At 47.2% G+C, this 210421-nt stretch overlaps 5 protein-coding genes and 1 pseudogene across 6 annotated transcripts; 2 read left to right on the forward strand and 4 right to left on the reverse strand.

Moving 5' to 3' along the window:
- Nucleotides 1-31470: 31470 nt before the first annotated feature.
- SPMAP2L (sperm microtubule associated protein 2 like) lies at nucleotides 31471-79438 on the reverse strand. Its single transcript, XM_062198939.1, has 9 exons — nucleotides 79087-79438; nucleotides 60954-60987; nucleotides 59707-59772; nucleotides 50182-50310; nucleotides 45067-45204; nucleotides 39502-39619; nucleotides 35743-35874; nucleotides 34227-34402; nucleotides 31471-32060 (listed from the first exon to the last, which is right to left on the reverse strand). Exons 1-9 carry the CDS (start codon nucleotides 79436-79438, stop codon nucleotides 31946-31948), a joined length of 1260 nt encoding a protein of 419 aa, XP_062054923.1. The 3' UTR covers nucleotides 31471-31945.
- Nucleotides 55034-55770, forward strand: LOC133765162 (protein SET-like; annotated as a pseudogene).
- A 2929-nt stretch (nucleotides 79439-82367) lies between the features above and the next one.
- ARL9 (ADP ribosylation factor like GTPase 9) lies at nucleotides 82368-94973 on the reverse strand. Of its 2 annotated transcripts, XM_062198792.1 has the most exons (4): nucleotides 94636-94973; nucleotides 90429-90591; nucleotides 86807-86982; nucleotides 82540-83415 (listed from the first exon to the last, which is right to left on the reverse strand). In XM_062198792.1, the coding sequence occupies exons 1-4, from the start codon at nucleotides 94921-94923 to the stop codon at nucleotides 83236-83238; spliced, it is 807 nt and encodes a 268-aa protein (XP_062054776.1). In that variant the 5' UTR covers nucleotides 94924-94973; the 3' UTR covers nucleotides 82540-83235. The 2 variants fall into 2 exon arrangements, with proteins under 2 accessions (XP_062054777.1, XP_062054776.1); XM_062198793.1 differs by lacking the exons at nucleotides 86807-86982; nucleotides 94636-94973 and having other exon boundaries at nucleotides 82368-83415; nucleotides 90429-90510.
- Nucleotides 94974-96711: 1738 nt separating this feature from the next.
- SRP72 (signal recognition particle 72) lies at nucleotides 96712-128167 on the reverse strand. The gene is made up of 19 exons (XM_062198795.1): nucleotides 128045-128167; nucleotides 125594-125714; nucleotides 120952-121075; nucleotides 119144-119287; nucleotides 118951-119062; nucleotides 116157-116188; nucleotides 113783-113907; nucleotides 113631-113688; nucleotides 110887-111018; nucleotides 109642-109770; nucleotides 108534-108606; nucleotides 106782-106846; nucleotides 105269-105364; nucleotides 104245-104348; nucleotides 104032-104109; nucleotides 103154-103291; nucleotides 100211-100248; nucleotides 99011-99170; nucleotides 96712-98490 (listed from the first exon to the last, which is right to left on the reverse strand). The coding sequence occupies exons 1-19, from the start codon at nucleotides 128151-128153 to the stop codon at nucleotides 98313-98315; spliced, it is 2016 nt and encodes a 671-aa protein (XP_062054779.1). The 5' UTR covers nucleotides 128154-128167; the 3' UTR covers nucleotides 96712-98312.
- A 3728-nt stretch (nucleotides 128168-131895) lies between these two features.
- Nucleotides 131896-149126, reverse strand: PAICS (phosphoribosylaminoimidazole carboxylase and phosphoribosylaminoimidazolesuccinocarboxamide synthase). Its single transcript, XM_062198797.1, has 9 exons — nucleotides 148993-149126; nucleotides 144468-144665; nucleotides 141056-141234; nucleotides 139485-139664; nucleotides 139281-139394; nucleotides 138575-138658; nucleotides 137315-137495; nucleotides 135392-135550; nucleotides 131896-132185 (listed from the first exon to the last, which is right to left on the reverse strand). The coding sequence occupies exons 1-9, from the start codon at nucleotides 149006-149008 to the stop codon at nucleotides 132019-132021; spliced, it is 1278 nt and encodes a 425-aa protein (XP_062054781.1). The 5' UTR covers nucleotides 149009-149126; the 3' UTR covers nucleotides 131896-132018.
- Nucleotides 149127-149663: 537 nt separating this feature from the next.
- Nucleotides 149664-202049, forward strand: PPAT (phosphoribosyl pyrophosphate amidotransferase). The gene is made up of 11 exons (XM_062198796.1): nucleotides 149664-149905; nucleotides 184835-184901; nucleotides 186123-186329; nucleotides 190103-190215; nucleotides 190319-190464; nucleotides 190783-190855; nucleotides 191692-191843; nucleotides 192435-192562; nucleotides 194255-194476; nucleotides 197506-197626; nucleotides 199749-202049. The coding sequence occupies exons 1-11, from the start codon at nucleotides 149778-149780 to the stop codon at nucleotides 199940-199942; spliced, it is 1551 nt and encodes a 516-aa protein (XP_062054780.1). The 5' UTR covers nucleotides 149664-149777; the 3' UTR covers nucleotides 199943-202049.
- Nucleotides 202050-210421: the final 8372 nt, after the last annotated feature.

Raw genomic sequence — 210421 nt, forward strand, 5'->3', positions numbered from 1 at the left:
GATCGCTTCCTGTGCGCAGGTCTAGAGTTGTCTGACAGCATGTGATGGGCAGAAACAGAGATTCGGTGTCCTTTCAGAGGCAAGTCTGTCACCAGTACTCATCTCCTTGAGTTTGCTTTTGCAACCCTAAAACAAGAATAACAGGGACCAGCGTTGTGGTGCAGTGTGGTACGCTGCTGCTTGCCACACTGGCATCCCGTATCAGAGCACCAGTGCAAGTCTCAGCTGCCCCGATCCCAGCTTCCCACCCACGTGCCTGGGAAAGCCGCAGAAGACGGCCCAAGTGCTTGGACCACCACCACCCTTGTGGGATCCAAGATGGAGTTCCTGGCTGCTGCAACCATTTGGGGAGTGAACCAGCGAATGGAAGAGCTCTCTCTTGCTCTCCCTCTCTTTGCCTTTTGAAAAAAAAAATCAATTTTTAAAAAAATAACAATACTTTAAAAAAAGCACTTGGGAAATCAGCTATAAAGCACTGATAAAGACAGGGCAGGTTCATTTGGATGCCCTTTAAAATTTATTTGTTTTCATCTTATTAGAAAGACAGAGAGACAGAGAAAGAGAGAGAGAGAGAGAGATGCCATCCCCTGTCCCAGCTCCTGCCCAATTCCAGCTTCCTGCTAACGGGCATCCCAGGAGGAAGCAGAAGGTGGCCCAAGTGCTCGGGTCCTGCCACCCACGCAGGAGACCCAGGTGGAATTCCAGGTTCCTGGTTTCAGCCTGGTCCAGGTCTGGCCATTGCCAGCATTTGAGAAGTGAATCAGTTTATGAAATTTTTTTTTCTCTCTCTCTCTCTCTGTGTCTTTCAAATAAAAATAGCAATTTAGGAAGAAAAGCACTAACTGCTAGAGAGATGAGAGAGCTCGGACTTTATCTGGGTAGCTGCCTCCCAGGAGGAAGGGAAGCATGCCTCGGGGACCACTGTGCTCGCTTCTGGCTGCAGGAGCACACGCAGGCTCCGTCCCTCTCGCCCATGAACGCATGTTCTGTGTCCCCGTGTTCCGGGTCACGGGTCCCATGCCCCGCGGCTCCTTATTCTTAGGGTCGCTCCCAGACCATGCCAGCTGCCATGCAGAAAGCTGTTTTCAACAGGAGTGGGGAGAGGGAGCTTCGGTCGGGAAGGAGCAAGCGAGTCCTGCATTGCTCATCGGGAGGCCTGCGGTGACTCAGCTCACCCGTGCGTCACCTCCTCCTCGGGTGAGTCACGGAAGCTGAGATCCCCATCAGGGTTTCTGGTGTTTGTCTGCGTTCAGGTGCTGAAGATTTACAAGAAGCCACGATGGAGTATATGTGCAGGAACATCCAGATGTTGGCAGAAGCACCCTGGGTGGGGAAGGGGCAGGTGCAGGGTCCCTAGGAACCGCTGATCATTGTTTGTGGAGAGCCGGATATCACAGCACCAGGCGACAAAACCGAAGAACCCTGTTCTGCTTTGTCCCCAACAGCGGCTGATGGCCCACATTCATGCCTGACTTGCAACTCCTTCACTATCTCCCTCGCTTTGGTATTTTTTTTTTAAAGATTTATTTATTTATTTGAAAGGCGGAGTTACACAGAGAGAGGAGAGGCAGAGAGAGAGAGTCATCTTCCATCTGCTGTTCCACTCCCCGGTTGGCCGCAGCAGACAGAGCTGCGCCGATCCGAAGCCAGGAGCCCAGAGCTTCTTCCAGGTCTCCCATGTGGGTGTAGGGGCCCAAGGACTTGGACCATTTTCTACTGCTTTCCCAGGCCATTGCAGAGAGCTGGATGGGAAGAGGAGCAGCCGGGACTAGAACTAGCGCCCATATGGGATGCCGGCACTTCAGGCCAGGGCGTTAACCCACTGTTGCCTTCAGGCAGCCATGGCAACTTTGCCAACCGTAGAAGCTAGTTGTCCCCCCACCCCCTCACCCGACCCCCTCACCCCAAGGTAACAAAAATCACATCTAAAATACATTTGTATCTATTTAGTTCCCCAGAGTTCATCACCTTGACACCCACGAATCATCTACTTGTGAGTGATCTTTTCCCTCAATAGGCAACAATGTTTTCCTGGTTTTTCTCCATTGAGAAAAGTCTGGTACTCTGCCCAGTCGTTTGCAAGGTTTGTTGGCTCCTGTTCTCCGGGTCATCTCTTTCTATGAATTCTTCCTGCTACGAGGTCCTGGTTATCCTGTGGCTGCCTTTGCTCTCGCGTACTGCTCTCTTCCTCTCTCACGCTGCTGTGAGTCAGGACTTCTTGTTACAAATGTTAGATGCACAAGAAGAACCAGCTCTGGTTCACAGAGTCGGGAAGGCTGGGGAAGACTGAGGAAAGAGTGAGAACCAGGGCCTTGGGACGCCCTCTCCCCCTCCCTCCCTCCGGTGTCTGCCTCCCTTCCTTCTGGCCCACGGCAGAGTGGCTGCGTGGGTGGCTGGCTACAACCCTAAGCCTCCACCTTCACGACTCTCCATGCAAGGGGACAATAAAAGACGAACCCTCTGGCTCAGCTGGGAAAATCCACTACAGCTCCTCTCACCCCTCCACTCCACCCTTCTGGGGTTACCCACCCTGGGGAAGCCAGCAGCCCTGTTGGGCAGCCCTGGGAGGGGCCCATGTGGCAAGGGATTTGAGGTCTCCTGACCACGGCCAGTGAAGCCATAGGGACTGGAGCTCTGCAGGCAGCCACGTGTGTGACTGCACCTGGAAATACCTCCTCCAGCCCCTGTCCCTAACCTCAACCCCTCTGCCACAACCACGTGAATCCTGAAACTGAGGGATAGAGTACGTGTTTGCTGAGCCAGCCTGCTGACCTGCAGGGTGACCTATAGAGCAGGGGCAGAGAATGGCGACACTGGGTGTGACAAGGAAGGGACACCCATACCCTAGAGTCTGCCCCCGGGTGACCACAGCCATGCCACAACCAAGGGAGGACCACGCGGGAAGAACCCCGTCTCTCTGACCAATCAGGAGATCCTAGGTTTTAGCTGCAGCCTCCACTCTCGGGAGCATGGAGCATGGAGCATGGAGCATGGAAGTAACAGGGAGTTTCTTACTCCATGCCTCTAGCGCCACCCTTCATGCCGCTTAGCAATGACACAAGTTCCAGCACAAGGGAGAAGAGTGAAGGCCTTGCCCTGGCCACCAAGTATCTGGCCCTTAGTGGCCTCCCTCACCGTCTCACCTTGCAGAACCTCTTGGTTGAATTGTCTTCCAAGATCTCTGCCATCCTTTTCCTGTTGGTGTTGGTTGGTCCCTAGCCGCTACGATACTTCTCCCTCGGACTCCAACTCTTAGCCAAGACACCCTGCGATACAAGAAGATGGGAAAGTTCCCATCAACTCTGTAATAATCCGAGCAAACATGCATCAAACCCAGCTCCCATGGTGCATGGAAAAGACACCCCGCTATTGGCAAGCGGCGTTCGAAATGCTCATGACCTTAGGCCAAGCCATTCCCGTAAAGTGATTTGACCCACTTATTCCAAAACGAAAGCTTATTCCCAAAGAGTCACATTATTCCTTTCAAATGTCATTGGCTTAGCAACTTAAACCCTTAGCTGAGTTCCGCTGAGGTCAGCCAGGGAGCTCTGAATTGGACATGGAGTTTGCCAGCTTTCTATTCCAAAAATCTCACAGGCCACAGAGTACAGCTCACAGCCCAGCTCATTCTATAGTGAAAAAAGAAAGAAAAGGAGTGAGGCAGGTGCCTACAACACTCCCGGAGACAAAGACGATTCTTCAAATGAAGAGAAGACTCTTCTACACTACAATCCAGAAACTAAGCAACAGACAACACCTCCCTGGGGAGTGCTGCCAAGGTTCGGGCAAGGGTGGTACTGAGGCCCACACGCTCGCCCCGAGTAGGAAACATGACCTTGCTTCCAAACAACGTCAGCTTTTATTGGAGGAGCTTCAGTGGCCTAAAAGGGAGCCAGTAAGATCCTGGAGCGTGGCTCCTGTCCACAAAGATGTCTGAGATAGAAATTCTGTGGTGGGGCCTGTGCTGTGGCTCAGCAGGTTAAGCCACCACCTGGGATGCTGGCATTCCATATCAGAGCTAATGCACCTGGGAAAGCAGTGGAAGATGGCACAGGTACCTGGGCCCCTGCACCCACATGGGAGACCCAGATGGAGTTCCAGACTCCTGGCTTTGGCCTGGCCCGGCCCTGGCCATTGCAGTCTTTTGGGAGAGTGAACCAGTGAATGGTGGATCTCTTTCCCTCTGTCTCTCCCTCTCTCCCTATCACTCTGCCTTTCAAATACACAAAATAAATCTATAAGAGAAGATCTTCTGGCCGGCGCCGCGGCTCACTTGGCTAATCCTCTGCCTGCGGCGCCGGCATCCCGGGTTCTAGTCCCAGTTGGGGTGCCGGATTCTGTCCCGGTTGCCCCTCTTCCAGGCCAGCTCTCTGCTGTGGCCAGGGAGTGCAGTGGAGGATGGCCCAAGTACTTGGGCCCTGCACCTGCATGGGAGACCAGGAGGAAGCACCTGGCTCCTGGCTTTGGATCGACGCAGCACACCGGGTATAGTGGCCAATTGGGGGGTGAACCAACGGAAAAAGGAAGACCTTTTCTCTCCCTCTGTCTCTCTCTACTGTCTAATTCTGCCTGTCAAAAAAAGAATAATAATAATAATAATAATAAGAAGAAGAAGAAGAAGAAGAAGAAGAAGAAGATCTTCTCTGATCAAACTAAAGAGCTGGGGAAAATGCAAAATGTCAGATTCTTCATCCATCTAATAAAATCTTTAGCCATGACTGGGCATTTAGCCAGCAGTTAAGACCCCTGCATCCCACGTCAGTGCCTGGGTTCCATTCCCGGCTCTGGCTCCCGACTCCAGCTTCCTGCTAATGCAGACCCGGAGGGGCAGTGGTGAGGGCTCACGTGATTGGATTCCTGCCACCCACATGGAGGACCTGGGTTGAGTTTCCAGCTCCTGGCATTGTGGGTGTGTGGGGAGTGAATCAGCAGAAGGGAGCTCTCTCTGTGTGTCTGTCTGTCTCTCTCTCTCTCTCGCTCTCTGCCTCTCAAATAAATAAAACCAAATATTCACACAATGAAAATGAAATCGTACATTTTTGTCAGGATGCTTCTGGCTACACAATGGCTGCATTTTCAGCTGAGAGTGCCTTGTCAGATTTTCTATTTTCCTGTATAACAAAGGCAGGTGACTCCAGGCTTGGCTGAGTCAACAGCCTAATGAGGCTGGAGCTGAGTCATCTTTTCCTGAATTCTCTTCTCTTGCCCTTCATGGTCTAAGGCGGCTGCTCCAGCTCCAACCATCACACCCCAAATGACTCATCTGGACCCGAAAGGAAGGGCTCTGGGATTCTCTTTGGGCCCCTGCCATCCTACCAGACCCCTTTCCCTTTTTACCACTAAAGCCCAGGCTAGGAAACGTTCCCCAAACAGCTCAGGGTGTATGAGTTCGAGTCCTGGCTGCACCGCTTCCAATCCAGCGCCCTGCTAATGCACCTGGGAAAGCAGTGGAAGATGGCCCCAGTGCTTGGGCCCCTGCACCCATGTGGTGTGGCAGGGATTCTGCAGTATGTGGCAGATGAAGATAAAAACTGACTAATAGAGGCTGTCAAGCTGGGGCTTGGGGAGGGTAGGGGCGGAGGGACCCTTCTGAGAAATACCACAGTACAATGCAACCAGGTCAACTGCAGTGGTTCGGGTGCACGGAGGTGTGACTTTGTGTGACGGTTGTGTAAGGAGTGCTGTAGCTCTAAGACAGCCGATCAAAAGTGTATAACCGACCGTGTCTTAGAAAACCTACAGTTGCTGCTGCCAGGGAATATGAGACAACACCATGCTTTGTTTGGGGCCCAGACTCTGGATACAAAACCCTCTGGGACTGCCGGCAAGAATAAGTGCTGTGTCCTCGGAGGAGTCTCAGAGTCCCACATCTCTGTCCGAGATTCCTGCTCCATTTCAAGACCCAGATGGAGCTCCTGGCTCCTGGCTGCAGGCTGGTCCAGCCCTGGCTGTTGTAGCCATTTGGGGAGTGAACCGGTGGATGGTAGATCTCTCTCTCTCCCTTCCTCCCTCACTCCCTCCCTCCCTCTCCCTCTGTAACTCTTCCTTTCAAATACGTGAATAAGTGAAAAATAGCTCAGGGTGTCCCTCCTGCTGGCATTGATGGGGGTGGGGGATCTCAGAGCCTGAAGAAGGGCCCAGGGCTGCCTCTGTTTTTATTGTTTCCCTTTCACCAGTCAGCTGCAAAGCATGGCTGGTTCCACACCTCACAGGTCCTTACAAAGTCCCTGGTGCCAGGAGCTTGGCCCTGGCTAAGGTGGCTGCTGGCTTCCGTTTCATCTCAAACGTGACTATTGGAATGCTCATTGTTGGTGCAAGTGTGAAATGACAGCATCGCTTTGCAAAACCTGCTGGACAATATCTGCTCAGTTAGAGACGACCCAGCAGCTCCAGCCCAAAGCACCTGCTGCTGTTCCCTTCTTTGTGGCTCTTTTAAATCTCTCCATTTCTATCTCCTTGTCCATGTCTACCTTTTCCACAAATCGGCTCCAGCTTCTAGAGAATGAATGCAAAAAATGTGACTTTGTTGGTTGGTGGGCTTAACCACGACCCCAGATAGGTTTGTCGCACGGAGGCAGCATGGCCATCAGGCAGCACGGGGAGCTGCTGGCGACTGAGGTTGAAGAAGACAAAGGCTCTGCAGTTGGATGACAACTACAAAAGGAGAGAGTGGGCATCCGTCCAAGTCCTCCCATCACCACCACCCCCACCCCGCCGGGAGCTTTGCTCTGAGCTCAGAGCATCACAGGCCATGAAAGCTGTTTCTCAGAGCAGGGGTGCCAACAATTTTGGACAGAAGCCTACTTTTGTTCCAAAGTGGAACGAATGATTTTCTGCCCACAGTTGGATCGCAGCAGCCTAATCCAGAATGAGAAAATGCTAGAAGCGTAAGATAACCTCCCTTTGAACCATGGAACTTTCCAGAAAAGCAAGTATGGGTGAACAGGAGAAATTTTAGAGACCCTTCCTGACTTGGAGGAGTCCACCCTTGGGACATGCATCTGTCTTTGCTATTGACAAGAAAAAACCAAAGAGTAGAGTGGGAACAGGGGTAAACATTGCGAAGTGGAGGGGCCCTTGACAGGCATGGGCGTCCGACTTCCAGCCTCCAGAGCTGTGGGACACAAATTGGTTTTGCATCCAGCCAGCCTAGGACAACTTGTCAGAACAGCCCAAATAAGCCCCCCAAAGGCAACCTCACCTCCTAGCCCCAGTCTGCAGGCTCGCCTCCGTGACAACGGCTCATCTGTCTCCTGGCTTTGTGAGTTCCTCTCTTCGGCACACCTCACACACGTGGAACCCGCAGTGCGCAGCCTTTGGCGCCCGGTTTCATTCACTCAGCAGTGTTTCCGAGGTTCCTGCACACGCAGCCCCTGTCTGTGCTTCACTCCTTTCGCGGCTGAATAACGCTGCAGCGTGTGGGCTCCCTCCGTCTTCTCTGTCCGTCGATTGATGGACACCGGTGTTGTGTCCACTCTGTGACTCCTCTGAATAGCGCTGCTATGAACACTTGCATGTAAGATATTTTGTGGGGGCCAGCACTGTGGCAGAGCAGGTTAAACTGCTGCCTGTGGCGCCAGCATCCCATATGGGCACCAATTTGAGTCCTGGTTGCTCCACTTCTGATCCAGCTCCCTGTTAATGCACCTGGGAGAGCAGCAGAAGATGGCTCAAGTCCTTGGGCCCTGCACTCACCTTAGGAGGCCCGGATAAAGCTCCTGGCTCCTGGCTTTGGCCTGGCCCCCTGGCTCCTGGCTTTGGCCTGGCCTAGCCCTGGCCCTTGTGGCCATTTGAGGAGTGAACCAGTGGGTAGAAGACCCTCTCTCTCCCCCTCTCTTTCTCCCTCTCTGTCTCTCTTTCTTCCTCTCTCTTTATAACTCTGCTTATCAAATAAAATAAATAAATCTTTTAAGAAAAGATTTTTTGCAAATGTATATTTGCAATTATCTCTCTCTTTTTTAAAGATTTGTTTTATTTATCTGAAAGGCAGAGATACAGAGACAGGGATAGACAGGGAGAGAGACATCTTCCATCCACTGATTCACTCCCCAGATGCCTGCAATGGCCAGGGCTCAGCCAGGCTGAAGCCAGGAGCCTGGCACTCCATCTGAGTCTCCCACATGGGTGGCAGGGGTCCAAGGACTTGGGCCATCTCTGCTGCTTTCCCAGGCACCTCAGCAGAGAGCTGGATCAAAAGGGAGCAGCTGGGACTCAAATCAGTACTTATACTGGAAGCTGATGTCGTAGGTGGTGGCTTAATCCACCGTGCCATGACACCAGCCCCTACAGTTTTCTTGGGTATATACCTAAGAGTGGCATTGTTGGGTCATGTAGTAATTTTGTATTTAATTTCCAGGAACTGCCAAGCTGTTTTCCACAGTGGCTGGACTATTCTATATTCTCATCAGTAGGGTATAAAGATTCCAGGTTTCACACATTCATGCCAACACTTGCTATTTTCCGTTGTTTGTATTACAGCCATCCTGTGGGTGTGAGGTGGTGCTCACCACTGCTTTGATTTGTGTCTTTCTAATGGCCAATGATATTGAGCTTCTTTTAATGTGTTTGTTAGCCATTTGTGTACCTTCTTTGGAGACATGCCTGTTGAAATTCTTTGCTCATTTTAGCTTCGGACTATTTGTCTTTTTGTTGTTGAACTGTAGATGTTTGTGGTGCTAGCTCCTTATCACCTATGATTAGCAAATATTTTCTCCTGTTCTGTGGGTGCCTTTTTACTTTCTCCATGGTGTCCTTTGAAGTACAAAAGTCTCTCTCTCTTCTCTCTCTCCTTTCTCCTCTCTCCTCTCTCTCTCTCTCTCTTCCTCTCGCTCTCATGTCCACTGGACTGCCTTGATTCTGCACACCTTGGCTAGTGTCGGGGGAAGAGCAGAGACCTGCGTGTGGCCGTGGGCTGGAGCGGGGGCTGTGCAGTGTCACACTCCGTGTAACCACCTCCTCCTGCCTGAAGGCTGTGCAGGTGACTCCTGTCTGACACACAGAAGGTGACCAAAGCCGTGTTGTGCCTAATGGAGGCTGCCTCCATGCAGTGAGCTGCTCTGGGGAAGCCCCCATGCCAAAGCCGTAGGGGAAGCCTGGCCGACAGCTGCCTTGGACCCAAGGAAAGCTGTGGCCACGGGAGTCTGCTGGTCAACCCGAGGGTGTGGCCTGAGCCCCTGCAGCATGGCTGCTTGTACTGCCACAGACAGCAACCCCCACATAGCTACAGGACCAGGCTCAGATCAGCAGCCCTGGTGTCTCCTAAGCACCTCTTTGGAAAAATATGAACCAGTTTCTTTCTGCGTCTTGCCCTTTTACCCACAACTGTGTGCGTTTTGCCTTCAGACTAGTGCGGGGTTACAGAGGACACGTATCTGCAACAACTGTTTAAGCAAAAACGAGGTTAGGAAGATGACCCAGGTGTCTAAATAATGCCCGATACACACAAAGACCATAGGACACGCCCCCAGGATGGCCTGATTTCAAATCTTTCTCACTGTCCAAGTGTATCCCATTTGGGGTTCAGGAAAGGGGGCTGCTACCACTCCACCTGCTGTAGGTTGGATGTGCTGTGTCCCCCAAAGGTTTCTGTGCTAGAAGCTTGGCCCCCAGTGTAACAATATCGAGAGGTGGTGGGTCTTTAGGAGGCGGGGCCTAGTGGGAGGTGACTCGGTCAAAGGGACACCCCCCCCACACCCGGGGAAGAGATCCAGGTCCTCACAGGGGAGTGGGTCAGGTTTTGCAGGAATGGATCAGTTCCCGCAAGAATGGGTTGTTAACAAAGCGAGCTCCGCTTTCTCGGCTGGCTGTCTGTCTTCCTCTCTCTCACGCAGGCTCCTTCCACGCACGACCCCGCTTATCTGCTATGTAGTTATGCAGCCAGCAGGCCCTTGCCAGAACCCACTGCCATGCTGTTTGGACTTCCCAGCCGTCAGAATCATGAGCCAAATAAACCCCTTCTCGATATATCTCACCCAGCCTCGGGCATTTCATTATAGCAACACCAGGTCACAGCAACCCTTGGGAATCACTTGCAGGTGTAGAGAATTTGATTCTGTTTCACTCAGGTGTTCATCAAAGGTTACAAGAGGCCATTGTTTGGGGTTGGCCTCCTGCACTAGGCCCCAGCAGCTGGGACCAAACCAAGACAGGACCACTTAGGCCAAGGGAAGATCACTTTTCCTGAAAACACAGCAAGCATCAGAAAGAGCCCAGTCTGCCAGGTCATCGTGGTGAGAACGTCCCCTCTTCCTGAACTCCCACGAGAAAGTCACCTGTGGTAGCCCAATGTCAACCAATGTGCTATTTCAAAAACCTTTATTTGTATTTACTCTTTTCATCTACTTGAAAGGTAGAGTGACAGAGAGAGGGAGATGGGGAGAGAAATCTTCTATCCACTGATTCACTCCCCAGAGGCTTTGTAACAGTCAGGGCTGGGCCAGGCCAGAGCCAGGAACCTGGATCTCAAATGGGTCTCATGTGAGAGCCAGGGGCCCAAGCTGCCTCCCAGGTGCACATTAGCAGGAAGCTGGATCGAAGGCGGAGGAGCCGACTCAATCCCAGGCACTCCCTTGTGGAACATGCGTGTCTTAAGTGACAGCTTAACCCACTGTGCCACCATGCTTGCCCCTGCTACATTTTTATAGACTGTTTCTTTTTTCCCCTTTTACAAAAACCAGCCATCTGTCACGTCCAGCAGAACACATTCTATTTCACAGAAGAAGCTATTGCTCGATTCTAGATTAGCAAATAAAAGCCAATTTAGGTCTTTTTAATCTGTTGCAATTTTGTCTTTGGACATAGGTTATTTCATTTGCATCAACAGTTGAGAGGGGGGCTGGAGCCGTGGCTCACTTGGTTAATCCTCCGCCTGCAGCGCCGGCATCCCATATGGGCACCGGGTTAGTCCTGGTTGCTCCAGTCCAGCTCTCTGCTGTGGCCCAGGAAGGCAGTGGAGGATGGCCCAAGTGCTTGGGCCCCTGCACCCGCATGGGAGACCAGTAGGAAGCACCTGGCTCCTGGCTTCAGATTGGCGCAGCGTGGCGCCAGCCATAGCAACCGTTTGGGGAGTGAACCAGCGGAAGGAAGACCTCTCTCTCTCTGTCTCTCTCACTGTCTAACTCGGCCTGTCAAATTAAAAAAAAAAAACAGTTGAGAGGGGTACGGGTTAATGAGTAAAAACTCCACCAATAGTTTGAGGCTGCAGTTGGCAAGCAGGTCCTAGACCATCTCCAAAGCCAAGAAAGTTCCAGAAACAACAGCAGCAACTTGAGAGATGCTGCTTATGGCTTAGTTGAGTCCAAACAAGGATAATGATCGGGGCCTTGCTTGCCTTACTCCACGTGGGGCACGTCAGTGCACGGTCAGCTCTGACATGCAACCCAGAGGGACTGCTGTGCTCGGAGGAGCCGAGCAGGGGCCGGAGGGAGAACGAGCCTCTGGCATTCCCGCTCTGGCCAACACTGGCATTCCTTTCATCTCCTCTTATAAGGAAGCCACTGTGTGGTCCAGCCCTGGTACCAAATACTTATTCCATAAAAGCACATGAGTGTCTGGTCTGACGATGAGAGGGGGCCTTAACCCGCCCTTTCTCTTCCTTTGCAACCCACGGCCCTGTGTGCGTGGGGACGTGGAGAGCAATAGGAAAAGCAGAGACCAAGCGTCGGAATCTTCTGGGCCATACAAGGAGCTCATCCTGTATGCAGCCGGAGACTTCTTTGGGAACATTCGAGCGTTTGGTAAGGTGGATCCAGATGGCACACCTGTGGGCTACATCTGGTTTCCTTTCAGTACAGTGGGCATGGAAGGGGTGGCTAAGAGGCAGCAGGCCCAGGACAGGGCACAGGGGTGCAGGGGGACGAGGCCTCACCTGGCTGTCTCTCGGGAGATTCGCTCAGCGTCTGGGCTGAGCTCCCGCAGGCCGTGCGTTTCACCTTACACAGCACAGCGCTCTCCAAGCTCACATGCAGCTCCAGAACCAAGCACAGGTGCAGCATCACACAGCAGCTCAGGTGAGGCCCGAGGGAGGGCCATAGCCCTCCTTCTAGGCTGTGCACCCACGCTGTGCTGGGATGCCCAGCAGAGCCTCGACAGCTGGTCTTCCCCCAAGTTGAGGTCAGGGCGTACGTACCCAGAGCCTCTTAAACAGGAGGTGGGGAGAGCGACGCCTCCACTCCTCCATCAGCAGCTCGGCCCCCGCAGTCTGTCTAGCCTCACTGGGGAGGGAAAGAGACCGCACTGTCCTCTCTTTGGGTGGGAAATGTTAGAGCCATAGGAAGGTTTAGAATAGAAGGTTATTGGCCTTGACAAGGTTTCAGGCTGCTGGAGGCTGGAGACCACCTCGAAGCAGGAGGGGAGCTTGGGGGGCTACAACAAGAGTGGATCCTCTCCCTGTTCCACCAGCTTTGTCCACCCCAAGGATGGCTCCAACCTGGGCCCTGGGACTCCAGGCCGTGGGTGAGCAGAGACCCTGGGGAACTACACACATGGCTGGGGCACCTTGCTTAGTTAAGGAGAGACTCAAGGCTCTCGTTGGGCAACTCACAAAAAAAAAAAAAGTGATGGGTGCGCACACGCATCCCCTCCCACCAAACTGGGCATGTTCTGGACGAGGGGGTACTTCTGGAGTGCCTGGGAGATGCTTTTATGTCATGCAGCTTGTCCCCTAGACCACGGGACACGAGGGCTCTTCCTCTCTCCACCCTTGCCTTCTTCCATCAAACTGTTCCTGTCTTATGTCTGACCCCTTAGTGGCTCCCTGCCACATAGCACAGTTATATTCTGAGGTTGGCCTTCAGGGTCTCCCCTCAAAGGAGTTGTCTGTTGGGAGCCTTCTGGGTTAGCAGGTGGCACTGGGGGGCGGGAGACACGAAGTGTTGAAGTTTCTACTGTTTCTCCTCCTTCCGCATCACACTGACTCTCTAACCCCCACTGTCTTTAATGACTTGAACTAAAATCTTCACATTGGGTGGAAAACACTTAAAATTCCATTTGCTCTCATGCACAGCGTGCCCAGTGTCTCCAAAGGTGACCAACGACTTGGACTTAGCGGCAGGGGTGTGACTGTGACCCCCAGGGCTTTCCCCGTAGCTGGCCAAGGCTCCAGGGAGAGCTACCAGAGAAGATCAGAGAGCTGCACCTGCCAGAGCTGTTCTGTTAAGAAATAATCCCTGGGGCCAGTGCTGTGGCGTAGTGAGTAAGGCCGCCGCCTGCAGTGCCCACATCCAATATGGGTGCCGGTTCGTGTCCTGGCTGCTCCACTTCTGATCCAGCTCTCTGCTATGGCCTGGGAAGCAGTGGAAGATGGCCCAAGTTCTTGGGCTCCTGCACCCAAGTGGGAGACCCAGAGGAGGCTCCTGGCTCCTGGCTTCGGATCAGCACAGCTCCCGCTACTGCGGCCAATTGGGGAGTGAACCAGTGGACGGAAGATCTCTCCCTCTCTCTCTCTCTCTCTCTCTGCCTCTTCTTCTCTCTCTGTGTAACTCTGACTTTCAAATACACAAAAAAAAATCTCAAAAAAAAAGAAATAATCCCTACCACCTACAGGCGAGAGAAGACCTACACACACACACACACACACACACATACTTGCACATGTACACACACACATACTTGCACATGTACACACACATGCACGTGCACACATACACACATGCATGTGCACACATACACACATGCACGCACAGGATCAATCCAGGACCTGCTGAGGACACCAAGATCCTCAAGTCCCTGACATAAGGGGGGTGGGACTGCACACAGCCTCTGCGCATTCTCCCATAGACGTTGCGTGATCTCTGTATTCCCTGTGATACCGAGTGCAGGGTACGTGCTCTGCAAACAGCTGTTATACTGTGTTGTTTAGGGAATGATGACAAGAGAGACATCTGAGCATGCTCAGTACAGGCAGAACCATTGTAAGCCCAGCTACAGTTTCAATCTGTGGTTGGTTGAACCCATGAATGAGGACTCTGTGGATACGAAGGCCAGCTACAAAATATGTGGCTGAATAATATGTTTCTAAAATTTTTCTATTTATTTGGGAGGCAAAGAGACAGAGAGAACACTCCTCTCTGTAGTCACTCCTTAAAGGCCGCAATAGCTGGGGCTGCCATAGCCAAAGGCAGGAGCCCAGAAATCAATCCAGCTGTCTCACGGGGTAGCAGGGACCCAAGAATTGGCACCATCACCTGCTACCTCCCAGGGAGCTCCTGAACAGGAAGCTGGGATAGAGAGCCGGGCTGGAAATCGGACCCAGACACTGGGATATGGGATGTAGACATCTTTTCTGATGTCTAAATGACTAGGCCAAATGCCCGCCCCCAGAATAGCATTTTGAAATAAGAGTGGGGGTTCCATCCCTTTTCTCTCTGGAAGACTCCTTTCCCTTCCTTCTTTCCCAGCAGGCTCTGGCCTTGTTCCCTTGGGGGAGAAACATGCAAGGGAGAAAATAGATATTGCTGGAAGGTGTTTTTTTAAAAGATTTATTTATGTATTTGAAAGTCAGAGTTACATAGAGAGAGAAGGAGAGGCAGAGGCAGAGAGAGAGAGATCTTCCATCCACTGGTTCACTCCCCAATTGGCTGCAATGGCTGGAGCTGTGCCAATCCAAAGCCAGGAGCCAGGAGCTTCTTCCAGGTCTAACACATGGCTACAAGGGCCCAAGGACTTCAGCCATCTTCTACTGCTTTCCCAGGCCATAGCAGAGAGCTGGATTGGAGGTGGAGCAGCCGGGTCTCCAACCGGCACACATATGGGATGCCAGCACTACAGGTGGCAGCTTTACCCACTACACCACAGTGCCGGCCCCTGAAAGGTGGTTTGCTCCATGTTCTGAAAGCTCAAGCCAGGGGCTGGCATTGTGTTGCAGCAGATTAAGCCACTGCCTGAGATGCCAGCCTCCCACATGAGTGCCTGTTTGAGTCCTGGCTGCTCCACTTCTGATCCAGGCCCCTGCTAATGCGCCTGGGAGGCAGCAGGTGATGGCCCAAGTGCTTGGGTCCCTGCCACCCACATGGGAGACCCAGATGGAGTTCCAGGCTCCTGGCTCAGCCCCAGCTGCCTGGCCCTTTGGAGAGTAAACCAGCATATGGAAGACCCCCCCCCCCCTGTCTCTCTCTGTCTCTCTCTCTCTCTCTCTCTGTAACTCTGCCTTTCAAATAAATTTAAAAAATTTAAACCTCAGCTCTCAGGGAATCCTAGGGCTGGGGCCTCATGGAGGAGATTAGAGGATGAGAATCAACCCCGGACTGGAAGGAGTTTTGCACAGGTAGGGGTGGGAAGGTGCTCCCAAACCCGTGAGCAGAAAGAACCATGCCTGGCCTTGTGGTACGGTCCCTGCTGAGGAAACACCCAGGGAGAAGGGGGCCAGGTCTGGCAGAGAGGACCAGGGCTCCCTTGCCCGAGTCTCCCGCGACACAGAGCTGGAACACAGGACGGGCAAACAGGTCTGAGCAGTGACCTGTGTGGAGCAGGCCCCAGGGAGCCTCCCGATCACCACCCCCCGCCAAGCCCTACCACCCAGCGTCTTGGCAGCTGGGAGCTCCTGGAAACCCGAAAGCTGTGAGGCTGTTTTTCCCCTCTGCTGGGTGGGAAAAAGCTCAACCTCCAAGAGCAGTGGAGTGATGAAGAACCAAGTCCTGCTTTTCATAGACTGAGGAGGCATGCGGCCCTGGGTCTGCAGGAGGCTGGGGTCTGACGGAGGCGAGCCAGTCTGGAGTCTCCCGGATCGCAGGAGTGCAAGGTTGGCTTCTGTGGCTGAGCCAGAGCTGTGGGTTCTGCCAGAGCCCCGAGTGTGACACCTCCAATCATGCAGTGGTTCTTAGGCGAGTCCCCTGAGAGTTGGCACGACACATAAACGCCCTCATACGTGTTCATTGACATGGGGAATCCTGTGGTGAGAACTGCTAAGATACTATGTTTCAATAATAAATACATTGAGGGAGGTTTAGGATTTCCCTGTAACAGGCGACCCTGCTTCCTCTGAATGGAGGCATCGGTGCTCCCAAGGGTCACTCCGATGAGAAAGCTCACTTTGGCAATGGGTGCCAGATATTTTCCTGCTCTCCTTTGGTTCATGATCTCTATGCCTTTGCAAAATAAACAGCGCAGCTTCGTGCAAAATAAACTCTGCACCCAGGGCATGTCTGAGCCTGATCCCTGGTGGATGATTCAAGCTTCCTCAGGAATGTACTGTGCGGCAGCTCTTCCACCGATTTCCTTTTTAAAAATAAACAGACTTTTCATTAGCAAACAACATAGAGTTCTCGTAAATCCCCTTCCCCACTTCTCCTGGTGACACTGGTGTGGTGACATTGGTGAGCTATTTTGATTCATTATGATATTATTATTAACCCATGGCTTACATACACTGGGGCACATGCTTTGTTGTACATCCCATGGCTTCGGACGAATGTGCGGTGACATGTCCCCAGCACTGCTGTATCTCACGGAGCAGGGTCACAGTGCTCCACCTGTCCACTCTCCCTCCCTCAGCCCCCGGGCCCTGGAAATCACCCCAATTTGCTTTCCTTTAACCACACAAACAACTCAAGAGAAAATGAATATGAGTACCATTTACATCCATAGGCAAGCTCATGTATTCCCATAGCTGTACTAACTGAACACGGTGATTTGAATTGTTTTCAATTGCTTCATAGATCCATTTCCACGTCCGAGCCTGGTCTACACACTCAGCATCGCTAATCTTGCCATGATCTTCAAGAAAGAATGGCTTAACAGTTGCCGGAATCTTTCAGGATGAATTCATTGCCCTCCAGCTATGGAGATGTTTGTTCAGGTTCTCGTTCTTTAACATAAACAGTTGATGCTGGCATACAGTTTGATTTTTTCACTTGTGAACTCACTGGTATCAGATGTTTGTCCAATATCTTATACAGCCATCCTCCTCCAGGGAACACGTTCTGGAGATTTGTCATCATTCAAGACTCGTTTTTTTTTTTCCGTAGTCATAAATAAGAGTATAAGGGATGTATTTCTAGAGTGGAAAAAAATTTGTGATTATTGGGGTACATTTTTGCTTTCATGTTGTTTTTCGTTTTTGAACAGTGTTTTTCCTTTCCCCATAGACTGTCTCCTAAAGCGGAGCGGTGCCAGACAATGAGTGCAGCCAGGTACCCAAGTTGCTTGACTTCAGTTCAAGAAAGTGATACGGGATAAACAGCCAGGTAGCTAGTGTAGGTCTGAACAAGCTAGGCGTCACAAGCCCCTGCGTGTAATTCTATTCTCCTTGTCAATTCAAATGCCCCCTTTCCCAGGACACACTTGCTGCATCCGGGACCTAAGTGGGGAATGCCAGGAAAATATGGATATTAAGCTCCACATGGAACTTGTGGAGGCACCATAAAATTCCCAGGCGGCTTCACGCCTCTAGAGCTACAGCCCACTACCGAATATAAGGAGCCAACAGCAGGGGAGGAACTCTCTCTGTCTCTGACCAGGGACCACAGCTGCAGGAGCACAGGTGCAATCTTCCTGAGCCCCTCCCCCACTCCTCCTTCCTTCCTTCCAGCAATCCTCAGGCCAGTTGCCCACTCAAGAGCCTGGAGCAAAAATCAATAGAACCGTGGAGCCGGTGTATTGGTGTGATGGGTTGGATCGCTGCCTGCGATACCAGCATCCCATAGGGACACGGGTTCATGTCCTGCTCCCTGCTAATGGCCAGGGAAGGGCAGCGGAGGATGGCCCAAGTGTTTGAGCCCTGCTACCCATGTGAGAGACCTGGATGGGGCCTCTGGCTCCTGGGCTTCAGCCTGGCCCAGGACTGGCTGTGCAGCCATTCGGGGAGTGAACCAGTGGGTGGAAGATCTCTGTCTCTCCATCCCTCCCTATAATACTGGCTTTCAAAATAAATAAATGTTTTTAAAAATTAATATCACCATGCCCACATCGAAAGAATTCAGCAGCAACTCAGAGAATAGCGAAGACCACACAGCAAGCCTTCTGTTGCAAGAGCAGGGCTCCACGCATCACAGACAGAACAGGGCCCGCTGGGAGAGGAGTGGCACGCTTTCTGAGCCGTGTTTAATGTTATATGTGAGTCATTCAATGAAAGGGGAGATGCGTTCTAATCAAGGGATGGAATATTCATGGTTTTTCTTGGAGAAGGTGGAGATTTCCCAGAATCTAGCTGCTACCCCCTTTCACTCCTTGTATGGTCCCATGTCTCCCATCATGGCAGCTGGCAGGTGCATCATATAGCGTGCTAAGGTATTACAATAAGTGGATAATGCACTGTAGGTCCATCTGTTACCGGCGAAGGCAGGGTCCTTGTCTTTGTGCAAGAAAGAATTCAGGTGTGGCCAGTGCCGTGGCTTAACAGGCTTAACAGGCTTAACAGGCGCCAGCACACCGGGTTCTAGTCCCGGTCGGGGCGCCAGATTCTATCCCGGTTGCCCCTCTTCCAGGCCAGCTCTCTGCTATGGCCTGGGAAGGCAGTGGAGGATGGCCTAAGTGCTTGGGCCCTGCACCCGCATTGGAGACCAGGAGAAGCACCTGGCTCCTGGCTCCTGGCTCCTGCCTTCGGATCAGCGAGATGCGCTGGCTGCAGCGGCCATTGGAGGGTGAACCAACGGCAAAAAGGAAGACCTTTCTCTCTGTCTCTCTCTCTCTCACTATCCACTCTGCCTGTCAAAAAATAAATAAATAAAAATTTAAAAAATTAAAAAAAAAAACCTTCCTCCTCCTGTTCCATGAGCAAGCTCTGACTCTGTGTTGGGAAGTAATAATAAGGACAATAAAATTGAAGAGCTCAGGTCTTGGAGTCTTAGAGTTTAAAGAAGAAAAAAAAAAAAAAGAAAGAATTCAGGTGTGAGACAGAGAGTAGTGGAAAGTAAAATAGCAAGGTCTATTAGGATAGGGACATCCATAAGAAGGATGGGCACCTCTCCAGACAGAACCTGCGAGAGAGTGCAGTTCACATTTAGGCTGGGGTTTTTAAGGGGATGGGTCTTGCCTTCCCACCTTTTCTCTCCCCCTCTCCTTCTTCTCCTCCCGAACAAAGGTCTTGTTGGGTGTAAATACGAAAAATTCCTTTCTGAGTTTTTCCTCCTGAAGTCGTCAGACAGGGGAAGCCTCCTGGTGTCGCCCACCTTAGAGGAAGGATGCTTATCGGGTAGAAGGGGCAGGAACCCCTGGAAGGTCATCAGGATCCAGGCGGGACTTTGAAGTGCAGATACTGGGCTGCACTTGGCAGGTTATCGGGTGGAAGGGGCAGGACCCCCTGGAAGGTCATCAGGATCCAGGTGGGACTTTGAAGTGCAGATACTGGGCTGTACTTGGAAGGTTATCGGGTGGAAGGGGCAGGACCTCCTGGAAGGTCATCAGGATCCAGGCGGGACTTTGAAGTGCAGATACTGGGCTGCACTTGGCAGGTTATCGGGTGGAAGGGGCAGGACCCCCTGGAAGGTCATCAGGATCCAGGTGGGACTTTGAAGTGCAGATACTGGGCTGTACTTGGAAGGTTATCGGTGGAAGGGGCAGGACCTCCTGGAAGGTCATCAGGATCCAGGTGGGACTTTGAAGTGCAGATACTGGGCTGTACTTGGAAGGTTATCGGGTGGAAGGGGCAGGACCTCCTGGAAGGTCATCAGGATCCAGGTGGGACTTTGAAGTGCAGATACTGGGCTGCACTTGGCAGGTTATCGGGTGGAAGGGGCAGGACCCCCTGGAAGGTCATCAGGATCCGGGAAGGACTCTGAAGTGCAAGATGCTGGGCTTCTGGGGCTTCCTCAGTGGGTGCTGGTCTTCAGGCCTTTCTCAAACACACATAGGCTCAGTTTCTGACTTCCTACCTAACATATCCAGGTCAGCCTCACCCCCCACCCCCAACTGGGATGAGAGAGAGGCTCTTTATCTTCAGAGCCAGGGGAACCGAGCCCATGTCCCCTGTGCCTTGGGACAGCAGGAATCATTCCAGGTGGCTCAGCCGCTCCCATTGACTCCAGCCTCATGAGCTTCTTGGTGCCTTTTTTTTTTTTTTTTTTTTTTTTTGACAGGCAGAGTGGATAGTGAGAGAGAGAGACAGAGACAGAGAGAAAGGTCTTCCTTTTCGCCGCTGGTTCACCCTCCAATGGCAGCTGCGGACGGCACATCTCGCTGATCCGAAGGCAGGAGCCAGGTGCTTCTCCTGGTCTCCCTTGCGGGTGCAGGGCCCAAGGACTTGGGCCATCCTCCACTGCCTTCCCGGGCCATAGCAGAGAGCTGGCCTGGAAGAGGGGCAACCGGATAGAATCCGGCGCCCCGACCGGGACTAGAACCCTGTGTGCCAGCGCCGCAAGGTGGAGGATTAACCTGTTAAGTCACGGCGCCGGCCCTTGGCGCTATTTTATCATAGCCATCTTGGATTCTGGACTTTCTGGTTTGTGATTTTTTTTTTTTTTTTTAGTCCTAGTTCTACCAACAGCATCACGTCGATGACATTTTTATAGGATTTATAAAATCTTTGAAGTGCTAGTCATGGTAAATATTGGAATAGCAGTGTAATAAACACTTAAACCGCCTGTAGGGTTTCGGATGTCTTCACAGTCGTGGTTCTCCTGACACTGCGAATCGCTGGCCACAAGGGCACCCAGCAGGAGGAGTCTTCTCCAGGCCTTTCCTTGTCCACGTTTACGTCACACGATTTCGATTCACAGAAATCGAACGTTCTGGGAATACATTTCCAAAGCTGCCTGTAAGCTGGAGCTCTCCTTATCTGATCATCAACAAAGCGATCTCCTTTGGAATGTAAACTGGAGGAGCCAGAAAACCCATTGAGGCAGGTTTCGCTCTGGCTGTGCAAGAAGCCACTGATTCGTGGGCTTTGGCTTTTTGCTGGAAAGTTTCTTTACGGAGATGGTTGGCAAGGCTGTGGCCCCGGGGTCTGCCGTGGCTCCGGAGGTCTGCTGTTTCCCGTGCACAACTTGCAACCCCGCTGCTCCAGGGAGCGGCTCTGACACAGCTGTTTTGCTGCTCGAGGGAGCGGCTCTGACACAGCTGTTTTGCTGCTCCAGGGAGCGGCTCTGACACAGCTGTTTTGCTGCTCCAGGGAGCGGCTCTGACACAGCTGTTTTGCTGCTCCAGGGAGCGGCTCTGACACAGCTGTTTTGCTGCTCGAGGGAGCGGCTCTGACACAGCTGTTTTGCTGCTCCAGGGAGCGGCTCTGACACAGCTGTTTTGCTGCTCCAGGGAGCGGCTCTGACACAGCTGTTTTGCTGCTCCAGGGAGCGGCTCTGACACAGCTGTTTTGCTGCTCCAGGGAGCGGCTCTGACACAGCTGTTTGCCAGCCAACGTCTTGCCTTCCTTTAGGTAACTGCAGACGCTACAGAACCCCCAGCGGCCAGCACAGCTGTGTGTCCATGGTGGCTGCGTCGGTGCTGCTTGTGATTTTCCTCCAGTCACCCTTCCAGACCGGACACGTCCAGCCGTGTGTGCTTCCTGCTGGTGGCAGGAGTTCCTGTGTGTTTTGGAGATCACCCTCTTCTCAGATATGTGCTTTGCAAACACGGTTGACCCTCCGTGTTATGATCGCAACAACCATGGATTGAAAATATTTGGAAAGCCAATTGCCTCTGTGCTGAACATACGGGGACTTTATTCCCTAAGCAATACGGTCGACCACCATTTGCACAGCCTTCACTTTGTCCTAGCTGTTATGAGTAATCTAGAGATGATTGAGAGCACACAGGAGAATGCGCGGTGGCTTTTGTGCAAATGCTACACCACTTTATGCAAGGGGCTACAGCTTCTGAGGAGTTTGGTGACTGCAGGGGGTCCAGGACCAGTCCCCAGCCCCACTCCGTGGATCCTGAGGCCAACTGTGTTTTCACCCAGTTTCCTTTGCTGTGTGCAAGCTCTTTAGTTTGGTGCTAATCCTGCTTACTTACCTTTGCCAAGATGAGGAAAAACCTACACGTCCACAAGAGAAGAATGGGCCTATACCGGAGACAGAATGTTTTCATCACAAATGAAGGCAATCCTGCCACGTTGTGACCTGGGCGGACACGCTGGGGACATCGCGCTGAGTGACGGAAGTCAGCCACAGGATGACAAATGCTGCATTGGTCCCACTTACAAGAGGTATGGAAAGGAGATTCATAGACCCAGTGAGCAGGATGGAGGCTGTGAGGTGTCAGAGAAGAGGGCGGAGTCCCTTGTCAATCAAGATGAGCAAGCTCCAAGGAGCTGCTGGGCACCGGTGCCCCTGCAGGCGGCAGCAAGGTGCATAGAGGAATGGTCTCGTGTCCACTGTTCCCACCACAGCAACGTTTTAGACCAGCACAGGGAAATAGGCAAAGGACATACACTTGACATAGACCACCTGACCTGGCTGATGAGAGCTGGAGAGGGGGATCTTGAGAGAGGGAGGTCAACCACCTCCTGGAATATTCCACAGTGCATCTCAAAGCAGAGAGCCCTGGAGTGCTTCTGGCGTGGAAAGTTCTCCCTGTGGTCCACAGAGCCGTGGCTCCTGGCTATTTCTTGGACCTCTCTCCCCAGTGCTCGCTTAGCGCCAGAGGGGAGGAGAAAGAACTGAGGGATTTGGTCCACACTGTAAGACAGCACATGTCTCCTAGGAGGCGGTGAGCTGCACAGCCCACACTCGCTGTTTGCAAACTTGCTCCGAGGGGCAGGGACCACACCCTGGGCAGGCAGCACCTTGGGTGACTACATCTGGAGACAGAGCCCTAAAGAGGTAAACAAGGGGAACTGAGGTCGCTAGGGTGCACCCTAATCCGATGACTGGTGCCCTAATAAGAGGAGACGGAGCCACAGATGCGTGCAGGGCAGGCAGACAAGGTGAGGACACACATGGCCAAGGAGAGAGACCTCAGAAAGCAATAACAGCTTTGATCTCAGACTTCCGGCATACAAGGGAATAGATGTCTGCCGTTGGGGCCCTAGCAAGCCAACCACACCGCATCGGCAGCATAGGCGGCACCCCGGTGCACCTTAGAACTGCTCACTCGAGCCCCACCCACAGCAACTGAATCACCACCCTGGGGGCCGCAGCAAGACCCGTCTCCCCACCGCGCAGCTAAGCCTGCTTTCCATCACGCCCCAGACACCGTGACACCTTCCTGGAGGCCACCACGTGCGCTGCAGCCCCGCCCCAAGCCCCGCCTCCTGTGGTCATTCAACCAGGCCCTGCCCCAGCACCACCCCGATCCTATCCTCACCTGGAGATGGTCTTTTTTTTTTTTTTAAAGATTTATTTATTTACAGAGAGAGTGAAAGACAGAGAGCTCTTATGTCCGCTGGTTTGCTCCCCAGATGGCCACAACCGCCAAGGCTGGGTCAGGCTAGAGCGAGGAGCTTCATACGGGATCTCCCAAGTGGGTGGCAGGAGCCCAAACACTTGGGTCATTGTGGGCTTCTTTTCTCACCTGGAGATTATCAGTCAATTGGCCAAGGGTTGCCAGGTGGACCTGGCTCAGTTATAACGTTAGATCTCTGTTGCCTGTTAGACACAGGCAGGCCTGATTTCCCCAGCATGGTGAAAGCCCAGAAGAGATGGTCAAGACAGGTTCCTTGGGGGAAACTGAGGCAGTTTCCTGGTTTGTGTCCCAGCCACTCTGCTTCCAATCCAGCTTTCCTGCTAATGCTCATCCTGGAAGGCCACAGGTGATGGCTCAGATACTTGGTTTCCTGCCATCCATGTAGGAGATCCACACTGAGTTCCAGGCTTCCGGCTTTGGCCTGGCCCAGCCCTCCTGTTTTTGGGATCTAAGGAGTGAACCTGCAGATGAAAGATCTCTGTCTCTTTTTCAAATAAAATGACAATAAATACATATTTTTTCAAAGTTAAGTTTATTTTGGTCAAAAATGTATTTTGAGATCCAGGCATGTGAAGGGTCTTCCAAAAGTTCATGGGCAACGCAGATCATCGAAAAACCATGCATGAACTACAGAAGGCTTTGGACTAAAATAAATTTTTTAAAATTCCATTTTCCACAAACTAGAGTATCTAAGCTGGATTCGTTCTCTAGAGATGAAAACCGTCCCTCCCTCCACCTGCAGATCCGCAGGGAAGCACGAACGCTGAGGGGCTTAGGGCACCTTCGAGAATCCAGCAGCTGGAGAGAGACTTGGGCGCTCTGGCTCGGGCGCTGCCATCCCTTTGCCTTGCATGGTGCTGGGTCTGCACGAGGCCCCTTTAAGCACAGCCTAAAGGTGTCTCCTAAGGGGTTAGTAAAGCTTGAAACCCGAGCTTCCACACCCCCTGCAGGATTTTGGAAACAACTCCACGACCAGATGCGTGTGCCTGTAAGATTGAAGGAGGCACCATTGCTGCTGGTGTTGGAATTTTAGAAACGAAAGAGCCAGCTAGAGCCGGAGCTGGTGGATGACAATTCTGGAGGTGGAAGGTTACACATCAGGAAACCGCAGGACAGATTGGCTAGGGCCGGGAGAGCAACATCAATGGTGACCATCGCTGGTATCTGTCACGTACCATGCTGCACACAGAACATTCCATCCACTGCCGAGCGCAATCACTCAACAATGCTGGGGTCGGTTCAGAGGGCGTGACCCTAAGCCATCTGCACGCACAGTGTGTGCTCACTACAGGAGCACTGCAGTTACTTTTCCACCGCCTTTAGGATGATGTCTTTTGGTAAAGTTCCAGGAAGACACAAAGTTGCAAATAACCTTGATTGTTCTTGCCCTGAAAGTGCTCCCCTTGCAGGGTTTAGGAATCCCCTGCTTAGTCTTCAAATATTTATTTTATGTATTTGAAAAGCAGAGTTTCAATAAGAGAGAGAGAGAGAGAGAGAGAGAGGTCTTCCCTTTGCTGGTTTACTTCCCAAAGGACCATAATGGCTGGGGCTGGGTCAGGTTGAAGTCAGGAACCAGAAGCTTCCCACGTGGGTGCAGGGGCCCAAGCACTTGAGCCATCCTCTGCCGCTTTCCCAGGCACTTCAGTAGGGAGCTGGTTGGGAAGTGGATCAGCCAGGACTCGAACTGGTGCTCACAGAGGATGCAGGTGACACAGGTGGTGTCTTAATCTGCTATCCCACAATGCCAGCCTCCTCCTCTCACTCTCCCTAGTCTTAACCAAGTCTTCCCCTCGAAATGCCTGCCTTGGCCCAGACCCCCCACACTTACAACCACCCCATACTGCCCTCCCTTTTACTGCACACTGTAGAGTCCTGGGCCAGGCAGAGGCTCCCTGACCTCACTGAGCTACACATTTGGCTTTGCCTGGCCTCCAGCTCTCAGATGGTGGCACTTGATGGCATTTGTGTTACCTCCATTTTACAGGTGAGAAAACCAGAGAGGTGAATTAATGTAACTGAAGATACAAAGTTGGTCAATGGCAATTGCAGGCTTCAAGTCCTGCCATTCTACCTGCAGAACGTACACTTGTGGTCACGTGTCCACACCACCTCCCTGGGAATGTGAACACTCCACCCATGGTCAGCCATGGGGTCATCCAGCTCAGCCAGAACTTTGAATGTCTCCCACCCTATTCCTGATTTCAAGTGTGCTGAAGCCAGGAAGGTGGTGTGTGGTGTGTGTGGTGCTTTCTGACTCTGCAAGCCACAGAGCAGCCCTGTCTGCTCAGGTCTTTACCCAGGAAGCACTGTGCTACCTGAATCTGTGACTTGTCTTTGAAGTCTACCTCCTGAGCTGGAGCCACAGCCACCTGCCCACTGCCACACATGCCTGCTGTCTGGGGGTGACTCTCCCCACTCCACACTGAACGCCAGCCGCTCCCTGTCCCAGCCTGCCGCCAGCCCTGCCTTGCAGCACCGCCCAGGATGCCCAACATCCTGGACGACCACACCTTGGCATGAGCAAGCAGCAGGCAGGTACATGCTGGTACTGGGTGGGGCATGGTTCCCTCTGGCAGTCCTTCCCCGACGGAAATGGAAAATCCACACCAGCTCTGGAAGAATGTGTGTCTTCAGGCTACTTGTTGCAAGTCTCCACTGCCAGGGGTGGCCACGGGCCACGGCCTCTTCACATAACCTGGTGGAAGCACAGGCCTCAGGAAGGAGAGGGGGCAGATGGGCAAGGTAGGGGGCTCAGGCTGTGGTGACAGGCACAGTCCCCTCCCTCAATGCATGCAGGCTGCTCACGGCCCACGAGGGGTCACTCGGGTTGAAGTCTGCTGGGGGTTGGTCCACAGGAGTTGCTGGGGGCTCACAGGACCTCACTGAAGGAGGAGGTGCACCTGCTCTCAACAGACCAAAGCCAAGGATGCACTCAGATATCCCGGGAAATCAGCTGGCAGCTGGCACAACCTCTTTTCTGGTCCAGCGTTGGTCCAGCGCTGCTCTTTAGACTGATGGTCTACTGCTGCATGACCATTGCTGAATAATAACCAACCATGGGGGCTGGAATATGGCTCTATGAAAGAGGAAGGTTGTGGTGCACAGACAGGAAGCACACACAGAGGATTCTCTGCCTTCCCTCTGCTCGCCTAAAAGCAGGACATGGATTTACGAAGACAGAAGGTATCCCGCCCCCACTTCCACCAATGAGAGCCCTGAAGACAACTTGGGATGCTTATGGGCCTGGAGATGACACCAGAGGAGCCCTTGAGAGCAGAGCTGCTCTAACCCGTCTCTGCCGGTTGTCTGCCTTCTTCCAGCTGTCAGACCCTGGGGACTCAGCCAAATTCACAGTTTATGTTTTTTTAAGATTTATTTATTTGAAAGGCAAGAGGCAGATTTTTTCATCGACTAATTCACTCCCCAAATGGCCACAATGTCCTGGGCTGGGCCAACTCAAAGCCAGGAATCTGGAACTCCACGCAGGTCTCCCACGTGAGTAGCAGGGGCCCAGGCACTTGGGCCATCCTCTGCTGCTTTCCCAGGTGCAGGAGCAGGGAGCTGCACTGGAAGTGGAGCAGCCGGGACTCAAACTGGCGCTTCAGTAAGGGATGCCAGTGTTGCAGGCAGCTGCTTGGTGCACTGTGGGGTAACTCCAGCCCTGACATTTAGAGTTTTTAGTTGAAGATGTTACACAAGTTGAACTTCTAAGCCACCTATTTGAGAATTACTCATTCTCTGGTGTGTGGGGGGGGTGTCTCTCACACAGATAGAAACCTATGTGTTACAAAAACTTCTCGAGGACAGCATTGTGGCGTAGTGGGTAAAGCTGCCACCTGCAGTGCCAGCATCCCATGTGGGTGCCAGTTTGAGTCCCAGCTGCTTCACTTCAGATTCAGCTCTCTGCTATGGCCTGGGAAAGCAGTAGAAGATGGCTCAAGTCCTTGGATCCTTTCACCCATGTAGGAGACCCAGAAGAAGCTCCTGGCTTCTGGCTTCAGATCATCCCAGCTCCAGCTGGTGTTGCAGCCATTTGGGGAGTGAACCAGTGGATGGAAAACCTCTCTCTCTCTCTCTCTCTCTCTCTCTCTCTCTGCCTCTGTGTATGCCGGCCACCACCACCTGCACGGGACAGAGACCCAGGGAAGCTGGGGGAGTGGGGAAGTGACATTCCAGTCAGTGGCGCAGGTAGACTGTGGAAGGGCTCTGATTGGGGGCCGCTGGGAAAGTTGGAGGGGACTAACTAGGACGAGGGCATTTCACATGAGTGGCTTAGGGAACATCCTTGGCTTTCTCTGGTTGGTCCTGCGTTAGACGGACAGGCTAAAAATAGCCCCCAGTGAAGGACCCTGCTGATCAAATCCTGGTCATTCCAGGATGACCTCTTGGAGGCTGTGGTTTGGCTGCCTGGCCTGGTTACTGCAGGGCACAGTCTTACCACTGTACGTGGCCTGGCCATTGTCCGTTTGTATATTCTGGCTCTTACTGTCTCAGTCCACTCAGGTGCTATGAGAAATACTGCTGACTGAGGAAATTGTAATAATTTATTTGTCACAGTTCGAGAGATGGAGAGGTCCAGGGTTAAGGGGCTGGCGGCTTCAGTGATTGGTCTGGGCTTGCCCTCTGCATCCAAGATGGCGCCTTCTTGCTGTATTCTGAGACGGTGGAAGGGAGGGACTGGCTCCCTCAAACCCTGTCATAAGGCACAGACCCATTCATGAGAACAGGGTCCTCAATGACTTAACATCCTAAAGCTTCACCTCTTAATATTGTTGCACTGGGGGTTTGGTTTCAACATGGATTTGGGAAGGACACAAACTTGGAAACCATGGCACTACCTATCCCGTTCCACAATCTAGAAACTCAGGAATTATCTTTTTACCTCCTTCCCCTCCCCAGATCCAACCCTCCACCTAATCCTGCAAACACACTCCCCACCAATCCCTCTCAAGTCTGTCACCACTTCTAGCTGCACCTTGGTACAACCAAACAGTTCCTAACGCAGCCCAACTTACCCGCACTGAGCCCTCCCACATTTATGTGCCAGAGTAGTATTTGCAAAAGGCAACTCTATCATCCCTAGGCTTCAATTACTCACTAGCTTCCCACTGGTTTTAGAATGAAGACAAAACTACTTGGTCCCCAGTGCCCGGCATGGCCTGGCACCCGCTCTTCAGCCTCCTCTAGCCTTGTACAATTCCTTTCTGCTTTCCATCTGAAACCCCCCTGGCTGCCTTGCTGTCCCCAGTACATCACCCCAGCTGCCACAAGGGATTTACTGTGAGGCCATCAGCAGCTCCTGAGTCAAAAAAAGTAATGGAGATCAGGGAAGGAGTTAGGAAAGCCCACGGATTCAGCTGGTATGGAGCAAAAGAAAGTCTCACCAGGGCACCATAATGGGGGAAGCTCACACCCCTTATCCTTGCATTATTCTACTTAGATCCCAAGTCCCAAGGGACACTGCATGGGCTTAGCTGGCCTGGGTCACCTGCTCATCCTGGGGCAGCACACCTTGAGTAAAAATCCCAATGAAGCATTCAACAATGAGAAGTTAATCCCGTGCAAGAAAACCAGGAGTCCTTCCAGGAGGAGGAATGGATGCTGGACGTGAGCTGTGTTTCTGTGACCTCAAATGCATTTCCGTGCCTCTCTGCTAGTTGGTCCTACCCAGCTTTCAGATTCCAGCCTAATCGTTCCTTCAATACGAGAGGACTTCAAAAGTTTGTGGGAAATTAGAAAAGATAAAAACAAAAACCACAAACTCTTATTTCCCCACCTACACTCTCAAGTTCAAGATCCTTTGATGCCAAGGGATGACACCAGCCAGTTAGTCCATCTCTAAACCCCCAGGCGTCCTGGGGCAGAGCCAAGTCATGCAGTCTTGTTTACATCATTAGCTGAAGAAAAGTGGGCGCGTTTTCCAAGATTTTTTAAGAGTGGGAAACAAAACAGGTCAGAAGGAGCCAGGTCAACGCTGTCAGGTGGCTGCCCGATGACTTCCAGTCGAAGCTCTCACAGAATCTCAAACTAGCCCTTGTTCAGGAGAGAAAGGAGCAGCCACACAGCAGTGCTGGAGACGGACTGTCGGAGGCTTTCCCAGGCATTTCTCTGATAAACCTTGGCCGGCTTTCACAAAACAGTCTCATGGTAAGCAGATGGTATCACTCTGCAGCTACCAGAAGTCAACCAGCAAACTATCTTGACCATCACACACACACACAAAATGTCGCTGTGACCTTTGCTTTGGGTCAGCCCACTCTGGCTTTGAATGGGCCACTTCCGCCTCGGGGTGGTCATGGCTTTGACTGAGCTGCAGCTTCAGGATCATCCTGGGAAAGCCAGGCTGCTTCTCCTGTTATTCTATAACCTATAATTTTTATTTATTTTTAGGAATATTTATGTATAATAAATATGTATTTATTATTCTATAAATAATGAATCATACTTCGGATTCATGATCCCATTGGTTTGAAATTTCCACTGAACATTCCGCTCTCGTCTGCGGCTGATCCGGGCACTATTCTGGCACCCACTAAGCTGAAAGCTTTCTCTGCGTTCTTTGGTCAGAATTGTGTTAGCTGAACCAACCAAGATTTCTACAGCATTAGCAATGGTTCCTGCTGGTAACCCTTGGTCCTCATCCTTTAGGGCACCAACAAGGTTAATGTGGCTGCTCTGCTATCACAAGGTGATGTGGCTAGCATCTCATCTCTTCTTCAAGTCCGTTATCCATTTGGAAAATGCTGCTTTCTTTGGGACAATGTTTCCCTAAACTTTGTGAAGCATCAGTGAGTTCACCATTTTCCCATCCAAGTTTGCCATCAATTGGATGTTTATTCTTGCTTCAATTTTAGCAGAAGCCGGTTGCTTTGAGAGGGACTCATTTCAAACTGCTGTCTTATCCTTCCTAGTGTCTCAGATGAGATCCTGTTCACGCATGCTGAACAACTTAGTACAAGCTCATTTTTAAGGTGCAAAATAGTTTAAACACATGCACAGTTTTTTTCATACATACCTTTTCCATGAACCTTTTGAAGATCATTCGTGCTGCTTCCCAGCACTTGCTATGACCCTCATTTTGCATTTATCTGTGATGGCTGAGTTGGGCTCCTCTCCCCTGATAGGCTGCAGAGACCATGAGAGCAGAGCTTTATCACTCTGGCTCTCTATGGAATCCACAGGGCCCTGCCCACTGCCTGGCAAGGCAAGGACGCTCAGCCAAGGTTCATTCAATGCAAAAACCATTTATGATGAATTACGAATTATGAGATGAATTATGGCACTCTCCCCTCCAGGAGGCACAGTTAAGGTTTAAAAGGACATTTTTTTGTTTCAAATCCATACTTTATTATATATATTTCTCATCTAATCTTTACAACAATGCAGTGGGAACCCACTTGGTACATAAAAAGGCAAGGCACGAGGAGTTGAGGACCTTTGCTTACTCATATCTTGGCGGTGGGCACTCGGCAGGGGGTGAAGATGCTGTTGGAACCCCAACATCCCATGCCAGAGTGCACGGCTTCAAGTCCCGCTGAGCTCGGCCTGGGAGGTAGCAGGTGATGGCTCAAGGAGTTGGGTCTTTGCCACCCACATGGGAGAACCGCAGTGAGTTCTGGGCTCCTGGCTTCAGCCTGGCCCAGTCTTAATTGTTGCAGGCATTTGGAGAGTGAACCAATGGATGGGAAATCTGCCAGTCTGTCTCCCTCTTTCTTTTTCTCTCTCTACCTTTCAAATAAAATAAATAAGTGAATGAATTAAAACATTATTTTATTTTTTTAAAAAAATCACAATTCTGGTTAAGGATCCATGAAGGATACAGACTCAGGTCAGATTCTAAAACTCAAGTTCAAAGCTACAGCGTAGTAGCATCTGTCCATGACACGGAAGCCTAAAGGAGAGAACTCATTCACCTGTGAAGTTGGCTTTCACGTTAAGTTCCCGTTCATGCAAATCTAGATATACCTCCGTAAAAGTGAGCACAATTTATAAAACACTGATGCATGGAGACCAATACAAACTCTGGACAGACGCGATGTCACAGAACTACCAAATGTTGAATGAGCACTCAGAGAGCAGGAGCTGGGTGTTACCATTCTGCTCTCTCTGTTATTCACAGAAGTCAACTCTGAGCACGAGGAAGAACAGAGATTGGTGGACTCGTGATGAGTTAAAGCAAGCTGCCCCCTAAACCTCAGCTACAGGCTACAAAACTCATTTCAATGTATCCAAAAAGATTTCACCGTTCAGCAGTTTTCTCCCTAGGTGATAAGGGGAGGTTTGCAAAGGAACTCAAGGACGGATCTCTGCTCCCAGGTACCAGGACCAGCTACTGGGGAAGGAAAGAGTAACTGCACAAATACTTGGAAAAGTGTTCCTCAGGCCAGCCGTGGCCAGCGGGCACGCAACGTGCTCATGAGGACACAGGGTGACCAGCAGACTCTCATCTTCTCTTTTATTGCATGCTGGAGGCTCCAGAATCAGCTAAAGATATGGTTATGGCTAACAGTAGCAATTGCTACCTGCCCATCACCGGGGTTTCCCTGGAGGCCCCAGTTCTGGGGAGGGGGACCAGTTGGGGGTATGGATCTGCCCACACAAGAGCAGGGAACTAAGGGATCCACTATGCGTTCTAGACAGGTGACCAGTGTCCGGCTGCTGTGGCTTTCTGCTGTTAACGTGCAAGCGGCTGTGCCAGCTCCTGGACCCTCGCAGAACACTGTGCTTTCAAGGCCTCCGGCTTGACTTTAAAGACGTCTGGGTCGTAGTAGACAATATGCATGGGAGACCTGGAATGGAGAAAAGAGGTCAACTTGAAATGAGGTGCACTTGGCCGGCGCCGCGGCTCACTAGGCTAATCCTCCGCCTGCGGCGCCGGTACTCCGGGTTCTAGTCCCGGTTGGGGTGCCAGTTCTGTCCCGGTTGCCCCTCTTCCAGTCCTGCTCTCTGCTGTGGCCTGGGAAGGCAGTGGAGGATGGCCCAAGTGCTTGGGCCCTGTACCCCATGGGAGACCAGGAGAAGCACCTGGCTCCTGGCTTCAGATCAGCGCAGCACGCTGGCCGTAGTGGCCATTTGGGGGGTGAACCAATGGAAGGAAGACCTTTCTCTCTGTCTCTCTCTCACTAACTCTGCCTGTCAAAAAACAAAGAAAAGAAATGAGGTGCACTAAAACAGAACTGATGTGTTCCCAGCTCCCAGCATGTGCACCTGGCACTGTGATGCCCTGTTTTGGTTTTCACGACCCCTAGTGGACAAAGAGAGAAGGCTCAGAAAAGTTAGAAGAATGATGGATGGGGACCGGCGTCGTAGCACACAAGATAGGATACCACCTACAATGCTGGCATCCTGCGTGTGCACCGGTTCCAGCCCTGACAGCTCCACTTCCAATCTAGCTCCCTGCTAACGCACCTGGGAAGCGAGGATGGCCCAAGTATTTGGACCCCTGCCACCCATGTGGGAGACCCGGATGGAGTTTCAGACTCCTAGCTTCAGCCTGGCCCAGACCTGGCCGTTACAGCCATTTGCGGAATAAACCAGAGGAAGGAAGATCTCTCTCTCTCTCTCTCTCTCTCTCTCTGTGTGTGTGTGTGTGTCTAACCGCCTTTCAAATAAATAAATCTTAACCAAAAAACAATTTAAAAAAAGGATGATCTATGGCCAAATCCGGATTTGCATATCTTTCTGATTCTACAGCTTTTGCTCTTTCAACAACAAGTAAATTCTGGAAGTTTCTCCATCATTTTGGCAAGGTTAAAACAAGCCACCTGGTCCTCGGGCACACTAGGGGAAAAGCACACCTTTGAAATGCACCATCTGGGGACCCCACTGCCCCCTTCCCATCCTCAGCCCTCAGAGAGTGGCAGGAGCTTTCACGGCGAACTTTATTTTGCTCAAGGTCAAGCACGTGATGACATTTAAAAAAGACTTCATGCGAACCAACACATCTCCTTTTCCCTGAGCTCAAGACCTCCACAGCTTCTCCTGCCTCTCCTAGGTTTTCCTGATGATGCTCAAAGGGGGAAATCAATTGTTATCTCCTGGAGGTAACAAAATGAGGTGAGGTCCAGGCAAGTTAAGAGGTCCCTCCTCACCCCCCCCCAAAAAAAAAACAACAACAACCAGAGGAAGAGGCACTTTCTTCCCTGTTAGGCATATTTCCTTATTTATTTGAAACAGGTCATATGTGTGCATGATACAAAAATATTGAACAAACACAAAAGTCTAGTTCATGAGAAACAAGTCTTGCTCCTGTTGCTGGCTTGGGCATACACTTCTTCTTTTTTTTTTTTCATTTGACAGGTAGAGTTATAGACAGTGAGAGAGAGAGACAGGGGTCTTCCTTCTGTTGGTTCACTCCCCAAATGGCCTCTGCGGCCGGCGCTGTGCCTGTCCGAAGCCAGGAGCCAGGTGCTTCCTCCTGGTCTCCCATGAGGGTGCAGGGCCCAAGCACTTGGGCCATCCTCCACTGCCTTCCTGGGCCACAGCAGAGAGCAGGACTGGAAGAGGAGCAACCGGGACTAGAACCCGGTGCCCATATGGGATGCCGGCGCCGCAGGCGGAGGATTAGCCAAGTGAGCCAGGGCGCCGGCCCCTGGGCATATACTTCTGAGTCGCCGTGGGCACAGGCAGACGCAGGCACAGTTGCCGTCTTATACAATCTCCGTGTGTTATGTACTCTGCTCTGTAGTTTGTTTTACTTACCAAGATGTTGCATAAATCATTCCTCACTTGACTGCTAGAGCTAATCTCAACACCCAGCCCCCAACCCCGTGATGCTAGGCTTACGTTTCCGGTAATAACACCATGGCTTTGCCATAATAACCTAACAAGGGAGGCAGATGTTTAAGAACTCATTTGTGCTTCTACTACTCTTTCTACTGGTCTTACAGTCACCCTTCTCCCTCTCCCCGCAACCCCAGCCCTCCCTGTCCCGCTCCGGCCTGAAATCCACATACCGGGTGTTTGGATTAGCCAGTTCTTGAATTCTGGGCGATACTTTTGGATGAATAGCGGCGTATGACACTGGCCAGCAGGCGTCACGAGCAGGGAGGTAATCTTGGTGAAGGGGCTTGGACTTAGCCAGAGCTATTATTCGAGGGCTGGCTGTGGCAAGCAAGGCGGCAGGGGCTACCTAGGGTGGGAACAGACAGACAGGAATAGACCCGAATTTTGCCACTTCTCCCTGTCCCTACGGCTGCACCCCTGCTGGAGTCACCACCTCCCCAGGGTTATTCGGTAGACTCTCCGGTCTCCCTGCTCCCACACTCACCCTGCACCATCCAGCCTCACCTGTGCAGTTGCACCTGCTCATCACAACGGTACCTCCCAGCCCAGGTCAGACCACATCACTCCAGGCTTCCGTCCTGCATGTGTGGCTGCTCGGTCTGCTCACGGCCTCACAGGCTCCTCCTGGTGGTCCCCAAGCCCCCAAGGGACCTGCCGGCTGCCCCTCCCCCACTCCTTCTGCCTCAGGACCCTTGCACTTACTAGCCCTGCCTCCCTCAGCCTCGGCTCTTTCGTGTTTGAAAGGAGCTGGACTCAGCTCTGGCACACAACTGGTGGGGGCCTGATGGTCTCGCTTTGAAAACCGCATAGGCCCGACTGCCTTTGTGCTGTGTTGCTTCATTGGAGAAATTTGAAGGATGACACAGCTCCTAGCCTTTGCTCTCATTCAGAGTTAGGACGGACAGCGACCCTCCCCTCAGGGCTCGCACCTTGCTCTGCACACATCCCAGGAGTCTGTCTGTCTTCCTGGCGTCACTCTCTCTGAAGGACTTCTGTTTTGGGCTTTTAAACCCCTAGGCAATCACTGTGCATCCCAGCCTGGGGACTTCTGCTCCTCCCTCTGCTCCTGGCTTGGCTGACTTCTTATTCCTTCAGCTCCAAGGTTCCCTCCTTAGAGCAGTGTTTCCTGACGACCACAGCTCACTCGCTGCCTATTTTACCGTCCCCACGGCACCTGCCACTCCCCGACTCTGATTACCTAGCGACTTAACTCGTCATTTATCTTCCTTTGGGAGCACGGAGCTCCCTTTTGTTCGCTGGGAATGGAGCCTGGCACCCAGTAGGCACTCAAACACAGTCAAAGCTCGCTTCACAAGGGGACCCACCCCAGAAGGACTTCTTGGCCAGCTTTGCCATTGTGGGAATGCCAGAGTTCCTTCCACATTGAACACGGCTACAACATCTCTCCGAGACACAGTCCTACGGGCCCAGTGTCACACATCTGTGGTGACTGAGACACCACACGACACGTGACCGCCCAAGGCTCAGGAAGGCAGGCCCAGCGTCAGAGCTGACGTGGTGAGGCTGCCATTTGAACCCAGTTCCTGCTGACCCCAAGGTCCAGGCTGTTGCCCTCAATGCCTCTGCTCTTCTCCGTATCACGGAGCCGAGTCTTTCTTCCTGCCGCAGCCCTGTGGAGGCAAAATGGTACCCTAGGATCAAGCAGAAAGTGAGTGGGGGGCTTACCGGGCGGATGGGCCTCTCATTTCTTTCTCTTTCATAGCACAGACCCTCCCACTTCATCCTTGGGTGGGCCAGGTCTATGATTCTTGGAGTTGCAACAGCGTTCAGGGTGGACACTGATATCTTGGTATTAATCTAGGGGAGAAAAGGAAAGCAGTAGCTGTAAACAGCAGGTCCCTGCACCTGACATGGTCAAGTTCATGATGACAAAGCAGGGTCTGCCGTGTGGACATGGCCATCCAGCAGAGAGGGTGAGACTCTTACAGGAACCCCTGGCCACGGCTTTCTCAGGCGAGACTGTGGATCCCAGCCCAGCGTCTCTGGGGCTGAACTGTCAGCGCTGTGCAGGAAAGACAAAGGTTGCTGTGGCTAGCAGGCGTGCTGACGTGGGCAGTGACAAGCTCAGCCCGGCCCGGCCCCTGAGAACATCAGTGGGAGGCGTCTCCATTTATCTTTATATTAGTCTCGCCCTTTGCATCCTGGGACTTGGCATCTGCAAAACTCACATACAGTGGATTCAGGGAGCTTTCTTCCAGCTGACGTAGATGGGAAAAGAAACCAAACCCCAGGGGGAGAAAGGTTCCACCAGGCCCCAAGTCATTCCTCGTTGTTGTACCTGAAAAATCGTCCAAATCCCATGACTTTCTCTTTCAATTACTTGCACTCAAAACGTACCACAAGCCCTTAGAAGGGAATACAGCAAATAACTGGGAATATAAAATAGGGCTTTAACAATGGATGGAAAATAACACATGAGGTCTTTTTCTAAATCCCTTCTTGTGGTGTTTCAAGAAGGCTTTTGCGTGGATTCATTCATGGTGAGCATCATTTTCGTTTCCATTTTACTAATGGAAAAACAAGGCGCTGTGAGATTCAGTCTCCTGTTTAGGTTCACATTCTTAGTAAAGGCTGAGCTGGCAGTCAAACCAAGGTTCCTGCCTGTCGGGACAACACCGTGAAGTACTGGTTAAGCATTTTGAGAATTTCTTAGGAAAACAGGTTTGTGTCTTATCAGGCTCTGGGAACATGGAAGCACTATGTGGCAACCACTGCCTTAAATTAAGGCTTATAATTTAAAAGGAATAATCGATGCATCACATAAATATTTCTCAATTATACTATGTAAGACACAACAAAGAATAATAAAGCACAATTTCTTCCTTAACCAGTGTAGCTGCTGACCTAGAAGAAGCCATAGATCTACAGGCAAATGATTAAGATTACTGGAAGAGGCGGTAAACAAAATGTTTAGGGGTGTCAGAGGAGAGGTGGGAGAACTCTGGAGGGATCCTCTTTTCAAGGATAAAAAGATGTTGGACTGGACCCTGAGAGAAGTCAAATTTTGACAAAGAAAGGGAGGGTGAAAGACAGGGAGGATTGAGGCATGGCAGGTAAAGTCACTGCCTGCAGCACCTGCATCCCATATGGGCGCCGGTTCGAGTCCCGGCTGCTCCACTTCCAATCTAGCTCTCTGCTATGGCCTGGGATAGCAGTAGAAGATGGACCGAGTCCTTGGGTCCCTGCACCTGTGTGGGAGACCTGGAAGAAGCTCCTGGATCCTGGCTTCATATCGGCACATCTCCGGCCCTTGAGGCCATCAGGGGAGTGAACCATCAGACGGAAGACCTCTCTCTCTCTCTCTCTCTCTCTCTCTCTCTCCCTTTCCTCTCTCTGTGTAACTCTGACTTTCAAATAAATAGATAAATCTTTAAAAAAAATTAAGTCTTATAAACTGTTAAAATTATAAGCAAGATAATGAAGTTCCAAGTTGAACTTAACAGCCTAAGAAAACATTAACTTTCAAATGGGACTGTTATTTAAATTAAGAACATACCCCCCACCCCCACCCCCAAGAGCCTTTTCTGCATACAGAAGTCACGCTCAAGAACACCTGGCGACTCACACCCCAGGCTGTGGCAGCTCTTTCCAGTGCCTAGAGATTCTTAGACACTTCCATCACAGAGGGCTGGAGTCTGAGCCCCACCCCGACCACACCTGTAGCTGCAGCAGTCCATAGAGTGGGACCACAGGGGGATCCCGTGCCTCCCAAGGCCAAGCCATAAAAGCTCACGCAGCTGCCACCTGTCCCCAGAATGCTCCCTCCTGGGACACGCCAGCTTAGCATGCTCTGCAGAACAGCTGTGACACTGAGAGAGGTCTTAGCCACGTGGAGAGGCCGTTCGAAGTTCTCCTGAAGCTGGTCTTCAGTTCCTCCCAGCCTAAGTAGCTTAGGTGCTATCGTGGACTGAATGTTTGTGTCCCTCCCCGCTCAAATTTCTATGTGGAAGCCCTGACCACCATAGGGGTAAGTTTAGGGGTGGAACCTTTGGGAGGTAGTTAGGTTTAGATGAGGTCCTGAGGTTGGAGTCCCCGTAAAGGGATCAGTGCCTTCATTTAAAAAAAAAAAAAAAGGAAGGAAGGAAGAAGGAAGGAAGACCAGAGGTTGCTTGTGCTCTTGTGAAGCAAGATGGCGGCCACATGCACACCAGGATGGGGGCCTTCGCCAAGGACAGAATCTACCAACACCTTAATCTTAGACTTCTTGACCTCCTGGACTGGGAGAAATATGAGTAAATGTCTTGCATTTGAGCCACCTACTTTATTCTGTTAGGTTACAGCAGGTAGGAAGGAGCATCCAGATGATTCCAGCCGCCTACCATTTGGTACCCAAGCCACTGGGGATTTCTCAGCTGAGGCCCTAGACGTTATGGAGCAGAAACAAGGTACACCTGCTGCCCTGTCAGAATTTCCGACTCACAACATCTTTCAGCATAATAAAATGGTGGTTGTTGCATGCCTCTAAGATTGAGAGTGGTTTGGTACAAAGCAACAGACAGATCAAAACCTTAAGGCTGGGCTCTCTATATTGGTTCTGGATTACCTGGATTTATTTTCTGAGCTGGTCAGATTTCAAGGCATTAATGAGCTATTGGTAATGTTAAAAACCAAAAGACATTGGAATCCACGGCATGCGATGACAAAACAGAAAGCAAGGCTTTGGGTGGCCAGTGGCTGCTCCCAAAGAGCACTTTAGGGACACAAAGACATGTAGTGGGTTGGTTGCTTCTAAGTGCACTGGAGAGCTTGAAGAAAGGAATGATCTGTTCAGGTCTTGAAATTCCCACCGTCAGGTCCAGAAAAGGAGTGAGAAAGCTCCCATGGTGACCCTAAATGAAACGTTTGTCTTCTCCTGTCACAGGGCTGAACATTTTGAAAGCCAAACTCAAAATCTAGTTGTGTGGGTGTGTGACTTACAGTGAAAGGGGAATCTCAACCTTGTACGGGTAGAGTTAGGACAAAGATTGGGAAGGAGCGGAACCTTGGCATTGCCACAGGGGTCGTGGGCAGATTTTCATGAAGCGTGGGACTCCAAACCCCTAAATCCTGCTGAGCCTTGCTTGCCTTAGAACGAGCCTTGCCTCCCCTGGGGAGGTTGGAGTCCCCTTGCCCAGATAGCTTCAGGAACTGTGGACCTCTCCCTACTACCTCTCGTTGCTTCTGGATCTATAACCAGATCCAAGTCCCAGTGGCCATACACCTTCATGGATGTCTCCACAGTTCCTACAGTTGCTTAAGGGCCAACCCTGGAACACATCCCTTATTCTTTATCAATCATAACGATTCAGCTCTCTGACCCAATCCTGATTGATAAGTTAGACTAGGGGCAGTCATCAGAAAAGTTCGTTTCAGGGGAAGGAGAGATTATGCATGAGAAAGGAAAACATATGCCTAGAATTAAGAGGGTAGCCTGGGCACACTTACGTCTTTTGGAGGGACATAGTCTGGGTTTGTGCCTTTGGCTATTGAGAGTCGTAAAATCCGGGGTGAAGGATCAGAGAACCGGAGAGACTCTCTTATTGCCGAATAATCGCTGAAGGGCCTATGTGCAAATGGAAATATGAGATATTAGAACTGCTGGACACAGGAACAATCATGGGAGTTTTCTTTGCTACATCAACCTCCAACCAATTATGCATATGTTTCCTACCTTAGGAACATCTTTCCCACAATCATTATCGATTTTTCTACCATATCAGTGTTTCTTGAAAATTGTACTATGATCCACAGTAAGAAGTAAGTTTTATATTGTGATACGGAATATGTGTTTGTGTTCTTAAAACAAACTGATCATGAAATAACATTTTCCCTGTACCACATATTCCACTTAAAAATTTTTCGTTTTGGGGCTGGTGCTGTGGTGTACTAGGTTAAGCCTCCACCTGTGGCGCCAGCATCCCAGATGGGCACTGGTTCAAGTCCCAGCTGCTCCACTTCTGGTCCAGCTCTCTGCTATGGCCTGGGAAAGCAGTAGAAGATGGCCCAGGTGCTTGGGCCCCTGCACCCACGTGGGAGACCTGGAGGAAGCTCCTGGCTCCTGGCTTCGGATTGGCCCAGCTCCAGGCATTGTGGCCATTTGGGGAGTGAACCAGTGGATGGAAGACCTCTCTCTCTCTGTCTCTCCCTCTCCCTCTGTCTGTAACTCTGCCTCTCAAATAAGTAAATAAATACATCCTTTAGAAATTTTTTTCATTTGATTTCATTAAGAAAAAACTGATGTTGATTTCATGATCTATTATGGATGGGTTATGACCTGAAGTTGAAAAATACCTCAGTTCCTACCTAAACCTCTGGGGTGGAAGGGGGTTGCTGGGTGGGCTGGCATTTGGCAGAGCGGTTAAGACGCAGCTTGGGCTGTCCTGACACGTGCGGCCCACCTCAGCATGCCTGAACTCAAGTCCCGGCTCTGCCTCCGGTTCCAGCTCCCTGCTAATGCTCACCATAGGAGGCAGCAGCAATGGCTCAAGCAGCGGGGTCCCTGCCATCGCGTGGAACAACTGGATTGAGTCCAGGCTCCTGGCTTCCGCCTGGCCCAACTCTGGCTGTTGTGGACATTTGGGAAGTGAACCACTGGATGGGAGATCTCTGCCTGTGTCAGTCTCTCTCTGTGTATCTCTGCCATTCACATAAAATGAAAAAAATTTTTAAAGAAAAACAGTCTAGTTGCTACAGAGGACCAGGGCCAGTCTCCTCTGTAGCACACCTTGAGACGGAGGGGCACTCACTCTTTCTAAATAAAAGTTTTAAATGATGTATTCATTTATTTATTTGTACTTCTTTGAAGGCAGAGGGACAGAGACAGAGAAAGGGAGAGAGAGACAGACAGAGGCAGATCTACCTGCTGGTTCACTCCCTAAGCACCTGCAACAGCCAGGGATGAGTCAGGCTGAAGCCAAGAGCCTGGAACTCACTCCAGACCTGCGACACAGGTGGCAGGGACCAGGCTACTTGGACATCACCTGATGCCCACCCAGGGTGCCCATCAGCAGGCGCTGGAACTGGGAGCAGAGCTAGCACTCAAACACACACTCCGGTATGGGATGCAGGCATCCCCACGAGCAGAGACTCAGCTAGGCCAACACCTGCCCTGAGGACTCACTGCCTAATCTTTTTTTTAAAGATTTATTTATTTGAAAGTCAGAGTTACACAGAGAGAGGAGTGGCAGAGAGAGAGAGGTCTTCCATCCTATGCTTCACTCCCCAGATGGCCACAACAGCCGGAGCTGCGCCAATCCAAAGCCAGGAGCCAGGAGCTTCTTCCAGATCTCCCACATGGGTGCAGGGACCCAAGGATGTGGGCCATCTTCCACTGCTTTCCCAGGCCACAGCAGAGAGCTGGCTCAGAAGTGGCGCAGCCAGGTCTCCCACCAGCGCCCATATGGGATGCCAGCACTTCAGGCCAGGGTGTTAACCCATGGTGCCACAGCACTGGCCCCCTCACTTTTTAATCTTACTGCAGATCCTATGTATGTGATGAGTCACTGCTGGTTGCTGCTTTCAAGACTTTGGTTATTGGCACAGGATGTGCCAACTTTTGGATCTCCAAGTTTTTTAAGCTTGGAGTTGAGTTTTTTGGACATGTAACATTTTCCATCATATGTAACATGGTTGGGGCCACCTCTTCTTTTTATTTTTTAAATATTTATTTATTTATTTATTTGAAAGTCAGAGTTACACAGAGAGAGGAGAAACACACACACACACACACACACAGAGGTCTTCCATCCAATGGTTCATTCCCCAGTTGGCCACAACAGCTGGAGCTGTGCCGATCCAAAGCCAGAAGCCAGAAGCTTCTTCCAGGTATCCCACATGGGTGCAGGGGCCCAAGGACTTGGGCCATCTTCTACTGCTTTCCCAGGCTGTAGCAGAGAGCTGGATCGGAAAAGGAGCAGCCAAGACTAGAACCGGCGCCCATATGGGATGCCAGCACTTCAGGCCAGGGTGTTAACTACTGCACCACAGCGCTGGCCCCCACCTCTTCTAATACTTATTTTCCCCCTTGATCGTTCCTCTCCTGTGGGATTCCCATCACGAGTATGCTGAGCCCCTTGCTGGTGTCCCACAGCTCTCTCGGACTCTGTTCGGGTCATCCCACTTTTCTCCTTTCTGCTCCTCAGACTTGGTCACCTCAGTTGACCTGTCTTCAAGTTTGCCATTTCTTCCTTCCATCTGCTCAAAATCCATTGTTGAGCACCTCCAGGAATCAGCTACAACGCATGCCGCTGAGGCCAAGCTCCCGTGGAGCATTATTAGGAGTGTGTCGTTCATGAAGCACCTGCTTGCTTCCCCTCGCACAGTCCCAACAAGCTTGGCACTCTATTTCCAGTTCACAGAGATCACAAAGGAAGCTGATTAGAGATGATGTTCGTTCCCAACAGGATGAACACAGGGAAAATTATGAGAAGTGAATATCTCATAATATCAAGTCAGAAAGTCAGGCCAGTTAGTCCAAGGAGGAACTGTTCTTTGTACTTAAACAGCTCCTGGGAGGTTTTCTGTATTAAAACATTATATAATAGTGGATATTCATAATTAAGATTTTATGCCAGTGAACAAAGATTATATGCATGTTCCTTAGCAGGAGTCTGGTGGAAAAACAGGGATACAAACTTAAACATACAAGAAGGATGGGGCTGGTGCTGTGGTGTAGTAGGCTAAGCCTCCACGTGCAGCACTAGCATCCCATATGGGTGCTGGTTCATGTCCTAGCTGCTCTTCTGATACCAGCTCCCTGCTTATGGGAAGGCAGTGCAGGGTGGCCCAAGGGCTTGGCCCGCTGCACCCATGTAGGAGACCCAAAAGAAGCTCCTGGCTCCTAGCTTTGGATTGGCTCAGCTTCAGCCATTGTGGACCTTTGGGGAGTGAACCAGAGGATGGAAGACATTTCTCTCTCTGTCTCTCCCTCTCTCTGTCTGTAACTCTACCTCTCAAATAAATAGAAATTTAAAAAAATACAAAAGGGAGTGTCACTTATATGAAATGTCAAACTCAGGTCTCTCCAAAACTAGTGACAGAGAAAGTATTCCTCTTTTATAATCATGAAAAGTGAATGCACATTTTAGCCAAGTTAGCAGGTGACAAATAAGCAAAGGAAGAAATTTTGAGGGAGGAACTGGCCATGATCTATGGTGGAAAAGACTCTGCTTGCCCAGGCAACCTCTCTCTACGTGCAGGAACCCTTTCCCAAAATCCATGTAAAGTCACCTTTCCAGCTGCGCTTGAAAACTTTCAGAGTTTGGGGTGGAGATGGGGCTCCTCTTTCCCACACAGTCCCATCCATTCCTGGATGGCTGGTCAGGAAATTGTCCTATTTTCAAGGGGACATCTGCTGCCCCTTAAATGCCTTGTTCTACTTCTAGGTCTAGGATCAAGATAACATCTCTTTCTTCTTTCAGATGCCAACTCTCTAAACATTCGCACACAGCTGTCGCTGCTTTCTTGGTCTCATTTCTATGCTAAACATATCCCTTCTCTTAACAATTTCCTGTATGACACAGATTCCAGAAGTCACAGCATTTTATTTATCTCCTTCTGAAAAGCCTCAAATTTACTGTCCGTTTCTTAAGCTACACCATCCATACTGGACCCATCCCCCTGGTATGAGCTGATTAAAGTAGAATGCAGGAGCCAGTGGTATGGCGCATCAGGTTAAGCCATAGCCTGCAAAGCCAGTATCTCATATCAGAGTGCTGCTTTGAGTCCTGGCTGCTCCGCTTCATATCCAGCTCCCTGCAAATGTGCCGGGAAAGCGGCAGGTGACGGTCTGAGTGCTTGGGCCCCACCACCCACGAGGGAGACCCAGATGGAGCTCCTGGCTACAGCTTGGACTGGAACAGGCATTGAGACCATTTGGAGAATGAACTAGCAGATGGAAGACATACTTAACTCTGTGTGTGTGTTTGAGAGAGAGAGAGAGAGAATGTCCGTTTTTCAAATAAGTGAATAAATCTTTAAAAAAAAAAAAAACGAATGCAGTATTATTGATTCCCCATTTGGTCATTGTACATATCCAGTAGTGCAAACCAACAGTGATTAGCTTTCCCAGTAACCACATCAAGCTCTTGCCTCAAAGGGGGAGTTGCCACCTAAGCAGTCCTTTGAAGACAAGGAGAAACTCAGCATTCGGTGCAAAGGGAAGAGCGCTGCAAAGCCCCAGGCATTAAAGAACATCAAGTTCTACAAATTACAAACACCTGCCACGTCATTCGCCTATTTCCTTTTGAAGTAACACCTTGACAGTAGGCACTCCATTTTGGAGCACTTGAGACTCCATTCTGGGAAGGTGCCCCCCCCCCACACCGTAAGGCTCTGGTCTGAAACTATGATCTAAAACAGTTGAACAATAGCAGTCCACTACATCACACTTGGCAGAGCATAGAAACCCCCAGCATGATCGCTCAAGCTTGGAAGTGGATAAGCTACACCTGGATTAATGTCAAGATTATAATTGGAATTGTTAAGATTGTAACTGGTATTGTCAAGATTATAATTGATACTAGTTTCCCATAGGTTTTAGGTCAGCTTGACCCCAGTAACCATGTATTCCCCCCTGATCCTAGAAACCATGAATTCCCCTCCAGATTTTGTGGTTTTTGCCTTTATAAACCCTGTTGCTTTGGGCTTCAGGGTCTAGAGTTCTTTAGGGCATGAGCCCACTCTCCACCGCCGGCAATAAAGGACCATCAAATGTTATCAATGCGTGGAGCTCCTTTGTTTGCACTCCCTCAGGTACAACACTTTCAATCGGCAGATAATGGCAAGGGTTGGTGTGAATTTTAGCTTCACCACAGCTTGAGTTAAATGTGATTATTGATGATGCATTTCTGATCACCCAAGAGTGCTGCAAATATTTTGTGTTTTACCCTGACGCTGTGGAAAGCAAGCAGACTTTCAGCTCACGAAATTGCAGTTACTAAGGTTAGGATGCTGACACTTCAGCTCTTAACCAAGAGACTCGGGCTTCTGCAGAGTCCCAGGACACTATACCTGTCTAGCAGATACTGTATTTTGAACCTGTTGGGCTGGGCCAGCCTCAGGATCCTTTTGGACGGCTGGGTAAACAAGGCAGGAGGAGGGATCTTCCAAATCACAGACGCTCTGCCACAGCTGTAGTAATATTGATCCCTGCCAGTAACAAAAGAAGAAAGCGAGAGTGAAATGAGCATAAGTTCAAATTATCACAGCATTTCCAATACTGATCTGCAGGCCGAGGGGAGCAGGTATGACAGCTGAACTATTTTCACACGGAGAGAAATGAACTGATTTATAAATGATAGCAGACATCACATTTTAGTCAACTTCTTATAATCCTATTCAAAATAGATCACTGCCTGCAATAAATAAATTGTATCTTCTAAATAGACCCAAAGATAGTCTGATGGAAAGGGAAAAAATCTGTGGGGCTGGCACTGTGCCACAGTGGGTTAAGCTACCGCCTGTGACACCAGCAGCCTCGATGAGCATTGGTTCGAGTCCCAGCTGCTCCACTTCCAATCCAGCTCCCTGCTAATGTGCCTGGGAAACAGTGGGAGATGACCCAAGTGTTTGGGCCCCTGTACCAACATGGGAGACCAGGCTTTTGGCTCTTGGCTTTTGCCTGGCCCAGCCCGGGCTGTTGTGGTCATCTGGGGAGTGAACCAGCAGATGGAAGATCTCTATCTGTGCCTCCTCCCTTGCTGTAATTGTGTATCAAATAAATAAAATAAAATATTTAGAAAAGAGAGAAAACTTGCTGATTTTATAACTAAATACTTTCTTTAGCATCTACATAAATAATTTAAAATTTTAAATATATTTGTAGTTAATAGGATCAATGACATTAACACTTCACTTTATGTAATGAATTCTGAGTTTAGGAATAAATTCTCCTTAATCGTGGTGCAGAGATTATTTCATCATTATTTGGGTTTGTTAACTAGAATTTTATTTAGGGGGCCGGCACTGTGGCTCACTTGGCTAATCCTCTGCCTGTGGCGCCAGCAGCCCATATGGGCACCGGGTTCTAGTCCCGGTTGCTCCTCTTCCAGTCCAGCTCTCTGCTGTGGCCCGGGAAGGCAGTGGAGGATGGCCCAAGTGCTTGGGCCCTGCACCCGCACGGGAGACCAGGAGGAAGCACCTGGCTCCTGGCTTTGGATCAATGCAGCGCTGACCATTTGCGGGGTGAACCAATGAAAGGAAGACCTTTCTGTCTCTCTCTCTCACTGTCTATAACTCCGCCTGTCAAATAAAAATAAATAAATAAATAAAGGAGAGAAAAAAAAAGAATTTTATTTAGGATAAATAATAATGTTCTTCATGTTATCCTGAGCCTCAATATTCCCTTAATCAAACTATATTACGTCATCAGTGAAAAGGGAACTGGCTCTATTTCAGATCTGGTCTTAATTCAGACCACAGTCCCACTTCTGATCCTTTTCCAAAGGATTTCCCTTTAGGAGGATTCCTTTAGGAACCCACAGGTGGGGATTCCTGTCTCTTGGCCCGCACCTCTAGCTGCTGGTCGTGCTATAAGTCCTCCTCTGTGTTTAAGCCTGTGTGTTCCTTGCTTGTGACCACTCAGTCCCTGCTACCAGGCACCTGTTTTTTGAATGGTTGAATAAAATGTGGCAAAGCCATACAATGAAATATTAGTCAGTCATTATAAAGGACGAAGTGCTGATGCAAGCTCCAAGTCAGACAAACCTTGTAACACTGTGCGACATAAAAGCAGCCCGTCACAGGCCAATATGGTATGTGGGTCCTTTCATACAAAAAGCCCAGAACAAGCAAATTGGTAGAGATAGAAAGTGGATCAATGGTTGCTTAGTGTTTGTGGGAGTGGGAGGAGGATTGGGACTGCATATTGATGAACTCAGTGTTTCTTTTAAGGCAGACAATGTGGTCTAAAATTAGATCTTGGTGGTGGTCACATAAGTCTATGAATATATTAGAAAACACTGAGTTATACAAATTTAAGTGAGTAAATTGTATGGTAAGTGAATTAATGTCAACAGAGCTTCTTTATTATTTAAAGAAAGCTTCAAAGGACCTAACTGCTGTGAAATAATACAACTATGTCCCAGAAGAAAGCCTGGGAATGTTTGCAAGAACACAATCTAATCCAGTCAGGTAAGATTTACAATGATTGGTACCCAATCAAAAATTACCAGCTATGCAAAGAACCAGTAAATTATGGTCTATGGTGAGAAAAACCAATCATTAGAAACAGACACAGGGATGACATGTTATCAGATTAGTAGGCAAGAATGTTAAAACAACTATTGTAACTATCTCCCAAATGTTCAAGAACGTAGACAAAAAAAACAGAGCATGTAAAGTAGAAACATGTAAATGATATAAAAATACCAAATTGAACTTGAGAAGAAAATAATAATACATGAGAAGAAAAATACCCTGGGTGGGATGAGTAGGATTTGGGGCAAAAGATTAGCAAAGACAAGAGAGAGAAATAAAAGAGAGAGAGAGAGAGAGAGAGAGAGAGAGAGAGAAGGGACAGATTCAGTGATCTGGGACAACTTCAAGTGTCTAACACAAAAGATGGACAAGTAGCTGTACATTGTTATTTAATGCTATAATTAGTAATCCAATGGTAGTTTTTTTCACTTTGTATTGCTATATGGGCAAAATGTTGAAAACTTTACCCAATATATACTAAGCTGATCTTCTGTGTACAAAGAGAATTGAAAATGAATCCTTACATGAATGGAAGGGGAGAGGGAGCGGGAGAGGGGAGGGTTGCGGGCGGGAGGGAAGTTACGGGAGGGGGGAAGCCATCGTAACCCATAAGCTGTACTTTGGAAATTTATATTCATTAAATAAAAGTTAAAAAAAAAAAAAAAGATGGACAAGTAGCAAAAATATCTGAAGAAATAATGGCTGAAATTTTCCAAAATGGATGAAAATCATAAATTTGGAGAACTACAAAGTTAAATGAGCCCCACATAGAAGAAACATGAATAAAAAATCAAGGAGATCATACTAAATTTTTTAAAACCAAAGAAAAACATCACAGCACCATAGACAAAAAAACATGCTACATACAAAGAAACAAAGAAAAGGTTAATAGTTAGTGTCTCAGCAGAAACAATGGAGGGACCAGTGCTATGGTGCACCAGGTTAAGCTGCACCTGCTACACTTGCATCCCATGTCTAAGCACCCGTCGAGTCCCAGCTGCTCTGCTTCAGATCCAGGTCAGCTTGGGCCATCTTCTGCTGCTTTCCCAGGTGCACTGGCAGGGAGCTGGATTGGAGGTGGAGCAGCCAGGTCTTGAACCCAAACCCATATGGGATATTGGCAATGCAGGAGATGGCTTAACCCACTATGCCACAGCACTGACCCCTAGAAGATCCCTTTTTCTATATCTCCCTCTCTCTCAGTTACTCTGCCTTTCAAACAAGCAAGTAAATCTTTATAAAATAATATTGACTTTAAAAATAGCAGTATATTGTGGGGTTTATGATATATTTAGAAGTAAAGTGTACTATCACAATAGGACAAAGGCCAAGTGGAAAAATGGAAATATGGAATTACTAGGCTTTTACACTATACAGGAACTGGTATCAAATTACTTGAAGACAGATTGTGACAAGTTAAAAATGTACACTGTAAATCCTAAAGTAACCATTAGCCAACAAAGCAGATTAAAATGGGTTTATAAAGAGCACCAGTCAATCCAAAAGAAAGCAACAAAATAGAGAAAAGGGAACAAAACCTTGATGGAATAAACAGAAAGCAAATTGCAAAATAGTAGCTTTAAACCTCAGTGTATCAATAATCAAATTAGATATAAATGATCTAAACACCTCACTTAAAAGACAAAGATTATCAGATTGGGTAAAGCCAAGGTCTGACCATATGCTGCCTAAAAAATTCACTTTTAATATAAATACACAAATAGGTTAAACATAAAAGGATGAAAAAATATGTTATGCTAACTAATGAAAAAAAGCTGGCATAATTATATTAACCCCTGACACGGTAGATTTCTGAGCAAAACATATTTTAAGTGAAAGTAAAGAAAATAAATTTTATAACAATAGAAGAATCAGTGCATCAAGAGGACATGATTCTAAACATGCACACATCTGAAGACAGAACTTCAAAGTACATAAAATGAAAACTGATAGAGCTGAAAGGAGAAACAGACAAACCTACGCTTCTATCAGATTGCAAATACTCCGTGCCTTGTAGTAAGTGCCTGGCCTGGGGGGTGGTTAAGATGCTGGTGAAGATGCTGGGGCAGGCCTTGTGGCATAGCATGTAGAGCTGCAGCTTGGGACACCCACATGTCACACTGGAGCTCTGGTTTGAGTAGCAGCTACTCCACTTCTGATCTAGCTCTGTGCTAATGCACCTGGAACACGGCAGATGACAGATCCAAGGATGTGAGTCCCTGCTACCCACTTGGCAGACCCACATGGAGCTCCTGCCTTTAGCCTGGGCAGATGGGTTTTCTTGCTCTTTCTCTCTCTCCTCTCTCTCTCTCTCCTCTCTCTCTCTGTCTCTGTCTCTCTCTCTCTCTCATAAATAAATAAATACTTTTAAAAATAAAGTAAAAAGCCAAATTCTTCATCATCCAAAGTATAACACAAGTTTACAAATGCGACATAGTAGATCTTGCACTGGAAAAGATTTACCAAGTGGGTGGCAGGTGCAGCAGGTGTAGCAGGTTAAGCTGCCACTTGGGACGCCCACATCCCATATGAGTGCCAGTTTGGGTCCTGGCTACTCTGCCTCTGATCCAGCTCCCTGGTAACGTGCCTAGGAAGCAGGAGATGATGACTCAAGAACTTGAATGCCTACCACCCACATGGGAGGCGCAGATGGAGCTCCTGGCTTCAGCTTGGCCCAGTCCTGGCTGTTGTGGCCATTTGCAGAGGGAACCAGGAGACAGAAGATCTTTCTTTCATTCTCTCTCCATAACTTGACCTTTCAAATACATAAATCTGAAAGAGTTTTACCATAGCATCAGGTTGAAAGAAGACATAGAATCCCTAATCCTCAATAGATTTTTTTTTTTTTTTACTGCAGAAGGACTTGGTTCTATGTTCATACTTCCCGAAACACTCCTGCTGAAGTAACCCGACAACACAAGCACAAACCTGTTAGGCATATACTGGTCAGACACTCTCTTGGGTTGAGCAAGGTCCTCGAGCCTTTGGGTGAACTGAGCTTTCAAAGCACTGATGGGAACAGGGCGAATAGGATCCTGGTTTCCCCAAAACAGTTTTCTGTTAAAAGAAAATACAAAGAAAATGGCAAGTAATTAGCTGAGGTGCTCATACACATCTTAGAAATGACTCTTAACAGCTTCTATATCGATTTTGTTTCCAGACTGTATCACAGAATTTCACAATTTCCAGGCATCAGAAATGAATGAAGAATGTCAGTTAAAATAAGAACAAAAGCAAACTGTTTTTATCCGCTATATTAAAATATGGTGACCAAGCTGAACCTATTAGAGACAGGATTGTTCTGTTTTTGCCATCGCATAATTAACAGTGTATGCTGGGAGCCAGTGCTGTGGCGTGGGGGTGAAGCTGCCTCCTGCAGTGCCGGCATTCCATATGGGCTCTGGTTCGGGACCCAGCTGCTCCACTTCCGATCCAGCTCTCTGCTATGGCCTAGGAAAGCAGATGTCTCAAAGTCTGTGAAATACATAGGACTACTGGGCAAGGTGTGGACAGGAACAAGAATCAGCGCTGGACTAACCTGGAAAGACTTCCCGGGAGAAAGCAGAAGGCACGGGTGGCCAGAAACAAGGCCCATCCTGTGTTGGGGTCCCAATGGAAAGTGGGATTGGCCAAGTCTTGAGCTGGGTGAGTTTGAGCGGAAGCAATCACACCCAGAAGTGGTTAAGTGACACCATGGGAATGAGTGAGAAGGACAGGAGGCAGCCCTGGGAGGTGTCCGGTAACCTCACACCGCACAGAACCACGTCTGTCAGCCCACACGGCACAGAACCACGTCTGCCAACAGCACACGGCACAGAATCATGTCTGCCAACCCCACGCCGCACAGGACCACGTCTGCCAACCCCACGCCGCACAGGACCACGTCTGCCAACCCCACACGGCACAGGACCACGTCTGCCAACCCCACGCCGCACAGGACCACGTCTGCCAACCCCACATGGCACAGAACCACGTCTGCCAACGCATTGCCCCAACCCTTTGAAAGCCCTGGGTCTTCTTTCTGTCACGTTCACTTGTAGTTTTTGATGTCATCTTTCTGTCTGTGCTCTGTGAACATCAGCCAGAAGCATTATTAGAAATAATTCAGATTTTTTTATGTATAAAAATATTACTTTAATGCCAGCATTATGTGTGCAGAGAGTTAAGCCACTACCTGCAGTGCCGGCACCCCACATGGGCACCGGTTCAAGTCCCAGCTGCTCCACTTGCGATCCAGCTCCCTGCTGATGCACCTGAGAAGGCAGCAGATGATGGCCCAAGTCCCCTGGGTCCCTGCCACCCACGTGGGAGACCTGGATGGAGTTCTGGGCTCCTGCCTTCAGCCTGGCCCAGCCCCGGCCATTGTGGCCATTTGCAGAGTGAACCAGCAGATTAAAGTCTCTCTCTTTCTCTATCTCTCTCTCTTATTTTGTCTTTCAAATAAATAAATGATTTTTAAAAGTTTGTGGAAAAATAAGATGTTTATTTTTAAAACATAACTTAAAGGTTAAAAAAGAAGAAAACTGGAAAATCAAAAGACAATTAGAGGGGCCAGCACTGTGGAGCAGCAGGTTAAAGCCCAGTCACGCAGCACCAGCATCCCATATGAGCACTGGTTCAAGTCCCTGCTGCTCCTCTTCCAATCCAGCTCTCTGCTATGACCTAGGAAAGCAGTGGAAGATGGCCCAAGTGCTTGGGCCCCTGCACCTAAGTGGGAGACCCAGAGGAAGCTCCTGGTTCCTGGCTTTGGATTGGCACAGCTCCAGCCATTGCAGTCATTTGGGGAGTGAACCAGAGGATAGAAGACCTCTCTCTCTCTCCCTTTATCTGTAACTCTTTCAAATAAATAAAATAAATATTAAAAAAGACAACTGGAGTGGTGGGAATTTGGCTTAGCTTAATTCATTGCTTGGGTACCCATGTTCCATATCGGAGTATCTGGGTTTGAGTCTCAGCTTTGCTCTGTATTCCAGATAATGTGTATGGGCTGGCTGTAACTCAGTGGTTCCTTTGGCAGCATCAGCTCATGTGCATCCCAGGAGGCAGCAAAGATGGTTCAAGTAATTGGACCCCCGCCACCCACATGGGAGACCTGGATTGAGTGCTGGCTCCTGGCTTTGGCCTGGCCCCATCCTAGCCAATGGGCATCTGGGAATTGAATCAGCAGATGGAATTTCCCTCTTTCTCTCCCCAAATGACTTAAAAATTTATTTTAAAAACATCTATGTGTAGCAGTTATATTGGTAGCAATACCAAGGACATATAAATTTTTTTTAAGATTTTATTTATTTATTTGAGAGATGAAGTTACAGAGAGAGGGAGGGACAGAGAGAAAGGTTTTCCATCTGCTGGTTCACTCCATACATGGCCAAAATGATGGGAGTTGAGCCAATCTAAAGTTAGGAGCCAGAAGCTTTTCCTAGTTCTCCCATGTGGGTGCAGGAGCCAGGCACTTGGGCCATCTTCCACTGCTTTCTCAGGCCATGAGCAGAGAGAGCTGGATCAGAAGTTGAGCAGCCAGGACACGAACTGGCACCCATATGAGATGCCAGTGCCACAGGCAGAGGCTTAGCCCACTACACCACAGCGCCAGCACCAAGGACATATAAATTTAACCTTCAACAATCCATATATAGGGCTTGACCACAGAGTGTAGGAATCTTATCCATACTATACCTGTTTGGAGAATCCATGAAACATAAGAGTCTGACACAGTCACAGTGGTCCAGAGAATTCTAGAACAATGGAACCAGGACTCTTGTGAGTTCAGTGTTCAGTCCACCCTGCTCTGAACAGCTAAATCTCTAGTCTCTTTCAGATCCCACGAGTCAAAACCCACAACAGCTTTCATCATCCCATTTCAGGGCTTCCCTCCTCCAAAATTCTTATACTCTCTTCTCATCTAAAAAATGCTTACTTAGCTGTCATCTCTTTAAAACACTTTGTTTGCTTGGAAGCAGAAATCAGTCTTCAATCTTTCTTTGCCCATCTGGCCAACCATAGCACCTTTGAATGTTTCCTCAAAGGATCCACTTTCCTTTTAATATTTTTCTGTTTTTGCAGTTTTTAAACTGAATATTTATTTGAAAGGCAAAGAGACACAGAGAAATACAGAGATCTGTTACTTGCTGGTCCATTTCCTAAATGCCTGTGCAACAGCTGGGGATAGCCAGGTAAAGCCATCCAGGTTGTCCTTGTAGGTGGCAGGGGCCTCACTATTTGAGTGATTACTTTGCTGCCTCCCAGGGGAAACATTAGCAAGAAGTTGGAAGAAGGAGTGGAGCCAGGACTCAAAATCAGGCACTACGATGTGGGATGCAGGTGTCCCGGGCCACCCCCACCTCGGCTTCTGAGAGCCTGTCTCCTAATTCTCTATTTTTTTGTTTGTTTGTTTCTTTAGATAGCACCTGGGGCTGGCACTGTGACATAGTGGGTAAAGCTGCCGCCTGCAGTACAGGCATCCCATATGGGCGCTGGTTTAAGTCCCAGCTGCTCCACTGCTGATCCAGCTCCCTGCTAATGTGCCTGGGAAAGCAGCGGAAGATGGCCCAAGACTGTGGGCCCCTGCACAGAGACCCAGAAGAAGCTTTAGGCTCCTAGCTTCGGATCAGTCCAGCTCTGGGCACTGAGGCCATTTGGGGAGCGAACCACTAGATGGAAGACTTCCCTCTCTCTCTCTCTGCTTCTTTCAAATAAATAAATAAATCTTTTTTAAAAGATAGCATCACTTTCTTTAAGATTAATTTTATTTACTTGGAAAGCAGAGTCACAGAGAAAGAGAGGAAGGGGGAGGGGGAAAAGACAGAAAGAGAGAGAGAGAGAGAATATTTCATCCACTGGTTGACTCCCCAAATGGCTGCAACAGTTGGGCTGTGCCAGGCCAAAGCCAGGAGCCAGGAGCCAGGAGCCAGGAGCCAGGGGCTTCCTCTGGTCTCCACACGGATGCAGGGGCCCAAGGACTTGGGCTATCCTTTGCTGCTCTCCCAGGCACACTAGCAGGCAGCTGGATATGAAGTGGAGTAGCTAGAACTCAAACTGGCACCAATATGGAATGCCTGCATCTCAGGAAGCAGCTTTACCCACTTCACCACTGCCCTGGCTTCAGGTAGCATCATTTTCACAACTTAATGCTATGCACCAGAGTTCCACCCTCCTTGATTTGTTCAATTATTATTAAATACTGATGATTCCTGGGGCTAGTGTTGTGGCACAGCGGATTAAACCATCACCTGTGATGTCTGCATCCCATATGAGCACCAGTTCAAGTCTCAGGTGCTCCACTTCTGATCCAGCTCTCTGTTAATGCAGGTGGGAAAGCAGCAGAAGATGGCTTGGGTCCTTGCCAGCCATTTGGGAGGCCCAGATTCAGTTCCTGGCTTTGATCTGGCCCAGATCCAACCATGTGGGTACATAGAGTAAACCAGTGGATGGGAGATATATATATCTCTCTCTCCACCCCCTAATCTCTCTAATAGAGAAAATAAATAAAATTTTAAATATATAAGTTTATTTATTTCTGATATACTAATGATAAATAATTGGAATTTGAAATTAAAAACATATTTACAAAATTTACAATATTTACAACACCAAAAATATATGTATAAATTTAATAAAATATGTATAAGATTAACACAAGAAAAACTGTAAAACTCAGATAAATGGAATCAAAGAAGATCCAAATAAATGGAGAGGTATCCCATGTTCATGGATACTCAAAATTAAGACGAGTTCTCAGAGCTTCCTCCTGCCTGGTGTTGGGGCTCAGTTTCCTGGAACCATGGCCCCCAAACGCCCATCTTCACTCCCTCCTCAAACGAAGAAGCTGAGAGCAGCTCCTGGCCCAAAACTGGCAGAAACATTGGCCTCTCAGGATTTGTCAACGGGAAAAAAAGAACAACAAGAAGCAATTGAACATATTGATGAAGTACAAAATGAAATAGACAGACTTAATGAACAGTCCAGTGAGGGGATTTTGAAAGTAGAACAGAAATATAACAAACTCCGCCAACCATTTTTTCAGAAGAGGTTAGAACTGATTGCCAAAATCCCAAAATTTTGGGTAACAATGTTTGTCAACCACTGCTTGGGGAGGAGGATAAAAAGGTGCTGCATTATCTGACCAGAGTTGAAGTGACAGAATTTGAAGATATTAAATCAGGTTACAGAATAGATCTTTATTTTGATGAAAATCCTTACTTCGAAAATAAAGAGCTCTCTAAAGAATTTCATCTGAACGAGAGTGGTGATCCATCTTCAAAGTCCACTGAAATCAGATGGAAATCTGGAAAGGATGTGATGAAACGTTCAAGTCAAAGGCAGAACAAAGCCAGCAGGAAGAGGCAGCAGGAGGATCCAGAGAGCTGCTTCACCTGGCTTACTGACCATTCTAATGCAGGTGCAGATGGGCTAGGAGAGGTCATCAAGGATGATATCTGTCCGAATCCATTACAGTACTACTTGGTTCCTGATGTGGATGATGAAGAAGGGGAAGCAGAAGAAGAAGATGATGAATGAGAAGGAGAGGAGGATGAAGGAGAAGATGACTAATAGAAAACACTGATGGATTCCAACGTTTTTTTTTAATTTTCTCCAGTCCCTGGGAGCAAGTTGCCGTCTTCTTTTTATTTTTTTCCCTCTTGTGCTCAGTCTCCCTGTTTTTGAGGTCTCTCTTCTCTACACCATGGTTCTCACCTTATTGTGGGAAAAATACTTGAAGCAGAATACAATAGGAAAGGAATCTCTACCCCTTTCTGTTCCAAATTCATTTTCATTCCTTTTGTCTTGACAAAAACTGTATGGAATCAACACCACCGTGCTCTGCAGGAAAAAGAAACCCTCCTGCTCCTGGCTCTGCTGAAAGCTGGAGGGTGCCAGGCCACTGTGTAGTAGTGCAGAGAATTCTAGCTTTTCTCCTCCTTTCTCTGTACATTGGGCTCAGAGATTACACTGGGTCTCTATGTGAATACAGGCAGTTAGCATTTACCAACATGTATCTGTCTACTCTCTTGTTTAAAAAAAGAAAAAAAACTTTAAAAAATGGGGTTATAGAAGGTCAGCAAAGGGTGGGTTTGAGATGTTTGGGGGTTAAGTGGGCGTTTTGACAACATGGCTTCTCCTTGGGCATGTTTACTTGTGATGTTTAACGGACATCCTTGCAGTCTAAGATTACACTTCTAAAAATAAAATTCTCTCCTAATGAAAAAAAAATATTAAGACATCAGTTCTTACCAGGTTGGTTTATATTTTCAGTGTAATACCAATAAAAATTTAGTTCATGGATATCAATATACTGATTCTAAAATTTATATAGAAAGACAAGATCTCAAATAGTCAATAAAATGTTGAAAAAGAAAGAAGTCTGGACCAACACTAATTAACTTCAGGACTTAACTATGAAACTACAGAAATTAAGACAGTGTGGTATTGGTGAAAGAACAAACAGATCCATGGGACAGAATATAGATGCTAGAAATAGATCCATGCAAATACAGGCAAAGCAATGAAGTCCATCCAGTTGAGAAAGGATCATCTTTTCCACAAACAGAGTTGGAACAGTTGGACACCTACATGCGAAAAAGTGGTGTGGAGGAGAGGATCTAGACACAGATCTCACACCTTCCGCAAAAACTAACTCAAAATACATCATAGACTTCATTTAAAATGCAAAACTAAAGCTTCTAGGAGTTCTAAGAAAGAAATAGGAGAAAATCCAGTTGACTTGAGGTTTGGCAAGGGGTTTTAGATAAAATACCAAAAGCATACTCTATAAAAGAAAAAATTGATAAGTTGGACTTCATTAAAATTAAAACTTTTTTTCTGTGAGAATCACTGCTAACAGAATAAAAAGACAAGCCACCGACTAAAAGACAATATTTGCAAAACACGTATCTGATAAAGGACTGACTTCCAGAGGAACATTTATATTCAACAATAAGAAAACAAACAAACAAAATTTTTAAATTTTGGCAAAAGGTCAAAATAGACACCTCACCAAGGAAGAAGTATAAATAAGCTTATGAAATATGCCCAACAGCATGTCACTAGGGAATTGCAAATTAAAACAAAAGAGATACCAGTATACACATATGAGAATGGCTAAAATCCACAACACTGACATCAAATGCTGACAAGGGTATGGAGCGTGGGAACTCTCTTTCATCACTAGTAAGAATGCAAAATGGTACAGTTCAGCAGGTTCTCACAGGGCTGAATACAATCTCACTATATGACCCAGCAATTGCACTCGTGAGTATTTACAGAAGTAAGTTGAAAACCTGTATCTTTACAAAAACCTGGACACAGATGTTTATAGCAATATTACTCAAATACTGGAAGCAACCAAGATTTCCTCCAATAGGTGAAAGGAGAAATACCCCCCGCTTATTGTGTATTATACAATAGATTATGACCCAGACCAACAGAATATAGTAAGTTATCAAATCCTCAAAAGATGGAGCCAGTACTACGGCGTAACAGGTTAAGCTGCAGCCAGCAAAGCTGGCATCCCATGTGGCGCCTGGTTTGAGTCCCAGCTGCTCCACTTCCAATCCAGCTCCCTGCCAAGGCACTTAGAAAAGCAGTGGAAGATGACCCAAGTCCACAGGCCCATGTGGGAGACCTGGATGAAGCTCCTGGCTCCTGGCTTTGGTCTGGACCAGCCCTGGCCACTGTGGCCATTTGGGGAGTAAACCAGTGGATGGAATCTCTCTCTCTCTATCTCTTTCTCTCTCTCTTTCAAATAAATACAAATAAATCTTTTTTCAAAAATCATGAAAAGATACAAAGGAGCCTTAAATGCGTATTTACTAACCGAAAGACGTCAATCTGAAAAGGTGATGGACTATGCGATGTGACTCTGTGACACTCTGGAAAAGGCAAAACCACAGAGAAAGTAGATCAGCGGTTGCTGAAGGGTTGAGAGCATGAGGGGAGAAGAAAAGAGATGAACAGGTGAAGCCCAGGGCACTCCCAGGGTAGTGAAACTATTCTTTATGATACTGTAGTATGGGATGTATGACACGGTGCATCTGTCCAAACCCAAGAACAATGCACAAAAAGTGGACCATAATGTAGAATATGGGCTTTATTTAATCATAATAATGTCTCACTATTGGCTCATCAACTATTAATTATACCACACTAATGCAAGATGTTAATAATAAGGGAGGGGGCCAGCACTGTGGTGTAGCAGGTAAAGCCGCCGCCTGCAGTGCCAGCATCCCATATGGGCGCCGGTTCAGGTCCTGGCAGCTCCACTTCCAATCCAGTTCTCTGCTATGGCCTGGGATAGCAGTAGAAGATGGCCCAAGTCCTTGGGCCCCTGCACCCACATGGGAGACCTGGAAGAATCTCCTGGCTCCTGGCTTCAGATCGGTGCAGCTCTGGCTGTTGTGCCCATTTGGGGAGTGAACCAGTGGATGGAAGACCAATCTCTCTCTCTCTCTGCCTCTCCTTCTCTCTGTGTGTAATTCTTACTTTCAAATAAATAAATCTTTAAAAAAATAATAAGGGAAACTGGGGAGAGGGTAGTAAATATGAGAACTCTGTACTTCGTTTCTCTTTAAGTTTTTCTTCATGTGGTTGATAGGCAAAGAGAGATGGAACACTCTTTCCTGATGGTTCATTCCCCCAAAGCCAGCAAAGGCTAGGGCAGGACCAGGGCTGAAGTCAGGAGCCAGGACCACAATCCAGGCCTCCCACCTGAGGGTCATTTGAACTGTCACCACTGCCTACCACAGTCTGCATTAGCAGGAAGATGGAGTCGGGAAATGGAGGACATTGAACCCAGCGACTCTGGTATGGGATGTGGGTGTCAACCTGTGTCGCAGCTGCTAGGCCAAACACCCACCCTGTTACTTTTTGCTCAATGTTCCTATGAACCTAAAACTGCTATACAAAATAAAGCCTACTAATTTTTTAAAAAAGAAAGCAATCGGAGATCAGGAACATAGAATGGTCTCAGGAGCCGAAGAGGGAACATGAGAGTTCTACCGCCAGGCACGGAAGCGCTGAGGGTCCCAGGAGGCCCAGGGAACAGGTGTGCACTGTCGAGGCAGAGACAGGACAGCAGGACCGGAGCTACAGGGTGGTGTGTGGTACCCTGGGACGCGGCTCTTGCCCGTCTGCCCACGAGAGTCATCTGCGGAGCTCGGAACTCCCAAAGCCCAGGCTGCACTCCACGCCGATTAAATCAGGCTTTCCAGGGATGGATGCAGGCAGCATTGGTAGCTCAGCTTCCTGGGTGATTCCAGAGTGCAGACAAATTTGCGAACCACTGACCAAGATTAGCCCTTCATGTGCTGAGTCAGCTGAGCTGGCGATATAGGTTCAGAGGATCCAGCAGAGTCGATGCACCCGGGATACAGGGTAGCTGAGCAGGTAAGAGCAATACTTACCCATCTGATACAGAGGACGCAGCAGTGACAAACAAGACCAATAAAGTTGCCTTACCTGTCCGGGATTCCCCACTGTCTCTTAGGCCTAGAAAGATCTTGGACTCTCTTCCTGGAAAAAAAACTAACAGATACCAGCTGATTAACATATGCTTAAGGAATATGATGACATTGGCTGACTCCTACTCAAACAAATCCCATCTGTACACAAACCTTCCCCCCAAAAAAGCCCCACTAATGCTATATTTGAGGCAATTCAAAGAGAGCTAAAAGGCTGAACTACTCTAGACCCCAATTTCTCATTTCTAGACTCAGTAATATAACACATAATAAAAGCAAAGATAATAAATAGGTAACAACAAAGAGTATATTGTCTATGGAAGGCCCTAAATAAAATACACACTTGTTCAGAGGGGAAACAAAGCTCAATTGGTGTGTTAGAGTAATTTGTAGATGACTTGGTGGCATTGAATTTGAACCAATTTTACAGACAAATTTCAGAATTAATGTCAGGCTTTGCAGAAACTATGATATAGGCAAAATATACTTTTGGTACCACTCAGCCTCCTCTGTGCCCCACTCGGCTCCTTTGAATCTTCCCTGATTGTTCCAGTCCTGTCTGCTCCGTTTCCCATCCAGCTCCCTGCTAATGCGCCTGGGAAAGCAGCAGAAGATGGCCCAAGTGCTTGGGCCCCTGCACCCACATGGGAGACCCGGATGGGTTCTGGCTGCTGCCTTCTGCCTCTGCTGTCACTTGGGGAGTGAACCAGCAGATGGAAGATCTCTGTCTCTGTCACTCTGCCTCCCACATAAATAAATAGAAGAAGGAGAAAAGTAAAATAAGGCCGGCGCTGTGGCTTAACAGGCTAATCCTCCGCCTTGAGGCGCCGGCACACGGGGTTCTAGTCCCGGTTGGGGCGCCAGATTCTATCCCGGTGGCCCCTCTTCCAGGCCAGCTCTCTGCTATGGCCCGGGAGTGCAGTGGAGGATGGACCAAGTCCTTGGGCCCTGCACCCGAATGGGAAACCAGGAGGAAGCACCTGGCTCCTGGCTTCGGATCAGCGAGATGCGCCGGCCGCAGCGGCCATTGGAGGGTGAACCAACGGCAAAAAGGAAGACCTTTCTCTCTGTCTCTCTCTCTCACTATCCACTCTGCCTGTAAAAAAAAAAAAAAAAAAAAAAAAGTAAAATAAAATGCCCCGAGGTAGACTTCCACTTCCAATGCCTCAGAACAAGTCTTCCCCCTAAGTGTAGCAGCTCTATGAGTTTAGGTCTGTGAGACCGGCACTATAGTTAGAATCTTACCATTTCTTTATAAAGTCACAGGCAACAGGATTCACTAAAAAATAAAAATAAAAAAGTAGATAAGGGCACAAATTGGATTCAACCGGAATCAATGATATGATAAAAATAGCAACAAAAATCAACAGGGTTAAAATTGACAAAGATATAGAGAGTAATACAAACAGATTCGAATATTTAAAACCTAAAGAAACAAAAAATTTGGAGAAATATTTGCATCAAATCACAAAGATTTAAGTTTTATTATTCAAAGAGTGTAATAAGGAAAACACTAATATAGAAGTCAAAAATTAAAAAGACAAAAGATAGGAATGGAGTTCATCTATGAAGACAACATGGGCTAATAAACACAAGACAAATCCCATATGTGCTAATAATCAGATCTTTAAACTATCAAATTATCAAATACTTTTTGCAAAGATAATGATGTTGAGATGATGAGTCTGTGCATGCTGGTGAAAGTTTATATCAGTAACAGTTTTATGAAAAAAAATTTGGCAGTCTGAGCCAGCAATGTTTATATTCTTATAACCAATTCTATTTCTAGACATACACCCTAAAGGAATAACTCCAAATGTGGGCAAGATTTATGTACACAACTGCTCCCTGCAGTGTCTTAAACTGGGGGAAATCACATTGGTGGGAAATGTCCAGGGCAGAAGCAATGATGAAGCAAGTGGGAAATCCTGTTTCTTTTCTTTTTATTTATTTATTTTTTGACAGGCAGAGTTAGACAGTGAGAGAGACAGAGAGAAAGGTCTTCCTTCCGTTGGTTCACCCCCCAAATGACCACTACGCCTGGCGCGCTGTGCTGATCCGAAGCCAGGAGCCAGGTGCTTCTTCCTCGTCTCCCATGCGGGTGCAGGGGCCCAAGCACTTGGGCCATCCTCCACTGCCCTCCCTGGCCACAGCAGAGAGCTGGCCTGGAAGAGGAGCACCCGGGACAGAATCCAGCGCCCCAACCGGGACTAGAACTCGGAGTGCCAGTGCTGCCTAGTGAGCCGCGGCGCCGGCCATTCTGTTTCTTTTAATACAGGAAAATGTAGGTGATCTTACAAAGACTTATCATAATAGGCCTCATAACTGCAGAATATTCCAGACAGAATCTCTTCTTGGGAGTCTCTGATCACATGTGAGAGTTCTGGAACATTTTGCCCTCTGCAGTGTTTTGGGCAAAGGAGAGTGGGTGCACCAGACAGACATGGTTCAAACCCCTGCTTTGCCTCTCATTCGACTGCATGGTATCGGGCAACTTACTTCTCTGAGATTCACTTTGTGCATGCTGGTGAAAGTTTAAATCAGTAACTTTTTGAAAAATAATTTGGTCCAAGAGTGTCCAGACAGCAGGATAAAGATAGTTCTCTGTAAAGACTAATGGTGCATACAAGAACACTCTCTGGGAAAATGGAATTAAAAGATAAATTTAGTGCAAAAAAAATTGAATCCATGCATACGAGAGATCTTCAAAAAGTTCATGGAGGGGCAGGCTTTGTGGCTCAGCAGGTGGAACCACAGCGTGGGATGCCTGCATCCCATATTGGAAGCCTGGTTCCAGGTCCAGCTACTCTGCTTCCAATTTAGCTTCCTGCTAATGCACTTGGGAGGCACTAGCTGATGGATCAAGTCTTTGAGTCCCTGCCAGGCACGTGGGAGACCTGGATGAAATTCTAGGCTCCTGGTATTGGCCTGGCTCAGCCCCAACTGTTCTGGGCATCTGGGGTGTGGGCCAGTACACAGAAGATCACTCTCTGTCTCTCTCCTTCTGTCACTCAGCCTTTCAAATAAATAAATCTTTAAAAAAGAAGTTCATGGACAATGTGTATTTTAAAAACTACATGACTTCAAATATTTTTTTGCACCAAAACAAATATCTGTTCATTCCATTGTTCATAAACTCTGAAGCACTCTCGTATGCATAAGCACCTTGCAAGCCACAGATATGTGGTAGTTAGACTTACTAGTTACACCTTCAGTGCTGTGGCTTGAACAGACCCCTGTAGAAAACACAATCAACTCTTCAATCAACTGTTGAGTTGTAGAGCTTGGTCTGTGCACCTTCCACATTTACCAACTTTGGCTTCCAGCTTTTACATACACAGGTCAGCCAGCCAATACAATACTGGACAATCCTAAAGGACCATTTATAAGCAGTAATGACATGAATGAAAATAGCCTTTCCTGTTGTCCCTTCACACCATAAATTTCTCCCCTGGCAGGGCGCACACATCTGGTGTTATCTCACCAATGGGTAGGATGGAGCGGCTAAGTCTCAGGTGGTGTTCTTTACCACAGTGCCCAAACCTGTGTGTAGGCTAGAATCATCTGGGGGAATCTTTGAAAACGCCCCGGTGCCAAGCTACATCCCAGACCAATCAAACCACCACCTCTGGGGATAGGGCCCAAGCGCCAGCACTCTGAAGCAGACAAGTCTGAGGACTATATCATGTTGTTCAACGGCCAAGGCCGCTGACCGCACTCAGACTTCCCTACTCTAACCCTGTCTCAGGCAAGCTCACTTAGGCTCTCTTAGCTCAGTTTCTCTCCTATGTAAAATGAGTTCTTGCCTCAAGATACTCCTAAGTGAAAGTTAAATAATATATGTAAAACACTCTATAGTGCCCAAAATATAGTCATATATGAATCGTTGAAAGAAGCCATTTTTTGGGAGACCTGGTTAGCTCTTGGCTCCCAGATTTGATGCCCGAAGCAGGGGTCACCACGGGGAAGTGATGACCCCTCTTTCTTTGTCTCTCAAATACATTTTTATAAGTTTAAAAAATAAAATTCTGCTTAAATTTCTAGGAATTTAAAAAAAAAAAACTGTTCAACTCTGAGTTTGGGTAATTGCTAGGAACCAGTTACCAGGAAAGGCCCCAACTGTGAGCATCGGTTATTGGGGGAACTCAGATTCACCCCGCTGTGAATGCGCACCCCCGTACCTCCCACGGTCTCCTTACCGGTTACAGCCTGCCTTCACTCCTGGGAGGGTTTCAGGCTGCTTACAGAAACGCACACACCGCAGCAGGATTTGCCTGCTTCAAAGTGAAACTTGCGTGGAGAAAGGTAGAGAAATCGTGGAGGAGGAGAAGGAAGTGAGGGGACAGAGGGGCCCCGAATAGTGGCCTGCGCAGTATACCGCGGGAAGCAGGCATCGGCCGCCCTCGGCACCGTGGTCCCCCCTTATCCGTGGTTTGAGCGGAACATACTGGATGGAACACTCCAGAAATAAGCAACCCATGCGTCTTCGATGACTTTTTCTACCGTAAGTTGCTACAGTTGTTCCCTTTATTAGCTGTTAGCCATCTCTCCCTGTGCCCGACTTGGGTCCGCGTGTGAACAGGCGACACAGAGGTGCGGCGCCAGGCGCCACAAGGGAGCGTACAGCTCGCGGATAAGGGGGGACACGGCGCTGCATTTTTGGGGGGAGGGTAGAAGGGGGCTCCCCCGTCGTTATCTCTCGGTTCTAGCCTCTCCTAGGTCCTCCACCGTGCGCGGGCGTGGGCCGAGGCAGGCCGGGGGCTGCACAGCGCGGCCCGCCTCCCCACCGCGCGCTCCCAGGATCTGCACCTGCACGACGCGCGGGCGGAGTCCTCTGCACCGCAGGCGTGGGTTGCAGGCGGGGATGTGGCTGCGCAGGTGCTCCGTGGCGCCCGCCGGTCTCCCGCGGCGGCTGAGGTCCTGGGCCCCGGGTCCTAGCCCGGCGCGGAGCGGCCCGGGGGCGCCCAGGGCGCACGGCTGCGTCAAACATCGGAAACTTGAAGAGGTGCGGACAGTGCCCCAAACCTCCCCGACGCCCCCACACCGAGCGGGACCGCGGGCCGAGGATCACTGGGCCCCGTGGGCCTCCTACAACGGCTCCCACTGGCAAAAAGCGACGTGGCCCGGCGTTCTGGGGACTGACAGCCCTCAGGGCCACCACGGCGGTCCCTTTTGCAATGCGACTGGGCTGCATGGCTGAAAGCTTAACCTCGTTCTCGCTGTGAACTGTGTTTCTGGGTTCTTAAGCCCTCTAAGCAAATGAACGAATTTCCTTGGATTCTTGGATCTTTAAGACTGAATGTGGTGAAAGTTACTTTGGGTCACACATAAACGCGAAGTTGTAACTCAGGTTGTTTTTTGATTAATTCAGTTGTAAATAAGGTTGCGTTGACCCTAAAATTTATGTGCTTGCTTTTTTAAAATTCCAGGCTAAGGTGATTACCTGTCACACCCATGTTCAGATAAACTATTTGTGGACTGATTTTTTTCAGACATGGGAATTAAAAATTTTTTTAATTACGTATGTGAGGGGCACACAGAGAGAGAGAGAGAGAGAGAGAGAGAGAGAGAGTGTGTGTGTGTGTGTGTGTGTGTGTTCCTGTCCCCTGGCTCACTCCCTAAATGCCCACAATGGCCAGGGCTAGGTCCCATCAAGAGAGGAGAGGAGAACCCAGCCCACGTCTCCCTCCCACATAGGCTGCAGGGACCCCATTGCTTCCGCTCTCACCTGCTACCTCCCAGGGTCTGCTTTAACAGGAAGCTGGAGTCAGGAGCCCCAGGCGGATATCAAACCCGAGGCTCCAACATGGGGTCGTGCAGTTCAACCCAGGTCTTAAGTGCTGGACTGACCACCAGCCCCTAGACCTTTAACGATTTACAAAATAAAGGTTATTGGTGATTTATTTTTAAAAATTCTCTTACCAGTGTTTTACAAGGCATAAAGTAAACTAAAATTTGATCATGTGGGGGTGAATAGAATCCTATTTTCTTACTTTTTCTCCTTTTTCAAAGTTTATTCCTAATTGTGCTCCATGAAATCAAGTTAAATGAAGGAAAATAAGGACATTTCCAATAAAGTATCTTAAATGATTGAATACAAGGTAAAAATTTTCTCCAAAAATTGTTCTCCAGAGATTTTATGATATGTGAGAAAATTCTGCCAAGAATCTATTTATGAGGCACTTTCTTAGTTTATTTTCCCAACAAAGAACTGGTTAAGGAAAATATATTAGCTCAAGGCCGGCGCCGTGGCTTAACAAGCTAATCCTCCACCTTGCGGCGCTGGCACACCAGGTTCTAGTCCCGGTTGGGGCGCCGGATTCTGTCCCGGTTGCCCCTCTTCCAGTCCAGCTCTCTGCTATGGCCCGGGAAGGCAGTGGAGGATGGCCCAAGTGCTTGGGCCCTGCACCCGCATGGGAGACCAGGTGAAGCACCTGGCTCCTGGCTTCGGATCAGCGAGATGCGCAGGCCGCAGCGGCCATTGGAGGGTGAACCAACGGCAAAAAGGAAGACCTTTCTAACCTTTCTCTCTGTCTCTCTCTCTCTCTCTCATTATCCATTCTGCCTGTCAAAAAAAAAAAATATATATATATATATATTAGCTTGAAATAACTTCAATAAATGCTAGACGGGCTCAGTACAGAACTGTTCCTGCCAAAATTAATATTTAAAGAGGAGTAGAGGTGAAGAAGTTTAAGAGAATCTTAGTAATTATTCTTGTAGCTATGATCCTATAATAGAAAGGGTTGGGCGTCGCTCTAAATAAGCTTTAAACATTTAAAACACAAGCCATAAAGACAAGTTACAATAAGGGTCATCGTGATTAGGGGCCAGTGCTGTGGCAGAGAAGGCGAAGCCTCTGCCTGCAGCGCCCCACGTGGGCGCTGGTTTGAGTCCCAACTGTTCCACTTCCAACCAGCTCCCTGCTAATGTGCATGGGAAAGCAGTGGAAGATGGCCCAAGTCCTTGGGCCCTGCGCCCGTGTGGGAGACCTGGAAGAGGCTAAGTGCTCCTGGCTTCAACCTTACCCAGCACTGGCTGTTGTGGCCATTTGGGAAGTGAACCAGTGGATGGAAGACTCTCTCTCTACAGATAGATAGATAAATAGATAGATAGATAGATAGATCCACATTCACATAAATAAATCTTAAAAAAAAAAAGGATTATAGTGATTTTGTTGTAAAGATAAAAGGACACACCTACAGGATGAACTTGAATTCCTACTTGTATTTGTAACATGATTTCCAGGGACAGCACCACAGATCCAAAGGGGCCTGGTGTTACTCTCATTACAGTCACAGAATGAAGACAGTGAAGACTGACTGCCGGCACCATCTCTTTCTCTCTCTCCTTCTCTGTAACTCTCTCAAAAAATAAATATGAAAAATAATGAGGCTTGTTAGAAAATTCCAGAAGCTAGCCTTGAGACAGCTGTGCAGTTGCCAGGTAGTCTGACCCAGCATGGTCGGCGTGAGTGGAGGGCGGATAAGGGAGACATTTATGGCCGCTTGCCAATACACCCAGCTTCAATCGACGAAGCCTGCACCCGTGGCTCAGGGCTGACCACCGGCACCGGCACCGCCTCTCCCAACCCCTCTTCTCTCCCTCAAAAATTCTCTTCTAGCCTGGCATTGTGGCACAGCGGGCTAAGCCCCAGTCTGCAATGCTGCCATCCCATAAGAATGCCGGTTGGAGTTCCACCAGCTCTGCTTCCAATGCAGCTCCCTGCTAATGGGCATGGGAAAGCAGCAGAGGATGGCCCAAGTCCTTGGGCCCCTGCACCCACATGGGAGACCGGGCTGGAGCTCCCGGCTTCAGCCATGGCAGCCATTTGTGGAGTGAACCAGCAGAATAATGATTCTCTCTCTCTCTTTCTCTCCCTCCCTCTCTCTCTCTCTGGAACTCTGCCTTTCATATAAATGAAATAAAACTTTTAAAGAAAATCCTCCTGCTAACTTGCCAGCTGTGGGAGGGGGTGTTATGGGCTGGGGTTGGGCCTAATTTTCCAGGTTCTTGCCTTGTGCTCAGAGAGCAATTCTAAATCAGGCCCAAACATGGCATGCAGTGTGGAAAACTCTATTTACAAAGTGAGAAAAGTACACAGGCCCGTTAGGGCTTTATTAAGGGAGAATGGGCTATAGAAAGGGAATTATCATACTGTGCTCTGCTCGCCCTGAGTCCACGGGGAGGAGAGAGAGCTTCTGCTCTTAGCTTTCTCTGCACTTTAGCCAAACGGGAAGTGTTTACATGGTACTACCACTGTGTCCCGGGTAAGAGGCGGTACTTCCTGGGGAGGGCTCCCCTGATTGACAGGTAGGTGGACATGGCAACACAGAGCGGAGGAGGTGCGGCTTCCAGCTCATGACCTGAAAATTATCTGTCCAAGCTGTCCTACATCAAGGGTAGTGGAGACTTCTGTGAGCCAAGGTCCATCCACCCCCGCCCCGCCCCGCCCCTCCCCAGGACGCTGGACTCCTGAGGAAACCTGTTTCTTTGCAGCAATGTTCATCTGGCAGACTGGCCATGCAGCAGCGGGCAGCCTGGGCCTAATTTTAACCGGTATCAACCCACTTCCTATCATCCACCTTCCGTCCCTCCCGAGCCTCACCCAGCGCCACCTGCCGCCTAATTTGCTCCAAACCTCAGCCAGCCTCTTAATCTATTCCGGTGGTTCGCGAGAAACAGGGGAGCTCCAAGAGCACATTAAAGACGTCATAAGGAATGAGTCAGATTCAGAGAATTTGTTTTCTAACAAACAAACAGTGCTTCAAAAAGCCAGAGAGGATAAGGGCTACTGATGGAGACCAAAAGGGCAAAGACGCAAGACCTCGTACTCAACACGTGGCTAGAGTCCAAATTCAAACAAATCAGTGGAAGAAAATGCACCTTGAGGACAATTAGGGAGGCCAAGTATTTAGTGGCTATTAGAGAATAATTGTAAATGTTGTTTGGGGGGCCGGCGCTGTGGCGTAGCAGGTAAAGCCGCTGCCTGTGGTGCTGGCATCCCATATGGCTGTTGGTTCAAGTCTTGCTGCTCCACTTCCCATCCAGCTCTCTGCTATGTCCTGGGATAGCAGTAGAAGATGGCCCAAGTCCTTGGGCCCCTGCACCCATGTGGGAGACCCAGAAGAAGCTCCTAGCTCCTGGCTTCAGATTGGTGTAGCTCCAGCCGTTGTGGCCAATTGGGGAGTGAATCATTGAATGGAAGACCTCTCTCTCTCTCTCTCTCTCTCTCTCTCTCCTTCTCCTCTCTCTGTGTAACTCCGACTTTCAAATAAATAAATAAATAAATCTCTTTTAAAAAAATGATATACCCCAAAAAGGTATCTGAGGCTACTCAGCAAAGAGACTCTAGTGGTGGCCAGCGCTGCGGCTCACTAGGCTAATCCTCTGCCTGCGGCGCCTGCACCCCGGGTTCTAGTCCCAGTTGGGGCGCCAGTTCTGTCCCAGTTGCTCCTCTTCCAGTCCAGCTCTCTGCTGTGGCCCGGGAAGGCAGTGGAGGATGGCCCAAGTGCTTGGGCCCTGCACCCCATGGGAGACCAGGAGGAAGCACCTGGCTCTTGGCTTCAGATCAGCACAGCTCCAGCCCTAGCGGCCATTAGGGAGTGAACCAACGGCAAAGGAAGACCTTTCTCTCTGTCTCACTGCCTATAACTCTACCTGTCAAATAAAAATTTTTAAAAATAAAAAAAAAGAGACTCTAGTGGTATCAAATGCACACATGAATAAGTGAAACCAAACTGGTTCTCATGAAATATGACACCAGAAATACATGTCTTCACGTTATAGCGCTTATTTTAATTTCATGCATACAGCGAATTAATACAATTATAAATACACTTTAGTCTGTTTTAGCTTTCTGCGGTGGGCGCACCATAGCAAACTTCCAGTGTCTTCCCGACAGTAAGCTTCCCCCTCTCCTACATCTCCACACAAACCTCCCACACGCGGCTGAGCCATGAGTCCAGGGAACAGCGTGTTAGGAGGGGGCAGGGGAGATCTGACACGCCCACCCCGTCCTCCTTGGCCAAGCTTCCCGTGGCACACTCCAGTTTCCCCGGCAGCTCCCTTTCCTGCAGGAAGTGACAGCGGCATTCCTGTCCCCAAGCAAGGCTAGACTGCCCCCACCTGTCCAGCCGCGGCAGCATTTCCCAGCCTTTGGATCCACTAACAGGGCTTTGAATGCCGGGTCCACTGCTGGGCTCCCTTGGACAAAGCACTGGGTCTCATATTCGTTGTCTGGAAGCCGGGGACAAAGCTACTTGGCAAGGTTGTGTGAGGACGACAGATACCCTGCCATGCAGAGATCCTGCTTGTGTTGGGCTGAGCGTGCACATCCCATTCATTGCCTGGACTCTGCGTAGAGCTTTTACATACGATGTCTAGGTCGCTGGTCCCCCTTAGCTTGTGAGCTGCTTAGGAACACTCCGCTTTCTGTTGTACGTACGCCTTGTCCCATGCAGTGTACGTCACTGAACACATGTTACCTTCTCTGCCTGTCACAGGACTACCAGCTATGAGGGCGCTTTTAAAAAACTCATGGGGTGCAGGGCTGGGTTAAGCCGCCACCTGAGATGCCAGCATCCCATATGGGCACCAGCTTGTGCCCTGGCTGCTCCACTTCCGATCCAGCTCCCTGTTATGGCCTGGGAAAGCAGTGGTCATTTGGGGTGTGAACCATTGCATGGAAGCTTTCTCTCGCTCTTGCTCTCTCTCTTTTTTAAAGATTTATTTATTTATTTGAAAGAGTTACAGAGAGAGAGAAGGAGAGGCAGAGAGAGAGAGAGAGGGAGAGAGAGAGAGAGAGAGAGAGAGAGAGAGAGAGAGGTCTTCCATCTGCTGGTTCACTCTTCAATTGACCCCAATGGCCAGAGCTGCAAAAATCTGAAGCCAGGAGCCAGGAGCCAGGAGCTTCCTCCAGGTTTCCCATTGTGTGCAGGTGCCCAAGGCCTTAGGCCATCTTCTACTGCTTTCCCAGGTCATAGCAGAGAGCTGGATCGAAAGTGGAGCAGCCAGGACTCAAACTGCCACCCATATAGGATGCTGGCACTGCAAGTGGCAGCTTAACCTGCTACGCCACAGTGCCGGCCCCAGTTTTCTCTTTTTATCTCTCCCTCTCTCTCTCTAACTCTGACTTTCAAATAAATAAATAAATCATTTTTAAAAACAGTTCACGGAAAGATAGAATTTAAAGATGTTTATTTTAATGCAAAAATATTTCAAGTTCATACATAAGTTTTTTCATAATTTTCTTTTACATTTTGTATTAATTTATCTTCAGTTCTTATTGGAAAGCAGAGAGGAGGACAGATGGAGACAGACAGAGGTATCTCCCGTCTCCTGGTTCACTCCCAAAATGTCTGGACCCACCAGGGCTGGCCAGGGCAAAGCCTGAAGCCTGGAGCTTGATCTGGGTCTCCCACGTCAGTGGCAGGAACCCAGGTACTTGGGCCACCATCTGCTGCCTCCAAGCTGCACGCGAGCAGGAAGCTTGGTTAGAAATGGAGCAGCAGCCGGCACCGTGGCTTAACAGGCTAATCCTCCGCCTTGCGGCGCCGGCACACCGGGTTCTAGTCCCGGTCGGGGCGCCGGATTCTGTCCCGGTTGCCCCTCTTCCAGGCCAGCTCTCTGCTATGGCCCGGGAAGGCAGTGGAGGATGGCCCAAGTGCTTGGGCCCTGCACCCGCATGGGAGACCAGGAGAAGCACCTGGCTCCTGGCTTCGGATCAGCGCGATGCGCCGGCCGCAGCGGCCATTGGAGGGTGAACCAACGGCAAAAAGGAAGACCTTTCTCTCTGTCTCTCTCTCTCACTATCCACTCTGTCAAAAAAAAAAGAAAAAAGAAAGAAAGAAATGGAGCAGCCCAGACCCCGGCTGGGCACTTGGCCATGCACAGCCCAAGCAGCAACCTAACCACAGCGCCACCCACCTGCCCCCTTAACATGCAATCTTCATGAGCTTTTGAAGGCCTCTTGTGTGCATGGATTTCAGAATTTCTTGCCCTCAAATAGACTTACAATTCCAGTGTCCACTAACTTTTTGAAGCAGGCTCACCAGAGGCATTGATGTTATAATAGCCGTTGATCACTTACAGCGGGGTGAGTGCTGTGCCGAGCTCCAGGCGTTGGGTCGCCTCCACCTCCCGGTCACCCCCAGCACCCAGCGGAGGGCCTGCTCCCATAGGGCTGGGGAAGGGGCCCAGGGGATGGAGCCTGACCCCTGGGGCTCAGTCTCTGCTCTGTGACCCCTGACAAGTCAAAGCACGGAAGCACGCACAGTCCTTAGCTGCAAGGTAGAATGGATGACTGTTAGGTATCCAGCGCGCAGACTGCACGTGGGCCACCGTGCGCTCAACAAGTACTGCGGGGTCTAGAAAGTCCTTGAGCGTGGCGGGACCGCGTGGCTGCGCTGCTCCAGGTCCAGGCTTTGCGTCGCCCTGTGGAGAAGGTCGCCCCCTGCTGGACAGAAGCAGGATTACACAGCAGGTGCAAGGCCATCGCTCCGGGACCCAAGGGTGGCAGCCTGCAAAGGGAAGGCAGCGGCCCCCAGAAGAACGGAACAGAACAGATCCGGGTCAGGGGGAGCGGCGGCAGGGGTGGGGGACAGAGAGGGCAGGCGGCAGCTTGAGGGGGCCTGGGAGGGTGTTTGTGGGGAGCAGCTGTCACAGAGACTGGGCTTGGAAAAACAACATTTTGGCAGTTTTCAGATTCTTCGAGGATCTTCCCTGAGGCCTGCGCTTTGAGGCACTGTTGGCAGTCGTTTGAGGTGCAGTCCTGTTGCGGATCGGGGGGGTCTCTGCTGTGACACTAAGCCACAGGCTCGGGCTCTCCCCTCCAGCCGTGCCTGCTGCTGTCCTGGGCACAGCTCCTGGCCATATCCCCAGGGCCGTGGCCCCTTGGCTCAGGGCCATTTGGGCGAGGGCACAGAAGGTCGGGGAAGGGTGTTTGCGGTGGCTGGCAGGGAGAGGCAGGAAGAGGATGAGCCCTCACTGCTGGTTAAGCAACAGCACAAACCCGGGACTGTCCCACCTCGTGCTGAACACAACTGTGCCATGCTGTGAGGACAGTGGCGTGAGCCGTGCTCGCTCCTGCCACGCCCCGAGGTCTACACTCGCGTGGTTCTGTTCCCTTTTACTTCACATCTGTTTTCCACGCTCAGTTTTAGCTCACTTCATCTCTGGGAAAGTCTAGTGAGCAGTCACTAGAAATGTCGGATTTACCACACACACACCCCGTGCCAGGATAAGCGCCAAATGGGTCAGACATTTATATATCAAAAAAGGGTGGGCATTTGATCTTAACTGGCAGTTAGGATGCCCGCGTCCCACATTTGGAGCTCCTGGTTCCATTCGTGACTCCAGCGTCTGGCCAGGTTAGACCTTGGGGAGGCAGTGGGAATGAATCGAGTTATTGGGTTCCTGCCACCATGTGGGGCACACATATGCCAAAGGGCATTTGGGGAGTGAACCAGCAGGTGGGAAGAAGGGATCTCTCTCTTCCCTCTCTCTGTCTCTGTCTCTCTCCCTGTGTCTCTGTGTGTGTATGCCCATGTGCGCATGTACCCCTACCTCTCAAATAAGTAATAAAATAAAATAAAAGTGGACTGAGACTTGAATGATAGGGCTTAGCCATGAGGTGATCCTGGGAAAACAAGAAGCACTTCAGGTGGAAGAAACCACAATGCAGGCTCTGAAACAGGTCCAAGTTAAGGGCTCAGCCTCCTGGAGGCACGGCAAGGACATAGCACAGGTGGGCACAGTGAGCATGTGGGGGGGGGAGAGGCTGGGAGCAGAGAGCCCCCTGAGCTCTAGGGGGCCCTGCACACACAGGGGTTTACCGAGAGCAGTAGGGAGGACTCAGGGCATGTGACCTTAGTCAGTCTTTAAAATCCTCCCTCTAGCAACAGTGGCAAATGGGCTGCAGGGCATGAGAGGAGAGACGGAGCCTACTTGGGAAGCCGACGTGGGAATCCAGGTGAGCAAGGACCGCTGGATGCGGAGAGGCGAGAGTGTTGGGAAACGTTCTGGAGACAAAACCAACAGAACTGGCACTGGGCGCTCGGTATTTGAAGTAAGGAAAGAGGAATCGTAGAAGAATAGAAATGATTGTCTATCTTGAGCCACTAGATGCGGTTTTCTTAAATGGGGAAAACAGAGAGAAGAACAAGATTGGCGGGAACATCAGGGCGTCTGTTTCAAAGCCTGTGATAAATCCACGTGGAGATGTTGTTGGACGTAGGAGGGGACTTCAAAAGGTTCATGGAAAAGAGAATTACAAGATAAGCTTATTTTGGTGCAAAAAAAACCTTTTGCAATGCATGCATATAAGGGAATATTCATGGAATATGGAAAAGTGCTTTATAAAAAATAATCACGCTTGGGCAGCAAACAGGCTCTCACTGTCCTGTGTGACTGCTGCTCCCTTGCAGTGGATTCAATAAATCTAACCCTGCTCGCTCTGCCTCACTGTCCTCGTGAATTATTTCACCACCCATGACCTTGGCCTCAACAGTGGCTTCTGCAACGTTCATCCTGGCCCAGCCCTGGCTGCTGCAGCCGTCTGGGGAATGAATCAGTGGATGGAAGAGTCTACTCTCTCTCTCTCTCTCTCTCTGTCTCTCTCTCTCTCCCTCCTTCTCTGTCACTCTGCCTGTCACTTAAGTAAATAAATTTGTTTAAAGCATGCTTGGACTTCAATATATTTTTGCAGCAAAATAAACTTATCTTTTAATTCCAGGTTTTTCCCACCAACTTTTCGAAGTGCCTGCTTGTGAATGTCCACCTCAGGACAGCGGAAGTGGAGTGGGAATACAAACGTTAGAAGGCAGTAGCCTGGAGACGCTGCTTAAAGCCACAGCTGTGGATATGACCACCTAGGGGAGAAGGGCCAGGATGGAACCAGCTGGAGCTCAGGAATACAGAGAGGGCTTGGCCGATGGGTTTGAGAAGGAGCCAGCAGTCTGGTGAGGGATGAACAGGGAGATTGTGGTGTCGGAGAGGGCCTGAGAAGGAGACAGGCATGTCGGGAAGACGGGAGCTGCCACGAGGTGAAATGAGGCGCTCCTAGCAATGCTGCTCATGGCTAACGGCTACTGAGCACGGCCCCGTGCTGCCGTCTGTGCAAGCCGCTGTGGCAGTATTCGGAAAAGCCCAAGGGTGGAGAAGGACCCACTCGCTTTGGTCAGCGCAGGTGATTAGCCTAGCCGTGCAGGTGCTGGTGTCCCACACCAGAGTCCTTGGGTCTCACGCTGACCCAGCTAGGCAGCAGGGATGGTTCCTATCACACTCACAGGTCTGAGTAGTGTTCCCAGCACTGGCCCAGCCCCAGTCATTGTGGGCATTTGGGGAGTAAATCAGCCGATAGGAGCTTGCTGTCCCTCTCCCTCCCTCTCCCTCCTGCTCTCTCTCTTTCTCGCTCTCAAATCAATTTTTAAAAAAATTAGTCATGCTCAGGATATACCAGTAATCCAAACTTAGGACTTGCTAGTGGCTGGGAGGCAGGGTATGGGAACAAAGCAGGTGTTAGAATGATGACATGCTTTAGGACAGAAGAAGCTTTGTGCGCACAACACACGTTCAAGCAAGGATGCGAAACAGGCTCTGGAGTTCAAAGGAGAAGTTGAGGCTATGGATAAAGTTACCAGCATATAGGTAACACCATGTCATTGATGACATCACCCAGAGAATAAGGAAGGCTCTAAAGGAACCTGAGAGGCTACAGACATCAGGCATTTCAACCTGAAGGTTGGCAAGAGAAGGGTCCAGCAAAGGAAACTGAGTCAGGAACAATCAGTGAGGTAGGACAGTGGAGGGAGCCGCCTCCCCGGAATCCGGTGAAGAAAGACTTCTAAGAAAAGAGCAACTGTGTCCGTTGAGTGGGATGAGGATGAAGCACTCACCACCAGATCTGGGGCAGAGGTCATTGTGACCTCAACAAAAGCAACTTCAGCGCAGCGGAGGGATGGCAGCCTATTCCAGTGGTTCTCAAGAGAATGGGAACAGAAGACACACAGATGGTAATTTCTGGACAACTATTCTGAGAATTGTTTCTTCTAAAGAAGAGCAGAGGCCGGCGCCGTGGCTTAACAGGCTAATCCTCCGCCTTGCGGCACCGGCACACAGGGTTCTAGTCCCGGTCGGGGCACCGATCCTGTCCCGGTGGCCCCTCTTCCAGGCCAGCTCTCTGCTGTGGCCAGGGAGTGCAGTGGAGGATGGCCCAAGTGCTTGGGCCCTGCACCCCATGGGAGACCAGGATAAGCATCTGGCTCCTGCCATCAGAACAGCGCGGTGCGCCGGCTGCAGCGCGCCTACCGTGGCGGCCATTGGAGGGTGAACCAATGGCAAAAAGGAAGACCTTTCTCTCTATCTCCCTCTACTGTCTACTCTGCCTGTCAAAAAAAAAAAAAAAAAAAAGAAGAAGAAGAGCAGAGAAATAGGAGTGGTACTTGGAGGGGCACACGGCATTAAGGGAAAGGTGCTTTATTTTTAAGAGTTGAGTTATTGTGCACGTGTGTATGCCACTAGGAATGATCCAGAAAGTCTGAGAGAGGGGGGATAATCTTGGAAACAATGAGCTTTAAGAAGTTAGGTGGGGGGGGAGGGGGGCTGGTGCTGTGGGTTAAATCAGGTTAAAGCCCCAGCCTGAAGCGCCAGCATCCCATGTGGGTGCTGGTTCAAGTCCCAGCTGTTCCACTTCCGATCCAGCTCTCTGCTCTGGCCTGGGAAAGCAGCAGAAGATGGCTCAAGTCCTTGGGCCCCTGCACCCATGTGGGAGACCCAGAAGAAGCTTCCAACTCCTGGCTTCAGATCAGATGGGCTCGGCTCTGGCCGTTGCAGCCATTTGGGGAGTGAACCAGCAGATGGAAGACTTCTCTCTCTCTCTCTCTCTCTCTCTCTCTCTCTCTCTCTCTCTCCTCTACCTCTCTAACTCTTTCAAATAAATTAAAAAAAAATTAATCATTAAAAGAAAAAGGAAACTAAGTAGGATGGGATTCAATGTAGGGACTAACGGGATGGCCTTTATAGGAACAAGGATAGCTTATTATGAACAAGAAAAAAGGACAGATGCTGGTAGCTTGGCAAATCCCATGTTGGAAAGAAAGGAAGATCTTTTGTGATTTCCCCTTTGCTGGGGGTGGGGGGATCGTCGGTGAGGAGCGGGAGGGAGAAAGGACTCGGAAGTCACTCGATGGTGACGTCTGGGACATCTGGGAAACGGACTGGAGAAGAGCACTGCCATGACCAAGCCCCGCTGAGAGCCCCTGAATCGCAGCATCAGGCCACATAGTTGTTTGCCTCTCTCCCATCATTATCTAACCAGGCAAGAATGATGGAGAGAGAAGCAATAGAGTCAAGGCCATATGCAAGGCAGTGGTTCCACGGGTGGCTAGGAAGAACAGGACACCCAGTAGTGACAGCTACAGGAGAGGACCAGGGCCGACGGATTACAGGTGCACCTGAAGCTGACATTTTGCTTTAGCCAAAGGAGGACAGTGGAGGGGGAGACCTGGAAATACACGGCCTGGAGATTAGAGTGCTTGGAACATTCTGGAAAGTGTGCGGCCGTTGACAAGGGATGGGGTGAAAAATGAGATCATTTGGGGTTGGGAGGTGATACAAAACTGTGCAGCCAAGCGGATCATCACGGGACACCGCCACCCCCATGTAGGACACAGTGCTGGTAAAGAGAAACGCGGTAAACTAGAGCAGTTCCCGTGACCTGGAGGGGACAGACGCCCAATGCAGGGGAGTAGAGGATGAGACTGGAGGAAATCGACTCAGTGCAGACAAGTCTCCCGACAAGGTCTGCAGAAGGTGGTGACGGCGGGGGAAGCAGGAGTCTGAAGACAGAGCGGGGGCCAGGGTGACGTCATGATGAGCTGTCCAGGAGTGTGTGTGTGCCTGGGACTCACACTCTAGAAAGGGAGACACGGATGCTGCAGGAGGGAGGGGTGCAGGTGGCATTTTGCCCTTTTCTAAAGAGGCCAGGAGAACGGACTGCAAGTGGATAAAGTGGAATCAGCAGGCAGTGCCAAAGGACAGATGGACTTGAGGGGATGAAATTGGATAAAAGGGCTGGCGCTGTGGCTCAATAGACTAATCCTCCGCCTGCGGCGCCGGCACACCGGGTTCTAGTCCCCGTCGGGGCGCCGGTTCTGTCCTGGTTGCCCCTCTTCCAGGCCAGCTCTCTGCTTTGGCCAGGGAGGGCAGTGGAGGATGGCCCAAGTGCTTGGGCCCTGCACCCGCATGGAAGACCAGGAGAAGCACCTGGCTCCTGGCTTCAGATCAGCACGGTGCGCCAGCTGCAGCACACCACTGGGGTGGCCACTGGAGGGTGAACCAACGGCAAAAAGGAAGACCTTTCTCTCTGTCTCTCTCTCTCTCACTGTCCACTCTATCTGTCAAAAATAAATAAATAAATAAATAAATAAATAGAAATTGGATAAAAGCAGTGAGCACCCATGTGCAATCTTGGACAGTGAGTCACCTGCATGGGTGCAGAGGGTGGAAGGTTTGCTGGCCTTAGCCAAGGCTGGGTTTTGTCGGGAGCTATACAGAGGGAAAGGTGTGACAGCAGCTGTAATGGCAGACCTAGAATGGAGGCTGGGAAAGGAGGAGTCAGCCAGAACATGCGACAAAAACTGGCCAGCTGAGCAACCGAAGGGTCGTCATGGACAAAGGACTGCATGGGGTTGGGTCATCAGTGAGGGGTCACAGTGAGCTGATGTGGTCACAGCTAGGGTGGTGACACCCAAGTGCCACCAGTGCTGTTACCTTGTGAACCTGGTGAGCAGGTACTGAACACTTAGTACCTGAACTCTGAGACTCGTTCAACGAATGCCTTACGTCCCAGGCAACCCTGTGCCAATCGCTGACAAAAAATAACCTCTTTTCAAGGATCCTGCCCTTTAGCTGGGGCAAATCCAGTGTGCAACTGTAGGGGTGAGGTTCAAGGGGCAACCCCGAGGGCAGCGGCTACTGCACAGAGCTAAAGGGCTTCACAGGAACAGCAACAAGTCACCAAGAACAGCCGGGGTGGTGTAGCCAAAGCAGCCACCTGTAGTGCTGGCATCCCATGGGGGCGCTGGTTCGAGTCCCGGCTGCTCCACTTCCAATCCAGCTTCTTGCTAACGGCCTGGGAAAGCAGAGGTCGTGCTTGGGCGCCTGAACCTGCGTGGGAGACCTGGCTGAAGCTCCTGGCCCAGCACTAGTGGCTGTGGCTATCTGGGGAGTGAACCAGTGGATGGGAGATCTCTCTCTTTCTGTAATTGTTTCAAAATAAACAAATCTTTAAAAAAAAAAAAAAAAAGCAAACCCCGCAGCGAGCTCCCCAAGACCAGATGCGGGGTGTGGACCGACCAGGTAGTGGGGTGACACCTACCGCTCATGGGGGGCAGCCGGGGCGGGGCTCTGCAGATCAGCGACGGCGACACCAGCACCGCGCGCGGCCACACGCCTCGTCTGGGCTCGCGGGGCTCCTGGAACGCGGGGGCCGTGTGGACAGCGCGGGGCGCGCGGGGCTCGTGGGATCGGCGGGGTTCGGGGGTCTCGTCTGGCGCCTCTTCCTCCTCTCCCTCCTCGTCCTCCTCCTGGGTCTCCCTGCGCTCGCTGCTGTGCTCCTGGAGAAGCCTGAGCATCAGGGGCTCCTGGGAGACTTCGAAACTGCTGGACGCTTCTGCCACGTCCTCCCCTTCGGTCGCCTCGGACTGCACGGATGAACGTGGAAACGCCATGGGTGCGCGCGACTCTCGGCCGCTTTCTGAGAGCCCAGTAGCCCACAGGGGCTGCCCGCGCCCGCGCCTGCCGGCGGGGCACCTCCACACCCGGCCCCGCCCCCGCCCCGCAGAGCCCCGCCCAGGCCCCGCCCCTAGCCCCGCCCCCCACACAGCCGGGCCCTATCCTCGCCCTTTCTCGAACAGGCCCCGCCCCACACCCACAGTCCCGCCCCTAGCCACGCCCCCAACGCAGCCTGCGCTGCTCGGTTGCGCTGGGGCTTCAGTGCAAGCGGTGTGGAGCCAAGGAAGCAGGGCGCGCCAGTGGATCCGGGGTCGGGATGCCGGCCGCGTTCCGGTGTCGAAGGCCCTGGGGGCAGAACCGGCCAGCGGCTAGTCTGGCTGAGGCGCCGCTCAGATGCACATGGGTCTCTCCGTCGGGGACCCGCAATCACTGCCGGCAAACGCACAGCACTTGGAGGCGTCTCCAAGGTTGGGATGTTCACCTAAGCTTCACACGCAAACACTGTGTTAACTACTGAGGGGAGCCGTGCTATTTCTATAAATCTTGTAATTATCATGTGTTCTCCACGTACGTGTATTATCTTTTAAATGCAATGTACCACAAGGTTTGTAATCCTGTTTTTGGCACTTTCCTTTTATCATTATTATTTTGTACCTAGATATTTTTTTAAGTAAGGTTTTTCGTTCGTTTGGTTTTTTAAGATTTATCTGAGAGACAGAGAAAGAAAGAGATCGTCCTTGGCGCCGTGGCTCAACAGGCTAATCCTCCACCTTGCGGCACCGGCACACTGGGTTCTAGTCCCGGTCGGGGCACCGATCCTGTCCCGGTTGCCCCTCTTCCAGGCCAGCTCTCTGCTGTGGCCCAGGAGTGCAGTGGAGGATGGCCCAAGTGCTTGGGCCCTGCACCCCATGGGAGACCAGGAGAAGCCCCTGGCTCCTGCCATCGGATCAGCGCGGTGCGCAGGCCGCAGTGCACCAGCCATGGTGGCCATTGGAGGGTGAACCAACGGCAAAGGAAGACCTTTCTCTCTGTCTCTCTCTCTCTCTCACTGTCCACTCTGCTTGTCAAAAATAAAAAAAAAGAAAAAAGAAAGAGATCGTCCATCCATTGGTTCACTCCCTAGATGGTTGCAGTGACCAGTGCTGGCCAGCTCCGAAGCCAGGAGCCAGGAGCTCCATCCGAGTCTCTCATAGGGGTGGAGGGTCCCAAGCACTTGGGCCTGCTGCTTTCCCAGACACATTAGCAGGGAGCTGGACTGGAAGTGGGGCAGCTGGGACTAGAACCGGTGCTCATATGGAATGTTAGCATCACAGGAGGTGGCTTGACCCACTGCACCAACATGCTGGCCCCTAAATGTAAGAGTTTTAAAATGAATACCAAGGAGTGCTTCTACTCGTTTTCATCCCCAGCATCAAGCAGCAGGGCCATGTTGTTGCTCAGTGCTGCTCCCTGGAGGAAAAACTCCAGCCACAACGCTTGTGGCCAAAACGCAGAATCGAAAATCAGATTAATTTGAAAAAAAAATTATGTAGGATCTCTGTCTTTAATGTGCTGTACATTGCTATTTAATGCTATAATTAGTAATCCAATTGTAGTTTTTTCACGTGATGTTGCTATATGGGCAAAATGTTGAAATCTTTACCTAATATATACTAAACTGATCTTCTGTATACAAAGAGAATTGAAAATGAATCTTTACATGAATGGAAGGGGAAAGGGAGCGGGAAAGGGGAGGGTTGCGGGCGGGAGGGAAGTTATGGGAGGGGGGAAGCCATTGTAACCCATAAGCTATACTTTGGAAATTTATATTCATTAAATAAAAGTTTAATTAAAAAAAAGTAAATAAATAAATGATTCTAAGCATCAAAAAAAAAAAAAAGAAAAAAAGAAAATCAGAATGTGAGAAAAACAGCAATGAAGAACGAGAGGTGTGGTCCTCCATCCTGAATGCTTTGGTGTCACCTTTGAAATAGGGCTCTCGGAAGGTGGGTATGCTCCTGACTGCCATAAATAGATAAAATACTAAAAGAAAAAAAAGCAGATGCTGAAACCTGGGGTTCCAGCATTCCCAAATGATGGTGAGATCCAACCTCCCGCAGGCCAGCAAAAGGAGGCTTGGCATTAGACTCCCAAGGGGGAGGGGCTGCTGTGACAGATGTTAACCATGACTCTGCACTTAAAGGCACACACTCCTACGTTCCCATTACTCGGCTCTCGTGTGACTTCAATTACGTCCCATTCTAACCCGTGTGCTGGGGCCAGCTGTCGTTGCCTTCTTTGCTTTTTGCTTTGCCACACGTTCCAAACTTTAAAAGAAAGGATTCATAGAAAAAAGAAAAAAGAAAAAAAAACCCTCCCTCCAAATCTTTTTATATTTCAAACCAAGGCAAGGCACGGTAGCCAACAGCTGGATTTACACTGTGTCTGTAGGTATAGTTATCTCTCTCACAAAACATGCCTAGTGAAGAAAGGCGAAATGTCAAGAATTTCAGAACAAATCCTCAGAGAGTTCATCTAGTATGAGGAGCCTTCAAAAAAGCTCACAGAGGGGCTGGCCTTGTGGCGTAGTAGATAAAGCCACAGACTGCAACACCAGCATCCCATATGGGGGCCGGTTCGAGTCCCCGCTGCTCCACTTCTGACCCGTTTCCTTGCTGATGTGCCTAGGAAAGCCGTGGAAGATGCCCCAAGTGCTCAGGCCCTTGCACCTGTGTAGGAGATCCAGAAGAAGCTCCTGGCTGTTGACCTGACCCAGGCCTGGCTGTTGTGGCCATTTGGGGAGCGAACCAGTGGATGGAAGACCTCTGTCTGTCGCTCCCTCTCTCTCGCTGTAACGCCTTCAAATAAATCTTTTAAATGCAGAAAGTTCACAGAAAATGCATATTATGAAAAAGTGTATGGATTTCAAAAATCTTTTGCATCAAAATAAACTTAATTCCATTTTCCACAAAGTGCCAAGTAGTCTTGTATAACAGGCTCCTAGATAGACAAGAAACCTTTCCTACTCCTTCCGGATGCTGTCAATTTCTGTTTCTCTGTGGGTCTGAGCTGCTCACCGCCCTCCCTGTCCTATGGTACAGTTCTTTCTTTGAGGGCTGAAAGGATCCATTAGATTTTTACTTGAAAGAGAACGTTTATTAAAATATTTTCATATGAATTTCACGTCATTGATTAAAAACCACCAATGGGATGAAGGCTTGATAATGTTCATTTCACTCTTGTTGATTAAAAATCCCGGCGCCGCGGCTCAACAGGCTAATCCTCCGCCTTGCGGCACCGGCACACTGGGTTCTAGTCCCAGTCGGGGCACCGATCCTGTCCCGGTTGCCCCTCTTCCAGGCCAGCTCTCTGCTGTGGCCAGGGAGTGCAGTGGAGGATGGCCCAGGTACTTGGGCCCTGCACCCCATGGGAGACCAGGAGAAGCACCTGGCTCCTGCCATCGGAACAGCGCGGTGCGCCGGCCGCAGCACGCTACCGCGGCGGCCATTGGAGGGTGAACCAACGGCAAAAGGAAGACCTTTCTCTCTGTCTCTCTCTCACTGTCCACTCTGCCTGTCAAAAAAAAGAAAAAAAAAAATCCTATTCCCCCTCCCCTGCAAAATACATCGTTTTATAAATACTAATGTTCAAAATTTAAATAAAGGGAAGCTTTCAATAAGTTAACGTTAATCTCGGTGCATATGCCATGCACTGAGAAACCAGGAAAAGGCTCATGTTTTATTTCACAGTGGAAACCTCTGGCTCTGAGCCTGCCACTCTCAACACTCTGGGGTGACACAAGGCTCGGGGCCGGTCACTGAGCGTCTGCAGCCAGCTGGGCAATCAGGTCTTTGGCGTCCTGCATGCTGGAGGGTATCTCTGAGCCGTCCTCTGTCACCTGGGTCCCAAACAAGAACAGCTTTCTGTCGTTCCCCACCTCGGAGAGTGCCAAGGCCTCGTGGATGTCTGTGATGTGATAGGCCTCCTCGAGATCCTGCCCCCGGGGAGGAGAAAGAAGGGGAAGAAGTTGGTTATACTGCTGGCGAGGTGGCATAGTAGGGTAAAGCCCCAGCCTGCAGTGCCAGCATCCCATATGGGCACCGGTTCAAGTCCCGGCTGCCTCCACCTCCAATCGAGCTCCCTGCTAATGCACCTGGGAAAGCAGCAGAGGATGGCCCAAGTCCTTGGGCCCCTGCACCCACATGGGAGACCTGGAAGAAGCTCCTGGCTCCTGGCTTTAAATGGGCTCAGCTCCGGCCTTTGTGGCCATCTAGGGAGTGAACCAGTGGATGGAAGACTTTTCTCTCTCTGTAATTCTCAAAAAAAAAAAAAAAAAAAAGATTATTTCCTAGTGCCTTTGGATGAATGAACTTATTCCTTGTATTTGTTGCTTTCCATGGTTTTACCAGTTTAACACAGAGACACTGTGACCTCATTAAGATGACAGCAGTGGTAGTTTGAATAGAAATAGCTGTGTCCAATTTATGCCAGAGTTTGTATGATATCAAAAAACACCTTCTGGAATGAAAAGAAGTCAATATAATACTGTAGTTTTCCAAACCATGCAGTCAATCTGTTTCTAATTTTGGTTTCCATCTTCTAAGATGTCTTTCCATAGTATCAATTATTTTAAATTGATATTTAACAACAAAAATTTGATTTATTGGTTGTTGGTTTTTTTGTTTTTGGTCCCCGTAATACTTTCTATTTTCTTGACTTTTACACTGGCCACTGTGAATTTTTCTTTGTGAACATTATTTCCACTGAACAAAAATATGGTGGTGGGTTGAGGGAGGCGGAGAGAGGACCAGGATGTGGGGAGAGAGGCCAGGAGGGGAGAGGCAGGCAGAGGTGGAAGGGGAGCCTTTGAGGCTGGAACCCCTCCCCAGAGGCAGAGCAGCCCGGCTTATGCTGCATGCCAAGGTTAAAGTCCCCTTGGAGTAAAAATAATAAGCTCAAAACATCCTTTGTCGCCGCTCATAGGCCAACAGTTATTTATGCAAATGACCTCTGATATTCCCTTCCACAAACACGCAGGTTCCCCTGTGGTTTTCAGTCCTCTGCAAGCATTTGGGTTTTTTCTCTTCTACACCGCATCTGTAACTGGCTCTTGTTGTCCCACAGCATTCCCCCTAAGCTATAGGGGATCATTTTAGACTCTGGGAATAAACCAAGGGGGCGTCATTCCTTTTTCCTGAACCAACACGAACCTATCAAGCTGCAGCTCGAGGAGCCTGTGAGGTTTTCCTGATGCACACCCATGGTCACCCCTGGCGCTCATCACTTCTCTGGATGTTGGCAGTCACGGTATAGCGCTTGCTTGAAACCTGAATTCACTTCGTCTTAGCGTCTACAGGCTCTTTTATAATTGTGTTAATGGGCCCAGACGTATGGGGATGACGCCTCAGCTTCATAAATTCACTTCTGGAATTGGAGAGGAAGAAATGGGGGTGGGGGTGGGGGTGCTGGATGGGAGGTGGGGCTCCTGTAATGACAAAGCCCATCAAGTACAAATCCTGGGCGTATTCCTTACTCTCACCCAGGGCTGCCAACCAGATCATCACGCAGAGTAAAGAAGAGATGCCTTTGAGCAAACTCTCAGATAATAGCTTGGGCCAATGAGTCATCGAAAAGCAAAGACTAAATAATTCAACCAAAGAATATCTGCAAATATGCATTAACCTTAAACCAGAATACTCGGCCGGTGCCGCGGCTCACTAGACTAATCCTCCGCCTTGCGGCGCCAGCACCCTGGCTTCTAGTCCCGGTCGGGGCACCGGATTCTGTCCCGGTTGTTCCTCTTCCAGGCCAGCTCTCTGCTGTGGCCCGGGAAGGCAGTGGAGGATGGCCCAAGTGCTTGGGCCCTGCACCCCATGGACCAGGAGAAGCACCTGGCTCCTGGCTTCGGATCAGTGCGGTGCACCGGCCGCGGCGGCCACTGGGGGGTGAACCAAAGGAAAAGGAAGACCTTTCTCTCTGTCTCTCTCTCTCTCACTGTCCACTCTGCCTGTCAAAAAAAACCAAAAAAACAAAACAAAACAAAAAAAAACAGAATACTCACATCTTTTTGTCATTATGCTCCAGTAAAAGTTATACATTTGGCTACGAATGGCTCTGATGAAGGTAAATACAAGCCACAGGTACTGATAAGCTTGACTATTGAAAATGGAAATATTTTGTGAAACGTGGAAACCACAAGCAAAGTAAAAATGATAAGCCACTAGGACAAGATCTGTGTGGGCACATAGCTAACAGAGGATTATTTTTCCAAAAGGTATGAAAAACTCCTGAGATTTAAACAGGAAAAGAACCCTGGAAGGAATTTGTGAAAAGATATTAACAGACAATTCTCAGAGATGCAAACCGATAACCAATACACATCTGAAAAAGATGCTGAGACTCACTGGTAATTAAGGAAACGTAAATTAGAATAATAAAAATAATTTCACCCTCAACAGATTGGCAAAAATGGAACAAATCTGACAACACCAAGTATGGACACGGAAGTGGAGCTGCAAAAACTGTCATCCCCACAGACATTCAGTATTTTTAATGCATGTATGAACTAAGGTCTGATTGGTCTAAAACAAAACTGTTCCTTTAAAACATTTTTTCAGGGGCCAGTGCTATGGTGCAGTGGGTTAAAGCCCCAGCCTGCAGCACTGGCATCCCATAAGGGTGCCAGTTCAGGTCCCACGCTGCTCCACTTCTGATCCAGCTCCCTGCTAATGCACCTGGGAAAGCAGTGGAAGATGCTCCAAATATTCAGACCCTTGCACCTGTGAAAAGGAAGAAGCTCCTGGCTCCTGGCTTTGGCCTGGCCCAGCTCTGGCCGTTGTGGCCATTTGGGAAGTGAACCAGCAGATGGAAGACCTCTCTCTCTTTGTCTCTTAACTCTCTGTCTTTCAAATAAATAAAAATAAATAATTTTTTTTTCATTTGTTTAATTTAGTTGAAAGGCAGAGAAACAGCTCCCAACTCAAAAGTTTATAACCCAGAAGATCTAACAAATATAAGTTGAGTGTTGGGCCTAGCAATAAAGATGCCAGTATCCCAGATTGGAGTCCTTGGGTTCAAGTCTTGGCTCCATTCCTGACTCCAGTTTACTGCCAGCTTCCTGCCAACGCACATCCTGGGAGGCAGCAGGTGATGGCTCAAGTAATCAAGTTCCTGCCACCCATGCAAGTGACCCAAACTGAGTTAGGTGCCAGCTCCCAGTCTCAGCCTGATCCAGCCCCAGCTGTTGGGGTATCTGGGGAGTGAGTCAGAGCGGGGAGCTCTCTGTCTCTGTCTTTGCTTTTCTCCCTCTGACTGATATAAATGTGTGTGTGTGTGTGTGTGTAAACACAACTCCTGGGTACAACTTCTATGTGCACAGCTCTTACCTGCTTGTTTGCAAACACTACCAGAGGGAGAATCGGGTTTGCTTCGATGAGCTGGTGAAGGTATTTCTTGGCTTCCGGTAGCCGTTCGTGATCTGCTGAGTCCACCACGAAGATCAGCAGCAATCCCCTGGGCAGGTACGCTTCCCAGTGGGAACGGAAAGGCTCGCTGCCGCCAACTACCAGGAACAGTAGGGGAAGAAGACAGAACAGCGATCTCAGAGGGTTCTACCCAGGGGGCAGTCAGGCTTAGCAGGACAACTTCAGGAGATGCCACCAGAGGGGTGTCCCGGGGTGGGGTGGGGGGGCAATTACCCTTCACAGGTGGTGCATTCATTTGGAACCACAAAGGGTCAACACAGAGACTCGGAGCACTACAGCACATGTCTCCTGTTCCTGTTACACCTGGCAGCCCCGGCAGCCGGGCATGCTCACCAGTCACAGCTCAGAAAATGGAAGTAAATTGCCAAAGTAAGTAGGGTGGTAGGTTGTAATGCACATTACTCTAAAATCATCCTTAAAATAAATAAATAAATAAATAAATAAAATCATCTTTAAGTGCAGTGAATTCACTCGTTAGTTTCACACAATTGTTTTCCTTTATCAGAATCCCAGAACTAGTTTCCCCCCTTCACATTGGATTGAGAGTTCATAAGACCCCGTAGGTATTTATTCAGGAATATTAGTTTCAGAAAGGAAATGCCTTTTGATTAAGTTATTTCATTCTGCTGATTCTTGCCAGAACAAAGTTTTCAGTTAACTATAATATATACACAATGGACTTATTTTTAATTTCTCTAGGTTGGGAGTTGGCAAACTATGGCTAACCACCTATTTTTCATATTGCTCCAGGAGCTAAGAATGGCTTTTATATGAGTGGGGGAAAACGGGAAGAATAATGTTTTATGACACACGACACCATATCAAATTCTGACTTCTGCGTCCACAAATGAAGTTTTGTGCGAAGACAGTCATGTTTCCTTACCTGTCGACCATGGCTGCTTTCATACGTGATGAAAGTTGAGTCATTCCAATAGAGACCGAGTGGCCTGCAAAGCCAAAACGCTTTACTCTCTGTCCCATGAGGGAGAGGCTCATGGGCCTGTGTTTAGGAACCCAGTAAAAACGGTTTACTCTCTGTCCATGAGAGACGCTCATGGGCCTGTGTTTAGGAACCCAGTAAAAACGGTTTACTCTCTGTCCCTGAGAGACGCTCATGGGCCTCTGTTTAGGAACCCAGTAAAGCCATTGCAAATACCAATAGGAAAGGATCTTTGCCTTTCTGTTATTTTCCTTTGTATAGAGCTAGGGTAGTCACTCTTAGAAATATTTTTGTGTTTTAATTTGCTAAAATAATGCTATGTAAGCAACTCACATAGTTGTAACACACTTAAACACCAGTGTGGAGCGGGTTAAGCCACTGCTTGGGATGCCCACATCCCATGCTGGATGCCTGGGTCCAGTCCTGGCTGCTCTGCTTCCGATGCAGCTTCCCGCTAGTGTGCACCCTGGGGGCAGCCGATGGTGCTCAGGTGGTTGTCCCTCCACCCACGCGGGAGATGCGGATGGAGTTCTCAACTCCCAGTTTCAGCCTGGCCTAGCCCTGGCTGTTGTAGGTATTTGTGGAGGGAGGCAGTGGATGGAAGATCTCGCTCCACCTATTTGTCTTTCAAAAATGTGGTTTCTTTAAATTTATTAATTTTATTTAATTATTTAATTATTAATTTTGTTATTAAAATAAGTGTTAAAACATTACTCTTTGTAATTAGACAGAAACAAAAGTCAAAAGATGACTGTGGTAATCTGAGCAAGACGTGGCAGAGGTTCTGACCCACGTGGGGGCAGTGGACAAGGATGTCACCAACCAACCTGAGATGTCTTGGGAGATAGAAGAATTCTGGGATTTCACTGCAAGGTGGGGACAGAGGAGGAGAAAGCAAGAACTCTGGGTTTCTGGCTTGGGCAATTTGATGGACAAGGAGCCTTTTACTTCCCAAGGATTATAGAGAAAGGAACAGATATGGGAGAAATGATGAATTTTTTTAAAACCACAAAGGTTGGCAAGGCTCAGCATCCTGGAGATGCCAGGAGACAAGGATATATTTGGGCTGGGTGGATACATTTGGGATTCATTAGCATAAAGATGGTATCTAATACCGTGAGGATGGCTAGAATCATCTGGGGGGCAGGAGGAGAGAGGGGAGAAAGAGAGAGACAAAGAGAGAATCTTCCATGTACAGGTTCACTCTCCCCAAGTGGCCAGGGCTGGGCCAGGCCAAATCTGGGATCCAGGAGCTTCATCCGGGTCTCCCACATGGGTGCAGGGGTCCAAGCACTTGGGCATCTTCCGTTGCTTTTCCCAGGCCATTAGCAGGAATGCTGGCTCGGAAGCAGAGCAGATTTACCCACTACGCCGCAACGCCAACCCCAACTTCCATCTGGGGCTTGTCTGCCATTGCCATTTCATTTTTTAATTTATTTTTTATTTTTTGACAGGCAGAGTTAGACAGTGAGAGAGAGAGAGAGAGACAGAGAGAAAGGTCTTCCTTTTCCGTTGGTTCACACTGTAATGGCCGCTGTGGCCGGTGCACCGCACTGATCCGAGATCCGAAGCCAGGAGCCAGGTGCTTCTCCAGGTCTCCATGCGGGTACAGGGCCCAAGGTCTTGGGCCATCCTCCACTGCACTCCCGGGCCACAGCAGAGGGCTGGCCTGGAAGAGGGGCAACTGGCACAGAATCCGGCGCCCCGACGGGGACTAGAACCCAGGGTGCCGGCGCAGCAGGCGGAGGATTAGCCTAGTGAGCCGCGGCACCGGCCTGCCATTTCATTTGCAGAGAAGGAAGCGTGCTGTACTTACTTAGATGGCTTGTTCATGTGTGGTAGTGTGGGAGCAGGGAGGCTCATTACAGATGACTGGGGGAGGGGGTGCTGGAGGGGGTCCCACACTCCCCTTAACAGCACCACTGCAAAAAGCAGAAAGTTTAAAAACCAGCAAGTGCAGCCCCCACTACTGCACCTTAAACAGCATACACACATGGTAGAAGTGTGTATTTGCCATTGAAATGATAAGCAGCAAACTCCCCAATTCCCTTATTTGATTATATCTAGGATAACATAAATAAAAAACTTTACCACTGATGGAAAGATAAAAAAAAAAAAAAAAAAAAGCTGATCCGGTGCTGCTTTTCACAGGACCCAAGTTTGCTAACATCACGGTTGGCTTAGGATCTGAGGGCGGGGCATTGTGGTCTGGCAGATTAGGCCACTGCTTGGGATGTCCACGTCCCACACTGCAGTGCCTGGTTCAAGTCCCAGCTCCTCTGCTTCCAATCCAGCTCTCCTGCTGGTGTGCCTGGGAGGCAGCAGATGATGGCCCAAGGACTTGGGTCTCTGCCACCTACATGGGAGGCTCAGATGGAGTTTTCTGGCTCCTGGCTTCCGCCTGGCCTAGTCTTGGCCATTGTGGGTGTTCAGGGAGTGAACCAGTGGATGGAAGCTCTCTCTCTCTCTCTCTCTCTCTCTCTCTTTTTTTCCTCTGTTGCTCTGCCTTTCAAATAAATAAATCTTAAAAAAAAAAAAAAGTCCTGAAATGCAACTACCCACAAGCAGAGAGCGAGCGCTTACTCTCCAGGAACTGCATTTGGCTGTCCTCCGTGTTGATGCAGACTTCATTGAAGCCCTCAGTGGGTGCCCTGCTGTGCTGGATCCTGTTTGAAGCCAGAGAGTGGAGGACACTGGTTTTCCCCGCTCCATCCAGGCCCAGTACCAGGATCTGCTTGTTTTTCTCCTATGACACAAAAAACAAATCAATAAATCTGGGCTACCAGGGCTTGTTCTTCTGGCTCTGGCAGCTTCCCTGCCTGTGGTAAGACCCAGTAATAACCGTGGAAGTGTAAACCGGCACTAAATGTTGCAGAACACGTTTTATAGGTCTAGAACTGTCCCAGTCAGTGAATCTCTTCTAAGTAGCCATTAGTTATGTGATGCTAATCTCATATCCTCCATCTGACTCTTGTTCAGTGTATCAAGTAAATGGCTTTCTCTCCAGGGCCAGTTTTCACATTTTGCTTCTTGAGTTCACGTCCGTGGAGGCAGCACCAGGACTGAGTTTGCTTTTTGGGGTCCGTGGTGCACCTGTTGACGGAGCCGCTCTGCCTGTAGGCATTGTAGGCCTCACATTATTATCAATCCTACTGTCTTCACCATTGGAGGGCTAGGTTATGAGGTCTTGGGCAAGGCTCCCCTTTGCAATACAAGCATCATGATTAAATGCAAAGGTTAGGGTGATAGAAATTGTTGTCAGTCGCAATCACAAATGAGAATTTGTTTCATAATGTGATATTAGAAGCTGATGAACTAGACCTAAACTCAGAAGCTTTCTACCAGGCTTACTTAGAAGTTTTCTACCAACAAACCAGCCTTAGAAATCTTTATGGCAAAAGACCTCGGGACAAGAAGGGCAGGTTGGCATAAAAACAGAAACATAAGGTCCAGAGCACTCAGAAGTGTAGTTCCTATGGTGCAAACCTTAAACATTTATTTACTTACTTATTTAAAATACAAAGGGAGAGAGACAAAGACAAAGACACACAGCCCATCTTATGATTCCCTCCCCAAATGCCAACAACAGCCAGGACTAGACCAGGCCAAAGTCAGGAGTCAGGAACTCCATGCTTGTCTCCCACCTGGGTGGAAGAGACTCAGCTACTTAAGCCATCACCTGCTGCTTCCCAGGAAGCCAGATTCAAAAGCCAAGCCAGGACTTGATCCCAAGCACTATGATGTGGGAGGCGGGTGTCCCAAGTGGTGCCTTCAGGCCACCGCTCCATGGCGCGAACTTTACTGTAAATCAAATAAAGGACCAATAATAGAGCCGTACTGCTCACAGGAATTCAATTCTGCTCCCAAAGAAGCTTGTCATGCACATAACACACTAGTAACTGTCTTCAATGCCACTGGTTTAGGACAGCAGTCTTGCACCTGCCTGCTTGTCTGCATGAACACTAAATGTTGACACTGGACTTAGGCTGGGTTTCTGGAAAAAAGCGACCCTACACCCGTTTAGACTATCTATCGTGCCTCCTTTTTAAAAAAGATCTATGTAGAGGCAAGAGGTTTGCAGGTCTGGCCCACTGGAGACTTGTATGGAGTCATATGTAGGCCACGTAGTGAGTAACAGAATTGGGGGGGGGGACACATATTTGTTCTTAGAGTGAATTCTTGTTGGCTCTTAAAGCAAATGGTTTTATCAGAATGTAACTGCACTGAATACATCTTTCTCTTCCTTTTCATATTCTGATGAACAAAAGCTAACTACTGGTCTTGTGACTAAGGAGAGTGGCTGTTCTAACAATGCTTGCTTGTGAATCCCAGAAGCCAGCCTTGAGAAAGGCAGCTCAAATTGCAAGGTTAATTTAGCCCTCTGCAGCCTGCACGGCTGCAGTTTGGGATTTATTGGAGCGGACTGGACAGGGGGAAGAAAAACTAAGGGCCCAATAAGCATGGGCTCTAGGCTATGTGAGCTCCATCCTGACGGATGACACACTGGAATCTCCTAACACAACACTTGCCTCTTGCAGAACTCAGCCAAAGAGTGTTTCTTTTTGTAGCTGCACAGTTGTGTAGACGGTGCTGCTATTCCCTGCTCATGATAAAAGTTCCTCAAGGAATTGCACTGATTCTGAAATGGATAAAATGCCCTACTGAAGACCTGCAACCGGCCTTGGCATCTATCGACTCCTCCCTCGCTGTGAGTCACGTGTTCAGCAGCCCAATGTTCACTGCTTGAAAGCCCCAGTTCCAGACCCCCGTCTGCTACAGTCCTCATCTACCAGTAGATTAAACTCTCTCTCCTCCATCCTCAAACCTTGCCTTCATTCTTCTGACTCAACGCAGTGGACAAGGACTGGATTTGGGGGGTGAACCAACGGAAGGAAGACCTTACTCTCTGTCTCTCTCACTAACTCTGCCTGTCAAAAAAAAAAAAAGTGTTTGTGCCCTATCCTCCCGTATCTAAATGCTACAAGCCATTCCACAACTGTGCCATGGTGAAGAAGAGGGACTAGACCCACAATGCTTGCTTGGAACCGGCACTTGTACCAAGTGCCCGGGGTGCAGTGCCAGCTTTGCTCCTGACTCCAGCTCCCTGCACACCCTGGGAGGCAGCTGCTGATGGCTTGAGTACTTGGATCCCCACCACCCACATGGGAGACCTAGAATGGGTTCCTGGCTCCTGACTCTGGCCTGACCCAGTAGTAGCTCATGTGGGCATTGGGAGAATGAACCAATAAATGGAAATCTCTTTCTCTCTTCTCTCTCTCTCTCTGCCTCTCCCCCTCCCTCCCTGTCACATCAAATAAACTTTGAAAAATAAAAGTGCATGTGTTCAAGGAAGAGTGGCACCAAGAAACGCTGCCAGTCATGGACCTGAACAGCCAAAGTGACTCCATTTTAAAACAATAAAAAAAGCAGCCTCCGTTTCCCATAGCAGACCCGAGTCCTTGTACAAGCAGGCATTCAGGCATTCCGGAGATGTCAAAGGTCACCAGGGACAGCTAGCTCGGGAGACCAAGGACAGCACAGTAGAGATTGCTGAACAAAGTAACTCCCTGTGCCCAGAGCTTCCGTGCTGTGAGCCCCCGCTGCAACTCCCTGTACCCAGAGCTTCCATGCTGTATGTAACTTTTTTTTTTTTTTTTTTTTTTTTTTTTTTTTTCCTGATGTAGCCCTTTTTTTCCTGTAAAAACTCTCCCAAACAAAGACCGGGGCCTCACTCCTTCCTCCGCTGTGCCGGTTGGTTGGATGGGGTCCCTGTCGCGGCTTGCACTCCCGAATAAACCTTGCTTTTGCAGCTCGGTGTGATCGACTCTCTGGGGGTCTCTGCGGGGATCTAACGACCTGGGCACAACAAACCCATTCCCCACCATCCCCATCAGGGGCCTCCTCTGGTTACCCCCAGGTACTTCAGCAATTCTAAGCTGCACATCCCCTGCTCCCATCCTCCCCTCCCCCCCCATACACACATTTTAACATCTCTGAAATTGGAACACGTTTCACAGTAGGTAGGATGCTGTATTTTGGTTGGCAGCATTTTTTTTTTTTTTTCTTTCTTAGTGGGACCTAAACTATTAGCATCTTAGACCCTACGCAGTATTGTGGGTTAAGTCGGCTCCGCACTCTCTTCCGGGACACACTGCTGCCCCTAAGCCCATCCTACCTAGAAATCCTTGCTTCCCAAGGGTTCAGATGTGACATTTGTGGCTGGGAATCCCACTGTTCTTTGTCAGAATCCACTCCTTTGGCAAACACGGATCTCAGCGGCTCGCGTTTTATTAGAGAGCAGGTGTCCGTTCATAGCTGAAATTGTTACAGGCAGGAACTGCAGGGCGCCGGGCCCAGCGCGCTGACCCAGGTGAGGCCTGTTTCCCTCTCTCGGTGAACGCACCGTCCCCGCAGGACGCTGCAGGTCCGACAACCAGGCAGGCACACATCCCGCGCGGGGCCCAGAGGCGGCCGCCTGCAAGCGTGGATGTCTCCGACCGAAGAGCTCGCGCGCCGGACTCGCGGTCGGGTGGGCGCTGGACAGAGCCCGGCCGCTGCGGGGCCCACGCCGCGTCCCCCAGGCCGATGGGGGCCTCTTCGGCCTCCACGCGGGCTTGGGGGGTCCGGGCGGAGCTGGGGACACCGTCACTCGAGGCTCGCACCGCCCCTTCCACCCGCGGGACACCCGATCCTCGGCGCGCGGCTCGGGCTGGGACGTAACAGAGCCGGCGCCCGGCGGCCTCGGCGTTCGTGGCCTGGGAGGCCAGGGTCCCGCCCGGCCGTCTCTTACCCGCAGCGGCGGCGGGCTCCCCGCCACGGTGGGGCCGCTCTGGCCTTGCTTTCCTCTTGCTTCCTTCTCGGTCTCGGCCTCCGTCTCCGTCTCGGCCTCCGTCTCCGTCTCGGTCTCGGCCTCCGTCTCCGTCTCGGCCTCCCTCTCCGTCTCGGCCTCCGTCTCCGACCGGTGTCCCTTCCTCTCTTCCTCCCCCTTCCTCTTACTCCGCTCCTTCGCTTTTTCTTTCCCCGGATCCTTGTCTTTCCTCCAAGTCCTCTCCTCCCTTTTCACTCCGCCCCTCTCCATCCCCACAGCCTCGGATCCCTCCCCGGCCCCGCGCGCCCGCGCGCCCCAGCCTCGGCGCTGGGCCCCGGCGGGTGTGGCCCTCGCGGGGGACGCAGGACCGCGACGTAGCGGCCGGTGGCGTAGCCTACCCCCGCGCTCCCCACGGCCGGTGGCGTAGCCTACCCCCGCGCTCCCCACGGCCGCCGCCTGCCCCAGGGCGCACAGCAGCCGGACTCGCAGCCGGCTCGCCGAAACCCCGAGGCGGAGGAGGGAAGGGCGGGAGCGCCGGAGAGGGCATGGAGCCCAGGCAAGGGGGCGCGGGAGGTCCCGAGTGGGCGTGGGGACCGCCCGGAGCGGCGGATCGTCGGGGCAGGAACGCGCGCCTGGCGCCACTCTCTACAGCGGGGCTTCCTTGGCCAGGCAGGGTGGCTCGGGCGCTCCGAGCCGCCTTAGGCGTCTGCCCCGCCGGTGTCCCCGAGGGCTCCAGGCCTTCGCCGCTCGGAATGCCGAACCGGGCAAGGCAACATCGCGACCTCCCCCCGGGAGTGTCTGCAGCCCGTTAAGGACGCGTGGGGAAATGTGAACCCTTGTACTCTCGATTTCCTGTAGTTTTAAAAGCGCGGGGGAAGGAGGGGCGGTGGGCGCAAGCTGCACCCCACACCCCGTATCTCAGGGCCTGGTTTAAGTCAGGGCTACCCGGCTTCACGCATCTGATGGCCCCAGTACTTGGAGCCCTGCCATACACGTTAAGTCCTGGCCTCCACCTGGTCCAGCCCTGCCTGATGCTGGCATTTGGTGAGTGAACCAGCAGACGGAATCTCTCTCCATCTATCTAGCTTTTCAAGTAAAAGGAAAATAAACTGAAAAGCAGAAAAAAGCCCCTATGCTGGGGCTGTGGAGATGAACTCCGTGCCGGGGCCATGGCTGCTGGCAAGCCAAAACCGCAGCCCGGCTGCACGGTTCACACGCAGGAAACTTTGTCACCTCGGTTTCAAACAGCCTCGAGGCAACAGCCGGTGCAGGTTCCAGACGCAACAGTCTGAAGGTTAGCTGTTTCCCTTAAGCTTGAAAGTGCTGTGCTTAATATCCTTAACTTGTGTTTATTTATAGACATAACCAACATGATGAACTCTCAGCAGTTTAAAACGGGTTCTCTCAATCCAACTGTATCAGTTTTGTGGCTCTGGTGGGAGGGGCAGGAGATAATTTTAAAATACTCAATTTAAAAGAAAATGCCTCCCCCCCACCACCACCACCACAGGCAGAGTGGATAGTGAGAGAGACAGAGAGAAAGGTCTTCCTTTGCCGTTGGTTCACCCTCCAATGGCTGCTGTGGCCGGCGCATCGCGCTGATCCGAAGCCAGGAGCCAGGTGCTTCTCCTGGTCTCCCATGGGGTGCAGGGCCCAAGCACTTGGGCCATCCTCCACTGCACTCCCGGGCCATAGTAGAGAGCTGGCCTGGAAGAGGGGCAACCGGGATAGAATCCGTAATCCATCGCCCTGACCGGGACTAGAACCCACAGCGCCGGCCTAAAAGAAAATTCTTATATTAACCAGAAGTCCTCCATAAAACGGTAACCCTCCATAAAACGCTAACACCCAAAGCATGTTAACCCATAATCCATAGTCACTGCTACAATGTTATTTCAACATGTCACAGTGAAGAGACCTATCCACATTGGGTCATACTGCTCATTCTCTCTCTCTCTCTCTCTCTCACACACACACACACACACAGGAAGTGTCTATGTCACTGGCTAAGGGGCCTATCCAAGAGATGAAATAATTACCAGAAAGTTAAGGCAGATGTCTACTTCATTTGACAATTTTAACTTATTTATTTGAACTGAGGTTTTAGTTAGGTAACAATGGCAGTCAATAACAATGACTACACAAAAAATTATAAATTTCACTGTTGTGCCTCGGGTCCAAATTTTCAATGATGTTTAATTTTCACCAAGATCCTGTTGCTTAGTTAACCAAAGAAAGTACCCTTCACCACAGGAAAATAATGGAATGGGTCCTGAATAAGAAAGTTACTAACAGTTGCAGGTGTAATGGGCTGTATATTCAGAAGGAATAATATCTGTCACACCAGCCAGAAGACTGTCCCCTGTGAGCTCAGAGAAGTATTGTGCCATAATAAGTCATTCTGATTTTAAGCAGATCTCATTTAGGCGCACTGTAGACCCTCGTTATGCTAAACTGAAAGGCAGTGCCCCGTCTCTTACCTTGTAAAGGAGGAAAACCTTTGTAAAAGCTATGAAGAAGTTTCAATAAATGTGTTCAGATTCAAACAGCAGCACTTTATTAACAAGGGCAGAGTAATCTGATCACAGGAAATACTTATAAGTTTAGAATAAATGATTTGGGGCAGCATAAAATGAGTACTAACAAGGGCAGGCGTCCCAGTGTGTCTCTCACAGCTGTTCAGTGTGAAGCCGGCTTGTAAGCAGGGAAAGACAAGGCAACACTTACGCAAGTCCCCTGTAAAATACTTCATTAATTTCAAAGGGTCACGAACCGTCATAACCCGTAACTAGAAACAGAAGCCTGTTAACTGGGCCAAATAGTTCTGTTAGATTTTAACGCTGCCTGGTACTGATTCTCTCTCTACGTAATGAGGCCAATGTTCATGTTTTTGATAGGGGTCATTAACCTTTCTGATGGAGACAGTTCAAAGCCATCTCATCTCAGAACACTGGGTCTAAGTCTCAACTTCTTGCCATACTGACACATCTTCCTTGAAGTCTTTAGTGATGTTACGTCAACATATTAACATCATCTGAAAACCCAGTGTGCACAAGAGAGTCATTCGTGTATACAAATCCATTATGGAGAGGATCCCGTATTCTAGAATCACATGCCACAACCTATGGCTAAAATGACTTCTTGTGGCCACTCAAGTCAAGAACACCAGTGTTTTAGTAAGGTCCCTTCTCAACACAGAACATTTCTAAGCAGGTATCTGGAATGCTCAGAAGATTCTACTTTTAGTCTCCTAGGGCCTCCTAAGCTGTAACTGAAAGTGGGAACGAGGGTCTTCTGACTGGAGCTGAAAGAGCAGAAAACAGTTTCTGTCTAAATCCTGGGAAGCCGCACATAACGTGCCTTTTTGTGACACTGAGAGAAGAGCAAATCCACACACAAAGATAAAGGAAGCAACAGACATCAAGGTGGAGCAATGCCCAATCGTTCTCAGCGATCACCTGCGCAAAGCTGGGGGCACAGTGGGCCACTTCTGCCTGGGTGGTCTGGGGAGGATGTGCTGTTTGATGCCCGCGAAAATGATTGTACGAAAATATGGGGATGGAAGAGGGAGCAGCTCTGTGCTTCTTGCTCTGTTGCCTTTATTATGTTCCTAGCGCCACTGAGACAGTTAAAAACAGCCTGCGACAGCAGTGTTCTCGTCACCAGCCACCTTTTCCACCTTTCTTCTTTTTCTGTTGCTGTTTCTTTTTTGTTGCTGGCGCTCCTGCAGGTTTCTGGTGTCTCGGGGGGATGATGTTACTCGTGGAGGCAGACACGGCTGCTGCACTGCCAGGCCTTGGAGACGTGGGCGGGCTGCTCACGGTTTTACTGGCGTCCCTGAAATCACCAGAGCAAGGACGTTCTGGTCACTCGTATATTCAACAAAAGAAAAGGCATAAAAATGCCTGTACATGGACGTGACTTTATACACCCAACAGCCTCCCACATACTCTCTACTTCTTTAAGGTGGATCCCCAAATCTCTATTTTCCTTTTGAATAAAATTTTCACTGTTTTATAACCTGCCAATTTTTATGAGAGTAAGGAAAATATTTTGAATAACCTGTGTTAATATTTTTAATACTTCTAGTAATTACTATTTACCCATTTAGTTGGTTGGATGACATAGTATGTGTAATTTCTTTTTGCAACTAACAGTCATTATAGAAGTTTTAGTGCTTACAATTACAATCAAATAAGAAATATATTTTATGTAAGTATATTGTAAATACTTATCGAAGATATGACTATACCTCTCATAATTGAAATATATGAACCAACTGTCACCTATAGATGTGAGCGAGTATCAGAAAGAAACAACCAAGTTCAAGTGAGCCCAACCGTGGGGGAGGACATACAGTTCAGACGAAGCTGCTGCAGTTGCTCCCTGTGTCCCCTTTCCAATCTGATCCTTCTTTTTCCCCTTCTTTCTTCCTCGATAGTAGGAACGTTCTCGCATTGGCAGCCACCTTTCTGGATCTGGGGTAACTTTGGGGTCATAATTCTTAGGCAGCTTTCCTGTGTAACAGTTCACAAAAAATGGGGAGATGTACATATAATATTTTCAAGATGGTTTGTTAAACAATGTATTCAAGCCTAGGAATAACACCAAAACTGAAATGTATCTGACAAATCTTCACTTTTATCATCTAGTGGGGGAAGGGCATCTGTAAGCATAACTGAAAATTCAGAGGTCACAAAGGAAAAACTTTCACACACACATAACATGAAACAGAGTGGATTAATATCCCTAATTTAGAAAGAGTTTTTGCTAATCAATGGATCAAAGAAAAATATGAAATTAAGATTAGAGTAAGCCAGTAGAAACAAGTCATTAAACATATGCATACGGCCGGCGCCGTGGCTCAATAGGCTAATCCTCCACCTTGCGGCACCAGCACACCAGGTTCTATTCCCAGTTGGGGCACCGGATTCTGTCCCGGTTGCCCCTCTTCCAGGCCAGCTCTCTGCTGTGGCCAGGGAGTGCAGTGGAGGATGGCCCAAGTGCTTGGGCCCTGCACCCCATGGGAGACCAGAAGCACCTGGCTCCTGCCTTCGGATCAGTGCGGTGCGCTGGCTGCAGCGCGCCAGCTGTGGCGGCCATTGGAGAGTGAACCAACGGCAAAGGAAGACCTTTCTCTCTGTCTCTCTCTCACTGTCCACTCTGCCTGTCAAAAAAACAAAACAAAACAAACATTTGCATAGACAGTCTAATTAAACATGACAAGGGCCAGGCAGGCAGTTGGTCTCAGCGATCAAGACACTGTTGAGATACCCACTTCTTGCATCAGAGTGCCTGGGTTTGAGCCCAGGCTGTGCTCTGGATTCCAGCCTCCTGCTAACACACACCCTATGGAGGCAGCAAGAGATCGCTTAAGTGGTTGGGGGAGTAATCAGTGGATAGGAATTTTCTCTGTCTCTCCAATAAATGATGTTTTTGAAAAGTCCATGTTCAAAGATATAAGAAGAGAGGGTAGTATATGTCAGAAGATTTGTAGATAGGGTTAAACTCAAGCTTTTATTTACAGAAAGATATTTAAGATTTTTAAAAGTCTCACCCTTCTTTTTCTTCTTCTTCTTTTTCAAATCTCCCTGTCTATAAAGAGAAGAAAAATCATTATCACCATTGTGATGTTTACAGAGCACTAAGTATGTGCAAATCATAAAGCTGCTTAAGACTTGGTAGCAGCTCACCAGAGCTAACAAGGTGGCTGGAAAATCAATTTCAGTTAAATCCAATCAAGCTTCAGATACTATAATTTTTGGAAAGTAGTTAAGAAAATAGACAATCGTTTTCAGAAAAGAAACCATTTATACTGCAAAAAATTCTAAGTGGCAAACATTATGTTTATGTGAAAAGGTAACCAATTTGCACTAGAATGCAAAGTTCTACTTCGGAGAGTTACCCTATGTTATGCAAGACGTCAGGGACTCCACACTCTGCCAGAACACATACAGGTGAGATATAGGCAGAAACTACGACCTGGAAGGATATGCAGCACAAGTCATGTCGGTCATGGCTCTGGGAAGGAGGAGGGGGGATGAGCTGGGAAATGACTTTTTACTTTGTACTCTTTTCTCTTTATATGTGGACCCTTTTGATTTATTATGTTTTTAAAAAATAAAGCTGGGGCAGGTGTCTGGTGCAGCGGCTAAGCCCCACCTGGGATGCCTGCATCCTCTATCAGACTGCCCAGGTGTGAGCCCTGGCTCCACTCTGCATTCCAGCTTCCGCATAACGCACACCCTGGGAGGCAGCAGGGGGTGGAGTCCCTGCCATCCACGTGGGAGACCTGAGTGTTTCCAGCTCCCAGCTCTGGCCGGCCCAACGCTGGCTACTGAGGGCCTTTGGGGAAGGAGCCAGCACATGGGAGATCTGTGTTTTTCTGCCTTTCAAATAAACAAATTTAATAAATAAGTAAAACCTTTACTAGTTACACTGACACTCACTCCCCCACAAACTCCCAAAACATAAAAGTGCTGAAAATGGTATAAAAAAAAAAATCAAGGGGCTGGCGCTATGGCACAGTGGGTTAATGCCCTGGCCTGAAGCGGCCGGCATCCCATATGAGCGCCGGTTCTAGTCCCAGCTGCTCCTCTTCCGATCCTGCTCTCTGCTGTGGCCTGGGAAAGCAGTAGAAGATGGCCCAAGTCCTTGGGCCCCTGCACCCATGTGGGAGACCTGGAGGAAGTTCCTGGCTCCTGACTGGCGCAGCTCCAGACGTTGCAACCAATTCGGGAGAGAACCATCGGATAGAAGACCTCTCTTTCTCTCTCTCACCTCTCTGTGTAACTCTTTCAAATAAATCTTTAAAAAAAAAAATCAAGAAAACATTTCAATAATTAAGTAATCTGAAAGCTACAGTAAAAAGAGCAAGACATTAACAAAAATCTCTGGCTATACTCATTTGAAATGCCTCTATGAGAACTCTGAAACAGTCCACTCAAAAGACAACAGCAACAACTCCTGCCAAAATTGCATCCTGTAAGTCACAGAACTGTGAGCACTCTCTCAGGACATCCTGCAGAGTAGGAGATACAATGTCTGCTGTCTTATTTCAGTGCCTGATCTCTTACCTAGACCTTGCAAATCCAAATTATCTCCCTATAAACTACATTCAACAGCAGTGCCTCCAGCGACCCGAGGTTCTCTGCCACTTCTTGTCTGCCCCAGCTCTGTCTTGCCCGCCTCATCGTCCTCTTTCTCAGCCAGCACATCCCTCCTCCCTGAAGCCTTTCCTGTCCCTGTTCCCAGGAAGAACTGACTGTCCCCAAGGGTGCGGTCCTCCATTCCCTACAGTTGTTACGTGTGAACCGTAACAGCACTTACTGCTTACATATGTTTTTTCTACTTCACTTTTGGACAATATACAGCATAAACCTATCACATAGTGTATCTTCAAAAGAAACTAATCTCTCTGCCTCTTCTTCTCTCTGTGTAACTCTTTCAAATAGATATTTACATAAAAATTTATTACATTTGTAACAAAGGAAGTAAATCATTGGCTAAGTGCTTTCTCTCTCCCATGCTCTATGCATCCTAAATAAAAAATAGATTCTTAAATGATGCCCTGCAGGTTTCTACTGTGTTTTGAAGAAAGCAATGGCGGAAACAAAGAATCAGAATATGATTTCTTATAAGTAAATGAAACTGGCTTATCACTCCTCCAAAGCAGCATAAACCACCTGAACTTTAGTTGAGGAGTGCAATGATGTCCTAAATGAACAAATCATTCTCAGGTAAAGTAGGAGATATCCAGTCTAGGGAATAATATTCATAGAAAGAATGAAGTCTGTCTTTAAAGGGGGGGGGGGCACTGTGGCGTAGCAGGTAAAGCTGCAGCCTGCAGTCTCAGCTGCTCCACTTCCCATCCAGCTCTCTGCTATGTCCTGAGAAAGCAGTAGAGGATGGCCCAAGTCTTCAGGTCCCTGCACCCTCATGGGAGACTTGGAAGAAGCTCCTGGCTCCTGACTTTTGCATCAGCGCAGCTCCAGCCATTGTGGCCAACTGGGAGTGAACCAGTGGATGGAAGATCTATCTTTGCCTAACTCTGACTTTGAAATAAATAAATAAATCTTTAAAAAAAAAAAAAAAAAAGAATGAAGTTATGCCTATATTAGTACCTAGAGAGCTCCCTATGACTTCGCAAATGAAATCAAATCGGAAAATAGTATGTACAAAATAATCTCCATTCTATAAAAGACAGAACAAAACATAACCAAAAAAACCCCCACCAAACTAAGAAAAATATTTGTAAATTACCTGTTTGTGTAAACACAAAGGCAATATTGGGAAGGATATACTAAATTAATACCAGAGGTTAATTCTGGGCTGGGGCAAGGGGAGAAATGAGAACTAAGGAGTGGGCTCAATGAAAGAGAAAGGGAAAAAAAAAAAAAGGAGCCAAATCTTAGTCCAGTGGAGTTTCTGTGAGAATGTGCTTTCTTGCCATACAATTTAAAATCCGCAGTGAAGAGACTGTTACAGTGAAAAGCATTACCCTTGCTCCTTTGGCTGGCTGTCTCCAGTAACTTTTCCACCCTTCTTCCGAATGTATGTAGCACCAGGAGAATTCTCAAGAGCCTCCACGTCCACCTTTAGAGACATACTGTCTGATGAGGGCAAGTGTTTACTAAGACTGGGATGGAACAGGAGTTCAGGAATATAATATAAAACATACGTCCATGGCTGACAATACACCCATGTCCAAGGAAAAACACCCTCTCTTCACTGAAAGCAGAACATGCTCTTCTATCTCCTACAGAGTACTCAGCCATGTCGGTTACACAGCAAATGTTCGGAAAGGTGATCTTGAGGAGCTGTAGCCTTAGCATCTACTCCTTCACTCTGTGACACAGTTCAACATGGTGGCTCAATACAACTCAGTTCCAAAGCAAGCATCAAACTTCTGAACACAGACTTGTTCACTGCAAAGGCTTTACTGGTGGTGGCTTAGTATGCCCCATGCCAGCCCAGCTTCGGGAACAGTCTGATTAAGGCAGTCCATGTTTCCAGCTGTAAAGACACTGAATTCTCATGTCAGCAGTGCCTGAGACGAGCTTGTGACCCACACGGCTTATTGAGAGGAACGTTTGAGAGCCATGAACCATCCACCTAATAACCCTTTGTTTCTTTTGCTGCTGGACTTGAACTTGGAGGAATAGATGCTACTCCCTCCTGCAAACTTCATTCTCACTTCTGGATCAAACTATTCCCCAAATTGTATCTACCGCTGCATTTTTCAATTACATGGACCAATACATTCTCATTTTTGGTTTTATTAGTTCGCAGGCGATTTTAAAGCCCAGCCAAAACAGGCACTGGCAGAGCTCTTGCGTGCTACTGGGGCAGCTGTCTGGAACAAAACCGAAAGGATACGCTTTTGCTTTCTCTGGATCTACAAGTGAGTAAGCAGAAATAAGCTGTGCCAGCGTGTGAATATCTTTGGGATTTTGTCTAAAAGGAGAAACAAGAACGTTACTGAACAGTTTAAAAAACTGGAAAAGGAACAGACACAAGTAAAATAACTTCCTCATATCAAATCACAGCAATGACACGTGGACATCCACATCTCCACCTCCCTGTGCTTACTTCCAGAGCTGTTCTAGGTCACTAATTGCCTCCTTCTTCCGCCCGTATTTGAGTTTGAAGTTTGCAGCTTCTCTTATCAAGGACAAATGAGCAGGAGATTTAGGCTACAGTTTCAATAAAAAGAAAAAAAAAGTTTTAAGGTCATTGTCTGCAAGTCAATGACGTTATATTTATTAGACCTTCAAAATGTATCAGTCCATTAAATTCCTCATCTAAAATTTTAGTGAATGTCTGAAACAACAATATCCTTCACATATATACAGGGAGGGAGGTAGACAAATTAGTACAAGTAACCACCAATTTATGAATCTGCAACACATCCCAGTTCTATTAAGGCTGCCAACAACTAGCAGCTTACCCTGACAACCAAATCTTAAAGACACACCGCTGCCGTTCTCAAACACCGCGACAGTTCCTGGTCACTGATGCCCCTCTCCTACCATCAGTGATAACAGCACAAATGCTGCTCGTGTTGTGTATGTTTATGAGTAAGCTGCGTGTTGTGGCTGAGAGCCCCACGGTGGGAAAGGCAAGATGCTCCTGTTAGACGGAGACACGTAAGCAATGATTTCATGTGCTACTCTTGCAACTGTCACTACTACTTTTTGGCTCTGCAGTCACTTAAGATGAGCTCCCTTACATGCAACCACATACTACAGGTTAAATACCTCTTACCTAAAATGTTTGGGACCAGATATGGTTCAGATTTGGGAGTCTTTTGAAATTTGGAATATTTGCCTAGACTTCACTAGTTGAGCATCCTTAATCCAAAAACAAAATGCTTCAAACTTCAAAACTTTATGAGTATCTTGTTGGTGCTTGGAAAGTCTCAGATTCTGGATATTTGGGTTAGGGATGCTCAATTTGTATCACTCATTCTTATTTCTTGAGATTATACACACAGGAAAAGCACAAATGAGTCGTGCCCCCCCCCCCCCTCCAATTTGTAGCCATCATTTCAAGTACACTTATTTGTGCCTGGTACTGACAACTGTGCTCATGATGCCTCACTCCGTTTGCTTACCTGCTGGTTCTGATACCACTGGATAGCTTGGGTGAAGACCTCGATGGCACTATCAATGTCTTCCTCATGGCTGTACATGGTCACTAACGCAGACACCTACCCAGCCAAAGGTATAAATAAGTAAAACTCTTCCTTCATTCCCAGAATACACTTTTAGAAAATGAAAAACATGAAACAGCAAATGAAGATTTCTGGGCTTTCTGCCAGCACCAAGTTCATCAGAAAACTCTTTACAGAATGTAGCTTTATTCCTAGATAGATTACGAACAGTGTTTGACAAATAGGAATGTAGTTACCTAAAAATACACTGTTTCTCTTCAGCAGTGCTAGTCCCCAGTCTGACAAGCACAGAAGGTGAAAACAAGCAGGTAGAAACCTCTACACAGCAAGACATTGCTCAACACTGAGGTGTGTGGTCCGTGAGTAAATGCTAGTATAGCTGACCGCCTGTGAGGAGTCACATGTGACTTGAGCTACATAAAGCCAGTTCAGAGCTTGCCTAGGGGACAAGCAAGGAGGGACGTATGTCTCATGGGGCTGGAGGAGGGGGCTAAAGGAGGAAGAGGAGCAGTAGGAGATGAGGATAGAAAGGAAACAAAGAAAAAGCTGGATCTTTAAGAAAAATCAGTAAACTAATAAACTTCTGGATAGACTGATCAGAAAACAAACAGACACAAATAACTATCAGCAATGAGAGAGGTCTACAGATATCAAAAGGATATCAATTTAGGTTAAGAAATTCCCCACACAGGTCTGAGATTATTTGAGGTTGGTATTTAGTGATAACATTAGACCTAAACAGTGCCTGACACATCTGAATACCAAAGGAATACCACAAACTTTCAAGCTAATAAATTCAATAACCTGCATGAAATGGATAAATTCCTTGAAACATGACAGAAGTTCAGATGTTAAATATTACAAACGTTTTATTTGCAGCCATGTGGTGGATTTGATAGTGACATCAAATAATTGCAGCATGATACGAGTCTTCAAGAGAAGGCATCACCATAACACTGCTGCACATTTACTGAGTGTCAAACACACACACACAGTGTTTGAGGACACAAACATGAAGCAAACAGTTCCCGCTCCAGATGGAAATCCCACTACACAATGATGGTAGACACATGCTTTCATGGCTGTATTAGTAATCTAAACTTTAATACTTCACTAAACAGTAGGCTGCTTTTACTAAAGTGTTTAACTCAAAGAAATCACAATGACAACATGACAAACACAGTTTGGGTTCAGCAATTCCCTAGACAGGTCTGAAGTTATGTGAGGCTGACCTTCAATGATATGGCCTAAATATTAAATAGTGCCTGGCGCTCTGACTGGGCAATAATAAACTGCAAACCAGCCCACAGCTGAGCATTGCATGAAACGACATTGCTATCCTTCTGACTCTATTGGGATATAAGCAGAAATTAAAATACAGAGAAACATCATACATAGAGACAATCAACTCTACTACTTTTTTAGTCTTGTAGTACTTTATTTATAAACTCACCATGCCTGGTTTATGCTTTAACTTCTCTATGCTTCTCAATATTAGACATGCTTTGGAAATATTACCTTAAGAGATTAAAAACAAAATCAGTATCACATTGAAGAAAGTATATTACAGGGGGAAAAATAACCACAACATTTTACTTTTGCCCACTGCTTTTCCTCAGGACAGCAGCCCTGAGTTGTCACATCTCTAAATACACAAGCTCTGGGGACGTGGGCACAGGGCACCTCACTTAGTTACTCCACAGAGTAGGAAAATGAGTTCTAAGGAAATGATACACCTCGCTTACACTCACAAAGGAAGTTACTGGCAGAGCTGTTACCAGAGACGAAGTCTCCAAACGTCCAGTCTATCGAGTTCCATTTCTTTACCGTTAGACTGGAACATTAAGGTGTGGGCTCCTTCCCTAAAGGCCTTGAAAAATGTTAATTGTGGACATCAGTGCAACAGAAAAGTCATGGTGTTGAAATTCTGATTTTCCCACTCACCGCAAACCTCAACAATTTAAACCTGTCAGTCTTTAAAGGCAAAATAAACAAAAAACCATGACAGACTCTCTCTCAATAATTTCAGAAAGATAAATAATCCATGCAAAAATAAACTAAAAATCAGGTATGGTAAGAAGATAAAGGGGGGCAAGCAAAAGAAAGAGCTGGTAGAAGAAGGAAACAGACAGGGAGGAGGGTAAAGAAATGTGAGAATGCGGTTAGCCGGAGCTCAGCAGGTTTCTGAACACTGTCTTCATTACCGCCCGCTAAACAGACTTTTCCCCCAAATTTCCAATATCCTTCCTCCCCCTCCTCCCCATGAAATTCTCATTTCAGTTGGCATAACATCTAAAATTTTGACTGAATATCACTTCCACCAAACTTGAATGTTCCATACCAGAGCTGTGTGACACAACTTTCTATGACAAGGGGAGCTGACACTGGTGCTACCCAATATGGCAGCCACTAGCCTCAGCTTCTGCACTGTAGCTAGTGAAACTGAGGAAGTGAATTTTAAATTTTGCTTCATCTTAATTTAAACTTACAATAGTTACAAATGGCTAGTGGCTACAATATTGGACAATATACCTCCAGATAACTTTTCAAGGTACATTCAAAATCACAAAGGGACACAGCAATGCTGCCATCCCATATCAGAGTGCCAGGTGGAGTCCTGGCTGTTCCACTTCTGATCCAGTTTCCTATTAATGTGCCTGGGAAAGCAGTGGAAGATGGTCCAAGTATTTAGGACTCTGCTACCCACGTGGGAGACCCAGATGACATTCTTATCTCTTGGTTTTGGTCTGGCCCTACCCTGGCTGTTGCGGTCATTTCAGGAATGAACCAGCAGGTGAAGATACCTCTCTGTCTTTCCCTTTCTCTCTCTGTAACTGTACCTTTCAAATAAATAAATCCTTTTAAAAAATAGCAAAGTAACCTTTTTCTTATTTCAAGCGAATATTACATACTCAGTAAATCTGGGTAACTATGGCTTTTTGGAATGATGGAGCCCTTTGTTTCGACTGTCAAAGCACGGACTGAAAATCATTCTAACAATTTAGGAATTAACATAAGAAAAGGGTCAACTAGTTCATTACTCAATCTGTTGGACATTACACAATCTAGCTTCATGTTTTAAACACTAATGCTTTACCATTATGCATAATGTCTAAAATTAGATAGCTCATTAACTTCAGAATCATTCCAGCCCCATGGATCCATTACATATTTTAATGATGGAAATAATTATTATTTTTAATACCTTGGGAAATTTTCAGCTGTGCCATGGTCAACTTAATTTCAGCTGCATTTTCTGGATGTTGATCTGAGAATTCCTAAAATTGTTTTAGTTGGGGGAAAAAAAATCACATTTAATATATACAACTAGAAATTACTATTATCTAACCCATACAAAAGTTTAAAACCAGCTGTTAAAGTTCTAAACTTTTGGTTTCTGGTCAAAATTTTAACTTGGGAAAAATTGTACTCGATGCCCACTCAGCTTTTAAGTATGCTCTGAAATGACTACAGTGACGTTGAGCTTCCTAGACGTCGTTAACAGAACACTGACAAAGATCACCACGCAAGGGCAGGCGTTTGGCCCAGCAGTTGAGACGCTGGCTAGGACACCACATCCCACACTGGAGTGCTGGCTTTGTGTCAGGCTCTGCTCCCAGCACGGAGAATGGAGACGACTGGGAGGCAGCAGGGATGGCCCAAGCAGTTTGGTTCTTGGCTCCTGGCTTTGGCCTGAAGGGTATCTGGGCAGTGAGCCAGCAAATGGGAGTTCTGTTTCTCTCTCGAATAATTTTGTTAATCAGAGAAAAAAAAAAAAATCACTGCACACTTTTTTTTCTTTTTCTTGAAAAAAGAAATGGTGACGCCTTACTGATGCTCCCTACTAGACAACTCTGCCTGCCACGAAGGTCCTAATTTTACTCCGTCCAACTTTTCAACATAGGCTTCTCAGGAACTTCAAAAATATAATACTGTAACTGGTTTGGATTGATAAAAGCTAAGTTAGCATCCTCGTAATTTTTTAAGGGTTTGGAACAGGACTCACTGGAGATTACATTATTGGAAAGGGAATTAAGCAGCTTCTTGTCATGTAAGCATAAAACAAACTCCTAACTCACGTTAAACGGATCTCCAAGTGAAAAAGCATTCTTCAGGGTCTGTGACAAATTTGTATATGGTGTAAATTTACATATAAGCTGTAACCCAAGAATTAAGTGACACCGGCATTTGTCTCATGGTACGTTACGTTTTAGTTTGACATCAAATTTACAAGCCTGTAGGTCATTATAGTGCACCAAAAACAAGGCAGCAGCTATCTGACTTTTCATTAAAAATTCAAGTAATCCGTTTACCTGAAGCAGCTCTATTGCTTTTGCATGCTGCTTTTCGCGGCAGAGCTGGGCAGCTTGGATTAGCACTGGCAGGAGGTGCTCAGGGCTCTGCGACTGCAAACTGGCAGATATTTTGCGGCACTGTTCTGCCTGGAAGATGGTTTCCCCCCAACAGAAATGAGCTAGTTAATGAAAACAAACACTACATGATCAAAAAGAGAGGGATGGGAAAATCAGTTCAAATAAAACAGTAAACGAAGACCTGCCTGAGGCACAAGAATTGATTTATAGTATCTATTCTTTTGATTTGATTTCTTAAAGTCTTCAGTAAAGGTCAAGTGTTAACTATTTGCTTGGTGCTTAAAGGTGCTTAAGTAATAAAAAGGCAAAACACATCCAGTGTAAACATTTGCTTCTAAAACAAAGTGCTTAGGTGTGTCTTGGTCAAGTATTAGGAGTAACCTGACACAATTCTAAACAGTAAAAACATTATCTCAGGGCCGGCACTGTGCAGTTAAGCCACAGTGCTGGCATCCCACATGGGTGCTGATTCAAGGTCCCGGCTGCTCCACTTCTGATCCAACTTTCTGCTAATGCACTTGGGAAAACAGTGGAAGGTGACCCAAGTACTTGGGCACCTGCATCCATGTGGGAGAGCCAAAAGCTCCTGGCTCCCAGCTTCAGCCTGGTCCAGCCCCAGCTATTGTGGCCATTTGGGGAGCGAACCAGCAGATGGAAGACCTCTTTAACTCTGCCTTTCAAATAAATAAATCTTAAAAAAAAACATTATCTCTCACTCTCCCAATAAAACTTGTTATAGAAAGAGTATGAAATCAGAATTTAATTAGAATGCATGTTAGAACTGACCTCAACATTTACAACCTGTGATTTTACACAACCATAATGAAAGGTGGCTCTTAAATCTATGATCATGACTGGCATTTTTGGTGACACCATCACCATTTAATTCAGAAAGACTAGACATAAGGTAATGAGAAAGTTATCTCATTTAAACATGTAAATATTGTTTTTTTAATCCTAAATGCCATCAACCCTGCATCTTTACCAAGAATTGGGAAAATAATTTGTTTAGGAAACAAAATTAACAAGTATGATATATGACACTTTAGAAAAGGAAAAAAAGACATTTGCATGGGTTTAAGACAAAATATACATAAAAATATTAACAGATTGCACTAATATACCTATTATTCTCATGCCATATGACAAAAGGATTAGTCAGGAAACCACAGGTCTATTACCCACCTGGTTTGTGTACATAGCAAGTAAGGCTTTGTTAAATTCTATAGCTTGCAGTTGTTTCTTGGAAAGCTTAAACTCTACACCTTCTGCATTGGTTAATTTCACCTTCTTCTTGGAGTCAAAGACATTTTGGTCCTGATAAAGAAAAGTTCATCCACCATTAACAGAATCTAAGGCTTCAATTCTATTAACATTCTAGGGCCTCATTCCTCTTCCAGTTAGTAATTTTACATAAATACAACAAGTGGGCTTGAAGATGTCTACCTAGTTGGGTGCTTAGCTATTAATACTAAGATGCATATAAATTTGTCTTGAATTCTTATTTCATAAAAGTGAACAGGATCTCTAAAATTCAAGTCTAACAATAAGCAGGCTTTCTACTTGTAGCTATGAACAGGCTTACCAATTCAGCTGTTTTGAAGGGGCAATGAATAAGATTTTTGTTTGAAGCCTTTTGAAGAAAAAATGGCATAAATCTTACAGGGTCTCAGGACTAGAAAGAAACCTAACTTTGCGATTTCTACAAGCTATGCCCTTTACTATTTAGATGACAAGTAAAAGTAATTCATTCCTCCTTTTAAGAGTCACTATGTGAGCACACCACTAAACAAACTTCAATAATATATTCATGCTGCTTTTGATCCATGTTTAGCACAAAATACTCATTTAACATATCTACTGTTTTTCCCTTCCTAAGGGTCTTCTCAACTAGGCAGAAGAACAAAGAAGGTGTGTGGGGAAATTAGTTATATGAATTACATTAGTTACATGAATTCAAAGATGGTGCCCAAAGGAAGTAAGGTGGGCAGAATCCAAAGTTGTTTACCACTAAAACTAATTGGCTATGCAACATCAGGGGAGGTAACAAAACTAGTAACAAGTGTATAGACATAGGGCTAGTCCTATAGAAATCGCCCCGTAAGGTGATTTTTTAAGTGATTGGTTGGTCCTTAGCCCTGCCCCAATGACTCTGCAGTTTTGTGCTATAAAAGGTTCTGTTTCGCACGAAGTAAATGAGTTCTTGCTACTAGACTTGGCTCCCTGCTGCGTCTGATTGTCTCCAGGATCGGGAGGCTGGGGAACGGGCGAGCGGTGCACTTACCTTTCCTCGGACCCAGTCCATCCTTGTACGGGTGGACTAAGACCCAGCAAAGGTGAATTTCTGAAATTTCTGTGTGGGCCAAATACAGTGCTACTGCCTAAAGAGGGTCCTGCTGAAAGCCACACACTTGGGGCCAACGCTGTGGTGTAGCAGGTAAAGCCACAGCCTGCAGTGCCAGCATCCCATGTGGGTGCTGGTTCGAGTCTGGCTGATCCACTTCCAATCCAGCTCTCTGCTATAGCCTGAGAAAGCAGTGGAAGATGGTCCTTGGGCCCCTGTACCTGAGGGGGAGACCGGGAAGAAGCTCCAGGCTCGTGATTGACCCAACTCCAGCCACTGCAGCCATTTGGAGAGTGAACCAGCAGATGGAAGACCTCTCTATCTCTCTGCAACTCTGCCTCTCAAATCTTTTTTAAACGACATTAGGTATTTCACATACTTTCCTATTCACAATTATGAGGGTACCTCAAAAAGTTCACAGAAAGTGGAATTCTTAAAATTTTATTTTAGTGCCAAAAACCCTCAAAATCCATGCAGTTTTTCATATGTATTTTCTACAGACTTTTTAAGACTCCTCTTTTATGTCTCACAAAAACAATCTGTCCTAATAAGCATTCCCACATTCGTAAATACAAACAGGTGTGTATGTATACACTCCTGCCAAGATTCAAATGTCAGCACCCAGGTTTGAAAACCTAAAACCATGTTAATGGCCTGCACAATCCACAATTATTACCTCCTTTAATGCAATTATTGTGCATATAGGGACTTTCAGCATTTCAGCAGGAGATACCAGGAAGAGTAGAAGGGGAAACTTTGGAGTCAGGAACTTGAACCTGAATCCAAGTTCTACCTCTTACTATGATCCTATACAAATTACTCAACTCCCTTTAGTGTGAGATTATCATACTCCGACAAACTGGAGACAAGGACAACCGCCTACTAAGATTACTGAGACTGAAATAAGCTGGCACTTGAAAAATCACATGGCTTTAAGAGAAATCAAATATCAGACTTCCTTATTTTCTCTCAACTTGGATTTCAAATCTGAACTTGAAATGCTGTTCCACTACAGCAATGTTCCAAATGCTGGTTAACTTGATTGGTATGGCACCCTACGTTAGGACCACCTATGTGTGGAGGCTTCCAAAAGTGTACACAAAGTACCCATTTCTTCTAGTCCCATTCTCCATGAACTTTTTGAGGCTCCCTCCCCTGCACACACTTGTAATGTTTCACAAAGGGTGGGGGAGAGGAAGGAGACAGCACCTGCCCTCAAAAAAAAAAAAAAAAAAAAAAAAAGATAAAAAAAATCACACAATCAGTTCAATAGCTGAAAAAATTACATAAAATATACATACACCTAAAGTTTAAGTCCAAACAGTGTGTATCTCTAACAGAGAATTCTCCAAATGACGATAAACTGGGAGAAAGGGATGATTTTAAGGTCTGGAGTAAGTTATTACTTAGATGTTATTTACGGAATTATCATTATTATGAGAGTTGAGTAATACTCTCCAGTGTGACTTTACTACAACTGTCCTTTTTCTGTCATGGAAAAAAGGAACATTTATCTGAGAACACAGCTGGGGTAAGCTGCTTGCAGTGTGACTGGACATGTAGCAAAGACATGGACGTGCCATACCTTGTTAATGGTAATGATGTTATTTGCAATCACAGCGAGTAATCCCACATCTGTTGGCCTGAGAAGAAGAAGCAACAGTCAAAAGCAAAGAAAACATTTGTGAGAAACCTCACCACCCTCGAAGAGTCACTTCATCTCCGTAATGCACTTACTTTAGTTTTATTATCTGATTGTACAGTTGCAAAGCCTCCTCTGTACGACCTTGAAGCTGCAGAATGTAGGCCATCTGACCATGAATGATGGCCAGTTCTGCCTCTGGGTCTTCCTCAGTCACATCCTAAGTGGAAGAAGAAATATCTTTCTGCTGTAAATGTTTCAAATTGATGCACCCATCTGTCCAGTGATCCAAACATCCAAAAGATGTACAACCCTGAGGAAGAAAGCTAATTGCAGAAATTTTCCCACGGAGTCACCTCTTTGAAATTGAGGAATCGCACCATAAGAGAGCAGTTTAAGTGAAAATGACAAAAATGTCTTGGAAGAACACGGCAACAAACTCAGGAATACCATTTATTGATCATTATCTTCTAATACATAAGAATGAAAAAAATAGTATGAAGAGATCCAGCACACAGGGCTGGCACTGTGGTGCAGCAGGCTGAGTTGCCACTTGGAATGCCGGCACCACATCACGGTGCTGGGTCAAATCCTGGCTTCCGATCAAATCAACTTCCCATCCAGCTCCTGTTAACGCACCAGGCAAGGAAGCAGAAGATGGCCCAAGTGCTTGGGCCCTGCCACCCACGTGGGAGGCCTGGATGGAGTTCTTGGCTCCTGGCTTCAGCCTGGCCCAGACTTGGTTCTTGTGGCAATTTGGAGAGTGAACCAGTACTTAGAAGATCAATCAACTGACCTCTCTCTCTCTTCTCCTCTATCACCTACTCTACCTTACAAAGATCTTAAAAAAAAAAAAAAGCAAGCGTAGACATTTGGTGCAGCAATTAAGCCGCCGTGGCTCCAGCTTCCTGTACATGTGCACCGTGGGAGCCAGACATGATGGTTCCAGCCGCTGTGTCTCTGCCACCCATATGGCAGCTCTGGATTGAGTTTCCAGTTCCCGGCTTCCATTATGAGCATTTGGTGAGTAAACCAATGGGTGGGAGTTTTGTCTGTCAAAATTAAAAAAAAAAAAAAAAAAATCTGGAAACATAATTTTCCCCTAAGAATAATTTTAAAGATCTTTCTATTTTAATCCTACCATAACTCTAACCTAAAGATTTTAAAAATTCGCAGCCAGGGTGGTGGTGCAGCAGGTTAAGTCACTGCCTGTGTTGCTGGTATCCTCTATGAGCGCTGGTCCAAGTCCTGGCTGCTCAGCTTTGTGACGCAGCTTTCTGCTCATGTACCACAGTGAACAGTGGAGGAAGGCCCCTGCCACGACAGGGGAGATGCAGATGGAGTTCCAGCTCTGGCTTTTGCAGCCATTTAGGGAATGAACCAGGGAATGTAACTCTGCCTCTCAATAAATCTTAAAAAAAGACTTAAGCAAACAAATTCTGTAACTACAGTACAGCTCTCTTACCTACTCCAGATGGATGTACATTCTCCGTTCCTTCTGGAAGGCTGACTGATGCTCACTTACACTTAATGTTAATGGCTATGAGGCTCTGGGTTTTTTTGTTTGTTTGTTAATTTTAAAAGATTTTTCTCTTCTGCTTCCTTCCCAGGCAGGTTAACAGGAAGCTGGATGAGAAGCTAAACAGGACACCAGCACTGTGGTGTACTGGGTTAAGCAACGGCCTGCAGCACTGGCATCCCATATGAGTGCCAGTTCAAGTCCTGGCTATTCCACTTCCAATCCAGCTCCTTGCTAATTTTCTGGGAAAGCACCAGAAGATGGTCCAGGTGCTTGGGCTTTGCGCCCTCATGGGAGACCGGAAGAAGCTCCTGGCTCCTGACTGGCCCAGTTCCAGATGTTGTGGTCATTTGGAGAATCAGTCAGTGGATGGAGATCTCTCTCTCTGTCTCTCCTCTCTGCAATTATTCTGCCTTTCAAACAAATAAACAGAAGCAGCAGCAGAGCAGCCAGGACTTACACTGCCACCTTGGTGTGGGATGCTGGCGTTGCCAAGCGGCAGCTTAACCTGCTCTGCCACAACACCAGCCCCTGCATGCTGGTTTTTTACTGTCTAGGTTTAAGTCAAGGAATAGTAAGAAATTAGTAAGAAAGTTAAGATCTATAAGAACTCAACTGACTTTAAGATACAGTACAGCATTTTGAAAAACAAAATAGGATTGGGCATCTGGCACAGTAGTTAAGACAACGCTTGGGATGCCTGCAGCCCTATAAGAGCACCTGGGTTCAAGACCCAGCTCTCCCTCTAATAGCTTTCTGCTCACGTGCACCCCAGGAGTCAGCCACCCACACAGGAGACCCAGACTGTGGTCCTCGCCCAAGCCTTGCCCAGCTCTAGGTGTTGCTGGTATCTGGGGATGAACCAACAGACAGAAGATCTGTCTATACTTTCAAATAAAATCCAAGTATTTTTTTTTTAAGTTTGGGTTTAGTAACAATGGAATACTTACTGAGTCTTCTGAAAATGAATGGCGGCACAGATCTACAGGGAGAAAATTGTTTTACCATTAGTATTGCTGGGTAACTGCCATTTCTTTTACCATTACAAAAAGAACTAAACTCTTAAGCAGAATACTTCTAAATCTTAAAATAAGCCCATGTGAAATTTATATTAGCATCAAAAATACTACTGCAAAGGGCATTTAAAACAAATAAAAGTAATAAATGCTGACTGCTAAAAGTCAATTACGGAGAGCACAAAAATAAAGACGATAATCCTACCTCCAGGGAAAGAATGCTGGCATTTCAGGTTTTTTTTTTTTTTACAGGCAGAGTGGACAGTGAGAGAGAGACAGAGAGAAAGGTCTTCCTTTGCCGTTGGTTCACCCTCCAATGGCCACCATGGCTGGTGCACTGCGGCCTGCGCACCGCGCCAATCCAATGGCAGGAGCCAGGTGCTTCTCCTGGTCTCCCATGGGGTGCAGGGCCCAAGCACTTGGGCCATCCTCCACTGCACTCCCTGGCCACAGCAGAGAGCTGGCCTGGAAGAGGGGTAACTGGGACAGAATCCGGCGCCCTGACCGGGACTAGAACCCGGTGTGCCGGAGCCGCAAGGCGGAGGATTAGCCTAGTGAGCCGCGGCACCGGCCACATTTCAGTTTATTTTTAAAAATATAAATGGATGGGCCGGCGCCGCGGCTCAACAGGCTAATCCTCTGCCTTGCGGCGCCGGCACACCGGGTTCTAGTCCCGGTCGGGGCACCGATCCTGTCCCGGTTGCCCCTCTTCCAGGCCAGCTCTCTGCTGTGGCCAGGGAGTGCAGTGGAGGATGGTCCAAGTGCTTGGGCTCTGCACCCCATGGGAGACCAGGAGAAGCACCTGGCTCCTGCCATCGGATCAGCGCAGTGCGCCTACCACGGCAGCCTATTGGAGGGTGAACCAACGGCAAAAGGAAGACCTTTCTCTCTGTCTCTCTCTCTCACTGTCCACTCTGCCTGTCAAAAGTAAAAAAAATAAAATAAAAAAAAAAATAAATGGAGAGCTGCTTTTTGAAATGAAAGTGGTATATTCTAAATACTCTTTTGAAACTGCTCATCCCCTACTAATATACTGTGAACATCTTCATTACAATATAGATTTTTTTTTACATTATTGATTTTAATGACTGCATGGTAATCTACTTTATTATTATAGTAAAGCAACCAATTCTTTAACAGTATCGAAATTAATGCTGCTCCCACATTTTTGTCCTTACAGGCATCCCTTCAATTAACATTCATAATGGGCCGGTGCTGCAGCTCAACAGGCTAATCCCTCTGCCTTGCAGCGCTGGCACACCGGGTTCTAGTCCCGGTCAGGGCGCCGGATTCTGTCCCAGTTACCCCTCTTCCAGGCCAGCTCTCTGCTGTGGCCAGGGAGTGCAGTGGAGGATGGCCCAAGTGCTTGGGCCCTGCACCCCATGGGAGACCAGGAGAAGCACCTGGCTCCTGCCATTGGATTGGCGCGGTGCGCAGGCCGCAGTGCACCAGCCATGGTGGCCATTGGAGGGTGAACCAACGGCAAAGGAAGACCTTTCTCTCTGTCTCTCTCTCTCACTGTCCACTCTGCCTGTAAAAAAAAAAAAATTCCTAATGATAAAATGAAAACTGTCTTAATTCATCAAAAAAATATTTTTCTGGAAATGGCATTCCTGGATCAAAGGGTATCAAACTTGAAAATCCGCTACACAGCATCGAACTGCCCACTGCAGAGCCTGTCCTTTTCCTATACCACTGTCCACATTTGGGAACGGCCAAGCAGCTACAGCTCTTACACAGCTCCTCCTCTCGTCATGCTCTATCCACTGCTTTCATTTTAACTCCAACATCTAACAGTAAAACAGGCCCTGTTGCACCTTCCTTCCTGTCACTCATTGCAGTCCCTATGGCATCCCTTTTACAGCTTACAAGAGAAAATGTCTGGGCCACCGCCTGCAGTGCCAGTATCCCATATTGGCACAAGTTCAAGTCCTGGTGCTCCACTTCCAATCCAGCTCTCTGCTATAGCCTGGGAAAGCAGTGGAAGATGGCTCAAGTGCTCAGGCCCCTGCCCCACATGGGAGACCCAGAAAAAGCTATAGGCTCCTGGCTTCTGATCAGCGCAGCTCCGGCCGTTGCGGCCAGTTGGGAAGCGAACCAGTGGATGGAAGACCTCTCTCAGCCTCTGCCTCTCTGTAACTCTTCCTTTCAAATAAATAACAAATAAGTCTTAAAAAAAAAAAAAAAAAAAAAGAGAAAATGTTTGCAGAAGAAACATGTAAATGTTTCAGGAGTTCACACCAGACAAGAGTATTTTAACAATTTTTTTTCCTAATTAAAAGCATCAAAGCATGTAAATTTATTACATGGAATTAAAATGTGCTCAAAGGGTGCTAATAATACATGAATGAGGTACATATGGCATATATTAGTACTTACTTGGGTGCTGGCTTAACAACCATAGCTATACTTGCTGAATGCACACACTACAAGCTATGTACTATTGTAAATGCTTGACATTAATACTTTGCATTTAACATTCATAGTTGACTTGTCTCGAAATTTTTTAATATCTAGTGTGCCTGAATGGATGAGTGGACTGGCTTAAGGATTAGACAGAAATATAGGAGATAGTTAAAAAGAGAAAGGCTAGCTGAACTTTGAGAATTTCCCAGGTTTCATCAACAACTCCCACTTGATAATTTCACAAAACTCAATGTGATTTTTGAAGATACTCTGCCAAGTCGCATGCATGGTACACTGACAGATAATTTGAATCAATGCCAACCTTCAGCTTTCTGCAGGATTTTCATTGCCTGGTTCAGGTGGCCCTGGCCTATCAGTGCACACGCAGCATTGTAGCACAGTTCATGTGTGCCTTCCTGGAGGCCCAGGTTCTCCTGTCAGGGAGCAAGAGACCAGTCAAACACCAGACACAGATACTCCTTCATGGCTACCCAGGGGCACACAAGGACGCTCACCGGAACCACCTTTTCCCAGTTGCTTTGAGCTGCAACAACTGCTGAAAGGTTTGTCTTCCTCTCCTCGTCATAGTCGTCCTGGGAGTTTCGGACAAGATCTCTGTACACAGTTAGGCACTCATCATAGCGTTCCAGGCGATACAACTAAGACAAAGAGCAAGTGAGCAATCAAGGGAGACAAATACAGCGTCACGTGCGCAGCACCATTCACACCGTTTTCAGAACCAGTAAGGAGAAAGACCAATTCAGCATAACATACGTAACCACCATTTATCTTTTATAGTTTTTAATTACTTTGGTGTGCTAATATTTTTAAAAAGGACTCGCAATGAGTCCTCACATATTGCAGATTTGAAGAGTTTAGAAAAATAATTTTCTTCACTTTCCTTCTTGAAGTCAGTCAGGTGCCTGAGTGGCTTATGAAAAGAAACCTTTCTAAAGAAATGAACCCAATTACCTGTATCTGTATTACAATGAAAAAAATTTTCTACAACCAAAAATCATTAAAGCTCAGCCCCAGTAAACAGAAACAAAATAAAATGGTAATAAGCACTTCATACTACCTAGTTCACTATATATAATTTACTTTTCTTTTTCAGAAACCAGCTGTTGTACACGTACACAATATAATTCCTGCCTATTTTATTCAAGTTTTCACCAAGGACAGGAACAACAGCTAATCCGGGTTAATGAGTCCACTAAGCCCGACAGAGACTGGGTCCCTTCATCAATCCCAATGCTGGAATTCACCCGAAACTTACCCAGTTTACCTTAGGAGTTCTTCACAGAACTATAATCCATGAACTTGCCCAAATATTTCATAAGCTCATCTATATTGTTTTTTTATTTATTTATTTATTTATTTTTATTTATTTATTTTTTTTGACAGGCAGAGTGGACAGTGAGAGAGAGAGAGACAGAGAGAAAGGTCTTCCTTTTGCCGTTGGTTCACCCTCCAATGGCCGCCGCGGTAGCGCGCTGCGGCCGGCGCACCGCGCTGATCCGATGGCAGGAGCCAGGTGCTTCTCCTGGTCTCCCATGGGGTGCAGGACCCAAGGACTTGGGCCATCCTCCACTGCACTCCCTAGCCACAGCAGAGAGCTGGCCTGGAAGAGGGGCAACCGGGACAGGATCGGTGCCCCGACCGGGACTAGAACCCGGTGTGCCGGCGCCGCAAGGCGGAGGATTAGCCTAGTGAGCCGCGGCGCCGGCCCATCTATATTGTTAAAACTTACATTCCTTCTTGGGGACAACCACATTATCTGCCCTAAACTGACATTTCAAAAGTCTTTTGAGAGGGCTTTGCTAGCTTTAACATATACACTCTGTCTTCCCTTCATTAACATTCTTCTACTAGGCTTAATTTTATGTCTCAAAATCCTTACAGAATAAAATATATTCACGATTTCACAGGTTGAAATCAACCAAATTCTCATCCACCAGGACTGTCTCCATTGAAAAAGTAAATTATAAGTTAAATAACTGAAAGAGGTACTATAAATAAGTATAGAAACTCACTGGTCTTCAGCTTTCTAAGTAAAAAGTCCCAATTTCACAGAATGATTCTTCTACTTTCTTTAACGTTCTGAGTACCCTGAGGAAGTCACTTGTTCACAGAACACTCGATTACGCAACCGTTGCTACGAGAATCAAGAAGCGGGAACATGTTCAAACCTCGAGAACTGGTTTGGTGGCCAGGTTTGTGGAGCAGCAGGACGGGCTGGGTTTCCTCACCCCTGCTCCCTGCTAGAGGCAGAGGCATGCTCACTCAGGACGACTGAGAACAGGTATTTTAAAGCAGTAATTACCACTTGTCCATAAAGCTCCTTCAGTTTGTCTGTCTGCTGGTTGGCACTCTCTATGGTCTTCAAGGCATTCTCAATTCTGTTTAGCCTGTACTCACAGTACGCCTTCTCAAAGGAGAGCGAGTTGCTGGAGAAGGAAAACACCAGAATCTGTTACCATCTGACAATGCAGAGCACCCACTATCCGCCAGACTATTCTTGGCACTTACTGTGTATCCATCTATTCAATCCCCATTACAACAAGAAACTCACAAAGGTTAGTAATTTGTCCAAACATCAGACAGCTCTTAAGTGACAGAAAATAATAATCACCCTAGCCTCTCTTGCCTTCATGGATATTCTTATTAGAATTACTTGCCTTTTGAAACCAACATTTAAGAAGAAAATCACAGGAGAAGGCAATTAGCACAGCAATTAGGATACCTGCATCCTGCCTGCCTCCCATGTCAGAGCCTGGGGTGGAGGGTGGAGTCCCACCTCTGCTTCTGACTCCAGCTTCCTGCACAAGGACATTCTAGGAGGCAATGGACTCAATGGCTTGAGGAGTTGGGTCCCTGCCACCCACACAGGAGACTCAGACTGGGTTCCAGGTGACTGTCTTTGGCCTGGCTCAGCCCTGGCTATTGTGTGGGTTTGGGGAAATGAACCAGTTGATGGAAAACTGTGTCAATTTCTGTCCTCTCTGCCTTTCAAATAAAATGAATATATATGTGTGTGTGTGTGTGTGTGTATATATATATAATAAATATAATAAAAATGTAAAAAGGCAGTGGCAGGGACAGGCATTGTGACCACCCCTTAGGATGTCCTCATCCTACACTGGAGTGTCTAGGATAGTTCCACCTCTGCCTTCCAATCCTGCTTCCTGCCAACATGCCTGGGAGGTACTTGGGTCCTTGAACCATGTAGGAGGCCTGGATTGAGCCTGGGTGCCTGGCTTTTGGCCTGGCCCAGCCCTGGCTGTTGCAGGCACTAAGGGAGAAAATTAATGGATAGAATATCTGTCACTCTGCCTTTCAAATAAATAAGTAAATGAATCTTTTTTAAAAAGCATATAAAAAGCAAATTAAGTTAGCTAAATAACTGTCTTAGATACAAAGAGAATTGTAACACTGTTTTTAAAGGATTACTCTATTTATTATTAAAAATAAACTTTTGGCACTGGCATTGTGGCGTAGTGAGTTAAGCTGCCGTCTGTGATGCCAACATCTCATAGGGGCACTGGTTCAGACCTGGGGCTCCACTCGCAATCCAGCTCCCTAATTCACCCAGGAAAGCAGCAGAGGATGGCCCAACTACTTAGGCGCCTGCACCTACATGGGAGACCTGGAAGAAGCTCCTGGCTCTGGCTTCTGCACAACTGAACCCCAGCTACTGTGGCCATTTGGGAAGTGAACCAGCAAATGGAAGAGTTCTCTCTCTGTCTTTCCCTCTCTAACTCTGACTTTCAAACAAATCTTTAAAAAATAAACAAACTTTTAATTCAATTTTTCCACAAACTTAAAAACAAAAGTTGTATTTGTTTTTATTTGGGAGTAAGGGCTCCCCCTCCACTGGCAGACTCCCCAAATGCCCACAGCAGTCACACTTGGTCAGGCTGATGTGGGGAGAGGAAAATCCAATCCAGATGTCCCATGTGGGTGGCGGCAATTCACCCAGTTGAGCCTTCACCACTGCCTTAGAGTCTGCATCAGAAGGAAGCTGGAGTTGGGAGTAAGGAGCCTGAACTGGGCATCAAACCCAGGCACTGCGGCCGGCGCCGCGGCTCAATAGACTAATCTTCCGCCTGCGGCGCCGGCACACCGGGTTCTGGCCCCAGTCGGGGCGCCGGATTCTGTCCCGGTTGCCCCTCTTCTAGTCCGGCTCTCTGCTGTGGCCCGGGAGTGCAGTGGAGGATGGCCCAGGTGCTTGGGCCCTGCACCCCATGCAAGACCAGGAGAAGCACCTGGCTCCTGGCTTCAGATCAGCACGGTGCGCCGGCTGCAGCGGCCATTGGAGGGTGAACCAATGGTAAAGAAAGACCTTTCTCTCTGTCTCTCTCTCTCACTGTCCACTCTGCCTGTGGGAGAAAAAAAACAAAAACAAACAAAAAAACAAAAACCCAGGCACTGCAACGCTGGGTATGGGCATTCTGACTTCTAGGCCACATGTCTGCCTCCAAATGGGTCAGCTTCACTTTCTCTCACCTACTGATAAAACAGTGAGCCATGAGGTGGCACTTTGGCTTGTGTTTAAGACGCTGGTCGGGATGCCTGCATCACATATCAGACTGCCTGGGTCTGAGTGCCAGCTCTGCTCCCAGTTCCATCTCCCCACTCATGCACAGCCTTGGAGACCGCAGGTGATGGCTCGAGCAGTTGAATCTCTGCCACTGAGTTCCCAGCTCTCAGCCTGGCCCAGATCCCTCCACTGCGGAATACGGGGAATGAATCAGGGGTTGGAAACTTCTTGTCTGTCTCGTCTCTCTCTGTTTCTTTACAAAGGTTACAGAAAAAAATTGCTTCTTTTAACTTGTTCAAGAAACAATCAATTAGCAAAGAAAAAAGATAACTGGCAAACACAACTATGAAAGCACTTCTTAAATACAGAAACTTAAAATCTCATCTATATTAATGATAATGTAAACTCATATTGAAGTTTCAATCATAACACAACAGAAAAAATATTTACCAAGGCAACTAGTAATGTTTTATTTAATTACCTAAAAAAACTTGAAAACCTCCCTATTGTACAAAATAGCCAAAATTCAAAATATGGAGTTTGAACATAAACTTTTAAAATAATTTTCTCTTTGAGAGGAAGCGAGAGAGACAGAGAGAGAGAGAGAGAGAGAGAGAGAGAGACACCTCCTATCCCAATGGTTTACTCAAGTGATTACTACAGGTGGGAGCTGAGAATTCGACCCAGATCTCTCACGTGGGTGGCAGGAACCCAATTACTTGAGCCCTCGGCACTGCTTCCCAGGGTCTGCATTAGCAGGAAGGAGGCTGGAGTCAGGAACCAGAGGCCGGTATTGAGCCCAGGCACTTCCGTACGGGATGCAGATGTTTTAGTCACCACATGGCCAGCCATCGTGGATATGTTTAATAAAGAAAGCAGTGTCCTCTTTATTTACCTTTAAAGAAAGCTTTACAGTTGGTTTTCCATCTGTAATACACTTACATGACTCAAATATAAAAACAAAAAGACACACAAAAAGAGGTTTTACTCCCAGTATCCCATCCAAATCTAACCTGTTTATCCTCACACTCAACAAGTGACTGTATGTATTCATTGGTTTTCTTTCTAGGGTTTGTTTTTACAAATACAAGCAAATACCTATGTAAATTACATCTTCCTCCTCACTAAAGGAAGTATACTATATACTGTTCACCTTAGAAACCAGCATTCCATTAGAGAACAAATGTGCTGCAAGCATAATTTCAATACATATATCTTCTGAGGCCTAGGCATAAATGTAAAACAAAAAAACAAATTACAGTAACAGTGAACAAAATTTTAAAAAACTGTTACGTATTCTATACTCATCTAAACAATCCTCAGTAGAGCTGGGTGCGGAGGTCAGGCTAAGTCTGCCAAACTACCCTAATGACCGCTATGAACCGGGACACGCATACATCCCTAACCTCCACTATGTACTTTCTGGGCCCGAGTTTTTAAAAGACCTCTGCAAGTCTTTCTCCCGATATTTTCCAAGGTCTTATTTTATATTCAGGCCCCATTCCTATCTATGGTTTCTTCCTTCTTAGAGGTTAAGAGGAAAATAAGGATATATTTTTTTAAAGATATTATGTTTTTTTTTTGAAAGATTTATTTTATTTATTTGAAAGGCAGAGTTACAGAGAGAAAGAGGCAGAGGCAGAGAGAGGTCTTCCATCTGCTGGTTCGCTCCCCAACTGGCCACAAGGCTGGAGCTGCGTCAGTCCAAAGGAGCCAGGAGCTTCTTCTGGGTCTTCCACGTGGGTACAGGGGCTCAAGGACTTGGGCCATCTTCTACTGCTTTCCCGGCCATAGCAGAGAGCTGGATTGGAAGTGGAGCTCCCGGAACTTGAACTGGTACCCATATGGGATGCCAGCACCATAGGTGGAGGCTTCACCTGCTGCACCACAGCGCTGGCCCCAGACAAGAATTTAAAAAAAGGCTGCCTAGGGGCCGACGCTGTGGCGCAGCAGTTTAAAGCCTGGCCTGCAGTGCCAGCATCCCATATGGGCTCCAGTTTGAGTCCCAGCTGTTCCACTTCTGATCCAGCTCCCTGCTAATGCACCTGGGAAAGTGGTGGAGGATGGCCCAAGACTTGGACCCCTGCATCTACGTGGGAGACTGAAGAAGCTCCTGGCCTCGGATTGGCTCAGCTCTCGATGTTGTGGCCATTGGGGGAGTGAACCAGTGGATGGAAGACCTCTCTCCTTCTCTAACTCTGTATTTCAAATAAATAAATCTATAACTCTTAAAAAAAAAAAAAAAGCTGCCTACAGTAGAAAAGAACACAAGTTTCTTTCAGTTTCAGAAACACCAAGCCAAGCCCCACCCACCACCAAAAAAAGACAGGTCAAAGAAGAGCGGTGGGGGAAAAGCCCCGTTAGAGGTTATAGCTTCAGTACGAATGTTTTACGAAATGCACAGCCGACGGCCTGGCTCACTTACTTGGCTAACACTTTGGTGTGGGTATTGATAACATTCAGGGCTTCCTTGAAACTTCCGTTCTGGATAAGGCATACCACTTTACAGTGCAGAGCAGTGACATCATCCTTGTGGATCTGCAGGACTGGAGAACAAGTTTAGGACAGTCATTTTTAATGCAATTCCTTTTTCACATTTGTATTAAATTTTCCCTGCCTCAAGAATCTACACTGCCAATTTGAATGCATAGAAATGATTTGTCAAAACAGCAAAGAAAAAAGTGACCCATGTGCATTCTAACTTAAGAAGTGACAAAGTTATGGATTAGACTTGCAATGAGATAAAGTTTCCCAAGACGCACAAACCAAAAAAGTATAATGAGATATTGAAGCAAGAAAGAAGCATGCTATGCCCTATGTACTCATACCTCATTACTACACAGAAAAGCAAAAAGTTCATGAAGAATTTAGAAACTAAGAACAGGTTTAGAGCAAGTATGGTGTCTCGGGCAAATCATTTCACAGCCCAATCTGTTTTCTGATTTTCAAAATGAGTACTGAAAGCACAACCTATTTTATGAGGTTATCAGGAAAATAAATGAAGGCAGGCGTTGTTGTACCGCAGGTTAAATGGCTGTTTAGGACGCTGGCATCCCACACTGGAGTGACAGCTCAAACCCTGGCTACTCCGCTTCTGATCCAGCATCTTGCTAACGTACCTGGGAAGGCAGTGGATGATGACCCAGTCCTTGGGTCCCTACCACCTCTGTGCGAGATCCAGATGGAGTCCTAGGCTCCTGGCTTCAGCCTGATCTTGCTCTGCCTCAACTGCTGTGGGCATTTGGGGAGTGAACCAGCAGATGGAAGCTCTCTCCCTGTCACTCTGCCTTGTAAATACATACGTAATTTTGTTTCAAAAAAAGAATGAAGAAATAAGACTATCTGGAAGAATCTTACAAAAACAATAGATCTTGATGAAAATATTTCCAAAAAAAAAAAAAAAAAAAACCCACTAAAAATTTCCCTTTTCAACCAAGATAACCAAAGAGAAATACAAGGAAGGACTCAGGTAGCCAAGTTTCAATGCTAACAGCTGTTCAGTGTCAAAACGCCCAGTCCTTGCTTCATGGAAACTAACAATGGGGGTCCAGTCCTCAGTTTCAGAGCCAAAGGTATTCCTACCAGTCAAGAAAACACAGGGTGGGCATTTATTTGGCTCAGCAGTCAGTCTCTGCTCGGGACACTCATGTCCTACACCGGAGCCCCTGGGTTCAAGGCCTGGCTCCTCTGCTTGCCACCCCCCGTTCCTGCCAATGCCCATGCTGGGGGGCAGCAGATGATGGCACAAAAACACCTGGGTCCCTGTCCCACACGTGGGAGACCTAGATGGATTCCTAACTCCTGGTTTTAGCCGGGCCTAGTGCTGCCTGGCTGTTGTGGGCATTTGGGGAACGAACCAGCAGATTAGGACTTCTCGCCATCTGTTTCTCTATGCCTTTCAAAAAAAAGAAAAAAGATGAAACCACATATTGATGAACAAACTGCCTCTACTGATTTACTGATTAACGAATTCCTCCAAAATACTGCCCTGGCACAGTGTTGGTTGGAGGCCTAGCCAGAGGCTACAGGTAATTCAAACAAGTTAAGGAATCAAGTAATTTTAATTCATAACTATTTTCCTCAATGTCTGAAACCACCAAAAGTGCATGGTGGGCACAATCACCACTCTTTGACACAGCAAGTGGTTGCTGAAAATTATTTACGTACAGCCTCGTATGCCACTAGGACACGTTTAAGGGTACCACTGCTCTGTACAGCTGAGTCCTGTCTTTGTGACCACATTTCCAAACCTAACATACACAGGTTATATCCCGAGTAGAGATCGGAGGGGCACAGGCAAGGGGATTAAAATGCATGGTCAAGGATTAACAAAACCACCACGGAGAGCTTCGGAGCCTCGCAACGCGGGGCGGCCAACGCAGGCCCAGCTCTCCTCCTGCCATCTGCCCACGCGGGCGCCCACGGCCCGGCTCGCAGGCGGCGGGGAGCCTCGGCCCGAGGGAACCCGTCGGCACCAGCCCCGGATTACGTGTCCCAGCAGGCTCCCTCCGCGGCCTGCGGTCCCGATCGCCGCCCCCGCCGGGGCCAAGGCTCCGACGCCGACCGGGAGACGCGCAGGCCCGCGCAGGAGAAGTCGCGGCAGCCGGCGGTCCCGGCGAGGCTCGCGGGAGCTGCGGGCTCTTTAAATCCCTGCCTCGCGCCCCGCGGGGCACACGGAGAAGTACACATGGCGCTAAGCGCCCCGCGACCCCAGGCCCGGCCCGAGCCGCCGAGGGGCCGCGACCCGCCCCCGCCTGGCGGTGCGGCGCCGGCCCCGGGCTGGGGGGCGCGGGGGTCTCCCCGGCCCGCGTCTGCCCCGACGCTCGGGCCGCACCTCCCGCCGGCCCGAGAGCCCCGGCGCCCGCGCGACACTTACTCTTGTTGACGGTCTTGAGGGCGCGCGTGAAGTCGCCGTTCTGGCCATAGCGGTTGACTTCGCTCCACAGCGCAGGCACCGAGACCCCCCCGCTGCCGCCGCTCGCCATCTTGGAGGAGACGAGGGGCGGGGCGCCGCGACCTCTGCCCCGGAAGAGGATCTCCGAGGCCGCCACGCCGGGGAGGAAGCCGGTGGTTGCTAAGCATCGCGGAGCCCAGCGTCTTGGTCCCGGAGTTGGCGGTCTCAAGTCTACAAATGTGCTGGAGGCCGTCCTCCTTTCCTGAGCCGGTGTGGCGGAAAGTAACGCACTGCCATGGGGGAATCAGGGTTTGCGAAGACCTTGAATAACGCAAGGGAAGAACGTAGTGGATGGGACCGGTTCGAGTCCCGGCTGCTCCACTTCCCACCCAGCTCTCTGCTATGCCCAAGTCCTTAGGGCCATGGACCCGCGGGGGGGACCCGGAGGAAGCTCCCGGCTCCTGGCTTCGGATCAGCCCAGCTCCAGCCGTTGCGGCCATCTGGGGGGTGAGCCAGGGGGTAGAAGACCTCTCTCTCTGCAACTCTTTCAAATAAATAAATAAATATATATATATTTTTGACAGGCAGAGTGAATAGTAAGAGAGAGAGAGAGAGAAAGGTCTTCCTTTGCTGTTGGTTCACCCTCCAATGGCCGCCGCATCTCACTGATCCGCAGCCAGGAGCCAGGTGCTTCTCCTGGTCTCCCATGCGGGTGCAGGGCCCAAGCACTTGGGCCATCCTCCACTGCCTTCCCAGGCCATAGCAGAGAGCTGGACTGGAAGAGGGGCAACCGGGACAGAATCCGGCGCCCCAACCGGGACTAGAACCCGGTGTGCCGGCGCCGCAAGGCGGAGGATTAGCCTGTTAAGCCACGGCGCCGGCCTCAAATAAATATTTTTTAAAAACTTTTTTAAACAAGGGAGTGGATAGCTGTTGAGTTCACTTGATGTGTGTGACGCATTGAAAAGCTTGCCAGGCGCTGTGGTGTAGAGGGTTAAGCCACAGCCTGCAGTGCCGGCATCCCATAAGGGTGCAGGTTTGAGTCCCAGCTGCTCGACTTCTGATCCAGCTCTCTGCTATGGCCTGGGAAAGCAGTGGAAGATGGCCCAAGTCCTTAGGGTCTTGCACCCGTGTGGGAGACCTGGAAGAAGCTCCTGCCTTTGCAGTCATTTGGAGAGTGAACCAGTGGATGGAAGCTAGCTCTCTGTCTCTCCTACCTTTCAAACAGAATAAATCTCAAAAAAAAAAAAAAAAAAAGCTGCCATTTCTTCTTGGTCCCCCACTCCAGCAAGCCCCTCCCCCCAATATTTACTTGAAAATCAGTTACAGAGGAAGAGAGGTATCATAGGTGCTGGTTCACTACTTAAACGGCTGGAACAGCTGGGGCTGGGCCAGGCCAAAGCCAAGAGCCTGGAACTCCTTTGGGGTCCCCTACATGGGTGTCAGGAGCCCAGGTACTGGGGCCATCTTCTGCTTTCCCAGGCGCATTTGCCGGGAGCTGGATGGGAATGGAGCAGCTGCAGCTTGAACTGGCTCATATGGGAGGCCAGCTCTGCAGGCAGCAGCATAACCTGCCGCCCCAGCATGCCAGCTCCCAGCTCACTCTTTATCCTTCATTATTTCTTTCTTTTTTTTTTTTTTTTTTTTGTGCCGAAACCCGGGATCGAATATCCTCTATTATTTCTAAGATGGAATGATTCATCTTTTAGGAAACTCTGGGTATGTCTTTTTTAAAATCTCAGTTTTTGAATAGTTATTCCAGGCCTGTGTCTGTCTGGACTATAGTCCTGTGGGGCCAGGGACCGTATTACCTTGCTCAATATCCCTAGAATCTAGCACACTGCCTTCTGTGAGTACCTTACATAGTTGGGACTCAATAGTTTCCACCTGAGTTCCTGGAGGGCAGAAACTGTCCTGTTCCCAATTATGTTGTATGGTACCTGCTGAATTTTACATCTGGTCAGCATAGCACAATGCAGAAACAGCACCAAGAGTGGACTGCAGGCACATGATATAATCCTGTGGACTAGTAAAAACCAGACTGTGAAATTGTCATAGGTTTCAAGCCAGTTATGCCTACATTTCAGGGGGCGGGAGTTCCAGATGACATCCGGGATAGCCTAGATCTCCTTGGGTACTTTTTCAGTTTTGCAGATTCCATTGGATTCTCCAAAGATGTTTACACTACATCCCAAAGTTAAGAGCTCCTGCCTTTGAAGTGCTTTGCTAACTTCCCAAAACTTTGAGAGTTGACAATTTTATTTTAAAATGATTTCCCTTTTTAAGATTTACTTGAAAGGCAGAGATCTTCTATCAGCTGGTTAACTTCGCACATGCCCACCAACAGCCAAGAGTGGGCCAGGCAGCAGCCAGAAGTGAGAACTCTATTGGGTCTCCTTTGTGGGTGGCAAGGTCCCAAGTACTTGGGCCTCATCTGGTGCCTTCCTAGGCACTTCCCAGGAAGAAGCCGGGACTCGAATTGGGCAACTCAAGGGTGCTTTAACCTACTGCACCAAAACACCCACCCTGGATTTCTCTTTTTCTAAGAATATTTTTATTTGAAAAGGGGAGAGGGAAAGGGGTCCAACCCACTGGTTAACTCCCCAAATACTCCTAACAGCTCAAGCTGAGCCTAAGACCAAAGCTGGGACCTGGGAACTCAATCCAGGTTTCCCATGTGGGTGGCAGGACCCAGGTATCTGAGCCACCAGTCTGTATCAAAGCTTAAAAACAGATTTAGGTGGAGTCTTTGCTAGGTGAGAACAAGACCTGAAGGAGTATCCAGTGTGACCTCCTGGATACCATGAACTGTTTAATGATGTTAAAAACTCAAGTCTTTAAATTGTTCTTGCAAAGTAGCACAAAATAGAGAACTAAATACTACATGCCCCATCTCTGGCAGATTAGCTAGGCACAGCTCATCAGAGCCTAACAGTGTGAGGGAAATAAACTATAAATTATGTTGTCTCCTATCCTGGATTCAATAGGGATCCACTAGGGAACTACGAGCGGCTGGAAGTTTTCATGGAGGCAAAGATGAAGCTCTAGTGACTAACAAATTTTAATGACAAAAACAGGCCTTACAGAGGTACAGATGTGTGGCAGTCCAAAACTCAGGAGGAAGACAAGTTCCCTGGAGGGAGTCACAGCAGTGAGCCTTAACCTAAAGCCCACAGAGAGCCTTCGGGAGAGCCCAACAACCATTTTCTATTGCAGTTTTCTAGGGGAAGGTCAGTAACTGATATTTTCAAAGGAGTGTATGCTCTGTAAGAGCTTATGATAGAGGTCCTTGGACAAGCAACTTGGAAAAGGCTGGGCTGAGAAGGGGAACTTCTCAGGCCAGGGTAAGAGGACAGGGGTTAATCAGAAATTAAACTGACTGGGTGATGAGCAAGATGGGAATGGACAGATGAGATCAAACTTCTGACTTGGTAGTGAATGTAGTGAGAGTTCCAGGCCTGGTAGAAGAATGAAGTAAGGAGCATTCTGGCTTTTATGGGGGGAGAGGGGTTGCCCTTGGAAACAGACAAGGAGAAATGGTCAGCTGAAAATACAACTCTAGAGCACAGAGCTGCCAGAAAGGCTCCAGCCACCTAAGAAACTCCACTCTAACCTTCTCAAACTTACAGGTTGAAATATGGAGGGTGAGTAGTATTTTATAAGAGGGCATTCACTGTTGGCATAGTGAGACAACAGTGGCATTTGTGAAATAGAATTCTTTGGTTATGTTATGTAGCTAACAATACAGATAACAGATTAGCTTTTTTAATGTCCTTATAGTAATTCCACTACCTATAAAGAAATATTAAATATGAGATTTTCTAATCCATGAATCGGGAGAAGCAGCATTTATTCATTAGTAAATTTGGTTTTGGTTCAACTCTCCTGATTTTTTTAATTTCGCGGCGAAACTAAAAATGTATAGTTTTCCCTACAAAATGCAATAGTGTTCTTTCTTATGGGTTAGATTCTTTGATTTTCTTGTCAGCCTGCTTCAAGGAAATCCACGTGTTCAATATGCTTGCTCGAAGTTTGGACCATACCAAATGGTTATTTAATCCAAATATCTGAGCAGCAAACTGAGCAGATCCCTCCGGAGAAAGAATGGTCGAACAGCTGACACCTGTTGGTTCAGAAAGGGAAAGACAATTAAGCTGTCAGTTCATAATGAGACCACCTTGCAAACCCTTTTATACATAGATACATGAAACACAATAAGACAATAAAAAGTTAATGTCCTTGTCTAAAACAGAATCTGTGGAAGGAGTTTCTTTCCTGCTGAAGTGCCAAAATGATTAAAAGAAGAAATATTTTATGCACATCATTTTTTGTCATTCTCTTTGACTCTACATGCAAATGAATGTACGCTTTCCAATCTTTTCACATATATTCTCCCTTTAAATACCTGGTAAACGTCAATAGAAATAAAATTAGGAACAAGGTAAATGGGTAGAAGCACCTATTACTAGACAAACTTGAGAGTTTCAAATTATTGCTACAATTTCCTGGTTAATCTTTTTATCTGTGCATTTGAACTATTTTAACATTTTTAATAAGCAAAGAAGTCAAATGCAAGGAGTAGTTTTAAATCTGAAGTTATGGAGCTGCCGCCTGCAGTGTTACCATCCATATGAGTGCTGGTTGGAGTCCCAGCTGTCCACTCCAATCTAGCTCTCTGCTATGGCCTGGGAAAGCAGTAGAAGATGGCAGCCATCAGGGGAGTGAGCTAGTGGAAGGATGATATTCTCTCTCTCTCTCTGTACCTCTCTCTAACTGTCTTGCAAATAAATAAATAAATCTTTTTTAAAAAATGTGAAGTTATACACTTAGATAGGGTTGTCATTGTGGCATAGTGGGTAAAGCTGCCACCTGTGATGTCAGCATCCCATATGGGCACTGATTTGAGTCCCAGCTGCTCCACTTTTAATCCAGTTCCCTGTTAAAGTGCCTGGGAAAGCAGCAGAAGATGGGCCAAGTGCTTGGGTCTCCCATGTGGGAGACCCGGAAGAAGCTCCTGGCTTTGGCCTGGCCCAGCCCTGCTTGTCATGGCCATTTAGGGAGAGAACCAGGAGACTGAAGATCTCTCTAGCTGTCTAACTCTGCCTTTCAAATAAATAAAGCTTAAAAAGAAAACAAAAACCTACTAAGCTCTAAAAACAGTGGAGTAAGAAAAGTAACATCCTTGGGGGCCACACTGTCTGCTCAGGCAGTTTGAGGTGACATTATGTTTACTGTACAAGAGTCAAGGAGTGGCTGGCTTAGAGATCTCAAAGCTGCATTTCCCCACTATTCCTGGAATTTATCAGGCTTTTTGACTCTCACTATCCATAGTAATAACAGAACAAAAGTGGAAGGTCCATTTACTAATTTGTATTAATTATCAACGCAGCCTCTCCTACTGTAGTGCATTGGCTGAGCTGCTGACAAATGTTAGCGTCCTCATCAGTTCACCTCTAGAAGGAAATGATAACGAGCAGCTACCTGAGATGACACAATGAATTTCTAATACAGTGCTGGCACATGGCAAGTGCTCAGTGAACGTCAACTGTTATCTTTATTAGCATACTGAGTAGAGTGTTCCACTCAGTCTGAAATTGTGCCTCCTGCTTAGACTCCCTTCTGATGCCAGCAAAGCTTGATCAGTAAAATATCAGGTTATCTGGTAAGCATGAAAACAGAAAGACAGACATCAGGGTTTTTCACAGGCCACTGTAAAACTCAAAGTATCCTCAATTCGTGTCATTAAAAGATACAAATCTGCTAGAAAATTTTATATCATCAGAAGTGTAATTAAAGATCTGCACAGTTGAAGATGGAGCAAGCATAAGATTTATCCCTGCAATCATATGAAAACAACTATAGTAAAAGGACAGGAGGAAATCGGCACACACACACAAAAGCAATGTTTTGGCAGCTGCAAGGCAAAAGGACTGGTAATTAACTTAGCAGGTTAAGAAAACTCAATCCTAAACTGGTATCAGGGAAAGATGAGAGGCAACCTGACAGAAATGATGGAACCCCCTAAAGGTCAAGGAATTTGTGGTACCAGCCTCTCAAATGCGGCTGGGAAGTGGGAGTGCAAGCGGGGCTTAGAGAAAGTACTGACCGTAAGTCCAAGACAACTGGGCTTTCAGCTCTCCTTCCCCACAACCACCCTTTAAAAGTCCACAGGACGGGGGCTGGCGCTCGTAGAAGGCTAAGCCTCGGCCTGTGACATATCCCATATGGGTGATGGTTCGTGCCCCAGCTGCTCCTCTTCCAATCCAACTCTCTAGCCCAGGAAAACAGTGGAAGATGGCCCAAGTGCTTGTGCCCCTGCACCCGTGTGGGAGACCTGGAAGAAGCTCCTGGCTCCTAGCTTCAGATTGGCCCAGTTCTGGCTGTTATGGCCATTTGGAGAGTAAACCCATGGATGGAGGTCTGTCACCCTTTCTCTCTGTAACTGACTTACAAATCAATAAATAAAACAACATTGGCAAATTATTTCTAAGTAAATGCCAGACTTTATTAGAATTTCATCAATTAAAAAAAAAAAAGTGCCACAGGAGAGTTTTCAGTTTTTTTAAAGGTTAAATAGACTTCAGGCTGGGACAGCAGGCACAGCTGAGGCAGGGAATGCCAGATCTTAACCCTATTATGACCGTGGGAAAGAGCTCCTGAGTGGAAGGTCCTCAGGAAGTTGACAGCACGTGAGATTCTGAGTACCTAAACTAAGGCAGTACAACTGTTTACAAAAACTCCGCAGCTTGAATCATGTATTCTTGAGTAAAAAAGTCTGAGCTCAATCGTACCATCAGTTTACAGAAACTACAAGCGACTAAGAGCATGTTTACTCTCACCTAGGAACATAATCAACCAATCTAAAATGTGGAAAATTCTCCAGAGAGAATGAAAGGTCGATGAATTTTTATAGAAAAAAAGACTTACAAAATGTATCAACTAAATGCACTATAAGAACTGTACTGGATCCCATATTCAAGAACCCAATTGTTTAAAAAAAAAAAAAAAAAAAAAAAGAACCCAATTGTTAAAAACAAGAAGTAACTCGACAAATTTGAACAGCAAGCAGAAACTAGATGATTTTCAGAAATGATTACTAAGTTTCCTTGGGTAGGAGGGTGCGATTACGATTTAAAACTAGAGTCTTTATCGTTCAGAGATAGGTACGTACTTAAATACTGAGGTACAAAACATAGCACTGTCTGCTCTAAAATGTCCAGACACAACAAAACGTGAAGTGCTGCGGCTGGACCCGAGTCATGCCCAAGTGTTCCTGATACTGTGCGACGTGTCTGATGTGCTGAGATGCAGTCAGAACATTTTTCTTACCGCTGGGTAGTCGAAGAGAAGACCACACATCCTGTGCTCCCCAGTCCGAGGTGAGTGGGGGACAGCTGAGAACTGGATATGCCGTGTTACCCGACACTACTGGGCCCAAACCATTGCTTCTGCCTGCCACTGCCACGAACACAGTAGGGATGCCATCCCCTAGGGAAACCACACATTTATCATGGCGTTAAACATTCAAAGGAGATTTAAGGATAGGTTTTTGTTTAGTTTCAGAAAGACTTCTAGGTATTAAATTCTCCAAGTAGTTTCCTCTGGAGAAAGCATAAATGAGACCCAGTTATGAGACACATGCTCATAATGTAGGTTCACTCGGCCATTGACTGTAAGTCAGATAATAAAGTAGCTTGGATATGCTGGGCTAAGTTCTAGAATATAAGGGGATGTGAGAGGGTGTCGGGAGGATGGCTCACAGGCCTCTTCTGCTTTGGCTGCTGGAAACAAAGGGTGTCAACAACTGAAAAGGGATCTTTTCCATGGAGCAGTCCTGCAATCAAAAGGGGGCCAGGGACACCCAGTGAGCAGTGACTGAAGGTTCAGGAGCACTTCATGGAAAAAAGAATTGAAGGCAAGTTTAATAATATATTATCCTTGGGGTTGGCACTGTGGCAAAGCAGGTAAAGCCACCGCCTCCAGTGCCAGCATCCCATATGGGCACTAGAGTCCCGGCTGCTCCAGGTCTGATCCTGCTCTCTGCTGTGGCCTGGGAAAGTAGTAGAAGATGGCCCAAGTCCTTGGGCCCCTGCACCCACGTGGGAGACCTGGAAGAAATTCCTGGCTCCTGGCTTCGGACTGGGGCAGTTCTGTCCATTGCAGCCATTTAGAGAGTGAATCAGCAGATGGAAAACTTCTCTCTTCTCCTCTTCCTTTCCAATAAATAAATAAATAAATCTTTAAAAAAAATTATCCAGGGCTGGGCACTGATGACCCAATGAGAGCTGGTTCAAGTCCCAGCGGCTCCCCTTCCGATACGCTCCCTGCTAACACACCCAGGAAAGCAGCAGAAGATGCCCTGAGTAGCTGGGTCCCTGCCACCTGCATGGAGTTCTGAGCTCCTGGCTTCAGTTTGCCCAGCCCTGGCCCTGATGGGCATTTGGGAAGTGAACCAGCCAGTGAAAACTTTCTCACACTCCCTGTCTGTAATTCTTCCTTTCAAACAAATCCTTTTAAAGACCCTCTATGTGAAACATATTAAACTGTAAACATATATGCTTAACTCTTAATCATTTCATTCTTTGATGAACTTATTAAAAGTATCCCTTTCCTAAAGCAGAGATTTGTAACCTAGAATCCAAAGTTGAGTTTCTTGGTGAAAGAGTTCTAGGTTCATTAGCTCATCAAGGGGTTCGAGACCCTTCCCCTGCCTGCCACCTCCTCCAAATTAATAAGTACATTTCCATAGCAATTACCTGTAGAAGGAACAGCCAATCACTGTTTTTTTTCACTTGAGATACATTTGGGTTGTAAACCCAGCTCTCTCTTTTAGATCAATGCTATCCCATCATGTACTATGTACTGCAATTATTTCTTAACGATGTTTGACTGCTTCCCAGGAAGGGCAGCTCATTCCCAGAGAGCTCTCCTATTCCAACTCTGGGACTCTTGCGACAGACACGGAGCCATGATCTGTTGGAGCACATTAGAAAGAATGCTTGGGGCGTCTTCAGCAGGTGAAGACCTCAGAAGTTCTCACATTTTTACTCTGTCTACCTTTCAGCTTACAATTCCAATTCTTCCCCCCGCTCCTTTCTTTTACAAGCTCCTGAAGTATCTTAAGCTCTTTGGAGAGGAGTACCTCACAAGCCTAGCATGTCACATTATGGTCCCTTGGAACTGTGGTAAAGCTCTGTTTCAGCGTCACGAAGTCCAAGGAGCACCCAGAGTGCTCTAATTCTCTGAAGTTACCTTCATACTCAGCTTTAATCCTCAGGGTTTCATCTGGTCCTTTATGGGCAGATGTTACACGGAGTTCACATGGGATTCCAAAAGCTTCACAAGCCTTCTTGATTTTTGCACAGTGACCGAGATCAGAAGTTGAGCCCATCAAGACGACAACCCTACATTCACTTTCTGATTTCAGAAGCAACTGGAAAAGAAAACCAGATAGAAAAAATAAAAACAAAAATGAGTACCATAAGAACAGTTGATTTACAGAGGTATACTCTACAATAAAATTACATGTGTGCAAAATATTTTTTTCTTAGACCAAATTTAAGATAAAAAAAGAACAAATGATAGAGGATTAAATTTTTAAAAATAAACTCTATATATCAAGGAAAGTGGTCTTCATAATCAAGACATAAACAGGGGACCAAGAACGGTTCTGTCGCTGCTCACAATGCTGGCATTGCATACTGGAACACCAGCTCTAGTCCTGGCTATTTCGCTTTCAATCCAGCTTCCTGCTACTGTGCCTGGGAGGGCAGTAGAGGATGGCCCAAACCCTTGGGCCCCTGCTACTCATGTGGGAGACCAAGATGGACTTTGATCTGGGGAGTAAAACCAACATATGGAAGATCTCTGTCTCTCTGTTGCTCTGCCTTTCACATAAATCTTGCCCCCCCATCAGATTTTTAGTCAGATAAATTATGTTTATTAATAAAAAGAATACATACTCAAATCTTTTTCATTAATAGTCAGGAAATGATAGCAAACTATTTCATCCTAAGTTTTAGGGCATTTTGTTTAATGGAGGTTCTTAAGGTATAATAGGCAAATTTAGAAATCATGCTATAAATCTTTCCCAGTGGGTTGCCTGAAGCTCAAAGTGTATATTCTCATGTAATTAATGTTCTGAAAGGTGAGTATGAGCCTTGGATAACCACAAATCCCATTCAGCTTCTATGGAATTATAGTACAAATCCCATAAGCATTAAAGCAATATTTTAAAAAGCTACATTAAGTTTTATCCACCCCGAGGTCAAACCCTGAGCAGTGATGGGAGAAGCAAGCAGGAAATGTAAAGTTTCTTCTACCAGGGCGGGCAGGCACGGATAGGCCAACTCGACAGCGGAAGTGCCAGTGTACAGGCTGCCCACTCCCTGTAGGGGCCCCTCTCCTGCACAGTCGCTGACAGAGAAGCACTGAGAGTATCCACACCTTGTGTGAAACAAGATTTTCTCAGAGGAGAACACAATACAGTACAGGTTTACTGTGAAGGTTTACCTCCACTCTCTCTGCAACCCACTCGAAGTTCTTCTTTACCATCTGGAGCCCTTCAGGAGTCACTTCTTTGAGGTCACGGTAAGACTAGAAAGTAAGACAAAGTTTAGAAAACAAGTGTCTTCCGCTGTCGGAAGCTACCTGGTTTCTGGGTTTGGGGCAGTGATCATGAAGGGTCTGCCCTGCAAGTGATGTATCTAAAAATGTATCTGTCTACAAATTCATTTCCCCAATTAGACAAAGCTCAGCTGCATAACAGTTTTACTTTCATGTCAAACTAAATGCTTTTTGCACTAGCAAACATAATTGCCTGCCCTGGAGATCTTAAGTATAGAGAGGGTTTTACCCTAATTTCATTTCTCACAGTACAGAGCAGGAAGACTTGGGGGGAAAAGAGGTACAGTTAGATCTTGCATATACTCTAACACAACTGTCAACACACTTCTTCTCCAAGAGTTTTAGTGTTCAACTAGCCAAGTAAGACAGATACTTGCTGTGTTATTGCTGGATGAGTCTGTTAAGATAATAAACTGAGAAACCTTTTTATAAAGTAGCATTCCCTTATCGGGATACAGGAGATATTTCCCTTTAAAACTGAATAGTGATCAACAAATGAGGTTCAGAAGGAGATAACAGCTGTCTCTCCTCTCGGCTCCATGCTCTAGCCCAGTCTGATTTCCCAGCAGTAAGGAGCCTGAGCATCACGCACCTGTTTGTCTTTCTGTTGGCTTCGATCTCCTGACGGCCAGAGTCTCCAGGAATCGTTGTCAATAACATCAGCAAGAACAATTTCTTTGGTGGTTACATCAACACCGAACTCAATCTAGAAACAGCACATCACAAAGGAGAGTTTTTAAAAATTATCCTCCTCAATCACAACACTTGCTTTTCAATCCCCTTGTTCTGTCTGCACCTTCATATCCACCAGTGTACAGTTCTGGGTCGACCAGGATTTCTCCAGAATTTCGAAAACAGCCTGCGTGGCGTGACTCATGATGTCCACTTCCGTCTGACCTATCTCAAGTCCAGCAAAGCAAAATTTCGCAGCAATCAACTGTTCCTCAGACCACTGGGGATCATTATTGGCATCATCCTGAGAATGAAGCAGAGCAGCCCAGTTAACAGAAACCCCAAGTGTTTGGACTGTCCGGAAAGTCTAAAGCCCTTTCCTCCTGGAGCATCAATTCCTCAAAAATATCAATTTTTCTCTAAAGAAAAAAAATTTTTGTTTATAATATCCTTTAATTCAAACCAATTATTTTTGTCTAGTTTCAACAGTTACCTTAGAATTTAGGCAAGCAACATGTTCTAGGTTATCAAGTATTTGAAAGAATCTGCCCTCTTTTTATACCCTAATTTAAATATACCTTATGTTTCTGATTTTTACTTTTCCTTAATAAGTCATCAGAAATAATAGGGAAGCCAAACACATTTCAATCAGTCAAATCTTTCCAAAATGCAGCTTTCTGAACCTCTCCTCTTTTTTAATAAGAAGCTGTACAGAATTATAAGTCTCTATGGACACTATTTGCTAATCCAAGAGATCTCAAAGAGGTAAGGGAGAAAATAATTTCATTTTATTCCAAGTAGTATCCCAAATTCACATGCAATTATTTTATGAATTCTTGATTTTTATTATTAAAGTCATAACATGGACACATAATACAACTGACTGATTTAAAACGCAACAATGACATTGGTTCTCAAGTAGAACTATGCTTAACAGCACAAATCAAGATGAAATGGATAAACTACTTTAAAAATTCATAACTACTCATTCTGTTAATTCTACATTTCAAAAAAATCTTTTTATAAAATAGCATAATCATTGATTCCTAAATCATTATTGCATCTAGTCACTTATAAGAGCCATTGATACTGTCCTGTATTAGAATATAGATTCCAATAGTTTTTTAAAAAATGGGTTAAATGTTACTTTTCTTCTCTTCCTTATAACTGCTAATTTTAATTTGTTAATTTTTTAAAAATAAAAATGATTTATTTATTTATTTGAAAGGCAAAGTTATGGGGGTGGAGAGAAATCTTCCACCTGATGGTTCAACCCCAAATGGCCACAACAGTGGGACTGGGCCAGGCCAAAACCAGGAACTCAAGTGGGTGGCAGGGTCCCAAGCACTTGGGCCATCTTCCACTGCTTTCTCAGGCTTTTAGCAGGGAGCTGGATCAGAAGTAGAGCAGCTGGGACTCAAACGAGTGCCCAAACAGGACGCCAGCGTCAGGTGGTGGCTTCACTCGCTGCACATTCAGCCCCAACTGTTCCTTTTCTTAGACACCTTGGCCCAAAGGTTAAGAGAGTTTTCACGGACGTTTTATTAACGTCTGATATATTATCACTAGTAGGAATGGACATTACTGACAAACATTCATGGAATGACATTTGTAATACCAAAAATATTAATAATGTTTCAATCTCTACAGCCTGTACCTACACTACAGTAACACACAGAAGCATAAAATACCTACCTTGAAAAACATCTCCACTTTAGGTGGGTAAAACCTGTAGCCTTCCTTGACGCCAGGGTTTCTTTTGAGAAAAGAGCCAGTCGCTATCCTTCTGCAAACCCACTCAATGGGAATCATCTCACACTGGGGCGCAATGAAAGCTGTCTCCCCATGTTTTCTGGTGAAAGCCGTTTTGATGCCTACACATCAATGACAGGAGGTTTTTTTTTTAAAAGCTTTGAAGTTTTATTTAAAAAATATTTGAGGCAAATAAAACTATAATAACCAATCTGCACTAAATCATTTCATCTTAATGTTACATGGCAAATTATATACTGAATCAGAACGTCAGGATCCAAAACCTATACTGCTCTCTGTATTGTCTATGAAGTCCGACTTACAGATCCCATTGAGAGAGGAATAAAATAAACTGTGGTGTGCTGCATTAACAGGAACTCCAGGAGAGAATGGGAGAAGTGGGAGGAAGCATAATATCCATTTTAACTTTTAATGAATGATGAGGCCCAAGGGCAACCAGGAGACTTCAATCAACCCTCAACAGGAGGAGGCAACTGCTCGCCTGGCTTCCAGGGCTGGTCTGTTAATCATTCATCAGATCTGATCATCTGCCTACCAAACCTGACAGACCAGTAGCCAAATCTATCACTTAAATTATAAATACAGCTACTGTCATTCAGAGGAAAACCCTCCCTCACGCCTAAAGGCGCTGAAAGCACATAATGACCAATAATGATCTCCATGGTGGGGTGGGAGTGGGGCTTCCTTTTTTGTTTTTTTTTTAAGTTATGTATTTGAAAGGCAGTTATAGAGAAAGAGGGGCTGGATCGGGGGAGGGAGAGAGATCTTCTATCCACTCTTCACTCTCCAAATGATCACAAAGTTTAAAGCTGGGCTGATCTGAAGCCAGGAGCTTCTTCCAGGTCTCCCTCATGGGTGGCAGCGGTCCAACTACTTGGGGCATCTGCTGCTGCTTTCCTAGGTGCATCAGCAGGGAGCTGAATTGGAAGTGGAGCAGCTGAGACTTGCCGGGTGGTCATAACGTGATGTCAGCAATGCAGGCAGTGGCTTAACTCACTGCACCACAACGCTGGCCCCAAGGTGTGGAGTGGGGTGTTTCTAAAAGAGACCCTAAAAGTGTAGGTGATGTAATGACGGCTTCTAACACACTGCTAACTGTTGAAGCAGGTTCCATGACTGCATGTGGTGAGAAAAGCACTTCCCTCATGTTATCGCAGCTGTCTACACCGCCCATCAACATTGCTAGTGTGTGTCACTCACATACTGTGACTTGGAAGGACCATGCACTACAGCAGTCAGCTCACAGTGGCATAGGTGGAATAGAGACACAGAGATCTTCCATCGGCTGGTTCACTCTCCAAATGCCCACAATGGCCACCTGGGATGATCCACAGCCAGGAACCAGGAGTTTCTTCTGGGTCTCCCACGTGGGTGCAGGGGCCCAAGGCACTTAGGTCACCCTCTGTTGCTTTCCCAGACCATAAGCAGCGAGCTGCTTCAGGGTGGAGCTGCTGGCACTCAAACCTTGCCAGCATCACAGGCGGTGGCTTTACCCGCTACACCACAGCACCGGCCCCCTTATTTAACTATTAGCAAGTAAAAATTACATGGGCTGAAGGAAATTTCTAATTTATTCCCTAAAATTAATCTGCCTAGAAATGTTTGATAATGTAGGTTTTCCTTGACTTCACAGTACTCCATATAGAAAACACCTTTCAATACTGCCTGTGATCCAATTATGTTTTAGTTAAGTGTGCCAAATAAAGTAATCTAAAGATAATTACTGGAGTGTGTGTGGGGGTGTGTTGTGGCACAATGGGTTAAGCTGCCACCTGTGATGCCAGCATCCCATATGGGTACTGGTTCATGTCCCAGCTGCTCTACTTCCAAGCTAGGTCTCTGCTAATGTCCTTGGGAAAGTAGCAGATGGCCCAAGTACTTGAGCCCTGCTATCCACGTGGGAGACCTGGAAGAAGCTCCTGGCTTTGGTCCAACCCCAGCTGTTGAGGACATTTGGGGAGTGAACCAGTGCATGAAAGATTCTACTGTAACTTGTCATTCAAATACATAAATAAACCTTAAAAAAAAAAAAAAAAAAAAGAGGTGGTGAATCTTAAAATACAAACCCTAGGGGCAAGCGTGGTGGTGCAGTGGGTTGAGCTGCTGCCTGGTATGCCCACATTCCATACTAGAGCGCCTGCTTTGAGCCCCAGCTACTCCACCTCTGACTCAGCCGCCTGAAATGCACATCTTGAGAGCAAACAGATGATGCCTCAAGTCCTTGGTCCCTGCCATGTCAGAGACCTGGATGCAGTTCTGGGTTCCTGGTTGGCTTCAGCCTGGCCCAGTCCTGGCTGTTGTGGGCATCTGGGGAGTGAACCAGCAGATGAAGCTAACTCTTTCTCTCTCTCTCTCTCCGCCTTTCAAATACATTAAAAAAAGAAAAAACCCTAGCTCCAGTGACCAAGGAATCATGAGATTCTTTAAATTTATAGTAATATACTCACTGCCGATGACATAGATTTATGACGTGGATAACGTTTTTTTCCCCACACTGTTTTACAAAATGCAACAGGATAGTGTGGAAGGGGCAGAACTATGCACAGGCAGTACCAGAATGGATTTAACTCGAATTACTTTGCTATTTTGTGGAGATAAAACAACTCCCCTTCCTCTACTCCAGTGAACCTCCAGACAATATTCCACTCTTAGTCTTTTGTATTGAATTCCCTATGGGAAATACAGCTGCTAACTTTTTAAGGAGGCGGGAACTCTGGCAATCTTGGATGTGGTTCAGAGTCCTCACTTGTGAAAAGGCAGGATGAGATGTAGCTGCCATGTTCAAATACTTCTGGGGCCTTCAGGTAGAAGAGGGATTTGAAACTCTTTATCACCTCCATGCATGAGGCAGAAGAAATGATTTACAATTTTCCTTATAATTCTCTACAAGGAGTAAATCAGAGACCACCAGCTGGAGCTACTCAATACCAAAGCAGGCTTCCTTCACAGTTCAGCTCCTAAAGACAGAAGATGGTCTTGATACAAATTCACTAAGATTTAACTAAATGCTATTGCTACTTCTAAACCAAGAGGTACAGCAAATCTGAGCGCTCCTGGTTTGCCTTAAATGAACTGAGTTTATGAGACATGCCAAATGTGATGTTAACTTTGGACAGCACCATCTCCCCATGAAAGAGACCAGTGTGTGAGAGAAACAGGGCGAGGAGGAGGTGCAGGAGCCACTTACTTGCTTCCCAGAACAACTGGAACATAAGACTGCTGAGTAATATGTAGCTGACCCAAACAATGTCATTTGCTCATGAACACGATCCAAGAAAGCAAGAGTGCAAGAGTAAGTGCACAGGCAGAGGCGGCCATGCAGGGAGCCACTTACCTGCTTCTTGTAATAACTGAAAAATACAGCTGGTAGTTTTGTTTGAGATTGCAGCTTTTCCTTCCAGATGATTCTTTCTAGCTGCATTTCCTGCTGTGATCTGGTCCTTCGATTTCAGGAGGACTTTTCCTGGATTATCTAACAATTCATAGACTTCTTTTGTTTTGCCCTCATAGAGCTTCTTACCAATGTTCAGTACTGTGGGCATAAAAGACAAATGCATCAGATTTCAGGAAGAAATTTCCTGAATACGGAATATTAAGTCATCTGGAATGATGAATCAATGAACACATAGGGGGATTAAGTAATAATCTCCATAAACCTTAGTAATTTCTTATGAATCGCATTTCATTGGCATAATGTTGGGTGAGGAATGATCATGTAAATATACAGATCAGAAAACTAAATGAACTAAATGAAAATGGTTGAGGTTATACAGTTAGGAAACAGCAGGGTTAGACAAAATCCTGAATGTTATGATATCAAGTCTTGTGCTCTTCCTGCTATCAACCTACCACTCAGGCCTGAGCGGAAGCAGAATTAAAAAAAACATTTTTTTTTTTTTGACAGGCAGAGTGGATAGTGAGAGTGAGAGAGAGAGACAGAGAGAAAGGTCTTCCTTTTTGCCATTGGTTCACCCTCCAATGGCCGCTGCGGCCAGCACATCTCGCTGATCCGAAGCCAGGAGCCAGGTGCTTCTCCTGGTCTGCCATGCGGGTGCAGGGCCCAAGCCCTTGGGCCATCCTCCACTGCCTTCTCAGGCCATAGCAGAAAGCTGGCCTGGAAGAGGGGCAACCGGGACAGAATCCGGCGCCCCAACCGGGACTAGAACCCGGTGTGCCAGCACCGCAAGGCGGAGGATTAGGCTGTTAAGCCACGGCGCCGGCCTATGTCCCATTTTAAGAATGCATATTCATCTATAATATTAACCTTCAAACTAAGATACTATAAATCTGAGAGATTTGATAGTAGACTTTTTAATGGCTAAAAAAATGCTAAAAGAAAATTTAACAGATGATTTTCTTGATCTCAAGTTAACAGAGGAGGCTCCTCTTTTCACTGGAGTTAAGCACATTTGGAAGCACCCTTCTCTATTTCTTAATCTCGCCTGGCCTCTCCTACCTGCTTAACCCCTTCCTTTCACCAACAGCTGCGGCAAACTGAGGACGAAGGCACAAAGCAATCTAATTCTGATGCCACAAGACCTTACTGGAAGGAGATCCTAATCATGAGAAAGATTTAGATGATGACACAGGTGACGAAGTTTGAGGACTGAAACATTCCCAGAAGGGCGCTCACCCTCCTGCTCCTGGAGCTGGATTCATTCCGAGCATCAGCACTTTTTGAACGCACCCACTGCCAGGCACCGGGGGATCTATCGGCGCAGGAGACATAGCTCCTGCTCTCGAAGGACCCAGGCTGATACCACACACAGCATCACAGTAAGTTAACGCGATAACCACAGATTGTGGAAACACATGTTCATAGCAGTGCCACCTACCTAAACTAGTTTAGACGGCAGAGAGGGAAGTCTAGAAGAAAGTGACAACTAGGTAGAGATCTGAAGAACGATCAAAATTTAGCCAGGAAGAAAGGGAGTGACTGGCGGCGGTGGAATGACAGTGCAGGGTGTTCAGCAGAACTGCAGTGTGGCTGCAGCACCAGCGCTGTGGGTGCAGGTCCCTCGCCACGGGGACAGCAGGAAGTGAGACCCAAGACTTGTGCAGGGCTCACATTAGCAGCTGGCAGAGGCAAGCACTAGCGACAGCTCAGCACAATAGCTGCTACCCTAGGGCACCTAATTTAGAGGATGAATCTGTATCCTCCTAACATAATATCCACCAGACTCAGCAACAAGGCTTAAAAAACCCTGCAGGGGGAAGCAGGCACTTGGCCTAGCAAAGATACCCCCTTCTCACATCAAGAGCTCCTGGGTTCCACCCCCAGCTCTCACTTCCTGCCAGTGCAGACCCTGGGAGGCAGTGGTGATGGCTCAAGTAATCCGGTTCCTGTCACTCATGGAGAAGACCTGGCTTGAGTCCATGGCTCCTAGCTGCAGGCATGTGGGAGTGAAACAGCACCTGTGAGAGCTTGCTCACCTCTTGCAGATAACAAAAACCCTCCAGCATATAGCCCCAGTTTAGTGCTCCAGACTTCTCCAGTCCCTGCCTAGCACTCCAACTTCCTCAATGGAATTCTTATCCCCCTCCTGCCCACTTCCTCAGTTCCTTTTTCTTCCATTTCCTCAGACCTTGTAAGCCAAGTTGATTGAGCTGACTGTATCCTAGGAACAACCATAGATAGGGCTTTTAAGCTCTTAGTAAAATGCTAGATTTGCATTCCAGAAAGATCCTTGTGGTTGCTGTGTGGAGAACGAAGGATTGGTTGGAACAAAACCAGACTCAGAGACCCGTTAGGAAGCAGTAGCAGCAAACCAGGCAAGAAATGTCACAGTTTAAGGGAAAAGCAGTGGGAGTAGACTCAAGATGTTTAAGAGGCCGGCGCCGCGGCTCACTAGGCTAATCCTCCGCCTTGCGGCGCCGGCACACCGGGTTCTAGTCCCGGTCGGGGCACCAATCCTGTCCCGGTTGCCCCTCTCCCAGGCCAGCTCTCTGCTGTGGCCAGGAAGTGCAGTGGAGGATGGCCCAAGTGCTTGGGCCCTGCACCCCATGGGAGACCAGGAGAAGCACCTGGCTCCTGCCTTCGGATCAGCGCGGTGCGCCGGCCACAGCGCGCTACCACGGCGGCCATTGGAGGGTGAACCAATGGCAAAAGGAAGACCTTTCTCTCTGTCTCTCTCTCTCACTGTCCACTCTGCCTGTCAAAAAAAAAAAAAAAAGATGTTTGAGAGAGAGAGAACCGATTCAGTGTGGTGGACAAAAGAGCTATAGGAGGCAAGAATGGTTCAATCTCTGTTTATTGCCCAGTTATGAAATAAGACAGCAATGGCAATGGGTAAACCATCAGAGACACATGCTAAAAGTGCCAAACTGCTGTCAATTATGAGGTGAGTTCAGAAGAGACAGAGGAGGACTGAGAATGGCTCCTGGAATTGAAATTTAAAAGTTATCAAAAGCATAGAATTTCCAGAGAAAAGAACTTAACCAGGCAATCATCAAACACATGAAACATGAGGACTGCAAACTGAGATGTGATTTATTTATAAACTACACACCACACTCAATGAGAAAAAAAGAATGCAAAATACCTCAATTAATTTTTCTATAAATCACATGTCGAGATGCTCATATTTGGGATATACTGGGTTAAACAAAATTCATTAAAACTCATTTTACCAAATTTATAAAAAACTTCAGAAAGAGGGCTGTTAGAAAACAAATTTATGTATTTCTATTAGCCAGCATTGTTCTAAAACGACAACAAAAAAAGCAAAAATAAAATGTGACATCTGTGAATTAAACTCACTGGAATGTAGGGTAAGGATTCCTACCAAGAAAAATTAGGGTGGAAGAGGAAGGACAGCTTTATGCAGGGTTCCAAGCAAAGGAACTTAGGAACGGGCTGCAACAGCTCTAGGGAAGCCACTGAACATTTTTCTGAGCAAGAAGGGCCTTCGTTCTGGGAAAGCTAACCTGCCAATGGTATCCAAGATGTAAGTGCTGGAACAAAAACTTGAGAGGTCCCACCAGGTTCTGGCACCCTGATTGCAGGAAAAACTGGCCCAGCCCTTGGTTTTATGGAGCGGTTGTGCAATTATCAAAACGCTGGAACTTTGCAGAGGGGTTCGGAAGAGACTGATGAGGGCTAATGGCGAGTTTACAACTCTTTTTACGAGGGTTCACTCCCCACATGGCCGCAACCGCCAACCCAGGACCCCTATCCAGGCCTCCCACGTGGGCGCAGGGGCCCAGTCACTCGGGCCATCCTCTGCTGCTTTCCCGGGCCAGGACTCGAACCTTCGCCATCACGCCGGGCCCCATTAACAACTTTCTCATCTAAATCCAGTTTGTCTCCTACGTGGAAAAAGAACGTACTGGCGAATGACACAAGCAATCTGGTTCACTGCATATTTGTAGGAAACATCATATCACGTCCGATTTCACATCCACGGCAAGAACCATCTTTCCAGTCGATCTGAGCACAAAGGTTACCGCTACGACGTAAATGCGGTAAATGCACAATGAAGCTAGCAACCCTTTTTGTTTTTGTTTTTGCCTGCAGGTTTCGGAACTCAGCAAAGCCATCAAAGACTGCTTTCAAAAGTAAAAAAAAATAAAGACCACACTGCACGAAACCTGGCCAGATTTCCAGTTTAATCATGAACCTGGAACAACCAAGGCTCTAGGGTTTGAAGTCAACACCAGAATTTCAAGCAGTTGCTTTGCAATAGCTATTCATGACCTGACTGCTTCCGACCGCCTTTTGTCCCAGGGACCCGCCCCACGCTCGCTCCGCGCCACCGCGGCCCGCGCTCCGGGCGCTCGGGCCACGTGTGCGTCCGCCCGGAGCCCGGGCGCCTCAGGCGCCTCAGCCGCCCGGCCGGCCCCGGGCGCCCGCCACTCACCCTCGGCCGTCGCCATGATCCCGAGTGGGCCAAGGGCCGCAAAATTCTGGAAAAGAGGCCTGAGAGGCGCAGCGCGCGGGCAGCGGAGGCGGGGCTCTCGCAGGGTCGGCGGCCGCCGCGCAGCTCGGCCGACCGCGATCTACGTGCGAATGCACGCGGGAGGACCTCTGCCCGGGGCTTCCCGCCGCGCAGGCGCGCCGCCGCGACCCCGCCCCCGGGCGGCGCTCCCGGGGAGCCGGAAAGTGGCGCGCACTGGCGGCCCCTCCCCGCTCCGCGGCCGTCCGCAGGCTGGGGCCCCTCGGAGCCGGTGGAAGCCAGTCAGGGCTTGGAGCGTACCAAGTCGTCCCGGCCGGGGGAAGGCACGTGCGGAGGGGCGCGCGACACGTGCGTCTTGGGCGAGGGCCAGGATGTTAACCCCGTTATCCTCGTCACCCCAGCCTTGAGGACTAGAAAGTAACGGAGATTTCCACGTGCGGGAGAATGCACTGACCTGGAGTCTCGGGGGGAGGAGTAGCTCCACCCCTACTGTATGCGGGACTCCGCCCCTCGGCCACGGAGCCTCGCTCTCTGCCCTCACTCATTGGCGGGCCCTGTGGGGGGCGGGACGTGGTGCTGAGGCCCCGCCTACAGGGGGCGGGGACAGCACGCGCCGCCGCAGTAGCGAGCAGACGCTCTGTGCTGGGGAGGAAGCCGCTGTCTCCGGCGCGGTCTTCTGAGGCTGCAGCTGGTTGGTGCGCCGACCCGGGCCGCGGCTGCAGCTTCCTCCACGTGCTTTCGGCGGCGACATGGAGCTGGAAGAGTTAGGAATCCGAGAGGAATGTGGCGTGTTCGGGTGCATCGCCTCAGGAGAGTGGCCCACGCAGCTGGATGTGCCGCATGTGATCACGCTGGGACTCGTGGGGCTGCAGCACCGGTGAGCCGCGCGGGGAGGGAGCGGGTGGCGGTGCCTCTCGCGAGCGCGCGAGGGCCCGGAGCCCTGACCTCCGTTACCTGGACATGCACCTGCCCGTGGCGCTCCCCGGTGGCCGAGGCACCTTGCTCCCCTGGACGTTAATGCACACAGCCCCCGTGCCTCTTGCTTTTTGGGGCCCTCACTCCCCTCAGAGTCCGCGCACCCCTCCCGAGTCCGGCCAGCTTCTGAGGTTCCGCTAGGCTCGTCCCCGACTGCCTGCGGGTTCTGGTGCCCCCCGAACGTGGGGCTGCCTGCGGGATAGGCTCGTGCCGGGAGGTGCCCGGACCGGGTCCGACGAGCAGCACAAGCTTTTGTTTGAAGGACACAGCCTTTGAGCCGGTGGTGGGTTTGAGAGTAGTCACTACAGTGGGAACTGGAGGGGGGAGGGGGTCCCGGCGTCCGGATCCGGGGAGACTTGGAGTAACCTGTAGAGGTGACACACGAGCGAGCTAGGGAGATGCCAAAAACGAGCTTCCCTGAAAAGGGGGAGTGAGGAGTGGGGCTGGTGCTCCCGCGTCGAGGACGATCCACATGGAAATCAGCTGGGAGAGCCCCTCCAGTTAAAACCCAACTTTGCTTCCGTGACCCTAACGTTCCTTCTGACTTAGCTGCGAGCTAAGTAAGTAACCGGACTTGGGTAAGGAAAGGGGCAGCGACTTCTAGAACAGTGCGGGAACTTGGCCGGGGCACTTATTGCCAGTGTGGATGCAGCGGATAAATGCATTCGGAAAGATTAGCCTCGCCTCGCCCCGTTTCCATTGGAAACGGTCTGTTTGCTGTTTTCATAGTCCCAAATACTTCAATTTGATTTTCACGTTTTCTGTGTTCACTGTTTACTAAGGAGTTGAGAGTAACTCACAATCTGGAATGGACCATAAACAATATTTCTAAGTTGAGTAAGTCTAAGCTTTGATAACTGTGAGTTGACTATAATAGAGTCATTGTTTTAAAAGTCATTTATTGAGGGGACTAGATATGTAATCCAAGGAGAAATTCAAATCAGTATGTGTCAGTATGAGCAGCAGCAGTTTGTCGTATCCTTAGGAGAGGTTGCTTTGAATATTCTGTCTTGTTGATTTGAATATTCTGTCTTGCACGGAATCTAGGGATCTTTAGAGTTGCCTGGGGGTCTGTGGTAGGTAACTGAACTGACTTTACATTTCTTAGAAAAAACTGCTTCCGCCAGAATTACCCTCTCTCTCCTCCACCCTTTAAATACCTGCCTGAAGAAAAGGGAGCTGATTTTCTTCCTCTCCCCTCCCCTCCTCTCTCCTTTCTTTTCTTTCTCCCCTTCCCTCTTCTTTCTTTCTTCCCTACCTTCCCTCCCTCCCTTCTTTCCTTCCTTCTTTTTATTTCTTTATTTAAAAGCCAGAGTTAACAGAGAGAGGTCTCCCATCTGCTGGTTCGCTCCCCAAGTGGCCACAGCTGGTCAGGGCTGAGCCAGGTTGAAATCAGGAGCTTCTTCTGGGTCTCCCACATGGCTGGCAGGTGCCTCAGCGCTTGGGCCATCTTCCACATCCTTTTCCCCAGCTATTAGCAGGGAGCTGGATGAGAAGTGGAGCAGCCAGGACTGGAACTTCCACCCACCCAAGTGGGATGCTGGTGGCTTTACCCCCTACAAACGCTGGCCCCAAATTTGGTTTCTAGATTAGATACTGATGCTAATTGGAATTCCAGTAATTAATGTAGGAAAATATATATATATATATATTAATGAATTCATCTGGGTTCCTGGCTACACATACATGTACCTGTGAAAGTATTACAAGATTAGATAACACAAGATAAAGTAGAGGCAAGACACTTGTGATCAGTGGTAGTAAACCAGTGTTGAATGGATTCCAAGAGGGTGCTCCTTTGACTAAATGAGTTTTTGTTAGGCCTTCACTGTGGCAAGAAACTCAGTAGCTTGTAGAGAACAAACGTATTACTGGGGAGTGATTTAACATCGTCCTTGTGTGGGCCTGCAGTCATTAGCATGAGATCCTTCCCCAGAAGGCGTTCTTGTACCCAGTCAGAAGTTTCAGTAGCACAAGGTCCTACCCCTTTGGGAGAACTGATCCTGATTGCAAGGCTCATGTACAGGAGGCGGGATAATTAAACTGATGGGGGAGGGCTGGAGGAAGATCTTGATGACTTTATGGGACAGCGAATGTCAAACCTGGCAGTCTAGATAAGCTATCTTGGGTTAATATAACGTGGCGTTGGGTACCAGCCCTGCGCCCTGACAAGTGGGGGCTGCTGCACAAGGCTCTGTTTCACTTTCTCGCCTCCATTCATTCAGTGGTTAGTTTTAAAATGTTGGCAAAAAATGTCTACTTGGAATTGTCTTCCCTTTTTAATGAAGGAACTTATCTCATACACTATCTTAGGAGATAAAATGTTGGCGATGAGATCCCTATCACTTCTGCATTGTGTTTGGTTCTGTTTTTCACCTTGGTCATGATGTAATCTACAAATTTCATCTCGAGAATAGTAATACTTGAAAATTATAGTATGAGCAGCCTTCAAAAAGTTCATGGAAAGCAGCCAGTGTTGTGGTGCAGTGAGCTAAGCTGTTGCCTGCATGCAACACATGCTTCACTTTTTTTTTTTTTTTTAATATTTATTTACTTATTTGAAAGGCAGAGTTACACAGAGGCAGGGAGGGAGAGAGAGAGAGAGAGAGAGATCTTTCATTCACTGGTTCACTCCCCAGATGGCCACAGCAGCTAGGACTGGGCCACAGAACTGGGCTGATCCAAAGCCAGGAGCTTTTTCTGGGTCTCCCACATGGGTGCAGGGGCTCAAGGACTTGGACCATCTTCTGCTGCTTTTCCAGGCCATCAGCAGGGGACTGAATTGGAAGTGGAGCAGTTGGAACTCGGACTGGCACCCATATGGGATGCCAGCACTGGAGGTGGTGGCTTTAGGTGGTGCACCACAGTGCTGGGCCCATGCTCCTCTTCTGGTCCAGTTCTTTGCTAATGTGCTGTGAAAAGCAGCAGAAGATGGTCCACTTTATTGGGCCCCTGCCAGCTGCAGGGGAGACCTGGATGAAGTTTCTGGCTTTTGGCTTCTGCCTGGCCCAGCCCTCACTTGTGCCTGTTTGGGGAGTGAACCAGTGATCGGAAGATTGATGTCTCCCCCCGCCCCGTCTCTGCTTTTCAACTAAACAAATCTTTCTTAAAAAGTTCTTGAAAAATGGGAACTACAAAAACAGTTATACATGGATTTCAAAATGATCTGCACCAAAAGAAACCTTTAATTCTATTTTACCCAAACAAGTTGAAGTACCCTTGTTTAGGTATTCCATACAAAAACAAATGGAGTGTCAGTTATTAAATAGCCATGCACTGGATCCCTAGTCCAGATGGGCTCATCCAGAAGCATTTCTTCTTAGTAGTTCTGCCTGTTCACAGTTTTAGTCCACAGCTCTGCTTTGTACCAGAGGGAGCTTTTTACCATAACCATCTTTAAACCATACTCACATTTTATAGAGATTAGAATTGCCTGGACATAAGAATATGTAAAGACTCCATAAAAAGAATTACTAAAATGTCGTAGACTTATCCCATGGATCAGCTGGTTAGCCTTTCTTTTGATTAGTTACAATATGAGCATGGTCTTCCCATCAGTGATTTATTGCTTTCCTGGGGTAGGAATTGAACCCTACAACTGGTAAACATTTTATGCCTTTCTCCAAAAGTTTGTAGGATTTACCTGATGCAGTTGGGGCTCCTGGGTTCAGAAACGCTCTGTAGAATTTTTGGGTTCTGTTACTGTGCTTGGAAGAAACTAATTTTTAAAGCTCTTGGGAGTTTTCATAAGAGAAACAGACACTGTTTCTGCAAAGGGAGAGTGTACCATTAGTAGTAGGAAGGTGTGGGAAAGACACACTTCTATGAAATCAGTTCCTAGTTATCTTCATTTAATATGTTGGAAAACATAGGGGCAGATGTCAGAGAACTTGCTTTGAGCTGACAAGACTGGAGATATCTTAAATTTATTTTTTATTTTCATCTTTTATTGAAAGTGAACAAATATATCACATTTCTACGGCATTTTATTTATCCGCTGGCTTAATCTTTACTCTCTAAGTCAAGTGGTTTTTTTTTTAATTTGAAGATGTGACACATTTTAAAACTGATTGCTAATTGTTCCAGTTCTTTGATTTAAAAGATATTTAATTGTTTTGTAGTTTAATGTTCTTGATTTAAAATGATAAGTGATTTTAGTTTTTCACTTTGTAGCTATATTTAGAACTTTGCTTCTTTGCATTAGTGTTAAGTGGAATTCACCTTCCCCAGAAGTCTCACAATACCACTGCTGGCTGTTCTTGTCCACACTTGGAATAGCTCTTACCAACCTGAAATCTAGTCTCTGATTTCACAGTAAAACCAGTTTAATCTTGGGAGTCTCTTAATTTCTGAGTCTATTTTCTCATCTGTTGGGCTAGACTTAAACATTAAAACATTTTCTTTTTTGTTTGTTTATTTGAATGGCAGAGAATTTCCCATCTGCTAGTTTACTTTTCAAATGCCCACAACAGCTGGGACTGGGCAAGCTTGAAGCCAGGAGCCTGGAACTCAACCCAGATCTCCCACAAGGGGGCCAGGGACTCACCTACTTAGGCCATCACCCGCTGCTTCCCAGTGTGCTCGTTAGCAGGAAGCTAGCATTAGACACAGCCAGGACTTGAACCTAGGTACTCTGAAATGGGATGTAGGGACTCCAGTGTCTTAAAAAGACACTGCACCAAACACCTGCCCCTGGATTTACATGTTTTAAGGTTCAGTGCTCCAATACACTGGGTTAGGAATGATACTTTTGTGCAGTTAACCTTGAGCAATTCCCCATTCAGTAGCTTATCACTGGAAGGCAGTAGGAGAAGGCAACCGTGGGAAAACTCAGTGGACTTGCATTTATATCCAGAAATGGAGAAACAAGTTTCAGCTCACTTGTGATAAAAGGTTTGACAGGGGAAGGAGGAATGGAGAATTCTGCATTCCCACAAACTTATATGGGAGAGCTGGGTCCCTAAAGTGGCCCCTCGATGCATTGGGAGACAGGGTAAACATGGGATGTGTGGGGCTGCCGCCAGGAGAGCATGACTGGCTCTTTTATGGTGAAGTTTCTCTTATAAGTAGGAGTAAACTCTACTAATGAAAAAATGTGAGGCAAACACATAAACCCATAAAGTAGTTGTTTGCTATCAGATCAAGCATTACGTACTTGGGTCCAGGAAATAATCGCATGTGCTGTATCTTACAGTGCAGTAGGGTTGTTTGTGCCAGCATCACACTGAACACACGAGTGATGCATTGTGCTGTGATGTTAACCACAGCTACACTGTCACTAGGTGATAGGAATTTTTCAGCTCCATTATAATTTAGGGGATTGCTCTTGTGCATACCATCTGTCCTTATATGCAGTCTGTCTTTGATTAAAATGTTGTGAGGTACATGCCTGTACTTTATTCAGAACATGTTTGTTAAGTTCCTACCATGGACAAAGCACTGTGATGAACACTGGGAACATGATGACACCAGGCAGATGTGGTTCTTACGTTATAGAGTATAGCTTGTCAATTCAAGAGCGCAACTGCTCTATGCCTCAGTTTCCTCATCTATAAATTGGGTGTATTGACAGCAACTATCTCATAGAGCTGTGATGGGACTAAACATGTTAATGTATGAAAGGTCTAATGGAAAGTGATTAGTATGCAAAAAATTGCTTGCGTTTCAGAATTTTCTGCACACAAATCAACTTAACTTTTGATTCTATTTTTCTACAAACTTTTCAAAATAACCTCATATGTAAAGTGGTTAGAACAGTACCTGTATGTGTGCGTTTCTGATGACTCTGCATCCCACCCCCGGTATGTACTCAGTAGGATGAATCCATGTGTGCATTGAGAGATATGCAATTTGTTCATTATAGCCCCAACCTGGAAACAACCCTGGGAGGCAGTGGCATTTTATACCAATTATTTATAGATATGCTATTTTAAAAAATGTTCTCACTGATTTAGTCATGTAGCTATCATTTCCAATGCATTTTTTTAAAGATTTATTTATTTGAAAGCCAGAGTTATACAGACAGAGGAGAGGCAGAGAGAGAGAGAGGTCTTCCATTCAATGGTTCACTCCCCAGTTGGCCGCAATGGCTGGAGCTGCACCGATCTGAAGCCAGGAGCCAGGAGCTTCTTCCAAGTCTCCCACGTAGGTGCAGGGGCCCAAGGACTTGGGCCATCTTCCACTACTTTCCCAGGCCATAGCAGAGAGCTGGATTGGAAGAGGAGCAGCCGGGACTAGAACCAGTGCCCATGTGGGATGCTGGCACTTCAGGCCAGGGCGTTAACCCGCTGCGCCACAGCGCCGACCCCATCCAATGCATTTTTTTAAAAATATATTTATTTATTTGAAAGCATGTCAGAGAAAGGAAGAGACAGATATTTCATTCTCTAAATGGTTGCAACAACCAGATCTAGGCCAGGCCAAAGCCAGAAGCCAGGAATTCCTTTTGTGTGTCCCCGTCTGCTGTCTTCCCAGGCATATTGGTAGAAAGCTGCATGGGAAGCCAAGCAACCAGGACTCAAACTGGCGCTCCGATATGGGATACTGGCATTGTAAGTGTAAAGATACAGCACATGCAGTTGTTTCCCGGACCCAGGTACAGCTGTGCTACAAGGCCAGCCCCTCGTGGCATTTTCCTTTTGTCAGATATCACAGTGACCTGGAGATGATTTTAAGTATACGGGAGGAAGTACCTAGGATATATGCAAATACTTTATAGATGGAGCTTGGACATCCTCTGACTTTGAATCTGCAGGAGATTCTGGAATCATTACCCCTCTGGATATGAGCACTGCATTTTTTGTATGCTGTACTGCATTTTAATCCTTTTCTGATAGCTGTATTGGGTTAGTTTGGAGTTATACCTCACATGATTAGGTTGGCTTCTGAATATAGCTTATTTTCAGACTTAATAAAATGTTTTACCCATTACTACCTACCTTTGGAGGAAACCAAAACTCAGAGCTTTCATTAACTTGTTTTTTTGTTTGTCTTACATAACCATCTTAAGATCATAATCACTATGAATTATAATTTAAAGACCTGTGCTAACTGCACAGTTATCACGCTGGGAGCATTTCCATTTGCTTTCAGTGTTAACGTGCACTCTTAATGGGGCTATGAACCATCGTTTTTCAGCATCATCTGCCCTCATGTGTTCATGAACAGTGTATTTAGTCTAATTTGTCAAGGACAGGAATACATATCTCTATTATCAGGAAATAACAGTGAGTGTCTCACAGTGTGGAAACATTTCACATTTTTTAGGTTCTTGCCATCTAGATGTGCTTTTCTCTTGTTATCCAAAGTTCTTTGGCTCTTGGTATGACCATCACATAACTCTTAGATAAACAAAAACACAGGAAAAGGAGTCATTGTGTGGTATCTTTTTTTTTTTTTTTTTTTTTTTTTTTTAAGATTTATTTATTTGAGCCCGCGCCGTGGCTTAACAGGCTAATCCTCCACCTTGCGGCGCCGGTACACCAGGTTCTAGTCCCGGTCGGGGCACCGATCCTGTCCCGGTTGCCCCTCTTCCAGGCCAGCTCTCTGCTGTGGCCAGGGAGTGCAGTGGAGGATGGCCCAAGTGCTTGGGCCCTGCACCCCATGGGAGACCAGGAGAAGCACCTGGCTCCTGCCATCGGATCAGCGCGGTGCGCTGGCCGCAGTGCGCCTACCTTGGCGGCCATTGGAGGGTGAACCAATGGCAAAAAGGAAGACCTTTCTCTCTGTCTCCCTCTACTGTCCACTCTGACTGTCAAAAAAAAAAAAGATTTATTTATTTGAAAGTCAGAGTTACACAGAGGGAAAAGAAGAGGCAGAGAAAGGTCTTCCATCCACCATTTCTCTTCCCAATTGGCTACAACGGCTGGAGCTGTGCTAATTTGAAGCCAGGAGCTTCTTCCAAGTCTCCCACGTAGGTGCAGGGGCCCAAGGACTTGGGCCATCTTCCACTACTTTCCCAGGCCATAGCAGAGAGCTGGATTGGAAGTGGAGCAGCTGGGACTCAAACCAGTGCCCATATGGGATGCTGGCACTGCAGGTGGCAGCTTTACCTGCTATGCCACAGTGCTGGCCCCAATTGTGTGGTATCTATTGAAATACTTTAGTTTTCAAGCTTCTCATATAGCAAAGTAAGAGCACTGAAGCAGTTGGACAGATAACGAAAATGAGTTAAGAAGTAGGAATGTCTTGGTATGAAGTCTAGAAAGAAATTAAAACTCTTGACTCAATTAGGTATGCATTTTTCAAATAATTTCTATAGTCATTTGAGCATGCAATAGAATTGGGAGTGCAAGGAGGGATTTTTGTTGTTGCAGTCAATTCCACAGTTACCTTGTTTTTCTTTGGCAGCCCTCAGAATTGGTCTTCTTAAAATGCAGTCAACTTCTTTATAAGATCTCATTTTTCTTGGAGGATTGTCATTTTTTTTTTTGTAAAACTCTGTATTCATATTTTAAACTTCTATGCTTGGTGCATTGTTTCCAGTTTCAGTCTATTCCAAACTGTATTAGTCTTCTGGAAATTTTCTCAAATTTTTTTGTTTGTTTCTTGTGGACTCCTAAGCATTTGCTTAACTTATTTCATCAGACAATATGTACATCAAGGCTGTGACCTCATTGTCACACCGGTGTTTTCTAGCCTCTGTGTCGGTCACTGTGATGATCTGTAAATGATGTTTGGCATCTTCTAGAGAAGTATGACTACATGATTGATAGTTACTTAAAAGTATCGGTAAATCTTATATTTGAATATCATTCACTTAAAACACCTATATTGGCACATTGCACTAAGAATTGCAATACTTTCAATATGAAGGTTAAAAATTTTTTCAGCCATATATGTTCCAGTAATATAGTCTAAAAATTATAAGGTAGCTAATAGGATAAATTGAGCTGGTTTTCGTCAGTAGATAGTCCTCACTGGGTTTCTAGCATTTTTTTCTTTTATTTTGTAGAATTTTTTTTTCTAGTACTTCATTTGTTCAGTTTGAGAGAGAGAAAGCTCACATCCACTGATTTACTCCTGAAATGCCCACAGTGGCCTCTGGCTAGAACCAAAACCAGGAGCTGGGAACACAATCTAGGTCCCTCTTGAAGGTGGTAGGAACCCAATTGACTTGCACCATCATTAGCTGTTGCTTCCCAGGGTTCACGTTAATAAGAAGCTGGAGCCAGGGATCAAACCTAGATACTCTGATATGGGACATAGGCGTCGTAACCACTGGGCCCAGTACCCACCCCTGGATATTTGAGTACATTGTCGCAGTATGCGCTCATATCTTCTAGTCCAAAGTAGGAATGGACATTTGCCTTCCTCCCCATCCTCTACCTACTCAGGTACAATAAGGAAGCATCTGGGGTAGCACTTCTATAATTAAATGGTGTATGTTATACGATAAATGCCAATATAACATTTTGCAATTAGACCTTGCACCTGACCCAGTGATAACTTTCTGGTGCTGTGGGGCCACACATCTCATATTTTCCTCTGCCAGAAGCCAAACAGAATTGCAATTTAAATTTGTTTTTACAAACCTCTTACCTACTTTTGAAGCATGTGCTGAAAAATGAGTGGGACTGGACTCTATGCGTAACCTTGAAGCCAAAAACATTCGCTGCCCTTAATCAAGTTTTAAAAAGGCCTTGTAGGATCTACGTCCTTCAGTATCTTGGAGATATTCTGTCCTGAGCATAATAAGGAGGCAGTGTGCTGTGTTGAGAGTAATGTAGCACTTTTAGAACCAATTTGATAACATTTTTCATTGTTACATTTTTGGACTTGACAAAGAACTTTTATTTTCTCATTTGGTCCTACTTGTAACTAAGAATGATCCTTACTGAAATGCATATAAAAAAATGAAAGGCTGAGATTTAGCGGTCTTAGCAGTTTTCACATTTATATGTTAATAGTTTATATTTATCCAGAGAAGGTTGGCTAGGCCAGATAAGACAATCATACAGTGCTAAGCCCCTAAACTCTGGTGTGCCCAGTGTGTGCATAGGATGTTACAGGACAGTTGTTTGTAACTTGGTAGCTTGGAAGCACCACTGCATGTGCCTGTGTTGGATTTCTGAGTTGAAGACTATCAATCTGTGACAGTGTTCTTTTAACCCAGCTATACTTTGCTGTTTCCTGAGGCATTTACATGGGTTAAAGCCCCCGTCTGCAGCACCAGCATGCAAAGGGGCGCCGGTTTGAGTCCCGGCTGCTCCACTTCCAATCCAGCTCCCTGCTGGTGGAAGACCTCTCTCTCTCTCTCTCTCTCTCTCTCTCTCTCTCTCTCTCTGCCTCTCTGTAACTCTTTCTTTCAAATAAATAAAAAATATAATCTTTATTTTAAGATTATTTATTTGAAAGAGGTACACAGAAGGAGAAGGTGAAGCAGAGAGAGAGAGAGATCTTCCATCCACTGGTTCACTCCCCAAATGACTGCCAGAGCTGTGCCAGTCCAAAGCCAGGAGCCAGGAGCTTCTTCCTGGTCTCATTCAGGTCCAGGGGCCCAAGGACCTGGGCCATCTTCCACTGCATTCCCAGGCACACCAGCAGGGAGCTGGATGGGAAGTGGAGAAGCCAGGACTCCAACTGGCACCCATATGGGATGCTGCCACTGCAGGTGGTGGCTTTACCCACTACGCCACAGCACTGACCCCCAAAAATAATTTTTTTTTTTTTTTTACAGGCATAGTGGACAGTGAGAGAAATGAGAGAGAGAGACAGACAGAAAGGTCTTCCTTTGCTGTTGGTTCACCCTCCAATGGCTGCTGCGGCCGGTGCACCGCACTGATCCGAAGGCAGGAGCCAGGTGCTTCTCCTGGTCTCCCATGTGGGTGCAGGGCCAAGCACTTGGGCCATCCTGTACTGCACTCCCGGCCATAGCAGAGAGCTGGCCTGGAAGAGGGGCAACTGGGACAGAATCCAGCACCCCGACCGGGACTAGAACCCGGTGTGCCGGCACCGCTAGGCAGAGGATTAGCCTAGTGAGCCGTGGCGCCGGCCAAAAATCTTTTTTTTAAAAAAAGGATTTATTGATTTACTTGAGAGAGAGAAAGAGAGATTGAGATCTCCTATCTGCTGGCTTTAATGCCCACAAAGGCTGGGGCTGAAGCCAGGATCCAGGAACTCAGTCCAGATCTTCCATTTGAGTGGCATAGACCCAATTACCTGAGCCATTACCCGCTGCTTCCCAGGGTCTGCGTTAGCAGGAAGTTGAAGTCCAGAGCTAGAGCCAGGACTCCAGTGTGGGACAATGGTGTCTTAATTGCTAGGCCATATGCATGCTCCCTGGGTCATAAGTTTTAGAAGAGCATTCTATATAACTAAGTATATAAGTATTTTGAACAACATAAAGTTGATTGTGGTCTTTGTAAAACTTGACAGCTGTGTTAATAGACCAGTGAGGCAAAATCGGATCTGTAAGTACACGCAGCAATGGGGAAGACTGGAACAGCATGTTAAGGACTGGTCTGCACAGTCAGACTGAGATGAAATTTAGATTCTAGCAATACTGAGACCTTGAATGACAGTGGATTCTTATTCCAGTGGTTAGTTTTGTAAAATCAATGAAAATACCGAAGCATTTTAAGCCTCTGGTAATAAGATTTTTGCCAGCAGATCAAACATAACCTCTTCATGTTTATTTCTGTGTAATGATACCTATATGCTATACATTGCTGATTGGTTAATACTGAGTTGGCATCCAATGGCACTAGAACTCATAGCTGAATGAAGGTTAGCTCGCTTATTGTATTTCCTCTGCAGGGCACAGCACTGCAGCACCATGCTTGAGGCTACTTTAAACAGCAAAACTAATCCCCCCCTAAAACACAAAAATGTGAAGAGCATGACATTATGGAGAGGGTGAAAAGGACCCCTGTTTACAGCCTGAGAACAGGACCACCTGTTTGGGGTCAGCTGGGAACGGATACGTCAGGTGACTCAGATGCTTTTGCTGCTCTGTGCATGTCCACAGATGTACATGGACAAATTCACAGATGCAGAGTCCATGAATAATGGAAACCAACTCTATTTGGTTACTGCAAGAAAGCTAAGTGGAGAGCCTAATAGTTTCTTTAACCTGGACTTGTGACGAAAAGGAGAAATTCTTTGCCCATCTGGGGAAAATATAAATTTGAAAACAGCTTATATATAAAAGATCAGGAGGAAGAAATTGAGACTACTCTCTGGGGCACCTGTGTGTATCCAGTGAGTGGTTTGGAGTGGGTGCTCAGCAGTGCTGTCTGCCAGTGAGCGCCTCTCATCTCGGACTTCATTAGGGTTTGCTTTGGAATGGCTTCTCTGGCATCATGGACTATTAAGTCACTCCTGTCAGGAACAATTCTTAAAAAGATGGGAATGTAAAATGGCGCATGGTGCTGTCACTGTGGAAGACAGGTAGTTGCTTAAAAAGCTAACCACAGATATCCTATGACCAAGTACTCTCACTGCTAGGTGTGTACCCAAAGACTTGAAAACTTACTCACATAAAACATGAACTGACTAGAAAAACTGGATGGTTTTTCCCCTAGAAAATTAAGCATGAGGATGGGGCAAGTGTTTGGCACATTGCTGAAGATGCTGCTTGGGACATCTGCATCCCATTTCAAGGGTTCATGGGTTCAGGTTCCCGCTCTGCTGCTGACTCCTGCTTCCTGCTGATGCACACCCCGAGAGGCAGCAGGAGATGGCTCAAATAGTTAGGTCCCTGCCACCCACAAGGGAGAGCTGGGTTGAGCTTCTGGCTCCAAACTGGCCCGGCCGTCGTCATTGTAGGCATTTGGGGAGTGAATCAGTGGATAGGAGATAACCCTCTCTCTCTCTCTCTTTAATTTTTTTATTTGTATAAGGCGAACAAATTTCATATATACAGATTTAGGAGCATACTGATACCTCCCCCCCTCACCCTCCCTCCCACCCCACTCTGTCTCTTTTTGGCACTCTCTCTGCTTTTCAAATAAACATAAATTACGGTCTGATCCAGCTATCCCAATTCTGGACATATACCCCAAATAATTGAAAGCAGGGACTTAAACAGATATCTGTATGTCCCTGTGCCTAGTAGCTTTGTTCCCAGTAGCTGGAGATGGAAATACCTAGATGATCACTGATGGATGAGAGGATAAACACAAGGTGGTATATCCAGTGTTACTCAGCCTAAAAAAGAAAGGGAGTTCTGATATCTGCGGCAACATGGATGAACCTCAAAGTCAGTAACGTAAGTGAAATAAACCAGACGTAAAGGAACAAATATTATGTGATTCCACTCACAAGGGAAACACAGAGCAGTCATAGGAGGAGAAAGTAGAAGCGTGGTCAGCAGAGTCTGGACGACGTAGGAGTGGAGAGTTCCTGATGGATGGCTACAGAAGTTTCAGTCGGGGCTGGCGATAAAGTTCTGGAGAGGACACTAGTGATGGTTGCATGCAGTGTGAATGTACTTATGCCGCTGAACTGTCCACTTAAAAATGGGTACAGAGGTAAATTTCCATTGTGTATATTTCACCGCAGTGGGAAAGGAAGCCAGCAGACTTGTACCAGAATGATCATTGCAGCAGTACTCATCAGTGCCCCAAAGCAGAAGCACCTAGATGTCCATTAACTGTTGAACAACAAAATACAGTATGTACATTAAATGAGGTGTTGCTCAGCCATGAAGAGGATGCAGTACTGGGTCCAGCATTGTGGCACAGTGGGCTAAGCCACCACTACGATGCCAGCATCCCATATAGTGCCAGTTTGAGTCCCGACTGTTCTATTTCTGATCCAGCTCCTTGCTAATGCACCTGGAAAAGCCCTAGAAGACAGCCTGCACCCACGTGGGATGGAGTTCCTGGCTACTGGCTTTGGCCTGGCTCAGCCCTGACCATTGTGGCCATTTGGAGAATGAACCAGTGGATAGAAGATCTCCCTCTCTCTAAGTCTTTCAAATAAATCTGTGGGGGAAAAAAGAAAAGACGGGGCTGGTGCTGTGGCGCAGTGGGTTAACACCCTGGCCTGCAGTGCTGCCATCCCATATGGGCGCCAATTCAAGTCCCGGCTGTTCCTCTTCTGATCCAGCTCTCTGCTATGGCCTGGGATAGCAGTAGAAGATGGCTGAAGTCCTTGGGCCCCTGCACCCACGTGAGAGACCCAGAAGAAGCTCCTGGCTCCTGGTTTTGGATCGGCGCAGCTCCAGCCATTGTGGCCAACTGAGGAGTGAACCATTGAATGAAAGACCTCTCTCTCTCTGCCTCTCCTCTCTCTGTGTAACTCTGACCTTCAAGGAAAATAAATTAAAAAAAGAAAGAAAAGAAAAAGGGATGAAAAACTGCCAGATACTACAGCAAGGATGGACCTTGACAACGTTGTACTGAATTCGTAATAGAAGCCAGACACAAAGGGCTACATGCTATTTCATAGCCATTTACGTGAAATGCCCAGAATAGGCAAATCCTCGTAGACAGAAAGTAGGTTAGTGATCGCTGCAGCCTGCAGAGGAGCGGTCGAGCAGACTACTGAGGGATACAAGGCTTATTTTTAGGGCGATCAAAATGTTCTAAAACCAGATGGTGGTGAATGTTGCCTGACCCTATGAATTTAACACAGAGGTATGTCCTATGATGGAATGAATTTGATGGTATTTAAATAATATCTCAAAAAAGAAGAGTTGCTGGGGGGTTGAGAATAGAAGCAGGAGATAAAATGAAGGTAGGTCGGATGTAGAGCTTGATACAGTGACCCCTGTGAGAGGTTATAAAGGAACTAAAGGAGCCTGCGTGGCCATGCACTGGACATGTCACCATCCAGGAAGCTCCTCTAGGCCAGAGCCTTCACTGGCATAACTGCTTAAGTCATTGACCACAAGATGGATCCCAGTCTCCAGCCCCATTCCCTCTACCCTCTAGTCATGGGTGGGTCTTTGTCCTAACTAGCTCCCATGACCTTCATCCTCATTCCTAAGGGACCTGAGATCCTACTAGGAGTCACCTCATTAGTGTAACACAGACACTGCTAACACTGGAAATTCCAGTTTTTGACACTTCAGGAACAGGAGACCAAATATATCCTTTATAATGTCCCAACTTCTTAAAAGTTTAAGTATTGTCCGCAGTAAGAATTAGAAAACATGCCTTTATGATCAACAGGTTGCCCATATTTCCATATTTAAATTTAGCAGCTTATGTATATCTGAACTTTCCATTTTTACATTTGTAATTATTGGGTTTCCTGAATTTTCAGCAATCAGTTCTTCTGTCTGGGATTTCTATTGGATTAAAAGGTTCTCAGTAGGGGCCAGCGTCATGGCGCACCAGGTTATTCCTCCGCCTGCGGCGCCAGCATTCCATATGGGTGCCGGATTCTGTCCCAGTTGTTCCTCTTCCAGTCCAGCTGTGCTGTGGCCTAGGAGTGCAGTGGAGGATGGCCCAGGTGCTTGGGCCCTGCACCCTCATGGGAGACCAGGAAGAAGCACCTGGCTCCTGGCTTCGGATCAGTGCAGCTCCGGCCGTTGCAGCCAGCTGGGGAGTGAACCAACGGAAGAAGACTTTTCTCTCTAAAGTCTCTCCCTGTCACTGTCTAACTCTACCTCTCAAATAAATAAAATCTTTTTTTAAAAAATGTTCTCGGCCGGCGCCGCGGCTCACTAGGCTAATCTTCCGCCTTGCGCCGGCACACCGGGTTCTAGTCCCGGTCGGGGCACCGATCCTGTCCCGGTTGCCCCTCTTCCAGGCCAGCTCTCTGCTGTGGCCAGGGAGTGCAGTGGAGGATGGCCCAAGTGCTTGGGCCCTGCACCCCATGGGAGACCAGGAGAAGCACCTGGCTCCTGCCATCGGATCGGCGCGGTGCGCCGGCCACAGCGCGCCTACCGCGGCGGCCATTGGCGGGTGAACCAACGGCAAAAGGAAGACCTTTCTCTCTGTCTCTCTCTCTCACTGTCCACTCTGCCTGTCAAAAAAAAAAAAAAAAAAGTTCTCAATAACAGTGTGTTTCATATGACTAAAGGACATTAATTTTTGTAATAATTTCAATGCTGAGATCCAAATTGCCGTACAAGAAAGAAATGTTCAAATATTCCATGTTTAAAGAAAAGATTTCCAATGTTGAAGTAATAATTGAATTGAAATAGTAAATGAAGGCGGACCCCCGGGCTTCCACCCGTGTTTGGGAGCGTTGGAGAGAAATTGCAGGAGACTCGCAGGCCGAGCCTGGCCCAGAAACGGACAGAGAAAGCCGACAAGGCCGGGGGTGCCTTCCACTCCAAGCTCCGGAACCCACGCTGGTGTGGCAGAACGTGAGCTGGACCTTGTAGGGGAAGAGAAAGGCCGCGGGGCGTTCCAGTGGGAGAGAACTTGTGCAGGAGGGCTTCTGGACCAGCCCAGGAGCAGCGAGTGGGCACTGTCACTCATTCGGTGAAAACAGGAGAGAAGTACAAGCTGCTTTAGGACCTGATCCTGGAGGGGTTTAGTCTTCACAGGGTATACTCCCATGACTTGAGTGATGCCAGTGAACTTCTGTTGCCGCAAAATTTTCTGCTAAAATTCAAGGTGATGTTTATCAACTTGCTAAACAGAAAGGCATTGCCAAAGTAATCAATAGAAAGATTACATGGCATAGGAATTGTTCTTGCCTTCTGAACCAATGAATAGAAGGCGGGGAAGAAAAACTGAAGCAGATTGAAGAGCGAGCATTTCATTCTAAGAGGAAGCCACCGTGCTCAGTATAGAGACCAAGACTGTCCAGGCCAGAGCAACCACCCTCCATTTGGAAGCTATTTCATTGTCAGACTGAAGCTTTTAATTTTGTTAAAAGCTGTAAATAGGATGTTCATGTATTTGCTTTGGAATACAAAATGGGAGATGGACAACGTATTTATCTTGTAACAACCTATGCTCAGCTTTGGTTTTACTATAAATCCCGAAAAAATCTCTTGCACTGCTATGAAGTTATTCCTGAAAATGCTGTGTGCAAGCTCTATTTTGATTTGGAATTTAGCAAACCTGCCAATCCAGGAGCTGATGGGAAAAAGATGGTTGCATTACTCATTGAGCTCTCTAGTGTAGCCTGGGAAAGATGACCCAAATCCTTGGGCCCCTGCACCCGCATTGGAGACTGGAGGAAGCTTCTGGCTCCTGGCTTTGTATTGGTGCAGCTCCAGCTGTTGCGGTCATCTGAGGAGTGAGCCAGCGGATGGAAGACCTCTCCCTCTCTCTCTGCCTCTCTGTATAACTCTAACTTTCAAATAAAGTAAATAAATCTTTAAATAAAAAAAAATAGTAAATGAAATGACATGCCTCTTTTTTTGTTAATTATAGGGCTAGTGAAACTTTTTGGAAATAGATTTTATGTAACCAAAGGAAAATAGGTACTCAGGATTGTTTTTAGGAAAACAGTGTGGTCTTTCATTTGTGGTTTTTTGATTGAAGATCAGTGACTTCCTCTTAATACAAGGGCATTAAAAGAATCATGGAAAATACAACTTAAAGTTAAGTTTAATTTGGTGCAGAAAAACCTTTGAAATCCATTCATACTTATAGGATATATTTAATACTACAGAACTTACAGGGTGAACGTGTAGTGTTCCAGTTAAGATACCTGCAGCCCATATTAGAGTAATGGGGTTCAGTACCTAGCTCCAGCTCCTGAGTAATGCAGACCCTGAGAAGCCATGGGATGCCTGAAGTAATTGGATCTCTGCTGCCTGTGGGATTGAGTTCCCATATTCCATGGGCAACTGGGGAGTGAACCAAAGGATGGGGGTGAGTGCACATTCTCTGTCTGTCTTCCTGTCAAATAACTGAACAATTAAAATGAAACAGACAAAAAACTGGCCTAGTTGAGTATGCCCGACTCCACCCCCTCTGAATCAAAATAGATGATCCCATCAACCCCTGGACTCCCCTCTACTAGAAAGGAGTGGCTTAGAAAAATACCAAGACATAGAGGTATTCCAGCGCATGAATGGCAGCTGATATTGGCGATGAATTAAGTTAATTTTCTTCTCTCTCCTACATTTCAGAGACAGGTAAATGACTTTGAAACACAGATTTCTCTTTTGGAAAAGTCCTTTCTCCTCTGGTAACTTCCCAACTCCTTTTATCCTCTCTGACCTCTGCTTCAGACCAGAGGCATAACTAAAATAAGCTTACTGTATTTTTAAAATTTATTTGGAAGGCAGAGAGATTGAGAGAGACAGGTCTTGCATCTGGTGGTTCACTCCTCAAGTGTCCACACAGGGCTGGGCCAGGCCAAGGCCAGGAGCAAGGAACTGCATCTGGGTCTCCCATGTGGGTAGCGGGGCCCCAGGTACTTGAGCCAGCACCACTGTGCCAGATTTTGCATTAGCAGGAAGCTGTGTGGAAAGCAGAGGTGGGACCCATTCATAGGCACTCTGAGAGGAAGAGGTGGCTTAACCAGTTCCTCCACAATACATGCCCCAATAAACTTAATTTCGACACAAAGAAGTAGTTAGTCCAATTCTCATGAGCCTTTTCTTAGGGGTGGCCTCAGAGTTCAGTGATTAACTTCTTTTGTATCGCATTAGCCATGCATTTTTAAGCAATCATCCATTAGAGTTAGCTGAGTTTTGTTTCTGGATGGAGTCAGATGGAAGCCTGACTCTCACTCTCTTCAGCCCTGTGCTGGTCCTACTCTGTGAGCAAGGCGCCCGCATCTGGTTTCCAGCGCCTGCCGTGCTGAGTATCATCTCAAAGGATAGGTGCCTGGACCGACTGCAGCCTGCCAGACTAAAATCTCCTGAGTACGAAGTCAGGAGCCAGTTGCTTCTGGACACAGGCAGTCTACGACCCTGACTAGATTTTTATTTGAAATAAGAAAGAAAAGTTTGTAGCAGTCATTTAAGATAAGAAAGAAAATCCTTAGCGGGCAGGCATCCGTTTCATGACCAGGTGTCAAAGCTAACAACATGGAGCAAGAGCAACTCCAGTTAGAAAATTTCATCAGTAAAATACAGAGGTCCGGGCAGGTGCTGTGGCTGCCCGTGACGCCAGCATCTCATGTGGGCACTCCTTGGAAACACAGCTCTTCCACTTCAGATCCAGCTCCTGCTGATGTGCCTGGAAAAGCAGTGGAAGATGGTCCAAGTGCTTGGGCCCCTACACCTATCGGGGAGACCAGGAAGAAGCTCCAGGCTCCTGCCTTCAGACTGGCCACAGCCCTGGCTGTTGTGGCCATTTGGGGAGTGAACCAGCAGTTGAAGATCTCTGTCTCTCCCTCTCTCTTTGTAACTCTGCCTTTCAAATAATAGTTTAAAAAAATGAAGGCGGCTGGTGCTGTGGTGTATTGGGTAAACTGCCACCTGCAGTGCCGGCATCCCATATGGGCACCGGTTCGAGACCTGGCTGTTCCACTTACGATCCAGCTCTCTGTTCTGGCCTTGGGAAAGCAGTGGGAAGATGGCCCAAGTCCTTGGGCCCCTGTACCTTTCACATATAAAAAATTATCTTGAGATATTTAGAGAAGTTTTTCAGAGGACTAGCAAGTAAAATCATTAGGATGCTAAAACTTGTAACTTTCTATGTGGAGTTTTTTTTTTTTTTAAGTATTTATTTATTTGAAAGTGTTACAGAGAGGCAGAGAGAGAGAGAAAGTTCCATCTTCTGGTTCACTCCCAAATGGCTGCGATGGTCAGAGCTGGGCCGATCCTAAGCCAGGCAAAACCATTGCCCTCGGCATAGAATCTGTCCTGTCACAAAAATCAGAGAAAAAAGTTTGCCAAAAGTATGAAGAATTCGGACTGACGTTTGGCTTAGTGTTAAGATCTGGTTGGGATGCCTGCATTCTATTTTGGAACACTTTACCTGCTATGCCAAACCTGAGTCTAGTCTTAGCTCCACCCTAGACTCCAGCTCCCTGCTAATGTGCAACGTGGGAGGCAGCAGAAGCTCCCTCACCCCCACCCTCCAGTTTGGTTCATGTAGAAGAAGGAACCTGTCAGGTAGGAAGTGGGCCCTCTGCTGGCCTCCATCTCCTTGGGACCCTGCATGCGTTAGAATCACCTGGAGGGCTTGCTAAAGCCTGAAGCCAGGCCCCGGATGCCCAGGAATTTTATTCATTCATTCATTTATTTGACAGATAGAGTTAGAGAGAGAGACAAAGGTCTTTCTTCTGTTGGTTCACCCCCAAAATGGCCGCTATGGCTGGAGCTGCACCAATCTGGAGCCAGGAGCAAGGTGCCGCCTCCTGGCCTCCCATGTGGGTGCAGGGGCCCAAGCACTTGGGCCATCTTCTACTGCTTTCCCAGGCCACAGCAGAGAGCTGGACTGGAAGAGGAGCAACTGGGACTAGAACCCGGCGCCCATATGGGATGCCAGCACTGCAGGCAGAGGATTAACAAGTGAGCCACAGTGCCATCCCCCATGAATTTTCCTGTTGAAATTAGTAGATGCTGCTGATGCTGCTACACTTGGAGGACAACAGCAACAGGAAGCATTGTTTTCATTAATTTCCCCCTTCGATTTATGTATTTTCTTTTTTTTTTTTAATTATTTTTTTTATTTGAGAGGTAGAGTTACAGAGAGAGGGAGAGGCAGAGAGAAAGGTTTTCCATGCATTCATTGGTTCACTCCCCAAACGGCTGGAGCTGGGCCAATCTGAAGCTAGGAGCCAGGAGACTCTTTCTGGTCTCCCACGTGGTACAGGGGCAGAGGCACTTGGGCCATCTTCTATTGCTTTCCCAGGCCACTTCCCTGGATTGGAAGTGGAGCAGCCAGGACTAGAACCCGGTGCCCATATGGGATGCTGGTGCTACAGGCGGAGGCTTAATCCACTCTGCCATAGTGCTGGTCCCCATTTATATATTTCTTTTTTTTTTTTTTTTTTTTTTTTTTTGACAGGCAGAGCGGACATTGAGAGAAAGAGACAGAGAGAAAGGTCTTCCTTTTGCCATTGGTTCACCTTCCAATGGCCGCTGCAACCGGCGCGGTGCGGCTGGTGCACCACGCTGATCCGAAGGCAGGATCCAGGTGCTTCTCCTGATCTCCCATGGGGTGCAGGGCCCAAGCACTTGGGCCATCCTCCACTGCACTCCCTGGCCACAGCAAAGAGCTAGACAGGAAGAGGGGCAACCGGGACAGAATCCGGCGCCCCGATCAGGATTAGAACTCGGTGTGCCGGTGCCGCAGGCGGAGGATTAGCCTATTGAGCCGCAGCGCCGGCCCCCATTTATATATTTCTAAGTATGAATCATGTAATGGTGTTTGACATAATGATATAACATCCTAGGTATTCTATCTTATTTTTGCATTATAAACTATAAAACCTGTCATGAGACCTTCACTCAGTGGCCTCATCTGATTATATATATATATATATATATATATATATATATATATAAAATATTCCAAGGCCCCAGCTCCAGATGTTACCGCTTTGCAGGCTTGTGAGGAAGGTTATGGATTCAACCTATGAATTTTGCCTTTACATGGTTCAGTCATAGCAACCTGCTATATTAGGACTTTAATGTGTCCACACAAATACAAAGAATGATATTTTACCTGTGAGAGGAATTTGTCTCCTGGTCTCTGACTCACTGACGACCAAGTCGGCTTCTGCTTCATCTCCAGCAGTGACTGTGAACACAAGGGGATGTAGAGTGGTTTGGTTTTATTCGCTTTTATTCCGGAGTTGTGTCTGAAACTGTCATGTATTTGGAGTAACGCTGTTGGACTAAACGTGAGTGTTTGCTTTCCTGTGCTGTAGGTTCCCCGCCCGTTAGCATCTTTCCTGACTGTAGCGGTAGAGAGCGGGTGTGTGTGTCTGGCTAGGTATTTGGACCTGTACCCAACAATGGCGTCTTTGGCTGGGCTTCCAGCACTGATTATCTCAAGTCACCTTGCGTGCTAATTGTAGTGGGCGTGGATGTTCTGTTCTGGCCGTACTGGTCTCTCTTTTGTCTACCAGGAAACAGTTTGAGACTTCTCATGGCCATCTCCCAATCTTAACTCTGCCATTCCACTCTCTTCTCTGCACATTCTTAGAATTAGGACTGCAGCATGGAGGTAATAATATCTGGGAACTTTATTGTTAGTCGAGATCTTCAAGAGCACCTGGTCCAGTCTCTCTGTTTTACAGAGTTAGGCCCACAGAGACACTTGGTTGCTCCCACCCCTCTCTACTTCTGTTTCTGTTTTCTCTTTTTTTTTTTTCTTTTGACAGGCAGAGTGGATAGTGAGAGAGAGAGACAGAAAGAAAGGTCTTCCTTTTTGCCGTTGGTTCACCCTCCAGTGGCTGCTGCGGCCGGTGCATCGCGCTGATCCGAAGCCAGGAGCCAGGTGCTTCTCCTGGTCCACCATGCAGGTGCAGGGCCCAAGCACTTGGGCCATCCTCCACTGCCTTCCCGGGCCACAGCAGAGAGCTGGCCTGGAAGAGGGGCAACTGGGATAGAATCCGGCACCCCAACCGGGACTAGAACCTGGTGTGCAGGCCCCGCAAGATGGAGGATTAGCCTGTTAAGCCACTGCGCCGGCCTGTTTCTGTTTTCTCAATCTCTCTTTTTCATTTATGAGGTAGCATACTTTAAATTTACATTACAGTAAAAAGGCTTAATACTTCACTAAATAAGCTTAACAAATAAGGGCAAAAAAAACCTTTGTTTCCCTAGTATAGTGGTAATATAGGCAGTGGTTACAAACAATAACTGAATGGAAAAATGACCATTTTACCCATACACAGTAAATCAAGGTAATCACAGATCATCAAAACTGTAGTAGTATAACATTCTTCACCATTAGTTTGACAAAGCAATAAAACAAAGTTTTACAAAACTCTATTTGCAGCAATACTAATACACACAAGCCTTTTTGTTTTTGTTTTGATTTTTTTATAGCTCCCATATATAAGGAAGAACATGTGTTAGTTGTGTTTCTGTGTTAAATTTATTTTGAAGAACTTTATATATGTCCCAGAATAACTTACCACTTCTAAGACATTCTTGGGTGTTTTGTGTTTTTGTAAGTTCTTCATTGGCCATTTTTGTATTTACTTGGTTTTACCACGATTGGTATAAAAGTCTGCTTTTTCTTTTGCCAGCTGAGGTTGCATGTTGGCTTTATTAAAATTGAGTCTATGTTATTTTAAACTTTATTCTGGAATTTCAGTTTTATTTTCACCTATTATATAACTTTGTAATGTTTTATGTTCTGAGGGACATCGAATAAATACACATTCCATTTGTTTCATGACAAGTAAAGGAAATAGTTCAGTCCACTTAATGAAACATATTTATCCTTAGCTCTGTTAGAATTGTGTTATGGTGCTGAATATTCTCAGACAGTGTCACGTGATGTTAAGGTTACTTTTCTTCAGGTCCTACCTTTCTGATCCTCTTCCTTTTGTACACTGGCACCTGGCTGTGGCTTGTTCTCTGTCATGGGATTTCAGTTGTGACTTTTCTGTTTTATTATGTCTCAGAGTACCATCCAACTCTGAAAAATGTCATGGTCTTAGTCATGCCAAGGTCTTGAGCTGCTCATTAGTTTTTTGTACTTTGCACTGCTTCCAGTCTGTCAGTTCCAGGTTTCTGAAGCTTGGCAGCAGTTGTTTGAAATATTCTTAATTTCTCACTGTTCCCTCTAGTTGTTTGTATGCTTTTATCAGACTAGGTGCCTGTGGGAGCCTTGACTTCTGGCACAGTCCAGTGTCTTCCTCTTTCATTCATTACAGTTATTAGGGGTTCCACTATTTACATACATGCACCTGCATTGATGGGGAGGAAAGATATAGATATGGATTATGTAGTCAGAAAAGATAAATAATTGGATGCAAATTATCCAAGAAAGTAATTTGCTTCATAGGAGATGGAAAACAAATCATACTTAACTATTTTTTGTTTCTTACTCTTCCATTCTCTTTGGTTTAGTATGTGGGATGTGTATCCTTATATAGAGTAAATTGAATTATAAATTTGGAATAATTGTGTTTACCTAAGAACACATTCCCAGATTAAATTTGGTTTGAGGTTGGACGGCAAGGAGACAGTTTAGCTTCTGCACTTTTATCAAGTAGTTTCCACTGGCTGCACACTGAAATCTCCTGGGAACCCTTAAAACCCACTAATCCAGTGCTCCCTTGATCTTGGAGTGACTTCTCCAAGACTGCTCATGAGCAGAGGGCTTGGAAGAGTCACACATGACACTGAGTGAATCCTTGTGAAAACTGGAGAAAGACTAAAGGCCATTTTCACCAAGTGGTATCTTTTAGTAGTAGGAAATGTGTCAGAAATTTCATGATTGGGGCCAGCGCTGTGGCATAGAGTAAAGCTGCCGCCTATGGTGCTGGCATTCCATATGGGCGCCAGTTCGAGACCCGGCTGCTCCATTTCCAAGCCAGCTCCCTGCTATGGCCTGGGAAAGCAGTAAAAGATGGCCCAAGTGCTTGGGCCCCTGCATCCACATGGGAAACCCGACAGAGGTTCCTTGCTCCTGGCTTTGGATCGGAGCAGCTCTGGCCATTGCAGCCAATTGGGGAGTGAACCAGTGGATGGAAGACCTCGCTCTGTGTGTGTGTGTGTGTGTGTAGCTGTGACTTTCAACTAAAATAAAAAGAAATTTCCTGATGCCTTATAGCTGAAGGAGACCAGGCGAGTGCCCCAGTGGACACTGACTTTCAGGAAGTGCCCGGGTTTTTAAGTCATTACTGGTTTTTCCATTGAGTCATTCTATGGGGGTGCCCATTGGACGGGGGCTTTACATACTGTGTTGATTGGCTTGGGGCTCATGGAGCTAGCAGGGGTCTCTTGGAGACAGATTCTTCTTAGGGCTCAGCTAAGCTCAGCTCCTCTGCTAGCTCTGGGTGGAAGATCGTAACTAATTTGAAGGTGTGATTTAAAACCCCAAGGTCACATTTGTGGCAACAAGGAGCTGTTTGTGGGGGAGATGCTGGCAGGTCTGGAAACAAGCTTTCCAGCCATAGCTGACAGCCTGCTTGTAAAGGACACTCTAAGTCTGAGGGGGCCCCAGCCCCACTGTGCAGCCTCAGGCCCTTGTCACCCACCTGTGTAGGAGACCTGGAAGAAGTTCCTGCCTTGAGCCTGGCTCGGTGCTTGCTGTTGTGGCCATCTGGAGTAAGAACCAGCGGATGGAAGAAATCTCTACCTCTCTCTACTACTGACTTTCAAATAATTAAATAAATCAACAACAACGACGAAAGAAATGCAAAGTGTGTTCTTGGGTGGAGTGGATTTTTTTTCTTTACTCAAATGATTTGCTATTGAGCTGTAGACAGGAAGTCCAGCTGACCCAAGTTCACCAGCTATGAGCTCTTTCTTAGCCTCCCTTGCCTTTGGTGCTGTTATTCTATTAGTTACCATTTTCTCCTGAGTGTTACATTTATTCATGTCTCTTCTCCTCTTTGAGGTTTCCCATCACTGATGGGTGTAGCTCAGCACCAGGCCCATGATACGCAGATAGTGGGTGTTACAGGGATTCAAGTTGAACAGTTTTGCTATTAGCAGTAGCATCTGTAAGACTTTGGCCATTGTGGCACCGCAGGTTAAGCCACTGTCTGACACAAGCATCCCATGCGAGTGCCAGAAGACTTTGGCTGTGGGGAAAATCTCATTACTGCAGTTGATTTTATTTTTTTATCCCAGTGTTCCTAGTGATTCCTCATCATCTGCAATGAGCAAATTCTTGGTAAATACTGTTGAGCTACAACACAGCCGGTCAGGAACCTCATTTCGTGCCCAAGTCCTCAAATCTTAAATCATTTTAATCTATTAAGTCTGTTTTTGTTTTTCTTCATTGTTAAAATGGAATTGTTCTTCCAAACAAGCAATTAAAAATTGTTTAGCAGTTCTCAATATTTTAGTACTTTCATTTACAAACTTGGGAAAATAGAAACATTAAGACAAAGGAATAATTTCTATCAAGTATGGAGCTGTAGGAAAAGAACAGTTAAGCTATACTTTCTTTTTAAAGATTCATCTTATTTGAAAGTCAGAGTTACACAGAAAGAGAAGGAGAGGCAGAGAGAGAGAAATGTCTTCCATCCTTTGGTTCACTCCCCAGTTGGCCTCATCGGCCAGAGCCTGGTGCTTCTTCCAGGTCTCCCACATGGGTGCAGGGGCCCAAGGACTTGGGTCATCTTCCACTGCTTTCCCAGGCCATAGCAGAGAGCTGGATGGGAAGTGGAACAGCTGGGACTTGAACCAACGCCCATATGGGATGCTGGCACTGCAGGCGGTGGGTTTTATTCGTTATGCCACAGTTGCGGCCCCTAAGCTGTACGTTTTTTATATTTTCCCTTTTCTTGCCATTCTTAGGAAAAATTATAACTTAATGCATATTTCAAAAACATAAGAGACATACAGTTGGCACTAGCAGTTAATGCCATTTTAATGTGCTTTTTCTGTATTCTGCAGATTTAAAAGGTAGTAGCACTTAACTTTTATAAAAAAAAAATTCTTACCTCGTACAAAATATTATAACAAGTTGGCCGTATTCATCATGTGAACTCAGAAATCCTGTACTTTTACAGTTTTGTAAGCTGTGAAACAAGAAAAAACAAAAGGATGGTGCTTTCTCTTTTTGCCTTCCGTGGTCTCTGGGGCTGCCCTGGGCTTGGGGTTGCCAGGTCCCTGCAGACTTCCTCTGTTGTTTGGGTGGTAGGTTCATACTGCAGGATAGCATCCAAATCGTTGAAGAACTTCATGGTTTTAAAGCAGCCTCCAGGGCTGTGGGCGCATTTAACTGTTCTGTATTCGTATTTGAGATTTTTATACTTTGCCTGGCACTGTTTCCAATCTCTGTGTATTCTCGAGGATTGCAGCCTTTTAGCAATGTAAATAAATATTCCTTTATTTCTCAGTGTTCCATAAAGTCATTTTCAAATGATTTTTTTTTTTTTTCTACCCAGATGCTCAGGGAAGCTTTTATCTTTCTCAGTGTAGTGCTTTCCTGCTCCACTTTCCTGTTGCAGGTTCAAAAATGTGACTCATGCAGGTTTCTTGCAGCCATCCTTGTTTATGATGGCCTGGCCCCATCTGAGTACAATGTAGCAGAATAATCCTTCCTGGAACAGCCTCTGAGAAATAAACTCGGACTCAGACTGCTCTTTTGCAGCTCTCCTTGGTTGACTGTGTGATTAGTCTGAATAAGCCTCCCTGGAACAGCCTCTGAGAAGCAAGCTCAAGCCAGTAAACCAGTTTGGGTCTCTGCCCTGCTCCTATGCCACCTTCTTGCCTGCATCCTACACTCTGGGTTCCAACCCGCCCTGCAGACATTTCACTCTCGTTCTTGAGGGGTAAGGGAGGAAGGTCATTCTTCTGTAACTACTTCCTGCCGACCTCCCCCAGGACAAGGGTGTGGAAAGCTCAATATGAGATCAGTCTTGGTCACCAGAGGTAGCCGTTAGAGGCCATCGGGAACATGGTGGGGTATTTGGAAGACTGTCTCATAATCGGTGTTGGTTCATTTTGAAGGGCAGTGTTAGGTCTGACACACCTGCTCACCAGGGTGTCAGAGTTCAAGGTAGGCTCGGGAGCTTGCTTTCTTTGGGTGTAGTAAATCCAAGGAGTCAAGTCTTGGAACTTAATGAAGGGTGAGTGGTCAGTAGAACCAAGTCAGGTCCCATCCAGATGGGATTCAGCTGATCCTGAAGAGAACTCAGTTTCAAGTCTGTAAGTGGACCCAGACTCTGACTCATATGGGTGGAGTTTTACCTACATCATATTTGCGTATTGGTTAAGAGCAGTCACTGCTTACTCTAATGGTAGTTACGGTTTTGTTTCTTGGTGTGGGTGTTTTTGTTTTGTTTTGTTTTGTTTTTTGTTTTTTTTTTTTTAGTTTGCTTTTGTTTGTTTGTTTATTTAAAGGAGAGGTTTTCCATCCACTCATTCACTCCCCAATTGCTCGCAACAGCAGGGGCTGATCCATGCTGAGGCCAGGGTCCTGGAACTTCACCCACATGGGTGGCAGGAACCCAAGTTGTTGTTATCACCTGCTGCTTTCCAGGGTGCACATTAGCAGGGAGATGGATCAGAAGCAGAGGTGGGACTTGCACCTGGGCACTCCGATATGGGATGTGGGCATCGCCAGCAGTGAACAATGCTCACCCCAATAAACATTTTACTGTTTTCTCAGTGTCTGGGCAGCTCAAGCAAATGGATAGCCATACTGGAAAGGTGTCTCTGGTATAGCAACTCAGATGGGCTAAAGCCTAATTTTGTTTTTTGTGGCTGCTCTAACATGGGTTAAGGGGGTGGGTATATATTCTGATTATCATGAACTTGCTGACAAACTTTAGCTAAGGATACCTTCAGGCTCCAGTTTTGGTTGTTCCTAACTACTGGTGTCTCCAGGGAGCCTGGCTGCAGGACAATAATGGCAATTCTGGTTGTATCTCATGTTGAAGAATTTCCACGCACAGAGGGACAGTGAGCAAAGTGAGATTTATTGAAAGCGGGAAACCTCCTACCACAGCAGTTCGTGGGGAATGGAGTACTCCAAGAGAGAAGTTGCCAAAGAAGCTTGCCAGTGCTGGCTCTTTTATACACAAAGTGATTCTGATTGGCCACTTACTGAAAACTGGATCCAGATTTGACCAATCAGGGGAGGAATAGAATAGTAACCAGTCAGAAGCAGGGATAACAACCAATTAGGGAACCAAAAGTGCATGCTAATGAGGAATACAACATAGATCAATCAGAAAACTGAAATTGGAGTAACATTTAAAAAAATTATTTATTTGTTTGGAAGTCAGAGTTACAGAGGGAAAGACACAGAGAGATCTTCCATCTGCTGGTTGACTCCCCAGATGGCTGCATTAGCCTGGACTGGGCTGATCTGAAGCCAAGAGCCTGGAGCCTGAATCAAATGGTGCTACATCTGTGAAATAGGGAATGACAAGGTAACCGAGACTAACAGGTAAACCCAACCTGAATATTTCTCAGGCCACTTTTTAAAAACATTTATTTTATGTATTTGAAAGGCAGAGAGATCTGCCATTTGGTGGTTCACTCCTCAGATGCCCACAACAACCAGGACTGGGCCAGAGCCTCATTCAGGAGTGGGAACTCACTCAGTCCAGGTTTCTCGTGTGGGAGACAGGTTCCATCAACTTGAGCCATCGTCTCTGCTTCCCACGGTGCACATTAGCGGAAGCTGCAGGCTGGAGTGGAGCCAGGATTTGAACCTGGACACTTCAGTGTGGGGCATGGGCATTTCAAGTGGTGTCTTAACCACAACAGCACCACCCCGCAGACCACCTTATGGTGATCCTCAGTCCCTCAGCTCAGTGTCCTAGGAAGGCTGTCCCTCTGCGGTGCTTAGTTCTTTCCTGATAGCACACTTCTTGTCCTGACTTTGGCTTTCAGCAAGTCTTACACACTTTATTAGGGCAACAGTTCCTAGTTAATCTCTAATTACTTGCCCCTCGTTTCCATGAGGTGCTGGACAAAACGGGGTCCAGGTAGCTACTTTGCCATTTGAATCTTTGGGTCAGCAACTCAGGATCACTAGGCACCAAGCAAAACTTTCCATGCCAAGAGGGGTGGAGCAACCATTTCCCCGAGGGCAAATAGGCTCTGAGGTGCAGCTGCCAGGCACTTTCCTCTCAATGTGCTGACACTTCGACCGTAGGCTAGGAGCAGTCCCATCTGGGTTGCCAGTTAGCAGGTGCAAGGTATCCATCACTTGGGGTGTCAGCCTCTGGGAGGTGCTGAGGAGGAAAGCTTTATTTACTTGTAATAAGCATTGGAGGCTGTGGGAAGGTACAGTTCCCCAAAGAAACTGCCTCCCTGAAAAACAATTTGCTAATTATAGCAAGGTTAGGGCAGTACCCAGGATGGTTTGAGGGGTGGCAGGAGGGTCTTGCTCCAGCATAATCCATTTTCCTGCATTATATGTTAAAAAAAAAAAAAACTGACTCAAACTGGTTTCTTGCAGCTCTAACTTCCTCTTTGCAGTGGTCTGGCCTCCTCTTTGTACAGTGTCTCGCGATACAGTCTTCCCAGAACACCCTCTGAAAAACACGCTCAAGAGCACAGACTGATACACCGCGTCAGCTTCTCTGGCCCATTGTGCTGCTCCCCCACTGGCCGTGTTTGCCTACTTCCTACACTCTCAGTTACAAAAGTGACCTGGAAATGATTCACTACTTCCAGCCAAGGTCTTGGTTCCTAGGGAACCACAAGGCTGGTTGTCAATCAGCTCCCAAGAGCTGAAAGGATCTGATTTAACTGGTTCCGGCTGCCCGAGGGAGTAACTTGAGAAACTGCCAAGTAAGCAGAATCTGGGATTAGGGAAGCCTAGACCTAAATGATTGCTAACCTTATTCATTTCAGCTGTAAGGAAAAATTACCCTGGAGGCAACGGGGAAGCAAAGCCTTTTTGTGTGTGCCTTTTGTTTCTTATATAATTATCTTACCAAAGGAGTGCAAGAAGTTCTTTTTGCCATGAGGTTTATAACCAATATTAATATACTTTTTCTTTGACATGAATCATCTAATCTTGTGATATAAGTAGATTTAAAGACTATTATTTTACTTAATAAAAAATCGCTGTTTCGTGATTTATTTGGTCCTATATGATATATAATGTTCTGCATTTACTGTGGTATGTCATGCATTGAAAAGTCAGTAAAATCTATTTTTTATGAAGTTTTAATTTCTGATTAATAAAATGCCTGAACAATTACATTATGTAATTTTGGAAAAAGCTTTTTAACCAATAGTTAATAATAGTTAATAACCAATAGTTAATGTATTAACTATCATACAGTAAATGTACAAGTATGAAAGACTTTTTTTCTACCCTGATCTATACTCTTTGAAGCAAAAATCTGTCAATAAACATATAGTGTATATATAATACCTGCTTGGAACTATTAATAATTACTGAGCCGTTGGAACTTTTGTTTTATCACTGCCTTCCCGGGCCATAGCAGAGAGCTGGCCTGGAAGAGGGGCAACCGGGATAGAATCCGGCGCCCCGACCGGGACTAAAACCCGGTGTGCTGGTGCCGCAAGGCAGAGGATTAGCCTGTTAAGCCACTGCGCCAGCCCAGGCCAGGACTCAAACCGGCGCCCATATGGGATGCTGGCACTGCAGGCGGTGGCTTTTACCCACTACACCACAGCGCCGGCCCTGGCAGGTATATTTTAGTTTGTTGACTGACTGTTTGCCTTAAGTACTGTAACAAAAGTTGCTTTGCCATATAATAATCTTGGATTTAGAAAACTCTCAAAGTGATGCCAATCCAAGGCAGACTTCTATAACTATGATGCCTGACCTTGAATTTTCTGGGCCTACTAAGAAATAACCAGCTCCATTTACTTGCTGCAAGGTTGGGAACCCTTGAAGCCAGGCATTCTGTGCATAATTTTAGATGTACCAGTGTTTCCAACTATATCCTGTTACGAGAACAGAATCCTCTGAACTCGTGCAATCGCATTGCCGTGGGAAACCAAAAATCCTCATAAAAGTTTTTGAATTTTAGAGGAATTTAGTAGGGTGGAAAAGGTAAACACTTCCATCTCTGTTTACAGAACTATTCCAAAGCACAGGATGCCATAGAAATCACAGGGAATAGGTTTCCTGAACCTAAAAGATGAAACATTCAAATAGAGAGCCAACAATATTTTAAATAAATGACATAGAAATCCACAGATTGCATTAATTCATTCAGTATCATGTCAGGAATTCTTGTTTGATCTCCATCAGCAGTTTCATGGATCTTGTAGTTCCTCCTCCACTTCCAAAACTTCTAGAACTTCTTATCACTGATCTTAAAGCAGTCAGAAACCTGTTATTAAAGAACATTTGAGCCGGTGCCGTGACTCAATAGGCTAATCCTCCACCTGCGGCGCCGCCACACCAGGTTCTAGTCCTGGTTGGGACGCCGGATTCTGTCCCGGTTGCCCCTCTTCCAGTCCAGCTCTCTGCTGTGGCCCAGGAGTGCAGTGGAGGATGGCCCAAGTGCTTGGGCCCTGCACCCGCATGGGAGACCAGGAGGAAGCACTTGGCTCCTGGCTTCGGATTGGTGCCGGCCATAGTGGCCATTTGAGGGGTGAACCAACGGAAGGAAGACCTTTCTCTCTGTCTCTCTCTCTCACTGTCTAACTGTCTGTCAAAAAAAAATTGTAAGTGTTCCTCATAATAGAATTTCAAATGTTCCTAAAGAAGAATCAGAACCGTGGATGGCAAAAGACTTAACAATAGTCATGGTTAAAATTATAAAACTAAGCAACTCACAAGTAGAGCCAGTTATTACATTCATTGCATGTTGTGTTTTAGAAAGCATCTGGGGAGTTTTACAAAACTGCCTCTCCTTGGCCCCTGGGCATGTAATGGGAAGGGCAGAGTATGAGACCCTCATGTCTACTTAGAACTCCACCTGCTGAACCCAAGTTGACCCAAAGCCCAGCCATGGAGACGGAAAATACGGGCGCCAGCAGCCCCTGGGCTCTTCTCTGGATAACAATCTTCACTGTTCTAAGACTCAACTTTCCCAAGCAGAACTTAACAGAGAACAGCAGAGAATACCAGAGATTTCCTTAAAGATTGGAATAGAGAGATAGAGCTGACCAGAACTCCTGGAAGTTCATGTTGGGGCTACACACTTCTTTTGTAATCTGGGGATTAAATGATCCTCATTAAGGTGATTGTCCCATTATTATTATTATTATTATTTTGACAGGCAGAGTGGACAGTGAGAGAGACAGAGAGGAAGGTCTTCCTTTACCGTTGGTTCACCCTCCAATGGCCACTGCGGCTGGTGCTCTGCGACCGACGCACAGCGCTGATCCGAAGCCAGGAGCCAGGTGCTTCTCCTGGTCTCCCATGCGGGTGCAGGGCCCAAGCACTTGGACCATCCTCCACTGCACTCCCGGGCCACAGCAGAGAGCTGGCCTGGAAGAGGGGCAACCGGGACTAGAACCCAGGGTGCTGGCGCCGCAGGCGGAGGATTAGCCTATTGAGCCGCAGTGCCAGCCTGATTGTCCCATTATTAAGGTGATTGGGATGGCCAGACTGAGGAGTGAAAAACGACCACACAGCCCAACTAGGCGGCAACCAGGGTGAACTCTCTTGGAGGCGTCCCATTAGGAGGGAGACATTCAATTTAAATGGGAGCCCGCCTCATGGAGGCATTGTGCCCACTGTAGGGTACCTTTGGTGCTTCTCTGGCTAAAAGGAAGGCCCAGCACTTCCCCTTTAAGAAGGAAGGTCTCTGATGCTGGGTGGCCAACCCACGTCCAGGAGAGGGACAGTAAAGAGTTGTACTCGTCCTTGAACGTCAAGTCTTTCAGTCCAGGATGTTTCTAAACAGGGTGGTCAGCAAAAAGTAGGGAGACCAGTAGGCTTTTAACCTTTGTGGAGGACAAAGGGAGCCTGCTAGGGTTGAATGGAGGGGTCCTCACCCCTGAGGGCATCAGGTACTGAGCATCCGTGAGCAGGGACCTTCCAGTTCCTCCAGTGAGTTGCCCTGGCCAGGAGTCATCAGTTGTCTTCTCATAGGCAAGCCGTTCTCTGAGGACTCGAGAGAGAACACAGAGAAATGGAGTCCTCACCTCTGCAGGCAGTGGAGGCTAAGTGTCCAAGAGTGGCAGCCTCCAGTTCTGCCACAGTCATCCTGGCCAGGAGCCATCAGTTGTCCCTGCCCAGGCAAGCCATGCTCCGAGGACCGGAGACGGAGAAGGGGGGCTGAGCGCGGCCAGGGCTGAGGGTGTGCAGGGGATTGCCCCAGGAGCTGCCACTGCCAGGGAGCAGAGTTTATTTTTGGTGCAAAATGATTTTGAAATCCATGCGCAGTTTTTTTCCTAACATGCCTTTTCTATTAGCTCTTTGAATACCTCTTCTTTATCTACGCATTCATCCTGTTGGAGTCTTAAGTAGAGATGTTAAAACAAAAAATTCAGATACCAAGAGGTCTCTGAACAAACCTACGTGGTTTTACTGAGCCACTACACGTACTAGCCAAATAGAGGACTGGTCCTGTGAGATTCCCTCAGCCCCCAGTAGCGTGGCACATAGCATTTGGGAAAATGTCCACTGACTCTAAAAAGTCAGGGTTGCTTTTTAATTTGTTTCTTGGGGAGGCAGGGAGACAAAACAGAGCTCCCCTCTACTGGTTCCCTCCCCAAATGCCTGCAACAGCTGGTGCTGGGCCAAGCCCAGGTGGAATCAGAAGTGGAGACAAGACTTGAGTCCAGCACTCCAATGGGTGGTGCAAACATCTGAGCTGTTGTCTTACCCATTAAGGCAGACAAGGGCCTCATAAATGCCTGGGTGTTTTATAATTTGGAGAGAAGAAAACAGATCATGACTTTGAACCTACGTTGCCTGTAGATAAGGGGGCGGGACAACACAAGTGGGCATAGTCCTGGTTAGGAAGGTGGTCCATAAGGAGACGGATTACTGCATGTGGATGGTTTTATATCTTCCTTCCTGCCTTCCTCCAGTCTGTAATGTAGTTTAGGACATTGTGGAATTCTTCTCTTATCAGGGACCATGCAGTGTGGAAGCAGCACAAACTCTGGAGTCCAGTTGTTCTGATCCTGGCTTTCCTCTTTGCTCTCTGCGTGACATTGGGCAGCTTCCTTCCCATTCCATCAGGGTGCTGTGTGTAAAATGGGAATGGTAATCACAGTACCTATTTCATAGGACTGTTGTGAAAGCCGGATGAGGTCATTCATGTCAAATGTTTAGGACAGTAGCTGGGTATTAGAGCTGGATGCAGTACCGTCCTGTAACAACACTGGCTGCTCTTGCTAGTCCTCTAGTATCAGTATAGGCGGTGCTGATGTGGTGGCTTTCACTGTGTCCCTGGGTACTTACTGACAGAGCTCTTCAAGGAGCTTATCCTTCGGACAGATGTAACAGTGGATGCCTTTTTGTATTTCCAGGGGTCAGGAGAGTGCTGGCATTGTGACCAGTGATGGCAGTTCAGTGCCAACGTTCAAAACACACAAGGTACAGTTGGATATTAAAGACTGTTGATGATAAAAAGATAACCTGATCACTGATGTATGGGGGAGGTGGGATCAGAATAAATAATTTTCAGTTAGATCTAGTGCTCTTTGGATCATCCTAACTTTTGTTACATCTGGAGGTATTTCTTCCCTAGTGATAGATTGCTACTCCACCTGCTCACTCAAACAGGAGGGCATTCATTTAGACTTTAAGATGCCTTGATTTTTTAAATTTTAGTTTATATTTGACAAATTTTATTGCTTAGTACATCCATTCTTAAATGCTGACTTAAAAAAGAGTTATTTGTGGGGCCAGCACTGTGGCACAGCTGGTTAACGCCCTGGCCTAAAGCGCTGGCATCCCATATGGGCGCTGGTTCAAGACCCGGCTGCTCTACCTCTGATCCAGCTCTCTGCTATGGCCTGGGAAAGCAGTAGAGGATGGCCCAAGTGCTTGGGCCCCTGTACCTGTGTGGGAGACCGTGAGAAGATCCTGGTTCCTGACTGGATCGGCGCAGCTCTGGCCGTTGCGGCCAGATGTGGAGTAAACCAGTGGATGGAAGACTTCTCTCTCTCTTTCTCTCTCTCTGCCTATCCTCTCTGTGTAACTCTGACTTTCAAGTAGATAAATAAATCTTAAAAAAAAAAAGTTATTCGTTTGAAAGGCAGTTACAGTAAGAGAGAGAGAGAGAGAGAGAGAGAACGCTTCCATCCAAGGTTTACTCCCCAAATAGCCTCAATGAATGGGACAGGGCCAAGCTGTAGCCAGGAGGCAAGAACTCCATCCGAGTCTCCTGCATGGGTAGCAGGGGCCCAAGCACTTGGGCCAGCTTCGGCTACTTCCCAGGTGCATTAGCACAGAGCAGGATTAGAAGTGGAGCAGCCAGGACCAAAACCAGTGTTCTGATATGGAATGCCAGCAGGTAAGCTGGTTTAACCTGCTGTACCACAATGCTGGCCCCTGTTCTTAAATATTTTAATGGAAAGTATCTCATAAAATAGAAGTAGTTCAACGTTGTGAATGTACTAAATGCCACTAAATTGTTCACTTTTTTACAATTAGGATAATCTTTTTTTTTTCTTCTTAAGGTGAGGATTCTGAAGTGCAGACATTAGCTAAACTGCATTGTCTAGTTTGGATGGCCTGAACAGAGAGGATTTTTTTTATTCCCTAGCATTTCCAGTCCCTGTTTTTTTCTAAAATGCACTTTTACTTTGCAAGGGAATGGGTCTTGTAAATCACGTCTTCACAGAAGACAATTTGAAGAAATTATATGTTTCAAATCTTGGAATTGGGCACACGAGGTACGCCACTACAGGAAACTCTGAATTGGAAAATTGTCAGCCCTTTGTTGTTGAAACGCTTCATGGGAAAATAGCTGTGGCACATAATGGTGAATTGGTAAATGCCGCTCGGTTAAGGAAAAAGGTAAGTTGAGGTTTTATTTTTCTTGCTTTTTTCTTGATGGGGGTTAATGAAAACATGACGAGGCTCTTGCTACAAGGCATTGTCTGATGTTTAATAAGCACCTGCTACCCCAACTGCAGTGCACAATTGCATGAGAATCACGCAGTTCTTCCAGATTATAGCATATCAAGAGGGGAAAAAAAAATCTGCATTTTAATATGCTCCCAAGATGCTTTACAGAAGAGACTGAAATAAGTTGATTTATGGTTGCTTCTAGACGCTCAGAGAAATTAGAGTTTGTGAACTCTTGCTATCCTTTTAGTTGTCCAAAGCTTGCGTGAAACTGGAAAAACCAAACAGTTATTCCTAATCTCACACTCAGCACAGAACTCTCCTTTGATCAAATGTGAGGATTTCTCACACCAAACAATTTTTACAGAGGACATCAACTGAGTATCCTATAATTCACTTAAATTTGGATTCTGCATTAGTTAGAATCAGATCCCATAGGTTAAGTATCAGTCTCAAAGGGCGGATGTTTGGCACAAGCGGTTAAGTTGCACTCTAAGACACTCATGTCTCATATTAAAGCACCTTGGTTCAAATCCTGGCTCCACTCCTGATTCTAGCCTCCTGCCAACGCACAGCCTGGGAGGCAGTAGGTGATGATTCAAGTGGTTGGATCCCTGCCACCCATGAGGTTGAGTTTGGGCTTTGGCCTGGTTTAGTTTGGGCCACTGCAGTCTATTGGGAAGTGGATGAGCAGATGGGAGATCTCTATCTGTGTATCTCTGCCTAAAAATATAAAGAAGCAAAAATTTTGAATCAAGGGATGGGCATTTAGCATAGGGTTAAGATACCCGCATCAGAATACTTAGGTTTGATCCCTTGACTCCAACTTACTGCTGATGTAGACACTGGGAAATAGCAGTGATGTCTCAAATAACTGGGTTCCTGCCTTCCAGGTGGGAGACCTGGAGTGAGTTCCCAGCTCTGGCCATCGTGGGCATTTAGGAGTTGACTAGCAAATTGGAGCTTGCTTGCTCGCTCTTTCTGTCTGCCTCTCAAATTACATTTTTTTTTCCCCTAAGTGTCAGTCCAAGAAGACTGTCCCATACTAAAGATAACAATTGCAGGTCCAGGCCTCCAGTACTTCTGATCCTTATAAATTGGGAGTTCTATGACCTCCTCCTTGGTTCCAGTTATTTGCTAGAGCAGCTTATGGAACTCAGGAACATGCTTTACTTAGGTTTACCATTTTATTATAAAGGGTATTACAAAGAATGCCGAAGACTAGTCAGATGACAAGGTGGACAAGGATGGTATGTGGAAGGGGCCATCATCCTCCAGGCACCGCCAGTTGTTCAGACACCCAGAATCTCCTCAAACCCTGTCCTTTTAGGTTTCTAGGCACGATTGATTAACTACTCATGGTCCATTGGTGATTGGCTCACACTTGAGCCCCTCTCCTCTCCCTGGCTATGTATGGGTGTGAGGCCGAAAGTTCCAACCTTCTAATTGTTGGTTGGTTCCTGGCAGCCGGGCTTCTGTCCTGAGGCCGTTCAGGAACCCCTAGACAGTCTTCTCAGTAACACGAAATGACAGCTACTTTGGCCATTCCAAGGATTTGGGGAGCTGTGTACCAGGAAAGACCAGGGCCGAAACCCCCACAATATGCTGCTTAGATTTCACAATGTCAAAGCAGCATAAGAAACTGCAGCATAAACTTGAAACATAAGAAGAAGAGGGAGTATAAACTTCAAGGTGTCAAATATGAGAAAAAATAAATTGGAAACAATCTCAGGAAACTAAAGCAATCTGTGAGCAGGGGCAAAGAGCAGTTACTTATACTGTACTCTTTGACGCCACGTTGTTGAAGCTTTCTGTGTCAGATTTGTGCCTTTGCCTTCATCTGCCATTTCATATTCCTGTTTGTTTAACACTCTATGGTTTCTTCATATTACCAGTAATTTCTTTCTTATCCATGTCATTAATTGACGCCAAATGCCAAGTGCCTTTAGTCCCTCTCACATCGATTTGATAGCTTCAGAACTAGGTGGTATTAGTAATAGGGTGGTTGTACTCACGTACTATTATCTTTCAGCCTTCCAGAGCTGGCCATTTAACATACAATGGACAGTTACCAAAGCTGTGTGATGATGACAGAGCCGGGCTTCTGAAACTCTCATTGTCCTATTTTCAGTTCTAGCTTTAAACATTTCTCAGAGCTTCATCTTCCAGATCTAGCATTAATAAGGATAATACATATAGCATTTTCTGTCCAGAAATGAAAGATGTATAGCTCATTTTGCAAATTCAAACAATCACAAAACTGTAAGTGCCTAATAAAAACTACTCAAGAATTTGCCACTTAGAGATAAGCATTAAGAGTTCAGCTCCAAGCAATGTCCAGCTCACTGTTTGAGACATAATCGCTTCCCCGGATGCTGGACCTGGTCCTTAGCATTGATCTGCCTCCTGACAGTGCCCTGGGGAGTCTGTCCCAGTGCAGGCTGTGGATGTCCACAGTGCTGCCTTCACCTCCATCAGCCGTGCTCAGAGCTTCGTACTCATCCCAGTGCACCTGGGCAGTATTTATTTTCGTCTTCCACATTCAGTTGTTCAGTGCAGTAGATTCCTTGTCTCTGTCAGTGCTGGCGAGGACAGGAACACACCAGCACTATCGCCAGCAAACCGGCCACGGGAGTCATTACAGAAGCGTGCTGTTTGTACAGGAATGTGCCCTACTTGTCGGGAGTGTTGAAGGTAGCAGTTAGAACCACGATCCCCAAATTCCAGCCTTCATCCCCTCAGCCCCACCCTCTGTGGGCTAACTTGTTTCATTGTTTTTATTTTTTTTTTCTTTTTAAGTGATTTGTTTATTTGACAGTGACAGAGATCTTCCATCTGCTGGTTCACTCTCCAAGTGGCTGCAACAGCTAGGACTAGGCCAGGCCAGAGCCAGCACCTGGAGCTCCATCCGAGTGGCAGGGGCCTGAGCACTTAGGCCATCTTCTGTTGTTTTTTGTTTTTTGGGTTTTTTTTAGAATTTATTTTGTTTAAGAATACAACTTCATGCATGTGATATATACAGATTTGGGAACGTGATGCTTCTTTCCCCCACCTCCCTCCCAGCCATCCTCCTGCCCTTCTTCCTCCTCTCTCTTCTCTTCCCACTATTATTTTTCAAAGAAATCAATTTTCAGTTAATTTTTGCCATCTCCCATTGTTTCCCATGTGCATTAGCAGGATGTTGGATGGGAAGTGGAACAACCACCCATATGGGCTCATGGGATGCTGGCATCACAGGTGCTGGCTTACCCTCCTGTGCCAAACGCCAGCCTCTAAACTTCCGTCTTCAAAAGCTTTTCTGTATATTCCTGAAAGCCTTTTGTCTTTTTAAAATTTCATTTACTGAAGAGGTAGAGAGACAGACAAGAGAGCTCCCGTCCACTGGTTTGCTCCCCAAAATGCCCACAACAACAGGGACTGGGCCAAGCCAGAGTCGGGAGCTGGGAACTCATGACAGATTTCCCCGCAAGGGTGGCAGGAAACCTCTTAAGCCCTTGCTGCTGCCTCCCAGGGCTCAAGGGTTCATTTTCTCTGCTTCAAACCGTCAGAGGCTTCCTGTTCACTCCAGCAATGGCTCCCATTTAAAAACATGCCCCGTTTATTAGTGGGATGCAGGATTTTACTAACTGAGCCTTCTCAGACCACCTGATTTCTTTCTGTTATGGCAAGGGGTGGGGGCGAGCTTCCCCTCTAATGACTGAACTGTTCTTCTTTCTGGATAGCTTCTGCGCCATGGCATTGGCCTGTCAACAAGTTCTGATAGTGAAATGATCACCCAGTTACTGGCATATACCCCTCCCCTGGAACAAGACGACACTCCAGACTGGGTAGCCAGGTAATACTAAAACTGGGCTGAACTTGGAGCCCCAGTAATAAGAGCTTTGCCTCGCATGTGTTTGTAACTGCAGTTCCACAGTCCATTATGTCGTTAATTCCAGGATTAAAAACTTGATGAAGGAAGCGCCCACGGCATACTCCCTGCTTATCATGCACAGAGATGTGATTTATGCCGTGCGAGACCCTTACGGAAATCGTCCTCTGTGCATTGGCCGCCTTATTCCAGTTTCTGATATTAATGATAAAGGTAATGAACCTCATGGTGCTGCTCAGGGTGTTTAGTGGCTAGTCCTGTTGTTTTTCTTGGTGGAATGATCTGTTCATGTCCTTTGCCCAGTTTTTTTTTTTTCTTTTTTTTTTTTTTCTTTATGACTTAGCTATTTTATTGAAACCGTGAAATCATAATATTAGAAGATCATCTTTGGCACAAGTCAAAAGAGGATCCATGTGCTATTAATGCCATAGAAATGGCTTTATATGCTCCTGATGTTTAACAATTATCAAAATAGCATCTGTTTTAATTCCTTGAGTTCATTAGCTGAATTGATTGTCTTGTGATTTACAGAGAAAAAAACCTCAGAAACAGAAGGATGGGTAGTGTCTTCAGAATCTTGTAGCTTTTTATCGATTGGTGCAAGGTAAGTTGTTCTTCCGTCAGCATGTTGTCTTTTCCACACTGATGAGCAGTCTTTCTTTGGACATTTACATGACAGTTTTCTTTCTGATGTCTACAAGAAAACATATGGCATTTTCTCATGTACATTGTGCTCAGCAGTTACACTGATGTTATTAATGTATTATTTTTGATGTATTTAATAGGCAGAGAGACAGAGATAGAACAAGCTCCTATCCACTGTTTGACTCCAAAATGCCCACAACAGCTCCTGACTGGGGCTCAGGCTGGGGGAAGTGGGTTCAGTCCAGGTCTCCCACATGCGTGGCGATGATGCAATTAGACCTCTGCCGCCAGGGTCTCTGCATTGGCAGGAAACTGTGCTTAGGAGCCAGGGATGGGTATTGAACTGGAGACCTCCAGTATGAGACACAGCATCTTAACTGACTTCTTGATTAACCATTAGGCTAAATGCCTGCCCTCATCGACTTAAATATTTCAGAAACTGGCATGTTAATTTTAAAATATCAATTATTATTTTAGAAAGGAAGAACTTCCTTAATAAGCAGTAGTCACAATAGAAAAATAAATTTTGATAAAAAAATGTTAGCTTTTCCCTTTATCCTTTCAAAAATCAGTGAAACTTAGGGCTCCTATTTTTTAAAATTTGGAATTAGACCTTAGGGATAAAAGAGAATTCTATAGAAATTACTCCTGGAGGCATATTACTTTTTTATAAAAAGCCATTTCTAGGCTTTACATCGAATGGATCTGTTTTTGCTCTGTGAGGGAGAAGACTCTGCTTTGTAACTGATGTTATCATTAGCCTTAAAGACTGCTCATCAAACATCGTTTCCCAAGGTACTACCGTGAAGTCTTGCCTGGAGAAATTGTGGAAATATCCAGACATAACGTTCGAACTCTTGACATTATACCAAGATCTGAAGGAAACCCAGTGGCTTTTTGTATCTTTGAATATGTGTATTTTGCAAGACCAGATAGTATGTTTGAAAGTAAGTAAATCTCTTTTCTTTGCATCTTTTAACTTTTAGAGTTTGTTTTGCTTTTGGGTGTAAGGATTAATGTTTTCAGATTTATATTAAAGTCAAATTTGTTTTAAAAGATTTATTTGAAAGGCAGAACCAGGGAGAGAGGGGAAGAGACAGAGAGAGAGAGAGAGAGCGCGCACGTTTCCATCTGCTGATTGACCACAAAATTGGCTGCAATGATTGTGGCTGGGCCAGGCCAAAGCCAGAAGCCTCGAACTCCATCTGAGTTTCCCACATGGAGGCCCAAGTACTCCCCCAGGCACATTTGCAGGGAGCTGGACTGGAAGTAGAGCAGCTGGGACTCAAACCAGTGACACTCCAACATTGTAGGAAACAGCGTGGCCCGCTGCACCACTGTGTCACTCCCTTAAGGTCAAATTTTTAAGAAACTACATAATTGAAACGCCCAGTTTGTGTGTTTCCACTCTGGTGGTTTTGTCTGTATTGCTTTTCTTTCCATACTCAGGCTCTGGAGTTCTAGCACTAGCTTTTTAAAATGGCAACGTTGTGTTGTGCTAACCCAAAATAACCTGTTTCTTTTCCCAAACATCCCAGACCAAATGGTCTATACAGTCCGGTACCGTTGCGGTCAGCAGCTGGCAACTGAAGCCCCGGTGGATGCAGATCTGGTCAGCACGGTCCCAGAGTCGGCTACGCCCGCTGCCCTTGGTTATGCAGCTAAGGTGTGTGCTCCTGGTCATCGTGCAGTGCCTTGCTTCCCTGGCAGCGGGAGAGACATCCTGGCACCCTAAGGGCGGAGTTCATCAATGACGCTGATTCCTTTAGAAGAATTTTGTATTTTCCAGTCTTTTCATCCAACAGCACTGTTCCAGTGAAGTTTACCAAAAGGGTTTAACCAAAGACTGGGAAATTTGGCCTCTCCCCCTTTAAAAAAAAAAAAAAAAAAAAAAGAGCATCTATTTCTAATTACCCGTAGAATTTAGTGGTAATACAGGTTGAGCATCTCTATTCCAAAAGTCCAACATGGTCCATTATCCAAAACTTCTTTCGCACTGATATGATGCCACAAGTGGAAAATTCCACACCTGACCTCATGTTACAGGTCTCATTCAAAGCACAGGTACACTAAAAATATTGTATAAGATTATCTTTAGGCCATGTGTATAAGATGAATTATGGTTCTATTCCTGTACTTGTATGTGCAAATGTTCCAAATCTGAAGTACAGAGCATTTCCGTGACCAAGCATTTCAGATAAGGGATATTCAGTGTATACTTGCACATTAAAATGTGCTATTGAGGAACCCTCACAAGCTGCCAGTTTATCTGCTCCCTACTGAGTATGGGTAATGATAACGGTAATGATGTTCTTTTTGTTTAATGTCCTTAGTGCATGTTTATTTTCATTTTTCTTAATCAGGTAGATTCGGTAATGTTGTAGTCCTGGGGTAGGTATAATACCCAGTGCTCACTCTGAACACCTTGATCTCCTCTGAGCACAGGGCTCACAGAGACAGACCTATCCCTCGGCCTCACCTCTTTTTCTTTCGTTTTTTTTTTTATTGTTGTTGTTTCCATTTATTTGAGAAGTACAGAAAGCTCCCATCCTCTGGTTCGCTCCCCAAATGCCTCAGATGGCCGAGGCCGTGGTTCTGGAAGTGGGGGAAGTGGGGTGCAGGGCCAGTGAAGCTGGAGCCTGGAATCTTGTGTCTGTGTTGGTGTTGGGAACCCAGCTTCCTGATCCGTCCTCGCTGCCTCCCAGGGCTGCTTTAGCAGAAAGCTGGAGTCAGGGACCAGAGCAGGAACCGCACCCAGGCACTCAGGTGCGGTACGTGGTGCCCTTTCTAACTGCCCGGCCAGTGCCTAGCCCAGGCCCCACCCGTCACGTTTGCACACCACCTCAGCCCTGGCACAGCGAGGACCAAGCCCCCAACACAGGAGCCCTTAGGGCACAAACCACGTCCAAACCATGGCAGGTGGTGCTGTGCATCAGCCTCTGAACGAGACAACATGCTTACATTTTAGGGAAAGCTGCCTCGAGAAGTCTTCTCCTGAGCCTACGGGTTTTAATTTCTTCTATAATTTTTAAATATGTGAATTTTTTGATAGTAATTCATTATTTGTCTTGTCTTCGGCTACTTAGGGTTCCCTTCCAAGACAGAGGAATAACACTGTGTATGAGAGCAGCGTTAATCATTACAGCAAGCTATAACAGAATGAATTGGCTTTCCCACCAAGTGTATTACTTTCAGTGGGTTCCTCCACCCATTTTAGTACTGAAGAACAGTTGTAATCTGATGATGGAAAGTCCCGAGTAACAACCACGGTTTGAAGTGTCATGCGCGTATTGTAGTGGCAGCACGGTCTGGAAAAGCCGTGTGCTGCTCTCACCGTCCCTTTGTCTCCTCTCTTCAGTGTGGACTGCCCTACGTGGAGGTGCTGTGTAAAAACCGGTACGTGGGAAGAACCTTCATTCAACCAAACATGAGGTTAAGACAGCTGGGCGTGGCCAAAAAATTCGGAGTACTGTCGGATAACTTTAAAGGAAAAAGAATCGTTCTTGTAGATGATTCAATTGTGAGAGGCAACACTATCTCACCCATAATCAAATTGCTCAAAGAATCTGGTGCAAAAGAGGTGAGTCATTAAAATTTACCCAAAAGCACTGGCAGTTAACAAATAATACTGGCATAAAGACGGCAATTCAGTATAATGAAACAAAATGAATAGTTCAATATAATAAATTTAAATTATTTTCCTATCAGGTTATTTTAGGATAGCTATGTAGCAACTTGGAGAACTTATAGTAGTAATTAATACTCACTCTTACACTAAATTTAATCCGTAGTGGATTAAAAAGCTCACTATAAAAGCCTAAATTTTCACAAAATTAACTAAAAGACCAACAACAGAAAAACACAGAATGTTTTTAAATCTGTAGAGTTTTGATTACTTTCTCTATTTGAAGACATAAAACCAATCCCCAAGGTAATAAATTTGATTCACATTTTTTGTATCACTTAAATTGACAACAAACATGTATATATTCCTGGTGTACCACATGGTGTTTTGATACTTGTGTTGACGTACTAACATATCTAATTTTATTGGGTTCCATTTTTTTCCACTCCACAGATACTGTATTTGTTTGCAGATTGAAGGTTGGCTGCAACCCCATGTGGAGTAAATCTCTCAGCTCCATTTTTCCAATAGCCTGTCCTCATTTCACATCTATGAAGTTTGGCTAATTCCCTTTTTAGAAAGGCAGAATTAACAGAGAGATCTTCTGTCACTTCATGCACACCCCCAAATGCCTACATCAACTGGGCCTGGGCCAGGCTCAAGCCAGGAGCCTGGAACTCCATCCAGGTCTCCCACGTGAATGACAGGAACCCCAGCACTGGGTCCATCATTGGCTGCCTCCTGGGTCCGTTAGCAGGAAGCTGCACTGGAAGTGAAAGTGGGGACTCTGTCCCAGGCACTCTGATACAGGATGCAGGCTCTGATATAATCCCAGGCAACAGCTTAACCCACTGCACCACAATCCCTGGCCCTTAAGACTTTTTCATTGTTAGTGTTTCTGTCATGGTGGATCTGTAGTCAGTGCTATCTGATGTTACTATTAAAATTATTCTGGGGCACCATGAAGTGTGCTCTAAGATAACAAAATGACTGCCTAACTCTTGTGTGTTCTGATCGGTCCACTGGGTCCCTCATCTCTCTCCCTGTCTTCAAGCCCTTCTGGTCCCTGAAACAACAGCATTGAAATTAGGAGGACGGATAACCCTGCAGCGGTCTTTCAGTGTTCAAGAGGAAGGAAGTCATTTGCTGCTCGCTTGAAAGCATAGACATGATGAAGCTGAGGGAGGGAGGCGTGAGCGTGAGGCAGCCTTGTTGCTGCCATGGAGAAGGTTTGGTTGCTCAGAACAGAAAGATTGGACTAGCCATGTCCTTAGACTGAAGCCTGACGCAGAGCAGGGTTCTAACTCCTCAGTTCAGTGAAGGCTTGAGAGAGAAGGGAGCTGCAGAGGACAAGTGAGCTAACAGGAATTGAGTTATGAGGTTTGAGGAAGGAATCCATCTCCACTAAGTAGGACCCAGGGTGGAGTCGCCAGTGCTGGGGTAGAAGCTGCCGCAGGTTATGGAAGTCTAGCCGAGGTGACTGAGGAAGGTAGCCACGCTGAGCCGTGGAGCTCAGAGCAGGTGAAGCAGCCTCTTAGTGGGTGAGGACGCCATCTAGCGCTTGCACAGCTGAGGAGGAGGCGCTGCCTGGCTGCAGAGTACAGGCTGGCCCTCTTGTCAGGGGCTAGGACCTTAGGGTGACAATTCTGAAATCCTCCGCCTGTCGGTGCTGCGTTTATAGTGGAGTAGCAAAGCCTAGATGACAGTACATCTGTCTCCAACATGGTTAAATGAAAATTTAAGTCCGCTGTTGAGACCTATTGCTCAACAAAAAGATCCCTTCGGGCCAGTGTTGTGGGTTAAGCCACTGCCTGAGATGCCAGCATCCCATAGGGGTGCTGAAGTCCCGGCTACTCCACTTCCTATCCAGCTCCCTGCTAGTGTGCCTGGGAAGGCAGAGGAGGATGGTGCAAGAGCCTGGGCCCCTGCACCTACATGGGAGACCTGGAAAGAGCTCCTAGTTCCTGGCTTTGGCCTGGCCCAGCCCAGGCCACTGCAGCCTTTTGAGGGAGTGAGCCGGTAGATGGAGGAGCTCTCTCTTTCCCTCCCTCCTCCCATCTACTTTCAAATAAGTACATCTTTTTTTAAAGAAAAAAAGGGCCAGCACTATGAATTAGTGGGCTAACCCTCCTCCTGCAGTGCCAGCATCCCATGTGGGTGCCGGTTCAAATCCTGGCTGCTCCACTTCCAATCCAGCTCTCTGCTATGGCCTGGGAAAGCAATAGAAAATGGCTCAAGTGCTTGGACCCTGCACCCATGTGAGAGTTTTGTACCTTGGTAGATCAGTGCGATGAATATGATGCAGCTGTTAAAAAACATTGTTCTGAAGATTGTAACATGGGGAAATCCTTCCTAGTATAAGAAAGTTTAAAAATGAAAAAAATGTGGGCACTGATTATTAGAGCCAATTAAATGTGCCTGACAGAAGGCAGAAGATAATAATAGTCTAGAATAGTTCTGTTGTAGTAATAAAGTATTTGTTGTAACCCACTCAATCATATTTTTTTTAAATAGTAAAAGAAGAATTAGGCAAAAAGCCCATTCATTAATTACAAGAGAAAATGAAAGTTGTGCCAGGAAGGATGTCATTTAGTTAAATGAAATGCAGGGATCTACAGAAAGAAATCTCCTTATGAATGGGTGCCAGAAGACAGTGGGCAGCTCTGTAGAAAAAGCCCTTCCAGGTAACTGACATCTGCAGTTGTGTCCAGATGCTTTGACATCTGGAGTGGAACTGCCCACACAGGGTTCTCCGGTACTAGATTAATTCTTTCAGTAGTTCTGACTCAACACCGCAATTCTGTGTTTACCACATGCTTTTTTTAGGATTCTTTTTCATCCTGTTTTTCAGTAAAACAGATTTTGTAGTTTCTTTTTTACTCAGATATTGTTGCTAAATATTCTGTGAAATAATTTTATGTTCCATTTGATGATTGAAAGAGAATTGTGTTCTTACAATGAATATAAAATTATTTCTTTTCTAGGTACACATTCGAGTAGCTTCACCACCAATTAGATATCCGTGCTTCATGGGAATAAACATTCCCACAAAAGAAGAGCTTATTGCCAATAAGCCAGAATTTGATAGTCTTGCAGAATATCTTGGTAGGTATTAAAATTCCTGTAAACTTTATGTATTAACAGAAAAAATCCAAAGCTCATCGGTGCTTATACCGTTAATAAGAAATGTTGCCCAGTACCTGCTAAAAGTAGTTATTGCATATGTTAACCAAGTGCTTAGCACTAGTGAGAGTGGCAGGCATGTACAGACACCACAGAGAACGCTATGGGTGCTGGGCCATGCCGAGGGCAGGAAAAACAAAAACAATTGTATTACAGACTCTAATAGAATAATTTGGATGTGCTCACAAATCAGAAAAGTAAAGCTTATGAAGTATCTTTCTTTTTTAAAGATTTATATGTTTATCTCAAAGAGTTAGAGAGTGATAGGGAGAGAAAGGTCTACCATTGGCTGGTTCACTCCCCAGATGGCCACAATGGCCAGGGCTCGGCCAGGCTAAAACCAGGAGCTTCATCTGGGTCTCCCATGTAGGTTCAGGGGCCCAAACACTTGAGCCATCCTCTGCTGCTTTCCCAGGCCATTAGCAGTGAGCTAGATCAGAAGTGGAACAGCTGAAACTCCAACTGGTATCTACACATGACGTCGCTTAAGCTGCTGCACCACAAGCTAGCCCTCATCTTTTTAAGATTTATTTATTTATGTATTTGAGAGGCAGAGACAGGGATAGGGTGAGATATTCCATCCGTTGGTTCACTCTCCATGGTCTGGGCCAGGCTGATGCAAGGAGCCAGGAGCTTCATCTGGGTCTCCCGCATGTGTGGCAGGAGCCGGCACACTTGGGCCAATCCCGTTGCTTTCCCAGGTGCATTAACAGGGACTTGGATTGGAGGTGGAGCAGCTTCGACTTGAACCAATGCTTACATGGGATGCCGGCGTTGCAGGCAGTGGTTTAACCTCCTATGCCATAATACTAGCCCCAATAGGCTTAACTTTAACAATGACGTAAGGAAACTTGGAGATTAAAATTGGATAAGACATCTTCCTTCCAAAGTCAGGGAGTATCAATTATATTTATTTATTTTTTTAAAGATGTATTTATTTATTTGAAATGCAGAGTTAACCCCAAGATAGAGAAGTCTTCCATCTACTAGTTCACTCCCCTATATGACTGCAACTGCCAGAGCTGGGCCAGTGTAAAGCCAGGAGCTTCTGCCGGGTCCCCCACATGGGTGTAAGGTCCCAAGGACTTGGACCATCTTCCACTGCTTTTCCCAGGCCATAGCAGAGAGCTGCATCAGAAATGGAGCAGCCAGGACTTGAACCAGTGCCTATATGGGATGTTGGCACTGCAGGCAATGGCCTTACTTGCTATGCCACAGTGCCAGCCCCTAAATTATATTTAACTGTCACCTGATGTTGGCCATTGTACTTTTGGTATGCCATGTGGTTGTGGCTGGCATCTCCTTTTGCGGTCATGCCTGTGCCTTTGGCCAAGTATGCTGAACATCACTGATGGATATTATACTGGGCGCACTCATTTTTTGCCCCAAACTGTGCTATATGCATTATCTTTATTACAATACCATCACAGTAACACGCAGCTGGGCAGTGTTTCCCCATCTCTTGAGAAAGTAGACTTAGGAAGAGTGACTTTGAGCATAAATGTGAGCTCGATCTTCCTGACCCCTAAATCTATTTTCTTACGTGAGAACATTATTTCGGAAGCCCTTACATCCATTCTAGACTTGAAGCATTCCCTGCTGGTTTAAATTATGTTATCTCCTAATTCCAATTCAAAATTTAAAAAATAAAGTCTCTGGAATTTATTGATTTTTAAAAATTTTTATTGATTTAATTTGGAAGAGAGAGAGACAAAGATCTTTCAACTTTGACTTCCTATATGCCTGCAACAGCTGGGGCTGGGCTGAAGTCAGGAACTTAATCTGGGTTTCCTACCTGGGTGGCAGGGTCCCAGACACTGGAGCCACCACCTGCGCCCACAGGGCACATTATCAAGAAGCTGCAATGAGGAGCAGAGCTGGGACTCAGGTCCAGGCACTGATCAGAGGAGCAGGCATCCCCAGTGACCTGCCCGCCTGTATCCCCCTTTTTTTCTTTTTTTTTTAATTGGCTAAAACTATTCTCTATTTAACCAATTATTCCTTTTCAAGGAGGTTTCTTGATCTTCTCGTTTTCTTCCTTTAGGAGCCAACAGTGTTGTGTATCTGTCGGTAGAAGGACTGGTTTCATCTGTACGAGAAGAGATAGAATTTAAACAGCAGAAAGTGAAAAAGCATGATGTGATTCAAGAAAACGGGATTGGTCTGGAAAGCTTTGAAAAGAACGGTCACTGCACAGCCTGTCTCACTGGCAAATACCCTGTGGAACTGGAATGGTAGCTCGCCGGGCAGATGTATTGCTGCAGCAGACAGCTGGGCGAGAAGCGCCAGCGGTTACACCCTTCCTATTTACCGGTACTCAGTTGGTACAATAGAAAACGCCACATGCTCGTGTACCCGTACAACTTTTGGGGTTTTTTTCTGGAAAGGTTACCAAAGCGTATAACTGAACCTTGCTAATTGCATTTCATACAGCAGTGTAGAGTGGTGGGGTTTTTTTGTTTGTTTATTTTTTTTTGGTTTTTGTTTTGTTTTGTTTTTTTGCTATAAGCAGTGGCAGACCCTTGCAGCTAGTAAGTGGCACGTGTCAGATCCATGTTTTAAAGGGTTTGTAAGATGTTAGACTAAGACAGGAGATAGGAGGCAGACAGGACAGGTGAGTTAAATGTAGCAGTTCATGCAGAGTTTGAATGTATCAGACCCCACAGGTGGCTAGCCTCCATAGTTCTGGCTATGGTTAGGAATTTGGCTTCCCTATCTAGCCTTAGACAAAGCTGTATAAAGCAAAAACGAAAATCATCTTTTTGTGCCTCAGTTTCCCCACTTGTGCAGTGGGGTATTTTTATTGTTAAATAATTATTGGGACTGTGAATAAGTCCTACTCCTGGTGATTAGAGCCAACATTGCACCCCTAAATTTGTGATTTTTAAGTTTTAAAAGCTAATAGTTACCAGCTCTTTTGAAACTAGTTTGTAGCTAAGGTTTCATGGTGGAGGAGGGGAAATACAGTTAGGCATCTATCTTTGGGATTGTTGTAAAAATCTGCCTATGGAAAAGATTTTCCTACATTCGACCACAAAATATGATTTGTCACACTTAGTGCCCTGTGCTGTAAGCCCAGCGAATAACCCAGCACATCTGAAATGAAGCCAAATGTTTGGATCCCGACAAACCGTTTCTCCTTAGTTTTGCTTAACTATCATGCTTTTTGAATGAAGTACTTAATCACTCATAAGCATATATTCATTTATATATAAATATATATATACAGACGTATACACACATACGTACAATTGCAGTTAATGATCAGGAAGAAATATGGTAGGGACCAAGTTTTTTTAAGTATCAAGGAGACAACTACTTTTTTGACATTTGAATGCCCACATTTACTCATCGACTTATAATCACTCTTTTCTGCTTGATTAGGGTCTAGAGAATTTGATTTTTTAAAAATATTTTTCTTATAACATCTGAGATTTAGGTTAAGGTGACTTACCCATCAACCCTGCTTCTGTAAGATTTTTTAAACATGAAAGTGTTTGTTTCTGTTGTGTTACCACAGTCTGACGTATATAGCATTCAAGTCTGCTTAGAAGTGTAGTATTTATTAGTGGCTGCAGTTGCTGGTCTTCATCTGGCGTATCACCTGGTGTCCTGCAGCAGTGGCTCAGGTGCAGGCAGAGTGGCAGTGCAGAGCCCTGGGGCCATGCTGGGGGCGCAACACCGAGGCAACGAGCCCCCGGACTCACATGTGACCTGGCCTTCCTTACCTTCAATTTGTGAAAAACAAGACACTCAGGGAAAGTACTACACCAAAATCTGATCAACCTTCATGTTCTTCGTAGTTCATTTCACTGAGATGCTTTTATAAAGGAAGATAATACTGTGACAGCTGGCTGATGCTACAGATTTCATTGTTTTTCTCCAACATGGACTTGGATTTCACAAGTTTCTGACATCTGAACTAAATTACAGGTTTTTTTTTTTTTTTTTTAACTGATGTAGTTTCAAATGTTGTTTAACTGCTTTAAATTTATATGAAAATTGTAAACTGCGAAGATGAGAACTGTGTTTTCACAGGATCTATATTGTGAACTAAACTAAGCCTATGTTTTTGTGACCTCTTTGTGATGCCTTGGTTGCAAATATATGTAATAAGCGTATTTGAACACGTATGTGCTTTTTGAAAAACGGTGACTTCTAGTAAGTACTTGTCAGTAAACAGCACAAAGACATGTAGGCTCCACTCTTGGTATCAGCTAGTTAGATCTTCTCTGATCTGGACATTTCAACAAATAGACCATCTCTTATAAACCAGAAAAACCACTTGTTGAAAATGAGGGACAAATAAAGTTGTTAGAAAAAGCAAGACCCGCGTGGCTGTTTCGCATGCCAATAAGATGCCTCTTGGCACGCTGATATCCCACATCACAGTTCCTGGGTTCAAATCCCAGCCCCGGTCCTGATTCCACCTTCCTGCAGCACACACCCTAGGAAGCAGCAGGTGCTATAGTTAGGTCCCTGCCATCCTTAGGGGATACCTGGTTAGTCGCTAGCTCCTGACTTCAGCTTGATCCAGCCCTGGCTGTTGCAGGCGTTTGGGGGAGTGAACCAGTGCACTACAGTATATACAGTCAATTGGATATTATTCAGCACCTTAAAAATAATAAAGTATGATGCCATGAAGTGACACAGAGGAAACTTCAATGCCTGTTACTCAATGGTAGAAGCCAGCCTGAATGACACTCTGCAAGAAGCAAAACTAGGGAAGCAGCATCCTGTGTCGTGTGCTTGGGATCAAGGCCTGCTTCCGCTTCCCATCTGCAGGGTCTTAGTCCACCCGAAGGAGGATGGACTGGGTCCGAGGAAAGGTAAGTGCGCCGCTCGCCTGTTCCCCAGCCTCCCTTGATCCCAGGAGACAATCTGATGCCGAGGGGAGTCGAGTCAAGCAGGAACTCGTTTATTGTCGCGCAGTAAGCCTCTTTTAAAGCAAAAAACCGGAAAGCTATAGGGGAGGGGAAGCGAAGCCAGCCAATCGTTTTAAAGGTTACCCTATGTGCACTCAGTTTCCATAGGGTCCACGGGCTGATGTCCTCTCTCCTGATGCCTGTGTCCAATCAAGTTTTCTTGTACACAGCTCGGACTCCGCCCGTCTAACTTCCTCTGGGCGCCATCTTCTTGTCCAGCGCTGCCTAGATGGCAGCCACCTCATCGTCCTTCTCGTAGGGCCCGCTGGAGAAGAGGCTGCCGGCCTAGCCGCTGAACTCGTCGTAGTTGGTGTCGTTCAGGTCATCGTCGTCATCGTCGGCAGCCTGGTTCTTCTTCATCTGGTCCCCAGCGGTCCTCTTGCCGGGGGTACTTGGCGATCCTCCACAGGGTCGTTGGCATCCCCGGGCAGGTCCGATGTCCGACCAGGTGGTGAAGCCGGTAGCCCCCCGGCCCAGCCCCAGCACATAGCCAAGTGGGGCGGGCATGCCCAGGAACGGCTTCTTCTTGTTCATGGCGGCGAGGAGACACGAAGCCACAGCCCAAGACTCTGAGCCGAGCTGGCCACAGCGCCGTCATCATGAAAGGTCACAGCCACGCGTCACCCGCGCCCCAGAAGCAGAGTGCACCATCTTTGCCACCCTCATGCCCTGCACCAATCCAGCTCCCTGCTGATAGGCCTGGGAGGCAGCAGATGATGGCCCACGTGTTGCCGCCACCCGTGTGTGAGACCCAGATGGAGTTCCTGGCTCCTGATTTGGGCCCAACTATTGCAAGCATCTGAGGAGTGGAATCAGAGGATGGAAGATCTCTCTTGTCACTGGCTTTCAAATAGATTCTCAAATAAACCTTAAGGGGAAAAAAATGGGTGAAAGAGGGAAGAGTGAATGGGTTTCTAGGGCAGTGAAATTGAATTGTAACAAATGGGCCTCTGGAGGTTCTGGTCCTGGCTGTTCCACTTCCACTTCCAATCCAGCTCTCTGCTATGGCCTAGGAAAGCAGTGGAGGATGGCCCAAGTCCTTGGGCCCTTGCACCAGCGTGGGAGACCTGAAAGAAGCTCCTAGCTCCTGGCTCTGGCTATTGGGGCCCTTTGGAGAGTGAACCAGTGGATGGAAGACCTCTCTCTCTCTCTCTCTCTCTTTGCCATGGCCACTCTCTAACTCTTTCAAATAAATTAATTTTAAAAAATAGGCCTCTCTGGTTGAGGAGACTGCATATAAAAGAAAATAAATCTGCGTGACATGGATGGGGAGTGTCTGTACCTTCAATTCAGTTTTGCTATGAGTCTCAAACTGCTCCAAAAAATAAAGTGTATTTTAAATAATTAGTGAATGGAACCAAAGAAAAAAATGCAGGGGCTGGCATTGTGGTGCAGTGGGTAAAGCTGCTGCCTGCAGTGCCAGCATCCCATATGGGCTCTGGTTCGAGTCCTGGCTACTCCACTTCTGATCCAGCTCCCTGTTAATGGCCTGGGTGGGAGACCAGGAAGAAGCTCCGGGCTACTGGCTTTGGTCTGGCCCAGCCCTAGCCATTGCGGCCATTTGGGGAGTGGAACCACGGGTGACGATCTCTCTCTAATTGCCTTTCAAATAAATCTTTAAAAATAATCAAAATAATAGATGCATATTCTTTGAAAGTTAGAAAACAAGGTCACTACTCTTTCCAGTTGTACTCTATACTGCACCTGCATTTTACCCTTTTTCTGTTAATATGTTTTAGATACTTACACGGTGTTTTAGCCGATTTTAGGACATCTCATTTTCCTGCCTTGGAATTTGACAAAGTCTGTCGGGACAGGTAGAGGACATATTCAAACATTCAAAGTGTGATTGCCTCAAAATCCTGCCCTTGTACCTTGAATTTCGAATGCTTCCTTTCTTGGTTTCCAGTAGAACCTAGACAGCTCCTCTCAGGAAAACTTCCAGTCTGTTTGTAAAACAGGTCAAAGTGAACATCTAAGCCTCTTCCAAAAACAGCTACATGCTCCTGAGACAATAAGCTGCAACATGCAATACACACCCATGCTTTGGGTGCAGACATTGTCTTATGTAGTTGGGAAATTGCTGGATGGCAGGAACCAGAGTCTCTCATAGGATACACAAGAATACTGGATTCTTTGCATTTGGCAAAGTGAAAAATGACTGTGCAGAGAGATCTAAATAGTCTTCCTCAATCCTGGAAGACCGCTTGTGTGGCTTCAGCCTCAACACACTGACAGTTGTGAACGATGTGATGGTTGGCTGGCGCCGTGGCTTAATGGGCTAATTCTCCGCCTGCGGCGCCGGCACCCCAGGTTCTAGTTCTGGTAGGGACGCTGGATTCTGTCCCGGTTGCTCCTCTTCCAGTCCAGCTCTCTGCTGTGGCCCGGGAAGGCAGTGGAGGATGGCCCAAGTGCTTGGGCCCTGCACCCTAGGGGAGACCAGGAGGGAGCTCCTGGCTTTGGATCGGCGCGCCGGCTGTAGCGGCCACTTGGGGGGTGAACCAACGGAAAAAGGAAGACCTTTCTCTCTGTCTCTTACTAACTCTGCCTGTCAAAAAACAAACAAAAAAAACCAGGATGTGATGGCTGATTTTACGTGACAATTTGGTTAGGCTGTTGTACCCAATTGTTGGTTCAGTCCACATGTTGCTGTGACAGGTGTCTTTAGATGTGTTTATTTAAATCAGCAGACTTTATGAGTGAGCCTCATCCAGTCAGATTAAGACCTTTTGGAGCAAAGATGGATTTCCTAAAACCAGTGTCTTCAAGCCTGCAACACTGGAATTGTGCCTGAGTTTCCAGCCCTCTGGCCTGTGGAAATTGAGCTGAAACCTGCAACCTGGGGTGAGTCTCTGACATGGCAGTGAAGACAGCCCGGGATGCCGCATCCCACATCGGAGTGCCTGGATTCGAGTCTTTGCTGCAGATTCCAGCTTCCTGCTGATGTGCACCCTGGAAGGCAGCTGGCGATGGTGCAGGTGCTGGAGTCTCTGCCACCTACGTGGGAGACCTGGCTTGAGTTCAGGATTCTGGATTTGGCCTGGCTCTGCCCTGCTGTTGCAGGCATTCGGGGAATAAACAAGCTGATGAGATTCTCTCTCTCTCTCTCTCTCTCTCTCTCTCTCTCTCTGTCTCTGCCTTTCAAATTTTTTTAAAATGTTTTCTTCCAGCTTTTCTTTTTATTATTTAACAGGTAGAGTTATAGATAATGAGAGAGAGAGAGAGAAAGGTCTTCCTTCCGTTGGTTCACTCCAGGTGACCGAGAGAAAGAGAGAGAAAGGTCTTCCTTCCGTTGGTTCACTCCAAGTGACCGAGAGAGAGAGAGAGAGAGAGAGAGAAAGAGAAAGGTCTTCCTTTTTCCGTTGGTTCACCCCCCCAAGTGGCCGCTACGGTCGGCGCACTGTGCTGATCCGAAGCCAGGAGACAGGTGCTTCCTCCTGGTCTCCCATGCGGGTGCAGGGCCCAAGGACCTGGGCCATCCTCCACTGCCTTCCCGGGCCACAGCAGAGAGCTGGACTGGAAGAGGAGCAACCAGGACTAGAACCCGGCGCCCATATGGGATGCCGGTGCCACAGGCGGAGGATTAACCAAGTGAGCCACGGTGCCGGCCCCGTCAAATTTTTTAAATATGTATTTTTAAAAATTTTTAATGCAACCTGAATTTCTGGTGGCCTGGCTTGCTGGATTTCTCAGACCCCACTATCGTGTGTGAGCCATGGGACTAGGTTTTTCCTATTGATTCTGCTTCTCAGGAGAACTCTGATAGGCTCAATCAGATGCAAACAGCCTGACTTCTCCATTCTTTTTTCCTGGTCAAAACACCAAGCCTGAAGGAACCCAGAGGCCCATTTTCTTTCTGCCTCCTGAGCAGGTGAGCCCTGTCAGAGCAAATCACACCATGCACATCATCCAACTGTGAACTCTGCTACAGAGCACATCACGGGAACTTAACCCTGCGCTAGAGTACGGTCAACGATTTCCAAAATTCTTTCTGGAAACAAATTAAAAAAAAAAAAGACATTAGCAGATGAATGTTATGTAATTAGACAAAGTAGTGAAATGTGTGGAATGCACCAAATATCAGCTGATGGCACTCTGGCCGATCCTGTGGTGGGGATGATGGTTTGCCTGTAAATGTACTGAGTATCAGCTCTGTGCAGGGTACGCATTTGACACTTTCCTGCATATAGGACAGGGTGACTGGATGGAGCTAAAAAATTGGGAAAACAGGTGTGTAAGACATGACTCCTGCTGTCACTGTATTTTTAAGCTTAAAGAGTCTTGGAAATGACACAGCTGTTCTAGGTGCTATGTGCATGTAAGTCACTGTTGGGGAAGGTTCCGAGATTGTAACCTGTTTAAAACCTCTTAGCTTGTGTTCAAAGACAAAAACTATGACTCATGGCAAAACAGCAGCCCAAAATTATTTGCTCTGGTTTCCCGTGCTCCCCACGTCCTATTCTGAGGTGTGGCAGGGTGGGCCTAGGTGGATGTCTGCATGGGTGTATTACCGAAGTGTTACAGGGACCACTACTTTGGTAGTGAGTGGAGCAGCAGCAGGCCTGCAGCTGCAAAGTGACTAACGAGGACCTTGTAATCTAGGCATATCTAGCAAGCATTTGTGGGCACCAGATGGCCCCTCGCAACAGTACGTTAAGTTCATGGAGTTAGAGGACGATGGGTAAATTCTCAGGAGGAGCTTGGGGAAAAACACCACAGAGGAGGTAACATTTAAGCTGTGTTGTCCTCAAGCCGGCATGGGGGAAGAAAGGGGCGTTTCCACCTGAGACCCTTCAAAGCACAGGTGTGGAAACATAATAGGGACTGGTATGCTCAGATGTACTCATGGGGCCGGAGCTTAACAGGAGCAGGTGTAGGGAATGAGGAGGCTGGGGTGGGGGACACGGGCCCCAAGATAATGAACCATTGTCTGCATCTGAATGTTACGGTGCAGGCAACATGGAACCACCAAAGCTGCTTACTCTCGTAGCAGAAAGCCTTGACTGATCAGGCTCTTGTCTGTTACAATGATCATTCTGGATTGACAGGGGGAAATGGTGTCTCAGACACAGTCTTCTACCTTGGCTGCCTGTTGGAATCCCTGAAAATGACAGTAAAGAGTCTGTAAAGAGTAATGGACCCTCAGGGAAAGAGCAGAGGGATAATAGGAATACTATTCTAGGAGCAATAGCAGAGGCCTCCACGGATGTGGAAAGGCTAAATTCAAAACAGCAGTGAGCAAAGCCAGCAGCCAATCCCATTTTTTTGCAGGCTCTCTCCCCCAGCCCCTGCCTAAAAAGCTTAGAAATTGGCTTCTGGAAAAAGAGGGCAACTGAAAGGACTGGAAGTTCACTTAGGAATTAGTTAAATACTATACCACGCTCAGCCTGAGCTGAAGACGGGATTCCTTGTATTGGAGGACACCAGACATTTCTCTTTTAAAGATTTATTTATTTATTTGAAAGGCAGTTACAGAGAGAGCAAGAGAGCTTTCATCTGCTGGTTCACTCCCCAAATGGCCTCAATGGCTGGGGCTGGGCCAAACCGAATCCAGGTCTCCCGTGTAGATGGCAGGGGCCTGACCCCTGGGCCATCCGCTGCTGCCTTCCCAAGCATATCCGCAGGGAGCTGGATGGGAAGTGGAGCAGCCAGGACTTGAAACCTCCGACATGGAATGCTGATGTTGCAGGGCCTAACCTGCTGCACCACACCTGCCCCTCCAACTTTATGAGAGTAGACAATGTTGCTGCAGTGCTGTTCAGAGCCAAGGGCATGTACTGATAACCTTCAAACACTTCTCGCTGTCACACCATCAAATGTTAGTAGATCGACTCCCCAGCCAGCAAAGGTCTGGGCGTCAATGCCACACGATCCAGAACTCCCAGGGAAGCCTGCGTGGGTTTTATCTCCAACATCTGTGTTGACCCCAGCTTCAGTCTTTGCTATGGACAAAATAGCAAGACAGTGGATCCCACCAAGAAAGCGCTGAGGGTCTGCCTTCTGAATCTTTTGGGAGCCATCCAACAGTGACCAATCTACCAGCACCTTCCAGCCCCTGCCACCTCACTGATGCAGGATTCCGGCTCTTTCTGCACAGTAAGCGCTCCCAGTGCAGCCAGCCCAAGCCATTAGTAAGAAGATGGATGAGAAGCAGAGCAGCCAGCATTCAAACCAGCTATGGGATACTGGCATGGCAGGTGGCGGCTTAACCCCCTGTACCACAACCCTGGCCCCACCACACACTTTACACTGGAGAATGAAGTGGAAAATTAGAGACACCGCACCCTCTGCAACTCTCCGCTTCCACTTGATTTTCAACAAAACTTGTCCCTGAACTCAAGAACTTATAATCAGCTTTTAAGTATGTGCAATCGCTGGAGTACATAGGATCTAATTGGATACAGAGGGTAAGAAAGAGGTGAGGCTGTTAACCAGCCGTCTGGGTGGATGACGGTGTCCTCTCCAAATAGAAAAACAGACAAGATACACATTGGGGGACCCCTCCCCCCAAATAGGTCATGTTCGTTTTAATAGCCATGGCACATCCTGGTTGGAGGGGATGCTGCCCTTCCCCCCCGCCCCAGAAGAGCACCCCTGGGGGTGGTCTCTGGGTTAGTCCCCTGCCCAGGATAAGCATCTTAAGTGGAGTCTGGTGGGGAGGGCCCATGCACGCCTAATGCAGCTGCAGCTCCTAAATACTGTTAGGCCACGAGCCGGCCCATGGCGCCACATGCTATTTAAGGCGCACTGCAGCCCGGCTGTGCAGATTCCGGACTAGCGGCGGCCCTCGGTCCCTCCCATTGAGTTTCCCAGTGGGGGCTTCCCGGTGGTTTCTCTGGGGGGACATTACGTGTGAATCCTCTTGAGCTTCGGGCTCCCGCAGCGAGACACTGGTCGAGAAAGATGGTCGGTGAGTGGTGAAATTTCCCAATTACTGCGTTTTTTGGTCATAACTGGGAATGAGAGCAGCCCGCTCTTTCCTTACTGAGCTGCCATCTCTTAGGCCGTGCGCTCCCACATCCTCCCCCCAAAAACAACAGAAAACACCTCTGCTACCTTCTGGTTCCACACACAAACCTCAGGGCAGCGCTCTTATCACCCTTGACGCCTCCTGTAATAACTTAGGTGTCGCCCATGACGGCAACGCCCTTGCTGCAGACTCAGCCCGCCCGGGCAGCTTAAGTAACTCCACTTCGGACCTGCTTTATTTTCTCTGGAGGTCCTATTCAAAGCTGCACATCCTGTCGGTTTTGTTGCATTTAAAGTGAGCCATGGCCTGGCCTGGGTCGCTCTGTCCTCTATTTTTCTAGCCAGCTGCATTACTATCTACTCAAAAAGTAGCCTTGTGAGAGTGTTATCGGTAAGGATTGTTTACATCAAGCTCCGAGATAAGCCTAACCTTGCTTGTCCTGGCTTCCATAACAAATGCTTGGCTTTGTCCTGAACTCCCAAGAGGATGTGGTTTACCCCTGGCCTCGATCGGGGCTGCAAGATTGGGGGAGCACGTGTCCCCGTGCAGCCGCTGGCTTTTATAGACGCCATGATTCGCCCCGAGACTTGGGCGCCTTCTGGAACTGGCTGTTCAGAATGTAACACATTCCGCTTCAACTTCAACCGGGAGCGATTGTTTTAGAGCCGCTGTTAGGCAGAGGCTTGGGACGCGCGCCTCGCGTGTGGGAGGGGCTGGGCTGGAGCCCGGCTTCGGTTCCGATTCCAGTTTCCTGCTCGTGCACCCCGGGACGTAGCAGGTGGTGGCTCAAGTTCCTGGGCGTCCGTCCCCCACGGGGGAGGC

This window comes from Lepus europaeus, chromosome 8 (assembly GCF_033115175.1).
Source record: "Lepus europaeus isolate LE1 chromosome 8, mLepTim1.pri, whole genome shotgun sequence".
NCBI lineage: Eukaryota > Metazoa > Chordata > Mammalia > Lagomorpha > Leporidae > Lepus > Lepus europaeus.

Excerpts from the sequence above, each read along its gene's own strand:
- SRP72 (XM_062198795.1), bottom strand. The coding sequence starts at position 128,153 with ATGGCGAGCGGCGGCAGCGGGGGGGTCTCGGTGCCTGCGCTGTGGAGC. Across the intron at positions 108,607-109,641 it reads AAGCAATAGAGCTGCTTCAG|GAATTCTCAGATCAACATCC; the intron begins GTAAACGGATTA and ends AAACAATTTTAG. Across the intron at positions 104,349-105,268 it reads AGTGGTATCAGAACCAGCAG|CCTAAATCTCCTGCTCATTT; the intron begins GTAAGCAAACGG and ends TTGAAACTGTAG.
- ARL9 (XM_062198792.1), bottom strand. The coding sequence starts at position 94,923 with ATGGAGAGGGGCGGAGTGAAAAGGGAGGAGAGGACTTGGAGGAAAGAC. Across the intron at positions 90,592-94,635 it reads GGAGCCCGCCGCCGCTGCGG|GAGAAAAACAAGCAGATCCT; the intron begins GTAAGAGACGGC and ends TTTGTGTCATAG. Across the intron at positions 83,416-86,806 it reads TAGTGTTTGCAAACAAGCAG|GATCTCGAGGAGGCCTATCA; the intron begins GTAAGAGCTGTG and ends CCCCGGGGGCAG.
- SPMAP2L (XM_062198939.1), bottom strand. The coding sequence starts at position 79,438 with ATGGCGTTTCCACGTTCATCCGTGCAGTCCGAGGCGACCGAAGGGGAG. Across the intron at positions 60,988-79,086 it reads CCGGCTGCCCCCCATGAGCG|TGAATCCTGTTGCCTGTGAC; the intron begins GTAGGTGTCACC and ends TTTATTTTTTAG. Across the intron at positions 59,773-60,953 it reads TGTGACTTTATAAAGAAATG|TTTTTTTTCCAGGAAGAGAG; the intron begins GTAAGATTCTAA and ends GGTATCTGTTAG.
- PPAT (XM_062198796.1), top strand. The coding sequence starts at position 149,778 with ATGGAGCTGGAAGAGTTAGGAATCCGAGAGGAATGTGGCGTGTTCGGG. Across the intron at positions 184,902-186,122 it reads CAACGTTCAAAACACACAAG|GGAATGGGTCTTGTAAATCA; the intron begins GTACAGTTGGAT and ends TTACTTTGCAAG. Across the intron at positions 197,627-199,748 it reads TAGTCTTGCAGAATATCTTG|GAGCCAACAGTGTTGTGTAT; the intron begins GTAGGTATTAAA and ends TTCTTCCTTTAG.
- PAICS (XM_062198797.1), bottom strand. Across the intron at positions 138,659-139,280 it reads GCCAACAGAAAGACAAACAG|TCTTACCGTGACCTCAAAGA; the intron begins GTGCGTGATGCT and ends CTTACTTTCTAG. Across the intron at positions 137,496-138,574 it reads GGGTTGCAGAGAGAGTGGAG|TTGCTTCTGAAATCAGAAAG; the intron begins GTAAACCTTCAC and ends TTTCTTTTCCAG.